At 43.7% G+C, this 288,358-nt stretch overlaps 2 protein-coding genes and 2 long non-coding RNA genes across 7 annotated transcripts; 3 read left to right on the top strand and 1 right to left on the bottom strand.

Moving 5' to 3' along the window:
* Positions 1 to 123,671: 123,671 nt before the first annotated feature.
* On the top strand, positions 123,672 to 238,395 carry GALNT10 (polypeptide N-acetylgalactosaminyltransferase 10). 3 transcript variants are annotated; one of them, XM_053289636.1, is made up of 12 exons: positions 123,673 to 124,093; positions 148,555 to 148,657; positions 151,554 to 151,692; positions 161,553 to 161,719; positions 171,186 to 171,371; positions 178,072 to 178,255; positions 178,990 to 179,107; positions 215,474 to 215,581; positions 222,169 to 222,390; positions 223,165 to 223,281; positions 227,337 to 227,486; positions 230,473 to 238,395. In XM_053289636.1, exons 1-12 carry the CDS (start codon positions 123,839 to 123,841, stop codon positions 230,638 to 230,640), a joined length of 1,917 nt encoding a protein of 638 aa, XP_053145611.1. In that variant the 5' UTR covers positions 123,673 to 123,838; the 3' UTR covers positions 230,641 to 238,395. The 3 variants fall into 3 exon arrangements, with proteins under 3 accessions (XP_053145612.1, XP_053145611.1, XP_053145613.1); XM_053289638.1 differs by lacking the exon at positions 123,673 to 124,093 and adding an exon at positions 125,010 to 125,116; XM_053289637.1 differs by lacking the exon at positions 215,474 to 215,581 and having other exon boundaries at positions 123,672 to 124,093.
* On the bottom strand, positions 189,960 to 200,676 carry LOC128342384 (uncharacterized). Its single transcript, XR_008314948.1, has 3 exons — positions 200,241 to 200,676; positions 195,460 to 195,670; positions 189,960 to 191,126 (listed from the first exon to the last, which is right to left on the bottom strand). It is a non-coding gene; the product is annotated as an uncharacterized LOC128342384 (long non-coding RNA).
* Positions 238,396 to 247,667: 9,272 nt separating the features above from the next.
* SAP30L (SAP30 like) lies at positions 247,668 to 269,981 on the top strand. 2 transcript variants are annotated; one of them, XM_053289641.1, is made up of 4 exons: positions 247,668 to 247,872; positions 256,577 to 256,699; positions 263,005 to 263,103; positions 264,941 to 269,981. In XM_053289641.1, exons 1-4 carry the CDS (start codon positions 247,780 to 247,782, stop codon positions 265,064 to 265,066), a joined length of 441 nt encoding a protein of 146 aa, XP_053145616.1. In that variant the 5' UTR covers positions 247,668 to 247,779; the 3' UTR covers positions 265,067 to 269,981. The 2 variants fall into 2 exon arrangements, with proteins under 2 accessions (XP_053145616.1, XP_053145615.1); XM_053289640.1 differs by lacking the exon at positions 247,668 to 247,872 and adding an exon at positions 248,286 to 248,919.
* A 3,608-nt stretch (positions 269,982 to 273,589) lies between these two features.
* Positions 273,590 to 276,185, top strand: LOC128347306 (uncharacterized). Its single transcript, XR_008317496.1, has 2 exons — positions 273,590 to 273,841; positions 275,518 to 276,185. It is a non-coding gene; the product is annotated as an uncharacterized LOC128347306 (long non-coding RNA).
* Positions 276,186 to 288,358: the final 12,173 nt, after the last annotated feature.

Here is a 288,358-nt window from a genome sequence, read left to right as displayed (position 1 = left end):
CCTGCATCTGTAGGGAGGGGAAGTTGATGGGGGTTTCTGTAGTTGCTGTTTCAACGGTGCTGGTGTCAGGGTCTTCCTTGGGGTCCCTGTTGTGGTACTCTCTGGTTTGGGGCTCTTCTGGGACAAGCCCAGAGCACACTTACTCCTGAGGCTCATTCTGGATCATCGTCTGAAGATTCCCCTGAACCCCGTCAGGGCCTTCCTCCTCCTCCTCTGAAGACTCCCCAAGGGGTGATCAGGGACAAATCCTGACAATCCCCAGCAACGTGGCTGGGGGTAATGGGAGTTGTAGTTCAACAACACCTAGAATGCCTCAGGTTGCCTACCCCTGCCCTGCCCTTTAGGGGAAGACAGATGACTTTGCCATTATCACTAGCCAGTCTTTCTAAGGGGAACATTTATTCCTTTAAAAATGGAGCATGAGCAAATTCCATCTCTTTAGGGCCAAGACTAGACAGGATGTTACATTGGTCACTGCCTAGCTAGGGGCCTATATTCACTTAAAAATAGCAGTCTTGTGGAGATCCAGTCTGAATCAGAACCATGGTATAGACGTAGGGAGTTTTTAACCCTTTACTTCTGTGCTAGTTTCCTGTCAAAAATTTCACTCTTCTGAAATAGACATTTTGCCCCCAAGGTGCCATTTGCTTCAAGGATGCATTTTCATTGGCATCAATGGGTTCCCCCCCTCGGATAACTGCAGCTGAATTGGGATTCCCCCATGGATCAACACCATGCCAGGAGGATAAGGTTAAAGGCCCACTGAGAGATACAGGGCTCAGTTTGTCTGCTATTAACTAAAGAAAAAAATAAGCACATCAGGCCCAATAACATGTTAAACTGCATGTGTACTTCAGCCCTGATGTCATCACCATTTCTTCCAAGTCCTGTGTCTTTGGCTTGTAATTGTTTAATGTGTGGGAATGAGAGTCAGATGTAACAGTCAGAGTCAGACAGAAAGCCAGTGGGAAAGGAATGGTCCCTGTGCAGACCATCACTAAAAGGAGATGTCCCTTTTTTGCATTTCATTGCTGGCCAGGTCCTCCACCTTAAAAAGCGATGCTAGTTCTTCCTCTGTATTTTTGAAGCCCTGTCACTTTGCTGTTCACAATGTCATTCTCTGGCAGCCTTTCCTATAAATCAAGCACACTTTCACACTAAGCCCATTAATTGGAATTCTTCATTTATTTACTTCCCATAATTACTACCCAGCTTTGTGAATTTGGTGCTCACAGGTTTTTCTATTGCATGGGAAGGGAAATAAACACGGAAGAGTGTTCTGGAGAGACTATAGCCTTTGCAGTCCTTTTATGTTGCCTGATTTTTTTCATCTGAAAAGCTGTCGGCTGTAAAATGTCAAATTAGTATGGTTAGTCCACTATGCAGCCCTTATCTTAGTCTCTCAGGATGGAAGCCACTTCAGGATGATTATTGTCCCCCACTGCTCCTGGAATGAAATTGGCCCTCCTGGAGCTCTCAAAGGGAATGGAGAGATTATTTGCTTGAATTTGCACAAGAAGCCTCCCCAATGCAGTGAAAAGAGGTGACAATCTATGTGTCACCTTTCTGCCAGCTAAATTAGGTAAGATATTTTCCCCTCTTTTAATTGTGTATTATAATTAGGCCTCACTGCCTTCCTGTGCATGCCTCTCTCTCTCTCTCTCCCTGTCATTCTACTGTTCCTTTCCTTTCCTTCACTACATGTTAACACCAGTTATTGCTTAGATTTTTGTCTCATTCTAGAAATGATAGCTGTTTTCTTCACATTAATTATAACAATGCCATTTTCTATCTCCCACTTAAGAGCTGGAATGTGGGGCATCTGAATGTTCATTTTCTCAATTATATCTACTTTAAATCACCCCCTCTCTATGTCTTTAACTTATATAATGAATGAAATTGTCTGCATTTTTGCTTGTGAATCAGCATAGTAGTTAGTAGGGATGTGCATGAAACAGATTTTGCATTCTGTTTTGAGCCCAAAATGAAATGCAAAATGGCTGAAACATTCCATTAAAACAATAGTAGAGCTGGCTGTTTCAAAGGAACAACTGAAAACATTTCGAGTGTTTCAGCCATAGGGGACAATGGGGAAAATTGAAACACCCAATTGTTTCCCATGGGCAGCTCCTAGGGACATCAAAGTTGGTTGGGGTAGGGGATGATGGATGCTACCTACCACCCAACCCACAAAAGAAATGGGCAAGTGGGCTATTTTAAACAAGTGTTTAACCTTTCCCCCAAATCCCCAAAGGATCTGAGGATCATTTTGAAGAAAGATTTTTAAAAAATTAAACGCCTGCTTGCCCATTACTTTTGTGGGTTGGGTGGTAGGAAGCACCCATCATGTTCTGCCACCCAACCCACTTTGGTGACCCTAGGAGCTACCCATGGTCAGCACTGTGATTTTAACTTCTAGAGACTGTGTGAGGGAAAGTGTCAGGCCCCAATCGAGGACAGTGGAGAGGAGTGGGGGGCAGGCAACTTACTAGACGGTGGAGAGGCACCTGAGGAGGAGCAGTCTGGGGAGATAACTGAGACAGGCCAGGGCAAGTGTTTGGCACAGGAGGAGCCATCAGGACCGGGGGACCTTTGGGGGAAAAGGTCAGAATCTCAGCCAGCATTTGAACGGCCACTATCTCCTCGAGGATGCAGACAGGAAAAACATCAGCAACAGGTGAGGGAATTACGGAGGAGGGTGGAGTGTTGATTGAGTGCACGAGGCCGAGGACAATAAATCAGGCACCCTGTGCCTTGAACAGCTGCTGGAAACAACATGTCAAATCAGCTCGAGCCTCCATCGGAGAGATTTTGACCTTGAAATTGGACTTCTCACTCCTCACTCCTGTATCCCTGGTGAGACTGCTGAATCTGCCTCTCTAGCAAATAAAACAACTGAAACCTGATATGTCTGACTAGCATCTTTCGTTGAGTGAGCTCATGACAGAAAGGGGGAAAGAGTTGAAACATGTATAATGGCAATGCTAGCAACTCACAATAATACTGGATAGCAACAAGGCATCCTTGAAAAGCAAAAATAAGGACCTGGTTGGGGCAGTGATTAATCAGGGCTAGAGTTTCCATGCCTCCCCCCCCCCCCACACATACAAATTCCAGTTTTCTCCCAGATTTCAAGTATCTCACCCAGATTGTTTAGCCCATCCAGAGTCACCCAGATTTCAGCTTTCATTTATTTATTTTTATTTTTATTTAAAGCTAAGCTCTAGCCCTTGTAGAAACAGAGTTATGGAGCAAAATGTGCAGTCACTATTCTGCTCAACCACTGGACTTGGATTAAGAGAGGAAGAGCACAGGATGCTAGCTAGGAGGGTTCCACTTTCACAAACACAGTAATCCCCTGAGGAATGTTGCCTTGTTTGTTATCAGTAGCAGATCTCTTTTGGGCAGTTGAGAGAATAGCTTGCTTTTGATGTGAATCACTATCTGCATACCAGGCTGTTTATTGAAACCATAAGGACTTTCTGGGCTTTATGTTGCCTACTTAGAAGTAAGCACGGTTGGTTTCAACAGACCTTCACGCAAGTAAATGTGTACAGAATTGCAGCCTTAATTAAAAAGCTGTGCATTTTTGTGTTTGTTTGTTCTATTGCTAAGAACATAAGAACAGCCCTGCTGGAACAGGCCCAAGGCCCATCTAGTCCAGCATCCTGTTTCACACAGTGGCCCACCAGATGCCGCTGGAAGCCACAGGCAGGAGTTGAGGGCGTGCCCTCTCACCTGCCATTACTCCCCTGCAACTGGTACTAAGAGGCATCCTGCCTTTGAGGCTGGAGGTGGCCCACAGCCCTCCGTAGTAGTACTAGTAGCCATTGATAGTACTCCTAGTAGTACTAGTAGCCATTGATAGACCTCTCCTACATGAAGTCATCCAAACCCCTCTTAAAGCCATCCAGGTTGTTGGCTGTCACCACATCCTGTGGCAGAGAGTTCCACAAGTGGATCACGCATTGTGTGAAAAAGTACTTCCGTTTGTTGGTCCTAGACCTCCTGGCAATCAATTTCATGGAGTGACCCCTGGTTCTAGTGTTGTGTGAGAAGGAAAAGAATTTCTCTCTCTCCACTTTCTCCACACCATGCATGATTTTAGAGACCTCTATCATGTCTCCCCACAGTCATCTTTTTTCTAAACTAAAAAGCCCAGGTATTGTAGTCTTGCCTCAAGAGGCGTAAATAGGGAACATAGCGCCTAGGGCAAGCACTGAAATTGCGCCCCCTGTCCAAACATCTGACACACATCTATCAGATATTTTTACCATAATATCAGCTGAAAAATACATGTCTGAAGGTCACATACAAGTCACATATCTGAATATGTGTACAGTGACATATTATATATATATATATATATATATATATATATATATATATATATATATATATAATTACCTGTAGCCCCTTGGGGGGGCTTGATAAAGGCTGGGGGGTCTGCAAAGGTTACCCTTCCCTCCGCTGGCCTCTAGGGCCTAACAGGGACCATTTGAGCATGTGTGTTGGCCATTAAAATTTTTTTTTTTAAAAAAAATGGCTGCTGAAAACAAAATGGCCACTGCACATGCTCAAATGGCCTCTGTGAGGCCGGGGGCCAAGGGCCTCACAGAGGCCATTTGAGCATGCATGGTGGCCATTTTGTTTTTGGCAGACATTTTTTAAAAGTTTTTTTAATTTTAAAAAATGGCTCCCCCCTTCAAGTGGTGCCCAGGGCACGTGCCCTGCCTGCCCCACCCTAGATACGCCCCTGATTGCCTCATAAGAAAGGTGCTCTAGGCCCCTGATCGTCCTGGTTGCCCTCTTCTGTACCTTTTCCAGTTCAACAATGTCCTTTTTAAGATGTAGTGACCAGAATTGTATGCAGTACTCCAAGTGTGGTCGCACCATAGGTTTGTATAAGGGCATTATAATGTTAGCTGTTTTATTTTCAATCCCCGTCCTAATGATCCCTAGCATGGAATTTGCTTTTTTCACAGCTGCCGCACATTGAGTTGACACTTTCAACGAGCTGTCCACCACAACCCCAAGATCCCTCTCCTGGTCCGTAACCGACAGCTCGGATCCCATCAGCATATACTTGAAGCTGGGGTTTTTCGTCCCAATGTGCACCACTTTACACTTGCTAACATTGAATCACATTTGCCACTTTGTCACCCACTCCCCCAGTTTGGAGAGATCCTTTTGGAGCTCCTCACAATCCATTTTGGATTTCACTACCCAGAAGAGTTTGGTATCATCTGCAAATTTGGCCACATCGCTGCTTACCCCTGCTTCTAGATCATTGATGAATAAATTAAAAAGCACTGCTCCCAGTACAGATCCCTAGGGGACCCCACTTGTGAAAACTCACCATATATACCTACCCTCTGTTTCCTGTCTTTCAACCGGTTAGCAATCCACACATGTACTTGTCCCCTTATCCCATGACCGCTAAGTTTCCTCAGGAGTCTTTGATGAGGAACTTTGTCAAAAGCCTTTTGGAAGTCCAGGTAGACTATGTCAACTGGATCACCTTGATCCACACACTCGTTGACACTCTCAAAGAACTCCAAAAGGTTTGTGAGGCAAGATTTACCTTTGCGGAAGCCATCCTGGCTAACTCCCAGCAGGGCCTGTTCTTCTAGGTGCTTTACAATTTTATCCTTGAGGATGCTTTCCATCAATTTGCCTGGAACAGACATTAGGCTAACTGGCCTGTAATTTCCTGGATCGCCCCTGGATCCCTTTTTAAAAATCGGTGTTACATTTGCTACTCTCCAGTCCTCTGGTACAGAGCCCAGTTTCAGGGATACGTTAAATATTTTGGCAAGGAAGTCGGCAATTTCACATTTGAGTTCTTTGAGGACTCTTTGATGGATGCCACCAGGCCCTGGTGATTTGTTAGCTTTCAGTTTTTCCAGACAGTTTAGAACATCATCCCTTGTCACTTCTATCTGACTCAGCTCTCTAGCCTCCATCCCTAAAAAGCCTGGTTTAGGAACAGGTATATGCTCAGTATTCTCTGCCGTGAAGACAGATGCAAAGAACTCATTCAGCTTCTCTGCAACCTCCATATCCTCCTTAATAAGCCCTTTCACTCCCTCATTGTCTAATGGTCCAACTGCCTCCCTGGCAGGTTTCCTGCTTCTGATGTACTTAAAGAATTTTTTGTTATTCCCCTTGATACTTTTGGCTAAATGTTCCTCAAACTCTCTTTTTGCCTCCCTTATTGTCACCTTGCATTTCTTTTGCCAGAGTTTGTGTTCCTTTCTGTTCTCTTCGTTTGGACAGGCCTTCCAATTTTGGAAGAAAGTCTTCTTCCCTTTTATGGCTTCCTTGACGGTACCCGTTAGCCATGCTGGAATCCTCCTGGACTTAGTGGTACCTTTCCTCCTTTTGGGTAAACAATCTAACTGGGCTTCTAGTATTGTGGTTTTGAGTAAACTCCATGCACTCTGGAGCGAAGTGACTCACCTGATTTTCCCCCTCAGCTTTCTTTTCACCATGCTCCTCATTTTGGAGAAGTTTCCTCTTCTGAAATTGGTGATTCTCTCCCCGCATGTATGCTGAATTTGATGGCACTGTGGTCACTGTTCCCTAAAGGGTCAATGACACTGATGTCATGCGCCAGGTCCTGGGTGTCACTCAGAATTAGATCCAAGGTCGCCTTCTCTCTGGTAGGTTCCATGACCAACTATTCTAGGGCACAGTCATTTAGCGTATCTAGAAATTTGACCTCTTTGTCCTGACTTGAATGTGAATTTACCCAGTTTATGTGTGGGTAATTGAAATCACCCATAATTACAGCCCTGCCTCTCCTTGACACCTCCCTGATTTCCTCCTGCAACTCCCAGTCACTGTCAGCATTGTGATCCGGAGGGCAATAGCACGTCCCCAGTAGCATGTTCCCTTTCAGGCCTTGTATAGTCACCCACAGGGTTTCTGTGGAGGACTCCATCTACCTAGGTTTTCTAGCTTGTTAGATTCTGTCCCTTCTTTGCTGTTGTTAATATGTCAAGGAAATGGGTCAGGCAAAGTTATCTTCCCCAGCTATTGTTGGTAGATATCCAGAGCAAATACAAACCAACTGGAAAGTGCAGTTGCTAATTTGCATATGCAAAATTATTTCCAAGCCAATTTACATAATATGCAAATTAGGCACCCAGATTTGGGAAGCCAGAATATGGCAACCCTAATCAGGGCAGATGTCAGAAAATAGGGGCTGTTCCTGGTAAATAGGAACACCTGGGACATATGCAAGTGCCTAGCCTGTTGCACCCTGTAGCAAGCGAATGCTGCTTGATAAGGCAAACTGAGGAGCTCCCAAGGAATGTCTGTGCTACTCTGTGTCTCAGGGCCTGCTCCTGCACAGAGTAGCACAGGGACAATGAGGCACAATGAGGGATCGTTTGCCTCTCTTTCTTCCAGAAAGAAATCTGCTGGTGCAAATACAGCCTTGTTAATAGATGTGTATAGGCACTGTTCACACATAGGGTTGCTATGGGACATTTCATCATCATCAACAACAACAACAAATATTTATATACTGCTTTTCAACAAAAATGTTTCCAAAGCGGTTACATAGAGAAATAATAAATAAATAAATAAGATAGATCCCAGTCTCCAAAGGGCTCACAATCTAAAAAGAAATATAAGATAGACACCAGTAAAAGTCACTGGAGCAGGGGCATAACTATAACTGGGCAAGGGAAGGCAGTTGTCTAGGGGTCCCCGCCAGAGACATGTCATGTGTCTCCCTCACCCAGGACCCGCCACAGCTTCTTCCTGAATCATCATTTTATTTTATTTAAAAAAAAATTCTTTCCTTGTTCGTGCCACTGTATTTCCTTGTCTCAGTTCTCCCTCCCTCCACCCTTTTGCCTCGTGGGCTCCTCCTCCTTCCCCATCCATTGGCTGGCGGTGCCCACATGATCCAGAAAGGCGCATGACTACTGCTGCCTGGAACACACGCTGCCAGCAAGGACAAGGTCACACCGAAGCCTGAGCTTTCCTAACTTATAAGTTAAAGAAGACATGGAGTGGCAGGAGGACTTGCAGGACTCTGAGCCCTCAGGTTAGCTGAGTGGTTGACGCTGATTCTCCGCCCACCCACATGGCTGGGCATTGGGCATTATGGCCCGCTTCTCTCCCCCTCCCCGCCCACCTGCCCTGCGTGACCGCCGGCGTGGCTGGGCATGACCTGTTTGCTTCTCTCCCCTTCCCCGCCCGCCTGCTGCATGGCTGGACATCGCCTGCAGCTTTTTCCCTCTTCCCCGCCTGCCCGCCTGCCTCATGGCTGGGCATGGCCCACTTGCTTCTCTCCCCCTCCCCGCCCACCCGCCGCATGGCTGGGCATGGCCTGCACAGCTTCTCCTCCTCTCCCCATCCACCCACACGGCCTGCTTTCCCTCTCCCCCCCCCACCTGCCTGCGCGACTGCCCGCCACATGTATGCAGGCTCAGCCTGCAAAAGGGGAGAGCCCAGAGCCCGTGGACACCAAGCAAAAGCATACATCTGCTAAAGCCTCTTGTTATGGGGGAGATTCTCCCCCTCCCCCGCCCACCACCAAATCATCACAGCCTCTGAAAGTTTCCTCTCAGGTCCTGCAGCCATCCAGGCTTCTGCTTCCTTGCTCCCCCCCGCACCCCATTCCAGATTTGAATGTGGCCATTCCTCTCTCGTAGCTTTATGGAGTAGTCAGATTTCAGGGTTGGATGTATGTGTGTGCTGGAAAGACTACGGGACGCGAGGTTGGGAAGGTGCTTGGGTGACTTTCCCTTCTCTGGTAAGTGCTGTCAGGTTAGGCTCTTTGAAAACAGGGTCTTAGTGGGCTTGAAAGGGGTGTTGGAACCCTTTGAAAGTCAGGCAGGGAAGAATAGCGGATGCATTCTGGCAAAGCTTCCTCCAGCACTGCTGTTTTGGCATAGATCTCTTTTTTAAAAAAACCAGGTTCCCTATGAGAAATAATTCTAGAACAGTAGCTGTGTTTAGTCTGTGGTAGCAAAACCAACAAGAGTCCATGACAGCTAACAGTTACTGGACAAGCTTTGGACAACCATGAAATAAACTTATTGCCCTTTAGGTATTGATGGTGGTATTTACTATGCTGTTTATCTACTTAGATGCTATTTCAGTGTGGGTCGTGCTGACTTTTATCTTGTACACATCTTGGCTCTACATAGGAATGTGACACATCTACTACTATCCCTTATACTTTATGCCCATCTGGTCCCATGGTCTAAAATGTTTACTTCTCTATACTTATTCAGAAGTAAATCTGAGTTCAGGACAAATTACTCCCAAATTTGACTCCCAAATCCAAGTATAGTTTTTTGTATTTTGTATGTTGTATATTTTAATATCGGATTGTTTTTATATTTTTAGCTAAATACTTTTAATTCATTTTTATTATGTGTTTTAACTTTTGTAAACCGCCTTGGGGTTGTTTTTAGCGAAAGGTGGTATATAAATCTAACAATAAAATAAATAAATAAAATAAAATACATGGTATCTAAAGACTGCACTCCTATTTCACATTGATATCTTTCCCCTCTTTGTTTTTAATTAGAAAGATTCCACCCCTCCCTGATGCTTTAATTATTTTTTCCCTTCATATTGTAAAGTAAGAAAAGTGGGCTGGGGTGGTGGTAATTATGATGATGAACGTGGCTGTTGCTTAAATGAAAAAGTGTCGAGTCGTTTTGGCATCACGGAGGTGTAGGCTGAAATTATTAGTGCTTTCTTTTTTACTTTAAATATGGTTAACAAGGGTTAGAAGAGAACTTTCATGCACCAACATATTCTGGAGGAATAGATGGTCCGAATGGTCTTCGCCCTCCTCCCTCCCTTTGTGCAGAGGACACATCACTTCAAGTTAGCAATCCTCAGATGGGGAACAAATAGTGTGTCTGCAACATGAGAAGACAGAACTTCTTTTTCATCTTGCAAACACACTATTTGTTCCCCATCTGAGGATCGCTGACTTCAAGTGATGTGCCATTTATTCTATTGTATTAGTTGGTTAGAGTGCTGGACTAGGACTGGGGAGACCCGAGTTCAAATCCCCATTCAGCCATGATACTTGCTGGGTGACTCTGGGCCAGTCACTTCTCTCTCAGCCTAGCCTACTTCACAGGGTTGTTGTGAGGAGAAACTTACGTATGTAGTATTAATATGTAGTAACCGCTCTGGGCTCCTTGGAGGAAGAGTGGGATATAAAACATAAAATAAATAAAAATAAATACAAAATAAATTTACACCTTGTAACTAGTTGGGATATGTCACCTTAAGTGGTTCAGCAGAGAAATGCTTGACTAACAAGCAGAAGGTTGCTGGTTTGAATCCCCGCTGCTACTATTTTGGGCAGCAGCGATATAGGAAGATGCTGAAAGGCATCATCTCAGACTGCGCAGGAGGAGGCAATGGTAAACCCCTCCTGTATTCTACCAAAGAAAACAACAGGGCTCTGTGGGTGCCAGGAGTCGAAACTGACTTGATGGCACACTTCACCTTTTAACTAGTTGGGATAGTTAGCAGAGACACTGGGCCAGGAGGATAGGAAGGCAGTGATGGGGGGGGGCATTTTACAATCTCATCTCTGGGCCCCCTACAACCTTGCTACACCCCTGCACTGGAGGTACTGTGCTGGGGGTGGATAGGGCCAGTTACTCTCCCCCTGCACCGTGTTAAAAAAGGTGCCTCTTTGCCCAGTTAGCAAAGGTCAGAACTCTGCTTTTAAAAAAACCCCAAATGCTACAAACATTCAGACTTCCATTAAAAATGCTGAGGATTTAGTCTTTCAATTAGGACTGGGAATGTCTGGCACTCCAGAAATAATACTTGTGGTAAAATTATAACCAAATGTTCTTTTCCTTTCTCCTTATGGGGAACACATATGGAGAACACAGACACTTCTGTTTTTGTGAGGAAAACTGGATAGACCTAAAACAATATTAAGAGCTTCCCCTTTCAATGGCACACATTTTCAGCCAAGATGAAACTCAGAATCTGAAGATTTTCCTCTGGGTTTGGCTCTTTGCACAATTAAAACCTCTCTGACTGCTAGAACTTTCAAGAAAAAACAAGAAACTACCATCCCTTCTTTATTCCATTCTTGGCAGCCTCTGTGACTGTGACTGACATGACTCTTCTCTCACTTCAGTAGGAGAGTCACAGAATTTAACCTTGCCACCCACATTGCATGAGTACTTAGCCAATTAAATCCCTTCATTAAAGTCCCATTCCATTTGTGTCATTGTTTTCTCTGATGGTTTCTGGCTAAAATGACTATGGAGATCCTATTATAATCAGAAGTCTCTCTCAAACCCTTTAAATATATTTCAGTCAATCCCAGAAGATTGGGTTAACATTGATTGCCTGTACCAGCATAGTTAGTTGGTGGCTGTTGTTTTTTAAGTCAAGCTGAAATGACAGAGGATCTGGATACTTTTAGTCACATAGGTGGGCTTGTGGAGGAACAGCCCTCTATTCCTCCTAACCCTTTTACCGCTGTGACCAAGAGGACTTTTGGTATGGCTGGGTCCGCTACAACAGCCCTTTAAAAAAGAAAAGAAAAAACCCTCAGTAGTGTGGAAAGGCTTATAGGCTTGGGTGAAGACAAGCAACAAGCTTACTTTTTTGCAGCAAAAAACATACAAATTCAAAACCATAATTAACAGTGCAGGTCAGGGAAAATAAAAACAGGAGAAATGCATCTACTCCCTGACTCTATACTGGTCTCCACTCAGTGCTTTCTTGTCAGCTTCTGGCTTGCTAGATGGTTCTGATTACTGCACAGTTCTGAGGCTCAATCCAGCCTGGCTCTTTTTTTTCAGGGTTTCTCCCTCCAGCAGACTGACTTCCAGGGCTCTCTGTCTTCTTCAATCTTCAACTCTGACTCTCTCCAGCAGACTTGACTTCTCTGACTTCCAAGACTCTCTTTCTTCTTCTGCAACCTCCAGCTCTGACTTGCTCCAGCAGACTTTCTTGACTTCTCCTTCCTAGCCTCTGTCTCTCAGGACTCTCAGGACTCTGTTGACTTCCTCTCCCCTCTCAAAACACTCCCAATATATACAGTATTTATCAGGGCTTATTTACAAGAAGAGGTTTGGGAATATTAATAATACAGGGGCTTATTTACAGAAACCCAAGAGGTCTAGAAGCCACCTAATGGTGCAGCAGAGAAGCAATCTGCCTAGACTGCAGAGCAGGAGGCTGTTGGTTCGATTCCCTACTGGTGTGTTTCCCAGAATATGGGAAACTCCTATATCGGGCAGCAGCGATAGGAAGGTGCTGAAAGGCATCAATTCATACTGTGTGGGAGATGGCAATGGAAAACCCCTCCTGTACTCTACCAAGAAAACCACATGGCTCTGTGGTCGCCAGGAGTCAACACTGACTCGATGGCATAACCTTTCCAACAGGTCTAGGCCTTGTTCCTTCACAGTGCTACATTCCCATTTCCAAGACCTCCAAAATCCACCAGCAGAAACTGAGATAAGGTTATCTTCTAGCGACAATCTGGGATATTGTATCCCTTGCAGAAGAAAGAAACTGAGAAATAAGAACATAAGAACAGCCCTGCTGGATCAGGCCCAAGGCCTATCTAGTCCAGCATCTTGTTTCACACAGCCTAGCCTGGCCTCATAAGGAAGGTGCTCCAGCTGCCATCATCTTGGTTGCCCTCTTCTGCAGCTTTTCCAGTTCTACAATTTCTTAAGCTAGAGTGACCAGAACTGTACGCAGAACAGGCAAACCTCAACATTTGCTAATCTAGCATCCGCAGTTTCACATATCCATATTCAGGTAATTGAGACCCAACCTGGGTAATACACAGAGGGGAAACAGTTCAAAAAGGGTTAATTTTACATACCTGCAGGTTTTGGGTGGCTGGAAATTACCTCCGAGGTAATTTCTGTCCACCATTTTGAGGAGAGGAGCCATTTTGTGGCTCATTTGTTTTTTTAAAAAAACAAAAACACATTATTTGTTTGTTTGATTGATTGATTGATTTGATTTCTATACCTCCCTTCCAAAAATGGCTCAGGGCAGTTTACATTAAAATGAAACTAAAATCAATTAACTGTTAAAATCAAAAACTGTAAAAGCAACATAAAACCATTATTAAAACATTTAAAACAGTTTTTTAAACACTGGAAAACCAGGCCAGAACTTTACAGTTTAAAAACAGTTTAAAAACCCTGGAAGGCCAGGCCAAACAGATAGTTTTTAAGGGCTCTCCTGAAGGCCAGCAATGAACTCAGATTATGGATTTCTGCCAGGAATGCATTCCACAGCCCAGGAGCAGCTACAGAGAAGGCCCAGCTCTGAGTTGCAACCAGACGTGCTGGTGGTAACTGAAGATGGATCTCCTCAGATGACCTTAACGTGTTGTGGGGATCATGCAGAAAAAGGTACTCTCTAAGGTAAATGCCAGATTTGAGACTTTGGAGGGACATTGCTGGACACCTGGAGACACACGGAGCACAGAAAGACACGTTTTTGTGGTTTTGCCATTTTTCACTGGTTTCAGAGCCTCCAGGAACCTAACCCCACTCCCCACCCTGTCCCATTGACTCAATGACTCGGTATCTGCAGTTCCATTATCTGCTATTGTAGCGGAGAACAGAACCCGTGCAGATAATGGGATTCACCTGTACCCACGCAGATAATGGGATTCACCTGTACTCCAAATGTAGCTACCTCATAGATTTGTATAAGGGAATTATAATAATTTTATTTTCAATCCCCTTCTTAATGATCCATAGCATTGAAGGAGGCAGCAGGAGGGAATAAGCCACTGAGCAGACATCCGCTGAATTCAGAAAATCTCTTAATGTGTGACCTAATTTAGAACCTATGGAACTTCATTTTCTAGACTAAAGGTCCCCTAAATGTCTCTGAGGTGATGGGAGCGATAATAGATGGCTAGTTATGGTCCTTCATCTTTAGTTGTTCATCCCCACACTAGAGTCAGCATTGTGCCACCAAAGGCAATCTCTGAACAAATAAGCTCAATGTTTATTCAAGTTGTGTTGTGTCCATGTTATAACTTGATTCCACTAGACATAAGTCAATTCTTCACATCCTTTGCAACAGAACTGCAGGAAGACATTTCCCTTGCTACCTTGGCTTCATAGGAACATACATAGAAACATAGGAAGCTGCCATATACCTAGTCAGACCATAGGTCCATCTAGCTCAGTATTGTCTACACAGACTGGCAGTGGCTTCTCCAAAGTTGCAGGCAGGAATCTCTCTCAGCCCTATCTTGGAGATGCCAGGGAGGGAACTTGGAACCTTGATGCTCTTCCCAGAGCAGCTCCATCCCCTAAGGGGAATCTCTTACAGTGCTCACACATCAAGTCTCCCATTCATATGCAATAAGGGCAGACCCTGATTAGCTAAGGGGTCAAGTCATGCTTGCTACCACAAGACCAGCTCTCTTCTCTTGCTACCACAAGACCATCATCCCCTGCTGGGAGGAAGATATTATAGACTGCTGCTTCAGCATTTCTTTTCAGGGTGATTCAGCCTATGTCTTTTTCTTGGTTGTTTCCTTCTTTGATCTCTTTTGTGCCTATTTCAGATCTGGAAGGAAGCTGCAACTTCTTCTTGGTGACCAAGTTTCAGATCTGATGTGTGTTGAGTTGAGCATGATCCCAGAGATATGACTGCTCATCGGAGGATCTGAAAACTGACCTGAGAACAGAACCATGCATATTCTAGAAACATAAGAGACTGGTTCTTATGATGGTGAACTGGGTAGGACAAGCATCCTACCCAGTTTTCAGAGCTGGGAGTGCTTTCATTTTTGGTTGTCCATCAGCAAAAACCTAGGTAGGAGGAGGGCAAAGTGATCATGTGGGAGGCAGGTATAGGCTCTGTTAGCACTTCCTCCACCCATGTTAATATGCTGGGTAATAGTGCTGGGTAGGACTGGGGCATTTGAGTCTGTGCTACCTCCTGCACAATCACTTCCTGCTCATCCTATCTAGGTTTTTGCTGACAGACGACCAAAAATCAGGAGTGCGCACATCTCCTGAGGACTTTTGTCCTTCATGGGTTATGGTTGTGAGATCTGCCTTAAAAATAGCTTTGCAGGATCAGACCATAAAAGCCCACCTCATCCAGCAAAGCATTCTGTCCCTCACAGATGCATTTCTGGCAATCTCACAAAGTGAGTGGGATGAAGAACATCAATCCCACAGGCTTGTTCCCAGCACACAGAACTTGAAATTAGGCACAAAAGATAAAAATGACTAGAGAACATAAGTCCTTTTTTAGATGTGCAAAAAGAGCTGTATTTTTATTGTTTGTGCTTAAATGTTATACGAACATCATTATCATCATTACTAGTAGTAGTACCAACAACAACTTCAGGGCTTGTTTGTTGTTGTTTGTTTTTTGTTTTGCAAAGAAAGCATGATTTCAGGCATTTTACAGTTTGTTCCATAGATAGAGAGGCTTGCCTAAGCCCAACAATTTCACTGGGATTGGAAAGGTCAACAGTGTACAGGCAATGAATTTCAAAAGAGTCATAGGCTCAGGAGAAAGTGATACAGGGAACAGAATCCCTATCCTCTGAACACCACAATCCTTCCACTTATCTTCATGCAATTATCTAAACATATTAAACACCTGGTAGATCATTTGAATGAATAGAAATGGACTGTAACATCTGACTTTTCTTTATGCTAGAGGCTGCTTCCCTCCCCCTCCCCACCACTCTTAGTGGCAAAGTGTTGTCTGGTGTGATGTGACTTTTCATCTTCACCAGAGCTCCATGTTAATCAAATGTGACAGCACCGCCAACACCTGCTGGAAGAACACGGCACGTAGTGCAAGTCAGTGGGCTCCCAAATGTCATCATGGATTCTGTTTCAGGTGTGTGTGTGAGAGTGGGGGAGGCGTACAACTCAGTCTTCTATTCCAAATATAACAACTTGCCTCTCTTTAAAGGTCCATCCAAACATGCCTCTACTAATGCTGCATCTTTGAATGCTTTCAGCATCTAATGGACATTTCTGTTTTGAAGTCTGGGTAAAATATATGTCACTGTTTGTCCTTTTTAGTTTTATTTGCACCTCCCAAATCAGCAAAGGATTTTTATTTGCTTCCCAAGGAAGTTTCCATTGAAATGTTTCTATCAAGATTTGAATGAAGTAAAACTAGATTCTTTCAGTGATATACTAATGCTAGCTCTGATATAATATGTTGCAGTACAATATCCTATCCCCATGCAACATATTAGAGCAGAAAGTCACCTATTCACTAGGAAGGAAGGGAACTGGTTTGTTGGTTAGTTTTTTTGTGATACAGGGTTAGATACAAGAAGTACACAGCCTAGAATTAAATTATAAAATGGAGGAAAGATTAAGTGTTTGGTAGGTTCCAGGAATTGCTTCCAGATGAGAGTAGCCTTGCTTGTGTTCTGACTGGAGCTTCCCTCGTGTACAGAGAGCTGGATGGACACACAAGTTCAGTCCATGGAACTGATTACTCTGGGGTATCTGTGAACCTACCAGAACACTTTTCATATGGTTGCAGTTCCTCCCTTGGGTGAGGAAAGTGGTCCTTTTTGGAGTGATGCTGCCAGCGCTCCCACCAGAGTCCCTAAGGCCAAAGACAAGAGGAGTGGGGTAGTTTCCTCTGCTCATGAGCCTCCTGTTGAACATGTCCAGCTGAGCCTCAAAAGAACCTGACTGCCATCTATCTCAGCCCTCTACATTAAGTGCAGTGTGGATTAAAACTGGTAAAACACATTGAGGCACTTGACACGACACATGCGAAGCACCTGGCAGGGTTCTGAGGGGAGAGCGGGCTTAGCCCACTCTCCCCGCAGATGAGCTGCCACTCGTAGCTGGGTGGCCAGATCGGCTGCCCACACGGCTGACAGCTCCATCACGGAGGATTGGGGGGCGTGCAGCCTGAGGAAGGTCCAGGATGTCCCGCGCAAGCGCACGGGGCATCCTGGAGAGACTCCCAAGCCCAGGAGGCTGCTTGCAGCCTCCCAGCCGGGGGTCTACTCATGTGTTGCCACATGCTGAGGTGACAAACAAGCAAAGAAATGAGGTTAATGAAGCACTTGCTCTCTGCCTGATGTGAGACGTGGGGGGCTGGGCTAGGGGGCTGCGGCGGCAGCCGCACAGGGGCCACCACCAACCTCCTTATGCTCCTGGGTTTACTCTCCTGATAGATTTCTTCCCTGTAGGTCTGCTATAAGCCAAGATCCAGCTCCTGGGAGTTACAATAGTTACAATAAAAATAGTTACAATAGAAGGATTTTACTTTCTCCTTTTCACTGTGTAGCATGACAGGCACATTCAGGTTGCAGAGACAAAAACCTATAAAGGTAAAGTGTACCGTCGAGTCGGCTTCGACTCCTGGCGACCACAGAGCCCTGTGGTTGTCTTTGGTAGAATACACACTCAGTGGATTTTTCTCTAGAAATATTTACTGAACACATTGGGGCCATTCACATGACTTACCTGGCGGGCAGGCGGGAGGAAGGCTTCCCAAACCTTGCCTTCCCCCCTAGATAATCATTTTGCTGGTGGGAGCATGTTGCATGTTCCCACACGATCAGCCTTGCTCTGTGCAGCGCGGAGCAGGGCAGATAGAAATGAGGCCAGGACTCGTTGCCCCAGCATCTGTGAATCCCACAATGCACTGTGTGACATGCATGATGGTTTAGGGGATCCCTGCATGAGATGGGCACTCTAGACCCCCATCTCTGTGTGTGACCAGACTGGAAACTGCCTGTGCTCACATATGAGCAAGTAGCCAGGGGTAAGGGAGCACTTGCTCCTTCACCTTGGCTAACAGCCGGGGTAAATAGCAGGACTAGGTGGCGCTACCCTGCCAGGATCGGGTCCAATCCTGGCAGTTCTCATGCTCGGCCAAACCCAAACTGGGAGTCCCAAGCCTGGGTTAGGCTGCGCATGAGAACAGCCTTATAATACGATATTTAAAGTCAAAGGTAAATGAGAAAAATATTGATGTTTTAAACACTCTAAGCAAAGACTGAAGTCATTTTCTTCTTTAGGCTCTTTCCGTGGATTATGGATGACAGTATTGTAAGCAGATATTCTTTCCCACCCAACCCACTTTTGGAAGTTCTGGCTTTCTACAGAAAACCATGCAAACAGAGCATAGACAGGTATTTGATGCCAAAGAAGAAACTGGCCTTTGTTTGGATCAGGCAGCTGTAGTGACACCTCAAGTGCATAGTTTGTGATGATGTAATCCACCCCAATTCAAGATGACAGACGCATGAACGTTTGAGGTACAAGTGGGCTAAGTTGTGAACTTCCTGATTTGGACTAAACTTAATCCAGTTGTAGGGACAGTGAAAGGGAAAGTAGGCAGATTAGTTATTACTAGAACAACATGTTTCTTTCAAAAGAAAGAGGAGCCTCAGTAAGGTCAGAGAAGAGGCTTTATGGGTTCAGTGGTGGATCTAACCAACCTTCCATTGCAGACTGTATTTTTACTTGTGTGTGGACATATCACTTACTCCCAAACATGAGTTCCTTGATGTTGTTGGACTATAATTCCCATCGTCCCCAGCCTACACCTCCCCTATCCCCAGTGGCCTTTGTGGTTGGGGATAATGGGCATTGCAATTCAACAACATCTGGGGAACTCCTGCCTTACACTGATATCTTTCCTACATGGACATAATCTCCATGTTGGAAAAATGTAGCTGCCTGCTTCATGCCCATGCAGCAAAGTAAGCTGTCATGCTACCCTGTATAGGAGACAGTGTACAATTACTTCCTCTTACACAGGGATTATTCTGCACAAGAAAAAACATTAAGTATAATGCAGACTTTGGGGTCATACTTATTGGGATATTATAGATTGTTATATAAAGGAGCGAACAGTCTCTGCAGACCTTGGAAGAGGTTGGAAAGTTTTTTCTTTTACCTAACTTATATTGGCATTATTATTTTCTGAGGGAAGTTCATCTTTATACTCAACTATAAGTAGAGAGGAGGCAGTGTATCATGCTTGTATCATGACCTTCATATGTTTAGATTTGTAGTTGTTTTCCTAAATTTCAAGCAGCTGAGATGGTGAGTATCTCAGCTTTCCATTTCTTATTGAAGAGTTACATCACCATGAGGAAGGAGAAAAGAAAGTGTGATCATGAAAGGCTCAGGGGAGGGAGAGAGGGAGAGACTAAAAACTGAATGAGGCTATTCCCATGGAAAACAGGCTAAGGGAGTTTAGCCCACTTTCCGGGGAATGTGGAAACCACTGGGCTCGTGGGCAAGCCTGGTGCTCCCAAGGCGGCTTAAAGGCAGCGAGAGCCATTCCGGCTGTGCTGCCAATGCAGCACAGGCCAATCTCTCTCCTAAATGGGGTCGTGTGGCCCCATTTGGGAGGAAGATCGATCGGCCCTGCTGCAATAGCAGCGAGACCAGAAGCGCTCTCCCTGCCTTTAAACAGCTCTCCCTGCCTTTAATCCACCACTAGGCAGCAGGGCTAATGACGTCCGAGGTGCTTTCTTGAAGCATTATCTCACCTTGTCTTATGGGAGGACTGCCCCTGGAAGACTCCACCTTAAGGAGGAGGTTAAGTGTGCGGAGGCATGTTATGCAGATCCCAGAAGAGAAGGATGAAAAAGTAGTCATTGCACCATAAGATTACTTTGTGTTTATGAGAGAGAAGCAGCTATAAAACACAAGTCTGCTACCATGAAAGAGACAGGCCAACCTAAAAGCTCACTTACTCCGTCACTACACTACAGCTTATCATCAGTCCTTGTAGTCAGATAATATTCAAGAAAAGATCTTCCTCACCCTCTCTTTCCATTTTTTGTTTTGTTTTTTGTTGGAAGCCACCTCCATCAGCTTATTTGAAATTCTTCTCCACTCTCCTGCTGCTTCTGGGCAGCTGTGGAGCTCAGCATGAGATAGAGCTGTGCTGAGGCAAGGCAGGCAAGCAAGCCACATAACTAGCACTCTTTCTACAAGAGGAGGTAAACACTAGTTTGCTCTCTCCAGTAATCCCTGCTTTGTTCCTTTCTCCCACAGAACCTCAAAGGGGTTTTTCTTCCTGCTCTCAGCAGGAGGAAATTGCCATGGTGCGGAATGAAACCAGCTTTGTAGATATCATCTAGAAAAGTCTGCTTTTCATTGTCTGTTTTTACAATATGAGCATCATGGAGAAATAGGTGGCTTCCAGCATAGTCTCAATTCTGGAGCCTGATTTTTTTTTAAACAGTTTTTTATTCTCATTGTTATAATATGAAAGGTTCATTTTATGGGAAGGTTCATTTTCACTGCAAACGTTCATTTTTAGTCATCATGTGTTACAGTATAACAAAAGAATATTGTTTTTAAAAAACCATAGTTTTGATATTTTGTCCCTTGAATTTCTGGGAATGGAATCATGATTTGTGTTAAGTGATCCATGGCTTTAAAAATGCTTGTATTCCTTCATTCCAAGTGTGTATTTAATTGTCACATGGGGCTTGGGTGTGCTCTTATAATCAGAGTATCATTTCACAATCAAATAGCTCAATTTAATACATAATTTTATAAGGCATGCCTTCCCCCCTTCTTATCCATCTACTTATTCCAGTTTCTGGTCTCCCAGTGTTCTCATTAGCATTGCATAACAGAAGACCAACCCATTATGCTATAGTTGTTGTTACATGAGCCAAACTGGGAATTTTAGTCAATGGCGCAGCGGGGAAGTAACTTGCCTAGGGAGCAAGAGGGGGCTGGTTCAAATCCCCGCAGGTGTAACACCTAATCCGGGCAGCAGCAATGTAGGAAGATGCTGAAAGGCATCATCTCTTACTGTGCAGGAGATGGCAATGGTAAACCCCTCCTGTATCCTACCAAAGACAACCTCAGGGCTCTGTGGTCGCTAAGAGTCAACACCGACTCAACGGCACAACTTTACCTTTTACCTTGTTTTCAGTTGGAATGCTTCTGACAAAACTGGAAGACTGCTGCTTGCAGATGTTGGAACAAAGAGCCAATAGGGAAGGAAGTTGCATCTCAGCTAAAACAGTTTCACAACTTAAGCTTGAATTATGTAGATCTAAGAATCCTTCCAAGGTTATCAAAGAACTGTTGCTTAATAAGCAGTGGCTTTAGATACATGGTAACTAAAATTAAAGCACAGTAAAGTGAAACCGAGCCACCTAAAGGTGCAGCGGAGAAGTAACTTGCCTAGAGAGCAAGAGGCTGCCGGTTCGAATCCCCGCTGGTATGTTTCCCAGACTATGGGGAACACCTATATCGGGCTGCAGTGATACAGGAAGATGCTGAAAGGCATCCTCTCATACTGTGCAGGAGGAGGCAATGGTAAACCCCTCCTGTGTTCTACCAAAGACAACCACAGGGCTCGGTGGTCACCAGGAGTTGACACCGACTCGATGGCACAACTTTACTTCAAGGAGAAACCATATACACAGATGAGATGACAGGTTGAAACCTCTGATGCTTGATCATACTTCATTTTTCTCCATTGTGCCCTTCTGTCATCTACATGCAAACTGAGAGATCCAGAGTGCCCAAAAGATGGGGGGAGGGGTGCAGTGGCAATTCAGTCATAATTCTAAACCATGGTTTCATGTTATGTGCATGAGTCTCAGCAAGCTTCAGGCTCTTTATTCTCTCTCCCTCCTTCACACACAAAGGGAAGAAATTTAAAGCTTCTGTTTGTCGTTGGAAATACACAGCAGTTTCCCATTTCAGTCAAATATGGGAAGCTTTGGTTTGAACTAGGATTCTGCTTATGCACATAACATTACATCATGGTTTAGCTCTCTTTGAACTTGGCCATTGGGGGCCATTTTCATCATCGCCCTGGGCACGTGGAGAGGGTGCAAGGGGAAGGCTGCTTTCAACTTACCTTTCCCCGGAGACAACCAAGCAGGTCATCTTTGGTGCGCCTTCCACATGCCCACATGGGCAGCCCTGTTTGGATCTGCATGGAGCAGGATAATCCCCTGCTAACTTGGCAAAAGAGGCACCTTTTAACATGGTGATTCTCTTTATTTAGCAGGGGGAGAGTAACTGGCCCTATTCACCTCCAGTGACTGTTGCTGGTGTCTATCTTATGTTTCTTTTTAGATTGTGAGTCCTTTGGGGACAGGGAGCCATCTTATTTATTTATTATTTCTCTGTGTAAACCGCCTTGAGCCATTTTTGGGTGGGCGGTATAGAAATCGAATAAATAAACAAACAAACAAATAAATGGATCAGGGCTGGAACTTGTTGTTCTGGCCTCTGGGCATCTCACAATGCAATGTGCATAGCATTGGGGATTCCCCCATCAGGCAGGAGCTCTATGCACCCATCTCTGTGTCTCCTCTGGCTGAATTCAGCCTGAGGAGACACATGATACCTGGTAGCCAAATTAAGGGTGAGAGTGCACCCTTAACATTGGCTAACAGCTGGTTTAGTTAAGAAGGTTAGGTGGGTGGGGAATGGAGGGATCCGTGAGCATCCCACTGCTTCTCATGACCAGCCTAACCCTGCCTGGGCTGCCCCAGGCTGGGTTAGGCTGGTTGTGAGAACAGCCTGATTGTGTTCTTATGTCTCCAAGTGCAGAGACACACAGCAGCTGACATGATACACAATCCTACTGACATCTGCTGCTGCTCCTGTAGACATGGAAAACAGTGGCTCCACTGTGAAGACTGGGTGGTAGCACTAGAAGCATTATGGCACTTCTTCCCATTTGCAACAATGGGGAGAAATATGATAACATTTCTAGCACTACCACCCAATCTCTGCAGCAGAGCCCCTGTTTTCCATGTCTGCAAAAGTGGCGCTGCAAGCCAGACCATTGCTGGTAGGGTTGTGCATCCTGTCAGTCATCATCTCTTCCCTTTCTTGCTCTATAATGGTGATGGTGGCATTATGCCATGGCACCAAACTTACCTCCATAACAGCCAAGACTCAGACTTTGGTGTCCCTAGGAGCTGCCCATGGGAAACAATGGGATATTTCGAGTTTCTTCCCCATTGTTCCCTATGGCTGAAACACTGGAAGTTTTGTTCTGTCAAAACAACTGGGTTGATCGCTGTCTTGAGGAAATGTTTTGGCTGTCTACATTTTGTCTTGAGCTCAAAATAAAATGCAAACAAGTGCACATCCCTAATGGCAGAATGCTTAGCTACAATCTTGCTCCCCAACCCCTGCATAATGATCTACAGTACACTGTGCAACAGTGGACGGAAGTCTACAGGAAGTAATCAGGGCAAAAGACATCAAAGAGTTCAGTTGGAACTAGGACTCCATGGAGGGGGTCTGCTTGTTCTCTTGAAGCTCCCCAAGGTTCTGCAGACTGGCCTGCCCTGACCTGATGGGCCCCATGGGAGGCTGGGACAGGACTTATAACTGCAAATGGAAAAGTGGGGAGCAATAGCCTGTGCTACTCTGCAGCTACCCTCAGAGTTGCAGAGCTAAAGTTGTTTGACTATTTTAGTTTTTAAAGAGCCAGCATGGTGTAGAGATTAACATGTCGGACTAGGAGTAGGGTGAACTAGATTCAAATTCCCACTGATCCTTGAACGTCCCTGGGTAACCCTGCAGTACCTCTCAATCTAACCTACCTTGCAGGGTTGCCATGAGAATTAAAGCAGGGGAGAACCATGTATGCCCCCCTGAGCTCTTTGGAGGGCTAGAAAGAGAACTAACAATCAAGCACAGAACTCTGTTCAAAAGCTATCAATCCACTGCGATGCAATTCTGCCAAACCATGGGTTTTTCTTTTAGAGAAGAAGAAGGTAAAATTTTATTTTGATAAAAACAAGCATACAAAATATGAAAACAGCAGAGTATATGAACTATCAACTAAAGGAGTGAGACTATGCATTTACTACAAAGCAAATGGTATCATTTTCTGACAAGAATATTAGCAGTACAGTCAGACCATGTTGAATAACTCAAGAAAGAGTAGGTGGACTTTAAACTATTTTCAGATGCCACCATATTGTTAGATGCCTCAGTGGGGTAAAAAAAACCTACAGCTGCAGAATGTTAACACATAGAGGATTTCCATGGAGCCTCAGGCTATGTTTCTTTTGACAGAACGCAGCCTTCTGTTTCTTAAAGTAATGGGGCAAAGATTTTGAAAGGGGGACCAGAGAGCAAAGAGCAAGAGGGGATGATCCTGCTGTCCACATGAAAAGCTCTGGGTATTAAAAAAAACCACAATTAAATCTGTTTACGTTTTTTATATTTCCAGCTGTCAAGAGCCATGACAGTTCAGCCCCGCCGTGATCGGTGTAGGCGAAGCGACTGCAGGCACAACGCTCTCCTAACAAGCATTAGCTGCAGCTGTGGAATTATTCCCATGACTGATTGGCCACTTGGACACCTTCCAGCAAAGGCCAGGAGTATCAGTGAATGGAAGAGAAATGGAAGAAGGCTGGCCAGGGAGCACTGTGGTTTTGATGCCCCTTTCCTTTAAAATTTTATGGCACTAAATGTTCTTTTGATCCCTGACCCTGATCATTAATTAACGAACAACAGTCTTTTAAAAAGGAACACCCCTTGCCAGTGGGCAGGGAAATCAATTATTTACATCCAATAAATTAACTAATTAAACCTTTTGAAATAGAAATTAGACCTCTTTCTTCCTTCCAACTGAAGAAAGCTGGTACAGAATAGTCTACAGGCTTAATACATCCCAGTTTGTTCTTACAAAAATGCTGACTTGTAACTCCCATCAGCCTTCTTGTTGTGGTCAATCTGGCAGCCGCTCTCTGCACCATCTGTAGTTTTTTCTCTGGAATTTCAGGACCAACTTCTGTTCTGTTCCAAGGAAATTGTCTTTGGATATGATCCAGGGAAGGATGGGTGTGTAATAATAATAATTGTTGTTGTTGTTATCATCATCATCATCATCATCATCATCATACCACTCTTTGCCTGATGACTCCAGGGCGGACAACAACAAATAAAAACTTCAGTAAAAGCATCCTGATTTAAAAAAAAAAAAAAAAACCAGCTATATTAAAAAGAGAGCCGGGAGGGAGCCAGCCTGTATCAAAAGGGATTCCTTCACATTCCTCCATAAAGCTGGGAGCCATGCGGATCTCAACCGCAAGTGAGTTCCACAGCCTAGGGGCAATCCCCGAGAAGGCCCTGCCCTGTGTGCTTGACAAACAATTTCTCTTTATGTACTTATTTAAATATATATACCCCGCCCCTCCAGTACACTACTGCTTGGGGTGGGTCACAGCATTAATAAAACAGATACAATGTAAAATAAAACTAATAAAGTTAAACTAGTTAAGTGAAAATACCAGGCTAAACCCACGTTTAAAATTACAATGATTAAAAAAAATCTTCTTAAAAAGTTTCAAATTAAAAAGTTATTTTAAAAGCTAAAAACTGAGAACTATAAAAACTAAAGATCAAGCCTCAGCAGGTTTCATCATGCGGAGGAGAGCCCTCCCGGCCAATCTAGACTGGTGGGTAGATTCGACTGGGAGCAGGCAGTCCCTAAGTTAACCAGGGCTCAAGCCATTTAGAGCTTCACCAGCACCAGCACCTTGAACTCTACCCAGAAACAAACTGGCAGCCAGCGCAGTGCCTTCAAGAATAATATGTGCACTACGAGCTGTCCCAGAAATCAATCTGGCAGCCGCTCTCTGCACCATCTGTAGTTTCAACATTTATTTCAACTTTTGAAGAAAGAAGTACACAAAGTGGTTTACATAGCAACAGGAATGAGAACATGGTTCCCTTCCCTGTCCCAAAGGGGTGTATAATCTGAAAAGCAACACAAGGGAGACACCAGTGATTGTCACTGGAGGGACACTGTGCTGGACTGAATAGGGACAGGTGATCTTCCCTTGCTAAACATAAGAGAGTAGTGGTTAGAGTGTTGGACTAGGACTGGGGAGACCCAAGTTTAAATCCTCATCCAACCATAAAACTTACTGGGTGACTTCAGGACCTATCTCTCAACCTAGACTAAATTACCTCACAGAGTAATCTGCCTCTGGGAAGAGATCTGGTCTTGTGGTAGCAAGAATGGCTTGTCCCCTTAGCTAAGCAGAGTCCACCCTCGTTGCATCTGAATGGGAGACTAGAAGTGTGAGCACTGTTAGATATTCCCCTCAGTGGATGGAGCCACTCTGGGAAGAGCATCTAGGTTCAAAGTTCCCTCCCTGGCATCTCCAAGACAGGGTTGAGATAAATTCTGCCTTCAACCTTGGAGAAGTCACTGCCAGCCTGTGTAGATAATACTGAGAGAGAAGGACCTATGGTGACCTATGGTCACTACCTATGGTAGCTTCCTATGTTGGGTTGTTGTAGGGATAAACATAACCATGTACACCACTTTGGGTTCCTTGGAGAAAGAACAGCATAGAAATGTAGTAAATCAATTTTTATTTTATTTTTTTAAAAATCCACTGTTGGCAGGGTTAACCCTACTGAAATGAGTGAGTGTACAGTTGTGCACTTAATATCTATTGATACCCTTTAAGTTATCATAATTAAGTGACCAGGTCTATCAACTGCTGCTGTAAGGTCAACCTGTTGTCTGTTCGGGACTTCCAGTTCTCCTGGTGGCTAGATCCATCTTAGGGTTGGCTGGTAGGCCTGTCCCCCCTCTGCTCTGGACTGCTTCTAGGCATAGCAAAAGAGTTTTTGAGGGCAGGTGTGTGCATTCATTTCACCATAGTCAGAGGCCAAGCCTTCAGGAGGACCTTCGCATAAACTTTATTTTCACACAGCAATCATATTTTTGAGTAGCACTGTCACTCGTCATTATGTACACCCAGGTTTCCTGGTTGCTTTCCATGTGGGAGCCTATTAATGTGTGAAACTGTTCCCTTATTTGTGTGTCTCTGTTTATCCTACTCAGTGAGGTGCTTGCTAATCCTCTGCATCATTCAAATCTAAGGGTTTGCTTGCTTTATTGCACATCCCTCTAATGATGGTTGCACACATTCTCAATCTCTCTCAGAGAGAAATATTATAATGCAGCTCAAATGTTCTCAAATGATCAGTCACTGAAAGGGCCATTGGCATTTTGAAAATGTGTTTTTAATGCCTAGATAAATCTAGCACAGCATGGTTAGGCTGCCCTTCTAAAGTGCGTGAGATGTCTCTGACATGTCATCCATTATCACACGATTGTCATCAAATGTGGATTATCATCATGGGGATCAGGCAGAGATTTAAGGTAGCCAATGAAAATGAGCTTCTGACAGCCCCAGTGCCAAGAGAAGGGCTGGCAGATTGCCCAGACAACCAACCAGAGCAGAGGCATGCACAGGTGAAATTGGTGTTTGTGAAGCAGCTCACAAAACAGACACCATCCATTATGGTGCTGAAAAATAAGGAATAAAGTCACAGCTGGTACAGTAATATTGCCACAGAGCAGAAGCATCAGGGAATATGGGGTCTCTCCGTGTGTATTTGGGAAATATGGCAGAGAACTTCAGAACCCTATAACTGGGATGAATGCACTGCCAACAGTTTAAACTCAATTAGTATGCAGAGTTGGTCAGAAAGGGAAAGAACTAGACTGAAGAAAGGCCTTGGCTCTGTTGCTTGGTGATCTGAGACAGAGAGGTACAGCAGCTGCTGTATTCTCATTAGGCTGCATTGTTCCTTTTACAGCACAGGGATCAACAGTGACATTTTATTGGTGTTCCTTAGGTCAGCCTCATTGAAATTCTGCATCCTTACAGTGTCTCCTGACACTGTATCATTTACAGGACCCACGAGCTGAGCACTCTAACTCATTATTATTAGTTAATGAGCCATCCAAGCACTAAACTTGCAGTCTGCAAGATGGATAAAAACCTCATCCATGCCATGGTATGATTTAGCATTCGGTTTTTGAGAGAAGCGAAGTTGGAAGATGCTGTATTGTCACAATCCCTTATTCCCCTGCACTTACATATGGGTCTGTGTAAACTGTCAGGTGACAGATTCGTATCATGCTAAACTGTAACATGGAAAATTCATTCTGATGATATACTGGTGACTAGCTTAGGGGGAAAGCTAAACTGCACATGCAAATGGTCCACTCACATGAACAATGCCAGACCTTCATTCAGGATGCTGAATTAATCTGAATGTTCTTTTAAAGCCCCTGTTCCATAGGCATCTGCACAACTCTTTCCAGGGGAGAGGCAAAAGCTCCAGGGAGTAAGCCCCATTTAGTTCAATTGGACCGGCTCAATCTGCTTGCCCTTGCTCCCTCTCAAAATGCCCATGCCCTGTTCCTTCTCCTCTCAAGCAGCAGGTGGTGTTGGTCAATGTTGATGTTCCCCCTCAATGTGTGAAGCCCAGGACAATTGCCACAATTGCCCTCCACCGAAAGGCCTGGAACAATGTAACGTAGGAGCCATGAACTGACATGAGATTTCAGCACCACAGTCAGAAAGAAAACTTGTGAGATTAGGACTGGCATATGACCAGATCCAATTCTTGGCCTGTTTCGCCATCTTAATGGAATCAATGTGGAGTCCAGATCCTCTCCTGAAGCTGACACCCACCCAGATTTTTTTCCCCCTGAGCACACAGGACCTGACTTAGGAACTTTCCCCACCTAAAAGTAGTAACTATATCCTTTTCTTTCTTTTCTTTCCTTTTTTGGGCTATCTCAGCTGGTAAAATCCATAATTCTCACATGACCACACATTTTGAATTTTCTCAGCCTCCATTGCAGCTGGCTAGTGATGGCCAGACATTTTATGTTGAAGCTCCATGTTTAGAACTTCAACCACAGGTACGTTCAGTTGAGATCAGGGGCATGGCACCAAGGAGAGGGTTCAACCTCCCCGCCACCTGCTGCATACTGAAGAGACCTCAGTACAAATTGCCTTTCTCCTGAAGTTGACTTTAGCCACAGAGGGGAAATTTTGGCCCATAAGCTTTCTCATCCATAAATAATAGCAGCTTTGAGAATGTCTAATTTAAGTTGGGGACTGGTACAGGGGGGAAAGGTTGGATCTTATTTTTCCCACTTTGTGGCCCTGGCTATCAGTGCAAAAGCTACTGCAGAAGCAGAACTGGAATTGCAGAGAGGAGAGCTGGTCTTGTGGTCACAAGCATGACTTGTCCCCTTAGCTAAGCAGAGTCTGCCCTGGTTGCATATGAATGGGAAACTAGAAGTGTGAGCCCTGTAGGATATTCCCCTCAGGGGATGGAGCCACTCTGGGAAGAGCAGAAAGTTCCAAGTTCCCTTCCTGGCATCTCCAAGAAGATAGGTCTGAGAGAGATTCCTGCCTGGCAACCTTGGAGAAGCCACTGCCAGTCTGTGAAGACAATACTGGGCTAGATAGACCAATGGTCTGACTCAGTATATGGCAGCTTCCTATGTTCCTATCTTGTCCTCTTGTGCCTGAAACCTACACTCTACTGGAAGAACAATGCCAAACCTATTATGCAAAAATGGGTCCAGTACTGCCCCTCTAGAGGGCACACACAGCATCAGCCAGGAATACACATCATGGACCCCCATAGAACATTGCGGGACTCCACCAATATAAGTGCATATTCCGCATAGCACTATTTTAGGACATGCATTTGGCAATCTGCAGAAGAGATGGAATAAGGGAGAAATATGTATGTGTCACACAGTAGTGGCCAGTGAGGGTGCCACCAGGGGGTCAGCAAGAGGCACCTTTAAGGGTAAATTAATAGATGCTTACCTCCACTCTTGCTGTACCTGAACGCTATTCGGTGTGGCAGCACACCACCCAGAACCCCCTACGGCAGCAGGTCATCTCTGCAACTCACCTGGCCTCCACAGAGCCAATCCCTTGCCAGCAGCCAGATGAGTGGCAGAGGCAACTCGCCACTGCAGGGGGTACTAGGTAGCATGCTGCTACTCCAAGTAGCTTTCAGGTGCAGCAAGAACAGAGGTAAGCACCTATTAATTTACCTTTAAAGGTGCCTCTAGCTTCCCCACTGAAAACACTGGTAACGGCCGCTACTGGTATGTGTGGAAATGCAACCTTTCTGTAACTTTTGGCCTTTTTATGCTGTAAATAAAACCACAGCTGTAAAGAGTTGGGTCTTGTTTCAGCTTGTTTACAAACAGGAAGTAACAGAAAGGAATCTACTCCAGAGGGTATACAAGTGTCTTCTTCTTTGTTCTGGGTCACTGCTAAGTTACATCAAGGTCAGCTTAATCAGGGGAATCAAACATGTCTCGTATGTGCTGGCTTGCACAGGGTTCCCATGCAAATCCTATGCCTAGGTTTCCTATGTGCGCACACACATGCACAGACAAACACAGACATTTTCTCAAAAAGCCAGGCACTACCCATTAATCTTGTTACTGAACTTTTTACTGATTTTCTCATTGAAATAATTCAAAAGCACTTAGATTTTGTTTTAATTTGTACATTTAATTTTATCTTGGTAATTGCTTCTTAGCTTATCAGGACGTGCCTGACAAATGGAAGAATACCACTCTCCCTTATTCCAATATGTTCAGGACTGAAACAAGAGGGATAGACCTGGAGTGCAAGACTTAATGACCACCATAATTGGGTTTTTTTTAGAGAAAAGATAAGTGAATGATGTCACTTACTCCTGAAAATTGATTTGATTGCTTTTAATTACGAAAGTAAATGGGATATAGATGTAGGAGAACAAATGGCCCAGGATAAATGCTTATGTGTGTGGAGAAACATCTCTCTCTCTCTCTCTCTCTCTCTCTCTCTCTCTCTCTCTCTCTCTCTCTCACACACACACACACACACACACACAGAGGGATTCTCAACCTTGGGTCCCCATGTTGGAAATTCTCTGTGGTGAGAGAATCCCTTTTTCAATATAGCAGAGTGCACAGAGGCACAAACACAGCGGATTTAGTTATGCATGCATGTGTGCTAAGAGTAAAGTAACTTGGAGCCAATTGCTAGTTTCAAATCAATATAAAAGGTATTTATTAAGGAACTCCATTCTAGATAGGAAAGTGAGGATTTAGGATCTCTAATCTATCTATCTAAATGGATGCAGATGGATTCACCATCTTCTCTGCACATATGGTGCAGGGCAAGAGACTTGCCATGTTGCAAGGTCAACAGCCAGGTAGGAAGAGAGAGAAGGAGGAAGGAAGTTGAATCCCCTAAGATTAGCAATCTACATTTCAAAGGGATAGCATCAGAGCAGCAGGAAGTGATGACCAAATGTCTTTGACCTTCTAGCCCTCTGACTTACTAGTCTGTCCTCCACTGTCTGAGGCAAAGAGACAGCGCAAAGTCCTTTCCTTCCAACACCCCCTCTCGTTGTCTCGTGACTCAGTTCACAATATTCATTTTCTCTCTCAGCTTTTCAAAGCAGGGTCTTGGTAGTGGCTTAGTGAGTAAGTCTGCGAGCATTTCATTTGTCGGGCAGTAGAGCAACTTGATTAGTCCATCTTTCTGCAGACTTCTCACTACATGGTACTTCACATCAATATGTCTGGTACTCCTCTTTACATCTTCTTGTCTGGAGAGTTGAATGCAGCTTTGGTTGTCTTCATACACTGGTATGGGCTGTGGTACATCTGTACCTAGGTCCTTCAGTAGTTGACACAGCCATTGTATCTCGTGACAGCCCTGTGCAGCTGATACATATTCCGCTTCAGTGGTTGATGATGCTACTATGTCTTGTTTTCTGCTTGACCAGCTTATCGCTCCATCTCCATAGAAAATTATGTGACCACTGGTGGATTTCCTGTCTGTTATATCTCCACCCCAGTCTGCATCTACGTATGCTTCTAGTTTTGGTTCACTATTAGCTGGCAGCTTGAGCTTAAAGTGTGCAGTACCCTTTAGGTACCTAACAAGTCTTTTCATTGCATTCCAGTCCTTGACTGTTGGTGATGCAGTCTTTCTACAAAGTAAACCAACTGCTGTACTAATATCTGGCCTAGTGAGTGTACTAATGTATAAAAGCTTACCCAATGCTTCACGATATCTATGGTTGTCAGATAGTGGCTCAGTTTGATCTTCTTGCTTTATGTAGTTCACTTCCATTGGAGTTGGTGTAGGATTTGCATTTTCCAGTCTGAGCAAGTTTATCAAGTCTTTAATTTTCTGTTCTTGGTTGATCAGGAAACTTCCATCTTTCTCTCTTTGTACTTGAATGCCCAAGTAGTGTGCAATGTTGCCAAGTTGCTTGACTTCCACTTCTTTGTTCAGATGATCCATTATTTCCTTGCTGTCATCTGGATTTTCATAGGCAAAAATCAAATCATCAACATACGCCAAAATGTAAGTCCATTTCCCATCTCTGCATCTCGTGTACAGGCAGGGATCAGCTTCACTTCTTTTGAAGTTTGCTTGAAGCAGCATATCATTCAGTTTTATATTCCATGCTCTGGCAGCTTGTTTTAAACCATAAATGCTCTTTTGCAGTTTGCATACATAGTCCTCTTTGCCTTCCTGTAAGAAACCTGGTGGTTGTTGCATGTAAATGTCCTCTTCTAGTTCACCATGCAAGAATGCAGTTTTCACGTCTAGGTGCTCAACATGCATTCCTTTGCTAGCAGCAATACTTAACAGAGTCCTTACTGTGGTATGTTTAACCACTGGTGCAAAGGTTTCATCATAATCTTCTCCATATTTTTGTGAATATCCTTTTGCTACTAATCTGGCTTTGTAGCGCTGAATCTCACCATCAGCATCATGTTTGAGTTTGAAAACCCATTTGCAGCCAATAACTTTTCTTCCTTGTGGTAACTTAGTAAGAGTCCAGGTTTTGTTTTTCTGTAGAGCCTCAAGCTCTTCAATTGCAGCCTGTTTCCACTTCTGGGCTTCTGGTTGTGGTAGCTGGGATATTTCCTCCCATGATGAAGGTTCTGGTTGTTCCGCTGTTCTTGCGAGGTAGGACAGCCTCGGAGCTGGAACACCTCTGTTTGAGCGCGTTGATCGCCTCACCTCACCCTCTGTGGTCCCTTCTATCACCTCAGGTGCGTCTGGTGGATCGCTGGGGGTCTCTGTGTCAAGTGTGGTTGGATCTGGATCTGCTGTCTCCTCCTCCTCCTCAGTTCCTCTGAGATCAGGAAGCATAATCCAGTCATCAGGGTGCTTGGTCTGGTTGCTTGCTTCAGTGTAGGCCCCCTCTGAAGGTGTAGCTCTTTCATCCTCTTCAAAACACACTGCTCTGCTTATGGTTATCCTGTTGGTGTCAGGATCCAGAATTCTGTAGGCTTTGGATTGTGCTGCGTAGCCTACAAAAATCCCTTTTGTGGCCCTAGGCCCTAACTTAGTCCTTTTTTCCTTTGGGATGTATGAGTAAGCCGTGCTTCCAAAGACACGCAGATGCGTCATGGACGGCTTATGACCATGCCAAAGTTCATAAGGTGTTGTTTCAATAGGTTTTGTGTTCATTCTGTTGTGTATGTATGTAGCAGTCATGATGCCTTCTCCCCAGAATTTCTGTGGGAGGTGTGCGTCAGCAAGCATGCATCTTACCATGTCCAGTAGAGTTCTGTTCATTCTTTCTGCGATTCCATTTTGGGGCGGGCAGTAAGGCACCGTAGTTTGATGCACAATTCCATGTTCTCTTAAGAACTGCTGTGTAGCATTGGACATGTATTCTCCTCCATTGTCTGTGCGCAGGATCTTTGGCTTCCAGCCAAATTTGTTGCTTGCCATCGCCACATATTGTTTTAATTTCTCCAGCATCTCTGATTTTTCCTTCAGTAAATAAACACACGTGTATCGTGAGAAATCATCTGTTATAGTTAGAAAATATTTATGATTACCTATGGTTGCTGGTAGTGGTCCAGATATGTCACTGTGGATCAGATCCAAGGGTCCTTTCGTCTTCCTTTCACTCTGCTTTGGGAATGGCTTGTTTACTGCTTTGAACTCGAGACAAGAAACACAGTTAGTTACAGTGTCACATGGTACAAAATCAATGCCATTAGCTAATCCCTGTTCCTTCATGTTTTGAATTGATTCAAAACTTCTGTGTCCTAGTCTTCTGTGCCATAATTGTAAGCAGTTTCCATGCTGACACAACTTGGCTAGGTTCACTACATTAGGCTGGTATGCCTCAGGTCTGGACTGGGCTGGTCTTTCTCTGTCTGTAAATTGCTCTTCCACATGATAAAGACCTTGAAATTCCGAGCCCACAAGGCAAACTTTTCCATTCTGGGTAACAACACATTGTCCATTTTTAATATACAATTCACAGCCTTGTTGCTCTAGCTTGGATATTGAAATCAAGGAGCTTGAGAATTCAGGGATATACAAAACATCTCTCAGAAAAAATGGTTTAACAGATCCATCCAGCAATTTGCAATATAAAATTCCTTCGCCCTTTTTCTTTGCTTTAATTGTAGTATTATTGCCCAAATAAACGGTCTCTTCAGGAATATCAAACAGTTCAGTATAGAAACTTAGATTTTTAGAAATATGGACAGATGACCCAGAATCTAAAATCAGCTTTTCATTATTTTTCATTAAATTAACACTATAGTTCTTGTTGAAATGTCTGTCTGTATACTTGGAATCTCTATTTTCATTCTCCTTTGTTTGACTGATATTCCCAGACCTCCTGGTCTGATTCTTGGGACAATGCGCCACCCGGTGGCCAAATTCGTTACATAGGAAACACCTGAAGGCTTTGTTTCCAGCTGACCTCATTTCAGCACTGGCGGTCATGTGACCTCTCTCTCTGGGCTGAGTTTCTCTGGTGTAATCGGCTCTCTTTGTATGCAAATGTGAGGTGCCCATGCGGTTCCCTCTTGCAGCATTTCCTCCAGCATTCCCTCCCCATCTCGGGTTACGTCTGGAATGATCAATTGTTGCTTTAAGAGCAAAGTTGCTAGCCAGTTCACTTTCATAGCGTGAGTTTAAAAGGTTTCTTCGGTTAGCCTCCGAAGACAATGTTTCTACAGCCTTTTCAAAGTTTAGATTGGTGTGGGTTTCCAATTGCCCAATTATAGTGCTATAGGAAGCAGGCAAGCTCAAGAACAGAGTCTCCAGCTTTTGACTCTCTGTAAATTCCTCTCCTGCTTGTCTAAATTGAAAAAGAAATCTTCCAAAGTCCCAATAAAAGTAGAGAAACAGTCCCCATCTTTATATTGGAGATCTTGCAATTTTCGGCGTAAATTAAACGTGTATGCCCATCCTTTCCTCATATGCATAGAATCTAGCTTGTTTAGCATCTCCTTTGAGGTTCCAAGATCACAAATAGCATAAAGGAAAGTTTTACTCACGGAAGCTGCAATCATCGCTTGTGATTTTCGGTCCTTAATTAGCCAGAGTTCCTTCTCCTTTTTCTCAGCATCCGAGGTTCCATCTGGTGGCGGGTCTCCCTCAGTAACTTGGTGGAGTCCCTCTGCTTTCAGTGCAATCCTCAGTCGAGTCTTCCATTCCAAGTAATTATCCGCTTCCAGGATGGTAAGCCTGAGTTTTCCCTCCAGGTATGCAGCCATGCTCACCGGCTCCAAAAGGCAGTTGCTGTAGATTAGCAATTCAAAGTGTCCACGCTAGATCTCAATGGATCTCCTGGAACAAACCTAACTATCTAGTTGCAGCACACGCAGCTCAAAATACTGCTCCCATAACTGGCTGGGCCCATAACCTGTTGGAAATTCTCTGTGGTGAGAGAATCCCTTTTTCAATATAGCAGAGTGCACAGAGGCACAAACACAGCGGATTTAGTTATGCATGCATGTGTGCTAAGAGTAAAGTAACTTGGAGCCAATTGCTAGTTTCAAATCAATATAAAAGGTATTTATTAAGGAACTCCATTCTAGATAGGAAAGTGAGGATTTAGGATCTCTAATCTATCTATCTAAATGGATGCAGATGGATTCACCATCTTCTCTGCACATATGGTGCAGGGCAAGAGACTTGCCATGTTGCAAGGTCAACAGCCAGGTAGGAAGAGAGAGAAGGAGGAAGGAAGTTGAATCCCCTAAGATTAGCAATCTACATTTCAAAGGGATAGCATCAGAGCAGCAGGAAGTGATGACCAAATGTCTTTGACCTTCTAGCCCTCTGACTTACTAGTCTGTCCTCCACTGTCTGAGGCAAAGAGACAGCGCAAAGTCCTTTCCTTCCAACACCCCAGATGTTGTTGGACTTCAGCTCCCATAATCCCCAGCCCCAGTGGCCTTTGGTTGGGGATTATGGGAGTTGAAGTCCAACAACATCTGGGGACCCAAGGTTGAGAACCTCTGCTCTAGCAGATACGTCCCTCAAGGTAAGGTGCAACCCACAAGGGCACCTCTCAAACCCTGTCCTGACACAGAAGGGAGTCAAAAGAGGGTTGCATCCTGGCCTCCGCTTCTATTCAACTTTTACATCAATGACATGGTGAGACACCTTAGTAGCCCAGACTTTCACCCTCCCAAGCTGGCGGATAGAAGTATTTCCTCCCTTCTCTACACTGACGATGCTGCAATCCTCCCTAGGACCCTTAGAGGTCTCAGAAGAGTGTTGGCAGCTCTAACTCGGGACTGCAAGAACGATCAGCTAGAAATCAACTCTTAAAAAATGAGTTAAGGCTTTTGCCAGAAGACCAAAGACCCATCCCTGGAGTATAAACAGCCACAATCTTGCACCTTTGGAGCGGGTGCAGTCCAAATTTCTAAAAGCAGCCCTCCAAGTGCCTCACTGTGTCTCAAATGCCGCCCTGCGCTTAGAAACAGGTATGATAAAGGCTGAGGCCAGTGTGTGGTCATCCATTCTTAACCTCTAGCTTAAATTATCTCTCAGCCCTCGGGGCCCAACCTCTTTGCAGGACATTTTTCAATCTTCCTGGAAATGGGCCATGTGGACTAAACTGTCACTCCTGGGCTTCTCCCCCTCTCTTCTACTTGCTATGGACCATGACCAGGCAAAAACAGTCATCAAGAAGACACGGAGTGCCATTAGAACAGTCATAAGAGAGGATAATGGACACTGAGTGCCAGGTTGACCTAGGCAGGGTTCCAAAGACACAGATACTCTGCCTCCCCCACCACGTACCTGTCGCAATTGGAAATCCCAAGCCACAGAAGGATTTTTACCCTCTTCCGTTGTCATGCCCTTCCCTCTCTTGTATTGGAAGGCAAATACAGAAAGATCCCAATTGTGGAGGGACTGTCCCTGTGAGACTGGGGAGGTCAAAACCACAGAACATGTACCCCTCTTGTGCCCCTTTTACAGAGACAGTCGGGCCAAGCTTATGTTTCTGCTACTTCACAAGTACCCTGGTTGCTCAAGCCATGTCTATACCTGAATGCTGCTTTCGGATGAAGACCCGGCGTTCACATATAACACTGCCAAGTTCTGCGCATGTAGAATCCGACGGGCCTCGACTGCCATTCCATAGCCTTGCATCAGCTCTACATAGCTTTAAACTGCTGACTATTTTATCTTTACTAGTGTTCCTATTTAGATGTCTTATTTTATATATTCCATTTTAGCCACTGCTTTTTGTATTTTATATATGTATTTTATATAGTTCATATATGCTCATAATTTTTTAAATACAGCTATTTAATAATCTCACAGCTATTCTCTTTTCTACGGTATAGCAGCTCTATAGTATTATAATATAGTGTTATACAAAAATGAACACGACAAGTATTTTTATACCACTTTTCAACCAAAGTTCCCAAAGCGGTTTAAATACAGAAATTAATTAATTAATTAAATGGCTGCTTGTCCCCAAAGGGCTCACAGTCTAAAAAAGAAACATAAGAAAGACACCAACAATAGCCACTGGAGGGATGCTGTGCTGGGGTTGGATATTATAGTATTAGAGTAGTAACTTTAAAGTAGTATAGTCTTATGGTTCCATAATTTGCTTTTTCCACTATGTATCTTGTTCTATTGTTCTGTCTTATGTTGGTCTTGGACCGTAATAAAGATGATTGATTGGATGGAAATGAAGAACTAGTAAAAAAATTTTTAGCAGCAGTGAGACTCCTATAGCATCCCACTGGAAATCTTCAAGAGCTGGGTGGCAGTCTTTTGTGAGTTAATGACTGGTTGATGGGCAAGGAGGCCCAGATGTTTCTTGAGTCCATCTACTAAAGGCTCTGACTCTATTCTGGATATGGGACACCAATAGCAATTTTGTAAGATTCACGTATCCAACCTGCGGTGAAGGGTGGAAAGTGACACCATGTCATTAAATAGGGGTGCTCTAAGCGATCAAAAGCTTTTTACGCATCCAGCACAAGCATCACTAGTAGTCTGTCCTTGATTTTACAACAATGCAATATATTTAGAATATATATATAGACAAATATATGGTTGAAAGATCTGTTTGTCCCCACACCCCAGCCCCAAGGAAGACTCAGACACATGTAACTTGGGTATAAGGGCCACAACTATTAAATCTGATTGAATTAGAAAACTGTTTGGGTTCACACTCCAGCCCCCAACAGTGTGGGCCTAACAAAGACCAGGTTCAGAGATCACTGTCCTCCCCTCTGCCTTAGATGGGTGACACACCCTGATTCAGGTCAGAAGCAGGTTAAACCCACTTCATCCCCTTCATAGTCAACCCCACAGGGGTAAGGACAACTTCTGGGGCTTCACAGCCCCCCCCCCCCCAGCTGCGCAGCCTTTGAGGTTTGAGAAGCCCTGAAGCAGGTTTCATGGCAAATCAAGATCTCTGAGCCGCAAAGCCTCTAGGGACCAATGGACCAATCCACCCATTTTAACTGCCTAAGGGTGCTCACCAATTTTCAGCCCTACTAAACAATCACCCAGCCCGAACTGTTTCTGCCCAGCTGTGACCTAACTAACTAAACTAGGAAAAACAGAACAGAGTAGGCAAAAAGACTCCCAACAGAGCCAATTTGTTGGGCACCAAAAATTCCTACTTGGCCCCCAAAAGGACAAACAGTAAAAGCCCATTCTGCACCTAGGTACGGGGGGGGGGAGGGGAAGACCAATGAAGCTGAACTGAGGAGTTTGGGGTGGGGTGCTACCCTAGCAATGAGCAAACTCTGCCCCACTCCAAAACCTCGGCCAATCAGGGGAGGTCTTGGGGCTGTCTGGTGAGGGGGTGAGACAAAGAACCCTTCCCACAGAATGAGGCCTGAGGAGGGGCATTTTCTCTTCTTCATTAAATGTAAAGGAGTCTCCTTATAATATCATGTTTAGATGGTGCATAACACCAGCAAAACCTATCCATATGGTTCCCAAATATTCAAATAAGTATTGGAGACTTTGTGGTCAAGTGGGATCATATTTTCATATGTAGTGGTCACACTCATAACTTAAATTATTTTGGCAGAGAGTAATTCATTAAGGTCATTCACATGACTGAAAACGGCGGGGCTGGAGAGAAGGCAGAATACAACCTCCTTCCCCCACATGAGTGAGGGCTTACCTGCGCTCTGTCACATGCATGACAACACAATTGGCATAGCAGAGATATACCCAGCAGACATTTGGAGGAGGAAGTCCTCCACTATCCCACTCTGCATCACGCAGGTAGCAGAAAGGCTGCCCATGTCATTGCAGCAGCTCCCAGCTTCCTAGCTGCTCTACATTCAGCACCTTTATCCACACACCTGTTTTGCCAGAGGGAGAAATATTTCTTTCTATCCACTCTCTCCAAACCATACATAATTTTATAGCCCTCTATCATGTCACACCTTGGTTCTTTTTCCCCCCTAAACTAAAAAAGCCCCAGGTGTTGTAGCCTTACCTCATAGGAAAGGTGCTCTAGGCCAGTAAAAGTGATGCAAAACAACAGTATGAGGCAGTAGCTTGAAACCGCAAGTATAGCAATTTTCGATGTGTTTTTCAATGCATAGGGACAGGCTTGTGGCCGTTCATATTGCTCACCATGGCAGTGGGTTTTCCGGGCAGGGGGTGTCCATATTCCATCTGAATCGCATTCACATAAAAATATGCAGCTTTACATATCAACAGATCCTTGATCTGCTGAATGAGTCAGCCAATCCACAGCATACTAGAACAGGGAAACACAAATGTTTCCAAAAAAATAAGTCTGATAAAAAGCAAATGCAATCGAAATCAAAAGCTGAAAGCAGATGAAAATCAGGTTGCACCTTTGCGCAAGAACCCGAGTGGAATTTTTTTAAAAAAAATTCATTTCATGAATGGGACAGAAAGGGGCTGTAAAAATCAACAAATCATTGCACTGCAATTTGAACCATCCACACCACACCACACTGCAATGCATAAACGATGGGGCAAGCCTCCTACAATGGAAAAATACAGCTACTTTCTTGCAATGCATATACAATATTATAGGACTGCAATGCAGCAACAGAAACCAAAACAAGGCATCGGAAATATGAACGGCACCTTGCTGACTCTGCAGCGACTGCGATGGGGAAACATGGTCAATATGGAAGCACACTTAGCAGACAGGTTGTGAAACTGTTGCAGCGTGCAATCCAGAAAATGCCATTCTGCACTTTCTGGTCACCTTCTGGTGACCAGAACTGTGCACAGTATTCCAAATGTGGCGGCACAATAGATTTGTATAAGGGCATTATGATATTAGCAGTTTTGTTTTCAGTCACCTTCCTAATGATCCCAAGCATGGAACTGACCTTTTTCACAGCTCCTTAACTGCATAAAGGAATAACAGGGTTTATTCTAAGAATTTTTCAGTGCAGCACACCCCCTGCCCCTCCCATCCCCAATCTGTGAGCACTTCCCAAACTTTTTCTAATTGAAAGAAACATAACAAACAGAAGGTGAAATGCGAGAACTTAAGAGAAACAAACAGAGAGGGAGGAGGGATAGAAGGGTAGGAAAACAAGAGAAGGAGTTGGGCGGGGGAGGTACATTGCAAATAATGGATGAGATTCTCTTACTTCCCAAACTACAGTTGAGGATTGGGGCATTTTTCTCATCTATTTCTACAGCTCTGTTCCTTATGAAACCTCTATATTCCCAACTGCACAAAAACCTAGTTCCCACTGCACAACATTTTCCTCCGCTGCACAAAATGTGTCCAGCTATGCACATCAGAATAAACCCTCTACTCTCCTGCTTAATAGAAACACTGGTGTCTTTGTGGTATTAGCAACCATTACACCAGCCTCCACTTTCATCTTAGGCAATCTGTATGCACAAGAACTAACATATCTCACACCAATGAAATGGACAAAGACTGCCATTCTTAACAGGCCTGGAATAAATGGCCAAGAAGGAATGAGGACATAAAGAGGTGAGCAACAGTCAGCAAACTCTGTTGAAATGCAACTAAGTGACAGTTAATACATCTAATAATTAAGGTTTGGGAAGACTCATTATGCCAGGGCATCTGTAGGCCACATTTTCATGTACATTCCCATTTTTTGGAAAGCATCTCAGTAATACAGCCATAAGATGAACTGCAGCTGAGCAGGACTGCAGGCAAGAGGAGGAAGGAAGCAGAGGCCCAAGGTAAGTGTACAGAGAGGAGTTTGCCCATTCACCTAGCAGCAGCCCATCTCTCTGGCCACCTCCATATTGGCTTATATACAGCACAACACCCCACTGATCCAAGAGCATGGGACACACACACTCGTTCCATGCTTCTTCGACTGACATCCACACTGTTAATGAGCTCACAATTGTTAGCTCCATCGCTAACAATTGTATCATTGCTGTAGCAACAAACTTCCCATTAAGACTAATGGGAGGAATTGGGAAATAAGGCACAGAGACTGTCTAAGCAACCGGTAAGCTTGCTGCTCCTGGGCCCCTTTAAACCCCCTTTAAAACCCTTTGGTGCAGCTTATGAAGGTGGGGAGGCTCCACCTCCGTAGCTCCTAAGAAGTGTATCCTCGCACTCCAAACGCTCCTCCCACGGAGCCTCTAACCTTCACAAGCCACATGGCAGGGTTTAAAGGGGCTCAGAAGCTGTGAGCTCACCTGTTTCATAGAGAGGCAGCTCACTGCACAATATGTGAGCCAAGATCTTTTAGCAACCTCTCTGTGTTTCACATTAATTAAATTGTATTTCTTTTTTTTTTTTTAGAGAAAACCCCGAACCCTTGGAACTAGGGATGTGCTGGAGGAATTCATGTGGGAGAGGGAGCACAGAGCAATGAGCAACGGATTTCAGCCGTTCAGGAAAAAGTCATTGCCTGGGAGGAAAAACTGGAGGAGGAGCAGGACCAATCACACCTGCGCTAAAGCCTGCACAAAGACCTGTAGGCAAAATGTGTACAATATCACAATCTTCATTTTTAAGATAAGACCCAAATGTGGCAGCACTTGTGATTAGATTTTGAGAGTTGGTAATACTGAATTCACCTTAAGTGGTGCAGTGAGGAAATGCTTCCCCACAATAACTAACAACTAACAAGCAGAAGGTTGCCAGCTTGAATCCTCACTGCTACTATATCGGGCAGCAGCAATATAGGAAGATGCGGAAAGGCATCATCTCGTACTGTACAGGAGATGGCAATGGTCAACCCCTCCTGTATTCTACCCAAGAAAACCACAGGGCTCTGTGGGCACCAGGAGTCGAAATCAACTTGACGGCACACTTTACCTTCACTTTAATACTGAATTAGCCTTCAGGATTGTGCATTCCACAATATGTGAACAATACTTTGTATGCTGTATTGTATTAATTATTTAGACTTTAACATTTATAATATGCTAAAGGAGGTAAATGACCTTAAAACAGCAGTACATATGCTGGTAACCTACAGGTTTGACTACTGTAATGCACTTTACGTGGGGCTGCCTCTGGACTTAGTTCAGAAACTACAAAATACAGCTTATTATCTATAAAGCCCTTAACAGCTTGGGTCCAGGGTATTTAAGAGTGCCTCCTTTGTAAGAGGTATCCTTTCTACCTATTAATATCATCTGGGAAGGTCTGGTTTTAGCTACCACTGGCTCGTTTGGTGGCAAATGGGGACCAGGCCTTCTCTGTGGCTGCCCTGGGGCTCTGGAGGGCATTCCCTGTCAAAACAAGAGTGTCTCCATCTCTGGTTGCTTTATAAAAGGCCCTCAAGATGCATCTGTTTTCTTAGGCTTTCAGTCAAAATCAATTTTAAACTATTTAATTGTTCTTATTCTCTAAAACTGCTTTTAATTGTTTTTATTCTGTTTTTACATCTATTGTATTTTAAATTATGTACACCATCTAGGGATAAACATATCATGCGGTTTATAAATATGATAGATCGATAGATTTTAAATCTGTAGCTTTTGTTTTCTAACAGATATAAGTCTAAAACATCACAATCATTTTAATATTGATTGGCTTAAATAAAATGTAATATTTATTGCCAAATCAATCCAGATTTTGGTGAATTAGCCATGAGAGATCAATATAGGAATAACAGAAAGGGTAGTGTTGCAAGTTAAGAGTGAGGCACAACTGGAAAATCTAGGGAAAGGAACAGCTTCCTTGGCATATCCCTAACCCAATTATATTCTATTCATCTGTCAATTTGGTGAGCACCATAGTCAGAGATATGACACAACTTATTAAAACTGAGAAAAGAAGGTAGGTATTAAAACAGTAAAACAAATGAATAATTAAATATTAATTTCTCCTCCAAAGCTGTCTCAGTAAGACAACTCATTTCAGAGATATGAACACAGGTATCTCACTTCACATCAGTGATTGGCCTTGTTAAACAAAAAACACAAAACACCAGCAGATACCACATCACCAGCTAAGCTGAGATTTCATTACATAGTGGCTTCCTGAGGTCCTAGTTATGGAAGCTGGTGCTTCAGCCTGAAGGTAGTTTTCACAGTGTGTCATTTCCCTAACACGAATGCATACAGATTATGACTCTTGAGCATTCACAGTAAACATGAGGGGAGATGATCTGCCATGTGAAGTCCACATAAAGCAGGGTAGCAAAGAATGTATGCAACAGCATTTGCAAGAAAAGGAACTATTTTTGAGAGATCCCAAGAGATTCAGTACGGCAGAACATCAGCCTGGCACAGATTCTAGGCTACTCTGAGGGATTTCTGCTTCATTTCTAGGAAGTGCCTTCTAGAGTGATATCCACTTGAGTTACAGGAAACTATTTTTGAGAAAACAGTGAGACGGGAAAAGAAAAACTGGCTGGACCTGGCTCTCCTTACTTTAGGGGCAGCCCAAGGTATTTCGGTGCACAAAATCCTCTCTAACCTCAGCGCGCACACACCCAGCTAGGGCGAGGCTTGCCCCCTGGGCCAGAACCCACTTTTCCAAGGGCGTAGCTATAATTCAGTAGATGGGTTCAAAGAACTCGGGCCCACAGCTCCTGAGGGCTCCCCAGCTCCACCCCTCCCTATTTTCTTCATTTTTATCTCCCTCACTCCAAGGGGCTCTTCTCCCCTAGCTATGCCCCTGCATTTTCCTTCCTGCCCATCCACCTGCCTGTCTAGCAGAGAGAAGAAGAGGTGGCAGCAGACTGATGGAGTGGCACCCACTGCAAGGGGCAGGGCAGGGTGCCCACATTCACTGCAACCACCTCAGTCCACCTTATTGAAGGCCTGACATTGTCTTACTTTGAAATTATGAGCTTGATGAACACTTTGAGCTGGGTGCAGCTGGTCCTCACTGACTGGAAAATCTGAGAGAGCTGGTACACACAAAATGGCTGCCACATAGAAGCCACTTTAAATTGTAGCAGCTCTTGTCATAGCACAAGTAATTCATGTGATTGAGGCGATTAGCCATGTAGATTTGGATGATTCTTCCACATCACTGCAAGCCTTTTGTTGTTTGTAAGGCTGCGGTAGCATGGAAAGGATCCCCCGTTAATCACTCCTCACTTCCAAATAAGTGTGCAAGGCTGAGATGACATTTGAAACCAGGTCCAAATTAAACACTGGACTATATGGCTCCTTAAATGGTGCTCATTCCCTGACACTGCCTTGGGTCTGTCACTAATACGATTTCACTTGGAACAATAATAAGCAGATCGTCATAACACTTCGTTGCAGATTGAAATTATAATTGCAACTATGTGTTACTGCAGGGTTTTCTCAGTTAGTACCAAGTTATGGGCTGTCATGGCAACTTGAGCAAAGCCTTTCTGAAGGCTAAAAACCAAGCAATTGTTCAGAAACAGGCAGGCTAAACAGGTATAGAATGGAGGCTCAGCCCAAAGAAGAATTAATGGATGACAGTGGGGGATAAATCATTGACATGATGGTGTCTTTCCTAATTGCCTCAGCTTCATCTTTCCCCTAAGCATTAGTTATAAAGTGCTTGGTAATTCAAGGTATGGCATTGAGCCTGGTCCTTCAGAATAGCTACATCCAGTTCTTATTGGAATATCCTTGTACAATATGACTCTTTCTGCATGGTTCACCTCTGTGTACCAATGAAGACAAAAAGCCTAGAAATCATCCCTTTTAGATTAAACTGTAAACAGAAATGGCTTTGGCCTTTTGCTGAGCAAAATGGAAGCGTCTGATGATTGCACTTCTCATGGAACTCTCTCAGTGCTTTGTAGTCTTGACTACAGAGTGATGAGAGCGTCTGTAGGCTTGACTGCAGTAATATGCTCTATGTTGGGCTGCCTCTGAATGTAGCCTGGGAACTTTAATTAGTACAAAATTCAGTAGCTAGGCTAATCTCAGGAACAACCTGAAGAGATCATCCTACACCACTATCAGTTTTTTAAATGTTGCACTAGCTGCCAGTAAGTTTCCAGGCAAAATGCAAAGTGCTAATAGTTACTTATAAAGCCCTAAACAACTTAGGCCCAGAGTACTTAAGAGAGCACCTCCTTCTGTATAGGTAAAGGTAAAGTGTGCCGTCAAGTCGATGTTGACTCCTCGCAACTACAGAGCCCTATGGTTGTCTTTGGTAAAATACAGGAGGTGTTTACCATTGCCAGGAGGAGGCAAAGGTAAACCCCTTCTGTATTCTACCAAAGACAATCACAATACTCTGTGGGTGCCAGGAGTCAAAATCGACTTGATGGCACACTTTACCTTTACCTTCAAGAAAGCAAACAATGTGGGCTCCATTTTCCATGGGGAATCAATTCTGTGACATGGATTTCACACAGTTTGGTCCAGTGAATCCCCCTTCCCCTAAAAAAGAGGTTTGTTGATGGGTTTATAAATTTGAGAATTACTTCTCACAAACAACTTTCCATGCAGAAATAAAAGGCATCATCAGTCACTGTTTGCCTTCTCAATGATGGCACTGCCATATGGAAGCAGGCCTCATTCACTAGCCTGTGCAATTTCCAACCCCTGCAGGTCATAAAGTTTCCATCATGGGACTTTTGAACTAGGTTTTTAATGCCCACCAACTATTTTCTTGTTGGAGGGGGTATCCAGAGCCCTTGCCATGCTGACAGAATTTGCCTGCCTCCTCCTGCCTGCATTGCACTTTTCTTCCTGGCTGCTGGCTGCTGTCCAGCAGCAGCAGCACAGTCTGACTGGTCCTCCCTGTCATTTGAATGCTGTTGCTGAGCAAAGAAATGACACAAGCTGGAGGTAGAAGTTGTCTGCTGGGCTTCTCTCCCTCAAGGAAAGGAAAGTGGGGGGTGGGGGGGATCATTATCTGTTGTGTGTGTTATTTCCCCCCCCCCTCACTTAAAAGCCTCTCAGGCTGTTCTCAGGAGCAGCCAAGCCCATGAGAACCGACAGGATCCACGTGGCCCGAGAGTGCTGCGGCACCAAACCCAGTGCTGAAGCCCAGCTCTTAGCTGAGGTTAAAGGTATAAAGGCGCCCTTAACCTGGCCCCCAGGAACATGTGTCAGTGCAAGCTGCTTGCAGCTCGTGCTGGCACAGAGATGGGCACCTAGAGTGCCCATCTCCTGGGGAAATCCCCCAGTGCACTGCACTCAGCACACAGTCCACTGGGGGATACCGGAGGCCAGGATAATGAACCCTGCACTCAGCGCAATCCGTGCTGCTCTGCACCATACGGAGCAGCATTGATTGTATCGGAGTGCACTCTACACTCCCACCAGTTTAAGATTGATCATCTGGAGGGAAGGCAAGGTTTACAAAGCTTTCCTTCTGCCCACCCGCCTACCCGGTAGGTTGTGAGAACAGCCTCACTGTGTTTTGTTTAAACCCTGTGTGTGCATGTGTGTGTGTGAGAGAGTGAGTCAGAAAGCCACCATTTGTGTGTATGTATTTCTTCCCCAACCGCTTGTTTGTGCCTGAGTGAGTGAGTTTTAACTTTTAAAAAATGATTTTCCAGGCAGTACAACAAGATGCCAACAGCTATAAGCTAAAAGAGTACAAACTTGTAAGAAAAACTCTTCCTACCCCGCACGGTACACATTCTTGAGAAAATTAGTTACTTCAAAAGTATTTAAAAGTTCCAAAAATAAAAGAGAGAGAAGCAAGCCACTCGCTGCCCATATCAGTGGTGCAGCTGTTTTGCTCCAGCTCCTCCCCTTGGAGCGCAGCACACAGGGACTGGGGAACCGGCCCCCATTGGCCCCGGCCTCTTCCGGGGGTGGGGCCAGAAGCGCCTAAGCCAGCAGCGCGCCTGCACCGGCATTCAGTCCTCCTCTTTCATTGAGGTCGGACGTGTTCTGACTAGGCCACGAAGCACGTGGCTTGGCCCCGAGAGCGGCCCGGCGGGGGGCAGAGTGGAGAGTTTGGGCTCCAGGGCCTGCCTGCTTTTGTCTTGCCTGGCACTCTCAGAGCGCCAGGGCGGCAAGACCCGGCGTGGCAGGACCCGGCCACCATTTTCGGCCACGCAACACACGCAAGAGAAAGGAAGAAATGCTCTAGTAAAATCGATCTGTTTTTGTTTTCTCTTTCTGCTTTTTGGTTTACCATGTGGTGCATTCTGAGCTTGAAGATATTTGGCTGTTTACTAGCTCTAATTTGGAATGTGGTGTGTGTGTTTTTTCCTTCTGCCTTTGCCATTATTATTATTTATTAGAAATATTTATATGATGCTTTTTATCAATAAAGTTCTCAAAATGGCATGCATATCAAAAGATACAAGGAACATGGTTCTTTACCTCCAGGTGGTTTTTCTTATAAGATTTAGTGGCTATTTTGCTCTGGGCTTGTAACAGTAGCTCATATTTTACATATTGGGGCTATTCACATGACTGTGTGAATACCAGGTGGGTAGGCAGGGGAGAAGGCTGGGCCAGCTCACACACACCCCACCCCACCAGATGTGACCCAATGTTGCTGGAAGCATGGACCACACTCCGAGCCTAGATGCACTATGCTATGCAGTGTGGAGCTCCAGAGGCCAGGACCATGTGTTCCAGTCTCCAGATATCCCACAATGCACTGTGCGACATGCATGGTGCACAGTGTGCATGGTGCCACCTGAGCAAACGCATGATCCCGGAATCAGGGCTAAGCACACACCTGAGCCTTTAACTTTGGCTAAAAGCCAGGTTAAAAAGCTGTGCTGGGTGGCACTACCCCATCGGGATCAGGCCTGATCCCCATGGTTCTCATGTGCAGCCAAACCGAGGCTGGGCTTCCCTAGCCTGGGTTAGGCTATGCGTGAGAACAGCCTCATTGTCTTTTTAAAATAAACTTGTAGTGGACCAAAATAACCCCAAATCCTTGCATGTGGCTTCATAAATTGCTAGAATAAGCATTAAGCATTTTCCCCTTCCCCCTTCCCTTTTAGCCTGTTTTTATGCACTTGCTTCAAAATAAGCCTTTCCAAATCAGATCACAGGGAACATGTTTTAAAGGCTCCCTTGCTCATCAAATGCTTGCTTATCTTTAAATCCTAAGCAACTGCGGTAACTCCACATATACCATTCTGCTGTCCTCTTTAAAATCAGAGTGGTGAATATATGGATCTACACTGGCAGCAAATTGGTGACTTTTCCTTCTGTTGGACAAGCACTATAAATGCATATGCTTTTTGCTTAAATGTAGTTCATGGAAGGGGTCAATCTGGGCTGCTTACTACTGTGATAGTTAAAACAACAACAACAACATTGAGTTTACAAGATTAGGATTGGAGTGCATGTAGCTAAAGGTCAACATAAATATACATAGGAAGCTGCCATATATCATTGGTCCATCTAGTTCATTGTTGTCTACACTGACTGGCAGCAGCTCTCCAAGGTTTCAGGCAGGAGTCTCTCTCAAACCTACCTGGAGATGCTGCTAGGGAGTTAATGTTTTGCTGATACTCCAGGCACTGCCATACATTTCAAGCATTAAAATTCAGATGAAGGCAAATGCAATACCTATACAACACAAAGTGAGGAACTTATTCTGCATGAGCAGAAGGGGACATCTGAGGAGGTTATCCACATGTTGAGAACATCTGAGGAGGTCTGTCTCCCGTTACCACCGGTATGTCTGACTGACCGGTGGTGACTCAGAGGCAGGCCTTCTCTGTAGCTGTTCCTGAGCTGTGTAATGCACGCCTGGCAGAAATCCGTAGTTTGAGTTCATTGTTGGCCTTCAGGAGAGCCCATAGAACCTATCTGTTTGGCCTGGCCTTCCAGAGTTTTTAAACTGTTTTAATTGTTAATAGTTTTGAACTGTTTTAAAACTGTTTTGTAATGATTGTTTTTAAATGAATTATTCATAGGTTTTATTTTTGCTTCTGGGCACTGCCCAGAGCCATTTGGATGGGGTGGTATATAACTGTAATTAATTAATTAATTAATTAATTAAATGCCCATAGCATTGTGCCAACCACTTAGAAAGATGACAGCATGCTGACATCATAGAGCCTTCTGATTAATCAGAATGGGTCTCTCCCATTGTTCTTGTATGGTAGTCAAACAGTACACTTCAAACGTTCATTGCTTCAACCACTCATGGAGTGATCACATCTTCTGAAAGGAAAGTGGCTTTCAGTGCAAATCAAGTGCTAAGTGAACTTAAACCTTACATAACTAATGGATGGCCATAAAAAAACAAGGTACCTGAACATCATCAACCATAGTACCATGCATGCACATAGCAACTGAACGTTCTCTTCTCAATGAGCAGGTGTTGAGGACTGCCAACCTCTCACGCGAGCCAACCAGCATTGGGGGGGGGGCTGTTTTCCATGTCTGGGGGTGTGGTAGCCCCCCAACCGACAAAAGAAATGGGCAAGTGGGTGATTTTTAGAGATTTTTTAACCTTTTCCCAAAACACCCAGAGGATCCTATTGGGGTTTATGGGAAAGGTTAATTTAAAAATATATATCCTGCTTGACCATTTCTTTTGTGGGTTAGGTGGTAAGTAGCACCCTTTTTTCCTTCCCCCACATTAACTTCACAATGCCTGGACCAATATGAACCAAATTGGTTACAATTGTAGGAACACATAGAGACATCTCAATGGTGTAGTTTGTGATTATGTTATCCACCCCAATTCAAGGTGGTGGACTCATGAATGTTTGAGACACAAGTGGGCTAACTTGTGGACCACCTAACTGATCTGAACCAAATTTGGTACAGTTGTAGTGAGTAACACACAGGGACACATCAAAGGCATGGTTTGTGATTAATTCATCCACCCCAATCCAAGATGGTGGACACGTGAATATTTGAGGCACAATTGGGCTCACTTGTGAACCACCAAAACAATTTGAACCAAATTTGCTACAGGTGTGAGAACACATAGAGAGGGCTCAAGGGTGTGATTTGATGTCATCCAGCATGATTTAAGATGGGAGACACATCAAAGGTTTGAGGTGAAAGTGGGAACTGATTTGGAATAAATTTGGTACAGCTGTAGGGACACATAGGGGCACCTCAAACACATACTTTGTGATGATGTCATCCATCCAAATCAATATGGCAGATGCATGGACATTTGAGGCACAAGAGGGTTAACTTGTGAACTGCCAAACTGATTTGGACTTAATTTAGTCCAGGGGTAGGTATAGTGAAAGGAAAGTAGGCAGATTAGTCCGGACCTGGAAACCCTTGTAAATCAATAACACTATTCAAATGTTTAGCACCATAATAAGAATGTTCTCAGGTTTTTAGGCAACGGGGAAAACGAGTATATCAACAAAGCCCTGGGTCTTCCTCTCCTTAAAAAGTAGTAGTTTTAGCACCCAAATTCTTCCATCTGAGGAATACCCCTTGCTAATGTGCAGTTTTTTCAAAAGCCCATTAAGATGGACAATAAAAGGTGCTGAGTTCAAGAGAGTGTACTCCAACATCTGAAGCTTTACTCTTATAATCTGGGTTTCATCACCTCCACTGCAATTGCGTATGGACATGCATGAACTCACACCACTTTTGTCATTCCTGTTCCAAGGCACTCTGTGTCTCGATTAGTATGATTCAGCAAGTGAGGGCCAATTCCATTGAAATGTTTGATGATCACTCCTTTTCTTTTTTGAAGACTCCCTTGGTAATTTATATTGCATGGGGACATCCTGTTCTGCAGCAATAACACACACAGTCAACATCTGGTTGGAGGGGGTTCTTGGCAATGTGACCTCTGATGGGCCATGCCTACTTGCCACCCGACACATTGTTTCCCACACGATTCCCCACACAGCATAGCAACGCTAAAAGGGGCACTGTGGGGAAACAATATGGTGGGCAGGAGCCACAGGCTAGGATGCTGCTGGCCTGCTAAGAATGAAAAAAGCCTGCATTCACCACCACAGGTGGAGGGGGGGGGGCTCCCAGCCAGTAGTGCTAATTGCTGACTGGGCTCAGAGTACAGACATCAGTAGTGCCCCCCAAGATAGGATGCTGGGCCCTTGCAGCTGCCTAATGGTTCTTGTGCTGATGCTGGCCCTGAGATATGCATTTTGTATTAATATATTATGCTAATATTAATACAAAACACATTTACACACGGTAAATGCTATATTCCTAGAAGACAGGGAATAGTCTGGAACCCCATGGATTCTTGTTCCTGTTATAAACACAAAGCACATCAGTAGCCTACCTATAAAATAACGGTCCATTCGTTCAATGGAGTAAGCTTGTGCCCTTTGATTTGGAGGCACAGAGGCAGTGAACCAGCAGAGCATATTTCCTTTTCACTGTTCACATCTGACATAGATTTGTTTGGTAATAAAGCAGATGGAGTCAGAGAGCATGTCTTCCCTGCCAATGGGGAAGGTGCAGAAGCTCCTGCCCTATAGTCTCCTAAGTTTTGTATGACATTGAGCTGCAATCACTGAGTCCCTGACAACAAAAAAGAGCATGTGTTGTGAACAAGATACTTCTATACAATGGAAGCCACTTGACAGAAGCAATGAACTAAATAGACAAAGCCAGAGTTCATAGTCTGCATTTTTCCTGTTTCACCAATGGACAATAGTGGAGACTCTCTTCAGTTACTTTCATTATCCTCTGCCTTGAAAGGTCACCCTCTGTACCACTCTGTCCCGAATATAATCAGTTCCAGCTCTCAGGCATTTCCTTTGTAACTCTTGGCCTGTATCCTTTGCTGTCCAATGGTCCTCTCTGACACCCAGTATTAAAGCTGTATAGAGTGACAAAGTAGGGGTGGTGCTCTTTATTCAGGGGAGGGGGGTTTCAGATAGCAAAAACGTGAATAATGAAACCTTACCTCTATGGGAATTGGGGTGTTATATTCTGGGAAGAAGAAAAATGCCTTAAAATGCCTAAAAAGTGGGAAGGGGGGAGAAATAAGAACAGGAATGCATGGTACCTCCTTACCTTGCTCTCTCAGGGCTGCAGGCTCCAGAAATGCCCCCCCCCATTAGCCAATTTTTCAGTGAAAAAATGTTTTGTTTTTGTTTTTTAAAAAAGAAAGAGCCTCAAAATGGCTTTGTGTTCTGAAATGCGAGCCAAAAGTGACACTGGAAGTCACTTTGCAAGTGTGAATAGGCAAATTTTAGCCTATTTTCACAATGCAGAAGACTCCGGTTCGTTAAGACCTGTCCGTGGATATGTGAAACCACGGTTGCCAGAACTGTGGGTGATAAGGGCCACCTGTACCCCCATTCATCCAGGACCTGGTCCTTCAGAAATCTTTATATTTGACAACAGCAAAGGGATAGCCAAGAATGATCAGGGGAATATAAAGTAGGGATGTGCAAAAGCTTTACACTCGAAACAGGCTGTTTTGAGTGTTTCAAGCTCGAAACAAAATGTCCTTTAAATAAAAGGCCTTTCAAGCTGCAAATAAAACAACCCTGTTTTGATTGAAACATTTCGACATTTTGAGCGACATTTTGGAGGCCTGTTTTTCTCTTGCTGATTGGTTTTCTGGCTCACAATCTCCTTGCTTTTTGGTTGCCTTATCATACAAATTAAGAGTTGTCATGGGCAACTGTGTCTCCATTGGCTGGGGAATGGTGGGGTGGGAGGGAACCCAAAAGGAGAAATTTCAAAATGTACTCAAAGGGATTGGGAGGCAGAAAGAGCCCTTATATTGTGCCTCTCTTGAAGAGGATACATCAGGAAAGGAGAGAGAAAGGTTTGAGTTTGTGGTTTTCTTTTCTGAGCACTGAGTGTAATATGCTGTGCTATTGGTGTTATAACTATTGGTTTTGCTGGATCTCAGATTGACAAAGGTTACAGAACTTGGGTGCCTCCCTCCCTCCCTTAAGTTGTGGTTTGTTTTGTTTGTGAGATAGTGTTGTGGTGAGAAGCACCACAGATTGCTGTGATGAGCTCCATGCCTGGCCTTGAGACTAACCTGTGCTTCACTCACTGCTCTGGTCTGCTCTGCAATCTGCAATTCTGAATTGCAAGATGTTCTTAGTCAAACTGTAGCTGATGTTGCTCTTGTTGAGATTAGGGCTATGCTTGCTGCCAAGGGTGCTGCTGTGGTAACTGCTGTAATGCTAAGAATGTAAGGAGTTGTAATTGTGTGTGAGAAAGCAACTTGTGCCAATAATGCTACTACAGTGCAGGCACTGCAGCTAGCAGTGGATTCTGAGTCAGTAATTCTTTTTCTAGCCATTTTTGTACTGTGTTTCAAATGTGTCTTCTGTGTTGGGACGGACAGATTCCTTTTTATTGTGTGCTTCAGCAGTATTTTTCAGGGCAGGGTTGCAGAATGCATTTCAAATTGTAATGCAAAACTTGTGTGTACACTCTGTGAGTACAGCTTGTTCTGGCCATAGAGAACAATGCAGAAACACAGAGCACCCCATTGTTCCCCATGGTTAGGTCCTAGTGACACCAAAGTGGATTGTGTGGTAGGGCATGATGGGTGCTCGCTACCACCCAACGCACAAAAGAAGTGGGCAAGCAGGCAATTTTAAACAAATGTTTAACCTTTCCCCAAACCCCTAGAGGAACCTTTTGGGAATGTAAAAAAATTGTTGAAAATCGCCTGCTTCCCAATTCTTTTTTATGGGTTGGGTGGTAGGCAACACCCATCATGCCCTACCACCCACCCCACTTTGGTATCCCTAGGAGCTAACCATGGGGAACATAAGAACAGCCCTACTAGATCGAGCCCAAGGCCCATCCAGTCCAGCATCCTATTTCACACAGTAGCCCACCAGATGCCTATAAGAAGCCAAGAGGCAAGCAGTGAGGGCATGCCTTCTCTCTTGCTATTGCTCCCCTGCAACTGGTATTCAGAGGCATATTTCCTCTGAGGCTGGAGGTGGCCTATAGTCACCAGACTAGTAGCCATTGATAGATCTGTCCTCCATGAATTTGTCTAAGCCCCTTTTAAAGCCACCCAAGCTAGTGGCCATCCTCACATCCTGTGACAGAGAATTACATAGGTTAATTATGCATTTGTATGAAAAAAAATTTCCTTCTGTTGGTCCTAAATTTCCTGGCCTTTGGTTTCATGGGATACCCTCTGGAACATATGAACATAGGAAGCTGCCTTCTACCGAGTCAGACCATTGGTCCTCAGTATTGTAAACACAAACTGGCAGTGGCTTCTCAAAGGTTGCAGGCAGGAGTCTCTCTCAGCCCTGACTTGGAGAAGCCAGGGAAAGAACTTGGAACCTTCTGTATGCAAGCATGCAGCTGCTCTTCCTAGAGCAGCCCATCCCCTAAGGGGATCATCTTAGAGTTCTCAAACTTGTAGTCTTCCATTCAAAGGCAAACCAGGGTGGACCCTGCTTAGCAAAGGGACAATTCATGCTTGGGAGAGGGAGAAAATATTATCTCTGTCCACTCTCTCTACTCCATGCATAATTTTATAAAATTCTAACATGTCTCTCCATTGTCACCTCTTTTTCAAACTAGAAAGCTCCAGAAGCTGTAGCCTTGCCTCATAAGGAAGGTACTCCAGGCCTCCTGATCATCTTAGGTGCCCTCTTCTGCACCTTTTCCACTTCTGCAATGTCTTTCTTAAGATATGTATGCTGTACTTGAAATGTGGTCACACCATAGATTTGTATAAGGGAATTATAATATTAGCATTCTTTATTTTCCTTCCTAATGATCCCTAGTAGAGGTGTGCACAAAACTGGTTTGCTCAGTTCAGTTCGAGTCCAGACCGGACTTGAACTGAATTGGGCATTTTCGGTTTTGTGCTCCCTGAACATACCCCCGGCTCAACTCAAATTTGAGCTGGTTCTGGGGTTCTAAGTTTGCTGCTGGGTCCGGCTTGGCAGCAGCCATGGGGGCATCTCTGCCAACTCCCCCGCCCCTGCTGGCCTTCTCCGGCTCTAAAAGGGGCTGGTTTGGCCTGTTTTCGGGCTGTTCCAGCCCTTCCTCCAGTGGCAGTGGCCATTTTAGAGGCTGTTGTGCATGCCCAGTGGGCCTCTACATGGCCGGGTCATGACCCAGGCCATGCAGAGGCCCATTGGGCATACACAGCAACCTCCAAAATGGCCCCCACTGGAGGAAGGGCCAGAACAGCCCGAAAATGGGCCAAACCTGCCCTGTTAGAGCAGGTTGAGGCTGGTGGGGGAGTGGGGATGGCAGAGGCCCCCCATGGCTGTGGCCACCAACCCAGACCCAGTGGTGATTCTAATAAATAAATACATTTTAAAACTTATAACGCAAACTGGCTCCAAGCCGGTTCGGGGGTATTGGCTCAAGACCTCGAGCCAGCCCAGTTCAATAGTGAACCAGCTTAACCTTGAGCCGATTCACACATCCCTAATCCCTAGCATAGAATTTGCCTTTTTCACAACTGACATGCACTGAGTTGACACTTTCAACGAGCTATCCACCACAATGACAAGATCGTTCTTTTCTGTTCTCTTCATTTGGGCAGGACTTCCATTTTCTGAAGGAAGTCTTCTTCCCTTTTATAGTTTCCCTGACTCTACTTGTTAGCCATGATGGTGTCCTCCTAAATGTGATGGTACCTTTCTTCCTTCTTGGTATACATTCCAGCTGAGCATCTATTATTGTGGTTTTGAATAAGTTCCATGCTTTCCGGAGTGACTGACTGTCCTGACCTTCCCTTTCAATTTCTTTTTTATCAGTCCCCTCATTTTTGAGAAGTTTCCTCCAACACGACTGTTGGTTAATGGAGCTCTTTTCAGGTATTCAAAGAACACACATAAAGGGACTGCAGCACTTCAGCCTACACATGTTCATTGGAATGTCTGGAGAAAGAATGGGTAGGGTAGAGTACCTCTCAGTGGAAACTGCCAGATTCAAGTGTTTGCCCATTTTTGGACTCCCATTTTTTTAAAAAATGATATGACTCCCATTTGGATATAACTCTCATTTGAGCGGAGGCAGTCTTGCATTACTAGCAGGAATGGGCAATAATTTTGTATAAATTGTCAGTTTCAAAAGCAGATGTGAAAGTATATAGAATAGTGGGCTCTACAAAGAAGAGGTGGGTTCCAGAGATGAAAGTTCCAGGTGGGTTCCAGAGAGGTGGAGTTCCAGAGATGTGGGGAAAGGTTTGGCCCAGCTGGTTGTCTTGACTGATTGATTGATTGATAAATTTATATACCGCCTTTCATTAAAACAATCCCAAGGTGGTTCACAGAAAAATTAAAACAAGACTATAAAAATACACAATTAAAATATTAAGCTAAAATATAAAAACATGAGTGACTAAAAATTTAAAATACACGCATAAAATAACCATACAAAATACAATATACAAAGAAGCAGCAATAGAGACAATCATAGAAAAGCCTGGGTAAAAAGCCAAGATTTAACATGCTTTCTGAAAACTGTGATGGAGACTGAGGAGCAAATAGCCACTTGGAGAGCATTCCAGAGTCTGGGGGCAGCAACAGAAAAAGCCATGTCCCGAGTGCACGACAGCCAAGCCTCCCTCATTGTCGGCACCTGGAGCAGAGCCCCCTCAGATGACCTTGTCAAGTGGGCAGCAACCCTTGGGAGCAGGTGGTCCCTCAGGTATCCTGGACCCAAACCGCTGAGGGCTTTAAAGGTCCTTTGAATTGGACCCAGAAACAAACTAATAGCCAGTGCAGCTCTTTCAAAATGGGTGTGATGTGATCCCAATGGGCAGCTCCAGATAGAATCCTAGCCGCCGCATTTGCAATAACTGCAGTTTCCGAATATTCTTCAGGGGAAGCCCCATGTAGAGCACTATAGAGTAATCCAGCCGTGACATGACTAAGGCATGGGTAGCTGTGGCCAGATCTGCCTTCTCAAGAAAGGGAGGGACGCATCTGACACACTAGCTGAAGCCATGTAAAGGCACCCCCTGGCCACTGCCTCCACCTGAGCTTCCAAGAACAGAGCCAGATCCAGCAATACCCCCGAGCTATGTACTTGCTCCTTCAAGGGGAGTGCAACCCCATCCAGAACTGGTAGAATCTCCTCATCCCGATTGGCTCTCCTACTGACCAACATTACCTCCACTTTTTCCAGATTCAGTCTCAGTTTATTAGCCCACATCCAACCCTTCATGGCCTCCAGCCCCTGATTCAGGACATCCACTGCCTCCCTAGGATCAGGTGCCAAGGAGAGATAGAGCTGAGTGTCGCTGGCATATTGCTGATAACTCAGTCCAAGTCCCTGAATGACCTCTCCCAGCAGTTTCATGTAGATGTTAAACAGCATGGGGGGCAAAACCAAACCCTGCGGGACCCCACAGACCAATGGCCATGGAGCCAAGCAGCAGTCCTCCAGCACCACCTTCTGGACACTCCCCCCAAGAAAGGAACGGAGCCACTCCAACACAGTACCTCCAATTCCCATATTCAAGAGGCAGTCCCAAAGGATACCATGGTACTGAATGCCACTGAGAGGTCCAGCAGAACCAACAGGGATGTACTCCCCCTCTCTAATTCCAGGTGTAGGTCATCCACTAGAGCCACCAAGGCAGTTTCAGTCCCATATCCAGGGCAGAAGCCAGATTGAAAATGGTCCAGATAATCCATATCATCCAAGACCCTCTGCAGCCAGGATGCCACCACATGCTTTATCACTTTGTCTAAAAAGGGAAGGTTAGAGACAGGTCTATAGTTGTCCAGATTGGAGGGATCAAGGGAGAGCTTTTTTAATAACGATCTTACTATTGCCTCCTTGAAGTACAATGGCATCCTGCCCTCTCTTAATGAAGCATTTATTATTACCTCCAACCATCTGCCAGTACCCTCCCTGACAGCTTTTATTAGCCATGAAGGGCAAGGGTCAAGAGCGCACAATGTCACCCACACACTGCCTAGGATCTTGTCCACATCCTCAGACTGCACCAACTGAAAAGAATCCAACACAATAGGAACAGATGGTACCTGAGGCACATCTGCTGGAACTGCCAAAACTCTGGAGTCCAAAGCAGCACTGATGCGAGCGACTTGATCTGCAAAGTGACATGCAAACTGATCACAATGGGCCGTAGATTATTCCTCCCCCATTACCTGGGGGGATGTGTGGAGCAATGTCTTTGCTACATGAAACAGCTCTGCTGGTCTGCACTGAGCAGATGCAATGGAGATGGAGAAAAAACATTTCTTCACCGCCCCCACAGCCACGGAGTAGTCCCTAAAATGGGTTCTAGCCCGTGTTCAGTCAGATTTGTCAGGACTCTTCCTCCAGCATCATTCTAGCCATCGCCCAAGTTGTTTCATCACCTTAAGCTCCAAGGAAAACCATGGAGCAGAATGGGCTCTACCAAGCTGGGGAGGGCATTTAGGAGCAACTGTGTCAACAGCCCGGGCTGTCTCTCCGTTCCAGAGATTCACCACGGCCTTGACAGATTCGCCAGCAATGGACACTGGAAACTCCCCCAGGGCCATCTGGAAACCAACTGGATCCATAAGCCTCCGGGGGTGGACCTTTCTAACTGGTCTACCACCCCTGCAGAGGGCAGACGGAGCAGTCAAATTAAACCCTATCAGATGATGATCTGTCCATGACAAAGGAGTTATCTCAAACTCCCCTACCTCCAGACCATTTATTCCCTGGTCAGCAAAAACCAGATCCAGAGTATGTCCTGCCCTGTGGGTAGGGCCCAATACCAGCTGAGATAGGCCCATGGTTGCCAGATGGAGGCCATGAAATCCTGAGCTGCTCCTACTAGGGGGACCTCAGTGTAGATATTGAAATCTCCCAAGACAATAAGCTTGGGGGAACCAAAAGCCTCCTCCGAGACCATCCCTAACAGCTCAAGTAGAGAGACTGAAGTGCAGCGGGGTGGTCGGTACACCAGCTGAATCCCCAGCCTATCTCGGAGGCCCACCCTCAAGGACAAACACTCAAAATTCTGAGATTGCTTGACCAGGCACCTGGAAATGGGCAAGCTCTCTCGATAGATGACTGCAACACCCCATCCCCGACTCTCCAGGTGGGGCTGCTGTATGATCAGGAAACCTGGAGGACAGAGCTGAGAGAGACGAACACCACTCAGCTCATCCAACCAAGTCTGCGCCACACATACCAGGTCAGCATGCTCATCCACAATCAAATCATGGATGAGAGATGTTTTAGAGTTGACTGACCTGGCATTCAACAGCAGCGCCCTAATCCTCAAGGGAGTGTTCTAAGAGCTCCCTGGAGCCATAGGGTTGGAAGAAGAGTGGAAAAAGGAACAGGCCTAAATTGCCTGGACCGTTTCCCCCTGTAACAGCCTGCCCAACTCCCACCGCCATACCTCCCTCTGCCCGCTACCTGTGATATTGCTGCCCCCAGAACATCCTCACTTTTTTGCTCCCCCAGACACCAACCACAGCTCCTCTGTTTGATGAAAACCAGGTCCAAGAATCATTCCATCATACTCTTACAAGCTTCTGATGGGAAAAGGAAGGTCTTCCGAGACCCCAGACTGCTCACCCCAAGACTGAGAGCCACAAGGACAAGAGCCCTTGTGCTCTCACCCTTCGGCTCACACCCTTGGCCCAGCCTGCTCTTTATAACAGCAGCAGGCCCACTGATGGACACACCTGGAGGAGGTGGGGCAGAGGCAAACAGCAGTCAATGCCCCACCCAAGATCTCTTCCTTCCCCCACATTTACCCACATTTCTGCAAAACGTTCATTCTCCCGCACTGCCTTTTGGGTCCTGGGGTCTCATTCCACCACTGGAACATACAAAATGTATCAGATATGTTTCAGGATAGAATATCCCCTGTACATTCATTGGACTTTAATGGCCACATCAGCTATGGAGGTCCATGTCATTTACAGGTAGTCTGCAATGTCCTTGAACCATTCTAAATGCATGTCAGAAATTTCTATATTCTGGCAAGTTTTCTGGCCCAGCTTGGTACAATTCCATCATGGGCAGAAACATAAATCTTTGGCCAAATCTGATACTGTCTCCCCACTTCTACAATCGAGCTGATAACAGCTGGTATATGCAGCTGGTACAGTCGGAAGTTTGATCACTCCAGGAATATAATTTATGTTGACCAGGAGAGGAGTGATTTCAACCCTGAATTTGGCAGATGATATGTACTGAAACAGAAAAATAGCAATGGCCAGGCATTAGCAACAGGAGGAAAAGGAACAGCAGTAGTTGAAATCTGAAAACAGCCATGGGCAAAGTGCTTACCTGTATAAGTGTTTTGTGTGGCTATTGTTAAGTTTAAATGTTCTTGTCACATGTGCTGGTCCATATGCTTGCTGCATTATTTTATTTTCCCATTTTCTATAATCTCTTCAGCATTGAGACTCTCATGATTGCATTCAAATTAAGCAGATAATGCATAATAAAAGATCAAACAATGAAAACCACAAAAATCACAGAGCTAGCAATCCAATCAGAAGGTCAAATAAAAATCAGCAGAGCAGATAAAATGTAGATTGAAACCAGCTACACCAGATACTATAATGCTTGGAGAAATAAAAAGGTCATCACCTGATGCTGAAAAAATATCAGACTTTGCACCAGGCAAGCTTCTTTGGAACAGCATTCCACACATGGTGCACTACTACAAGACTATTTTCCTGATCACCACCCCCTCCATCTCAGATGATAGCATGCCTTAAAAAAGCATACCAATGATTTCTGATCTAGGCAGATGTGCCATTGGTGTGCTAATGCTGCTAACGTAAGGGATGGCAATTGTCATAAGAGCATTTAAACAAGAAGATGGCAACAGTTACATTTATAGTGAGAATTTTGCCCATTGTTAACATCATATTTCACTCGTGCCTGAAGAACAGCAAGCAGGGGTGGTGGGGAGGACAAAGGGTGGCAGGTGTGGCCCCCAACTGAAAGCCTGCTTTGGAACAGGTTTGGATCTAATATCCAAACAAGTGAGATTCTGGTCTTACTCAGTCCTTGCAAGCCCAGCCCTCGATTCAAATCATTCTCTCTCTTTCTCTGATCATAGTGCCATATTCTCAGGTACAGCTGCCAGTGGTACGATGCCAGTTACACAAAGTTAATGCATGGAAAAAATTTTAAGCCAGGGAACACATGCTTGACAGATTCCAAGTCCAAAGACTTTTTTGTAATGAATATGCAAAGGAAGATGCATTATTTAATAAACCTTTGTAGGGGGGGGAATTCCTATCAGATCCCCATTGGTGGTCAGTTCCTTTGATATACATGAAGCAGAAAGAACAAGCATTCCAAACTTCAGACTCAGAAGGACGTTGTATCAGAACTCTTTGTTCCTCTTATCTTTTTTTAAAATCTGGGTTTGTGAATATTTGAGTAGCTCAAATTCATTAAGAAACAACAGGAGCGGCACTAGAAGGAGGGCCCCCTTATATCCCCAGCTCTTTAGACAGAATCAGCTTCTTTGCTTCTGTCCATCATTAAAGATGAATTCTATTGCCTGCCTGATCTGCCTCTCTGTGGGAGGGAGCAATGGACTTCAAGCCAATTCTGCTAGATCTTTCAGATGAATGGTGGTTGGGGAATTGGGCAGCTGGATCCTCTTCAATGAGCAAGGTGTCTGAGTTACTACATGAGATTTCTTCAAATAGAAGAAATGAATCTCCTGGTCAAACATGTTTGCAGGATATATATGGAATTCCTCATCATTTAATGTAGTGAGTAAAAAGTCAGTTAGCAGAGTGGCACACACACAAGAACTGTTGAGCATATAAGAAAACACTTTGGCTGCTGGGAAATACATTCTCTTCCCATTCCCTCCATAATATATAGCAAAACTAACCCCATAGCATTTTTCACACAGAGTTTTTAGCTCACATCGCCTCAAGGGCATGTATCGCCTCGAGGGCATGTATTCCCATATCAGCCAGATTGACCCCGAAGTCCCTGCGAGCTATCGGGGAGCACTTCACACACGATTCTGCTTTTTAATTGCACATTAACGTGTAGCCCAATTTATATCCAGGGTAAAAAAAAAAAATCAGCCTTTTGTGTCGGCAACTTTGAACTCACAGTAATGCCTCGCAGTAAACTCGCGGTAAAGCCTGCTGTGTGAAAAACACCCATGTCTTGACATCATTATGTTGAGCATTTTCCTGCCAACAACAGCTAATAATGTGTGCAGGGCTGAGAAAGCCCACCATGTAATAATATCAGAAAACAGTGTAAGCTTTGCTACTTGTGGTAATAATATTTGTTATGAAGGAGAAGGAAAGGCATATGGGGATAGCATTTTTGGTAGCACCCTCTATTTCTCATAATGCATAATTCCACCCAAAGAGACAGAAGGGATGTTTTAACCTTTCCTCCACACATTGACTGAACATTTAGTTTTAGTTATGTTCTCTACCCAGCTAGCAGTAAAGAAACATGTTTGTTTGCCTTCAGTAAGAAGTGAAAGGTTGTTTATTCTGAAATAATTATGACTAGCCAACCTAGAGCATCTGTGCGCTCTTTGGGGCCGGCGGTTACCTCTTCCCTCTCACCTTCTGCCCCAGTCTCCACTTCCAGGCCCAGCTGCCTCTCCTCCCCATTGGCACTTCTCTCCCACCCCTTTCATCCCCCCCCCCCCCCCGCCTTCCTGGGCCTTGCCTCCGTGGCTGGGCTGGGCCCGCTGCTGCCTCTGGCCTCTGTGGCCAGGCCTGCCGCTGCCGCTGCCACGGCAACCAATGCTCCTGGGTGTGCCTCAGCCAATCAGGCCTGTCCACCGCCCAGCCAATCAGCTGGGCACTGGGACGCACATTCCAAGGCACACCCAGGAGAATTAATATAATAGGCACAACAGGGTTAAATGGTATAATAAAGAGGTAACATAAAGTGATCTGGAAAAATATCTACCCTAAGTTACCTATTCCTCTATTAAAGTATTCACTATATTCACAATCATAATGGCTAATCCCCCTGCCCCCAGAGCATTTGTCAATGGCAAAGGATGAAAACAGAGTCTTAAAGGAATAAAAACACGGCTGCTCACACTACAGTTAGCTTAGGCTGTACTCAGACAAGGGCTTCAAGCATCCCAGAATTGCACCAGTTGCCCAATTATTACTGACTTCCCCCGAATGTGTGCACCGCATCATGAAACTTTTCAGGGTCTCTGGGGAGAAAATTCTACCCAGCAACCAATAAAAAATCCAATGTATTTATTTATTTATTTTTATTTAACTTATTTTTATATCACCCAAAACTTGCGTCTCTGGGCAGTTTACAAGATAAAAACAACATTAAAACATTAGTTAAAAAGAACAAGAAATTTAAAACAACAATTTAAAATTTTTAAAACAATATTCTAAAACAATTGCTTCCAACAACTATTTATTTATTATTGGAATTCGTTGATATACTGGCAATGCAAGACGCATAATAGATCTACACCAAATTCTTCTCTCCAGAACTTTTTATTGCATAAATTAAAAGAAAGAAAAATTACATTACATTTTTTTAAAAAACCCTGCAAATAAGGAGCAGACATTTTGACATTCAGACATCAGCCTCAGTGTTCCACGTCTCTCAGTGTTCCATGTCTGAGACATGGAACACGGAGGCTGACGTCTGTACATTGAAATATCTGTTCCTTATTTGTAGGTTTTTTAAAAAAAATGTGGTTTTTTTTTAATTTTGTTTTTCTTTCCTTTAATTTACGCAATAAACGGTCTGGAGAGAAGTATTTATTATTTTTTAATCATATATATATATAGAGAGAGAGAGAGAGAGAGAGAGAGAGAGAGAGAGAGAGAGAGAGAGAGAGAGAGAGAGAACATAATCCAGGTTACAATATAAAAATATTATAAACAATTAAAAACAATTCACAGAATAAAACAAAACAATTTCATAGAGTAAAACAATTAAACAGTTTAAAATTAGTTTTACTTAAAAGCCTGAGAAAACAGGTGTGTCTTAAGGGTCTTTTAAAAAGCAATCATGAATGGAAAAGCTCTTATTTTGACAGGGAGTGCATTCCAAAGCCGTGGGATAGTCACAGAGAAGACCTGGCCTAGAGTCACCCCCCAGATGAGCCAGTGGCAACCATAATCGGACCTCCTCAGATGATCTTAATAGGTGGTAGGGTTCATGACAGAGGAAGCACTCTCTTAAGTACCCTGGGCCTAAGCTGTTCAGGACTTTATAGGTAATAACCAACACTTTGTATATTGCTCAGAAACATATCGGCAACCAGTGCATTTCTTTAAAGATTGTTGTTATATGGACCCTTCATGTTGTCCAAGAGACCATCCTGGCTGCCGCATTAAGAACATAAGAACATAAGAACAGCCCTGCTGGATAGCCTCAAGGCCCATTTAGTCCAGCATCCTGTTTTGCACAGTGGCCCACCAGATGCCACTGGAAGCCACAGGCAGGAGTTGAGGGTGTGCCCTCCCTCCTGCTGTTACTCCCCCGCAACTGGTACTCAGAGGCATCCTGCCTTTGAGGCTGGAGGTGGCCTACAGCCCTCCGACTTGTAGCCGTTGATAGACCTCTCCTCCATGAAGTTATCCAAACCCCTCTTAAAGCCATCCATGTTGTTGGCTGTCACCACATCTTGTGGCAGAGGATTCCACAAGTTGATTATGGGTTGTGTGAAAAAGTACTTCCGTTTGCTGGTCCTAGATTTCCTGGCAATCAATTTCAAGGAGTGACGCCTAGTTCTAGTGTTATAGGAGAGGGAGAAGAATTTTTCTCTATCCACTTTCTCCACACCATGCATGATTTTATAGACCTCTATCATGTCTCCCTGCAGTCGTCTTTTTTCTAAACTAAAAAGCACCAGGTGTTGTAGCCTTGCCTCGTAAGAAAGGTGCTCTAGGCCCCTGATCATCTTGGTCACCCTCTTCTGCATCTTTTCCAGTTCTACAGTGTCCTTTTTTAGATGTGGTGACCAGTATTGTATGCAGTACTCCAAGTGTGGTCGCACCTAGGTTTTGTGTAAGGGCATTATAATATTAGCAGTTTTATTTTCAATCCCCTTCCTAATGATTCCTAGCATGGAATTGGCCTTTTTCACAGCTGGCGCAATTGAGTTGACACTTTCAACAAGCTGTCCACCACGACCCCAAGATCCTTCTCCTGGTCAGTCACCGACAGCTCAGATCCCATCAGCGTATACTTGAAGTTGGGGTTTTTCATCCCAATGTGCATCACCTTAAACTTGCCAGCACTGAACTGCATTTGCCATTTTGTTGCCCACTCACCCAGTTTGGAGAGATCCTTTTGGAGCTCCTCACAATCCGTTTTGGATTTCACTACCTGAAAGAGTTTGGTATCACATTTGGCCACCTTGCTGCTTACTCCTGCTTCTATATCATTTATGAATAAATTAAAAAGCACCGGTCCCAGTACAGATCCCTGGGGGACCCCACTTCTTACTTCCCTCCATTGTGAAAACTCTCCATTTCTATCTACCCTCTGTTTCCTGTCTTTCAACCAGTTAGCAATCCACACATGTACTTGTCCGCTTATCCCATGACCACTAAGTTTTCATGGGCACATTCTGTACCCATTGTAGTTTCCAGACTATGTACAAAGGCAGCCCCACATAAGGTGCATTACAGTAGTCAAGCCTGGAGAATACCAGCATATGTACTACTGTTTTAAAGCCATTTACTTCCAGAAATGGGCATAGCTGACATATCAGCCACAGCTGATAAAAAGCGCTCCTGGCCACTGCCTCAACCTTAGAAACCAGAGAGAGTTTTGGATCCAGGAGCACTACCAAGCTATGTACCTGATCTTTAAGGGGGAGTGTAACCCCATCCAGAATAGGCAAATCTAAACCATCTCTTGGGTCTTGACCCTCTGCAATCAGTATCTCCATCTTATATGGATTCAACTTCAGTTTTGTTATCCCTCATCCAGCCCATGGATGAGGAGAGGAGAGCTGGTCTTGTGCTAGCAATCATGACTTGTCCCCTTAGCTAAGCAGGGTCCACTCTGGTTGCATATGAATGGGAGGCTTGATGTGTGAGCACTTTAAGATATTCCCCTTAGTGGATAGAGCCGCTCTGGGAAGAACAGAAGGATCCAAGTTCCCTCCCTGGCTTCTCCAAGATAGGGCTGAGACAGATTCCTGCCTGCAACCTTTGAGAAGCCATTGCCAGACAATACTGAGCTGGATTGGGCCAATGGTCTGACTCAGTATATGGCAGCTTCATATGTTCCATTACTGCCTCCAGGCAGGTATTTAGGGAAGTTATGCCATTTCCTGATGAAGTTGATAGGGTGAAATAGATTTGCGTGTCATCAGCATTTTGATTGCACCAAATCTCCTTATGATCTCTCCCACCAGTTTCATGTAGATGCTAAAGAGCATTGGAGACAGAATGGAGCCTTGTCGAACTCCATACAGTAACTCTCACTTTGCAGAGCAACAGTCCCCAAGTGACACTCTCTGGAATCTATCCAAGAGGTAGGAATGGAACCATTGTAGGACAGTGCCACCTAATCCCACTTCCCTCAGGTGACCCAGAAGGATACCATGGTTGATGGTATTGAAAACTGCGGAGAGATCCAAAAGGATCAGTAGAGTCACAGTCCCTCTGTCAATACCTAACTGGAGATCATCCATCAGGCCAACCAAGGCAGTCTCCACCCCATAGCCTGCCCAAAACCCATTTTGAAATGGGTCTAGATAATCAGTTTCCTCCAGGACTGTCTGGAGCTGAGGCTACCACCCTCTCAATCACCTTGCCCAAACATGGGGGATTAGAAATGGGCCTATACTTCCTTAAGACAATGAGGCATCCTACCTTCCCTCAGAGAAGCATTTATGATGTTTACCAGATCCTCCCGAATATCTAATTGTTAGATAAAATAAGTCAAGTTGGGCAAGTGTCAAGAGAGTAGGTGGTAGGACACACAGTCTAAAATAGCTTGTCTACATCCTCAGGAGGCACAAACAGAAAATGATCCAGTCTGACCACATAAGAAGTTGTTGAATACCTCCATAACAGACTCTACCCTAACTGTAGAATCCAGTTCGGCCCGAATATTTTGTCCATGAAAAAAATCATTACAAGCATCACAGCGGGTAACTGATGGTTCCAAATTTGGATTCAAGGGGGAGGGGGCTCATATTAGCCCTCTCACAGCCCTAGACAACTCTGCTGGATGTGAACTTGTCGATGCAATGCAGATAGAAAAGAATTGCTTCTTTGCCACACATATTGCCAGAGCATAGATCTTCAGATGTGCTCTATGTTGTAATCTGTCATATTCGAGTCAATTCTTTCTCCATTTGCACTCTACTCATTTACCTTGCTGCTTCAGCTCCTGCAATTCTTCCAAATACCATGGGGCTAATTTGGAAGCAGGTTGGAGAGGATGCTTAGGAGCGATTGTGTCTACTGCTCTAGTGAGTTTGTTATTTCGCGTTTGCACCAGAGCATTGAAAGAATCATCAATTAGTTTCCAAATGCTGAGTTAGTCCTCTGCATGGCAACCAATTAAACGTCTTCCCTCATTGTCTGACAGGAAGGAAAGTCTATAAAGAAGCTGGGAACAAGACTAGGAGGAGGAGTTAAGACAGACAGACAGACACACACACACACACACACCCCCCAAGGTCTTTATTTCTTCTCTGACTTACCAGAAATATTAGGAGCTCTAGAATGGGAAAGTTTGTGATTTGGGTGTAATCTGAAACTGAAACACTTGGTTGAGCATAACATCCTTTTTTCTTATTTTTTAAAAAAAGTGATTTAATTCCTGGTGTTTATAATGATATATATTTCTGTTAACTCAACTTTTACATAACCCATTATGGTGCCCAGCGCTGGCCAAATATTATTCTCCTCACGTTGCAGAGGCAGATGTGAGGAGGAAGGGAAAGGCAGCGACCTGCAGCCCACTGCACTCCACTCTGTGGAGGAGTGAGGGGGCAGGTCTTTGCCTTTCCCTTCCTCATCACACCCTCCTCTGCAATGAGAGGAGAATAAAATTTGGTCAGCACTCAGCACCAGCCAAAGAAAAGGAGAAAGTCCCACCTAGGAATGTGGCCACCCCACCTAAGAAAGCTTGCTGGCTACAGGACTGTCATTTGACCACCCAAAACTACTGAAGGGACTACTGACAGCATATATGGCAAGGAGGGGTAGGTTAATGTGCCCATGACGGCCCATTGATAACATTGGACTTCAGTTTGACTTGGCCTATTTACACTTCAGTACAGAGACTTATGCTGTTTATGGAATGAGTCCTTCCTTAGTAATTGCTTCACTATTAAAAAGAATTAAATCTAATTTCCATTCCAAACATTGACAGTCTCTCCCAACTGGCTTGCATTTTCTTTTCCACATCCCTTAGAAATATAACCTTAATAGGGCCTTAGAATTATGTTTCAACTGAAAGTGATTTGCACACTTTATTTAAAAGTAGATTCAAGAAACAGTTTAATCCCCCATAACCTAATGGTGCATTACTCCAAATAGGGAGCCAATTGAATATTGGATCAACACAATAGCCAGTTAAGTATTGAATGTGATCATAAATACAACCCAATACATTTCCCCACTGCATTAAACTCAGGCTCATATCCACTTGTCTGTGGTGGGTTGGATGCTACAGCTAGGTCAATGTTTTCTTCCAGAGTAGTTCTTTATTTGATAGAGCATGAAGTAAGCAGCATTATTTATTCCCATTATGTCCACACTAATTCAATTAATTCTTAGGCAGAGCAGCACAAACAGTGTGTATAAGATAATGGATTTGATCATGAATATATTGCTTCTTTCCTGTTCAGGAGTTTCTGTGCACAGAACATAAATTTTTATTAGTGCTGTGATTAGTAACAGTGTAGCTCTGGAGTGACTGAAGTTGTGATGTACCATCCCTTTGAATGTTTGAAGGCTCTTCATTTATTGAGGGCCAAGTTCTGCTTTCCATAACAGTCCCCTCCAAACAAATGAAGTGGCCCTAGCAGGTGACTGTGTTATCCCCAACACTCCAGTGACAGGGTCTCTTTGTCTTTCTAGACTAGAGCTAGGAGGTGTCTTGAACCAGCAGACAGGTTTCAGCCCCTTCCCACTTGTGCCAGGGCCACTATTTCCTCTGGAAACATGCCAAGCTACATTGTGGTTCAAGGGTTCCATATAGGCTGCAGTAATTTAAACCAGCTGTGACGTCCCTGGGAGCAGAGCCCCTCCCCCAGGCAGGAGACAAGGCAGAAGACTCATGGAACGAGATGGACTGCAAGTTCCTGCGACTCACACACCTATTGTACCCACCGCACTAGAACCCACCACCCCCCTGCACCAGGAGAACCCCAGGAGGGGGCTAGATCTAGGGGCATTTGTGTCTGCCTCTCTACCATAGGAAGAAGACCACTGGCCAGGTAAACAGGAGAACCAGCCTGAGAAACCTGGACATCAGCATGTGTGCTGTTGTTTGTTTATTACATCCCTATCCCACGCTTCCTCCAAGCAGCCCAAAACAGTGTGGACTGGTTATGTTTATCCTCACAACAACACTGTGAGGTAGTTTAGGCCAAGAGATAAGTGACTGACTGAGAGCCTCCCAGAGAACTGCATGGCTGAATACAGATTTGAACTCAGGTAGTCCAACATTCTAATCACTATACCATGCTGACTCAACTTAATGAATCTGACATCTGACAAACACTGACTATGCACAGAGTGAAAAAATCACAACTGATGCTGTTATAATGATATTGTGTAAATATAAGGGAAGCCCTTTCCAGTGATAATGCCCTTTATTGTCTGTCATTTTAATTTCAATGGGACTACTTTAATTAATTTTCCTCATCATGTCCACCAATATCTTTTTAGAATTCAGAAACAGAGAACTGCTTCTCACAACTGAAAGTAAGATGGAGGAGCTGCCAGCTAAGATCCCCCAAAATCAATCATATGGGCATTGAAAATGTTGGGCAGAAGAAGAAATCATGTGTGAAGAGTCAATCATAGCTGATGGGCACAGGCAGCCAACCTCTGGTACAGAGCCTGGTTGTCAGGGCAACATATGAAGCTGCCTTATACCAAGTCAGACCATTGGTCCATCTAGCTCAGTATTGTCAACACCAGGCCTGCCCACCAGCTGTTTTTGCACTACAACTCCCATAATCGCAGACACAATGGCCAGTAGCCAGTGATTATGGGGGCTGTAGGCCAACATCTGCAAGAGAGCTGAAGCCCTGGTCTGCACTGACTGGCAGCAGCTCTCCAAGGTTGCAGGCAGAAGTCTCTCCCAACCCTATCTGGAGATGCCAGGAAGTGAACCTGGGACCTTCTGAATGCAAGCATGCAAGTGCTCTTCCACTGAACAATGGCTCCATCCCCTATACTAAGGGGGCTATCTTACAGTTCTCACATGTAGTCTCCCATCCAAATGCAAATCAAAGTGGACCTTGCTTAGCAAAGGAGACAGTTCATGCTTGCTACAAGACCAGCTCTCCTCCCTATAAATCAACTCTAAGATCACCTATGTTGGCTGCCCATAATATTCTCAATGAGTCAACCTGTTTGAAAGTCCTGATGAACTACATAGGATATGCCATATTTCAATTTATAGTATAATAGAAATGTGCAATGGTATTGAAATACTTTAAGTACAATAGTGCTTATAGTAGCAAGTCCTCATTTATATGATTCAGAATTGCTTGATTCACAGAATCCCTTTCCTATGAAATGAGGTCAATGCTTTTCTTTTTCTTTGTAGCAGTAATTGCAGAACATCAAGAATTGCCCAAGTTCTCATTTTGGTAATCTTCCACAGTACCGACCTCCTCAGTGCAATTGCATCCATAGAGTATACATAAGGAAGAAATGTAATCTTGTGCCACTCAATTCAGAGATTCTTCAAAAGGCATTGCAGTTAAATGAAATTTGAAAGGCATTGTTGACCAGCAATTTCATTGTGCTTAACCTCTGGTGGTTTTGTCTTCCAGCTGATTGTAATAGCTAGATATGTAAACACATACAATCCATTGACATCAGCAGAAAAAAAAGAATTTCATTACATAAGGAAGCTCAAGATTTACAGCACAATTTATTGAGTTATTACAGATCCACCCATGGTAAACTGATTGACGATCGATTGATGTTGTGTTGCAGTGAAAAATCTATGTCCCTAATACTTAACAGGTGGTTTGTACAACTAGACTGTGTACCTGTGACACAGGCCTGTTCATTAACCATTAGTTCCATCCTCCCTTTCTGGGTTCTGCTGAGAGGATGGAAGTTCACTGGATTTTTGTTTGTCATTGCCTCAACAGAACAAGTTCTCAACCCCAACACATGGTCTGGTGCCCCATCCCCATCAGCAATTTGGATTGTAATTCTGTTTGTCAAGTACATACTTATTTGTATAGTGGTTTTAATAGTGGTGGTTTGCCACTGGTGTTATTGATATCTTTCAGTTGTGTTTGCCATGAAGCACCTCCCTGCATCATAGGACTGATGCCAGTCTGTCAAAGTAACAGGGGTCTCATTCGGGATCATTGTTCCCACCCTCAAGTGCAGAAAATAAATCCCTGCCTCCCAAGGATGAGAAAGTCCAGTGCCCCAATGTTGTTACCAGATTATCACCAACATGGGGAGCTAGACCTCGAAACTCACACTGTAACGTTAGGAACAGTGAAGATAGAGGGCTCTGGTCAAGGTGACCTCCGGGAGACAAATATCCCTGACAGCCCAGAAAATCTCCAAAGGGTGTGAATCTGGGGATGAGGCCTAAGGATTTTCCTCATCACTAGAGCCCACAGAGTGTTCAGAAAGAGGCATAGGAACATAGGAAACTACCATATACCGAGTCAGACCATAGGTCCATCTAGCTCAGTGTTGTCTACCCAGACTGGCAGCTGCTTCTTCAATGTGCAGGCAGGAGTCTCTCTCAGCCCTTTCTTGGAGATGCCAGGGAGGGAACTTGGAACCTTCTGCTCTTCCCAGAGCGGCTCCATCCCCTGAGGGGAATATCTTACAATGCTCACACTTCTAGTCTTCCATTCATATGCAACCAGGGTGGACCCTGCTTAGATAAGGGGACAAGTCATACTTGCTACCACAAGACCAGCTCTCCTCCTCTCCTAGGAGAATATCAGGGAAGCCTCTGAATAAAAGCACTAAATCTGAATCTGGCTGGCACAACATCCTTGCTACCCAGGAGGTTATTCCTCAGCACCAGTGGGGTAGCTATAATATAACAAGGGGGGATCAAATGCCTCTGGGCTCCTGAGGGAGGCTTGCTGGCTGTGTGACAGCTCACTCATTGTTTTCCCCTCCCCTACCTCCATGACTCACTTGCATGCTTCTGGCTCTTGACTGGAGAACTCATCTCGGCTACAAGCAAGATTAGCCCTCTCCAGGAGGAGAGAGGGGAGAAGTGTCAAGCAGTGTTTTTCCCTCCACCTCTCCTACTGACTGGCTGGCTAGTGCTTCAGTTCAGCCCACCCTTCCCTCAGTCTGGCTGACAAGGCTCACTTAGTGAGAGAAATGTCACTGAGCACCAGCCAGCTGGTTATGAGCAGAGAAGGACTGAGGGATGCTGCCTGACATTCCTCCCAGCTCCCCTCCTGAAGCTGAGATAAAGGACCCTTTTAAAACCATCATAACATAAGAACAGCCCTGCTGGATCAGGCCCAAGGCCAGTCTAGTCCAGCATCCTGTTTCACATAGTGGCCCACCATAGTACCCACCAGATGGAACATAGGCAGCTGCCATATATCGAGTCAGACCATTGGTCCATCTAGCTCAGTATTGTCTTCACAGACTGGCAGCAGCTTCTCCAAGGATGCAGGCAGGAATCTCTCTCAGCCCTATCTTGGTGATGCCAGGGAGGGAACTTGGAACCTTCTGCATGCAAGTATGCAGATGCTCTTCCCACAGTGCTCACATGTGGGCTACCATTCAAATGCAACCAGGGCAGACCCTGCATCGCAAGGGGGACAATTAGGAACACAGGAACATAGGAAACTGCCATATACTGAGTCAGACCGTTGGTCTATCTAGCTCAGTATTGTCTTCACAGACTGGCAGCAGCTTCTCCAAGGTTGCAGGCAGGAATCTCTCTCAGCCCTACAGGTGAAACTCGGAAAATTAGAATATCGTACAAAAGTCCATTAATTTGAGTAATGCAAATTAAAAGGTTAAACTGATATATGAGACAGACGCATTACATGCAAAGCGAGATAAGTCAAGCCTTAATTTGTTATAATTGTGATGATCATGGCGTACGGCTCATGAAAACCCCAAATCCACAATCTCAGAAAATTAGAATATTACATGGAACCAAGAAGACAAGGATTGTAGAATAGAACAATATCGGACTTCTGAAAAGTATAAGCATGCATATGTATTCAGTACTTGGTTTGGGCCCCTTTTGCAGCAATTACTGCCTCAATGCGGCGTGGCATGGATGCTATCAGCCTGTGGCACTGATGAGGTATTATGGAAGACCAGGATGCTTCATTAGCGGCCTTCAGCAATTCTGCATTGTTTGGTCTCATGTCTCTCATCCTTCTCTTGGCAATGCCCCATAGATTCTCTATGGGGTCAGGTCAGGCGAGTTTGCTGGCCAATCAAGCACAGTACACTGTATACTTTTCAGAGGTCCGATATTGTTCTATTCCTCAATCCTTGTCTTATTGGTTCCATGTAATATTCTAATTGGAGATGGAGTATTCGGGGCATCCCCAAAACTGCCCCCCCCCCCACGATGCCACTGGTGAGCATTTATTTTTTGGTGCTGGGTGTGTTGTTGCTTGTAGTGTACTTTGACTGACAGACTTCTCTTAGAGCACATCTGCATGCTGCTTATTTGAGGGATTGGATATCCTCCTGTGCACATTCAGTCAACACCATTCATTAGGTTTCAGTATGTTCACCTAGCTGACAGGAACAATTTGCAGTCTTCAGATCCAGCTTCTTGTTACTAATTATATTACATTATAATGTCTTAGGATAACATATACTTGGTCCCCGTCCCGCCTGCCCACCCACCCCCCCACCCGCTGGGACATTTTAGGATAGTTCACACCTGTACAACCATCACTTGGTCACTGAACATCAAGTAATGACATACATGTGAACTGCAAATTATCTAGTGTAGATCAATCAAGGACAGAGGGATTGAATAATATGCATGTATGATGCACCCTTTTGTATACATCCAGTAGTGTACTACAGTGCAATTGGACAGAACAGATAGCACAATCTCTGTGTGCAAGATTTGTGCTATGTTCTACTTCTACACCTTACAGTTAAAGAATCTCCTAATAAGGCTTCTTTGTGCCAGAAACTGGGACAAAATAATGGAACAGAAAGTAGGCCTAACTTAAAAGAGCAAACATCATATGTAAAATATTTGAGGAAAATGCATTCAGTGGACAAACAACCATAGCAATGATTATCATCAATTTTAAATAAAGCCCAAATCCAAAAACTCTATGCAGTTGTTCTGAAACTTGGGTCCCCAGATGCTGTTGGACTACAACTCCCATCATTCCCAGTCACTATGGTCAGCCATTATGGCTGAGGATGATGGGAGATGTAATGCAACATCTATGGACCCACGTCTGAAAACCGCTGCTTTCATAAATGACCTGTGTAAGAGACAACTCCAGAGTATTTAGTGCTTTTTGTTTGTTATCCAGCACTGTGCTGCATTCTACCCATGTCGTTTCCCAAGCAGGGATGGAGAAAGAAGTTGCATCACATCACAGAACAGGAAACTCACAAATACTGTCATGTTGCCAGATCTGCACAGAGGCTGTGAAATCGGATTACTACTGGGGACCATACAGTACAAATGTACTACCTGACCTCTGCTTCCACTTCTTAATGCATCATAATAGATCAGCAAGAGGCGCAGTTCCCAGACCTCTATATTTTTTCCAACATGTATATGGAGCTTTCATGGAGGAGTACACTTGATATGTATATATCCTTGTAGGCATGGAGTTCCCCTCTCCACTGAAGTGAATGGGGACTCTTGCTTGCTCCTGCTGTGGGTCCAAGTACACACCACAGCTTCTGAAACCTTAAGAGACCCCTTGGTTTGCAATCATAGGTTTGATTTCCAGGTTTGTGTCTTCCTCCTCCTTGATCGGCTATATATTTCTCATGATTTATTGGTATGCTTTTCTCTGCTTTGTTTTAATAACTCTTTTACTGTGTGTTCTTGTAAAAACATCTTCCACAGCTAGTAAAAAACACACTTACTTTGAACAGATGCCCTGGCATCCTTTCAGAGCTAGTCTGCTGGATATGTAATTCTTTTTCAGTCGTTCAATATTGTTTCAGGACAAAGCAATTTCACGTGTGCTGGTAGCTCACAGATCCTTTCCACTCTTTTGATTTCCATGGAATGTCTAGTTAACTTTCACCCCAAATGCTATAAAAAGAGAAAAATTTATAAAGAGAACACTTAGAAAAATATTTCCAATGCTTTTTTAAAAATTAAAGAAAGAGTATCTCTTTATTTTGCAAAATCTCCAATGAAATATTATTATTGCACCCTATCTGATTTGGTGCTTAGAAATTAACATGCACAACAAATAATGCACTTTTTGTTTGTACAATTGAATCAACATACACTTAGCACACATTCATTAACCCTAATATGCTGATGATTTAGCATATTAGCAGATGCATGATATTTTTATGCAAGTTCCACTGAACATAACTTCAATTATACATTGGAGTAAGAGGTGTTCTTACCCCCTGGACTTTGGGGCTCAAGTCCAGGGCTGCCAAATCCTCCTTAGTCTGTCCTGGGTGGTGATGGCCTGTCATTGTGCTGGGCAGCTGAGCATGATCTCTGCTTTAGAGTGGGGGGAGATAAAAAAGAAATATGTGGCGTGGAAATATGTTAAGTTGTGTGTTGAAATGTATCTGCTAATGCATATTTGCATAAATATATCTGTTTTATATTCTTTCATTCTTGTGAGTTCCGTTGCTGTTTGTACCCTCAAAACTGATTGATTAAGTGATGTCAAGTCACTATCTGTCGACTCTTAATGACCACATAGATAGATTCTCTCCAGGATGACCTGTCCTCAGCTTGGCCTTTAAGGTCTCTCAGTGGTGCATTCATTGCTGTCGTAATAGAGTCCATCCACCTTGCTGCTGGTCGTCCTCTTCTTCTCTTTCCTTCAACCTTTCCCAGCATTATGGACTTCTCAAGGGAGCTGAGTCTTAGCATAATGGGTCCGAAGTATGATAGTTTGAGCCTGGTCATTTGTGCCTCAAGAGAAAATTCTGGATTGATTTAAGAACATAAGAACAGCCCTGCTGGATCAGGTCCAAGGCCCATCTAGTCCAACATCCTGTTTCACACAGTGGCTCACCAGATGCCGCTGGAAGCCTACAGGCAGGAGTTGAGAGCATGCCCTCTCTCCTGCTGTTACTCCCCTGCAACTGGTACTCAAAGGCATCCTGACTTTGAGACTGGAGGTGGCCTATAGCCCTCAGACTAATAGCCATTGATAGACCTCTCCTCCATGAAGTTATCCAAACCCCTCTTAAAGCCATCCAGGTTGTTGGCTGTCACCACATCTTGTGGCAAAGAATTCCACAAGTTGATTATGTGTTGTGTGAAAAAGTACTTCCATTTGTTGGTCTTAAATTTCCCAGCAATCAATTTCATGGGATGACCCCTGGATCTAGTGTTATGTGAGAGGGAAAAGAATTCCTCTCTATCCACTTTCTCAACATCATGCATGATCTTATAGACCTCTATCATGTCTCCCTGCAGTCGTCTTTTTTCTAAACTAAATAGCCCCAGGTGTTGTAGCCTTGCCTCATCAGGAAGGTGCTCTAGGCCCCTGATCATCTTGGTTGCCCTCTTCTGCACATTTTGCAGTTCTACAATGTCCTTTTTTAGATGTGGTGACCAGAATTGTACGCAGTACTCCAGATGTGGCTGCACCATAGTTTTGTATAAGGGCATTATAATATTAGCAGTTTTATTTTCAATTCCTTTCCTAATGCTCCCTAGCATGGAATTCGCTTTTTTCACAGCTGCCGCACATTAAGTCGACACTTTCAACGAGCTGTCCACCACAACCCCAAGATCCCCCTCCTGGCAGGCACCAACAGCTCAGATCCCATCAGCATATACTTGAAGTTGGGGGTTTTCATCCCAATGTGCATCACTTTACACTTGCCAACATTGAACCACATTTGCCATTTTGTCGCGCATTCAGCCAATTTGGAGAGATCCTTTTGGAGATCCTCACAATCTGTTTTGCATTTCACTACCCAAAAGAGTTTGGTATCAAATTTGGCCACCTTGCTGCTTACCCCTGCTTCTAGATCATTGATGAATAAATTAAAAAGCACCGGTCCCAGTACAGATCCCTGGGGGACCCCACTTCTTACTTCCCTCCATTGTGAAAACTCTCCATTTATACCTACCCTCTGTTTCCTGTCTTTCAACCAGTTAGCAATCTACTCATGTACTTGTCCCCTTATCCCATGACTGCTATGTTTTCTCAGGAGACTTTGATGAGGAACTTTGTCAAAAGCTTTTTGGAAGTCCAGGTATACTATATCAACTGGATCACCTTGATCCACACACTTGCTGACACTCTCAAAGAACTCCAAAAGGTTTGTGAGGCATTATTTCCCTTTGCAGAAGCCATGCTGTTTCTCTCCCAGCAGGGCCTGTTCTTCTATGTGCTTTACAATTGTATCCTTGAGGATGCTTTCCATCAATTTGCCTGGAACAGACACTAAGCTAACCAGCCTATAATTTCCCAGATCAGCCCTGGATCCCTTCTTTAAAATCAGTGTTACATTTGCTACTTTCCAGTCCTCTGGTACAGAGCCCGATTGGAGGGACAAGTTATATATTTTAGCAAGGAGATCGGCAATTTCGCATTTGAGTTCTTTGAGGACTTTTGGATGGCCATAGTGATTTGCTAGTTTTCAGTTTTTCCAGACAGTTTAGAACATCATCTCTTGTCACTTCTACCTGACTCAGTTTTTTATGGAGAGGAGAGCTGATCTTGTAGTAGCAAGCGCGACTTGTCCCCATAGCTAAGCAGGATCCACCCTGGTTGCATATGAATGGGAGACTTGATATGTGAGCACTGTATGATATTCCCCTTAGGGGATGTAGCCACTCTGGGAAGAGCAGAATGTTCCAAGTTCCCTCCTTGGCATCTCCAATATAGGGCTGAGAGAGATTCCTGCCTGCAACCTTGGAGAAGTCGCTGCCAGACAATACTGAGCTAGATGGACCTATGGTCTGACTCAGTATATGGCAGCTTCCTATGTTCCTATGTTTTGCCTCCATCCCTAAAAAGCCTGGTTCAGGAACAGGAATATGCTCAGTATCCTCTGCTGTGAAGACAGACACAAAGAACTCATTTAGCTTCTCTGCAACCTCCATATCCTCCTTAATAATCCCATTCACTCCCTCATTGTCTAATGGTCCAACCACCTCCCTGGCAGGTTTCCTGCTTCTGATGTACTTAAAGAAGTTTTTGTTCTTCTCCTTGATGCTTTTAGCTAAATGTTCCTCAAACTCTCTTTTTGCCTCCCTTATTGTCACCTTGCATTTCTATTGCCAGAGTTTGTGTTGCTTTCTGTTCTTTTCATTTGGACAGGCCTTCCAATTTTGGAAGGAAGTCTTCTTCCCTTTTATGGCTTCCTTGACGGTATCCGTTAGCCATGCTGGCATCCTCCTGGACTTAGTGGTACCTTTCCTCCTTTTGGGTATACAATCTAACTGGGCTTCTAGTATTGTGGTTTTGAGTAAACTCCATGCATTCTGGAGCGAAGTGACTCACCTGATTTTCCCTTTAAGCTTTCTTTTCACCATACTCTGTCTGTGTTAGACTTCCTTGGTGATTCTCTCCCCACACGTATGCTGAATTTGATGACACTATGATCACTGTTCCCTAAAGGGTCGATGACACTGACATCATGCACCAGGTACTGGGTGCCATTCAGGATTAAGTCCAAGGTCGCCTTCTCTCAGGTTGGTTCCAAGACCAACTGTTCTAGGGTACAGTCATTCAGCGTATCAAGAAATTTGATCTCTCTGTCATGACCTGACTGTGAACTTACCCAGTCTATGTGTGAGTAATTGAAGTCACCCATTATTACTGTCCTGCCTCTCCTTGATGCTTCCCTGATTTCCTCCTGCGACTCCCTGTCACTGTCAGCATTATGATCCAGAAGGCCCAGTAGCACATTTCCTTTCAGACCTTGTAGTGTCACCCACAGGGTTTCTGTGGAGGACTCCGGTCCACCTAGGTTTTCTAGCTTCTTATATTCTATCCTTTCTTTAACATATAGTGCTACTCTACCTCCAAGGTGCTCCTCCCTGCCCTTCCAATAATAATAATAATAATAATAATAATAGCCCCCAGTGAGGCACTACCTTGACGTGGTTGTGGGGCTTGTGTGCTCTGATGAAGGTGAGAGCTATGCCAGAGGTCCAACCATAATGGACAGGTCTCACCAGAGGAGCCAAACAAAGAGTGCCTCTCCCATCAACAATATGGTGAGACGTAACTTTAATAAATCTATACCGGATCGTTCGTCACCCGGGTCAACAAGGACCGCGCCAGGTGCTATAGTCCCTGGACATCTGGTGGCAAGTGGGCTACAAGACTCAGGATCTTCAGTTGAGCAACCAGGGCTGGAGACTGCAAGGTTACTGGAAGAAACGTCGTTTAACCGAAAAAAATATACAAAAAATGCCAACAAGGAAATAATGATCTGCTATTACAAGTCTAATCCAACTAGAAGAGGTTATTTAAAAAGAATGTACCAGAACTGCAAAGAGCAACACAGGCTCAAGATATGGAAGAAGAATTACCACCAACTGAAGCAGTTGCTTAGGCGCAGATGGAGGAGGTGTTGGAAATAGAGGATACCACCGTTGCTGAACTGTTTCAAAATCAAAACCAGGCAAGCTCCCCTTTGCCTTCACCTCAAAAACCCAAATGCCGTTTAACAGAAAAGCAACAAGATCTAAAGCAAAAAATAACTGAGCACATGAACCAAACAACCACCAGGGTTCGACTTCCCGCTCTAAAAACAGTTGCCAAAAAACAACTTGCTCAGGCATTAAAAGATGTCAGTGCTGCACTTACAGAAATAACAACCAATAATTTGCAAGAAACAAACCAACTACTGTACAGTGCAGCAACAATAACAACACAAGAGCTCAGATATAAGATCAGTGGACCTGTAAAAAAAGAAAGCAGTACATCACCTAAATGGAAGATTCGATTAGAAAATAAAATCTCCAGGCTTAGATCAGATGCTAGTAAATAGAAAGATATGAAAGACAAGAAGCTGAAGAATGAAAACACCAAACAGTATCTGATCCAAAAATACCACCTATATTCAAGGAAAATTAGAGAAGTCCTGGAAATAATAAAGCAGCAAATAACAGCAGTGTCAAAAAGATTAGCAGATATGAAGCCAGAATTACAAAACACCGGCAGAATCTCCAATTCCAGTCAAATCAGAGACGTTTCTACGAAAGCATAGAAGGAGAAACTGCAAGAAACGTAGAAACACCAAATAAAGAAGAAACAGTGCAATTCTGGCGGAAATTATGGGACAATCCAATAGATTATAATAAAAAAGCAGGCTGGATGAAAGAGGTCAAAAAATGTAACCAACAAATGCAAGATCTAAGAACACCAGAATTAATAAGTGAAAGAGCAAAGAAAATTAAAAATTGGACTGCACCAGGCGACGATGAACTGCATGGCTTCAGGCTTAAACACCTAACAAGCCTTCATAAACAACTATCAAAACAGTTCAATCACATTATGAAAGGTGGTGATATTGAACAATGGCTAACAACTGGGAAAACTCATCTCATAATGAAAGACCCAGCAAAAGGTGCAGTTCCAAGTAATTATAGACCAATAACCTTCCTGCCAACCATGTTCAAATTATTAACTGGAATAATAGCAGATGAAGTGATGCAACACTTATTAACTAACAAACAGCTTCCAGTTGAACAGAAAGGAAATTGCCCGAACACCAGAGGCACAAAAGACCAGCTGCTGATTGACAAAATGATTTTAGAAAACTGCAAGAGAAGAAAAACCAATCTAAGTGTTGCATGGATTGACTACAAGAAAGCCTTCGATTCATTGCCTCACACATGGATACTAAAATGCTTAGAAACAACTGGTGTCAGCAAAAACATTCAGATATTTATTAAAAAAGCAATGAGCATGTGGAGTACACAGTTAACAATCAATGGCGAGACACTTGGACAGGTTAGCATTAGAAGAGGCATTTTCCAAGGGGACTCACTATCCCCTCTATTGTTTGTAATCGCCATGACCCCACTTTCACAAATACTAAACAAAACAAGCCTCGGATACCAAACATCTAAAACATCAAGTCAAATCAACCATCTGCTGTACATGGACGATCTGAAGCTGTATGGAAAGTCCCAGTCAGAAATCGAATCACTGCTAAACACTGTCCGTCTATTCAGTAGCGATATAGCAATGGAGTTGGGACTAGACAAGTGTGCTGCATTAATAATGAACAGAGGGAAAATAAGAAAAACAGAAGGAATAGAACTGCCCAATGGAAGCAAGATCAAGAACCTGGAAGAGAAAGAACCTTACAAACACTTGGGCATTCTCCAGGCTGATAACATCGCACACACTGAAGTTAAAAGAAAAATTGGAAGTGAATACATCAGGAGAGTCAGAAAAATCTTCAAGTCCAAACTCAATGGCAGGAACATCATACAAGCCACAAACACCTGGGCTATACCTGTTATTAGATACACTGCAGGAATAATAGACTGGACCCAGGCAGAGCTAGAGACGCTAGATCGTAAGACCAGGAAAATCATGACCATCAATCATGCTCTGCACCCCCGCAGTGATGTAGATAGGCTCTACCTCCCTCACAGCTCAGGTGGAAGAGGAATGCTGCAAGTCCATCAAACAGTAGAGGAGGAGAAAAGAGGCCTTGAAGAATATATAAGGGACAGTGAAGAAGATGCACTTCAAATGGTCAAGAACACGAAACTATTCAACACCAATGAAACAAAACAGGCCTACAAGAAAGAACAAGTCAAGAACCGAGCAGAAAAATGGAGAAATAAGCCCCTGCATGGTCAATATTTACACAATATAAGTGCAAAATCAGACATCACCAAGACCTGGCAATGGCTTAAGAATGGCAACTTGAAGAAAGAAACAGAGGGTTTAATACTGGCTGCACAAGAACAGGCACTAAGAACAAATGAAATAAGAGCCAAAGTCGAAAAATCCACAACAAACAGCAAGTGCCGCCTTTGTAAAGAAGCAGATGAAACAGTGGACCACCTGATCAGCTGTTGTAAGAAGATCGCACACACTGACTACAAACAAAGGCATGACAAGGTAGCAGGGATGATACACTGGAACATCTGCAAAAAATACAAGCTACCTGTAGCCAAGAATTGGTGGGACCATAAAATTGACAAAGTTGAAGAAAATGAAGATGTAAAAATATTATGGGACTTCCGACTACAAACAGACAAACATCTGCCACACAATACACCAGATATAACTGTAGTCGAGAAGAAAGAAAAACAAGTCAAAATAATTGACATAGCAATAGCAGGGGATAGCAGAATAGAAGAAAAAGAAATAGAAAAAATCACCAAATACAAAGATCTACAAATTGAAATGGAAAGGCTGTGGCAGAAGAAGACCAAAATAATCCCAGTGGTTATTGGCGCCCTGGGTGCTGTTCCAAAAGACCTTGAAGAGCACCTCAACACCATAGGGGCCACAGAAATCACCATCAGCCAATTACAAAAAGCAGCTTTACTGGGAACAGCCTATATTCTGCGACGATATCTATAACAATTGACAATAAAATTCTGGCATCCCAGGTCCTTGGGAAGGACTCGATGTCTGGATAAAACAAACCAGTCAATAACACCTGTCTGACTGTGTAAACAAGAAATAATAATAGAGTTTATATCCAGGGATAACAGTGTATACTATATATAGTAATATAATACTATATATTATAACTCTATTTCTGTGTTAGCAACCAAGCACTCTTGGCTCTGAGACTTCTGGCATTGGCATATAAGCACCTATATGCTGAATCTCTTACCTAGTGTATGCTATCTTTCTTTGGACTCTTTGACCAGCTGGCACAGCCTTCTGCCTGCTCTTTATGTGGTTCTGCTCTGTCCCCTTCTGTTTTATCTGAATCCTTTGCACCATTGCACTTTAAAGGAAGGCATTTGCCGAACCAGATACTGTCCAGCTCCTGTCAGCTATTCCCCAGGCATCATTTTAAAAGCTGCTCTGCAACTTCTTTGATTTTAAACGCCAGCAGTCTGGTTCCATCTTTGTTCAAATGCAGCTTGTCCCTTTTGTACAGGCCTTGCTTGCCCCAATATGTATCCCAGTACCTAACAAATCTAAACCCCTCCTCCTAGCACCAACGTCTCATCCACGCATTGAAACCTCTCAGCTCTGCCTGTTTCACTGTACCTGCATGTGGAACAGGTAGCATTTCTGAGAATGCTGCCTTGGGGGTCCTGGACTACAGTACACTACCTATCAGCCTAAATTTGGCTTCCAGGACCTCCCATCTAAATTTCCTCACATTGTTGGTGCCGACGTGCACCACAACAGCTGTCTCCTCCCCAGCACTGCCTAACAGCCTATCTAGATGCTGTGTGACGTCCACAGCCTTCACACCAGGCAGGCAAGTCACTGTGCTGTCAACACGCAGATCACAAACCCATCTCTCTATACCTCTAATGATCGAATCACCAACTACAAGGAGGTCTCCACCCCCCAGAGGAGTCTCCCCCGTGCAAGAGGATATGGGCTCATCATCCACAGAAGGGGTCCCTTCTAAAGGAGCATTTCCCTCTTCCTCAGACTGATGTCCTCCTTGCCCAAGACCTTCATTCTCCCTGACAGCAGAAGAGCTACCAGCCCTGGAGTGGGATGCCTCTATCACATCCCTGACGGTCTCGTCCACATGCCTCTCTGTCTCTCTGAACTTCTCCAGATCTGCCACCTTGGTCTCAAGGGAATGGATTTGTTCCCTGAGGGCCAGGAGCTCTTGCACCGAGCACACACCCATGACTTCTGCCCATGGAGCAAACAGTCATACATGTGGCACTCTGTGCAATACACTGGGAAGTGCTCCCTCCCCTGCTGTCTTTCTATCTTCATAATGGTTTTGTTGGCTGTTTACAGTATTTAGAGATAGTTTATTAGAAGGATAGGTCTCAGCTGTAATGGTCAGCTATTTAACTGTCCAAACAGACTTTCTCAAGAATATGAGGGAGAGATCAGTAATTATATGAGGAAGGGATTTGTACTACCTTCTCTTCTCCATCAGGCTCCTTGTGATCACAGGGGCTTGTTCCAGGCTTCCCTGCACACTTCCCACTAAACTCCCACAAAACTCCAAGGTCCTGTTTGCTATCCTTGTTGGCTATGCTCTGTTGGCTATGCTCTCGGGCCTTCACCTCTTATGCAGAGAGTACAGGTGAAACTCGGAAAATTAGAATATCGTGCAAAAGTACATTAATTTCAGTAATGCAAATTAAAAGGTGAAACTGATATATGAGACAGACGCATTACATGCAAAGCGAGATAAGTCAAGCCTTAATTTGTTATAATTGTGATGATCATGGCGTACGGCTCATGAAAACCCCAAATCCACAATCTCAGAAAATTAGAATATTACATGGAATCAATAAGACAAGGATTGAAGAATAGAACAATATCGGACCTCTGAAAAGTATAAGCATGCATATGTATTCAGTACTTGGTTTGGGCCCCTTCTGCAGCAATTACTGCCTCAATGCGGCGTGGCATGGATGCTATCAGCCTGTGGCACTGATGAGGTATTATGGAAGACCAGGATGCTTCATTAGCGGCCTTCAGCAATTCTGCATTGTTTGGTCTCATGTCTCTCATCCTTCTCTTGGCAATGCCCCATAGATTCTCTATGGGGTCAGGTCAGGCGAGTTTGCTGGCCAATCAAGCACAGTACACTGTATACTTTTCAGAGGTCCGATATTGTTCTATTCTTCAATCCTTGTCTTATTGGTTCCATGTAATATTCTAATTTTCTGAGATTGTGGATTTGGGGTTTTCATGAGCTGTACGCCATGATCATCACAATTATAACAAATTAAGACTTGTCCTATCTCGCTTTGAATGTAATGCGTCTGTCTCATATATCAGTTTCACCTTTTAATTTGCATTACTGAAATTAATGGACTTTTGCACGATATTCTAATTTTCCGAGTTTCACCTATAGGTTTCAAACTGAGACACAGGATGTGGGTCAAAGGAATGTGGGGCCTCCCACAGCCCTAGCTGACTCCACCCCCTCCAGGCAGGGGCAAACAAAAATACTGGCGTTTGCTTGCCCTGGCAAATAACAGAGAGAGAGAGAGACTAGGACTTATCCCTTAAAGAGAAACCAGCCCCTCATAATATCTCCTCCTCCTGTTAGTTAGTTTAAGGTGGGGAAAGGCTAGATGTTGTTCTGTTTAGAAAAGCTTGCTCACCTCCTGAAGCTGCTTCTGCTCATCCCAGAGTAGGCTTCAAACTGAGACACAGGATGTGGGTCTAAGGAATTTTTCTATGATAAATTTGTTTGTTTTCCTGGCTATCCATGGTATCCTCAAAAGTCTTCTCCAGCACCAAAGTTCAAAAGTGTCAATACTTTTTTTATCTTGCTTCTTCAAAGTCCAACTTTCGCATCCATAGAGTGTCATAGGAAAAACCATTGTCCGAACTATTCCAATATTTGTAGGTATAGACACGTCACAACCTCTAAATATCCTTTCCAAAGCCTTCATTGCAACCCTACCAAGTTCTAGTCTGTGGGGTATTTCTTGACTTCTGGATCCTTTACTGTTGACCATCGATCCTAAAAGGCAAAAGCTATCTACCACTTCAATGTCTTAATTGTCAATTCTGTTGCTGTACCCGTTCCGTTGTCATTAGTTTAGTCTTCTTTACATTTAGTCGTAGTCCCATTTTTTCACTGTGCTCCTTGACTTTAATTACTAGAGCCTGCAGATCATCTGCATTCTCAGCTATCAGAGTGGTGTCATCAGTGTAGCGCAGGTTATTGATGTTTCTTCCTCCAACTTTAAAACCATGCTCGTCTATTTCCAATCCAGCTTCTCTTATTTATTCAAATTATATGCTGAACATAAACTAAGGAGGAAGTATACAGCCTTGTCTTACTCCTTTGCCCATCTGGAACCAATCTGTTTCACCATGTTCCATCCGGACTATAGCTTCCTGTCCTGTTTATAGGTTTCTCATGAGAACAATGAGATGTTCTGGGATGCCCATTTTCCTAAGGACATTCCACAACTTGACATGGTTGACACAATTGAAGGTTTTTCTGCAGTCAAAAGAGCACATATTGACTTCTTTTTGGTATTCTTTGGCTTTCCCAGTTATCCAGCATGCATCAGCAATGATGTCCCTTGTTCCTTGGCCTTTTCTGAAATCATCTTGAACATCCGGAATTTCCCTTTCCACGTAGGGCTCCAATCTGCGTTGGATGATCCTGAGCATTATTTTGCTAGCATGTGAAATTAAGGATATTGTGTGATGGTTTGCTTAATCTGTTAGGTCTCCTTTCTTTGGTATGGGTATGTAGACTGACATCTTCCAATCTGTTGGCCACTGTGTCGTTCTCCAAATTTGCTGGCATAGTTTGGTTAGAGCCTTGACTGATTATTCTTCCGTCAGTAGGAAAGGGCAAATGAGTATATATTCTTTGACCTTCAGGGCCCAGGCAGCGAAGCAATATAGCCTTCTGGTTTGCTGGAGTAAAATCAGGGGTCTGTATAGTGAGGAGGTAATTGCAAGAATAGGACCTCCATTGTTTCTAGGGAAGAGCAGGTTCTCCTGGGGTGGGCAAGAGAAAAGGTGGTGGTGGGATCTGAGGCATGATGCAGTGGGCATCCAGTGAACAACAGAGTTCAGCAGGATTGATAAGGAAAAGTACCTTCGGGGTTATGCAGGTCAGAAAGCTGTAGAAACAGTCAGTAGCAGCAATAGTAGAATGTAGTGTTTCAGGAATGTAGACCCAGTAATGCAATGTAAGGAAGATGCAGAAAATTTTGGAAGATTTGCAGGTTCACATGCTTAGCTGGTTCAAAATCTCCTTGCCAAATCTTGTAAACACGAAGAAAGCTTATTCTGGTTTAACTAAGACTTTATTCATAAGCAACTCCCATTTTTCCCTTTTCCTCCTTTTTCTTTCTGACCCCACCCCTACACACACACTCTATCTACAGGAGACACTGGGACAAACATCCAAACAACAAAACATGAAAGATAACTAGGTAGAATACAAGACTCATGCATCACAGACTTCTTATATTTAACATTATATGGGTCCGAATGTCTTCATGAATGTGTATTTCAGTCACAGACACATTGCACCATGGGCTTTTTAGTCTATGTTTGCTGCATATACAAATTTGTTTTCATGTATGCACAGTTAGCCATTACACTTTCGACAAGCTGGCGTGGGGGGGGGGGCGGAATCTGGCTTGCTGAGTGCATAGTGTTCTCAGAACTGGATGCCATGAGGATCCCACTGTGCTTTGATGAATTCTATACTAAATCTGAACTTTTTAAAAAGAAAGAGGAATCAGGGAGGAAGGCAGTCAATTTGAATCACCTAAGGAAAGCCATTTATATTTATTAGAATGTACAGTTACCACATTTTTTCTCTAAAAAAGAACAAAAATACATAGATCAGCCTCAGGAGGCTTTTCTCGTTTTTTTGTTTTTGTTTTTAATTTTTCATTTCGTCTTCCTTTCTAATATCCAGCATTTCTGTGTGCTGTTTTAAATGAGCCTTGCTCTGACTTTTATTTGTTCAGAAAGCTGGCATTTCCAGCCAAGGGCAAGCTCAGTGCTGTAAGGAAGCCAGATTTGGGATGCACACATTATGTGCCTACAGGGAGTAGAATTGCCTCTTTCCATGCTTAAAAAGAAGAAGAAAAGTTCCAGTAGGAGGCTTTGCTGGCCTGGCTGGCTGGTGAATGCAAACCTCTCAGTTAAGGATCATCCTTAATTTCTGCGTTTGGCAGTGAGGCTACAGAATGACTTATTGTCATCCTAATTAGATTATTTGTTTTCTGTCTTCAAGGTATCAGGGAGTGATATATTCAGAGGCAGCGAGGATGCTTGCATAAGCTTTTGACAGCAATCCATTACTCTTACTACCTACACCGTTAGACTGAGTTAGGATACCAAGTCGGTTTGAGTCATCTCTCAGAGTGTTGCAGACAGATGACATTGCCTTGTTCATTCATCCACTCATTGTCACTCCTTCCCTCTTAGCTACAGAAGCAGAGGAGTGCGAAGCACACTTTGCATTAAGCGCTGTTAATTGGAAAGAGAACACAATAATGTAACATGACCATTGAAGAGCTTTCCCAAATGGAAACTGGGAAAGGGGGAGGTGATCAGCTTCACATTTTCTTTCACCAGCTGTAGGAAAAAGAACTTTCTAACTCATAAATACTAGATGGAGGTAGATGGGGGAGGGAATCCACTCTCTGGTTGTAGCCCTGGATTTTGAAACATGCATTGTTGTGCCTCTGAGGAGTACTGGCTGGAGTTCAGCACAAAACTAAAGAATTTGATGAATTGTTCCCAGCACTTCCAGTTTTTGACAGCTCAGTAGCTGTGTAATAAGTCTATCCATACTCCCTGGTTTGTTTATTATATTATATTATATTATATTATATTATATTATATTATATTATATTATATTAGTACACCACCTCTAACTTCCATCTCTGGATGGTTTACAGCAACATAAACAGAAATTAAACCTTTAATACAATTTATAGGCATACCTCACTCCCTTATACTTACAGCCACACACATACAGAAATGTTGGAGATGAACTTCCAGTGCATCGACCTTTTGCACCAACTGTCTTAATGACCACTAGAGTAGAGACAGTGAGTCAGGGTCTCCCTATCTGTCCCTACTTTATGACCCCTGAACTGACTCTGCAGCACTTCCTGTGCTGAGTCACAATCCTTCCTTTCCTCCTAGAGAGCAGATGGAAACATCTCTCTCTCTCTCTCCTTACCTATCCACTATGTAGTCCTTTAGATAAGAGATAGGTCTTTCCTATCTAAGTGTATTTAGCCAATAAATATTTAGTGTTTAGTCATACAAGGATCTCCATGTGTTTTCTCTAAATAGCTGCAATATCCCAACCATCCTCTGCTACCTACTCTGTAACTGGAGTGTGTGCTCATTCCTTAGTGCTCTGCTGTTTTACCTATTGTGGGTAAAAATCAACAACCTCTAACAAGAAAAAGCTGTTCAAAATTGCAAGGTCTGACCCCAGTTTCACATATTTTCCTTATTTCCAACAAGCTATGCGCTGACGGTTCATAGATTTTCAGCTGAGTGTTTCTGGGGAAAGCCTTAAACTGGAGCAAACAAGCCTGTTTCAATCTGCAAAATAATTTTCACAGTTTGAACTCTCTGACAAATATGGGGCTTACAGACAAGTCACTGGAAAACATCACCTTGATTCATTTTGGCTGTTTTCAACCAGGACCTTTTTGGATCCAACACTGGCAAGACCAGAGACTAAATGAGGAAAAACAGAGCAGAAGGTGAGAGAAGGTTTTTGACAACAGTATCCCCCTCCACTACTAAGTCTCCCTATCAAACAGGGCTGAACAAGTCTCTGAGTAAATCAACAGGCTTGGGAAGACCCTGGAAGCACAGTAATCAGATTGGCATGCATAATATTATGGAGCCATCTCAGGAAATTCAAACTATTGGGAACCATCTAAAAGTTCCCTTCCCAAGCAATCATCCTATCTGACCAATAAGACCATTTCCCCCAGTAACTGAGTAAATTACCCTGAGGTCAAGCTTCACACCCATAGTGAGATCTTCACCCTTAAACAATTCAGCTTATCTGAATATTAGGATCAGGTGGCAAAACCCAAGAGAAACAATAGACTGCAAGATTGAACCAGAAAAGATAGAGTAAAATTCTAGAAGAGCAGGAAATACCAAGCTCAACCACCCCCAAAGGGTATAAAAACCCCTTCTTAGAGTTAGTCACTCTCTCTCCAACACATTATCTTCACCTGAACATCTCAACCTATAAGGACAGAAATGTGCAGCTCCATCTTGCTGACCCCAAAGACTAAGATCGCAACCCCACCAGTCTCCCCCGAGTCTTCTGGGCCAGCAGCAGGCCATTTTTGGCCTGTTTCAGCCCTCTGCACTAGTGCAGAGGCCATTTTTTGAAGCTCCACACATGCACACGTGCCATTTGCATGATCATGCATTTTGCAAATGACCCATGCGCATGTGCAGAAGTCCCAAAAATTGTCTCCATGCCTGTGCAGAGGCCTGAAATGGGCCACCACCAGCCGAGTAGACTATTCCCTATTGCCTCTTCTTCTAACTTATCTGTACCCCTGCTCATCTTACCCCTGCTAATAGGGCAATGAGGCACCTTTTTAATGTGGGGATTCTCTTTATTTAGCAGGGGGGGAGTAACTGGCCCTATCCAGCCCCAGCACAGTACCTCCAGTGACTGTTGCTGGTGTCTATCTTATGTTTCTTTTTAGATTGTGAGCCCTTTGGGGACAGGGATCCATCTTATTTATTATTTCTCTATGTAAACAGCTTTGGAAACTTTTGTTGAAAAGCGGTATATAAATTGTTTGTTTGTGTGTTTGTTTGTTTATTACGTTTATATCCCACTCTTACTCCAAAGAGCCCAGAGCAGTATACTACATACTTAAGTTTCTCCTCACAACAACCCTGTGAAGTAGGTTAGGCTGAGAGAGAAGTGACTGGCCCAGGGTCATCCAGCAAGTATCATGGCTCAATGGGGATTTGAACTCGGGTCTCCCCGGTCCTAGTCCAGCACTCTAACCACTACTCCTGATTTGCTAGCCCCCATGTCAATTAACCCCTGCCTTTTTTGACACCATTCCTGTTCCAGGTTGCCACATTAAAGAGGCAAGTTTAACGATCAGGAGAGTTGCTAGGAGTCACAGGGGCTATTCCCATGATCAGCCAAAATTGGGCTAGGGGAGCCTAGCCCAATTTTGGCTGATCTTGGGAACCACCGGGCTCTCAGGCGAGCCCGGTGGCTCCCAGGCGGTTAACCCACCTAAATACCCCTCCCCTAAAACCGGGTTTGTGGAGCGAGCGCTCCACAAACGCTTTTTTAAATTGTGAGTAGCCGCAACGTGGCTACTCATGAGGAGACCCCCGGAGGGGAAGTGAAAAGCCGCCTCCCGGTTCCAGGGGTCTCGCCAGCACGCCCTGCACGCTCACGCAGGGCATGCTGGCACTTCCGGGGGCCGATCAGCCCCGCTCCCCCCAGCCCCCACTGGCTCCATCATGGAGCTGGCAATCGTGTGGTCGGCTGATATGGCCACCCAGGGCTCCCTCCCGGATCATCTGTGGGGAGAGCGGGCTTAGCCCGCTCTCCCCGCAAAACCGGCAACAGCAAGTCTCACTGATCGTGAGACCCGCCTCACAGTCTCAGTAACTCTATGGTTCCCCATTCATCCCTATTAGGGTAACTGAATATATTTATTTTCTGTGTCATATTACATGCAAGTGAGTTTAGTCTATTGAAATTCCTTGTGTAAACAACTGAATTTGCTAGCATTACAATTAGGCACCTACTGCATCGTTTCCCCAAATGATAATGTCTATTTTGATTGTTAGTCAATAAATTGCATTAGAAGTTTGTGGCCTCCCCTTTGTATCATTCCCATGTGCGCGCTTAGACTAGCCCTTACTGTAAAGATCCCACAGCATACATGTGTATGCTTCATGATGTGTCATAACATTTACTCTCAGTACATTGCAGCTATTCCACACCGAATTGTCTCTGAAGTGTAACTTAAGCCTCTGAGAACGGAGCATGGCATCACAAACTGTCCCAACTTGTCTTATTAGAAGATCGAACGGCTTATTGTGATGGGGTATGGAACTTGAATGCTTTCTCCTTTATGTTAGACACACCAAGGCAGCCAAGAAGAGAATTCATGATTTACTGAGAGATCAGAGATAAGACAAAAGATATTGACCACCAGTTCCAGTCACTCGGTGACCATGCTATGAAAACAGCCAGACAGATAACTAAATTCTATGTCGTCATATCTGAAAAAGATCCTTTACATCTCAGCCTGTGGCTTGGGTAGTACACACAGGTATCTTGTACTGCCCATCTCTGTGCTTGTATCCATCCATATATTTAATCCCCGTAGACGTGCCTCTGTGGGGATGCGTCCCAGCAACCCAGCAGATTGGCTGGGCAGTGGAGGTGCCGGATTGGCTGAGTGAGCCAGGAGGCCATGGAGTTGAGCTGCAGCTGTGGGGGGAAGTGGCGGTGGCCACAGCGAGGAGGAGGCTGCGGCAGTGGCAGCAGCCGCCCCAGCTCTGGGGAGGCGGTGGTAGCCACCGCAGGCCGCTGCGAGGAGACAGCTGCTGCCACAGCCCTAGCCCGGCCATCGCAGCTGCGGCCTGGGCTGGGAGGAGGCGGGAGGCAGCGGGACAGACTGGCCCTGGTGGTGCCTGCAGGGGTGAGTGGGGAACGGGCGGTGAGGCACAGCTCCCTCACCTGTTGCAGCCTGGGGCAGGAAGGAATAGGGAGGCGGGGCTTCCCTGCTCACCGTCGGAGAGGAGGAACGGTGGCAGCGGGGCCCTTCTTGGCCACCTGCTGCCCGGTGAGGCTCTGTGTGGGAGGAGGGGGGAGGAACGGAAGGGAGGGAGGGCAAGAGTGTGGGCCTGGAGGGACGGGGGGGTGGAGAGAGGAGAGATCGGGGCAGGAGGGAGAGGGAGTGGAAAACAGCCGTCCCCAGAGCGCACAGATGCTCTGTGCCGGTTGGCTAGTCTATTTTAAAAACAAAGAAAAATGGCCAGATTCACAGACTGTGTCCACAATGGTTACAGATATGCTGTGGAAAAGGACGATGCTGCAGCTCAATTCTATGCATGAATGCTTACTCGGGAGTAAGGCCAGCTGTGCTCACTCCCAAGCATTGTAGCAATAGTAATCTTCTCTGGAGAAGATGAGCGGCTGCAGGGAACGGAATTAGGGAAACACTTTCTCCTATTACTTTGATTACACCAACCTCCAATAACTAAATCAAGCCTGCCCTAGGAGGGCAGGTTTAGTGAATCACTAATTCTGCATGGGAGAAAACTCCACACATTTTAAAAACCAATAGACCCTAATATGTTAAATTTCAATATAGATTGGTGAATAGTTATGGCTACTTCCATGCTTTATAAAATAGCCCCAGCATCATCATGGCCAGCAGAATTTTGTCAAATATGCTCCTTACCTCAGTTTGCCCCCTCTTTGTCCACCTTCCAGAAATATGAAAATTTCACAACTGCTTTGGAAATGTTTTCCCCCCTTCAGGCTCTGCCCCCATCCCAGTCGCCCTCACTTGCTGCATATGCTGCTGATCAGTCTCTGCCAGAAATAAATCACTGGCAGAGAAACAGAAATACCCAGGGATCATTTCTTCCTGCTGCTGCATTTGTTTTTATGCTACGTCGGTTCGAGAGATTCTGTAGTCCAGCCTCTCCACTGAAGCTCTCAGAGAAGGTCAAGACACAAATAAAGTATCCCGGACTTATTGGGCTTAAACACAATTGGCTTCTTTTCTCTTTTATTCACAAATGCAAGCAGCCTGTGCTGTGGACTTTAATTTGTGGCTTCCAAACACCTTGAGCAGATCAGACCACAAGTGAAGCTGCATGATGCCAAACTGTGACTGCTGCTCCCAAGCTACTGAAGCTGATGTATTTGCACTTAACCCATTGCAAGCCCATTGACTGTTATTAAATTAACCTGGTTTATTAAAATGAGATTATTGGTCTGATCCTTTGGCCCAGCAGCACTCTATCTATCTCAAGTGCAGGATGAGATTTAAGCACCTACTTGCCAGCACTCCACCATCACAGGCAGTGTGGTACCATTGACCTTATCCAGTCAATTAAAGCAAAAAACACAAAACCCTTGGGTTTACAGGGATGGTTATAGGTGCGGCAGTTCCAACAGAACAGCAAAAAATAAAGAAATCCAATGGCCCATGATGTTCACGCCATGAGGTCATGAGAGCTGATGTCCAGTCTGAGATATTATACTGGCCTACAAAATCATAAGTGGGGGTTAATATCAAAGCAATGTTTTAAAAAAATGTGTTAACATGTGCCTCTGAGCATATGGTGAGTGTCATTAGCTCAATGGGCAACAACTACAGTCATTACAATTAGTAAGAGGTGACAGCACTCATCATATGCTCAGAGGCACATGTTAACAAATGCCCCAGCTTTTGCTGTTGCCATCAGCCTACACAGGTTAGTGGACTGAAGCATGGAAGACCTAGGCAAATTGTGTTTCCATAGTTATGATTTTGCAGGCCAGTACAATATCTCAAACTGGACATCAAGTCTCATACCCTCATGGCGTGAACATCATGGGCTGTTCAATTTCCTCGTTTTTCTTTTTCTTTTCTTTTCTTTTCTTTTCTTTTTTTTTGTTTTTTGTTTTTTGCAGTTCAGTTGCAACTGCCACACCCATAACTATCCCTGTAAACCAAAGGTTTGCTTTAGTTGAAGTTCCTCACTTCTTACGATGGAGGATCCCATACATGCCACACTTAATGTGTGTTCAGTATAAGTAAACAGGGTGGAAAAGTACTTTAACTATTGTTCTGTGCTTCATGACATAACAAGAGTGACATGTTATGCTTCTATAATGTCCACTTAATGCATTGTATGGTGGCTGCATACTGGTTGTGCTATTTTTTTTTTAAAGAATAAATGTATATAACCATGATAACACTTTAAGGACCATAGGCAAACTGGGTTTCACCCACCACCATGCAACTTCTTGCATGCACTCAGGTTATCACACCCACACCCACACACCCCTATCCCCAGCAACAACCTGTGAGGTAGCTTATCTTGAGAAAGGAAATAAACTGCTTATGTGATTCCCTGCCACATGCTGCTTATCCCCAGGCCCTAACAACTACCCTGAGAGGTAGCTCTTGCTTAAGTAGCTGAGAAACATATATCTCAGTGCATGTACACATACACACACACACACAGAGGGAAAGGAATTAAAATACATATACATGTTTCTGCCTCTTTCCATTTCTGTCAGCTTAGCTGCCAGATTTCCCCTCCCCATTTCTCTCTCCTCACAAACAGTTATACAGAGTACTCTTGGCTGACTGTAATTGATCATGTTATCATAGAGCCCAATGAGAGCAATTTTCTTAATTTGTAGAAATTAACAACGTATTTATTTTGACAAACCTATGAAAGGCCCTCATATGAAAGGCAGACCTTTCCCAGAGCAAAAGAGTCACTATTAGTTAGCTCACATTGACTCAGTTATAAATGTAACAAGGGGAAATATCTGACTGTGGTGTAGCAGTTTTCACATATGCTTTATAACTTCTGCTCCTTATAACATAGCCATTTCCCCACAGATTCATTTAAAAAAAAACCTGACACACTTGTTCAGCAGGCAATTCTGAGCTTTAAAATGCCTGTTATAAAAGGAAAGCTCTGAGAAACCACAGAAGGTCAGGCGAGAGGCTGGGTGAAATAACATGATAGAATATTGTTTTACCCTTCCACCTGTAATACACAGGTACTCCTGTGCATGTGTAATTACTGCTACTCTTTCCCCTGTATGGCCCTACTGCAGTGCATGATATGTTTTTTAAAGGAGTGGACAAACTGGCAAAGGCCATTTCTGCCACACTGCAGGAGGCATTTCTTTCTCCATATGAGCATTAATCGTCCTTGAGATCATCAGAGGCAGCCCTGCATGGTCTTCTTCCAAAGGTGATTGAAAGGGGTGGGGGGACGAGAGAGAAAGACACAGTAGGACTTTGACAATGGTAGCCCCTACACTCCTGAACATGCTGCCCAGAACTGCTGTTGCCTAAATCTTAGTTTTAAGAAATGGGACAAAGCTATACATCCAGGAAGGCTTTGGGGTAATATTTAAGTATTGTGAATACTTAGTAGTTTTGCATCAGGTTGAAAAGTTGTTTTTGTCCCCTAGTATGTTTTCATTTCATCTTACAACGGTCGGTGAGCAGCAGCTACAATTCCCAGTAACCCTTGGAAACAGCAACTGCCAGGCTCTTCCCAATTCTCTGAGCAACCCACGGATTGTGAGAAGCAGGCAGCAGGACCTTGGGAAGATACCCTCTCCAGAATTGAGCTTTTCAGGTTTAGCAGCTGAGGAACTGGGTGAATTTGAGGTGACAAGGGAAGATGTTCTAAACTGTCTTGAAAAGCTAAAAATTAACAAATCGCCAGGGCCAGATGACATCCACCCAAGAGTTCTGAAGGAACTCAGTTGTGAAATTGCTGATCTCCTATCAAAAATATATAACTTGTCCCTACAATCAGGCCCTGTACCAGAGAACTAGAAAGTAGCCAATGTGACTACAATTTTCAAGAAGGGATCTGGGGGCGGGGGATGCAGGAAATTACAGGCTGGTCAGCTTAACTTCGGTGCTGGGCAAATTGATGGAAAGCATACTTAAGGACAAAATTGTTAAGCATATAGAAGAACAGGCCTTGTTGAAGGAGAACCAGCATGGTTTCTGCAAGGGAAAGTCTTGCCTCACTAACATTTTGGAGTTCTTTGAGAGTGTCAACAGGCATGTGGATAAAGGTGATCCGGTTGACATAGTATACTTGGACTTTCAAAAAGCTTTTGATAAAGTTCCCTACCAAAGGCTCTTGAGTAAACTTAGCAGTCATGGAATAAGGGGACAGGTTCATGTGTGGATCGGTAACTGGTTGAAGGACAGGAAACAGAGAGTAGGAATAAATGGATCGTTTTCACAATGGAGGGAAGTAAGAAGTAGGTTCCTCCAGGGATCAGTATGGGTACCAGTACTCTTTAACTTGTTCATAAACAATTTAGAAGTTGAGGTGACCAGCGAAGTGGCCAAATCTGCAGATGACACTAAACTATTTAGGGTAGTGAGATCCACAACGGATTGTGAAGAACTCCAAAAAGATCTCTCCAAACTGGGGGACTGGATGACAAAATGGCAAATGTGGTTCAATATAAATAAGTGTAAAGTGATGCACACTGGGGCAAAAACCACCAACTTCATATATACGCTGATGGGATCTGAGCTGTTGGTGACTGACCAGGAGAGAGATCTTGGGATCGTGGTGGACAACTCATCAAAAATGTTGTCTCAGTGCACGGCAGCTGTGAAAAAAGCTAATTCCATGCTAGGAATCATTAGGAGAGAGGTTGAAAATAATGCTAATATTATAATGCCCTTATACAAATCTATGGTGCGGCAACATCTGGAGTACTGCATACAGCTTTGGTCGCCATATCTAAAGATATTGTAGAACTGGAAAAGGTGCAGAAGAAGGCAACCAAAATGATCAGGGGCCTGGAGCACCTTCCTTATGAGGCTAGGCTACAGCATCTGGGGCTCTTTACCTTGGAAAAGAGGTGACTAAGGGGAGAGATGATCAAAGTGTATAAAATTATGCATGGAGTGGAGAGGGTAGACAGAGAGAAATTTTTCTCTGTCTCTCACAACACTAGAACCAGGGGTCATCCCATGAAACTGAAGGTTGGGAAATTTAGGACTGACAAGCTGAAGTACTTTTTCACACAGTGCATAATTAATCTATGGAATTCCTTGTCAGGGGATGTGGTGATGGCCACCAGCTTGGATGGCTTTAAAAGGGGGTTAGACAAATTCATGATGGACAGGTCTATCAATGACTACTAGTCTGATGGCTGTGGGCCATCTCCAGCCTCAGAGGCATGATGCCTCTCAATACCAGTTTCAGGGGAGCAACAGCAGGAGAGACGGTATGCACATACCTCTTCCCTGTGGGCTCCCCAGAGGCATCTGGTGGGCCACTGTGTGAAACAGGATGCTGGACTAAGGGCCTTGTGCCTAATCCAGCAGGGCTGTTCTTATGTTCTAAGATGAGCAGGAGGCTAGCTGAAACAAGCTTCAAACTAGCTGGTGAAATAATCAGAAGGTGACACCTGGGGAAGGGGGAAGCCAAGACACTGAGCAACAGTAAGGTGAAACATTCATAGTCTTCTCTGGGAGGAAATCTGAATATGATTAAGCTCCTACCTTGGCTGTTGTCCAGGGTGATGGTTGTAAATGGGGGTAAGGGTTAGTGGATGAGGTAGTCCCACCTCTGTTTCAGTTGACATTGTTATGTCAGATGTTACTATGCTACGTATTGTAATGCCTCCAGGGCTGCACAGTTTTGGCTCTCCTGAAGGTACCCAACACCTACACCTCCCATCATCTTTGACTATTGGCCACTGTGGCTGGGAATTGATGGGAGCTGTAATCTAACATCAGTTAGTGGGCCAGAGTTGGGCAGGCCTGGAATAAACCCTTAGAAAAGCGGGTTAAATGTCATTAGCTTAATTTTTTTGTGGCTCTTAGCCTTAGGTCAGGGGTTCTTAACCTTGAGTCCCCAGGTGTTGTTGGACGACAATTCCCACTGTCCCCAGTCACAATGGCCTATGGGTCCATTGGCCTTTGGGAAAACCTGCCTTAGGCTGTAATCCTCAGACTGCTCACTGCAGTGGAGTGGTACCACTACAAACAAACAAAGCACATCTAGTGCGAAGGCTGGTGTATCATAGCACTTCATTCAATCCAAATACACCTTTTCTCTCAAAGGTCAAGTTTGGGGGCAGGGGGAGACTGGTTCTGCAGGTTCTCAGCAGAAGCCATTTCCAGATGGAGCTGATTGGCTGGTCATTTGTGATGTCATCAAGCAACTTTCCTCTGTACCCTCAGGGAAGTTTTGCACTACAAGCATCCTTCTTTTTATTTATAAGTTGATGAATGAATGGATAAGCATGCATGAGGCACTAAAAAAATGTTTGTCAAGGTAGACAGCCTCCAGGAAGTATGTAGAAGAGCAAGACTGATGGCTGTATAATTCCCTGGTGTATATCCTGTCATGCATATTATGAAACTGGGAGGAAGCAAGCTCACATCATGGCTGAGAGATCCACTGTAAATCCTATTTTTATATTACATCTGTTTTCAGCCTGAAGTCAAGTCTTCAATAAAGATCCGTCAGCCAAAACGCAGCCCTCATTGGGCAATCTTTGATAAGAGTATTCAGGCTGAAAATGTGACTGCTTCTTGCTTGGCTGGGGATTCTGTGCACTTACATTCTGCATAGGCTGCAGACTCCTCACTTCCCTCAGCAGTGGCGAGAAGTCCCAGGGGCACTGGAGCTGCTGGGCTTTCTTTGGAGGAGAGAGCATACTGGAAGTTTATGGCACTTTTCTATTATTTGTTTTTATTTACAGATATACAAGTGAGGCATAAGCAGGCTGGGCACTCCTACCAGGCAGCACTCACCGCCTCACGTCAGCTCTGCAGAGAGAGACATCCTTACACCTCAGTGTGCCTTCAGCCAACTCTCAGTTCACTCAGTCATGGCCAAACTACTACTACCACCACCACCACTACTAGCATTTACTACACACAACTGCACACATGATGTCTAACTCTTCTTTAGAAGATGTTCTTAATCCTGAAGTGATCCTTTCATGTTAAAAAACAAGCCAAACAGAGCCTTGATTCAGACCAGAAATGTGGCACAATGTGAGAAGGGGGTTACAACTTCCCCTCTGTGCCATTTTCACTCTGAAAATTCACCTGCAGAACCAGTGGCTTCCCACCACCACCATGGCTTATAGCAAACTGCTGCTGGGGGTGGATTTTCAGGGTGGAAATAGCACAGGAAAAATGTACTACACCACCCTCCACCACACTCCTGACCCAGACCATCTGACTTATTCTTAGGGATCTAAGGACCCCTTCCAGTCCACATCTGGGTTAAGCACATCTTCTAACAATGTATTTAATGCTATTGTGTAGTTTGGCTCTCAGTCTCTCTCAAAACAACATAACTCCTGTTTCTTCAAACATACATACCTTGCCAGAGGTGCACCTAGGTAATTTTGGAGCCTGGACCTAAAGGCCTTTGGAGCCCACCCACCCCCCGCTGAAAGTTAAGCATCATCCCCCTACACACACACACACACAGTGACACAGACAGTATTTTTAACTTGGGTTCTTGAGGGCACAAACAGCAACTGAACTCACAAGAATGTATGAATACAGAACACGTATATTACATATATTATGTAAATATGCATTAGCAGAAACATTTCAACACCCAACTTAACGCATTCCCATCCCACTCCACCCTCTGTCTCTAAAGCAGAGGTCACACTCGGCCGCCTGGCACAACATGGCCTGGTGGTGCGGTGATCACAGCACCCGTGACAGACTAAAGAGGATTTGGGGGCCCCCAGGAGGTGTGGAGGCCCTGAAATTCAGCCCGGAAGTCCAAGAGTAAGAGCACCTCCACACCTTGCAGCAATCCCTCCCCTTAGCTGGGGAGGGCATCTTCTTCAAGCTCTAATGGCTAATGTTCCCAAGAGATCTTTGTATATCTCTCATCCTTTAGCTCCCACTGAAGAACCATTACCCAGGCACCCTAGCCTATTAACCCAGAATGTTCCCAACAAAAGGAATGGCTGGTCAACAGTCAGAACAATACTCTTATACCCTTCAAGCACACATACACACATACCCAACATTTTCGCACATTGGCCCACGTTCTGCAGTGTAACACTGTGGGCTCCTGAGGTCTTGCACAAAGAGCTCAAATATTTATAGTAGCACACCTATGCTTCAGGAGCACTACTTACATTATTTCCAGTGTAGGTAGTGCTCTAAAGTGTAGGTGTGCTACTTTAAGTATTTACACTCCCGCTCTTGTGGAAGATTTCTTGCACTTCCTTAGGAGTCTGCAGCAGTGTAGACTGCTCAGAATTGCCCATGTTATACTGTGGTACATATTAGCAAATATATTTACTGAAATTATTGCAGGGGGAAAACAACAACATTCCACATGGACATGAAAACAAGACAATATGGATAAAAAATGAAAACACACCAAAAGTTAGTAAATTAAATACATTAATAATGAGAGAGTTTCATGGTCCTGCCCCCCACCCTCCCGTCAGCCTTGCTTGCTTTTCAGGTGTTTCCAGATGGGTGTCATGAACCCCAAGTCTGACAATGAGGATTCTCAGGATGAGATGGTCATGAAACCTGACCCTGACATTGATGGCTTGGAACTATGTGGCAGGGTTTGAGGGGCCTCCTTCTTCAACATCAGAAACCCCTTTACCTGCTGGCCCCCTCTTACCCTTCTCCTCTAACTCAGAGGATGAAACAGAACCACCACAATCCCTACCAACATCTACCCAGCTGAGCTCCACAACATTTAGCAGAGGCCCTTTAAGACCTGGGACATTCCAAACTCGGACAGGGGTGCATTTTGGACTCTCTGCTTAAGGCTTCAGTTTGCCTCTGCCTTTTGCTGTAGTGATGCTGTTGTGGTTCTGGTTCCTAGTTTTTTGTTTTTGTGATAAATAACCCGCAGTGGCAGGAAAAAAAGGGCAGAAAGGCATCTTCAGTCATGAGCATGAGCGCCCTCCCCCACAGTGGCATGATCCCCCATGGCAGAGCACATCCTCCCTGCCACTCACCATCAGTGGTGCCTTGTTGCTGCTCCTGCCACCACATCTGCTGCCTGTGCTGCCTCCCACCAGCTGGCCGCTCTTGCTGCCCTGCCAGCCAGCCAGCTGCTCCACTCTCCACTCTGGGCTGGTTGGTAAGCAGCAGTGGCTGAGGGTGGACAGGCAGGAGTGGCAGTGGTGGCCACTAGCTGGCCAGCCAGCCCAGAGCTAACTGGGAATGGAGAGTGGAGAGGCTGGCTGGCTGGCAGGGCAGCAAGAGCGGCTGGCCAGTGGGAGGAGGCAGGAGGGGGCAGGTGAGTGAGGCAGCTCCCAGAGCCCGAGCAGCTCCTTTTCTAAGGATGCTTTGGAACATGGATAGCTCCACTCCTGATTCCCCGGCTCCTGACATCCTGCTTGTGTTTGACTCTGGGTTGGCTCACCCCTGTTCAACTGATTATTTGGTTTTTGACCTAATACTTGTAGTTGACTTTGGACTCATTTTGCCCCCGATGGATGCTTCTTGCCTCCACATTGCCTGCTGGACTGCTTTGTTACGCACTTGCCCCACCCAGACATGGCAATAGGAGAAAAAGGGCTGCTTCTGCAACTTCTTGTTGCAGAAGCAGCTTACAAAATAAAAACATATCACCAGGATTAAAAGTCAAATTCAGTCATCATTTCTGAGGCTCTCAGTTGATTCATTGTCTTTTTTGCCCACAAATGCAAACATATTTGTATACGGCAACTTCATCCCCATTTTCAGGTCAACATGGAGTGAGACTTTTTAAAAACAAATATCAGAAGCAAAGGCAGAGAGGTGGGCCCATTTTGGAGGAGGCCACGAGGGCAATTGCCCCAGGCCTCATGGAGGGAGAGGATCACATCTCTATTGACTAGGGTTGCCATATTCTGGCTTTCCAGAACTGGGTGTCTGATTTGCATGTTATGTAAATTGACTTGAAAATAATTTTTGAGCAGAATAGTGACTGCACAATTTGCTCCATAACTCCACTTCTACAAGGGCTAGAGCTTAGCTTGAAAGGAAGGAAGGAAGGAAGGAAGGAAGGACGGAAGGAAGGACGGAAGTTTATTGTTACAGTCACAGACCAGTACAATATAAACAGTACATTAAGTAAAAGATTAAAGGAGCTTAAAATACATTTATATCTAAAACTGAAAAAGTTAAGACAACAGTAATTCCTTATTAACCAATCGCCGACGAGTACTAATAGCAGCAGCACAGTATCTAGCAACAATATTTGTAACTGTAAGCTCAGAGTCTGACAGTAGCAAAGAACAATAAAAATGGCTCTGACGACCTGGAAATTTACCTAATAATGGTGTAATAAATGCTTCACGGATAAGGAAGAAAGGAAGGAAGGAAGCTGAAATCCAACCGAGTCTGGGTGGACTAAGCAATCTGGGTGAGATGCTTAAAATCTGAGTGAAACACGGGATTTGGGGGGGCATGGCCACTCTACCATCGACAAGCAGTACATTCCAGTTGAGAAGAGGAGGAGTGGGGGCCTCTTTTCTGATCTCAAAAGCTGCAGGGACACCATGAAAAAAACCCTACCTAGGACACAAAGATGACAGAGAATGGTTGAGAAATTTTCGAGCACTTCCACCCACCACATACATTTCCTAAAACCTCTCCTTAGAGTCTTGCTTGGGGAGTCATAAAATCTGAAATGCCAATAAACCAAGTCTTAGCTGGCAAAGAAGGAAACAAAGTGTATGTGTAAGCAAGAAAGTTGACTGTGAAGAGATAGTACTCACCACCTGGATGGGAAAGGTTGGCTTTTATTTGCTTTGGTGACTCAAACAGTATTGCATTGCCTCTCCCTCTCATTTCCCCATGTGTCACCATGAATTAGGGACTTCTGTCAAATCCAGATGTGGTGGCCAGCCTGCCACTGTCACTCACTAATTATGCCAGCCACAAGGGCTCAAAAGTGAAATCAGGAGTCTGTGTGAAATAAGTGGCAGAGCTTTTTCCATGAATTCCTGAGGAGTCCAAATGAGAAAGAAAGAGAGAGCGCATACTCTTGGGTGTCCAACCTTTTCAATTTGTGCTCAGATCTAGTTCTTTTAGAAAATAGCTGTGAGCAGGAAAATGTTTCTAGACATTGACATGCAAACAACCCTGTATAGTTCACTTCAGAATTCTCCTCAGCAGAATTGGCGCAGCTGGTAGCTGCTGAGACGAAACAAGGTTTTGTATTCTCCCCACCACCCCCTCCCACCCAATGGATGCATTCATTTCCTTCCTTATTCTTTTCAGGCCAGAAAGTGTAAAAAGCTTTTCCTGCTTTCAGTTTCTATTTCTTTTATTTATGGTTGAAGCCACAATCAGAACACAAAAATGCTGGCTGGAAAAGCATAACTGAAAATACTATAGAGGTACTAAAAGAGCTAAGCCACATGTTGTTCAGTTAAAGGCTTTTTAGTTCATTTACTTCTGATTAATTGCTTGTAACTGATTAATGACTAAAAGCAAATTAATAGCAACATCTAAGTACAGATTACATTTTCTCTTGACTAAACAACCCAAGTCATTACTTGTTTGGGGAGGGGGGATCTTAAATACATTCTTGAAAATAGCTGCACACTGGATTTTTTTTTAATTATACAAAATTTATACTCACTTTCCCCCACCCCTCCATTTCCCCCCAAGACGATGTGGGCTCTGTGCATGACTCTATAACATTTTGTTTAATTCACAGATACAGTGGAGGGGTTAATACAATCTGGGTTGTCTATGTATCCCCTTTCTTGTATGCAGATGCCGACAACAGTGCCCTTACCTTTTCACTGGGGACTGATCTAATTCCAATCTTAGTAAAGGTGTGCATTTTAAATTTCTAGGTAATAAATTAATTACAACTCAGTGCCACAGAAATTAGTGTTCTCTGGACCTCTTTGGTTTCATCCTGAAGTACACACACTATTCAGGGCGAAACAAGAAGAGTTTAAAATGGGGTGGGGGGGAGAGAATGATCTTTGAAGGGCAGGCAGATAGAAATTGAAGCAAAGGTGATAAGCAAAAGGTCACGTTGTACTAGAATCATGAGCCAGAGTTTTCCAACTATGTTGTAAGCTTATGTAGGGACACACAGTTTGTTTGAATGAGGAAATGGAAAGTCCACATAAATGCAAAGTTTGCACAGATGAGGGAATGGAAGAACTAACAACAGAAAGAGGGGAAAGGGACACAATAAATCTTACTAAAGGCTCCATGGCATGCAAAATTGTCACTGGGGCTCTCAGGAGTCCTACCTTCACTCCTATCTAATAAAGGTTTTAATAAAAGAAAAGTGATCCTTCTTTTCTTTGGGGAATATAGCTCACAAGCATTGATTTAATTCCCTTTCAAAAAAACCCCACCTCCATCAAATGTACTTATTTGTAACTGCAATCACATGTGTCATACACTCCAATAGTCCTCATGGACAATCCCTATTTTCTCATACTTGCCTCTGATAAATCACTTTCCCTACAATGTCTTATAGGAAGATTTGTTAAGATAGTAGCATGTTCAATAGAATGCAGTGCTTGATTTTCCAGTCCCTTCTCTAGAAGTTAAATATCTGAGTGGGGAATAGAGCCATGTTTTCTAGTGTAAAAATATATATAAAGAAATGCCACAGTGGGGAAGTAACTTGCCTAGGGAGCAAGAGGTTGCTGGTTCGAATGCCCGCTGGTATGTTTCCCAGACTATGGGAAACACCTATATTGGGCAGCAGCAATACAGGAAGATGCTGAAAGGCATCTTCTCATACTGCACAGGAGAAGGCAATGGTAAACCCCTCCTGTATTCTACCAAAGACAACCACATGGCTCTGTGGTCACCAGGAGTTGACACCAACTCAATGACACAACTTTACCTTTACACCACTATTTAGTGCACCTGAAGTACAGATGAACAAACGTGATAACTACCACAGTAGTTATGCCTATTTCACATCATTGCGAATCTACTCATCCCACACAAGACAGGAGAAGAAACAAATGCAGTAAAAGAATAACCCCAGAAAGGCTCAACTCCATTATTGACAATGGTGGCACTACCAGCATGCATCAATCACAAGGCAGCATGCCAACAACAACCCCATGTGGATCAGGCATCAAAGGAGCCAATTCACTCATGCTAATGGGGAGACATCCCTGTGATACCACATAAGAACAGCCCTACTGTAACAGGCCCAAGGCCTATCCAGTACAGCATCCTCTTTGTGTCATCCTATTTGACACAGTGGCCCAAGAGATACCTCTGAGAAGCCCACAGGCAAGAGGTGAGGACATGCCCTCCCTCTTGCTGTTGCTCCTCTGCAACTGGTATTTAGAGGCATCTTGCCTCAGAAGCTGGAGATGGCCTATAGCAAACCAGGCCAGTAGCTATTGATAGACCTGTCCTCCATGAATTTGTCTAAGCCCCTTTAAGCCCCTTTTAAAGCCATCCAAGCTAGTAGCCATCACCACTTCCCATGGCAGAGAATTTCATAGAGTAATTATGTCCTGAGTGAAAAAGTACATTCTGTCGATCCTAAATTTACAGGCCTTCAGTTGATCTTTCAGTTAGACATTGGGCTGGGGAGGAATGCATCCAGGCAGACATTTAACTGGTGCAGTTCCCCCAATCATTTCCTAGAGGTGCCCCTGATGCATTTATGCCTGATGCATCTCGATCAAGGCAAAGTGTAGGTGCATGAAGCCTCATTTCTAAAGCTATCATCATATAACTGACTGTACAAAGTCTTTAAAGCTTATATGGCACAGATGTTAAGATGGGCACCTTAACTTGCAACTCCCATTCTTTTTAGGGTACGAGTGAAAATGTAAAGCATCTTAACTCTCATTTAAACCAAAGGTTTTTGTACTACTGAATTATTTATATAGAGAAGGCAGAGAGAATGGTACAAGTTTAAAACTACCACAAAAATTGTTATTCAAGAACCCATAAGGAAAAAATAAAGAACGTTGTTTATGGGAAAGAGCAACTTGTTTCCTTCTGTTTAAGTTCAGTTGCTGAACGTAATAGATCCACACTTTTCCTTGTTTAACCAACCAGTGAACAGCCCTCACCTCTTTCTTCAACAGCTGTTGCTAAGCCTACACAGCTGCAACTTATGTTTGCCACAGAAATCATTTAAACTACATGGCAGGACAAAATTGGGTTAAGGAGCTGCACTCCAGGAACCTCTTCTAACAGATGTGTAGCTTTTACACATGCCAAAACTTTGGAACTATTTTTCACCTGTTATCTGTCTTCCTATTAGATGAGGGAAATTATAACTGCATGAGTCCTTTCTGAAAAGAGAGATATTCCTTGCCCCTTAAACATACTGCTAAATAGATTCAGAAATGTGACTTCACGAAGGGAAAGGGGGCTTTAGCAAACAGAGCATTAATTTTCACCAAGCTAAGCCTGGGTTTGTGAAAAGTAAACCAAGGCAGCTGCTATCGTTGACTTTGGGGATATGTTTTATGACTGTAAACAATCTTAATCTGATAGGATCAGAAATAAAATCCTGCAATAATATGCATCTTGTTTCAGGGCTAGTTTTGTCATGCCCTATTTTTGGAATGTAATATACAAACAGTCAATAGAGACCTGGTCAATTCCACTTTTGTGAATGTTCCCACAAGTAGGTTTCATTATTGGAGGCACAAAAGTCCTGGGATTTGAACATTTGATTGATGTGACAAGTGGAAGATATCAGAATTGTAGTTCAAGACTGATAAGTAGGGGTGTGCAATTCAGATTTTCGGTGTTTCAGCTTGGACCCGAGCCGAAACACCCCCGTTCTGTTCTGTGGCCGAATATGGCCCTCCCGAATCACCCCCCGATTCGGTTCAGACCCGAATCGATTCGGGTCCGAATCCAACTCGATTCGGGGCAAAAAAGCGGGTCCCAGGGGCAAAATAGTGGGGTGGGGTGGTAGTGCCCAATGGGTGGAAGCTACCACCCAAATTTCGGGGATTGGTCAAAGGGCTGATTTTTGGTGAATTTTTGAAGTTTTAGTGTCTTTTTGCCCTTTGCCCAATCCCTCTGCAATTGGGGTGGTAACCTCCACCCATTAGACACTACCACCCCACCCCACTATTTTGCCCCTGGCACCTGAAATTCAAGCAGATGTCACATCCAACCTTTTTGCATTGAAGTCAATGGGATGCAAAAAGGCGGAAAATTCAAATAGACGTCATAGCTCAAAATGGAGGGGGGAAAAGAAGGCCAAAAAAAATGGAGGTCCGAATCACCCGAATTTTCAGGCCCAAAATTCGGGTGATTCGGCTCGTGCCCGAAATTTCTCGGATCTTTTCGTGGGTGATTCGGTTTGGCCCTGAATCACCCGAAATTTGCTGTTTCGGGCACAGATCGTTCTGTGCCCGAAACGTTTTGCACATCCCTACTGATAAGGAGATCCGGATTAGACACATTGTGCCACAATGCTTCCTGGCCATGCCTCTGGTTGCCCCCACAGTTCATGCTTGACTGTAGAATAAAGTGACAAACAGAAGAGATCATTGGGAAGTCAAAATTCTAAATCATGGGGAGAAACTCTCCCTGGCCCAGTATTTGCCTCTGTAAACAAGTGCTAAATTACCAAGCGGTGACCAGGAGGATTGGCTAGCTGGCAGAGTGGGCATGATTAGCTCAGCGCTCTCACACTCCCCTTCTTCCCCATATTATCATAGGGATATAATGACTGACAAGATCCATGATACCTGTCTTTGGGTCACTTTCTTCTAAGTGTTGGCAGGATTTTGAGAGGAATGCTTTTTGCTGAGCAAAATACAATGGTGAATGGAGATGTGCCAAAATAGCCGGTCTTAAGAAACCTCCATGACAATGACATAACAAATAACAAAGGAGCAGTATGAGAATTCTTAAAGAGACATTATAAGTAGACTCTTGAGGAGATCAGACAGATTTAAGTAACCAGTAACTTGTTGAAGGACAGGAAACCGAGGGTAAGTATAAATGGAGAGTTTTCACAATGGAGGGAAGTAAGAAGTGGGGTCCCCCTGAGATCTGTACTCAGACCGGTGCTTTTTCATTTATTCATAAATAATCTAGAAGTTGGGGTAAATAGTGAGGTGGCCCAATTTGCAGATGATACCAAACTATTTAGGGTCGTGAAATCCAGAACAAATTGTGATGAGCTCCAAAAGGATCTCTCCAAACTGGGTAAGTGGGTAACAAAATGGCAAAAGTGCTTCAGTGTTGGGAAGTGTAAAGTGATGCACATTGGGACAAAAAACCCAACTTCACTTATACGCTGATGGGATCTGAGCTGTCAGTAACTGATCAAGAGAGGGATCTTGGGGTCATGGTGGAAAGCTCATTGAAAGTGTTTACTCAATGTGCGGCAGCTGTGAAAAAGACCAATTCCATGCTAGGGATCATTACGAAGGGGATTGGAAATAAAACGGCTAATATTATAATGCCCTTATACAAAAATATGGTGCGACCACACTTGGAGTACTGTGTACCATTCTGGTCACCACATCTAAACAAGGACATTATAGAACTGGGAAAAGTGCAGAAGAGGGCAACCAAGATGATCAGGGGCCTAGAGCACCTTCCTTATGAGGCAAGGCTACTACACCTGGGGCTTTTAAGTTTAGAAAAAAGATGACTGTGGGAAGACATGAATGATAGAGGTCTATAAAATCATGCATGGTGTGGAAAAAGTGGATAGAGAGGAATTTTTCTCCCTCTCACATAACACTAGAACTAGGAGTCATCCCATGAAATTGATTGCCGGGAAATCTAGGACCAACAAACGGAAGTACTTTTTCACACAACGCATAATCAACTTGTGGAATCCTCTGCCACAAGATGTGGTGACAGCCAACAACCTGGATGGCTGTAAGAAGGGTTTGGATAACTTCATGGAGGAGAGGTCTATCAATGGCTACTAGTCGGAGGGCTGTGGGCCACCTCCAGCCTCAAAGGCAGGATGCCTCTGAGTACCAGTTGCAGGGGAGTAACAGCAGGAGAGAGGGCATGCCCTCAATTCCTACCTGTGGTTTCCAGCAGCATCTGGTGCACCACTGTGTGAAACAGGATGCTGGACTAGATGGGCCTTGGGCCTGATCCTGCAGGGCTGCACTTATGTTCTTAAGGGTTGGTGCTCTTGTAGCTGAATCCAAGGTCCTCCAAGGTCTTGGTTTTCACTTATTTAAGAGTGATCACAAAATGATAGTAGATGGCATTGTTGGAAACTGTGTCTGACATCCAAAGTTACTCTGTAGTACTACGGAAGAATTACTCTAAAGGGCAACTTAATTTCAGTGGGACTACTCAGGAGCAATTCAGTCTGGATGTCTGCCTGTATTTTGTATTTCTTTCTGTGTATCCTCCTTTCATCCCTATTCATCTCTTCACCTTCATTAATCAGCTTCTGTTCATCATACATTGGGCTCAACGTGCCATATGATTTAAGAGAAGTTAAACTGAGGTGAAACTAATTATTCTTGGTGTTTTCGTTCCACAGACTGAATCCTAAATATTTCTGACAATCACTCTGCATGATCTGGGGAAACAGAGGCTAAGAGGAACTGCTGTTGCTTAGAAACTTCTGAGTATGACCAGCTGGGGCTTGCTCCTGACAGTTGTAGGGTGCAGAGAGGCTACAGGGTAGTAAGATCTGGAAAATCTGTCTTGAAGCCTGGAGGGAATAGCCATAAACTACACATCACCTAATTACATATTCAGAAGCGAAGCAGTATTTGACTCTGGGCAGCAAGTACTTTGTGTAGTAGTCTGCCTGATGATGTCAAACAAATCCCCAAGGAGCTACACAAGGTGCTTTAATTGGTTTAATAGTCAAATCCTGAAAAGCTGATTTAGCTGATGCATGGCAAACCAGGGCTAAAGTGGCATTTAGTTGGACAAAAGCAAAGCTGCCCTGCCCTGCTCTGCTATTAAAGTCCATACTGCAGCTACTACTACTATTACAATTTTATTTAAATACATGGTTTGTGCTCACAATAATTTTTGGACCCTTCAAAGAGCTCACAGGGACTTAAGCTTCACACTTGGTGCTATATGGAGCCATCATTATCCTGTCTATTCCTTGTTAGATATGTTATCACTTTTGCCTCTTTGATCCTATGCAAAGTCCCTTATACTGGACTCAGGGCCAGCTCAAGCACTGGCTGATGAGACATTGACATGTCACCTGTCAGACTTCCAGGGGACAAAGTGAGCTTCTAGCCCTTCTTGAACTCCAGAATGACTGGAGCAACCCCAAAAAAAGTCAGCCTCAGGAACAGCCAGGGGAGGATGTTAGCTTGTCACCTAAGTCCTCCTCCTGGCTTGGTGTATTCAGCCAGTTCCCTCTCCTGGAGAACCCCTGGCTCCCATACTCAGAAATAGCCCCTCATCATCAGCTGCCTTGTCTTTAAATACCCCAGTGCAGAGCTGACAGGGCTTAAAGCCTACTGCCCCATTCCTGACCTTGCTTCCTATTTCCAGCCACACCCAACCTAGCTGTCTCTCTCTCTAGAACTGTTTCCTGCAGCTCTCCCTGCCTTGCCCACTGGAATCCAACCAACCTGGGCCCTTCTCATCCCCAGTGCCCCCTAAGGGGAATGAAAGCCTCAGAGGAGGAATGCCACGCTGTTCTCCAGCCTCCACAGGGCCACCCAAGCGACCAGGTAACATAGCATCCTGACACCACCCATCAGCATTCCTCAGCCAGCGAGTGCTTTGCTAGCTTCCTTTCTCTTACTCTGAGCAAGAGAAAGGAGCTTTCCAGCGAGTTAGAGAAGCACCCACCAGGTGGGAGATGCCAACAGATAACACATCTGTGCTGGCTTGCAATCTAAAGGTGGCAGTGGGTGGAAAGGTAAGGCACAGGGATGTGCACAAAACAGATTTTGTGTTCTGCTTCAAGCTTGAAACAAAATGCAAAATGGCCAAAACATGTCATTTAAAAAGTGGCCAAGCCGGCTATTTCAGCAAAACAACATAAAACATTTCAAGGGTTTTGGCCATTCAAAACACCCCATTATTCCCCATGGGTAGCTCCTAGGGACCCCAAAGTGCATTGGGTGGTAGGGCATGATGCACCCACTTGCCCAAACGGGCAAGTGGGTGCATCATGCCCTACCACCCAATGCACTTTGGGGTCCCTAGGAGCTACCCATGGAAAACAATGGGGTGTTTTGAGTTCCCCATTGTTCCCTATGGCCAGAAAAATCTGCACTCGCAGAGTACACACAAGTATTGCATTGCAATTTGCAATGCATTTTGCAACCCTGCCTTGAAGAACACTACAAAAGCACACAGTAAAAGGGAATCTGTCCCTCCCAACACATGTGAACCACATAGAGCTGGTCTATGGGAGGAGAGTTGGTTTTGTAGTAGCAAGCATGACTTGTCCTCTTTGCTAAGCAGGGGTTGCATATGAATGGGAGACTACATATGTGAGCACTGTAAGACATTCCCCTTAGGGGATGGAGCCACTCTGGGATGAGCATCTGCATGCAGAAGGTTCCAAGTTCCCTCCCTGGCATCTCCAAGATAAGGCTGAGAGATAAGGCTGCCTGCAATCTTGGAGAAGCCACTGCCAGTCTGTGTAGACTATACTGAACTAGATTGTCCAATGGTCTGACTTGGTATATGGCACCTGCCTACGATCCTGTTTAAAACAGTCCAAAAATGGCCAAAAAGTATCACTGGTCCAGAATCTGCTGCCAGCCACAATGCCTGCTCTGCAGTAAGATCAGTAACTGGCACATGTTGCTCTCTCACACACAATTATGAATCCTCACATTAGTTCCTAGCATTGCAACAGCTGCCCCAGCAGCAAGCATAGCCATAAGTGCAACTACAGCAACTTCAGCCACATTCTTTTTTTACTGAGTACACCTTGCAATGCAGATTGCAGAGCAGACCAGAGCAGTGAGTGAAGCACAAATTAATCTCAAGGCTAGACATGGAGCTCATCACAGCAATCAACAAGCAATTACACAACTAGCTTAACCTGTGCAGAGTATCTGCACGCTAGTACTTCACTTGAGCCGCACTCCTGCTCCTGCTCCTCCATTCAGTTGCTTCCATCCCCCTCACCCCTCTTGGTCACTCCTCCTTTCCTTTAGTCCATCCCCTTCACCCCCCTTAATTGTGGCTGCAGTGTTGTTGGTGCCTATTGGCCAACCTGCAGCCCCTTATCCCCAGAGACCTCCCCATTCTCATCCGAGCCCCATTCCTGCTCCTCCCCACAGTAACAGCAGCAAGCAGCAGTTGACCAGGCCCTTCCTTGCTGCTGCCGCCGCCACCACCACGGCCACTCATTTCCCTCAGGCAGCTCCCAGGCCTGTCCCTTGCCTGCCTGCCTCCCTCCGCCAATGGCCTCGGTAGCCCCAGACAGCAGCAGTGACTGACTGGGCCCTTCCTTTCTGAAAATAGGTGCTGCCATGGCCACTCGTTCCCCTCAGACCTCTGACAGGCTCAGGCCCATCCCTCATCCTTCCTTTTTACTCTCTTCCCCTCCCTTCTTTCTCTCTCTTTCTCTCTCCTCCACTCACTCTTCCCCTCCCTTATTTTTTCGTTCTCTCTCTCCCCCCACTCTCTCCCTTCCGGAGTTAACAGATCTTGTTCATCTTTTTCCTCATCTAATTCACACAGTGGCAGCCTACTTCTCCTTAAGGGGCTCTTTCCTCCCTCACGACCCCTCTCTTTGCAGACCACTGCCCACTATCCTTTTATATGTATAGAAGATTCCTCTCCCTTACAATCAAGAACATCTTCCAACCAGTAACAGTTGCATTCCAACTAACCTTAACCATCACAGGCTCCCCCTCCCTACCTAGATATGGAATCCCCACTGCCCAATCACCACGGTGCCACAGGCACCTCCCCCCAATCTGCATATGAAATCTCCACTGCCCAATCGCACACGGGATTAGCCACGGGTATGCCTTAGAGAATGATATAGATAGATACACAGAGAGGGAGAGAGCTGTGACTATCCATTTCTTGCCACAACACTATATCACAAACAAAACAAAGCACAACTCAAGGAAGGCAGGCACCCAAGTTCTGCCTTTTCCAATCTGAGATCCAGCAAAACCACATAGTTATAGTAGCAATAGCACAGCATATTATACTCAGGACTGAGAAAAGAAAACCACAAAATCAAACTTTCCTTCCTCCTTTCCTGATGTATCATCTTCAAGAGAGGCACAATATAAGGGCGCTCTCTGCCTTCCAATCCCTTTGAATACATATTGAAATTCCCTCTTTTTATGTCCCCCCAGAGGCATATCTAGGGAAAATAGCGCCTAGGGCAAGCACTGAAATGGCACCCCCTATCCAAACATCTGACACCCATCTTTAAGATAACTTTACCATAATATCAGCTCAAAAATACAAGTCAAGCTCCTTAATCTTTTAATATTTCAAAAACTATTTAGCAGCGGACGTAGCCAGACCAAAAAATGCTGGGAAACTACCAATTTCAGTATGCTGGAGATCATGAAATACCCAAATACTATGTGGAGGTGTACTTGGAAAACTAAACAGAAGTTCCTGCCTAATTCTCTACTATGCATTGTAGCATCACTATTACATAAGTTTTAAAAATAAATGGAGAATTTGACTTTTCCCAGATACTCTGAAAATAATTAAAGGATATGCAGAGTAAACTGTGTCACTGCTTGGAATATATTCTAGTATTTCTGAAAGACAGTTAAAATTAGAGAAAGAGAGCAAGAAACTCCCAGTGGGTCTTAATACTAAGGATTTCACACTGATTCAAAGACAAACTCACAATTAATAGTCATATTATTAAGACATCACATTTAACTCACTTATCACAAGAAGCAAAGTAGAGCAAATGAATACAATTCTAGCTCATACGCTTCAGCTCAGTATTCACAAACCCTGATTCTCTGTACATTGTGCCAAACCAGATATGTGTACAGTGACTTATATTATATTAATTTAAATTTTTTTAAATCTGTAGCCCCTTCAGGGGGCTTCCTAAAGGCTGGGGGGTGTTTGCAAAAGTTCCCTCTCCCCCGCTGGCCTCTAGAGCCTCGCAGGGACCATTTGAGCATGTGCAGTGGCCATTTTTAAAAATAATTTTCTTAAGTGGCCGCTGAAAACAAAATGGCCACTGTGCATGCTCAAATGGCCTTTGTGAGGCCTGGCATGGCCTAGGGCCTCATAGAGGCCATTTGAGCATGCACAGTGGCCATTTTGTTCTGGTGGCCATTTTTTGTTTTTGTTTTTTTTAATTTTTAAAAATGGCTCCCCCCTTCAAGTGGTGCCCGGGGCACGTGCCCTGCCTGCCCCACCCCTAGATACACCCCTGTGTCCCCCACCACCACCACCCTGCAACAAATGAAGGCACAATTGCCCATGACAACACTAGATTTCTATAACAAGCCAACCAAGAACAAGAAGATAGCAAGCCAATCAGAAGCCTGTGCCAGAAAACCAATCAACAAGGGAAAAACAGGCCTCCAAAATGGTGCTCATTTCAGTCAAAATGGGGTTGCTGTTCCGAGCTTGAAGCATGCTCTTTTAAAAGAGGATGTTCTGTTTCAAGCTTGAAACGGCTTATTTTGAGCCAAAATGTTTCACAGTCAAAATGTTCTGCCCATTCCTAGTAAGGTGAGGTAACACCTGTGGGCAGTAGAGGGCTGGGCAGGATGCTCACACGCACCACCCCAGGGTGCAGGCACCTCTTCTCATTGCACCCTGGCTTCACTTATTAACTTGGGTAGGGATAGGAACATGGTGTAAGCCCTTGCTCAGGAGTACTGATGGCTGATGCCATGTGGGAAGTGAGATCCCCAAGTCTACTCTATACATTGCCAAGTATGCAGTTGAATCCCAAAGCATAGAATCATGTCTGTGTTTGCACTATGGGATGGTTATTATGCATTCAAAAGGTAATTTAGCACAACGAGATCTTTTATTTGAAGTGAAGTCGTGTTACAGGAACATCTGATTCCAAGTTTTTATCAGTAGAGTGCAAACAGGCTTCGAAAGCAAACTCAAGTACTAAAAATGTGAACAAATCATTTAAAAGCCAATATTGTTTAATGTTCCAGGGCTGCAGTAGAGTATTTTCACCCAATATTTTAAAATTGATTCATCTACTGATTCAAGATGTTCAGGGTATGGGTGGATAAAAATGCGTGGTCTTTGGAAGGAAGGATTGAAACCATGTGGGTTGCAGGGGAAGCAATATACAGAAGACAGATTACTTGGAAAGTTGGAATGAAAAACTGTTAAGTATGTAACTCCTGTGTTACCACATTGACAGATTCAACACTATGTTTTTTACAGTGAAAACTTGTTGCTGTAAAACAATAAGCTATCCTTATTCAAACAAAAGAAAGTTAGTGCCTTGTTATGTTATGAATGGTAGTAATGATGCAATATGGACAAGAATGTAGTACTTGAGGACCTCCCCGTATGACGACGACAACTCCTGGTTTTAGTGATGGCCTTCCTTGGCAGCAATCCTCCACTCACTTGTCTGTAGCAGAATCCAGTTGGACTGGGAAGCTATCTTAGGAAAAATCCAGGTTTTGGTCTCAGAGTAACTGGTTTTCTTTTGTTACTAAAAATGCTGATACAGAAGCGAAGTATAACAGTCTTGCAGGGAGATTTTTCCCAATCCAAGAAATGTATTTGTGCCATACCCATGTTACCTAGGAGCTGTCTGAAGTGCTGAACTAGGCTGAGGGCAACATCTTCCAGTATACATTTTAGTAGCCACAACAGGGACACCTATTGACAAACTAGGAATTGAGCTAAGAATTAGGGATAGAAGAACTAGGGTTGCTAGAAGTTTCTGTGTCTGGACCATCAAAGTGCAACAGCTTGGTGAATCTCCCCAGAAGAGCAGCCACTGTCCCACAACACATCTTATTTCTGTTTTGATTTCATTTTCTAGTTTTCAGAATATCCTAAGACAGGGAAGCCATTTGTATATTTGGTATGTAATTTAATTAAGGGAAATGAAAATTTATTTGGGGGACTCCATCAACAGATTCTAAAATTAAGCCCAAATATAACTGGGTTTGCTCTCCCAATTACTAATTCATTGGAGATGTCTTGCTGAAGATGAAGAACATCTCTTGTCAGTGGGAAAAAAATTGATTGGGTAGCATGCATTCTTAATTTAATGTTTGTTATACTCTGGGGTATTTGGTGATGTTTCTATGAATATAAATGTTGCTTTAGTGCCAGCAAGCCAACCATTTTTGTTTGTATACTATCTAAAGAATCAGGTAGCTAGGAGTAAAAACAGTATTTCTGAAAGAATTTTTATACACAAAGAAGCATGTACTTAATTCTGTCATCTGTGGTGACACATACTTATGAAGGCACCAGTCACATTAGAATAAATTCTTATCTGCATCAAATTGGTACTCTTCATCATTACTCCACTGCCACCCCACTCAATGAAATAGTTAAAAATGTAATTGAGTAAGGATCTTCTAAAGCACGTGTCAATATAGTAAGTACTTCTGTTTTAACAAGCTTTTAGCTGTCATTGTCACATATTTTTATACACAAGAATGTTCTGCCAAGGGCAGAATGTGCTCCTTTTTGTGCAACCTTAAGGCTATATGCTGCACCACATCCTTTACTAAACTGTGCTCCAAATCCAAGGCACATACACAACCTAAGGGTGCCTGTAGAAGTACAGTATTGCATTCTTACATCAAAAATACTTTTGCTGTAGTAATGCTGGAGTCTAGATCCTCTTAAAGCAGACCTGCACAATATGCAACCCACAGGCAGACTATGGCTCCTTCCCTGTGTGTGCCTCCCTGGAGAATTCCAAATATCCACTGCATACAGCTTTTTCCTACATCTTTGTGAAGACATGTAAAGCCCATCAAAAGAGTGAGTGGACAGAGGAGAATGCCTACATCTCATTCATCAGAGGAAGACATTCTAGAATGGGTCATTCCTCCTTCAGCAGTAAGACCATACAGAGTAAGTTTTTCACTGGGAGATTTATAACCCTTATTTTTCATCCTGCCTTTGTCCAAGATACATATAAACAGACACGGAGGAAACAGGCTCTTTTTCAGAATTCATCTGAGTTGGACAGAAAAACATCTCTAGTCTCCCTGTAGTAGAACATCTACAGAAATGTCTAAAGTCCAAATTTGACAGGTTAACCTAGAACAGGAGGTTTTACAGACAGGGCTTTCCCCCTGAATCCAATCCTGATTGGAGTATGCCAGTCCACATATTCACTGGATTTAATCTGACCTCCCTGCAGGCTATCAGGGACCAGGACAGACAGATCCCTGATAGATTCTCCCCAATGGAAGCTGTGAATTCTGGCTTAGTCCGATTATGTCCAGGGTAAAAAAAAACCACCTCTATTTCCAGCAGCTTTGTGTGTGTGTGGGTGAGGAACTCCAGGGCTTCTGCTTTCTCTGAAGGTGTTGATGGAGGTACTGATGGCTATGCGAAGGAGGTGCTGATAACTATGCGAATGGTCCCTTGTATTAGAAGCAGATTCACTCTTCAGATACCTTGAGGCATAGAGCCATGTGTGAAAAACCTCCAGCAGGTTTCTCAAGATTCAGCAAAGATTTGATCATCCACTGGTAGATTTGTTTGCCTCCTAACATAATCATTAAGTGGCAAGTTTTTTCATGAGGCCTCACTGAAAGACAGAAGGCATGGATGTTCTGGACAGCAAGTTGCTAAAATCTCTGCACATTTTCCAGTCTGTTGTAGAGGTCCAGTCCCATGCAGGCCTGGGGCACTCCCAGATGCTGGTCTGGGGGGGCTCCAAATGCTGAGTGCCCAAAATGTGGCATCTCTCTGCAAGTCAGTGGGAAGTACTGTATCTTATTCATAATCTCTTCTAAAAATAGAAATAAAAATAGTTTCCTGCTTTCCTTGAGCATGTTCTGGTGTAAAAAACAGTGCAATACAGCCTATCTGGGAGTGGCAGCAGCGGGTGGGGACAAAAGGCCTTTAGGTTCAGGGTACAAAATTACCTAGGTGCACCTCTGGTTGTAGTTAGCTAGTCATGCTGGACCTGATTCCATCAGTGTGTGAACTACTTGGAAAATGAAAGCCTTGTTTGCTATTGCTACTGAGCTCAGTGAGAAGTAGAAATATGTTTTGGGGGTGGGGACAGAACAAAAATATGAGGCTGAAGGAAGAAAAGTTGAGAAATTAAAGATAAGGATGCAAAGAGAAAAAGAAAGGGTAATAGATGGTATTGTAAAGTGATGGGTGATGGTGCAGAGAAGAGAGTGCACAATGGACTGCAGAAAGACTTAAGGTGGAGGTACAAAGGGACCTGAAAAGCACAGAAACAGCAAAACGGGTAGCAAGTGGGTGAGGAGAGGTGTGCTAATGGTTGCATACAGAAAAAGAGTTGGTGACTGAGAAACAGGACTACACAGAGACCTGTGAGCAGGGAAACAGAAAATGAGGGGTGTGACAGAGATGGGGTACAAAAAAGACAGAAGATAGTGCATGCTATGGGGTACACAAAGAGAGTGTGTGCTTTGGGGCTGAGAATGAGAAGGAAGCATGGTTAACAGAGAGGGTTTTAGAGTCATTTGTAGTACAGAAAAAGAAGAATGCACTCTTTCGGGCACACAGAGAGAAACTGTATTAACAAAGCTGGCCAAAAACCCCTGCTAACTTGGCAAAGAGGCACCTTTTAATGTGGTGATTCTCTTTATTTAGCAGGGAGAGAGTAACTGGCCCTATCCACCCCCAGCACAGTACCTCCAGTGACTGTTGCTGGTGTCTGTCTTATGTTTCTTTTTAGATTGTGAGCCCTTTGGGGACAGGGAGCCATCTTATTTATTTATTATTTCTCTGTGTAAACTGCCCTGAGCCATTTTGGAAGGGCAGTATAGAAATAAATTAATCAATCAAAAAGAAAATGCTCAATTGGAAAAAAGTTTCTTTTTCAATTGATCTATGTAATTGATTGTTGAAGTTTAGTTGGATTTTCTCTATGGTTTTTAAAAAGAAAATTAGTAGAATTCTTTACAAAAAAAGAAAATGCTGAGTTAAAATTGCAACAAGTATGCTTTTCCATGGTTAATATACTGATACAGCTCTCTCAAGTTAGTAGAAATATAAAAGCAACCCTCAGGTGGATTTGAGCTGCACACCACCACCCTGGAGAAAAGCTCTTGTATTATACATCTTTCCTTACTGTTATACCATTTAAGTGACTATACATCATCTGCCAATGGCCAAGATTCTATTCACTGCACCACTAGCAATGGTACAAAAATGACAAAGAGAATACAGTGAACCAAGAGGAAGAAATGAAAAATGAATCTGTGGGGCTTTCTCCTATCATTATGGAAAGGAACAATGAAGACATATGAATTTCAAGACAGACATAACATTGGGACAAACATCAAGCCTACCAAAAGAGAAACCACAAGCCATCTTGATGTAGACCCAAACCTTAAGTGCTGTAACTTGCACTTGAGCATAAATGTTGCTTTGGATAATTTGGCAGGCATATGATGAATTCACAATTTGCTGGAAGGTTGCCACCTAGTGGATTATGTGCTGAGTTTAAATTTATACTTCACAGTAGGAGGGAGAAAGAAGAGATGTGAGGGAGGAGGAGAACAATGCAACTTTTAATTTAAAAATAGAACATATTTTTAAAACAGTAAATAGGCCGCTAGTTGCAAGAGGCCTATGCTATTGCCACACTCTAGCTATTTACAATTGCTGTCTGCTCAGCATGCCACTTCCTAATTATACAGGTGGTTTGTTCTTAATTTAAGGAATTAATCAATACCCTGTTGGGAGGAAACAACCTACCACTGCAGTGTTTTTGAAATGCTATGTCATGACTAAGTATTGGTTTGTTTATGGTACAGTGGAATCCATTTAAATAGTAGGCTGATAAACTAACAATAGTGTCAACTGCTAGAACACTGAGGATGAAAGAATTAATGGCCTGGGTAACTATGGGAAGTCATTTTAAATAACATAGGTGGCATTTCCTGTATGAACGGTGTTAGACATTTGCTCTTCTCTTCACAGCACACACACGTGTTCCCTCTGACTTGTGTCATGGAACAATGTTTATCAGTGCCTAACCATGCACTAAACGTTTCTAATCATGCTACTCATGCCTTTGTAAACCTGGAAAATGCTCTCTGTTCCCCTATAGTCCTATGGAAAAACTATTCTTCATTTTCAGTGTGCTGCATTACTACTTCTAAATATCTATTATTCATTTCAAATGTGCTTAAAATTATATTATATTGCTCATTCTTGCAAAGTTACAGGTACCAAAAATAGCTTTTTATGATGCTTTGTTAGGAAATGAAATTTTGAAACAATATTTTGATTTGAAATTTGCTGTTTCAGTGACTCTGGATCTGAAATGCTGAAGTCCCTTCACCTGCAGTGCTGTGTATATTAATACTGCTGCAAATACTGGCTATTGAACAGTGCATTAGACATCATATTACATGCCGTAACCACTCAGGATTAAAGAGCAAGGAAAGATATCCCCAGTATAAAAGTACAGCCCTCTGTACATGACCTTCAGTCTTTTAGTATCTGTTTGCAGAACAAGATCTAAGACTTCCACTGAGCAGTTCTGATTCTTCACTGTCAAGTGCAGTCATGCATATTAAGCACATTCATTGCAGTATCTTGGTGGTAGAGGATTTTTTGTTTGTTTGTTTGTTTGTTTGTTTTAACATAGCAAGCAGAACTTAGCTCAGCAAGAAGCTCCAGATAGTGTATCACTGTTCTTTATGAAATGCATTGTGGATGTTGGTGCCTGGGCCATAATCTCTAGAATTATGGAGGACATGATCCAGGACATGATCCAGTCAAAGTTAAGCATTTTTGAGTGGTAGGAAATTAAACACATGCATGTGAAATCACTATGACTTTAAAATGTGTAATTGGAATTGGGCCATGCCCATATACATTAGAAAAGTAGACAGATCCTTTTAAAAGGTTTATCACTGCTATAATAAACACATTTACTTGAAAGCAAAGCCTATTGAAATCATATACCAATCAATGGCTGACATCCTGATAAAATGACTAGAGGATAGCCTAATGAAATTTAGTAGTCTTTTTCAGTAACTCCTGAGTAGTGCTACTGAGTAAATTAGTCAGGATGACTAGATTACTTACACTTCACATATACTGAAAATGCCTTTGCTTTGGAGATTCTAACCAACAGCCAGATCTGTAACATTACTATGAAACTATTTTGTCTCTGGTTTAGCAGAAAAGGTTTAAATTTGAAGACACTAGCTTGTTTTGCATTACAATGTTGTGTTAATTAGAGTTATTTACATATCCTAGTGTGATGGTGAAGAGAAGCCTTTTTAATTCCCCTGTTATTACTATAATTACTGACAAGTATATGAAGACGAAATAAAACATTCAGTTATTGAACTCTGGCAAAAACACAATGAATAGGAGAAGAAAAAAGCTGCAGCTGGCAAACAAAAGGAGTATTAAAAAATACGCATAGTTACATGTACAGTAACTGGTAGCTCAGCGGAAAAACTGCAGTTAACTCTTTGTGCTGAGTAGACATTTCACAGCATCTTTACAGGCACCATTTTTGTTCAACTTGCACTGTTTGCAGCGAGGAGCAAAGCTTGAACCCTCTCTTTAATATCGTTAACTCTGGCAATTCCTGTATCATCCCAAATGTCCTCTCTAAGGCCACAAGCCTGTGTACGTTTTCCTGTGTAAGTCCATCGACTTAAGCAGGACTTGCTTCATAGAAGTCAGTTTCGCTTTTAACGGATGCAGAGCGTCACTCTAACCGGAGTGAGTGGAGTAGGTATGTTCATGTCTATGTCCACCGAGGCGTCGGGGGGACGGGGGCAGGTGGAGGAAACACTTGTCCTCCCAGAAGTGAGCTAGTTGCCACTGAGTTCAATGGGGCATACTCCCAAGGAGGGAGCTACTGGATTGCTGGCTTTGTCCCCCTCCCCTCCTGGAAAAAGTCCTTGCACCGAGGCTGCCTTCTTATTATCGATGAACCAAATGCACACTGAGGCATCACCACCACCAAGGCACCAAGTCAAGAATTGCAGTTTGGGGTTGCTTGATGGCACTCTCCTCCGTTTTACCACGTTAATTCTCAGACACCGCTACACACACACACACACACACTGCAAGCCTTACTTTATTCGTGTATGTTTTACGGTTTGTAAGCCATCTTCCCAAACATATATCGCTTAAGACGTTTTCTAGATAAAATGCTTAAGAGCCCTCCTCAATTTCCTCATCTTCTGTACCGTCGTCTTCTGAACTACCACAATTCCCAACACACCCACACTACAGCCTGTAGGCGCCGAGTATTGGCGTCCTCCACTGCAGGCACCGTTCGCTTATGACTAGTTCAGGGTGAAAAGGCGGCAGAAGGTTCCACGCAATTCACTCTCCCTCGACTACCATCCGCTTCTGGCTCTGCAGTTCCACCAACCCAAAGGGAAGGCTGAGGCCAGTACCATTTACAGGCGACGGGGGTAGAAGCCGGAGTTGCCACGCTCTGGCATCCTCTCCACGCCGGGCACTAGCAATGGGCGTGGTCTGGCTGGAGGTGTGGGCGGAACGGTACGTGATCCCCCCCCCTTCGATCGCGGTGGGAGTGGTAGTGCCCACCCCTCCGGAGCGGAAGTGCCTGACGGACCGAGTTGGCGCTCGGCTGGCTCGCTTGCTGGGGCTGCTGTTGCGACCGCTGCCGCCCGCCGCCGCCGCCTCAGTCCGTGAGGAAAGTTGGGCTCTGGCCCCTTCTTCGCGCGGACGGTGCAGGCGGCGGCGTCTCGGATGCGGCGGAAGCAGAAGCGGCTGCTGCAGGCGGTGGGGCTGGCGCTCGCCGCCCTCGTCTTTCTCCCCAACGTGGGGCTCTGGTCCCTCTACCGGGAGCGGCAGCTGGACGACGGCGGCGACAGCAGTGGAAGAGAAGGGGGAGGCGGCGGCGCGGGGGGAGCCCGCGGGGTGGCGGCGGCAGCTGCTGCTGCTGTGGTGGCGCCGCCGCCGCCGGGAAGAGCAGCCGCTGGAGCAGCCCGAGGGGAGGCGCAGGTGAGAAGCGGAGCCGCATCTCCCCCACCCGATTCCACCCCTGTGGCGACCCCACCACGCTGGTTACTCTGGGGAAAGAGCTCCCCCCTTCCACCACCCCCCCAATGTCACGGTGCGGGATTGGGGGAGAGAATGAAGGCGACTCCGTTTATTCCCCCGTTTCTGTGGCTCGGTGACGGAAGAGGAAGCCCTCTCTCTGGGGTGAAGGGCCGCTGGAGGGAGGGGGGGAGGAAGGGTGGCTTGGCAGGGTGGAAGGGAGAGACCCACACGCCCGTCCCGGGTGCAGGAAGCTGAACCTTATGAAAGGGGCCGTTGAGGATCGAGAGGGAAGTGAAGGAATCGGCAGTTCCTTCTCCTCCTTTAGGTTAATTAAGGGCACAAGGAGGGATGTGTAGCCTGCAGAGAGAGGAGGAAGGGGCATTACAAGAAATGCTAAAGATAGATGTTGTAAATACGTTGGGGTGAGGTGAGCCTGCCCTGCTCTGTTAGCCTACATAGCGAATGCTGGTGAACTAGGCGGTGGTCGCAGCAGCAGTTTCCTTAGATATGCACGATTTTTTCTCTTTCACCCACCCCACCCCAAATCTCTGGGTTTGCAGGCTCTGTTCCACATCCATTCCCCGTTCCTGGCCTAGGTTTAAGAGATCAAGGTCACCTGTTTCTCAGGTAGGATTTGTGGCTATAGTGGATCCTTCATTTTGCCTAATCTGCTAATCACAGAGTAATAAAAAGCTTTGGAGCTGGAGAAAGTAAGGCAGAGTATATGCAGTTCTGCTTCTTTGGGAAGATAAAAATAGGCAGTTTCCTTTTCTGTACCAGATGGAATCATAGGGTGACTTTGGAAGTAGACAGGTGGTTTAGCTAGGTTGTTTGAGTCTGAAATCTTTCTTAAGAGACCTCTTTCACATAGGGGTTCCTGGATTTCACCTTTCAGTTAGCACCTTATCATTTTGGCACGCTGTCCTTGAGGAGAACTGGAACCTAAGGAGCGTGAACTGTCACTGTCAATGAAGCGCCTTTGTGGTAAGGCTCTAAATGTTCAGGTCATCTTACACCTGTATCTGTCTATGGTTGCAGTCCTATGCACCTTTAACTTGGGAGCACATTCCAATGATGTAATTGGCTTTTATTTCTGAGTAAATATGCATTGATCAAGCTTTTATTTTTTCCTCCTGTGAGTTTTGGCATGAAGACAGGACTACAGTGATGGGAAAATGTTACTGGACTACACTTTCCCCAAGAATAATTGTTTTCCTGAAAAGATGTTTGTTAGATACCTTGATGCTGTTTTGCTGGATGATAACTACTGTCCTTTGTTTCTTCCTAATGGTAATAAAGGCAGCCAGGCCTTTTTATTCAAGTCAAAATGTCATCACACACACAGACTCCTAAAAACACTGAGCACTGAGTCTCAGCATTATGCTCAACAAGTGCTGAAAGTTCATATTGGAATGCTGCTCATCTGCTCTTTCTTTGTACACCTCAAACTTTGGTCCTTACTCTTGTTGCCTCATGCCTGTTTATCCTTCTGTGTTCGTTCTTCATTCCTCTTACTCCTCCCTCAAAACAAAAAATGCTCTAGGAATAATAATCTTCTGTGTCTACAATAACCAGATGCACTTAGACTTACATCTTAGACTGGGATTGTGGGGAAAGGGCCTTCTGCTATGCTTGCCATTTTCTGGTGGTAGATAGTGCATCTACTGGCTTCACATAGTAAGTTCCTTTTTCAGAATAACCATTAGGCAAAACATTAACAATATAAGCAGCATAGCATAAAGATTTCATGCCAGTGACTTAGTAAATTTTAAATTTATTTTGACTGAGAATAAATCAATAGGGCATATATGAGCCATTAATTTATCATCTTCTCATGGCAGACAAATATATTAAAAATTAAGCTATGATAATGATGTATGTTCTAAAAAGAATCAATGTACATGAATGCATCTGCTTACTTCAGTAAAGAGGATGCAAGCAACAAATAATGTTTTGCATTTACTTGGATTATATCATTTGGGAGGGAATTGTTGTGAGAAATCAGTGACTTAGCAGATGCTATGGTGTGCTTCATAATCACCTGTCCTAAAACCTTTTCAAAATTGATCACAGTCTCCATTTCATTGGTCCATTTCATTGTGCCTGCCACACAACTCATTCTACAATGGTGGAATGTAAACTAAGCTGTGGAGCCTGCAGGTGTGTAATTACCAGAAGGGCTACAAAATGCAGTTCTTCTGTATTGCAACATTAGCTTATTATTGAATAGCCTGGCAAAACTGAGAACAGTTGGATCATAAAGCTTGTAACTAATAATGTATTTTCATCTTTCCCCTCATTAGGAAAACATTTGTTAGATTATTGCTGCAAAGCTCTACTAATTTTCTAAAGTGGTTACAGTAGTCGTTAGCATGGCAGTCCAAGCTGGTCCAACAACATAGATCTGCAGTTTCCAAATGCATAGATTTGTAGATCCCTGCAATACAAGCTTGTCTTGATTATTGCTATGTTGTACCTATGGAGGTACAACATTAGTGTCATTGTGGTCAGAATTATAACATATTATGGTGGAGGCATGCAAACTGAGTTTTCAGAGCCAATTTTTTCATTCCAGTCTTCTTGTTAATACTTCCCACAGCCTCTAGTAAAATTAAGCAGACATATGTGTATATTTTGGCAAGCATGTAAAAATGTAATCTGCCACTCTGCCATGTATATTAGATCTATAATGTGTCTTAAAGATAGTCCCGAGGCAGGGCTTGACAAATCCCAGGTGCCAGGGAGCCATGACACCTAGAAATTTAACCATGGCACTTAGACTAGGATATTCAGAGGAAGAGTTGCTTAATAAAACTTTATTTGTCCCAGGCAACCCTGTTTCTATTCTAAGTATGTTACTTTTAAAGGGGACAAAGAGAACCCTCTCCCGCTCCCAACAATGTCCGTCACTAAGTCTAGTAATGTTATCAAATGTCCATTGTCTGGCTCCTAGATTCAAAGAAAATTTGTCAAGGTCTGACCCTGAGGTATTTAGGACAGTTTAGGATGTTCAAAGTACTGCTGCAACAATACCTGTGTCTGATCTGGATCTTTAAACTGTGAAATCAAAACTGAAAATGTTTTTATTTTCTAATGGTCCATGGTACAGACTCTTGGTAACAGTTATGTTTCTTTTCTGTTATCTGGTGAAGAAAGGCTGTGGTGTAAATGGTGAAGTATAAGGAGACTGTGTCTGAAGAGTTTTCTTCAAAGCAAATACTTCAGAACTAGAATTATTCTTTAAGTGTAGAAACTAATCAAATTAATGGGTTTCTATTTCTCTGTGTACCTGTGTGGATGATGACTGAGATCACCGGCTTGAAGACTAGATGGTCAAAACTTTATAGAACCAAGGGATGTAGTGACCTGAAAGATCAGTGTTTTTTCATGAGTTTAGTAGGTAGTTATTAATAGTCATAATTCCAGAACTGAGCATACTCCAAATCTCAGGTAGTTTAAAAAAAACAAATTGGGATTATATCAGCCAGAAGGATAATGACTGGGTGCTGGTGCCAGGGGTAGGTTCCAATGCTAGTTATAACTTATCAGGCCTTGTTCCTGTGTGTTAAGACAGTGGCAGTGTATATAGTACAGGGATGCATTTATTTTTATTTCTATCCCCCTTTTCATATATGAACATATGAAGATGCCTTCTACTAAGTCAGACCAATGGTGCATTTAGGTCAGTGTTGTGTACACTGAGTGGTGGTGACGTTCCAGAGTTTCATTTGAGGGTCTTTTCCATCTCTTATCTGGAGACGCCAAGGATTGAATCTGGGACCTTCTGCATGCAAAGCATGAGTAATGAGCTACAACCCCATCGATCAGAAAGATTCCCATAAGGTGGTTTACATAAAATAATACAATATAAGTACATTAAGGCAGCTTCTGCCTCTTCCAGTGCAGAATGCCATATTAGTAACTGGTGTCAAAAGGCAAATATTTTCACCATGGTTTGCTTTTATTCAGTGTGTCTGCTAGAGGGTCATGTATGTGTTAGAGGTTATTTGTTTGTAGTAAATGTAGGTTTCTTTTTAAATGGAGTCATTTTTAAAAAGAGAGAGAGAAAAGACAACTGAAAAACTTAAATTATTGATTTCAGTTGTTAGGGCATGATCCATCTCCAAATGGGTACTGCCAAAATATGGCAAGATCTCCATAAGGTTTATTTAACAAAGTTCTGCCTTCATTCCCCCCTCTGGCATACATATAGGCAGCACCACAGAGAGTTTGGGGAACAAGGGAGGTCTGGGTGTGCCTCTCACAACCCCATCCAGCTCTCCTTTCCACTTGGTAAAATTACTTGAACATTCCACATAATAGCTTGTTCACTAGCCTGTGCATGTGCCATAGGGAAAGACTGAGTTCAGTTAAGTTCTATGAGAAATGCTCTACTTATGGTCACTGCACCCCCATGGGGAAGCATTTTGCCCTGGATTTTTTTAATCCACTCAGCTTTTTGGTCTACTTAATCAGGATATCTTCCTTTTGAGGAAAAGTTGATATGACTGAGTAAAACTTATGTAGCTCCATACTGAAAACTCACAAGCCAGTTGGACTAAAGTATAAAATACTTCTTAAAGAAATATTTATTTATTTTTACATTTATATCCCGCTCTTCCTCCAAGGAGCCCAGAGCAGTGTAGTACATACTTGAGTTTCTCCTCACAACAACCCTGTGAAGTTGGTTAGACTGAGAGAGAAGTGACTGGCCCAGAGTCACCCAGCTAGTATCATGGCTGAATGGAGATTTGAACTCGGGTCTCTCCGGTCCTAGTCCAGCACTCTAACCACTACATCATGCTGGCTCTCTTAAAAATATTCTTTTAAAACTCCAGATTTATTTATTTCATTTGTATACCTCCCATCCTAAAGCAACTCAGGGCAGCTTACATTAAATATTCAAACCATTTAAAATATTAACATAAAGCATAAAATAAAAGCAGTAAATATTAACATAAAACTCCTTTTAAAAACCATTTTAAGCCAGGCTGAAAAGATGGATCTTTGTGGCTCTTGTGAAAGCCTCCAAGTAAGATATATCTCTTATACCCATGGGGAGTGTATTTCACAATCTAGGGGTGGGCAGCTGAGAAGGCCCGATCCCAGCAGATGAACTGGTGGCACCTGAAGACGGATCTCTCCTGATGATCTTAATATGGTGGGGATCTTGCAGAGAAAGGTGTTCTCTCAGGTAACCCAGGCCTAAATTGTTCAAGGCTTTAAAGGTAATAACCAATGCTTCATATTTCACCTAGAAACATAACAGTAGGCAGTGCAACTGTCTAAGAACGTGCATAATGTGGACTCTCTGAGTTATCTTGGAGGTCAATCTGGCTGCCACACTTTGGACTAACTGAAGATTCTGAACTATATACAAAGGTAGCCCTACATAGAGTACATTGCAGTAGTCCAGCCTGGAGGTTACCTGCTGTTACACCACTGTTTTGAGGTTATTATTTTCAGGCAATAGACAGAACTGTCATATCAGCCAAAGTGGGTGGAAAGCTCTCTTGGCCATAGATACCAAGCTGAGACCAGAATCCAAGAGCACTCCCAAACTAAATACCTGTTCTTTCTCAAGGAGTGTAAACCCATTGAGAACTGGAGAGTCTGTCCCATCCTCCAGATAATGACACCCCCCCCCCACACACACACACAATGAGCACCTCCATCTTGCTTGGATTCAGCTTCAATTTTTATAATACCTCATCCAGCCCATTACTGCCTGTAGGAAGGCATTTAGGGAGATAATGTCATTTCCTGGTAATGACATGAGATATAGATTCGAGTGTTATCAGCATATTGATAATACCCAGCACCTAATCATCAGATGAAGCCACAAGAAGCCAATTAGTTTCTTGGCATTTTATCCTTTTTTTTAACTGCAGACATTCTTTTGAAAGATAATTGCAATAATCTTACTGATAATTTCAAAAAATGCTAACCAGCTATTGGCATTTGTGTGTCACTGGACAGATTAAGTTATGGCTTTAGTCACCAATTTGCCAGTTGGCTACTTTCTCTCTCTCTGGCTAACAAACAGCCCTTCCAGTTCTTTAATTTGTGCATTTGAGCTTGTGTGTGTGTTTGAGATATTTAGCACAGGGTTCATTAATTGCAATATGATTTCATGTTGCCTTAGGGAGGCTGCAGGCATGCATTTCTTGCCTCTAATGAATTGCCTCTAGCTACTGTTTAGAAGTGTGTAGCTAGCTAGCCTGAGAAAACCAGTTAATCCTTCATTGCTGAAAAAATGTATTCAGAGGTTCTCGGGTTCTATCTTATTTCTCCTTAACTTCTAAACCAGGAAGGCCATTACAGGCACAGAAACCTTCTATAGCAATATTGCTTCTTATTGCAATATCATTTCAAATGGCAGAGGTTTTTCTCAGTTTTTACAAAGAAATACACTTGCTACACAAAATCCACTATTTGCAAGTGTTTATGAGTAGCACAAACCTAGGATCCTGCCATGGGAAGAGAGTGGGGTGGATAAAAGACCATGTAGAGAGAAACCAACTCTGGTGAGATAGCATAGACATTTGCAACAGTCTGAACACACTTGAAGGTGGTAGAGCAATGCTTTTCCATTCAGCAGCTAGAGGGAGATGATACTTCAGATATACTAGGCATTTGTTAGAGAAAGTGCAATATGAATAATGCAGCAGTTGCATACTAGCATTTTCCTCTACTTTCTGGTATTCTTAAAGTTTTCTAGGATAGCTGGATGCCTTCATTTAATTTAAGAATATTCAATTCACTTTGAAATTTGAGTCCATTTAACACAGTGAGCTAGCATCACTGCTGGGCTCAAGAGAGTGTTTGGCTAGTTACTCAGTTTTAGAGCATTAATTTAACACAGTCCTAATAGATATCCATAAAACCTGTTCTACAGCAAGATGAACAGCTATTGCTGTTACAACAGTGGAATGTTCTTGTCCAGGAGGACTAAATATTATGTGAGAAGTGTATTTGGAATGAAGTTTTGTTAGGGGAGTCCTTTAGCCTCTTCACACAAAATTTAGCTAGCTAGAAAAATCATTTAGGAAATCATAGATTAAACTGTTTGAGCTTTAGAACAGCTTTACTTTTTGTCTATGTGTAGTTCTGTGTTTTTTTTAACTTTTTTCCTTGGTCATTTTTTGGGAGAAACCAACTTGAATAAACTGCTTCAGTTTTCAATGGAAATGTGTAGTGATGATCTATACTTATTAAAGTCTTTCAGTAGTAAGGCAGTTGATCTGTTCTTTCTTTATTTTGAGTTGAAAGTCTGTTTCTGGATTTCTGTTGTATGCTGGCATGATGGTCTCTCAAAAGCTTTCTGGATTTCTGTTTGTGTAGATAGTTGGCACATTCTTGTGCATAGATGTGAGTGCATGAACAAGTGTATCTGAATGCATATACAGGTGGCCCTCATTATCTGCGGTCCTGGCATCCATAATTTCGTGATACATGGTTGGGCAATGGAGACATGACCTTGTTATCTGCTGATACAAAAATACTTATCTCCAGACCTTTTTATTGCATAACTTAAAAGAAAAATATAAAAGCTGCAAGCAAAGAACAAACTTTTCTAAGTACAGACGTCAACTTCAGTGTTCCATGTCTCACTGGACATGGTATAGTTACTCAATAGTCATGGTGTAGCTCCTTCCTTTTCCCTTTGTTGGCGAGTGGACCAAGAGAGAAAGTATGAATATCCTCCTTTTCTCTTTCCCCTGCTCCCCCTGATGAACAAAATTCAAATTAAAGTTACATTGGTATAGGCTGAAATTATTTTTCTTCTTTTGTGGGGGGGCTTACTGTGACAAATGTTGGAGCCCTCAGTTTATTGCCTTACAATGCTAGTGTAAAAAATTCTTTGATTGTACAATGTGAAATGCTTGGAACATTTTGAAACTTGTTTTGAATGCTAATAGCAAACTCCCCCAAATCCAGATGCAGTATATTGTAACTGCATGGGTGGGGGGGGGGGTTGTTATTGAATCTGGATTTTTCACGATTTGTCCAAAATATTCTATTTTGCAAGTAATCTTTCCAAACTATTGGAATGTTTGACTCATAAAGCAGGAATCCTGATAATTTTCTTTTGGTTTACAATGGGTGAAACAGGATCCATGCTTGGGAAAGTCTGAGGTCCAATTAATTGAATCAATTTCATGGGACTTCAGTGTGTGTGTTTCAGTGTGACTCATTTTAGAATAAGCCCAGATCAGACACATGGTTTTGATTTTGCTGTTCAAGAATTGGTAGAATATAACAGACAGACAACTTTATTTTCCTCATGTTTTATAATCAGTTGCATATGTTTTAGACATTAGCACTTTTTAATGGGTATTCACAATGTCTTCTAAAAACCCAGCTGTTTGGCAAATTGTGAATGGGCTATAAATACATTCTGAAGATGAGACTGAAATATAACTTTATGAATCAAGCTTCATAGAGTCTAAGCTCTGGAGTTTTACCTTCATGCTTTGCTCTCTTTTGAATTTGTTGCCCAAAAGGGCTTTCATAGCATCTAGAAAAGCCATATTGATTATTTGGGAACAGATTCCAAGTTCTCCGACAGGGAAGACAAACTGCTGTGATTCCTTGCGTAGTTGTGTTTAAAACTTGTGTTGATAGATTACTGGTACTGCCCAAGCTATATGGACATCTAAATGGGCTGGGATTGCTAAGGCGTTGCTTCTCATGTGGTATGGTAGCAAATTACATCTGTCTTGCATGAAAGGAAAGACCATTATTCCACCACTACCACGTTCTCGGAATGAAAGGAATACTACCCTTCTGGTTTTGTTCAAACATTTTCTAGCATGTAAACTAAAACAGTTGTTTTTCTAAAGATGACTTAGAAATATTGGCACTAGATTAAATAAATTGATTGTATGCTACATCTTGACCAGTATAGGGCTAATTATTTGCCAAAATTTTCTGGATTTTCCTCATTTGCATACATTTTCTTTCCCAGAAAATTTTACAATGAAAATATTCCTGATATCCTAAATAGATTGTGATTCTCTCTGACATGTTCTGTTACCTATATATTTAATTTTTCTTTTTTAAAAAACCACCATATTAACTTGCACACAGTATCACACAAAGTTTTTCAAGTAGCCAAACAATTGAACTGAAATATTTGGAAGGAGGGAATAAAGACACTTAACATAGTTTAAATATTATAGTGAAACATATCCAGAATGTTATATGTAAATACATTATTTTTATTGGGAAATGCAATAAATCAACAAAACATATATTTCAGAAGCAGAAAACCCGCCAGGGAGGCAGTTTGACATTTAGATTATAAGGGCATGAAAGGGATTAATAAAGAGGGTAAATTGATTGCAGAGAAGCTAAATGAGTTCTTTGCATCTGTCTTCACCTTGGAGGATACTGACCATATACCTGCAGCGGAACTGAGATTGGAGGCTGAAGAACTGAGCAATTTGAGGTAATGAGAGAGGATGTTATAAACTGTCTAGAAAAACTAAAAATTAACAAATCTCCAGGGCCATATGACATCCACCCAAGAGTTCTGAAGGAACTCAAATGTGAAATTGCTGTCTCCTCGGAAAAATATGTACCTTCTCCCTACAGTGAGGTTCTGTACCAGAGGACTGGAAAGTAGCTAATGTAACTACAGGTTTTCAAACAGGGATCTAGGGGGGATCCTGAAAACTACAGGCTGCTTAGCTTAACTTCTGTGCAGAGTAAATAGATGGAAAGCATACTTAAGGACAAAATAAGGACAGTGTTATACATATAGAAGAACAAGCTTTGCTGAAGGAGAACCAGCGTGGCTTCTGCAAGGGCTAGTCTTGCCTCACTAACCTTCTGGAGTTCTTTGAGAGAGTCAACAGCAGTGGTGGCTGGTCAGTAAGGGCAGGAGGAGCAGTGCCCCCCCCCACATAAACAAACAAGCTGAGGGATCAGACTAACCAGCAGCCAAGGACATCTTCAGTGCAGGGAGCTTCTTCCAGCCCCTCCTCCTCTGCCCATAACATGTTTTGGTCTTACTGGCTGGAACAGCAACTGCTCCACCCAATCTGATTCCTAGCTGGCTCCCTCCTGACACTGCCCCCAGAAAGACCTAGGGTTAAAAATTGGTTAATGGGTTAAAATGCACTTCCTGGTTGCTTCAAGGAGTAATATTTTAAACATATTCTCCCTTGTTCCTGGGAGCAGTGCCAGGAGGAGCCTCCTAGGAATCAGATTGACTGGAGCAGCTTGAGGAGCAGCTGTTCCAGCCAGTAAGACCAAAAGAAATTTCAGGCAGAGGAGGAGGGGCTGGAGGAAGTTCCCTGCACTAGAAGATTTTCTGGCTGCTGGTAAGTCTGATAGACTAGCGCACTCTCTCGCTCGCTCGCTCTCTCTCGGTAGGGGAATGCAATCCCTGCTTTCTGTCTTTTGTCCTTTCTTTCTGCCTCTCTCCCTCCTTACAGTTCTGGTCACTTAAGAAGGACACTGTAGAACTGGAAAAGGTGCAGAAGAGGGCAACCAAGATGGTTGGGGACTTGCAGCACCTTCCCTATGAGGCATGGTTGCAGCATATGGGGCTTTTTAGTTTGGAAAGAGGTGATTATGGGGAGACATGATAGAGGTATATAAAACTATGCGTGGAGTGGACAGACAAATTTTTCTCTCTCACACACACAACACTAGAAACTGAAGGCCAGGAAATTTAGGACCAACAAAAGGAAGTACTTTTTCACACAGCACATAATTAACCTATGGAATTCTCTGCCACAGAATGTGGTGATGGCCACTGGCTTAGATGGCTTTAAAAGGGGCTTAGACAAGTTCATGGAGGACAGGTCATGGTTACCAGTCTGGTGGCTATTGGTGATCTCCATCCTCAGAGGCAAGATGCCTCTAAATACCCATTGCAGGGGAGTAACAGCAAGAGAGAGGGCATGCCCTCAGCTCTTGCCTGTAGGCTTCTCGGCATCTATTGGGCCACTGTGTGAAACAGGATGTTGGACTAGATAAGCTTTGGGCCTGATCCCGCAGGGCTGTTCTTTTGTTCTTACATGTACCCTTTCACACACTTCCTAGAGATAATCAACTGAAAATATTAATTGCTATTTGAAAACCGCCAAATTTGCCTAATATTGCAGTGGCATCCATTAATTGTTGTTAATGATTTTTATGAAACAATGTCCAGCATTCAGAGTAGGGTTGCACATATGCAGCAGTGTGAGTTCAAGGCTACTGTGCGCTTGCTTGAGTGAGGGAAGGGTTGGTTTTCAATTATCTCCCCTTCCCTCTGAAGCTACTGTTCATCACCAAAATATTTTCCTGAAGTTCATGTGATCTCACGGGCATATTTTGTTGATGCAAGTTCAGAGGGAAAAATAGATAAATGAAAATTGGCATTCTCTCCAGTGACAGTAAAGCAGTAGCCTGAAACTGATGCATGTGGACAATGCTAGTCCAGATATCAATCAACAGATATATAAAAATGGAAAATTTCCCACAGAAAAATAAATTATGGGAATTTTTTCTGCTTTGGGAAAACTTTCAACCAGAAATTACAAATAATCTTTGGTTATTTGTAGAACCTCAACATGATTAAAGAATATTATCTTGTGCTGCTTACCTATATATCACAAGTGACATGGGAATATTCCTGGCCCTGTGACTGAACATTAGATTACCAATTTCCTCTCTGGTTTTATATTCGCTCTGGTTTGTTTACAAGTGGCAACTATTGGGAAATGAGTAAATTAGTAAACACTGCAATGAAAATTTCGTTATTTATAGCTCTTTAATTATTTATGGCTAGAATTGTGCAGATAGTCATTTAATCTCCCCCTCAAGCAACAGCCATTCTGAAATGACCTCTGGTTTTAGGAAGCAGGAAATGCTTTCTCTCTGTTTAACAGTGCTGCTCTTAACAGTCAACATGAAACTGCTGCTTAGAGATTTAAAGCTGGCCCCATGCAGGTTTACTCAGAAGTAAATACTGAAAATTATGTTGCTGACAGTCATGCCTCTTCAGGAACATATTTTTCAGGCTGGTGTAGGGCACTTCCAGAGGAAGGAGAAAGTGGTGAAAATGCCCCCCCACACACACACACACTCATTGTTGGGTAATCAGCATGACAAAGCTCAGGAAGCTCACCACAGTGAGGATGCTTTTTCCTTGAGGTGCAAGTGCACCCTTAGAAAGTCAGCCAATATTTTCATGTGTGCAGTAGTATATTGCGGTGTCTATAACATAAATTTCTGTACTTGCCTTTCATGGATGTCATGTCTTTGATTCTGGTAATTAGAAAAACTGAAACAAATATTATGCCAGACTCCTCCAATCTTTCCTTATAAAGGTTGGGAAATTGAATCATTAAGGTTTTAATAACCCGTTTGTCATTTTGCTTGCAGTCTTTCTTAAAGACTAATAAAGGGGATTATTTAAAGCACGTTGCTATAGAAACTTTATTGGACTCCTTTGCTTTCTCCCTATACTACAATACTTGCTGGGCCAATCCCAGTATCAGTGGCAGTGATGGCATGAGTCAGCCATGCTACTCATACTGATGCTGCTTTGCTCAGTACTACACCCCCACAACAGTGTCTCTAGAGAGTCTGTGTCATTCTAGGGCTTCTGGAGGAGTTTCTCATTGGCTAGTAGGGAGGCTTGGAGAAGAGGAGCTGCACTACCACTGAAGTAACCAGCAGTGGCGGAAGCTCCTCTTTCTTCTTCCCATCCTCCATCCCCATCGGCGAATTGAAACCACACACAATGGCAGTTCGCTGCCCTCTTTAAGGGCTGAGGAAGAGGTGCTGTTGTTGCCAAAGATCCCTGTTATTTGCTGATTTACTGCCCACCAGTAACCTTTGTGGGGTGCGAGGCCCAATATGTCATTGCAGTACTTTGTCCCAGCCTCTTCCCTCCTTGGTTGTCTTGTGTCAGCCTCATGTTCCCAATTGCTTGGAAGAATTTCAGCTTGGCAGTATGAATACATTTGTGTTTCTGGGAAAGTGTAGAATGTGTTTCTCTTACCACGAAGTAACCACATTCAGTACTCTTTCTTGTGGGATTAGGGAAGAAGAGAACCAGCTGGATATGTGGAACTTCAAACCATTTATTTTTCAAAGTGAGAGCTAAGACCTAGATGGGATTCTTCAAAGACAGGTGGGAAGTACTGATCTAAAGGAGAAGATTGAAAATGCTGGAGAAGTGGACAGGACAAGAGAGGAGAAGGTGATGATTAAAAATTGAACTGTCTCCTCACAGCTTGTAAGATGTTTAAACATTTGGTGGTGTCTCTTTTGGGGCAAGGCTTGATTCAGGAAGCTATGCCGTGGTTTTGCTGTACGTCTGGAGCAGGTGGAAAATCAAGGTTAATACTAATAATTATTAAATGTGATGTCTGCATGAGGTCATTTCATCTAAGTAGTGTCTGAAAACACGGAATCTTTGTAACATACTTTATGAACTAATTCCAAAAAATGATTGCTGCGCTGTTCTTCACTGCTTGTTCAAGTATCCTAGGTAACCGTTAGAATGTGATTTTTTTTTAAAATGAAGATCTTCATGTCTTTTGTATTACTATATATTGTCTTAGCTATTTAAGCTGCAATTTAATTCATTTTGGGAAAGGGGGAGACAGTGCCAAGTATTTAGATTTTATTTTTGTTGCAGTTGTGTGTGACTGGATCTTTACAATTTGCGAAGTCTATCTTTGGGTAAATAAACACGTCGCTGTTTGTACATATTTACAGCTATATAGGGCATATTTTGTGCTTTGCTTCTTACACAGTGGCTTACTGTTGGTGCGTGTCAATCAAAAGGTTAAGACCACAATAAAACCAAGATGTATAAATAAGCACTGATTAAACACAAATGGCTTAATTAAAATATTGCTATACTTTTTAATACATTTCAGCACAAGAGTTACCTTGTATTAAGACAAGTGGGAATGTACACGAAACAGATTTTGCGTTTTGGTTGAAGCTCGAAATGGAACACAGACTGCCAAAATATTTTGTCGAAACAGTGGTTGACCTGAATGTTGCGATGGAACAAAACTTGAAACAGTTCAGGTGTTTTGGCCCTAGGGAAGAATGGAGAAACTCTAAACACCCCATTGTTCCCCATGGGTAGCTCCTAGGGACACCAAAGTGGGGTGGGTGGTAGGGCATGATGGGTGCTATCTACCACCAACCCACAAAAAAAATAATTGCCACACCCTTAATTCCATAAAATCAGTCATTGGGCTGAATCCAGTCTAAGTTAGTTATGACTAAGCAACATATGTGAGACAACTTAATCGTGACTAACTTCAGTCCCGTCAGTGTCATCTTGATCCTGCTCATAGAACTTGGAAGGGACCAGATTCATTGCCTCAAGATAAACCTTGGCAGAAGATGAAACCAGCTGTGCTGGTTAAGGTTATTCCCTCATATATTATACATGCAATCTTGTTAATGGTGGGCCATTGTCGGAGCATGTATAGTGGAGCAAACTGCTTCCAATTAATTTTAGGTGATTTAAGTAAAAGAGCTATAGCAAAAGCCCAACATAGCAGCTACATTGGCCAATCTGGAGGGAAACACCTTGCTCACACTTTGGCATATACCTAAGGTCATCTGACCAGCAGGCAATTTGGAAAGGAAACTGAAAGGTTAAAAAATGTCCCTATTGTAGTTCAGTATTGATATTTTGTGCAGCTGATACACAAGACTTAGGTTGCTAAGCTAAGTGAAACATGTATGTATGTATGTATGTATGTATGTATGTATGGACAACAATGGCACAGGATGGGCAACATTTAGCCCTTCCAAAAACCTCTTTTCTAAGCTGCTCTGTCTGTGATTGGAGTTTTCCTTTAGGATCTCTGACCAACCAGGCTTTAGGGGGTTAGGACTTAGTCATTTGCAAGTCTAGATCCAGCCAGCAGGCAAGTGGGATTTGAAGTTGCCCATCAGTGTGTGTTATTACAGTGTGTGCAATAATTGCTGAAATGAGCAAAGGATACCTATCCAGAACCGATGGTTCTTAATGATCTCTACACTCAGTTTGTTGATGGGAAATGAAGTTAATTGAGGTTTCCAGAAAATAATAGGCATGGGACATCTCCCTGGGACTCCGCTGCTGTTTCCTGAAATATGATGAAATCAGCAACCTCTTGTCATTTTTAGGGCAGTTTGACAGGTGGCTAGTGTATCAAAAAGTATCCAAAGAAGAGGTTTTCCCTCACACTCCAGCTTTTTGCAACTAAAATTTCAATGTGTGTATACCCATCTGAGCACCCACTCACCCACCCCTTCCTCATCTCGGCTCCTCGGCCATTCCACATCTTTGTCACTCCCCGAGACAAAGGAAGGAGGGGCCACCTGCCATTAGTTCAGCTTTGTATTTTCACAGCACAGTACAAAGAGTGCTGCTCTTCTCCTTTCCCTACAGGCTTTAGTCTAGAAGAATGAATGGCAGCCAAAGTGTAGTCTCCATTAAGGCTGTGCTATGGAGATTTTTTACCAAGTGGTTATGGAGGTCCTCAGGCCTTTTCAGCTCATGACTCTTAAGGCTGGAGGAAAGGTAGATGGCCAACCTGTGCTGCCCCCAGAATGCCAGCCTGTCTTAAACAGGGCTCCTTTGTGAAGGCTGCATGTTATGCTCTGTCTCCCCTATATCTGTTTGATTTTATGATGATCTCCAAAATATATCTTTGTGCCAGGTGGAAAGTCATAGTCTTATGACCAACTATAGATTAGACCCCCCCCCCAAAGGTACTGTACTTTTTTACTTTTTAAAAAAGTCATTCCTACTGGGAACACAACTAACAACCTCACTGTATGAAATGGTAGAAATGTCCCTAGTTCTAAAGAATTAGACCGCCCAAAGACGAAAGTTTGGGCAGTATAGAAGTTAAATAAACAAACAAGGTGTGGACCACATACTTGTATGGAGTTTGCTGAGCCCAGTTTATTTACCTGGTTATATAGGTGTTTCAACCATCTAGATCAAAGGCTTTCTTGCCCACTTCAGATGTAATTTCAAGCTATAGTTTGTTGTCATGGGCACAAGCAGATTTGAGTCTTGGGCTCCCTCTCTTCTTCCCATGCAAGGGGGAGAATTTTAAAGATTCCATTCATGATTTGTAACAAACCGCAGTCTTCCATTTTGTCCAGATATGAGAAAATGTGGTTTGTTTGAACCATAATGAACAAATCATGATTAGATCCTGGATTATAGTTTACTCATTAATGCCTTCAAATGAACCCATATTTATCCCTTTGCTAGCTCTTTTGATGAGAGAGAAATTCTGCAATGTGAGCGGGTTTGCCAGGGAACAAATTCGACTGTATCAAAATGAGATTCAGCATGTCGGTCCTCTCTTTTATTCTGTCATGGTAGTCATATTGGTTTATTCTAATGCTTCCCTCTTAGCCAGCAGTGAATGAAAACACTATGTAGTGTGGACTAGCTGAGGCTGGGAAATTGATGTACAGGTGAAACTCAAAAAATTAGAATATCGTGCAAAAGTTCATTAATTTCAGTAATGCAAATTAAAAGGTGAAACTGATATATGAGATAGACGCATTACATGCAAAGCGAGATAAGTCAAGCCTTAATTTGTTATAATTGTGATGATCATGGCGTACAGCTCATGAGAACCCCAAATCCACAATCCCAGAAAATTAGAATATTACATGAAACCAATAAAACAAGGATTGTAAATAGAACAATATCGGACCTCTGAAAAGTATAAGCATGCATATGTATTCAGTACTTGGTTTGGGCCCCTTTTGCAGCAATTACTGCCTCAATGCGGCGTGGCATGGATGCTATCAGCATGTGGCACTGCTGAGGTGTTATGGAAGACCAGGATGCTTCAATAGCGGCCTTCAGCTCTTCTGCATTGTTTGGTCTCATGTCTCTCATCCTTCTCTTGGCAATGCCCCATAGATTCTCTATGGGGTTCAGGTCAGGCGAGTTTGCTGGCCAATCAAGCACAGTAATCCCATGGTCATGGAACCAGGTTTTGGTACTTTTGGCAGTGTGGGCAGGTGCCAAGTCCTGCTGGAAAATGAAGTCAGCATCCCCATACAGCTCGTCTGTGGAAGGAAGCATGAAGTGCTCCAAAATCTCCTGATAGACAGCTGCGTTGACCCTGGACTTAATGAAGCACAGTGGACCAACACCAGCAGATGACATGGCTCCCCAAATCAACACAGACTGTAGAAACTTCACACTGGACTTCAAGCATCTTGCATTGTGTGCCTCTCCATTCTTCCTCCAGACTCTGGGTCCTTGGTTTCCAAATGAGATGCAAAAGTTGCTCTCATCAGAAAAGAGGACTTTGGACCACTGAGCAACAGACCAGTTCTTTTTTTCTTGAGCCCAGGTAAGACGCTTCTGACGTTGTTTGTTGTTCAGGAGCGGCTTGACAAGAGGAATACGACATTTGAAGCCCATGTCCAGGATCCGTCTGTGTGTGGTGGCTCTTGATGCACTAACTCCAGCCTCAGTCCACTCCTTGTGAAAGTCCCCAACACTTTTGAATGGCCTTTTCCTGACAATCCTCTCCAGGCTGCGGTCATCCCTGTTGCTTGTGCACCTTTTTCTTCCACACTTTCCCCTTCCACATAACTTTCTATTGATGTGCTTTGATACAGCACTTTGGGAACATCCAACTTCTTTTGCAATTACCTTTTGAGGCTTTCCCTCCTTATGGAGGGTGTCAATGATGGTTTTCTGCACAACTGTCAAGTCAGCAGTCTTTCCCATGATTGTGATTCCTAATGAACCAGACTGAGAGATCATTTAAAGGCTCAGGAACCCTTTGCAGGTGTTATGGATTGATTAGTTGATTGGAGTGGGACACCTGGAGCCTAGACTGTTGAACCTTTTCACAATATTCTAATTTTCTAGGATTGTGGATTTGGGGTTTTCATGAGCTGTACGCCATGATCATCACAATTATAACAAATTAAGGCTTGACTTCTCTCACTTTGCATGTAATGCGTCTATCTCATATATCAGTTTCACCTTTTAATTTGCATTACTGAAATTAATGAACTTTTGCACAATATTCTAATTTTTCGAGTTTCACCTGTACATCGCAAAGTCATGAATTCATTGTACTTAGCAGATCCAGGTAAGCTCTAACAGCTGTTCTTCCCACCCCAGCAGGTTACTCCTCAAGTCAAATCCCCTTAAATCAATATAGGGATGCTTGGACTGCATCAATTCAATTGCAGTTGAATAATTTTTCCTTTCTTTGATGAGACCATCTTTCCCACTGTACAGGTCGTGGATTCTGAACTTGAAGGGACACAACAATCTGGCATGCAGTCGTTTAACAAAGCAGAAGTGTAGTTGTTGAACAAGACAGTTGAACACAACCCTATGTTTTACTGAAGAGCTTAGGAGAGGACCTCAGTCCTTGAATTCTTGAGCTTGAGTTCTTTATTCCCCATGCAGACCTTAGATAGTGAACACTGAGGTGGATGGGCAGGATGACTGTATGCTGTGTTTGGAAAAAACATCTCTACACCAAAGTCCTGTTGAGGCATTCTCTCCATGACTGAGAATGCTGGGCATTCAGATGCACCATCTGGATACAGCATCCACAGTTTTATAATGTTAAAGCAGAGGCCATCATATTTAGAACTGGTCTGGTCTACTTGTATCATTGTGGGAGCTCTGGAGCCATAATATTTGGATTTTCTTTCATTCATTTATTCATTCATTCGATTTCTATACCGCCCTTCCAAAAATGGCTCAGGGCGGTTTTCTGTTGGAAAATAAACAGTGACTATTCTATAGAGCCTCTGTTTCTGTTTTTAGCCTACTTCCCAGTAGGCTTATGAGAACACCCGGCTGAGTGAGTGAGTGTGAGAGAGTGTGTGTGTGTGTGTGTGTGTGTGTGTGTGTGTGTGTGTGTGTGTCCGTCCGTGTCCCATCAACTTCGCAACATCTGGACCAATATGAACCAAATCAGAAACAGTTGTAGGGACACATGGGACACTTCCGTGGCGTAGTTTGTGATGATGTCATTCATCCTGATTAAAGATGGCCGGCGTGTGAACTTTTGAGGCACAAGTGTGCTAACTTGAGGACCGTCTAACCAATTTGAACCAAATTTGGTACAATTGTAGTGAGTGACACACACGGACACCTCAGTGGTGTAGTTTGTAATGATGTCATCCACCCCAGTCCAAGATGGCGGACGTGTGAACACTTGAGGCAGAAGAGACCTAACTTGTGGACCTCGATTTGAACCAAATTTAGTCCAGTTGTAGAGATAGTGAAAGTAGGCAGATTTTTTTCTTACTAGAACAACTTGTTTGATATGTCCTTGCTTGGCATTTTGTTTCTCCCTTTTTCAGCCTAGTGGTTTCGAGATTTAGTTTTTACAGGACAGTGTAAAGTGGGATCAATAGCCTAGCCATTAGAACAATCTCAAACATCTCTCACCTCTCAGACATACAAGCATACCAGAACTGACAAACCTATCTTGCTTTCTTCAACTTTCAGGACAAAATTCTAAGGAACCCTCTCTGATAAGGTTTTTGCTAGATAAGCGAGCCTGCTTTAAGGAGAAATACTGTTAAAAACTGTTTTATCCCTCCTTCCTAGCCAAGATAGTTTGCTAGCCATATAGTTCTATATGTGGAATCACTCAAAGAATAGAATCAAATGTATTCCCAATAATTCCAGTTCTTTGAGAGTAGTCAAATTACCACCTTCACAATTTGGAGGCTTCACAACTCTGTGCTTTGCTTGGTGGTTTGAGTCATAATGAGGGAGAAGAACCTTCGCCATCTCTTTATAGCCTCATTTGTCAGACTAATGAGGGTGAGTTAGATCTCTTATAAATATTTTCAGCTGATGACTGGATGTTGAGCACTTAAACCCTCTAATTTTGTAAAGAATGATTATTAGTATTTCTCTTCAGTCATCACTATGGTAGATTTAATTTCAAGATATGATCAGGAATAAAGTTGATAACCCATATTATATAAAAGATCATGTGTATACTTCTTCTATTTTATTGTTGATTCCATGTGGCTTTTGTATAAATATGTTTACTGAAGAGGCTGAGAATGCTATGGTTCTTGGATAACTGGACCTCAATATTCACGGGAGTTCCATTCCACGGCTGTGCCATGGATATCGAAACCGCAAATATAGAAGCGTTGATCCCTGTGGGATCATAGGGTTTAGATTCCCGGTTGGCCATTTTTGACTGAAAACAGCTGAAAATTGGCCAGCTTTCACAAGCGAGAGCTCCTTAGCTCTGCTGCTCCCTCCAAGTTGCACTGTGCTCCCCAATGGCCTAAAATCGGCCAAAAATTGCCTGGTTTTCATGGGGGGCACTGTTCCCTCTAAGGCATGAACATGTGCGCATGCTCACAAGTTTTCTGGTCCGCTCAGTTAATTTTAGATCCTGCTCATGTTGAATTAGGAAGGCCCCACTCTGAATGCAGCTGCTCACACAGTGCCTTGATACTGCCAGCCAGAACAAAACTCATTCCGCACAGAGATGAAAAAAATTAGAGGGACCATTGATGGGGGGGTTACCTTGCTCTGCTGCTCCCCCCCAAGACATGCTGTGTCCCAAAATGGCTGAAAATCACTTTGTGTGTGTGTCTGTTTTTTTATGGGAGCCATTTTGTGGCACCAATTCCTAAATTGGTGGCTGGAAATGACCTCCATGGACATCTCCGGCCACCCTCAACCCACGGATACACAAGGTTGATGGTGTGTGTGTGTTTCCGCCCGCATATGCTGCAGTCGGGTCCTAACCAGCGTGGTGTAGTGGTTAGAGTGCTGGACTAGGCTCAGGGAGACCCGAGTTCAGATCCCCATTCAGCCATAAAACTAGCTGGGTGACTCTGGGCCAGTCACTTTTCTCTCAGCCTAACCTACTTCACAGGGTTGTTGTGAAAGAGAAACTCAAGTATGTAGTACACCGCTCTGGGCTCCTTGGAGGAAGAGCGGGATATAAATGTAAAATAATAATATAATAATAATAATAACTGCAGATATGTGAAACGGTGGATACCAAAATTGCAGATAAGGATGTCCACCTGTGTATTTATTTCCATCATTTTTTGTACAGAAAGCAGTTGGATTTACATCTCCATCCACTCTTCCCTTCTAGCTGGAATCAGGCACACTAAATAGTGATTAAACAAAGGATTAAAATTCCATTTTTGTGTATCTTTAGCTGTTGAATACTACTAGATTCCTTTGGCAGTATGTTAAGTAAAGTCTGCTAGACAACAGAAGGGGCTATTTACAGCACTCCATCTAAATCCATTTTCTATGTAATGCCTTTGTACTCAAACCTCAATTGCAATAAAATGTGGGGGTGGGTGGAAGATTAACTTCAGACTATAATTCAGTATTTTAAATACACTTTACTCTGAGGTATGAACTAAGGAATAACTGGATGAAATCCTGTAGATTGTTAAAGCAAAAAGCAAAGCCAGATTGATTTGTCTTGTTCTGAAACACAGAGCTCTAATTTGATGCTCTTCTGAGTCAGCCACCCACAATTTGTTCTGGCAATCCAAAATGGCCAGGTACCCTAAGACCATATAAACTGTAGTACTGCACTATCGGTATCTATGGAGAGTTAATTCCAGCCCTACTTGATTTCAGTTAAGGACATTGATCTGTACTGGAAACAAATGCCATGTCTGTACTTTTGATGCTGTATTTGTGCTTTGTGTACACATCTGTGTGCCCAGTGTGTGGTGGGTTCATGTGATGTGCCAGCTATATCCCTTTCTGAAGAAAGCACCTCTGGTTTACAATCCCATACCTTGGTCACAACTTGGTAAGATGATTGGAATGTTCTCTGCATGGGGCTATCCTTGAAAAACATTTGGAAACTACAATTGGTGCAAAAAGCTTCAGCTGCAGTGTTGCTGGGGATTTCCAGATCAAAGCATATTACTCTGTTTTTGTCTGAATTATATTAGCTTCTCATCTGCAACTGGGCTGTTTTCATGGTGCTAGTAATTACTTCAATTCCCTATATGTCTTGAGCTGTGGATACCTGAAGGACCACTTATTGCAGGGCTGCACAACTCAAATGCCCTGGAGGGCCGGAACCATTCACAACTTGGTGTACAGGGGCCGAGGTCAATTTTTAGCACAGTATTGCATTAAAATTAAAAATATTATTATTAGTTACTTGTGGATCTATTCCCCCTGTCAATGGACCCCTAGTTTCAACCAAGGATAGTGGCCAGAGAAAAGGTCTTATCACTGCTCAATCAGTGGGGCCCCTAGAGTGCATGCCAGCCCCAAACAAATGCCAAGTCCTCTCCTCTCCCTAAATTTTTGTTGCTTTCAGGCTGCAATGCTAGGCATGCTTACATGGGAGTAAGCCTCACTGGGCACACCAGTGGAGCATATTTCTGAGAAAGCATGCACGGGATGGCACTATAAGGCAGTTTCCAGCTCCTGTATTGCTGCAGGATACCTGGGGGCCAGTAAAATAGTCCCTGCAGGCCAAATCCGGCCCCCGGGCCTTATGTTGTGCAGGCCTGACTTATTGCCAGGTGATTCTCCCTGCCTGTTGAGATATTCTGAATTGTTTCTGCTCTGTGTGCCATCACTGAGTAAGGCTGATTGGCATGCATGCAGGATAGGGCCTTCTCAGTTGCAGTCCCCAGACTTTAGAACTCTCTACCACAGGGATTTTTGATGCCTCCCCCCACACAAGCCTTCAGGAAAGCTTAAAAAACTTAGCTGATTTGCAAAGCCTTTAGTAGATGACTGCAGAGGACCTCAACATATGTTGTTTAAATACAGCACTTGATATTGTATGTATGGCTACATATTATTACGTTAAAGGTAAAGTGTGCTGTCAGATCGATTTCGACTCCTGGTGCCCACAGAACCCTGTGGATTTCTTTGGTAGAGTACAGTAAGAATTTGCCATTGCCTCCTCCCGTGTAGTATGAGTTGATGCCTTTCAGCATCTTCCTGTATTGCTGCTGCCCAATATAGTACCAGCAGGGATTCGAACCAGCAGCCTTCTGCTTCTTAGTCAAGCATTTCCCTGCTGTGCCACTTAGCCATACTGAAAAGCTACAAATTGGACTTTATGGCTCCATCATCAGCATGCTTCAATGCAAAGATTAATTCAGGGCTCCTGATAATCCACTTGTTCAGCCATTCAATATGGGAAGTATAGTTTGTTTATTATTTATTTAGGCCCCAGTTCTGTGAAGCCATTCTGCAGTGTGTGTGTGCGAGCGCACGCACACACACACACAGACACACAGCGCGCGCACACACACACACAGACACGACCTTTGTTTTTTACCTCCTGTATTTTGCTTCCCTTTTCCATGTTCAGTTGAACTCATTGTTCTCCACAGAGTTTTTAAAAACCCAGAATTTGATCTTCTTTCCCCCTCCCCCTCATCTCACAACTTTTAAAAAAATAAATATATGAAAGTTTTAAAAATATATACAATTTTTAAAATTGTAAGCTTTTAATGGAAATCTTCATTTATTATTCTCAAGACTCTGGTCAAAAAGTGGGATATAAATCTATTAGGTTCTAGTTCAGGTATCCAATATTTACTCAGATATAAATTGGATAAATTGATATCAGTTTTGAGCACAATAGGAGTCCCCAGTATCTTGAGTGGGCACATAACATGTGTGGTTTGAAAGGAAGAGAACATTGATCATAGGAAACCCCATTATATCTTCTTCAATTGTTTGTTGGATACATGGCATGTGCCCACCTGTACGAAAGAGAGGGCAGAAGGTTTTTTTAGTTCCTGGACCTCCCCAGATTTAGAAGAGATACATCTGGCTTGAAAATGGGAGGCTTCCTGCATTTTTAAAAAACTCTTCTACACTTTAACACATCATAGGTCTTTGAAGATTATTTGTGGTATTCCAGACCTATTGAATGAGTTGGATGTGAGTCCATGCCCTTACAAAAATGTACAGTTGAGATGAATAGGAGTTCTAAGAAATCGGATTTCTCTCAGCTCTTTATTAATCTGGTTTATGTGACTGTGTAATGTGTAGGAAAGGTGTGAAAGAAGTGGTATTCAGACAGTTCACTATTAAAGCATCATTATATGACCCAGAATTTTAGACTATGGACTGAACAATGGCTGATTTTGTTAATATTTGCTATAGCACTAGGTTTGTTCAAAGTATTTGCTATATATTATCCTACAACAGCCTTATAAGGTGTGTATATATATATATATTCCTTACAACAGCCTTATAAGGTAGGTCAATGGGAGTATCCACATACTGAGATGGGGAGAGTATCTAATGAGTTCATTATCTGAATAATGGACTTCCGGCTCACCACTCAGTCACTTAATTACTTTGGGGGAATGAAATTAGCAAAATATTGTTGAAATTGAAATTCTAGCTTGCTTTGCAAAAGTATAATAGGTATCATTTCTGTTTAAAGGGGTCTCATGCAAGGCAAAATAACAATGCTTATATTGGCAACGAGCAAAGGAAAAAGGACTGGCATGACAGAGAATTTATAAGAAGAGACTTAGAACGTACAGGTATGTATGATAGCTTTAGGCCTGTTCATTTAAACATGTAATACTGTGGTCCCCTAGTCAGCAGCCTGAAGGTAGAATGGTGTCAGTGCAAAGTGTTGGGATGGATGGAACCCAGTATCAATTACTGATGGCACAGTTCACAAGATAAAATCAGCAGGCCTTTGCTAATAGCTGACTCAGGCAGGTGCCAGAGGCACATATTGAGCAGGGGAGCCCCCTACTCTTCTTGCATGCTGTGTTCCTTCACATTGCTTGATGATCAGCTATAGCCAAAAGCCTATATGAAGGATGGGTTGTTCCAGAGGAGAAAACTGGGGAAAGTGTTACAGTGGGAAACACTGATGCTCTTCCTCCCCTCCAGGCCTACGAACAGCGTGCCGTTGTTACCTGGGCAGCCACTCTTGTCTGCTGCTTTCCTCTTCCTAGCCTCTGAACAAGCATGAGGAATTCCATAGACTTTTAGATCTAGTCGTTTGAATGAGACTGCAGTATAAAGTGTTACAGTGTGTCGGGGAGGGAATGAGAAACAGTGTTCCGTCTAAGGCATGTGCATGCGCTCACACAGTTTTTGATGTCCACTCAGTTAATTTTAGATTCTGCTCAGGTTGAATCAGGAAGGCCCCACTCTGAATGCATGTGCGCGCACACTGCCTTGATACTACCACCCAGAACAAAACTCATTCTGCACACAGATGAAAAAAAATTAGAGAGAACACCAATGAGAACTATATGTAGTGCCCCACCCGCTAGGTAAATAACAGCGCGAGTTAGGGAGTGTTCTTTAGCAGGCTGAAGTCCACAGGGTTCTACTGCAAAAGCCATAGAAGCATGAATTAAATACAAAAAGGAGAGAAGTTTGTCACTATGCCTGGCTGCACCCCTGTACCCTTGTATCTCTTCCCCACCATGACATACTTCAGCATGCCCAGGTCTGGCTCCAAGATGTGGGAATGTGACCTGCATTATACATTATTCTTAATGCATTTCTGCAGCCTTAGAAAACAAAAGTCTCAAAATGGGTCGGGGGAAAGCCATTTTGGTGCTGCAGCAGTCTGAGGGAAAGGCTAGTTGTACAAAGGACTGATTATGGGTATTGGTAAATATATGCATATCAGGAAAGACTTGGCTGTCTTCAGCCAGTTAATGGGCGTTTCCACCATGGATCCAGACTCAACTCTGCCCCAAGGGCAGGGAAATGCCATAAAATATCCCCTTTCCCAGCTCCAAAGTGCACTCAGATCCCTTGTGTGAGGTGTGCGTGAACTGTTTATGTGTGCTGTCTTGAACTTCTCCATGTGTCCCAGGATTAGCAGGTTCCAGAAGCTGCATTAATTCAGTCTTGTTCTTGCATCACTGAGTTTCTTCTGAAGTAAACTAGTGTGGGTTTCTCACATATGTCCAAGATCTGCTTAGTCCCTTCCGTAACCCTCCAAAATAGCCTTCTCACCTCCTTCTACCCAGCATCATCCTCATTCTCCAGCTTCACAGACCAGCCTAGAATAGGTATGATTGTGACTCTCTCCCTTTCAGTCTTTCATTCCTCATCTCCTCTGTGCTAGGATCTTCTCAAGTTTTTGTCTGTTGGAATTAATTACTGATCTTAAGGATCAGCATCCTGTTGTCAGGACCTCCATTGTTGGTTCTCTGGGAAATAACCAACTACCACTTGTATCTTGTAAATTTTTGTTCTTTAATAATGTAGTGTCTATTTCTTAAATAAACCAGTCTTAGTTCTGCTGCTGTCTGATCAGCTTTTTGAAACAACATAAAACAACATGACTGTATGCACATTTGCACCTAATTCGTTGCCCCACCGTAAGCCAAAGCATAATTACGAAGTGTGGTAACAATTGCATATCAGAGCAGACATGGTAACAAGCTGTAATTGATGTCAAGCAAAGTAAAGAGTGACTTTTCTCTTTTGAAGCAAGATGAAATACATGGGCATGGTGGGTGTGGGAGCCACTCAGTACTTTATCTGGCCTGGCAGGAAGTCATCGGAGTTCCTGCCTTTGGCCCCAGTCCTAGAAGAGGCCATGGCTGCAGGGAAGGGGAAGGTCATGGGGAAAGGGCAAGTCGCAGCAGAAGCCACAATAGCTATAGCCTGGGCAGAGATTCACCTTCGAAACATTGAAGCTGAAATGTCTGCACATCGCCTGGGGCCCATTGGGGCCTGCATACTGGGGAGGTCCACTAAAGGGATTCAGAGCTGTGAGAAGCCCCAGTGATAATGTGGAAGGTGCACAGCAAGGCATTCTGCAAGTGCTGGAAAATGTAGTCCTTCCCAGCACATTTGCTATAGAGAGAGCGCCTTCCAAGGTGTCACTAGGACTTGCTGCAGCTCCAAACTCTTTAATGGCCCTCCCTGGTGCTGTGCACAGGACTATTCTGTGCAGAAGTAAGCACTGGCAGCAGCCGCCTCCCCATGAGACCAGGAGCAATGTACAATTTGGCTTCAATGCTTCAAAGCTGAATCTTTGCATAGCCCTAACAGCCAACTCCCACTTGAACCCATCTGTCTGACATTCACTACAGCAGCAATCACAATAACAGCTTCACCCTCAATAGCTCCAGCTAGAAGAAATTTTGTGGAGGAAGGGAAGATTGTGTCAGTAGCACCTTCAGCTGTCCCAGAGCAGTAGTAGGCAGAGAGTGATGGGGAATACATTCTTCAACAAGATGAGTGTTTGAATACTTGGGGGCAATTGCCAGACCAGGATTGTTGTGTCAGAGGCCAAATTGCAGGACTAATAGAGAATAAGAAGCTGTGGGGAAATAATTGCCTTTAAAAATTATTCAGATATGATTATAGGTGAACTGTTGTCCAATTTACTGTATTGTAATTATTAATGGCTCTGATCTCCCTATTGTCACTTGTTTTACATCATGTCTGTAGGAAATGGAGAGCAGGGGAAACCGTTTCCAATGACAGACACTGAGCGAGTGGACCAAGCATACAGAGAAAATGGCTTTAATATTTTTGTGAGCGAAAAAATTTCTCTCAATCGCTCCCTACCAGATATAAGACACCCAAAGTGAGTACAACTTTTTATTGTTAGTGAATAGATGGAAGTTCTTAGTTCTAGAATGGATTTTTCTGAATCTTACCTTCAAGTTCTATTGCCGCTAGTATTGATCTGATTTGTCACAAGGTTGTTATCTAATATATTAAACAAGAAACCTGTTGGTTCAGCAACCCTTGTTAAGTTGTATCTCAGCCATTGCAAAAGGCAAGAAATAAAAAGTATTAACTGTAATTTTTCTGGGTGTCTTTTATCTTATGTACTGGTTTTTATTTGTTAATATGTTGATTTGTATTAACTTCTTTGTGCTTGGCTCCTCTTCTTTTTCAGTTTTAAGTGGTGCAGAAGAGAATGCTATTGTGGTTGGCACAGTTTAGGTGTCTTTTGCTCACACGAGCTGATGAAAGGTTCTTATGAGTCTTTTGCTTGTTTTTTTTTTCCCTTTGTGAAGAGTTAGGTTACAACTACTGCTGTTTTTTTGTAGCTAGGTATAGTTCAACTTGTGCAGTATTTTTTAGCTTTGAAATGTCTGAGTTGCAGCTTAGCAAGGGTTGTGAAACCAACCATATTTCTGTGTTTTGTTCTGTGGATTACGCTGCTTAAAATCCAGAACATTGGGTGTATGTTTTGTGGGGAACATATTCACTGTAATCTCACCCTCATCTTTTACTGAAGCTAGATGCCAGGCTGTACCTAAGTCACCTATTTTTGAGCTAAACAAGACAACTGTCCATATCCCCAGAACTGCAAACAGCTTAGGGTGAGGCTGGATGCCCATGCACACACTGCACCCCTGATCAGACTGGGTGTGTACCTTGTGTGTACCTCCAGTGGCCACCTGTGCCCCTTAATACACATTCATCCAAAAACTCTCTCTTCCACAACACATCTAAACAAGAGATTGCAGAAGTTCAAGAATACATACCATGCCAACCTCCTTCGTTCTCCCCTATATCCCAAATGCACAAACGGTGCATTAGCATGAGACACAGTTTGAAACTTTGAACACTAAGTCATAGCGTACTTGGATAATGTAGCAATAAAGTCTGTATTTGTGTGTGTTACTGTTTGACCTAATGAATGTTTTGGCTTAGGTTTTTTTTTTAGCACCATATATAATTTAAGTGCTGTTTTGTGAAAATGAAACCTATCCATTCGAATGGCAAAATGTGCATATGAGACGGAGGAGAGTTGTTATAGGTATATGGGGTGGGGGAAATAGTTTATACAACAACTGTTAATACATCTGAAGATATGTCAACTAATGACTGTCAGCTATAGCTTATGAAGTGAAAGAATAGGTCACTAAAACTATGGTCTGAATCTGTGTTGGGTCATATTAAATAAGCTATGTTTTTGTTCTAATAGGAATCTACTTCACAAATTATGTTCTGTAGTTTGCTCAACATTCAGTCGAATTGCTAACCAAAGCTAGCAATACATATGTAGAATTCTATTAATGTCTTTTAGCCTCAAGATATATTTTTTTCTAAAAGAGGGGACTTGTTTTGTTTGTTTATCATGTTTTTATACCACCGGATATGTACAGCTCTGTACAAAATTTAAAATATTTAAGTCACAAATTAAAATACATGACAATAAAAACAAAAGAATAAAATAATTATTAGAACAAGTTTTAAAATTATTAAAATTCTAATTAAAAGTCTGAGAAAACAGGAGAGTTTTGAGGTTCTTCCTGAAAACAAACAGAGAAGGAGATGCTCTTATTTCAGCAGGGAGCATATTCCAAAGCCCTGGGGCAGCCACAGAGAAAGCCCAGTCCCGGGTTGCCACCAAACGAGCCAGTGGCAACTGTAACCAGACCTCTCCAGAAGATCATAACAGGCAGCAGGGATTATGACAAAGGAGGCGCTCTCTCAAATAGCCTGGACCCAAGCTGTTAAGGGCTTTATAGGTAAGAACCAGCACTTTGTATTTCACCCTGAAACATATTGGCAGCCAGTGCAGTTCTTTTAAAACTGGTGTTATGTGGTGCTTTTGTGTTGTCCCAGAGACAACATGAACTCCCAGATGACCTTGAGAGGCAGTGGGGTTGACGAAGAAGAAGGTGTTCTCTTAAATAGCTCAGATCCAAGCCATTAAGGGCTTTATAGGTAATGAGTAGCACTTTGTATTTCGCCCAAAAACGTATTGGCATCCAGTGTAGTTCTTTTAAAATGGGTGTAATATGATCTCTTTGGGCAGCCCCAGAGACTAACCTGGCTATTGCATTCTGTACTAACTGCACTTTCCAAACTACGTACAAAGGCAGTCCCACATAGAGCACATTTCAGTAGACAAGCCTGGAGGTTACCAGCATATGTACCACTGTTTTACATCATTCCCTTCTAGAAATAGACGTAGCTGACATATCAGCCAAAGCTGATAAAAAGTGCTCCTGGCCACTGCCTCAGCCTGAGAAAACCAGGGAGAGCTTTGGGTCCAGGAGCAATACCAAGCTATGTACCTGATCTTTCAGGGGGAGTGTAACCCCATGCAGAACAGGAAGATCTAAACGATCTCTTGGGTCCCAGCCTGCCCCCCCCACCCCCGCCACGCTCTCAGCACCTATGTCTTATTTGGATTCAACTTCAGTTTGTTATCCCTCATCCAGTCCATTACAGCCTCCAGGCAGGCATTTAGGGAAGATATGCCATTTCCTGATGAGGTTGGCATGGAGAAGTAGATCTGGGTGTCATCAACATATTGATAACACTCAGCACCAAACCTCTTAATGTTCTCTCCCAGCGGTTTCATGTAAATGTTTAAAAGCATTGGAGACGGTATGGAGCCTTGTGGGACTCCACACTTCAGTTCTCGCTTAGCAGAACAATAGACTCCAAGTCCAGAAGAGTCCAATAGACTCCAAGTCCAGAAACTACAGTTGGTACAGAATGCGGCAGCCAGATTGGTCTCTGGGACAATGCCTGCCTCCAGGCAGGCATTTAGGGAAGTTAGACCATTTCCTGTTGAAGCTGACATGGAGAAATAGATTTGGGTTCCATCAGCATACTGAACACCCTGCACTAAATCCCCTGATGATCTCTCCCAGCAGTTTCATGTAGATATTAAAAAGCATTGTAGACAGTATAGAGCCTTGTGGGACTCTGTACTGTAGCTCTTGTTTTGAAGAGCAACAGTCTCCAAGTGACACTATCTGGAACCTACCCGAGAGGTGGGAGTGGAACTATTGCAAAGCCGTGCCTCCTACTTGCAACTCCTTCAGGTGTCCCAGAAGGATAGCATGGTAGATGGTATCGAAAGCCACTGAGAGATCCAAAAGGACCAACAGAGTTACACTCCGCCTGTCAATTCCTAATAGGAGATCATCCAGCAGGTCGACCAAGGCCATCTCAACCTCATAGCCTGCCTGAAAGCCAGTTTGAAATGGGTCCAGATAATCCACTTCCTCCAAGACAGCCTGGAGCTGAGACACCACCACCCTCTCAATCACCTTGCCCAACCATGAGAGGTTGGAGACAGGCCTGTAGTTGCCTAATTCTGAAAGATCCAATGCAGGCCTCTTCAAGAGTGGTCTAATAATCCTGCCCTCCCTCAGAGAAGCATTAATGATCTCAACAAGACTCTTTCCAATAACTTCACTTCTAGATTGTATAAGCCATGTTGGGCAAGGGTCAAGAGGACAGGTTCTCATCCTTGGGAGTCGCAAACTGATATTGATCCAATTTAACCATGCAAGAAGAGCTTCTGGACACCTCCACAGTATTTATTTATCTATTTATTTATTTATTTTTGCATTTATATACCGCCTTTCGTTAAAAAGATAACCCCAAGGCGGTTTACAAAAGTTAAAAACATACAATAAAAAGACAATAAAAACATGTTAAAATGTAAAAACATATAAAAACAGGCATAAAAACAATACAACAAATACAACAAATAAAAACACAGAGAAGCTGCAGTAGAAAACGATCATGTAAAAGCCTGGGTAAAAAGCCAAGTCTTTAAAAGCTTTCTAAAAGCCGTGATGGAGTCCGAGGAACAAATGGCCACTGGGAGAGCATTCCAGAGTCTGGGGGCAGCAACAGAGAAGGCCCTGTCCTGAGTGCACGACCGCCGGGCCTCCCTCATTGTCGGCACCCGGAGCAGGGCCCCCTCAGATGTCCTTGTCAAGCGGGCAGCAACCCTTGGGAGCAGGCGGTCCCTCAAATACCCCGGGCCCAAACCGTTTAGGGCTTTAAAGGTCAAAACCAGCACCTTGAATTGGACCCGGAAACGAACCGGCAGCCAGTGCAGCTCTTTCAAAATGGGGGTGATATGTTCCCAACGGGCAGCTCCGTATAAAACCCTCGCTGCCGCGTTTTGCACTAGCTGCAGTTTCCGGATATTCTTCAAGGGCAGCCCCACGTAGAGCGCATTACAGTAATCCAGCCGCGACGTGACTAAGGCGTGGGTAACCGTGGCCAGATCTGCCTTCTCGAGAAAGGGACGCAGCTGGCGCACCAGCCGAAGCCGTGCAAAGGCACCCCTGGCCACCGCCTCCACCTGAGCTTCCAAAAGCAGAGCCGGGTCCAGAAGTACCCCCAAGCTGCGTACTTGCTCCTTCAAGGGGAGTGCAACCCCATCCAGAACTGGTAAAATCTCCTCATCCCGATTGGATCTCCTACTGACCAACAGTACCTCCGTCTTATCCGGATTCAATTTCAGTTTGTTAGCCCACATCCAACCCATCATGGCCTCCAGCCCCCGATTCAGGACATCCACTGCCTCCCTAGGATCAGATGACAAGGAGAGATAGAGCTGAGTGTCATCCGCATATTGCTGACAACTCAGTCCAAATCTCCGGATGACCTCTCCCAGCGGCTTCATGTAGATGTTAAACAGCATGGGGGACTAGACCGATCCCTGCGGGACCCCACAGGCCAACGGCCACGGGGCCGAGCAGTAGTCCCCCAGCACCACCTTCTGGACCCTCCCCTCAAGAAAGGACCGAAACCACTGCAACGCAGTGCCTCCGATTCCCATACTCGAGAGGCGGCCCAGAAGGATACCATGGTCGATGGTATCGAACGCCGCCGAGAGGTCCAGCAGAACCAACAGGGACGCACTCCCCCTGTCTAGTTCCCGGCGTAGGTCATCCACTAGGGCGACCAAGGCAGTCTCAGTCCCATACCCGGGGCGGAAGCCAGATTGAAAAGGGTCCAGATAATCCGTATCATCCAAGACCCTCTGCAGCTGGGACGCCACCACACGCTCTATCACCTTGCCCAAAAAGGGGAGGTTAGACACAGGTCTATAGTTGTCCAGGTTGGAGGGATCAAGGGAGGGCTTTTTTAATAGAGGTCTTACCACCGCCTCCTTAAGGCACGATGGCATCCTGCCCTCCCTTAATGAAGCATTAACGATCACCTCCAGCCATCTACCTGTCCCCTCCCTGGCAGCTTTTATTAGCCATGAAGGGCAAGGGTCAAGAGCGCACGAAGTCGCCCGCACACTGCCCAGGATCTTGTCCACATCCTCAGGCCGCACCAACCGAAAAGAATCCAACACAACGGGACCAGATGGTACCAAAGGCACGTCTGCCGGAACTGCCAAAATTCTGGAGTCCAGGTCAGCACGGATGCAAGCGACTTTATCTGCAAAGCGACAGGCAAACTGATCACAAAGAGCTGTAGATGGCTCCTCCCCCATTGTCTGGGGGGATGTGTGGAGCAAGGTTTTCACCACACGAAACAGCTCTGTTTGCCTGCACTGAGCAGACGCAATGGAGGCGGAGAAAAAGCATTTCTTCGCCGCCCCCACCGCCACGGCATAGTCCCTAAAATGGGCTCTAGCCCGTGTTCGGTCGGATTCGTGACGACTCTTCCTCCAGCGTCGCTCCAGCCGTCGCCCGAGTTGCTTCATCGCCCTAAGCTCCGAAGAAAACCAAGGAGCCGAACGGGCTCCACCAAGCCGGAGAGGGCGCTTGGGGGCAACCGTGTCAACAGCCCGGGCCATCTCTCCATTCCAGAGATCAACCAAGGCCTCGACAGGGTCACCAGCTCTGGACACTGGAAACTCCCCGAGGGCCGTCTGAAATCCAAGCGGATCCATAAGCCTCCGGGGGCGGACCATCTTAATCGGCCCACCACCCCTGCAGAGGGCAGACGGAGCAGTCAAACTAAACCCCACCAGGTGATGATCTGTCCATGACAAGGGAGTGGTCTCAAATTCCCCCACCTCCAGATCATTTATTTCCCGGTTGGCAAAAACCAGATCCAGATTGTGTCCCGCCACGTGGGTAGGGCCCGATACCAGTTGAGACAGGCCCATGGTTGCCATGGAGGCCATGAAATCCTGAGCCACACCCACCATGGGGGCCTCAGCGTGGACATTGAAATCCCCCAAAACAATAAGCCTGGGGGAACCCAAGGCCACCTCCGAGACCACCCCCGCCAGCTCAGGTAGGGAGACTGAAGTGCAGCGGGGTGGTCGGTACACCAGCAGAATCCCCAGCCTATCTCGGAGGCCCACCCTCAAGGACAAACACTCGAAATTCTGAGATGGCCTGACCGGGCACCTGGAAACGGGGGGAGTCTCTCGAAAGATGACTGCAACGCCGCCTCCCCGACCCTCGAGGCGGGGCTGCTGCACGATCTGGAAACCTGGAGGACAAAGCTGAGAGAGACCAACCCCGCCCAGCGGATCCAACCAGGTCTCCGTCATGCATACCAGGTCAGCACGCTCATCCACAATCAAATCGTGGATGAGAGAGGTTTTTGTGTTAACTGACCTGGCATTCAGCAGCAGCACCCTAATCCTCGAAGGAGTGTTCCCAGAGCTCCCTAGGGTCAGAGGGTTGGGAGAAGGGCCGGAAAAAGGAACAGGCCTCAATTGCCTGGACCGATTTCCCCTGTAACGGCCTGCCGAACTCCCACCGCCATACCTCCCTCTGCCCGCTACCCGTGATATTGCCGCCCCCACTCCAGACCCACTTTTTCGCTCCCCCAGGCACATCTCCCCAGAATAAACCACCACGGCTTCTTGGCTTAATAAAAAACCAAGACCAGACTTGCGTGATCTCCTGCTAGCTTCTTGATTGTGGGAAGACAGATCTTCAGGGCAGAAGGAAAAGATCTTCAGGGCCCCAGGCAGCTCACCCCACGGCTGAGAGTCACAAGGACGAGAGCCCTTGTGCTCTCGCCCTTCGGCTCACGCCAAGAGGCTCACGCCCCTGGCCCAGCCTGAGCTTCAAAGCAGCAGAGTCAGCCCCATAGATTGAACACACCTGAAGAAAGGTAGGGCAGAAGCAAAAACACAGTCACTGCCAGCCCAAGATCTTCCCTCTTCCCTTCTTCAGGCCCTGGCCCAGCCTGAGCTTCAAAGCAGCAGAGTCAGCCCCATAGATGGAACACACCTGAAGAAAGGTAGGGCAGAAGCAAAAACACAGTCACTGCCAGCCCAAGATTTTCCCTCTTCCCTTCTTCAGGCCCTGGCCCAGCCTGAGCTTCAAAGCAGCAGAGTCAGCCCCATAGATTGAACACACCTGAAGAAAGGTAGGGCAGAAGCAAAAACACAGTCACTGCCAGCCCAAGATCTTCCCTCTTCCCTTCTTCAGGCCCTGGCCCAGCCTGAGCTTCAAAGCAGCAGAGTCAGCCCCATAGATGGAACACACCTGAAGAAAGGTAGGGCAGAAGCAAAAACACAGTCACTGCCAGCCCAAGATTTTCCCTCTTCCCTTCTTCAGGCCCTGGCCCAGCCTGAGCTTTAAAGCAGCAGAGTCAGCCCCATAGATTGAACACACCTGAAGAAAGGTAGGGCAGAAGCAAAAACATAGTCACTGCCAGCCCAAGATCTTCCCTCTTCCCAGTAGACTTTGCAGGAACTATAGAGTCTAGTTCAGCTTGAATATGATATATTTTATCTGCAAAAAAACTCCTTTAAAAGGTCACAATGAGTAACTGATGGATCCAAATACTCATTCAGGGGAGGAGGGGCATGTACTAGCCCTCTAACAACCCTAGACAACTCTGCTGGATGTGAGCTTGCAGAAGCACTGTTTTGACAGTGGTTGAAATATTAAATATGGTTTCAAAAGTAATTTTGTTAGAGTTAATAGTTTTTATTGAAGAGCCTCATTCTAGTGAAAAGTATGACTATCCTTTCTTCTGTCCAACTGATTCAATAGATCATTTCCTTTATTTTAATAGGACTAGGAATTGTTCACTCTAAATATGTGGATGCAGTTACTACTTTATCCTTCATTAGTAAACTAATAGAAGGTTTACATGTTCATATATGTTTCCTGATTGAAGTATAGTCCTGTCAGCACATTGCTTTAACTCTGAGTATACCAAATTCTGCTCAAAGAAAATGTATTTGTCGGTTTGCACGATTTTAATGCTAAGTATCCTTTTGCATGTCATAGTTGCAGAGGTGCACCTAGGTAATTTTAGAGCCTGAACCTAAAGGCCTTTGGAGCTGCCACCTCCCTTTGGAAGTTAAGCATTATCTCCCTACACAAGCAGTACTTTTAACACAGTATTTTAAACACATTTTTAATGTGACCACACTATCTGGGACAGACTAAAGAGGATTGCAGGGGTGTGTGGAGGCCCTGGACTTCGGCCCGGATGTCCAGGGGTAAGAGCATCTGCATAGTTGTTGCTGCCCTGAATTCTTCGGACTATAAAACTGAACTTGCACTGCTACTCTGTTTTTATAAGCACATATGAAAACAAACGGGCCCATGGTGTGGGTAGTGAGGCTTTTTTCAGACTGCCTCCTTTCTACTTTAGGTCCTACTTCAAGACATTAGTGGATTGTACAGAACAATGTTGAATTAGCTAAAGGGATTGTGACTGGAAGGAAGAATTGGCTGGGTGTGTGTGTGTGTGTGTGTAGATTAAATGTGTTCCAGGGATGCTGGCCATAGCATTTGGAATATCTAAGCATGCACTGCAAGACAACAGAGAAATGCAGAATGACATAGGACAATATAGACTGTAGAGCAGATTATGAAAAGGGAATAAATACTTGTATCAGCAAGGAAGGGACACTGACCACAATGCAATCTGTTTCTGATTATTTGAAGCACTAATTGGCTGTTTTCTCTGGCTTCAAGTAACACCTGTTTGCAGTTTTCTGTCAGAACTGCTTCTTGAGCAATTCTGCATGTATTCTGCAATTCAATTCTGTATTCTGCATTAAGCGGATAAAATTGTTTTAAATAACTGCTTTTCATTCTCCTGCTTGAGGCAACTTCTTTACTATTGTTCATTATGACCAGTCACGTATAGACCAAGTGATACAATGCAAGCAAGGAAGAGAGGCTAAGCCAACAAATATTTCTGTTGTAGTTACTATTCATTGCTGACATTTCTGTGGCTTAAGCGTGGTGCTATTGGCTGATGAGCTCAAATTACTTTACAGTGCATGTGAACTTCCTTGACTGTACGCTTCTCAGAACAGGAGAGGACAAATGCAAGTTCTGTGCCATATTGTTATGAACAACATTCCTCAGGCTATTAAAAGTCAGTTTGCAAGCAACAGATGGAATTGAGAGCCCAAAATATGCTGTTCCAGCCAAGGGCTGGCCCTCTCTTTTCTGCATCTTTATACTTGCACAGCAGCACACCTTTCTTGGATGTCAAAGAGCACTGGTTATTTTGGGAGGCATTTGGGGGCTTTTTCTTCTCTTAAATGTCATAAGAGCCAGGTTAGTGTGAGTGAAGATCTGAAAGATCCATGCCTGACATGAGCCTTTGAGATCTATCCTTCATTCTTTTAATACATGCCATAATACATGCTATATGTCAGTTGGATGTATAATATTTAGCTATGTCACATGATAAAAGGATACTTACTTTGCTGCAATAGTAAAATTTCATGTATACTGATAAAGCTGATAACTGTGCTTATCCTTCTTCTAGCTGCAATAGCAAGCTGTACCTAGAAAAACTCCCCAACACCAGTGTAATAATCCCATTCCACAATGAAGGATGGTCATCTCTTCTCAGAACAGTGCACAGTGTTCTAAATCGTTCTCCTCCTGAACTGATAGCTGAAATTGTGCTGGTGGATGATTTCAGTGACAGAGGTACTTTCATTTCAATACTTACAAATGATGTGTTTCAGATTATTTTCCACATTAGCATGATGGGTTGTAACGAGAAATTGTTCCGTCTGGAAGAAGGAGCCCATCTTTCCAGAGAATGGGAACTTTTGACTACAACCCACAAAGTTTAGGAACATAGGAAGTTGCCACATACTGAGTCAGACCATTGGTCCATCCAGCTCAGCACTGTCTACACAGACTGGCAGTGGCTTCTCCAAGGTTGCAGGCAGGAATCTCTCTCAGCCCTATCTTGGAGAAGCCAGGGAGGGAACTTGAAACCCTCTTCTGCTCCTCCCAGAGCAGCTCCATCCCCTGAGAGGAATATCTTACAGTGCTCACACTTCCAGTCTCCCTTCATATGCAACCAGGGCGGACCCCGCCTAGCCAAGGGGACGAGTCAAGCTTGCCAAGTTTAAAACAGTTGGATTATTAAATACTTCCTGTTTTAATTAAACTTTTTCAGTTTACTAACATCATGCAGTATGACTCTGTTTTTCTGTGTGAGAAACATATCCAATTATTTAGTATGGGGGAAACCCTTTTTGCTGAATTGCAAACACTTATGTAATATTCTAGTATTAATTTTTGAAACAAAGTTTCAAACAAAATATACTTTCGTTGGAGTTACCCAATATATCCTTTCCTGTCAAATAAATAACAAGTAACTGTGATTTAATTGGATTGTTAACTTACTGAACTATACTGAGGATTTTATCTGTGAACACTTTAATGTAGTAGTACATGGTCTTAGCAACCAGCTACCATTTATAATATGAAATCTTTTTACATTAACCTAGAAAAGGAAATGGTATCGTTATTCATGTTTTAATCTGTACATATTGATTGGGTTGCTGGTGTGCAGCACCAGGATTGCAGGCAATCCCAGTGCTGCCTCCCTCACAAGCCCAGGAATTTACCCCAGGCTGTAACCTGGGTTAAAGTGCACCCTTTTACCTCAGATTAGGGGTCATGAGTATGCTCAGGCTGCATGCCTAAAGCACTCGACTCCCGGGGAAATCCCCCAGTGCACCATGCTCATCACGCGGTGCATTGTGGGATTCCTGAAGCCTGGGAAAACAAGTCCCAGTCACCAGGGATCTGTACTGCATGGAGCAGAATGGATCATGTGGGTGTGCACCAACATGCTAAAGAAGTTGTCACCGATCGTCTGGGGGAAAGGTAGGTCCATTCCTGCCTTCTCCCTGCCTGCACTCCCCACCCCTTTTGTGGTCATGAGAACAACCTCATTAAATGTGCAAGGGGAAAAGATTACCTAATATGACTCAGTGTATTATTTATTTATTTATTTATTTACACAGTCAGACAGGTGTTATTGACTGGTTTGTTTTATCCAGACATCGAGTCCTTCCCAAGGACCTGGGATGGCTGAATTTTATTACCAATGTTGTTGCTGTTATTATAGTTATCGTCGCAGGTTATAGGCCGTTCCCAGTAAAGTTGCTTTTTGTAATTGGTTGATGGTGATTTCTGTGGTCCCTATGGTGTTGAGGTGCTCTTCAAGGTCTTTTGGAACAGCACCCTGGGCGCCAATTACCACTGGGATTATTTTGGTCTTTTTCTGCCACAGCCTTTCAATTGCAATTTGTAGATCTTTGTATTTTCTGATTTTTTTTCTATTTCTTTTTCTTCTATTCTGCTATCCTGGTATTGCTATGTCGATTATGTTCACTTGTTTTTCTTTCTTCTCGACTACAGTTATATCTGGTGTATTGTGTGGCAGATGTTTGTCTGTTTGTAGTCGGAAGTCCCATAATATTTTTACATCTTCATTTTCTTCAACTTTGTCAATTTTATGGGCCCACCAATTTTTGGCTACAGGTAGCTTGTATTTTTAGCAGATGTTCCAGTGTATCATCCTTGCTACCTTGTCATGCCTTTGTTTGTAGTCAGTCTGTGTGATCTTTTTACAACAGCTGATTAGGTGGTCCACGGTTTCATCTGCTTCTTTACAAAGGCAGCACTTGCTGTTCGTTGCTGATTTTTCGACTTTGGCTCTTATTGCATTTGTTCTTAGTGCCTGTTCTTGTGCAGCCAGTATTAAACCCTCTGTTTCCTTCTTCAAGTTGCCATTCTTAAGCCATTGCCAGGTCTTGGTGATGTCTGATTTTCCACTTATATTGTGCAAATATTGACCATGCAGTGGCTTCTTTTTCCATTGTTCTGCTCGGTTCTTGACTTGTTCTTTCTTGTAGGCCTGCTTTTTTCATTGGTGTTGAATAGTTTCGCATTATTGACCATTTGAAGTGCATCTTCTTCACTGTCCTTTATATATTCGTCAAGGCCTCTTTTCTCCTCTTCTACTGTTTGATGGACTTGCAGCATTCCTCTTCCACCCGAGCTGCGAGGGATGTATAGCCTATCTACGGGTGTGAGAGCATGATTGATGGTCATTATTTTCCTGATCTTACGATCTAGCGTCTCTAGCTCTGCCTGGGTCCAGCCTATTATTCCTGCAGTGTATCTGATAACAGGTATAGCCCAGGTGTTTATGGCTTGTATGGTGTTCCCGCCATTGAGTTTGGACTTGAGGATTTTTCTGACTCTCCTGATGTATTCACTTCCAATTTTTCTTTTAACTTCAGTGTGTGCAATGTTATCAGCCTGGAGAATGCCCAAGTATTTGTAAGGTTCTTTCTCTTCCAGGTTCTTGATCTTGCTTCCATTGGGCAGTTCTATTCCTTCTGTTTTTCTTATTTTTCCTCTGTTCATTATTAATGCAGCACACTTGTCTAGTCCCAACCCCATTGCTATATCGCTACTGAATAGACGGACAGTGTTTAGCAGTGATTCGATTTCTGACTGGGACTTTTCATACAACTTCAGATCATCCAAGTGCAGCAGATGGTTGATTTTACTGGATGTTTTAGATGTTTGGTATCTGAGGCCTGTTTTGTTTAGTATTTGTGAAAGTGGGGTCATGGCGATTACAAACAACAAAGGAGATAGTGAGTCCCCTTGGAAAATGCCTCTTCTAATGCTAACCTGTCCAAGTGTCTCGCCATTGATTGTTAACTGTGTACTCCACATGCTCATTGCTTTTTTAAATTAATATCTGAATGTTTTTGCTGACACCAGTTGTTTCTGAACATTTTAGTATCCATGTGTGAGGCAATGAATCGAGAGCCTTCGATTCATTGCCTCACACATGGATACTAAAATGTTCAGAAACAACTGGTGTCAGCAAAAACATTCAGATATTAATTTTAAAAAGCAATGAGCATTTGGAGTACACAGTTAATCAATGGCGAGACACTTGGACAGGTTAGCATTAGAAGAGGCATTTTCCAAGGGGACTCACTATCTCCTTTGTTGTTTGTAATCGCCATGACCCCACTTTCACAAATACTAAACAAAACAGGCCTCAGATACCAAACATCTAAAACATCCAGTAAAATCAACCATCTGCTGCACATGGATGATCTGAAGTTGTATGAAAAGTCCCAGTCAGAAACCGAATCACTGCTAAACACTGTCCATCTATTCAGTAGCGATATAGCAATGGAGTTTGGACTAGACAAGTGTGCTGCATTAATAATGAACAGAGGAATGTTAATAATATTCAGAGGAACAAAGGAATGAATAATAATAATAATTATTATTATTATTACATTTATATCCCGCTCTTCCTCCATGGAGCCCAGAGCGGTATACTACATACTTGATTTTCTCTTTCACAACAACCCTGTGAAGTAGGTTAAGCTGAGAGAGAAGTGACTGGCCCAGAGTCACCCAGCTAGTTTCATGGCTGAATGGGGATTTGAACTCGGGTCTTCCCGGTCCTAGTCTAGCACTCTAACCTATACCACGCTGGTTCTATATATGGCAGTTTCCTGTGTTCTTAATGGTATCCTGGTATGAATGAATCATAGTTTTATATTAGCATTTCTGTGTGGGATGTGTAATAAACTAAAACCTGGTTCAGAGCATCCATGAATCTGTGCATCAGAAGTATACAAGAATTGTAGAGTGCTTTGTTAATGCTGCTTCAAAAGGCAGCATTAATGGAGAATATTTTTGTGAGAAAAGTTGTTTGATCTTGAAACTCATAAATGCATAGGCTCTCTAATCAGCTGGTGTGAAACCCATATTGACTTAGATTATTTCTTAACATACTGCCCTACAGCTATAATGGCAGATCTGAACTGTAACTCTTTATACCTTGCAGGCAGAGCTTGTGCGAGAGAACATTCATTATGCATTGAGTAGAAAATATTTCCATACTGATCTCCAATAAACTCCTTTATTCTTATTAATAAAACTGGAAATCGTTTAGATCAGCTTATTAAATAAGGTTACAGCATGAAAGCAAACTTTACTTGTTTCTGATTAGGTTAATTTTTCCCTTTAGGATAATAGGTTTTTCTCTCATTCCCTCCCATTTCTGCTAGAACTACCTCTCCAGCAACTGGATGGCTTTTGCAACTATGTAAAGTGGATTTCAGACTCTTCCTTGTGGTGCTTAGAACTTCTAACATCCTATAGAGATGTGATTAAAACCGCTTGGATAACATAGGAGTTGCTTCTTGGATACCTTGGCTCTTTCATGTTAGCAGTTGTAGAGAGAATTGTCTTACGTTTGGAGTGAAGTTTAAAGTACTACAACTGAAAACTGAAACTGAAAACTTACTAAATGATTTTCTCTTCCTTGTTGGTTGCATTTGTATTCTCCTCTTCCTTGAGGAGCACATGGAATAGATTTTTTATCCTCTTAAAATTCCTGTGAGTTAGATCAGACTGAGAAAGAGTGACTTGCTCAAACTCAGGTCCTCTGCGAGGGAGCTTCCTGGTTCAGCAAAGATTTGAATCTAAACAAACTCAGTTTAAGTCCAACCAGTGTTTCAGTGATACGCTTCATTACCCCTCCTATACAAAAATTTTAAACTCCAAAACAAACTTTGAGATATTTTTCTATAACTTACCTTTTAACTCTGTTTAAAAAACTGTAGCACTACTTTCACTTAAAGACAAAACCCCTTCTGATAAATTGCTGGTTCTGATTTCTTTATCTTCAGTTTAATAGTGGTGTGTGATATATGTGCACGTTGACTCAGAGCAGATAACTATGCCAAACAGTTGTGCTAACTATCCATATTTAGGAACTTACATCATGGTTTGAACTTAAAACAGTCAAACAATGTACAACAGGCAAGCCATGGTTTAAAGCAATTTCTATGCTTCTCTACATCATTCCCATCTCAATATCACAGCAGCCTTTTGAAGCATGCAAACATCATAACAGTGCTTTGTCAGTAGTTTTTTAATTCATCCATGACGGCAAGCCACACATATGCAAACTAGCTTCAAGCAATGATTTGACATCTTAGTTTGACAGCCCTTCATAAACCATGCTTAGTAAATTGGCAAAGGTGCAAACATAATGGCAAATGACAGTTTTTGTTGTCATGTTTGAATGCAGCTATTGAGACTTCATATTGCTGACACTGAATAAAAATGATACCCTTATTTTCATGATGACCTGCTTAACTGATATAAAAGTTGCCCTGAAACATTTAATGTTACGTTTGTAATGGCAAAATTGCATGGTCATGATATTTGCTTGATTTAACTTGAGTCATATACCTTCCAGGCAGGTGCCACAGATCTAGTTAAATACAAATACAAAATGCTTAATAGAATAGAAGCAGCAATCAAAATACTTTCATTGTAAACTGACTTCAGAATCCCTGATGCTTAATTTGTACGTTTATGGCTTTTTGATTTAATTTCAACCACTATTCATTAATGCTGAACAAAATTAAGCTGCTTCATATCCTGACTTGCAGGATGCTAATTATATCTTCATGAGCTTGTTATTAGGATGGCTCAAATAGCTAGTACTTTCGCAGGTATGCACATTGGTGGAGAAGGTTTACATTTTCATTAGATTTTACAAATGTTAAATAGTGATTGGGTTTGTGTTATGAACCACAGTGGTTCTTGCCCACGCTATAGAACCTTTGCCTATGGATGCGTGAGGAGACTTGAGGAACCAGACCACGGATGTAATTTGTGATTACTAGCTGATCCGGTGCAAAGCATCTGTGCCCCTGCTTCAGCCCGAGTCTGTTTTCCTCCTCCCAGGCCTCTTTCCCTCCAGCAGCACCTTCCCTTGACAGCTGGCATGGCTGGCACTTTCCCTCCCTCCCCACCTGCTGGCAGTGCTTTGTCTTGCCGGTCAGCCAGGGCTTCACTTCCTTTCCCCACCTGCTGGCCTGGCCGTTGCTTTCCCTTCTCTTCCCCACTTGCCAGCCTGTCCGGCACTTTCCCTTCCTCCCCCCGCTAGTGGTTCAAGTGGTTACAGACAAACTGGGTACTGGCAAGCAGGGAATACTACTGCTAGCTTACAGACAAAAAACTCTAAGGGAGGGGATGGACAGAAGAATGGGAAAAGGGAAGGGAGAGAGCAGTTTACCAAGGAGCAGGAAAGCACTGGTGGGTGGCCAGCCCACAGCTTTCCCGATGATATCGAACGCTGAGCAGCATTGGAGAGGGGATGAGATGCAACTCTCTGCATTCAGTATCAGTCCTCTGTCCTGGTCTGGAGCCCGAGTTGTTATACTCTTCTCAGCCTTTGATGGTCTTTGATGTCATCATGGAGTGCAATTATGCCATCTCCAGGGTTGTCTCAGAAGATGTTGTCCAGTTCTTCACTTCTCTCACCCTGATGTCACAGTTGGTCCATCTTTACAGATGTTATCTTCTGTACCCAAGGCCTGGAAAGGGAAGTTCCTTCCCTTCCTGCGCTCCTCACATCTGCTCCAGTCTTTAACCTTGATTGATAAGGATGAGCTGTCAAGCACACAATCGCTCTTTTCCTGGCATTTGGGCTTTAGGTCCCTAATTGGAACCTAAAGGAGGGGAGAAGAGGTTACTTCCCCAGTACAGAAGCCAAGGGCCCGGTACCCATGTTAAATACATGAAATACATAACTTCTCAAATTATGGCCCTAACTTTACCCCTGAGAGGCACCTTTTAACGTGGTGATTCTCTTGATTTAGCAGGGGGAGAGTAACTGGCCCTATCCACCACCAGCACAATACCTCCAGTGACTGTTGCTGGTGTCTATCTTGTGTTTCTTTTTAGATTGTGAGCCCTTTGGGGACAGGGATCCATCTTAGTTATTTATTATTTCTCTGTGTAAACCGCCCTGAGCCATTTTTGGAAGGGCGGTATAGAAATTGAATTATTATTATTATTAATACACAGATTAACTAACTAAGGGCTCGGTGGTTCTAGCTACTATCAAGTGCATAAGCAGCAATCAACAAGGCCTTGTGGACCACACGGCGTAGTTTGGCTCATAACATCAGCAGGCAATACATTGTACCTTACCGATTAAAGCAGGGGTACAGGCCCTCTACAGAACATCAGAGGCAATGTGTGAGAATCAAGACAATGCAAAGGAGACCAAATTTGGGGGGAGGACTGGGATGCTCACCACACTTGGATATTTTCTTAGCTTTAGGGTAAGATCAGGCTTCCTAAGCTCAAGGTTTACAACTGCTTCTGATTCAGAACCTAGTTATATGAAAATGGACAAGAACTGCTCATTGCTGGTAATTTGTGGATAGTAATATTGGGCTGCAGGCAAACAAAGTTTAGTCATGATTAAGAATGATTGAAATCAAAATGACTAACAAGCCCCATTAATTTCATCTAACTCTCTTTAGATGCAACTCATTTGCATGTTGACTTGGCAATTCCCTCTCCTTGCAGCTTTCTCTCTTGTTAATTGGACAGAGAGGCACCTTTTGAAAGTGGTTATTCTCTGCATATTGAGCAGGGGGAGAACTGCCCTGTTCAGCTCCAGCACAATATTGCCCTAATAGCTACTGCTGGTGTCTGCTTTGCATTTCTTTTTGGATTGTGAGCCCTTTGGGCACAGGCCACCATCTTATTTATTGTTTAGTATAAAACACTCTGATAAACATTTTGTTGAAAAACCATATATGAATATTATTTGAAGAGTTAACTTTTGACTCTTTGAAAGAAAGGCACTTGGATCTTGTGTTCGCTTATCTGATGTAGATTGCTAGATGTAGGTCTCAGTGTAGTTCTAAGTGATTCATTCTATCTTTACATGTTGTCCTACACTTGAATTTTAGACCTCTCATGCTAATTTCTGAAGAAGCAGCCTAACTCAAGTGAATCCAAGGGTAAAAAGTTCATGGGGCTTGTGTTGCAGTCAAAAGATTAATTGAAAAGTGGTGAAGAAGGTTGCTTACATTATTAATAGTGCATTTATAGGTGAACTAGTTGCTTGTTACACACATATCTGATTTCGGTAGTTGCACATACAAGTGGCTCCCGTTATTCGCCAGGGTTCCATTGTCACCTATAGGCGCAAATACAGAAGCCATGAATAACGATACCTTGACCCTATGGGAATCTAGGGGTTAGATTCACACATTTAAAAAAGCCTCCCCCCCCCCAAAAAAAAAGTTAACGGAGGCAGAAATAAGAGGAGAAAATCACTGATAAAGAAACTGGGTTTTTAAGACCCAACTGTGGATATGCGAAACCAGGATCTGCGAGTCCATGGATAATGAGGGCCACCTGTAATTACTCATCTGTGTGGTTTTAATTGATTTGTGTTCTTTAATTGTGTGTATAATTGTTTGATGGGTTAGTAAACACTAAATGGACTTTTTTAACCTAAGGTTTGTAGATAAAATGAAGAAATGACAATGGCCCTATTTTTAAGCCAACACAGAATATGCTGGAAGATCTATCTGGCGATTATATCTTTTTGGCCTTGCTGCTGGATGGTGGGCTCTCTGTTGGCGCTTGTAATGTTGCTTTGATGTTGCTGGTGTTCATGTGTTGCTTTGATTTCAGGCACTTGCATTATTTCCCACCTGCTTCATTTTCAATCTTCTCACATTTAGTACTGTTTTGTGTGAAATGGTATACAGTCATCCCTCACCAACTGCGAGGATTCTGTTCTGGGGAAACCTCGCAGTTGGCGAATTTGCTGTAGACAAGCCATTGAGATCAATGGCAAAGAGGAGGTACAGGGAATCGCAGTCACAAAAAGACAGAAAAATACAGTAAAAAATAGGGGGGAAATCCACCCAAATCACTAGGAGTGAGTAAGAGCAGTGAAGGGGACCCCTGAAAATTGCAACCCCCCCCCCCAACAAAATTGCAAAACAAAATTCACCAAACGACAAATACTCAGGTTGCAGTTGGCAAGACCTGCCACAATCTCCCAGTTGCGGAAACTCAAAATTGGGAAACCTGCGGTTGGAGAGGGAGGACTTTACCGTACTTCTAAGTCCAGATGCACCAGTAAACCTATATTTTAAAAATAATAGAGCTATTGGATGTTAACTGAGACATTATTCTAGGTCCTGGAAATATATTTCTAAGGATAAGAAGGTATTGGTGTTACATTTTCTAAAAAACTTTTAACTTTCTTTTTAAGAACACCTGAAAAAGCGCTTGGAGGACTATGTAGCCCAATTTCCCAAAGTGAGAATCCTTCGAACAAAGAAGAGAGAAGGATTGATAAGAACCCGAATGCTGGGGGCTTCGGTAGCAATAGGAGATGTTATAACCTTCTTGGACTCTCACTGTGAGGCCAATGTGAACTGGTTGCCACCCCTGTTGGGTAAGCCTATTTGAATGTTGTCTTTCAGTCAGATAAATACAAGTGTTGATGGTTTTGCTGGTCGAATGACCATACCAATAAAATTTGATTTGACAAGTGTTGATGTACTGAAGGCCTGCTTTACTTAAGCCCTCCTGCAGATGTTGGCCTAGAGCTCCCATAATCCCTGGCTGTTGGCCACAGTGGCAGGGGACTGTGGGATTTGTAGTCCAAAAACAGCTGGGGGGCCAAAGTTGAGCAGGCCTGATATGCTGTCTTGTATCCTTTCTAGACTATATGTTCAGAAACATTAAAGTCTAAAAGCTGGCTCAATAAACTTATAATTTCATTTTAAAAGCCTCTTATTAAAGTATTGTTCTTAGCCTGACCCTGATGTCTTGGGCTGTTGATATTTATTTATTTATTTATTTATTTAAATTACTATTTGGGGAGTGGGAGTGGGTGGTGGGATCTTTTTGCCGCCTGGAAGAGGCAGCTTATATATTCACTGTGGGCCCTCACTTCCATCTGATTATCCTTTGATAGGATGGCTTTTGTTTTGAGATGGTAAGACATTGACCTGATGTTGCGTCAAAAGCTGAGGTGCCATCCTACTCGGTGTCTTCAAATATACTCCAAAAGGGCTTTCAGTGTGTAACATTTTCTAATTGTTGCCTAAAATTTTTGATTTGCTTTTCTGTACCATAAAAACATATTACATAGTACTTCTACAACAGGTTAAATTTCCTTCAACTGCTTTGTTTCATCTAAGACCCTATTAAGATGATACAGATAATAAATAAGGGGAGGGATTCTTAGTCCACTAGAGTCTAAGAAACATTATTTTCCTTTACTTCCCAACTTCAAGAGAAGTAATAAAAGTATTGTGACATGCCATGTTTATATGAACATAGGAAAACAGAGGTCTCAGTTGAATCAAATGTGATATAAATTGGATAAGAACAGGAGAACAGCCCTGCTGTATCAGGCTCAAGGCTGGATCAGACCTGCTGGATCAGACCCAACTGAGGGCCAGTTTGATACTCTGGCCCTCCAGATGCCTCTGGGAAACCCACAGGCAAGAGCTGAGGACATGCCCTCTCTCCTCCTGCTGCTCCGCTGCAACTGGTATTTAGAGGCATCTTGCCTCTGAGGCTGGAGGTGGCCTATAGCTCTCAGATAGCCATTGATAGATTTATTTTTCATGAATTTATCTAAGCCATTCTTAAAGCCATCCAGGCTGGTGGCCCTCACCACACCTTGTGGCGGAGAATTCCATAGGCTAATTATACGTTGTGTGAAAAAGTACTTCCTTTTGTTGGTCCTACATTTCTTGGCAAACAGTTTCATGGGATGACTCCTGGTTCTAGTGTTACGTGAGAGGGAGAAAAATTTCTCTCTATCCACTTTCTCCACACTATGCATAATTCTATAGCCTCTTATCATATTGCCCGTCACTTTTTTCTAAAATAAAAAGGCCCAGGTATGGTAGCCTTACCCCCATAAAGAATATCTCTAGCCAAGGATCATTTTGGTTGCCCTCTTCTGCATCTTCTCCAGTTCTATAATATCCATTTCGAGGTATGGTGACCAGAACTGTACAAAGTACTCCAAATGTGGCCACACCATAGATTTGTATAACGGTATTATAATATAATATAATATAATATAATATAATATAATATAATATAATATAATATAATATAATATAATATAATATAATACACTTTTATTTTCAATGCCCTACTTAATTGGAATTGGCCTTTTCCACAGCTAGCATGGAATTGGCCTTTTCCACAGCTGCTGCACATTATGTCAACACTTTCAACAAGCTATCCACCACGACCCCAAGATATCTCTCCTGGTCAATCACTGACAGCTCAGATCCCATCGGGGTATATGTGAAATTGGGTGGGGTGGGGGCAGGGGGTTGCCCCAATATGCATCACTTCACACTTGCTAACATTGAACTGCATCTGCCATTTTGTTGCCCACTCACCAAGTTCGGAGTGATCCTTTTGGAGCTCCTCACAATTTGTTTTGGATTTCATTACCCTAAATAGTTTGCTCTCATCTGAAGATTTGGCCACCTCTTTGCTTACCCCAATTTCTAGATCATTTATGAATAAATTAAAAAGCACTGGTCTCAGTACAGATTCCTTGGGGACCCCACTTCTTACTTCCCTCCATTTAGAGAACTGTCCATTTATACCTACCCTTGGTTTCCTGTCCTCGAACCAGTTACCAATCCACACATGTACTTTCCCCCTTATTCCATGACTGCTAAGTTTTCTCGGGAGTCTTTGATGAGGAACTTTATCAAAAGCTTTTTGGAAGATCAGGTATACTATATCAAAAGGATCATTTTTATGCACCTGTTGACACTCTCAAAGAACTCCAAAAGGTTGGTGAGGCAAGATTTATCTTTGCAGAGACATTAAGCTAACTGGCCTGTAGTTTTCTGGTTCTCCTGGATTCCTTTTTAAAAAAATCATTGGCTGCTTTCCAGTCCTCTTGTACAGAGCCGGATTGTAGCAATAAGTTATACTAGCTTAACCTGCGCAGAACATCTGCACACTAGTACTTGATTGCTCCCCTCACCCCAGAGATCTATCCACTCTCACCTGAGCCACACTCCTGCTCCTCCTCCTCCATCCCTCTCTGCTTCCATCTCCATCATCCCTCTTGGCCACTCCTCCATCCCCTTACTCCATCCCTCTCACCCCTCTTGGTCATGGCTGCAGCCTATTGGCCAAGCTGCAACCCAGAGACCTCCCCACCCGCACCCAAGCCTCGTTCCTGCTCCTCCATGCAGGAGGAGGAGCGGTAGCAGCTGATCGGGCCCTTCTTCGCTTCCACCACTGCCATGGCCGCTTGTTCCCCTCAGGCCACTGACAGGCCCGGGCCCGTCCCTTGCGTGCCTGCCTCCCTCCCTCCACCAAAGGCCTTGATCGCCCCAAACAGCAGCAGTGGTTGACTGGGTGCTTTCTTGCTGCCAGTAGACTCTGCCATGGCCACTCATTCCCCTCGTTCCCACTCGCTCCCCTCAGGCCACCGACAGGCTCGGGCCTGTCCCTCGCCCTGCCTTCTTCCCCTCTTCCTTTCTTTCTCCTCCCCCCTCCCCCTTCCTGAGTTAACAGACCTTATTTCTCTCCTCCACTCACTCTTCCCCTCCTTTCGTTCTTTCTCTCCCCCCGCTATCTCCCTTCCTGAGTTAACAGATCTTGTTCATCTTTTTCCTCATCTAATTCACATAACAGCAGCCTCCTTCTCCTGAAGGGGCTCTTTCCTCCCTCACGACCCCTATCTTTGCAGACCCCTGCCCACTATCCTTTTATTTATAGATAGATAGATTCCTCTCCCTTACAATCAAGAACATCTTCCAACCAGTAACAGTTGCATTCCAACTTACCTTAACCATCACAGGCTCCTCATCCCTATCTGCATAGGGAATCTCCACTGCCCAATCATCATGATGCTTCTGCTCTCACAGGCTCCTCTTCCCTATCTGCATATGGAATCTCCACTGCTCAAACACCATGGTGCTTCTGTTCTCACAAGCTCCTCCTCCCTATCTGCCCTATCTGCGTATGAAATCTCCACTGCCCAATCACCATGGTGCTTCTTCTCGCAAATTCTTGAGAGCAGCCACACATGGGATTAGCCATGGGTATGCCTTAGAGGATTATATATAGAGATATTTTTGCAAAGAGGTCACCAATTTCACATATGAATTCTTTAAGGACTTTCGGGTGGATGCCACCTGGCCCTAAAGACTTATTGGTGTGGTGTTTTTTTCTTCAGATAGTTTAGAACATCATCTCATCACTTCTATCTGACTCAGTTCTTTAGCCTCTGTCCCTGAGAAGCTCAGTTCAGGCACAGGAATCCTCTGTATTCACACTCCATATCCTCTGTCATGCAAAGAACTCATTTAGCTTCTCTGCAATCTCCATATCCTCCTTAATACTCCCTTTTATGCCTTCATCTAACACATGGATTCTCAATGTTGGGTCAGGTCCCCAGATGTTATTGGACTTGAACTCCCATAATCCCCAACCAACGGCCACTGGGGTTGGGGATTATGGGTGTTGAAATCCAATAACATCTGAGGACCCAACACTGAGAAACCTTAACAGATCAATCTTGCAGGTTTCCTGCTTCTGATGTATTTAAAGAAGTTTTTATTATTCCCCTTGATGCTTTTAGCAAAATGTTCCTCAAATAATCTCCTTGATCCCATATTCAAATAAACATGTTTGAGCACAATTGACTAATTATCTTTCCCTATGGAAGGGGGGCAGATTGGGGCCTGAATAAGGCATAGTTTGAGGAGAGCACCATCTGAACAGAGCCTAAGTTGCTCCCTATATATGTGCTGTGCAGTGATCCTTGCTGCTCTGCTAATCTCCTATATTTTATCGTCTTTTTCCTCTCTACATTTAGAGAAAAATAGTGCAGGAAATAACACTAAACAAGTGTGACAGCTGATAGCAACTGAGGTGATTGCCACAGTTGCTGTGAAGGAATCTGCAGAAGGGTCCTTGTTGGAGCCCACCAGAGCTAGTGTTAGTCCTGTTCTTAGCAGCAGCATTCTTATTTTGGATTTTGAACTACTTGTGCTAGATAACTTACAGACTGTACAAAGGTGCAGTGGGGGATTAAATCCCTTAACTTCGGAGAATATGAGAAGTGCTAGGGTTTATTTGAAATGACATATGCAAATCATCCAATAAGCTAGCCACACAGTTTGAAATCACAATGCAATTTGTAGTCATAAAATTTATTTCAATGGGATTTATATTATTTACATGTTTTAATAAATCTACAGTCTGGGGAGCAGAGGATTTGAATCGGTCTCCTCGCCTCCACCCTTGAAGAGCTGATTGGGGCGCATACATATGCTCTTGTATTTGCTGGTAGTGTGTGGGGTGTTTGCCAGTGCTATGGATGCATGATGAGTATGTCTCTCATCTGCTGGAGAACTGTGGTGTAAGCAGAAGGGGACTTCCAGAATGGCCCCAGTTTGTCCAGTCTGCAAACTTCTGCATTATTTCCATGCCTGACCACAGATTTCCGTGCCTGACCACGGATACGCAGAACCACAGATGTTGGGACCACTTAATAGCGAGGTCTACCTGTACATCTGCAATGTCAAGGTCTGGCTGTCATAGGAACCCTGTGTCCCCTTTTCCACAATACAGCCAGGCCTCACTCTCCTGTCCAGTTCCTTTCTGCCAATAATGCACAGCCACTAAGTGCCCTTGGGTTTGTCCAAAGCGTAATAAATTGTGCGCTTTCCTGCAATTTGCCAGTGCGATCAGACTGGCTGTACACTCTGCTGTACACTGTGTGTGTGTACTCACAGGTTTTCACTCTGCCTGCTTTTATTCCCGGGCCACAAGTAGAACAGGGAGCTTGTGCAATGCTAGCAGCGCCCCCTGCCAGCCAGCTCTTACATTCAGTGATTAACCTGTAATCATCACAGAAGTAGTATGGTTAAAATCAGTATGGCTGGCAGGTGGTGCTGCTAGCATCACACTCCTTGCTTTACTTGTGGCCAGGGAAGAAGAAAGCAAACGGGAGGAGAGTGAAAGCCTAGGGGACTGTGTGTACAGCCAATCAGACCACGTTAGCAACTTGTGAGAGAGCCTACAATTTCTTGCAGTCTGGATACACCCTAAGAAGATCCCTGCTGGATCAGATTAAAGGCCCATCTAGTCCAACATAACTGTTTCCCACAGTGGCCGGCCAGATGCCTCTGGAATGAGAGATGCCTCAGAAGCTGCAGTGCCTACTGTTGTAGTAACTATAAAGGTTACTACAACAACTGGCGAGTAACTCCTGCTCCACAACAACTGCTATTCAGGTATATTTCCTCTAAACATGTAAGTTCCACATTGCCAGTGATAGACTTGCTTTCTTCTCCTGTCTATACATACCTTATTTCTTCTTCAGAGGCTTCTGACTCTTCTGCCATTCATTTAATTCCAGTTCCTCACATTGCTTATTCCACACCCTTCCTTAAATGGCCTTGTTTCTGGACTCGTTGCCCCATAGTTTTCCTGCTTATGGGATCTGTTCCCAAACCAGCATCTATCCCTCAAAGCTACACCTGTGTATGGTTCTAATCTCCTCCCTCTCCACCAAACTGGTGCTATACCCTTCTGTCACAAAAGGTGACCGAAGCTAGTCAGATTGTGAGCTTTGATTCCTGAACAGTTAGAATATTCATGAACGGCACACACCAGCTCAGCAAACTGCTGCCTGAGACTTCACTTTCACAAGCACAATACAGATAGCACTAAACTGTCAAACTGCTTCCCCCACCCCACCAAAGTAGGAGTTTCAGTTTGATTTGTGTTGGTGAAAAATAAATCCATCTGAAATGTATATATTTGGCCTTAGACAATAGTTACCTTCACAGGTGATGCTTATATACAGTTAATAATTGTTGTAGAGGAAATAAAAGATTGCAGGTTAAAGTAGAACTTCTGTACTTGGAATGCAGACAACTTTAGACGTTTGTGATTAGTAGATGGGGCATTTAATGTAAACCTGAACTGTGTGCGTGGTGTGATATCAAGATGAAAAAGGCTGGATGTGGTCATGCTGTAGCAGTACTGAGTACCTTCTTTGTGCTGTACTGTAGATTCATTCTTTGATACAGATGAAAGGGAGCACCAAGTACAACCTTAACACGTTTCTCTGTATTCCTCAGACCGCATTGCTCGAAATCGCAAGACTATTGTTTGTCCAATGATTGATGTAATAGACCATGACCACTTTGGCTATGAAACACAAGCTGGAGATGCAATGCGAGGAGCATTTGACTGGGAGATGTATTACAAGCGGATACCAATTCCTTCTGAATTACAGAAACCTGACCCTAGTGACCCTTTTGAGTAAGTCCTTGAAACAAAGTATCAATAGGTGTCAAACAAGCTAAGCTGTCACATACATGGCAGAGTTGGCACTGGTGTTTTCAGACAGATAACTACTCTTTGCTTCTGTTTTAGGTTATAATTCAAGAGATGTGACCTCTGCCATGTCTCTTATTCTGATTTGTAGTTTGGATATAACTCATTACCATGCTCACTGAAATATAGTTTAGCACTCTTGTGCTGTACCAAGCAAAACATTGTAAAAACAGAGGCTGTTTATGTAGTGTTAAATATGCTTGTTGAATAATTATGATGAATCACAGTGATGCAAAAATAATGTTGCAGTATCCAGCAACTCTTGTTGCTAAGTCAAAATGCTGCATCATTACATTGAAGGCCTGCCTTTGAAGTACTAGTGTTTTCTAGACTATTTGTCTAGAGAAGTTAGGTTTGATTTATGGTCTTTTGCCAACAAATCCAACAAGGGCAGAATATCAATATGCCAGATACCGGATCTTGATTAGAGAAGGTGTGCCTTTTGTCTCTTCACTCATTCTGACAGAAACACTTGATTCCATGGTATTAAAAAAAAAAAAAAGATTATAAAGCAAGGTCTTTGCAGATATCAGCTTTAGGGGAAAAAAATTTAATTTGGAAGAAGTCATAGTGGTGATATATAATGTAATTCATCAAGATCTCTGTATGTATTTGTTTTTAATATGGAGTCTGATTTTTATTTTATTTTTTACTGTAAGGTCTCCTGTGATGGCTGGAGGACTGTTTGCAGTTGATAGAAAGTGGTTTTGGGAGCTGGGAGGATATGATGCAGGCCTGGAGATATGGGGAGGAGAACAATATGAAATATCATTTAAGGTGAGCTATATTTGAAAACTTCCTTTGAAAAGATATAGATAACTAAGTAATGTTTAGGCATGGAGCACCAATTTGCACTTGCTTCCCCCTTGATTTTTCTAACATAAAAAAATAAAATTGTTGAAATTAGAAAGGTTGTGTGGTTCTTCTTGTAATGCACCCTGCAACCCCCAGAAAAGCTGTTGGGATTGGCGATGGTGTGGGATACAGGCAGGGCCATCCTTAGGGTGGGGTGACCAGGGCAATTGCCCCAGGCCCTGTTCTCAGACAGGCCCCACGCTCGGCACACTGGCTGAGCAGCTCGCCCTGCTCTCCCCCCAACCCCCGCCCCGAAATTTCTATTTCTCCCGAGCCCAACTGATCTGTTTATAGCACGAAACTGAGGTGACTGCAGCCAGTCTATGCCCCCCCCTGTCTCCTCTAGTGCAGGGCGGGGGCTGACAGGCTTGGTGACTCCAAGGGCTGCAGCCCTCATCCCAGCAGAGGAGGTGCTCAGCTGTCCTGTCACGGCGGTGGCTGCTGCCTGCTGCAGCATGCCGCCGTGTTTCATCCCACCACCGTCACAGCCACCGAGTGAGTGAGCGCGTGCATCAGGAAGTTCCTTCACTCCAGCCTTGCACACAGCAGAAGCAGCTGAAGCTGCACCTGTGGAGTGCACGCGGTGCCTCCTCTCTGAGAGGAAGAAGTAGTCATTCCCACTGAGCTCGAGTAGTAACTCAGTAATAGTTTTGACTGAGAGTTCGATCACTGAGCCCAAAGGGGCGGCTGACTTGCTAGTAAGTGCCCACAGGAGTGCAGCCGTGTAACCTGATCTTGTGCACGTTGACTCTCTAGTAAGTGTTACTGAGTTGTTCAACGAGCACAGACTCGCCTGCTGTGCATGCACACTTCTCCTTTAAATCTCCTGCTTTCCATCATCCATTTGCCCTTGCGCCCCCCCCCCACCCAATTTGGAGGTAGGCTGCATTGTGGAGTGGATGGATGGCTCTGACCAATCCAGTGCCAGGGATCGCTGGGCCCTTGAGGGAGAACACAGGTAGCTGGCTGTTTGAGAGGTTTCTGCTCTGCATTCTTGGCCTCAGAGTGGTGAGTTACCCAGGAGCTGGGAACTTGTCTTTAAAGGGGTTTGCTTACTCCTAAGTAAGCATTATAGGATTGCCCCCCAAATCAGTGGTCCTTTGCATGTGTCTCTTGTTGTTTGTGCTCAGAATGCAGTGGTGGTGGCTGCTGCAGCAACAGACAGTAGCATGGGTTACTCTTCATCCCAGCTGCTTCTGACACCACCTTTTTCTAGAGAGGAGGTGAAACCTAGGGAGCTGGATTCATTGGGGGGGGAGTGTGGTGGGGGGCAGAAGTGCACAAGGGGGACTTGTTTTCCTTCTTCATGGAGCTGAGCAGGAGATCAGTGCCCCCAACCCGAGGCGCAGGTGGCAGCTTCTCCTCAGTCTCTTCCAACCACCTGCTTCTCTTCAGTTCTGCCAGATCTGGGCCTGAGCTCTGGGCCCTTTCTTGGAGATAGGGGGTTGGAGGGCTTAGCCTTTAGAGGAGGGGTGTGTGTGCATGTGTGCACATGCGCATGCACCCCAGCGGGCACCTGTGTTGGAGGGGGAGAGAGAGAGAGAGCGCGCACATAGCCATATAAATTAGTGATGTCTCTGTGGGGAAGTGAGTGGGGTGGGCAGAGGATAATGCTTACCTTGCGGGAGTGGGGTACAAAAGGGCTTTAGGTCCAGGCTCCAAAATTACCTAGGTGCACCTCTGAGAGTACTTCACACCTAATGAAAGTGGCGCTAACTGTAAACAGCTGAATAAACAAATATGTCTGTAAATGCACTATGATCAAGTTGGTTTGCAGTCCAGAAGATCTGGCTGAGAACTGTGAGGCAAGGGGCATGTGTTGTGCTTTTATTCCTCCCCTCTTACAAATGCACTATATGTCCAAGCTAGTTGGACATGTCCAATAACCTCACTCATGCTATTTACACTGTATGTCATCAGTCAGTATGATTCTGTAATCACATGAAATGTTAAGGAGGCCCTGCACATGCTGATTTGCCCCCAGCCCCACACCCTGCTAGGGACAGACCTGGATGCAGGGAGGGGGAAATTCCCCTGCAGCCCATCACATATCCTTTGTTCTTGCCACAGATCCCTTAGTACTCAGAAAAATCTTTTCTGGGAGCCTGGGGCTGTAGGGAGGAGGAAGGAAAATGGCTTGTGCTGCTGTGGATGTTACCCTATGTAAATTTAGAAGTTGGATATTCACACAACTAAAAAAGCTATACAAAGTAAAATTAATAGAAATCTATGAATGTACAACTAAGTTGGTCAAACTAAGCAATCGTATGACAAATTAATTGGGTACTCGATATAAAGTAGAATTATCCCAGCATTTTAAAAAAAAACACACATGGTAATTTCACTTTGCATCTGTGCAACATAAGTGTGTGGCTAGTTTCTATATACTTCTCTGTACAGTATAGTCTTTATTACAATGTCACCTTAAGTGGTGCAGGGGGAAATGCTTGACTAACAAGCAGAAGGTTGCTGGTTCGAATCCCTACTGGTGCTATATCAGGCAGCAGCAATATAGGAAGATGCTGAAAGGCATCATCTCATACTGCATGGGAGGAGGCAATGGTTCACCTCTCCTGTATTATTCCAAAGACAACCTCAGGGCTCTGTGGGCACCAGGAGTCAAAATCAACTTGGCAGACTTGACCTTTACAATGTCAAAGACCTATTCATGTTTCACATAGTAGCCATCACCTAGGTGTGGAATAATTTCTTGTGACTTTAAATTATTGCCAGAACTCTGGTTGGCATTTTACAGCTAGTGATTAATTTTGAGTACTAAAGCTTCTTATTTCTCTTCTTTTTGGTTTTATAATTTATTATAAGATTGTATTGTGTTTAAAGAAGTTGCTAAGTACCTTGTGGCTCCATTGAGGATCTGAAAGGCAGAACAGAAAGGGTTGAATAAATAAGAGATTGAAGTTCTCTCTTTCCAGAGAAAAATATGACAAGCTACTAAAGTTTCTCTTTGTTATTCAGATCAAAATATTTCAGACAGGAAGCACACAGATACAAGAGTTGGATCGGTAACAAATACTCATCTTCAAGATCTTGTGCAGCATGCAGACTAAATTAGTGATGACTAAGTCCCTGAAATTAAAGGGATTTAATTTAGTCATGACTAACTTGTCTCATTGATTTCAGTGGTGCTTATTTTGCAGATTGCCTCTAATTAGATGACTTTTCACACCTTTAGTATCCAGACTAGCCTTGAGATATATCAGGGAAACGTATACAAAGCTCCAATTTAGAGAATACGCCACTATGTGAGCTGGTGTTCACTACAGTCTTGTGTTGACAATATAAAATAAGCATTCTAGAAAACAAGTTTCTGCTACAACATATATAGAATGTAAAATATAGACAAAGCATAAGACATCAAAATAAAATTGATTACAAAAGACTCTATATAAAAATATTTTTAGAAGCATTACATTGATAATTCAAAACCTTACCATAGCCATACTTGCAAACTGGCCAGAGAGACAAGCGAGGTGCTAAAAAACAACCTTTCTCTCCATTTGGGAGGGGTATGTGTGTATTGTGCGTGTGCGTGTGCGTGTGCGTGTGCGTGTGTGTGTGTGTGTAATACTGGAGAAATAATTCCTTCTATTAATAGAGAACAGGCTCTCATGTAGAGCTTTCCATTGTTCCTCCTCGTGGTATATTACTCCAGCTCAGATATATAATTAATCCCTTACATATAGTTATACATTCCTTTACTAATCTTTTATTTGAGCAATAGAGGGCAACCAGATAGCTGACTACTATAGCTTTAAAACATGCTGAAAAACACAAGCATGAAGTTTCAGATGAAAAGGTTAAAGATAAGGTCATCTTTTTCTAGGCCAGAGCTGAATCAAAATGACTAAAGGAAAGGAGTGATTTTATTCTTAATATCGATGACACCTAGTGATAACTGACTAGTGTGGATGATGCCCCTTATTTCTTCCTTGTTACTGATCACAAGGATTGTCAAAGTAGTAACTATGGAAAGATGTGTCCACACATTTGAGGAGACAACACATTTGGAGGAGGTGTTTAAGTTTTTTGGTGGCATGAACCTGAGTAGATGAGTCAATTCCTATGAATTTATCTTAAATGAAAATGAATAAGCCACTGGTGAGAATTTTTTTCTATTTTTTCTTAAATGAATAAGCCACTGGTGAGAATTTATTTAAAAATTTTTAATGTTTTTTGACATTTTGTATTTTACAATGCCTTTCCCAGTTCCCCACTCCTCACCCTGCCCCTGAGCCCAGCCCTCCCTTCTCCCCACAGCACGGGTTGGGGAGTGAAGAGGGAAGAAAGGAGAGAAAGAAAAAGAGGGGGGAAAGAAGGCAGAAGGGGGAGAAGAGGCAAAGGGATACTCACTATTGCTCTAGTAGGTGTGGGTAGGTCGGAGTTAATGAAAGAAATGAAAAATGTTGCACTCGAGTCACAGTACTGCATTGATCTATGTGATCTCTGTGTTAACCAAAATAAGTGGGAGACTTTTTGGATCCTGCTGCAGTTCTTGTTGTAATTAAAACTACAAGATATTGTAGGATATTGTAAGATATTGAATTTATACAAGCAGTGTTCTGATTTTTTTTTCATCTGTGTGCAGAATTTGTTCTGGGCGGCAGTATCAAGGCACTGTGTGTATATATGCAATCAGAGTGGGGCGTTCTTGATTCAACCTGAGTAGGATCTAAAATTAACTGAGCGGACATCAAATAATGTGTGAGCGCACACGCAGAGGGAACACTGGATACAAAGTCTTGATAAATAGCTTCACTGCCATTTTCAAAACTTCCCCTTTTCACATTGCTTTTGTACTTTCTTTAGACTTAACCAGTTTGCAATTGCCTCTGAGATCATACATGTAATGGTTTGAGTAGGTCCTGTGTCCATTTGAATAAGCCACATGAATCCAACCGAGCTACCAAAGAATGCAATAAATAATTTATCCTTGGTAGTGGCAAAACATCTTCTCCTGATAATTAGATCCATTTGTTTTCTGCTTCCCAATAGTTCCCCGAATCTGGATTCATCAAACTAAAATCATTTGGCAAATAACAAGCAGTAAATGATATTTTCTTCCCATCGTTTATTTACAAAAAACTGAGTAATAAAGACACATTGGAGGTTTCTTGTTTTCCCCTTGAGATTCCTTTACAGTTAGTTCCATTTATCCTTTTTACTATTGTGTATGGAGAAATTATGTAATAATGTAATTCGCTGCAGGAGGGGGTAGTAGCAGTATTCATCTTTTCCAGCTTGGACCTTTTCTAAAACAGCCATTTCCAAGAGTGATGACAGTGATTCTGCAAGCTCTTTGTCTTTGGAATGCTGGAGCAGACACTCGTTGCTTGATCTTCAGAAATAAGACTACTTCATTCATCTGCTCTCTCTCTCTCTCTCTCTCTCTCTCTCTCTCTCTCTCTGAAATACAGTATGTTATTTCAGACCAGAGATGATAATTTATGGTGAACTAAATTCACTCTCATTAATCACAGCAAAATACATCTCTTTCTTGTATTGTGTGACAGAAAATGATGTTTAACTGAAAGAGACAGTGTATTTTCAGAAATTAAGATAAATTGATGCATTCATCTGTGGCTGATAGATTTCATTATTTGCTGAAATTATAAGAATAAAAGCTTTGTTCCTAGCAAAAAAAACAAAACACTAGAATTTATGAAGTTTGACAGTGCACTTTAAAGCTGCATCTGTTTGTAAAAAGAGACTGAGATCTTGTCACTGAAAGAGCACAAAGAATTGACCTAGGGCATCTTCCAAATAAAATTAATGGAAAACATTTTCCATTTTCAAACTTGCAACCCATTCTTAAGGAAGTATTTCCCTTGGTTAATCTGTACCAGATAGCATTCTTGCTAGGGAATCAGTTTGGCAGCAGTGTGTAAGAAAGGGAAACCTTGGTCTTCTAGCAATTCTAGGAGGGAAATTAAGGTACATACAAAAGCAGAGTTTGGGTAACATTAATTACTTTATATAGATCACGGAAACCCTTCAATCTTGGAGGAAACGTTCATGAGAATCTAAATCAGTGAAATTTAGAAATTGAGGGGAGTTCATTATTTATTTATTTATTTTTATTTATTGTTGCATTTCTATACCGCCTTTCGTTAAAAGACAACCCCAAGGCGGTTATCTATTATCTGTTATCAGTTATCTAATTATCTATTACTAGAGCATGTATGCATGATATCATGGAATTGAATTGGGTAGCATCAAGACTAGTTGTTGCATTGGCATTAGGGTACAGTGCACAATCATGTGAAGAAATTTCACCTCTATTCAAGGCTAGTGCTTGAGCTATCTCAGTACCATAAGATACTAAAAGAATTATCTGCTATAAAATGGGCCAAGGTGGGTGGCAGTTTAAGTAAATCATTGACTAATGCTAATGTCTTACCTTCATTCCCAAGAGGAAAGGCCCATCTGCAGGTTCTTGAAGAGGTCCAAGGAAGCAAGTTGACTCAATATCAGTCAGAGATAGACTGAGCCCTTAAGTATCTCTGAGCTCAGGCTGCTATTTCTTGTTTGGAGAGTGCAAGCCTTAAAGAGGCAGACTTCCAGGTTCTAGCCCTAGCCCAAGGCCTATTTAGTCCAGCATCCTGTTTCACAGAGTGGCCCCCATATGCCTCTGGGGAGCCCACAGGCAAGAAGTGAGGGAATATCCTCTCCTGCTGCTGCTCCCCTGGAACTGGTATTGAGAGACATTGTGCCTCTGAGGCTGGAGGTGGCCCACAGCCACCAGACTAGTACCCATTGATAGACCTGTCCTCATAGGAACACAGGAAGCTGGCATATACTGAGTCAGACTATAGGTCCATCTAGCTCAGTATTGTCTACACAGACTGGCAGCAGCTTCTCCAAGGCTGAAGGCAGGACTCTTTCTCAGCCCTATCTTACAGAATATCTTACAGTGCTCACACATGTAGTCTCCCATTCATGTGTAACCAGGACAGACCCTGCTTAGCTAAGGGGACAAGTCGTGCTTGCTACCACAAGACCAGTTCATCTCTCCACCTCAATGAATTTGTCTAAGCCCCTTTTAAAGTTGTCCAAGCTGGTGGCTATCACCACATCACATGGAAAAGAATTCCATCAATTAATTATGCACTGTGTGAAAAAGTACTTCCTCTTGTCAGTCCTAAATTTCCTGATGTTCGGTTTCATGGCATGACCCCTGGTTTTAGTGAGACAGAGAAAAATTTCCCTGTCCACTCCATTCCACACATAATTTTATATACCTCGATCATGTTTCCCCTTAGATGCCTCTCTTCCAAGTAGGCTAGCGTCATAAAGAAGGTGCTCCAGGTCCCTGATAATCTTGGTTGCCCTCTTCTGAACCTCTTATTTTACAATATCCTTAAGATATGGTGACCAAAGCTGTAAGCAGTACTCCAGATGTGGCCGCACCATAGATTTCTATAAGGGCATTATAATATTAGCATTTTTATTTTCAGTCCCCTTCCTAATGATCCCTAGCATGGAATTGGCCTTTTCCACAGTTTCCACACACTGAGTCTGCACTTTCAATGAGCTATCCATCACGACCTCAAGATCTCTCTCCTGGACAACAGCTCAGATCCCATCTGTATATATGTGAAGTTAGGTGTCGTCTTTTTTACATTGAACCGCATTTGCCATTTTGTTGGCTACTCCCCCAGTTTGGAGAGAGCTTTTTGGAGCTCCTCACAATATGTTGTGGATTTCACTACCCTAAATAGTTTAGTATCATCTGCAAATTTGGCCACTTCGGTGCTTACCACAACTTCTAGCTCATTTATGGACAGGTTAAAGAGCACTAGTCCAGTACAGATCCCTGGGGGACCTCACTACATAGTTCCCTCCATTGTGAAAACTGTCCATTTATTCCTACCCTCAGTTTCCTGTCCTTCAACCAGTTACCTATCCACACATGAACATGTCCCCTTATCACATGACCTTTACTCAAGAGCCTTTGGTGGGGAACTTTGTCAAAAGCTTTTTTTGGAAGTCCAAGTATACTATGTCAACTGAATCAGCATTCTCCACATGACACTCTCCAAAAAATTGCAAAAGGTTAGTGAGGCAAGACACCCTTGCAGAAGCCACAGGGGTTCTCCTTCAGCAAGGCTTTTTTTCTTTATGTTTAACAATATTGTCCTTAAGTATTCTTTCCATCAGTTTATTGGACACCGAAGTTAAGCTGACCGACCTGTAATTTCCTGGGTCCCTTTTTGAAAATTGGAATTACACTGACTATTTCCCAGTCCACTGGTATGGAGCCTGATTATAGGGACAAGTTACATATTTTTACTAGGAGACCAGCAATTTCACATTTGAGTTCCTTCAGAACTCTTGGGTGGATGCTATCTGGCCCTGGCGATTTGTTAATTTTTAGTTTTTCAAGATGGTTTAGAACATCTTCCCTTGTCACCTCAAATTCACCCAATTCTTCAGCCTCTAAACCTGAAAACCTCTATTCTGGGGAGGGCACATGGTCAATATCCTCCGCCATGAAGACAGATGCAAAGAACTCATTCAGCTTCTCTGCAATCTCCTTATCCTCCTCAATAATCCATTTCATGCCCTCATCAAATAAGGGTCCAACTGCCTCCCTGGCAGGTTTTCTACTTCTGATATATTTAAATAAGTTTTTGTTCCTTGATGCTTCTAGCTATGTGCTCTTCAAACTTGTCTTTTTGCATCACTTATTGTCTCCTTACATTTCTTTTGCCAGAGTTTGTTCCTTCCTGTTCTCATCATTTGGGCAGGACTCCCATTTTCTGAAGGAAGTCCTCTTCCCTTTTATAGCTTTCTTGACTCTGCTTGTTAGCCATGCTGAAATCCTCCTGAACTTGATGGTACCTTTCCTTCTTTTTGGTATACATTCCAACTGAGCTTCTAGTATTGTGGTTTTAAATAAGTTCCATGCTTTCTGGAGTTATTTGATCCTGGAGTGACCTTTCCCTTTCAGCTTCCTTTTTTACCAGCCCCCTTATTTCTGACAAGTTTCATCTTCTGAAGTCCAACGCATCTGTGTTGGACCTCCTGGACAATTCTACACTTGCATACAGTGAGGGAAATAAGTATTTGATCCCCTGCTGATTTTGTCCGTTTGCCCTCTGACACAGAAATGACCAGACTATAATTGGAATGGTAGGTTTATTGTAGCTGTGAGAGACAGAATAACAACAAACAAACCCTCAAAAGCCCAGTGCCCAAAAGTCAGCGATGGATTTGCATTGTAGCGAGGGAAATAAGTATTCGATCCCTTCACAAAAGATGTCTTAGTACTTGGTGGCAAAACCCTTGTTGGCAATCACAGAGGTCAGACGTTTCTTGTAGTTGGCCACCAGGTTTGCACACAACCCAGGGGGGATGTTGTCCCACTCCTCTTTGCAGATCCTCTCCAAGTCAGAAAGGTTTCGAGGCTGATGTTTGGCAACCCGAACCTTCAGCTCCCTCCACAGATTTTCTATGGGATTAAGGTCTGGAGACTGGCTGGGCCACTCCAGGACCTTCATGTGCTTCTTCTTGAGCCACTCCTTTGTTGCCTTGGCTGTGTGTTTTGGGTCATTGTCATGCTGGCATACCCATCCACGACCCATTCTCAATGCCCTGGCTGAGGGAAGGAGGTGCTCACCCAAGATCTGACGGTACATGGTCCCGTCCATCGTCCCTTCGATGCGGTGAAGGTGTCCTGTCCCCTTAGCAGAAAAACACCCCCAAAGCATAATGTGTCCACCTCCATGTTTGACGGTGGGGATGGTGTTCTTGGGCTCATAGGCAGCATTCCTCCTCCTCCACACACGGCGAGTTGAGTTGATGCCAAAGAGCTCGATTTTGGTCTCATCTGACCACAACACTTTCGCCCAGTTCTCCTCTGGATCATTCAGATGTGCATTGGAAAACTGCAGACGGGCCTGTACATGTGCTGCCTTGAGCAGGGGGACCTTGCGGGCACTGCAAGATTTCAGTCCTTCACGGCGTAGTGTGTTACCAATTGTTTTCTTGGTGACTATGGTTCCAGCTGCCCTGAGATCATTGACAAGTTCCCCCTGTGTAGTTCTGGGCTGCTTTGTCACCATTCTCATGATCATTGCAACTCCACGAGGTGAGATCTTGCATGGAGCCCCAGACCGAGGGAGATTGACAGTTATTTTGTGTTTCTTCCATTTGCGAGTTATCGTGCCAACTGTAGTCACCTTCTCACCAAGCTGCTTGGCGATAGTCTTGTAGCCCAGTCCAGCCTTGTGCAGGTCTACAACCTTGTCCCTGACATCCTTCGACAGCTCTTTGGTCTTGGGCATGGTGGTGAGTTTGGAAGCTGAGTGATTGCTTGCTTCTATGGACAGGTGTCTTTTATACAGGTACTGTAACAAGCTGGGATTAGGAGCACTCCCTTACAGAGGGTGATCCTCATCTCAGCTCGTTACCTGCATATAGTGAAAAGACACCTTGGAGCCTGAAACCTGCTGCTTGATAGGGGATCGAATACTTATTTCCCTCACTACAGTGCAAATCCATCGCTGACTTTTGGGCACTGGGCTTTTGAGGGTTTGTTTGTTGTTGTTCTGTCTCTCACAGCTACAATAAACCTACCATTCCAATTATAGCCTGGTCATTTCTGTGTCAGAGGGCAAACGGACAAAATCAGCAGGGGATCAAATACTTATTTCCCTCACTGTATATGCTGAATTGGCTCACACACTATGGCCACTGCTGCCCAATGGTTCTGCAACTCTGACATCTCACACCAGGATAAACCAAACCAGGATCCACACCAGGCACCACTCAGAGTTAAGTCCAAGGTTGCCATTTCTGTTTGGTTCCATGACTATCTGTTCTAAGGCACAGTCATTTTAGCATGTCTAGAAATTTGGTCTCTCTTTCATTACCTGAATGTGAATTTACCCAGTCTTTTAGGATTGACCAACAACAGTAAAGGATCCAGCAGTCAAGAAATACGCCACAGACTAGCACTTGGTAGGGTTGTAATGAAGGCCTTGGGAAGGATATTTAGATGCTGTGACATGTCTATACCTACAAAGATTAGTATCGTTCAGACAATGGTTTTTCCCGTGACACTGTATGGATGCGAAAGCTGGACTTTGAAGAAGCAAGATAGAAAAAGTATTGATGCTTCTTCAACATGGTCTCTTGTGTTCAACACGATTGGGCTTTGTGCCTGCGCAGAGACCTCATCGAAGATTCTTTAAGCTAGATCCTGCCCTAGAAGTTTTGGTGGTAGCTCCAGCTCCTCAGGTTATATACAGCTGCGCGGGCTTCCTTCCTTGGTCTTTTTTTCATCCACGGACAAATCAACTTCTTGTGAGTACTTTGAGTTGGAGAGTTTTTGAGAATTTCTTATCCCTTTCCCTTCTGTTTATCTTCCATTTATTTTCAGTTCCCTCTTTCCACATTAGCATTTTTATTTCCTTCTGTTCCCTCCCCGCCTCCTCCACTCCCTAGTCCCTCGGGGCTTGGCATTTCACTGGCGTTCCGCAGCTTATGGCCACTAAACTTATTTTCAAACATTGTGCTTGTTTTCGGGCAAAACTCCCAGTTTTGGACGGCCACAGCCGGTGTTTATTTTGTCTGGGAGAGGAGCACTGTGTAGACTTGTGTACGCATTGTAAAAACTTTACCAAGCAGGCACAAAAAAACCGGACTTCCCACCTTCTGTCTTGGTTGTGGGAACAAGCCTTGAAATCTTCAGCCACCTCTGTGCAGCCCGCGAATATACAAACACCTTCCAACATGCATCAGGGCTCGCGCTTCTAGCCGCTATCTTCCCCTTTGGGGCCGGCTCTCATCGATATCGAGGCCACGTTGCCTTCGGAGCCTAGGGCTCAAAAACCCTCTTCGGATCCTTCACTCCATTCTGACCTTGTTGTCTCGATCCCGAAGACTTCGGTACTGAGTACCTCTGCAGCTGTTCAGCCTATAAAACAAAAGAAGAAGAAAAAGAAGGCTCGTGAGGACAATGACCATCCCCCTAAGAGGAAGTCCCAATCCCAGATCGACCCTGCCCCAAAGACATGGAAAGCTGCGTTGGCTACTTAGTCTGCAACTGAGTGTTGCCTCCAAAGTACGGCTCTAGGTACCGTACAGGCCGAAAGCATGATCCAGTCTATGAGTCTGAGCTTCCCTCCAAACCCAACAAACCATTGCAGGACTATGCCAAGGAACATGACGCTGTCTATGAACCTGATGCTTGGTCGGAGGCTGACTTCGAACAGGACTTCAAAGACCTCCACCCGCGCTCTACTTACCTTTACTCCCGGGACTGTTTGAGTACCTGTCCTCCTCCTACTGCGGCTACTTCTTACTGCAACTCCACACAACCTACCTCTCAGTCTCAGCTGCACCAGTGGGACGCCTGCTCCGGAGCTCAGAACTGTTCCCACTCCTTCCACCTTCCTCCGAGACCTCCACCTCCGCTCAACCTCACTGCTTCCCCCACCAGTTCCACTACAGAACCACCCTATGCAACTTCCATCTACCTTGTGACCTCTCCAGCGGGACCGTGTTGATTCACGGGTTCGAGACTTGTCAGTACCAAATGAAGACTACTCTTCTTCGGGCTCGAGCTCAGATTCTGAAGATCCTGAGGTAGCCTCCACCTCTTCAGAGCCTGTGTCGCTAGGCTCCACAAGAATTTCTCACTGAGTGGAGTCCAAATTATCCTTCAGAGGATTATAGGCTGTTAGTAGATTATGTAACGCGCATGGAAAATTCTTTGGGAGTGCAGATGTCCCAGCAGGACACAGAAGAACCTGACCCCTTGTTCCATTTAATCGAAGCAGATACCAGGGCCCCTGTTTCACTCCCACTTAACTCCTCTCTACTGAAGACCACAAGGTCCTTCTGGGACAAGCCTTCCTCTCTACTACAATCCGCGAAGAAACTGGATAATTTTTATAAGGTCCACTCAGCAAGGGACAAGGATTCTGCCTTCCTCAAGCGCCACCCCAACACCCAATTCTGTGGTTGTGGAATCTTCGCTGTCTAAGGCCCGTGGTACTTCTACATCTATACCACCTGATAGAGAGAGCAGGAAATTAGACTCTTATGGCAGGAAACTTTACTCTATTTCCACGTTAAATCTCAGAATAGCCACATACCAGGCCTACAGTGCCAATTACAGTCATTTCCTGTGGGAACGAATAGCTCCTTTGCTGGACCATCTACCCACCGAGCATAAGGAACCAGCTAAAGTGTTCCTGTGGGAAGCTGCACAACTTACCGAACAGCAACTACACAATGCACACCACGTGACTGAATGCGCATCTAGAATCCTTGCTACTTCTGTTGCCATATGCAGACATTCTTGGCTAAGGTCTTGGGAACAAAATCGGAGGCCAGATCTCGTATAGAGGACCTGCTCTTTGAGGGTGATGCCCTTTTTGGTGAAAAAACTGACAACACTGCAAAAGATCCAATGCCTTAAAAATACTGCTAAATCTATGAGCTACCAACCTCCATCGTACCGTTCTTTTCACCAAACTCGTTGGCAGCAAAGTCAGACCCAACAAAAATATGCTCCTACACCGCAACCAGACCTCTCCTTTCGGCAACCCCATTTTCAGCTCTACCATAAACGCAACCCCTTTCCCTCCAATCGAGCCTTGGCACCCCGACCTCAAACTTCTCCCAGCAACAACAAACAACAATGACTCTGTCCCCCGTCTCAGGTGGGGTACAAGACTTTCCCCTTTCCTCAGAGCCTGGGAGAAGATCACAACAGACTCTTGGGTGTTCACCATTATACAGATAGGTTACGCAATTGATTTCTCTGCCCCCCCCTTCAGTCCTCCGGTCTCCACTCACCCCACTCCGGTCCTCCTTGCCGAGGTGGACCTTACCAAACAAGCAATAGAACAAGTTTGGAACCCAGACTCCCAGGGTTTTCACGCCACGTACTTCACTGTACCGAAGCCAGACAGCTCCCTGCGTCCCATCCTAGACCTGTGGGACCTGAACAAGTGCGTCACCTACAAGTGCTTTTGGATGGCTACCATCCCCACTATCCTCTCCCTTCTCCACAAAGGGGATTGGTTCGCCTCCCTGGATCTTAGCGACGCCTATTACCATGTCACATTCCGGCCACAACATCGCCGCTACCTTTGCTTCCAAGTGGCAGGGAAGATGTTTCAGTTTTGTGCACTACCTTTCGGGCTTGCTTCAGCGCCCCATGTATTCACCAAGTGTGTTGCCCCAGTGGTAGCTCACCTCCAGCAACAGGGGATACAAGTATTCCCTTACTCGATGACTGGCTCCTGGTGGCTGGCGACCCTTGGACCCTCCAGGCCTACCTCAACACCACCATAGCCCTCCTCTCCGCTCTGGGCCTCCAAGTCAATTACAAAAAATCCAAACTCACCTCGTCACAGAATATGTTCCTAGGGCTTCTGTTTGACTCCACCACTGCACACCTCTTCCTCCCAGACCGGAGAATTCAGTCTATCCTGAATCTTTCCGCCGCCATGTTGTCTCGTCCCCAACAATCAGCCCGAACCATTCAACAGATGTTAGACTACATGGCGTCTACCACGCATGTCCTGCAGCATGCCCACTTACGGTCCCAAGTGCTTCAACAGTGGTTCATACGCTCCTTCGCTCCACACAAAGAACCGTCCTCACATCTTCTACAGGTTCCCTACCAGGTCCTTCGCTCCATCAGGAACGACCCCGACAATCTCGCGGTGGGTTCTCAGTTTCATCCTCAGAGACCCAGCTTCACCCAGCCTCACTCTCACCACAGGCACATCCAACTCGGGATGGGGTGCCCACCTCCACGACCTCTGCCTCCATGGCCTCTGGATTCCTTTAGAAGCCACCCATCACATAAACTTCTTGGAGTTTGGGCCATATTCAAGGCCCTGAAGGGTATCCTTCCGCTTATACAGGGCTCTACTATTCTCATTCAGACAGATAACACTACCGTGAAAGCTTACCTGAACCGGCAAGGGGGAACTCCTCCTCCTCCCTGCTCTGCCTCTCCAGCAAGATTTGGTTGTGGTGCATCAGACAGAGTTGGTGGCCAGGGGTGCCTTTGCACAGCTTTGGCTAGTGCGCCAGCTGCATCCCTGTCTCGAGAAGGCAGATCTGGCCACAGTTACCCATGCCTTAGTCACGTCAAGGCTGGATTACTGTAACGCGCTCTACATGGGGCTGCCCTTGAAGAACATCCGGAAACTGCAGCTAGTGTAAAATGCGGCAGCTAGGGTTTTATCTGGAGCTGCCCGGTGGGAACACATCACACCCATTTTGAAAGAGCTGCACTGGCTACCAGTTTGTTTCCAGGTCCAATTCAAGATGCTGGTTTTGACCTTTAAAGCCCTAAACGGTTTGAGCCCAGGATACCTGAGGGACCGCCTGCTCCCAAGGTTTGCTCCCCACTTGACAAGGTCATCTGAGGGGGCTCTGCTCTGGGTGCCGACAATGATGGAGGCCCAGTTGTCATGCACGCAGGACAGGGCCTTCTCTGTTGCTGCCCCCAGACTCTGGAATGCGCTCCCGGTGGTTATTCGCTCCTCGGTTTCCATCACAGCTTTTAGAAAAAATGTAAGATCTTGGCTGTTTGCCCAGGCATTTATTTGATTCTCTGCTGCTGCTCTTTATAATCTTTATTGCTTTTATGCTTTTTGTTTTAATTTTTTTAATCAGAATTGTTTAATATTTTTTCCCCACTTAATATTTTAATTGTGTCTTTTTTTACCATCTTGTGTTAATTTTTTTTTGCTGTAAACAGTCTTGGGATTGCTTTAATGAAAGGCGGTATATAAATTTAACAATAAATAAAATAAATCAATAAATAACCCCTTCAGTGGCAAACATACAGGGTGTCCTGAATACTCAGGCGGACACTCAGCAGAACAGTCCAGCACTCCCACGAGTAGCGTCTCAACAGGAACACTCTGCTTTTCCTCTTTCATACATGGTTCACTCCCGAGATCGACCTCTTCGCCTCAGAGTGCAACGCACAGTGCTGCCTCTATTGTTCAAGAGCAGGCATCTGTCTCCACTCTCTCGGGGACGCTCTACCAATTCCCTGGACACATATTTCCGCTTATCTGTTCCGACCCATTCCATTGCTCCCCAGGGTGCTTCAAAAGATCTCGCAAGACCACCTGTAATGCTTCCTGATCACCCCCTGGTGGTTTTCCCACCTGCTTCACCTCCAACGGCCATTACACGCACCTTCCGGACATTCCAACCTGCTCAGCCAGCACAACGGCCAACTTCTCCACCCAGACTTACACCTCCTTCACCTGATGGCTTGGTGGATCCGGCCTCCTTCCCTCTGAATCTACGACGAGTCCTCTTGGCCACGCATAAACCATCCACGATTAAGGCTTATGGGCACAAATGGACCCGCTTCTCCAAGTTCCTGGATTCCAGGATGATTCCCGTCTCACAGGTGTCCTCCCAAGTCATCTGCTCCTACCTTCTACACCTCAGAGAGTCAGGTCTCAAGCTTACCTGCGGGGAGACATGATAGAGCTCTATAAAATCATGCATGGTGTTGAGAAAGTGGATAGAGAGAAATTCTTCTCCCTCTCAAACAACACTAGAACCATGGGTCATCCCATGAAAATGATTGCGAGGAAATCTAGGACCAGCAAACAAAAGTACTTTTTCACACAATGCATAATCAACTTGTGGAAATCTCTGCCACAAGATGTGGTGGCAGCCACCAACCTGAATGGCTTTAAAGAGGGGTTTGGATAACTTTATGGAGGAGAGGTTTATCATCAGCTACTAGTTGGAGGGCTTAAGACCACCTCCAGCCTCAGGGGCAGGATGCCTCTGAGTACCAGTTGCAGGGGAGTGACAGCAGGAGAGAGGGCATGCCCTCAACTCCTACCTGTGGCTTCCAGCGGCATCTGGTGGGCCACTGTGTGAAACAGGATCCTTGACTAGATGGGCCTTGGGCCTGATCCAGCAGGGCTGTTCTTATGTTACCTTCCTCCGGGTGCACCTCATGGCCATAGTTACACACGCTCCTCCAGGCTCCCTGTCCTGGTTCCAGGACCCTGTCACTAAGAAATTCCTTAAGGGTCTATCACACCTCTACCCCGATCCACCTACAATGACTCCTACGTGGGACCTCAGCCTGGTTATAGCATGCCTTATGCGTGCCCCCTTCAAACCTCTGGCGTCCGTCTCTCCCAACTTACTCTCTTGTAAAGTCACATTCCTCATTGCTATTACCTCGGCCAGGCGGGTAAGCAAACTCAGGGTCCCTACGAGTAGACCCGCCCTACCTCTTCTTTCACAGGGACAAGGTCGTCCTTTGCGCCAACATTGCCTTTCTTCCAAAGGTGGTCTCTGCTTTTCGCTGCTCTCAACCTCTGACTCTACCAGTGTTCTTCCCCAACACGTCTGATGACTCCCAGCGTTGCCTCCATGCTCTGGACGTCCGCCGCGCCCTGGCCTTCTATGTGCAACGAACCTCTGCTTGGCGCAGGTCACCCTTCCTGTTCGTGATGCACTCTGGTCCTAACGGGCACCCAGGCTTCAGCACAGACTATAACCCACTGGGTAGTGTGTACCATCACTCTGTGTTATCAAATTGGCCAAGAAGCCACTCCCTCAATCCATCAGAGCTCACGCCACTCGAGCGGTATCTGCCTCTGCAGCCTCTGAAGGCTCCGTTCCTTTGGATGTTATCTGTCAAGTGGCCACGTGGGCTTCTGAACACTCTTTCATGCAACTCTATGCCCTGGATATACGCGCTCACAAGGATGCATCCTTGAGCCGAGCAGTGTTGCAGTCACTCTTGGCCTGACTCTCATCTCCAGGTAAGATTGGCACAGGGTGCAGCTTGCTATGCACCCAATCGTGTTGAGCACAGAAACCCCGTCGAAGAACGACAGGTTACTTACCTGTAAATTGGGTTCTCCTAGTGGTCATCTGTGCTCTTACACGCCCACCCATCCTCCCCTCTGTAGTCTTTTTCAGATCATGGACTCAGAAGACTGGGGAAGGAAGCCCATGCAGCCGTATATAACCTGAGGGGGCTGAGCTCCCGCCAAAACCTCTAGGGAAGGATAAAGAATATCCAAGGTCTCTGCACAGACGCAAAGCCCAATTGTGTAAGAACACAGATGACCACTAGAAGAACCCAATTTACAGGTAAGTAACCTGTCGTTTTGAACTTTGGTGCTGGAGAAGACTTTTGAGGAACATAGGAAGCTGCCATATACTGAGTCAGACCAGTAGTGGCAGTGGCTTCCCCAAGGTTGCAGGCAGGAATATCTCTCAGCCCTATCTTGGAGAAGCCAGAGAGGAAACTTGGAACCTTCTGCTCTTCCCAGAGCGGCTCCATCCCCTGAGGGGAATATCTTAAGTGCTCACACTTCTAGTTTCCCATTCATATGCAACCAGAGTGGACCCTGCTTAGTTAAGGGGACAAGTCATGCTTCCTACCACAAGACCAGCTTTCCTCTCCATAGATTCCACTAAGCTATGCCTCCAGCCCCCAACAGGAGTATCTTATAGTGCTCACACATGTAGTCTACCATTCAAATACAAACCAAGACAGACCTTGCCTAACAAAGGGGACAATTCATGCTTGCTCCCACAAGACCAGCTCTCCTCCCATTTCCTGTCAATTTTTGTTTCCACTCCTCTGACATCGACCAAGTTCTGTATTGGTTTTTGTGTTTTTAAAAAAGCATTAAAGCTTTTAAAACACTGAAAATGTGGCCACTGCAGGCCTGATGGTCAGGACGGTAAAAGTGTGCAAACACTTTGCTAGCTGAAAATATTGCAATGCTATCTAGGAAACGCTATCTAGGAAAATACTGCAATGCTATCACCTCTGGGAATGTAAACCTAGTCAAAAATCACAATGAGCATTGGTCTTCTCCAGGTGGTACTGACCACCCCTGTTGGCTCATGCACTATTAGCAGCCGAGCCAAAATTTGTGGTTGCCAAGATCCCAATTGTGGTCTGATTGCAGTTTGTTTATTCCTACATTATATCTTACTCTTCTGCCAAGAACTTCAGAGCAGCATATATGGTTATGTGCATCAACAAGCCTGTGAGGCAGGTTAAACCAAGAGTCCAGTGACCGACCCAGAGTCACCATGGATCAACCCAGGATACCATGGACAGCCAGGAAAACAAACAAATAGATCATAGAACAAATCAATCCAGAATTTTCACTCGAGGCACAAATGACCAGGCTCATACTATCATACTTTGGACACATTATGCAAAAACCCAGCTCCCTTGAGAAGTCCATCATCCTGGGGAAAGTTGAAGGAAAGGAAAGAAGAGGAAGGCCAGCAGCAAGGTGGATGGACTCGATTACGACAGTAATGAATGCACCACTGAGAGATCTTAAAGGCCAAGTTGAAGACAGATCATCCTGGAGAGAATCTATCTATGTGGTCACTAAGAGTCGACACCAACTTGACATTACTTAATCAATCAGTCAGTCAAAATGTGTGGGTAGTCACCCATTATTACTGCCCTGTCTCACTCTCAGCATTTTGATCTGGAGGGCAATAGCACGTCCCTAGTAACACATTTTCTTTTGGTTCTTGTATTGTCAACCATAATGATTCTGTGGAGGTCTCCAGTCCTCTTAGGTTTTCTAGTTGTTGGAATCTATTCTTTCTTTAATATTCAGTGCAGCTACTCCCCCAATCCTCCCCTCCCTATCCCTTCTGTAGAATTGATATCCAGGAATAACTATGTCTCACTGGTTCTTACCATTCTACCAGGTTTCCCTTGCACCCACTATATCGGTTTTAATTAATTAATAACCAAGCACTCCAGATCACCTTTGTTCGGAAGCTTATAGCATTGCTATATAGACACCTATACACTGAGTTCCTCACCTGGTGTTGGCATGTGCTATCCCCCTTACCATCATTTGACTTTTTTGGCCAGCTGTCAACTCCTAGCTCTACTCTGTCCCCTTCTGGTTTACCTGAAAGATTTGCATCCTCATACCTAAGGGATTTTGCTTGCCAAACCAGATACCACCCAGTTCCTGTCGGCAATCGCCCAGGTGTCATTTTAAAAGGTGCTCTGTGATTTTTTTATTTTAAGAGCCAGCAGTCTGGTTCCATCTTGATTCAAGTGGAGACTGTTCCTTTTGTACAGGCTTCGCTTGCCCCAAAATGTATCCCAGTCCCTAACAAATCTAAACCCCTCCTCCCAGCACCACCGTCGCATCCACACACACAGATCCCTCAGCTCCATCTGTCTCACTGGCCCTGCACATGGAACATGTAGCACTTCAGAGAACGCTACTCTGGGGCTCCTGCACTTCAGTATGCTTCCTAGCAGCCTAAATTTGGCTTCCAGGACCTCCCGACTGCATTTCCCAGCATTGTTGGTGCCACTGTGCACCACAACAACTGACTCCTCCTCAGCACTGCCTAACAGCCTACCTAGATGCAACATGACATCTGCAACCTTCGCATCAGGCAGACAAGTCACCATGCGGTCTACACATGGGTCACACACTCATCTCTCTATGCCCCTGAATCACCCACTACTAAGAGCCCACCCCTGGAGGAGTATCCTCTGTGTGGGAGAATATGGGTGCATCACCCCAAGGAAGGGGTCCCTGCTAAGGGAGTGTTCCCCTCTTCATCAGACTGATGTCCTTCCCTGAAACCCTCATTCTCCATGACAGCAGAAGCACTGTCAGCCTGGTAGTGAGATGCCTCTGTACATCCCTGAGGGTCTCATCCACACACCTCTCTGCTTCTCTGAGCTTCTCCAAGTCAGCCACCTTGGTTTCAAGGGAACGAACATTCCTTGTGAACCAGGAGTTCCTTGTAATGAGCACACATCCAGGAGGACTTCCGCCCCTCAGGCAGATAGTCATACATACAACACTCTGTGCATTACATCGGGAAGCACCCCCTTTATTGCTGGCATTCTACCTTCATAACTGGTTTGATTGGCTATTTAGAATATATATAGGGCTTGTTCACTTGAAGCTTTGTATTGGGTGCAAGTGTCAGCTAATTAAATGTTTTAAGCTTTGTTCTCCAGGAAAATTACGAAAAGTTGGGTGCCCACCTTATCCTTGTGCTGTGTGTCTCCTCTGTGATGAATGGGGATGACTTGTTTTCCTTCCTACAAAGTTCCCTGCCAATCTCCCGTTAAACTCCTGCAAAATTCATTCGATATCTATTTCCAAACCCACGTCCACAAACGCCCTCTGGTCTGAACTTTGTCTTCAAGATCTGCTGGCAATCTGACTCTCCTCAGGAATGTGATCCCTCACAAGCTGAGTCACTCACCTGGAGTTAATCCCCCACTCAGGCTAACTGCTCTTCCTCTGTCAAAACCACACACTTCTAGCCAGAAATCAAACCCTAGAAAGTTACTAGCACTAACAAACTTAGCTTCTCCTTTCCCTTTTTTTCCCTTGCTGGTTAATTAATCAATTTCCTTTCTTGATATCTTCTTTTGGAGAGAAATACAAGCTTGCTGCCTCCTCTGTCTTCAGGATGAAAACAATCTTCATTTCTCCTTCACTCTGTCCTCTGACACTCTCCTCCACTCTGTTCTTGCTAATCCTGTTGCAGGCACTGGTGTGCAAATACCACGGGCTGTGCTCATGTGGGAGAGGCCAGCTCTACAGTGAGCTCAGATTCCATGAGTGCTTTCTCAGGAAGCTCAGGCCTTGAGGAGCTATCTCTGGAGACACCAGCTCTGGGGCACTCCAGAATCTGATGTCAGGATCCAGGGCTCATGCGGTCTCCATCTGTTCAGGTTCTGATCTGGTATCAATATCCAGGGCTTGTGCTGGTCCTGCTTCCTCAGCATCTGACTCGGTTGCTGCTATGAGCAGGGCTGTGTCAGTCTGGGCCACAACAGCTACATAAAGTTCTGGAAAGATGTAATAGGTCTTGCCTATTATTCCAGCTGCACTAAAAAGAAAAAACACATTGGCAAAGAAGAGCCATTCCATTTTGTTGGCTACGGCTGCAGCTGTAGTGCTATCTGCTAAAAACACTGATTTAATGGGCATTCAGCCAGTCTCATTCCTTTCACTCACTTATACTCTGTTTAGTCCATCACATTCATTTATTTCACATACAGCAGCCTTCTGTTCTTGCTTAGGTGGTACTTTCTTTAACTGTAGGAGACTAGCTTCATTTCTGGGTCTGACTTGCTTTATTTATGTTTATGTAAGTAAGTAAAGTGTGCCATCAAGTCAGTTTCGACTCCTGGCACCCACAGAGCCCTGTGGTTTTCTTTGGTAGTACTGCCTGATATATACATCACTAGGCAGTGTACATAATCCATTGCAGTATATATATTTTTATATATTTTTTAAACCTTTCACAGAATAAAAACAATTCAGAGTGAAACAATTAAAATAATTGTATTGCTTACATTGCCCTACCCTTTATCCAAGAAAGTAGCTGGCTGCCATTATGCTTATTTTTATGCCAAAGTAAAAGTGGCTTCTAAAATGACTTCTGCTCATACTCTGAAGGTCTAATTTCAACATTACAATGTGGATCTTTTGCCATTTCATTACAACTTTCCTACACACTTACTCCTCCTTAAAGCAAAAGTGAGAAAATATATTGGAAGCACTGATGTGTTTGGAATCCAGTCTGCATCGGGGGGCGGGAAGGCGGGCAGTACTTTGCATTTAAAGGGAAATGGAACTGTTTCCTAGATTGAGAATGTTTTTTTGGGGGGTGAAGGTTTTCTGTGCCTTCGCTTCTGCCTGCCTAATCATCCTTCATTTTTCCTTTGCTTGAAATAGTGATTTGCCTAAGACCCTTCAAACTTTGGCAGAGACTTGAATTGGAACTTACCAGATCAAAAGGCCACACTTAACTCGTTGCACTTCGTTGGCCCTCTGAACTTAGAGGATGATAAATCCAGTACTGCAAGATTAGAAATCGGAGTCTCAGTTCTGGGACATCGGGGGTGAGAGAAATCCAGATCTCAATTCTGACTTTGCTACTACTCTTTACTCCTTAAGCTAGCAACAGGGTTATTGTGAGGTATAAAATGTGCGCTTGGCAGAAGTGCAAAAAAGTATATTGCCTTCATTCAAAATTTGTATGTTTATATCCTGCCGTACAATATAAAATCTAGGGGTATGGACAAATCAATATCTGCAATTCAATTTTAGCTTGAATCGCAAATCACCTCTGATTCATTGAAAGCAGCTGGTTTGGTCAGCTGCCTTGATGAATTTCCCCCGATTTGACCCAAAGTGAATTGGCACCATTTTGAGGCTTGTTTTGCTGAGAAAACAGGCTTCAAGTTGCTTTTCTGTGTAGACCAGTTCTCCAGGACGGGCTGACACGCTAAGTCCAGAATGAAGGGTTGGTCTACCTACCGATCCCAATTGGTATACCAATTGGTAGACCAATTCCCAAGCTCTCCCCAGAAAGAAGCACCACTTTGAGGCCCACTTTCCCAGGAAAATTGGCCTCAAAATGGTGCCCAATTCTATTTGGGTCAGATCGGGGGATGATTCTATGCTACTCTGAATCTGACCGAATCTGACCCCTTTTTTTAAGGTTAATCGATTTGGGGAAGAATGATAAAATTGCCCGATTTGACCCTAATCACTTGGTGGGTGAATCAGTTTGTACATCCCTAATAAAATCCCAGGCAGCTATTAAATGTTAAAGTGCTATACACAAAATACCTATCAAGTTTAAAAAAAAAGAAAAACAGCATATTGCAGAAAGTAAAGAGAGGAATATATTAAAATGATCACAGCATTAGCCAGTGCAGCAATCAGAGTCCAAAAGCACATGAGAACAGTAATGCCTTTGCCGGCTACCAGAAAGGCAAGCAGGGTTGGAAGAGAGGGGAACAAACAGCCATGAAGAGAGCATCCCATAATTTGGGGGCAATAACAGAATATTTGGAGTCTAAGCAGTTAAGGGCTTTAGAGATAATACCAGCACCTTGAATTGGGCAGCCAGTGCAGCTCTAAGGATGGGAGTAATATGCTTCTACACAGTGGTCCCATTGAAAGTCCTGGAAGCCACATTTTATACTAACTGGATACTCTTCAAGGGCAGCCCCATGAAGAATGCATTGCAGTAGTTCAAATGTGACTTGACCAAGACATGGGTAACTGACCTCTAGACCTCATCTCAGAGCCTCTACTGACTCCTTGGGATCAGATGGCATAGATCTGTGTGTGGCACTTCAAACCAGACAGCCTCTCCCAACAGAGGCTTCAGACAGCCTCTCCCAAAAGTGCCATGTAGGTGTTAAACAACGTGGGAGACAGGTTCCTCAGGGTTTGAGCTCCATAAGCTGAAGAACAAGCCTCCAAGCAGTACTTAACCTTCTGGAAACTCCCCTCAAAGTAGGACTGGAACCAGTCTTCCAGTCTTCATTCCTGAGAGGGGATAACCATGGTCAATGAAATTGAGTGCCACCAAGAAGTCCAGCAGAACAAACAGGGAATCACTCCCTCTGTCCAATTTCCAGCATAGGTCATCCACCAGGGTGATCAAGGCATGTTCAGTTCCAAATCCAGAGTGAAAGCCAGATTTCACTCACCACTTCACCACCACCTTGCCCACAAAGGAGAGTCGAGAAACTGGCTGGTAGTTCTCCACGTTGGAGGGCTCAAGAGAAAGTTTCTCTCAAAAAGATCTCACTTCCACCTCCTTGAGGCACAGTGATATTCCATCTTCCCTCAAGCATTAGAGAAGCATTAACAATCACCTTCAGTCACCTGGCTGCCTCCCAACCTCCAGCTGCTTTATTAGCCATGATGCTCAGTGGTCAAGAGTGTGTAATATTGCCCTCACATCACAGAGGACCCTGTCCATTTCCCAAGACTGAACAAAACAAATCCATAGCAAGATGGTGCCTGGAGGAAGTCACAATAGCCCTGGAGTCTGGGTCAGAATTAATGAGATTGACTTTATCGACAATGTAACATGCTAACTGGTCACTGCGGGCTGTTGAAGGCATACCCCCACCCCTCCCCAGTTTCCCAGGGGCCTGAATGTAGCAGTAAGTAGTGCACTGACTGACAATGAAAAAGATCTTTCTGAGTTCACCCCATCTGTCTGCTGGTTGTTCCTCATTATCCCTAGAGCTGTTGCTTGATGGATGCTTGATTCCACCACCACCACCCCGCACCAGCACTGCAGCTTCTTCGTTCCTTCTGCTTTTTGCTTCCAATACATGAGGCATTCCTCTTCTACTGCCCTCCCCTTTTAGAGATAAGAACTGATAATTTTCTTTGTGCAGGTTGTAATGAATTCTGTCATCACACAAAGAAGCTGCTAATAGAATGAATCAAAGCAGCAATGAACATGAACAGGAAGCCTGCTTTTGAAATTAGATTTATATTGGAGTGCCATATCATCAATTGAAAACCTGAGCCCATTTTTTAAAGGTGCAGAGTTGAACTAGTTGAGTACAAGGGGGGAGTATTTGCAGCGTACGATTTCAGAGGATTACTGTTCTGTTCATTAGCCATGGGCAGACAGGTATTTTGTGTCATCAGAAAAGTAATCATGTTCATGTTTCATATTAATGGAGTGTGTTAATATGCAATCTCCAAAATAAGGGTTGGTCCTTCTGAGAAACCAGGTACGTCATTAGTTACCACTGGCCTCATCTTTCTGAATGTTTACAGCTCCTGCACATTATTTTATCACAATTTAATGCTAGGCTCTAAACAAGTCCTGCTGTGATCAGTAATCCTTGCTACTCTGCAGTGAAGCATTTGTGTAGCTGTGAGACAAATAATAAAATCATATATGCCCACCCTGCAAGGCAGGAATCCCTCTTCTTCCCTCCACATTATTGGTTTGGAGGAGGAGGGAACCCTCTCTTCTTTCTCCAGTCAGACTGCTGGAGGCCCATCACTGGGAGGGAGGGAGGGATCAGCTTCTCCTGGACTCCAAGGCAAGTATTTGAAGGACATATTTAAGGTTTAGACACAGAACATCTCTGTTTGAGCTCAGTTGTGTTGGCTAAGCTGTGCTTGGCCAACACACTTCTCGCTCACACTGTGTCACATACACCCATTCCTGCTCAGGGGTAGCACATGCATATCGTCCTGATAATTCTTAGAGAAGATGCTACCTTGCCAGCCCCAGTTTGGGGCGGTGGGGTATGGGCAGGCGAGTATTTCCGGCCACCATTTTAAGAAACAGCCATTTTGTGGCCCTTCTGTTTTTTGTTTCTAAATTCCTCCGATTTTCATGGTTTGGGAGTGCATTTTGGGATGGGGGGGGCATTCCTGGGCACATGGATGCAGAGCAAGGTGCAGTAGATACTTTCAGATATCTTTGACCTCCCCCCCCCCCAATTCTGTAACCTAACCCATTTTCCATAGGCATAATGCTTCACTCGTGGTTTCATTACTCATGGTAGTAGGCAAACAGAACTCATACAAACCTCATTACTTGTGGCAACAAGTAATGAAGTTTGCCTGTATGGGTCTTTTAAACATTGACACTGTGTAGCTATAATGCCTGGAGAGAAGCAACAGAAAAATGGCTAAAATTCATTAGTGCAATCTTCCTGCTCAGATCCTGGACATTTTGTGTCCAGAACGCTTTTGCTACCTCCTAGACAGGGTAGGATTTTTTTTATTTAAAAAACCTTAGTAGAATGGTAAAGTCTTTAGAGGTAGGGTGAAGAAAAACAGGTGTGTGTGTGTGTGTAAATATATAAAAGAGTACATATGTTTGTTTATATATAATATATAAACAATAAATATTTTGTTTTTACACATTTGTACACACACACACACACCCAAGTCCTATTATGCTGCCTCATCGTGGTGGTGGTGTGTTCCTGGGAGGGATGAGGAAAGTACGCCGGGAGGTATACTCCCAGTAGGGTCACCCAAAGCGCAAAGGTCATCCCAGCTGCCCAGCTAAAGCAAGTAGGCACCTATATTGGGCAGCAGCGATATAGGAAGGTGCTGGAGGTAGACGATCACTTCATTGACAACGACAAAGGCATCACTTCATATTGCGCAGGAGAAGACAATGATAAACCACTCCTGTATTTTACCAAGAAAACCACATGGATTGACAAAATGGAATGATTGTCAATGCAGTGCCTGATGATGTGCCCCTCAGGTCGGATGGTACTCAACAATGCTACTGAGGAAACCGATGGTGTTTATGATGCGGTTAGACTAAAGCCTTTTCGACATCTAGCAGCTGATGTTGCCGTGCAGGAAAAGAAAATCCAAAGCTGCAAAGACAAAATTACAATGGGAACATGGAACATAAGAAGCATGAATATGAGAAAGCTCGACACAGTGAAAGATGAAATGAATCAACTACAGATTGACATCTTGGGCATCAGTGAATTAAAATGGACTGAAATGGGACACTTTCAGTCAGAAAACCATACCATTTACTACTCAGGATGTTGGCGTGCAAGTCCAGTTAGCACACCAAGAAAGTGGAGGTCCAAACCAAAAATCAATTTATTCTGCAGAATAGCAAAGGTGGCACTTTGGGAATAATTTCACAAAGCAAAAGCGCACCCCTCCTTCCTCAGAGGGGTTTTTTATACATTTTTTGAATGATTACAGCATTTTACACATGACAAGCTTTCCCCGCCTCCTTTCTCCCCCTCCCAACCATTACTTAATGCTGCCTAAATATTTGTGTTAATATCAGCAAGTTCAAAAGAGCATGTTAATGCAATCATATCCAACTGGCATGGGGTCGTGTAGCAATGTCTAACTGCCTACTTCCTCTTTTTTCCAGACACTGCATCCACCCACGTGTCCATTATAGCTATTCTTGTAACATCCTCTGGCAATTCTGTTCAAAGCCCTTAGCTGTCAACTTTTAAACTGCAAAAAAACCAAGTGGGCGTGTGTGTGAGAGAGACTTGTTTGCACACAAAATGGAGTCAGACACAAAATGGAGTTAGTCTGGCCTCCTCATATCAAGGACATGAAAACCAAAGAAGAAACAGTGTTGCTTTTATAGTCAGGGAGAATATAGCAATGACAGTACTTGGGTACAATGTGGTCAGTGACCGACTAATATCAATTAGTTCTAGTTGGTGCTGACAGGGACATCTCATGGGTTATCCTTCTTCTCTAGATCCAAGGCAGGACAGATCTGATTAGTTGAAAAATATGTACACGCCCACCTGACTCTGAGGAGGATAACCCTGCCCCATTCCTTTCTGTCCTCGCTCAGCTCCAGGCACCATTTCTCCTCTTCTCCAGTCTTTGAGATCTATAATAGCTTCTTTCTGTCACCTTTTCGCTCCTTGTTCGACTTCAGTGTTTTTCTATTTTAAAAAAGACCAAAAAAGGGGGGAAAAGAACCGCTCTTCTTCATCTATCTCTCCTGTTCCCCCCCCCCCCTTTTCCCTTCCTTGCATGGAGTTGGGTGCGTGGTACAGAATAGTTCTTGTACCACGAGGTTGTTGGCAGAGCCTTTTCGGCCCCAGTCTTACCAGACCTTTCAGCGGGCCTACCGCCACCTCCCCACCAGGCAGAGCCCCTGCTATTTTCCTGGACAAATCCTCCAGGGCAAAGTCGGGAAGCGGAGAGGGAGACGCAGATGGCCCCTGATCGGTCCCGTGCACCTTTCCTGAGCCCAGTCGCAGAGCATTTGGGAGCGGTTGCGGCTGCAATATCGCCGCCCAGGCCGCTCCGGGGCACGGCGACGGTTGCCTCAGAGCCACCCATGCCGCTTGCTTTTGAGAGTGCCACGGAGGATCTGCCGCCAGACCTGGTCTTCGACAGCCCATCGCAGCAGCCAGGTCGTATTTTGCCAGGCCCCTCTAGCCAACTGCCCTCCTTCGGCAGCAGAGATCCGTGCCATTTCTGACTCCTTTATCGGGAACTGAGAAAATGGCAGCTGCCCAAAAAACTGTGCAAAAGACTGGCTCGGGCGCCATTTTGGGCCAAGAGGACTCTGAGGCCCAGCAGCAGGTGGCTCCCTCTGCCCTTCCTTCTTCCTCGGGGGAGGGAGTGGACAATGCCCCAGAGCAACAGAGGGCTGAGGGAAATTCCTCCAATTCAAATAGAGAGGGTGATTCCCCTGCCATAGCAACTTCTAATGCCTTGCCTAGGGCAGTGCCGCCTGAATGGCAGGCTTGGTTCCACAACGCGATTGTGGATACCGTATACCAGGTTCGGGCCCCAAGGAAGAACAAAAAGAAATCTAAGAAGAGAAGGCTAGTTAACTCTTCTCCTGATTCTTCATCTTCTAGTGAGTCAGTCAGGTCCCTTCCCAGAAAGGCAACATCCAAACAAAAGCATTTGAGCAGGCACCAGTCCCTTAGAATCAAGGGTAACGGTTCACCTCATTCCTCTGAATTATCAGGTCAGGACTCGGGGGATCCAAAGCCCACCAATCTGAGACCTATACTGCTCCCCAAAAAACGCTCTGCTGTAGCTCTGACTGGTGAGCGGATTTCTGACGTAGAGGAGGTTCCGGTTAGGTCTGCTAATCAAGACCCAGACCAGAATCCAGTACGAGATAAGGTGGAGGGGGAATTGTCCAGGGGGAGGAGAGTGAACTATCCACTGTCGACCAGCACATTTTTGTGGCAGAGGATTTCAGTCCCCTGATGTCCCGAGTTCTAAAGACGATTGGCCTTCAGCCAAAGGTGGCATCTGAGCCTAATGCCTCAGATAAGGGGTGGGGGTTAGTTTTCCCCAGAGCCAAGCATAGGGTTATGCTTCTGCCTCTTCCTGATTTATTTGCAGAAGTTGTCAGGCAAGAATGGGCACTGCCAGCAGCTAATAGGAAGCAAATGTATACTACTAATAGTTTATATTCTTTTGAGCAGGAGGCTTCTGATTTTTTTAAAACCCCTAACACAGACGCACCGGATCGCACAGCTGATGTCGAGATCCCTTGTCCCTAGGGATGGTGAGATGACACTGAAGGACCCTGCAGATAAGAAAACAGAGCTAGCCTTCAAACGGGCGCACGATAATTCCTCCTTCGCTACGAGGGCGTCTGCTGTGGCATCTATGGTGTCCCATGCTTCTCTTCTTTGGATCGATGACCTTCTGTCAGATCCCTCGCTTGATCCAGTTAGATTATGCCAGCAATTGGTAAAGTTGCAAAAGGCACAGGCGTTCATCGCTGATGCCACACTGGACTCTAATAGGTTTTGTTCCCGAGTCTCAGCGGCTGCAGTACTTAGTCACAGACACTTGTGGCTTAAAAACTGGCAAGTAGATAGCTCCTCAAGAAATAATCTGACAGCAGTACCCTACGATGCCACCAGGCTTTTCGGGGAGACAGCTTTAAAGGACATTCTTGTTGACTCAAAAGACAAGAAAACGACCATGCCGGCCATTACCCGCAAAGCTGACCACTCTGCCCCGAAGAGGGGTTTCAAACAGTTCCAGCCTTTTCAGGGTTACCGTCCCTTTAGGGGACGGGATAGAGATGGCAGGTCGCAGAGAGGCTCCTGGAACAGGCCACATGCCCCCTTCAGGAGTTACAGGGGAAACCAGCAACAGTCAAATCAGCCCGAACAGCAAAAGTCTCAACAATGACTCATTACTAACCAGGCTGGTTTAGCCAGTTTCCTGCCGGCCTGGGAAAGATCCACCTAAGACTCATGGGTCTTAGGGATCATTCAGAACGGTTACAGAATAGAGTTGGACACTCCCTTCCTCCAAAGGTTCCTGCCAACCCTAGACCTTGCTCTATTTTAAAGCATTCTCAAATGCTCCACGCAATTCGCCACCTCGTGGATATCGGGGCAGTGGAGTCAGTTCCCAGGGAACAGGAGGCCGGGGGTGTCTACTCTGTTCTGTTTACTGTGCCCAAGAAGGACGGAACGAGACGGGCAGTGCTCGACCTAAAATTTGTGAACAAATGGGTCCGTCAAGAACAGTTTCTCATGGAAACTCCGCGATCAGTGTCAGAAGCCCTACAGCACTTGGACCTCTTAACATCCGTCGATCTCAAGGAGGCGTATCTACACATATCTATTCATCCGGAAAGTTGAAAATTCCTTCGCTTCAAATATGCAGGCCGCCATTATCAGTATTCCGCTCTGCCCTTCAGCCTGTCATCCGCGCCATGGGTCTTCACAAAGGTGCTTTCCCCCTTGGTAGCCCACCTATGACTACACGGCGTTCAAATTTTTGCTTATTTGGACGACCTGCTTCTGAAATCGCTTTCGGTCCAGGAAGCAGAACGAGATCTACAAACAACTCTGCACATTCTGGCGGTACATGGCTTTCTGATAAATCGCGAAAAGAGCCACTTGTTCCCATCTCACACTCTCTGTCACCTAGGGGTGCTGATCGATACTCAAAGAGATTGTCTCTTCCTTCCTCAGGATTGCTTTGAGACTCTGATCTCAGAGGTGACTCAGATTCTGTCAGGTCAGAGAGCTCCGCTTCCCTCCCTCACAAAGCTCCTGGGCCTAATGGTCGCCGCCATCGAGGTGGTTCCTTGGGCTCATTTCCATCTTTGTGCCCTTCAGTGGTTCCTGCTACCCCATCAAGCAGCCATTGCCAGAAAGAAAAGACTGTACCTGCCACTTCCGAGCCATATCCGCAACTCTCTCCAGTGGTGGTGATCTCTGTTGCATCTACTCAGAGGGAGAGAGTTCCTTGACCCGGAAAGACTGATAGTTACAACGGATGCAAGTGACGGGCTGGGGAGCCCATTGTCTCAGTCTTTCGGTTCAGGGCCTGTGGAGTCCAGCAGAGAGGCATCAGTTGGAGGGAGCTCCCTGCCATAAGGCTGGCACTTCAGGCTTTCCATCGGGTCGTTCAGGGGAAGCACATTCTGATCAAGATCAACAATACCACGGCCAAGGCCCACGTAAATCGTCAGGGAGGCATGCACTCCAGGTCACTTCATCAGGAGGCAATGGAGCTGTTTGCCTGAGCAGAGAAAAACATCAGCTCACTGATGGCTCATTACCTGCAGGGAGAGCTGCATCTGGTTGCAGACTGGCTGAGCAGGGTGGACCTTCACCCAGGGGAGTGGTCCTTGAACCCCTTGGTGTTTGCTCAAATTGTTCAACGGATGGGCAACCCAATCATGGACTTGTTCGCGTCTCCAGCCAACCCGAAGGTCAGAGAGTTCATCTCCCGCTTCCCTTGTTCAAGGGTGGTGGCCATCGATGCCTTGTCCACTCCGTGGCCCTGGGGACTACTTTACGCCTACCCGCCGATGCCTCTACTAGCCAGAGTGCTAAGGAGAATATGTCTTCTACGGGCGTCGGTGATCCTAATAGCTCCACTTTGGCCCAGAAGGCCATGGTTCTCAGAACTGGTCCAACTAGCAGTGGAACCTCCATGGGAGCTCCCAATTCTTCCAGACCTCATCTCGCAAGGTACCGTGCAGCACCCCAATCCAGGTTGGTTGCGGCTAGCCGCCTGGAGACTGAACGGAGACTCCTGAGCAAGCATGGCTATTCAGACGCAGTTCTCCGTACTCTTCTGGCCTCACGCAAACCTTCCACGAACCGTATTTACCAATGTACTTGGAGAGTTTTTTTGCGATGGTCATCTCGCAACTCGGTACCCAGAGGTACCGCCTCTTTACGCCACCTTCTCCAATTTCTCCAGGAGGGTCTGGAACAGGGTTTAAAGCCCAACACTCTTAAGCGGCAGATGTTTTCTCTTGTAGGACTTGTTTCCGGCGACGCAAGGAGTAGGTGGCAGGATTATCCACATCTTAAGAGGTTCATACGTGGGGCGACGCTGTTATCTCCTCTGTCAGTCCATAGATTCCTTACCTGGGACTTGCATGTTGTACTGCAGGCGCTGCAGCTTCCACCTTTTGAACCGATCGCCTCCATACCTATCAAGGTCGTCTTATTCAAATTGGCATTCCTGGTAGCCATAACGTCGGCCAGACGCATGTCGGAGTTATGGGCCCTATCGGTGCATAAGTCTTTCTGCATAATTGAAAAGGAAGTGATCAGGTTGATCCCTGATCCATTTTTTCGGCCTAAAGTTATATCGGTTTTCCACGAGTCACAGGACGTGTTCCTTCCATCTTTTTGCCCCCAGCCAGTCCACCATAAGGAGAAGCTCTGGCACAAGATGGATGTATGACGTTGCTTAAAGACATACTTACGGAGATCGGCATCCTTCCGGACTACAGACTCTATGTTCGTATCTTTCCATCCTCGTTCTATGGGTTCGGTGGTGTCAGCAGCGACGATAGCAAGATTGGTTCCGGGCCTGCATCACCGTGGCTTATGAGGCCCAACGGCTTAAAACCGCCCTCCGGTGTTACTGCTCATTCCATTAGGGCGGCGGCAACTACAGCGGCATTCTTCACCAATGCCTCGGTGCAGGACATATGTAGGGTGGCCATTTGGTCAGTTCCTTCTACATTTACCAAACACTATAAAGTCGATCCCTATTCAGCTGTTCAGGCTGCTTTTGGCAGGAGGGTTCTGCAGCAGATACTTCCACCGGATTAGGCAGGAGCGCTCCCACCCAGGTGTTTTTTCCAGCCAGGCTGTGGTATGTCCCATAAGATGTCTCTGTCAGCACCAACTAGAACGGTGCATTGGTATACTCACCGTGAAGGCTTCTTCTGGTTGGTGCTGACAGGGACATCTCGGCCCTCCCCAGTTGGTGCTCTTGCCTGATCTGGTCTGAACTCTCCTCTCTCCCTCCCTCTCTCTCTCTCTCTCTCTCTCAAACGCTGTAGTTATACTGGCACTTACTAGGGGATTCAAGGGTTTTTTTCCATCTCCCTGGCGCTTCTGTTCTGTTTTTTGCAAGGACTATTCCCTGTTTGGTTTAGTCTGGTTATTGCCACTGTGTTTTTTCTTATATTACTGTTAGTTTGTGTGATTAACTTCTGTGGTCTCAGCCCGAAAGAACTGGGGCAGGGTTATCCTCCTCAGAATCAGGTGGGTGTGTACATATTTTTCAACTAATCAGATCTATCCTGCCTTGGAGCTTGTGAAGAAGGATAACCCATGAGATGTCCCTGTCAACCCCAACCAGAAGAACCCTTCACAGTGAGTATACCAATGCTCCGATTTCATGGATACCTTTAACATGACAGTTCTTCAAGTCTATGCCTGAACTGATTCAGTAGAAGAGGAAGTTGATGAGTTTTATGCTCAAGTCATATTGATGTTGATGAGTTTTATGCTCCAGTCTGAAATTGACAGAACATGCAAGCAGGATGTGATGCTGGTAGTTGGAGACTGGAATGCCAAAGTTGAAAAAGGTAAGGAGGAAAACAGTCGGCCTATATGGCCTAGGAAACAGAAACGAAACAGGAGAACAACTTATTAGTTTCTATTATTGCTGCAAGGAGGTGGAAGAGTTCAGTTATAACAGCAAAGACATGGCCAGAGGCCAATTGTGGATCACAAACTGCTCGTGTGCAAGTTCCAAGTCAAGCTAAAGCGGAAAAACAAAGCTATCCAGCTTCCACAATATGATCTTGAGAATGTACCCACCATTTTCAAGAATAACATCAGGAACCACTTTGAAGTTCTGAACCTCATTGATAGGCAACCAGAGGAACTGTGGAATGAAATCAAAGAAGCTGTTAAGGACGGATGTGAGAATAGACTGCCAAAGACCAAGAGACAGAAGAAAGCAAAATGGATGTCAGAACAGATGGTGGAAATTGCCAAGAATTGGTTTAGCCAATTCAGGTTGTGCTCTTTTTCACAGTTCTGGGGGTTCAGCCCCAGACCATTTCTTCTTGCTGGTGAGTGAGCTCTCCAGAAAGTTTCTATTCTGTTAGTGATTTCTCAACTCTTTCCAGCCCCAGCTCTGATTTTTCTCTCAAGCTGTGCCAGCAGTTCCTTCACTTGGACTCTTCAGTTCTGCACTCATTTTCCAACTTAGACTGCACTCCCTTGGACTTTTCTTCCAACACCAACCTTGTACTCACACTCCTTTACAAGCACTCTTACTCTGCAGAAGGCAGAGTATATACACTTTTTCCCTGTACAATTTTTTAACAAACCAATCAAATCAACTTAAGTTTCCTCCATTTTTCAAAATGTAACCAATAAAATCAAACCTCCACTTCCCTCCAAAATCAAACCAGTACATTTTATCGCCCTCAAAAATGAAACTGCTGTACAGGAGCCATGAACCTCTAACCCTGGCACAGCTTTCTTAACAGAGGGCCAAGGCAATTGTAAACATCAACTCCTGTATACAAAAAGAAGAGGTTTAGGCCATGTTCTTTCACAACTCTGCATTCCGGAACTGATATACATGGAACAGAAGTACTATTGTCTGTCAACACCAGTGGTAGCATATGTTTTCACTAACTGCTTAAATTCATATTTGAGTGGCAAGCAGAGATCTCTTCAATACTGAATTTTCTTGTATAGTATAAAAGCAGGAAAAGTGGAACTACTTGGAGTTCTACTAGCTGCTAGTCTGTAATAGTCTTAATGTAACCTTTGTTGGATCATTAAAATGTTTACCTTCGCAAAAAATGGCCAATCTGTTTATAAATGGGAATGGTACATTTAAAAAGATTAAGTATGTTGGACAAAGCACTTAAATTCATTTTTAAGCCTACTGGAATGCATGTATTCAACAGTAGCTCTACTTCATTTACTCAGACTGGCAAAAATTATATCCATATTTAATCTACGTATGAAAGAGAGTTCTTATAGGCTGTTGGCACAGGTTCAATGTCACTTGCAGGGAAAATAAATTTCTTGGCCTCACTTGGACATTAATTGGGCCATAATTTTGCAAGTTGCATTCAGTTAATTGGTGCTCAGTGTTTGGTTTTTTTAATATGAAATAAAGATTTTAATTTGTTATGGATTGTTGCCAACTGCAAGTCTGCATATGTGTCTCCTCCCAGCATTGGAAGGGCACAATAGTACCAGGTTTGCAACACACACAGCAGAGTATCAATATGAGATCTAAAATGTCTTATGATCCTCGGATAACTCTTTTTGGATTTATTTCATAAGTGGAGGTTAATCTACAGATAAATTAATTTTCTGATAAACTGAGCCTAGCTGTGCATAACAACCAGTCCTCTTAGAAGAACCTAAGGCAGAGCTGTACCCTGCATTTGATGCCTCATGTTCTACAATATTTTCTGGGTGGTTCTTCCTACTTGGGTCTAATGATGCTTTTGATATGATGATGACTTAGACAATTTCAGATATGTACAATTATGAAAGCCAACAGTCAAGTCTTGAAGTACAGATGAGATCTGAATACATTTATGGTCGAGAGGGGAGATATTTAGGGTACAAAGTTACCACCTTCTGTGATGGAAAGCAAAGTTTTGATTTCCATCATACTCAGAAAATTCTAATTTGTGCTTATCTTCCCTGCCCTCCCCCCACCCCACCAGGTATGGATGTGTGGAGGTCGAATGGAAGACATTCCTTGTTCCCGAGTAGGCCATATCTACAGAAAATATGTCCCTTACAAGGTTCCAACAGGAGTCAGCCTGGCAAGGGTAAGAGCCCTTCTTGCTATACTTTCTTTGGATCTTCTCAGGACATAAAGAACAAAGTCTTCTAGAATGTCATTCTTTTCCTTAGCTTGTGCTGTGCTAAAAGAAGTTACCTGTTACCAATGAGAAGCATCCTATATTCATTCCCTCAGTAAAGAGCAAATAAAGTAACTGAAGAAATCTTCATATATCTGGTAGGGAACTTGAAATTAGATTTTCCAGTATGGATCAATTTACAAAGCCTGAAAATCCCAATCAGTGTTATTGATACTAAATTTTCACTTAGACATCTAGAAGGAAGAAGTTTCTAATTTTCAGGATGATTGGGTGTACCTGAAGAATCTAGTTGCTGTGATGGAAAAATCCAGGGTTTGCTCTCCTGCTTAGTACAATTTCAGATAAAAAGAGAATACTTTTATTTTCAAAAATAATCTGCTGCTCCCTCTGGTGGAAAAAGGCAGTAATTAAAGGACAAAAAATGTATCACTCCAAAGTTTTTCCTTCCCTCACAGTTGATTACATAAATTGTGTCCAACTGTACAGTGACTTTCCTTTTCAGTGCATTTGGGGTGCATGGTCTCCCTTCCTTTGTTAGAACTGCTGGCTGTCTGACTTGATCTTCTGTTCTGTATTGGGATGCGTAGACCCAACCAGATGCTACAGAGTGAACTGACTTTTTCTGCAAGTCTGTTCCAGTAATCGGTTCCTTATGCTTGCCTACGTGTAAAGCAGCTAGTCAGTCTCCGAAATGTCATCTGGAGATGTGAAGGGAAGCAAGGAGTTGTTTTCTCTTAAATATTGTTCTCAAAATGTCTATATTGACTGTCTTCCCCTGTTAAATGATCTAATCTTATGGCTAAGATCATAGATAGTTTCTGTTCTAGGCTGCATAGTCAGTTAGGAAAGAGTGAGCAGAAAGGCAATTGCCTTGTCTTCTGTAATATGCGTTTAGGATTGGCCGGTCTTTGGCTTTTGATTATGTCTGTATACTAGATGGAACTGAAGTACACATTTACAGGACAAATTCCAGAGGAGCTAGCCACAGTATGCTAGAAGCAAAAAGTGTGTGACACCATAAAGACTAACACACTTTTTGTGACTTAAGCTTATGCCATGGAGGAAGTGGGGTAATGATGGCCATTACCTCAAAGAAAATGAGGAAATCAAGTGCTGCAACACCTAAGGATCACAACAAAAGAAAAAAAGACCTTACAGATTTCTTATCTGCTCCTCAGTCTCAATCAGAGCCCTCATCAACACAACATAGAAATGATGAAGCTCCAAGCCTGTCAGAATCAACAAACAAATGGCACTTGGCTCCTGCTAAATGTCAAAGCAGACATTCAAAGCAGACAAAGCAGAAAGTCAAAGCAGACATTCTAACACAAATGCAATCATTACTGCAACCTCTGCAGCAAAGAATGGGAGAACTTGAGCAAAAAGATATTGCCCAGACAGCAGAAACAGCTGTGGGAAGTAAGTACAACCTTACAAAGCTGAAATACAAATAATGCAGGAAAATGTAGTAGCTAGACTACCTTTCTCATATTGAAAATCTCAAAAACCAATTTAAAAAGGGACTCAATCCAATTTAGAGGTTTTGAAGAGAGGGTAGAAAGCAGGGATATCACCTCTTTTATCTTTAGGTGGCTAAATAAAGAATTGCAATTGGAACCTGGAATTCTTATAGTAAAAAAAAAAATTATACAATACCCCGATAGCCAAGGTATTGGTTGTATTCAGAAAACTTCAACATTTAGAGGGGAACTAGACAAGACTGCTCATTATCCTCACTTCTATTTGCCCTTTCCATCGAACCTCTGGCAAGTGCAATAAGATCATCAGTAAAAATTAAGGCCAAAGAGCATAATATTAGTCTCTAAGCAGAAGACATCACTCTATACCTAACCAATTCAAACCAAGCATCTTAGAAGTTATCTTAGAAGACTTCAAGAAGGCATCAGGTTTTAGCATCAATAGCAGTAAATTCATAATTGCTAATTATAATACTTCAGTGGAAGAAAATCTACAGCTACAACAGGAGACACAACTCAAATGGGCAAAAGAAAAGTGGAAGTCATTAGGAATTTGGATACCTACTAAAGATACCTCACTTGTGGAGACTAACCATGTACCACTTTTTCAAAAGACTGAACAAGATCTCCATAACTGGAATTCTCTAAAGTTACCATGGCTACAACGAATTCATCCAACTAGCCAACCCCACACAGAGCATCTGTGCGGCGCTTTGGGGCCGTCTGTTTCCCCTTCCCTCTTCCTCCTGCCTCAGTCTCTCCTCTCTCCCCTTCCCTCTGGCCCCGCGCTCTCCAGCCCTCCTCCCCTCCTGTTCCTCCCCCCACACAGAGCCACAGTGGGCGGCCAAGAAGGGCCTCGTTGCCACCGTTTTTCCTCGCCCCCGTCCACCTGCCGCTATGGCTGCTTTTCTCGCCTGCTGCCCCTCACCGCCTTTCTCTCCTGCCGCCGCCTTTCTCTCCCCCTTCCTCTGCCGGCCACCACTTTCTTCCCCCTCTCCTCCTCAGTCCTCACTTCGGAACTCTTGCAGCGTATCACGAGAGTTCTGCCGCCAAATCCTGGGCACACATGTCCCAAGAGAATTAAATATATCTAATAACAAGTTGTTCTAGTAAGAACTAATCAGCCTACTTTCCTTTCTCTGTCTCTACAACTGGACTAAATTTGGTTCAAGTTGAGGTCCACAAGCTAGATCTCTTGCACCTCAAATGTTCACACGTCCACCAGCTTGGATAGAAGTGGATGACATCATTACAAACCACCATTGAGGTGTCCCTATGTGTCACTCACTACAACTGTACCAAATTTGGTCCAAATCAGTTAGACCGTCCTCAAGTTAGTGCATTTGCACCTCAAAAATTCACACGTTCACCATCTTGGATCAGGGTGGTTGACATCATCACAAACTACAGCATTGAGGTTTTCCCATGTGCCCCTACAGCTGTAGCAAATTTGGTTCAAATCAGTTTAGCAGTTCCCAAGTTAGCCCACTTGTGCCTCAAAAGTTTACACGTCCACCATCTTAAATGGGTGTGGTTGACATCACAGACTATGCCATTGAGGTATCCCTGTGTGTCACTCTCTGCAGCTGCACCCAATTTGGTACAAATGGGTTAGGCAGTCCATAAATTAGCCTGCTTGCACCCCAGATGTTCATGCAACCTCCATTTTGAATTGGAGTGGATTACATCATCACACACCATGCCATTGGGGCATCCCTATGTGTCACTAGAGCTGTAGCAAATTTGGTTCAAATCAGGTGGTTCACAAGTTAGCCCACTTGCTCCTCAAAGGTTTATGCATCTGCCATCTTGAATTGGTGTGGGTGAAATCATCACAAACTACGCTGTTGAGGTGTCCCTATGCGTCTTTACAGCTGTACCCGATTTGGTTCATATTGGTCCAGGCGTTGCGAAGTTGATGGAGGGGACACACGTACACACACACAGAATGCCGGGTGATCTCATAAGCCTACTCGAAAGTAGGCTAATAATGGAGGTTTAAAATAGCCAGATTTACTACTATACTATGACTCCATAATACTTTTGTACTTACTTAAACTTATATTGTCTCATGATGACCGAACATGGATGAATCTGGAGAATCAGTTTAGATATCCATACAGTGCTGAAAATTTTTTATGGCAAACCCGGAAAAGCAGACGGTCAACGTGCAAAGAGAATCCATACTTATTAAATACCATTTTAATTTGGGACAAATGGCATTGTATATTTGCTCCATCCCCATCACCTATAATGCCAATTCATGGTCAACCTTTTTTTTTTTTTAAACCTGCAGTGGAAGTTAAATCACTTCAGTATTGGAGAAAACATGGACTTACAAAATTATATAGTTTTGTTAGTAGAAAAAAGATAATCTCAAAATAAGAGTTGATTGCTAAAACAATAATACACATTTTCCATGGCATGAATATATTCAAATAACTCACATAACACCCATACTCAAAAATATTGCTCGTTCTAAAACCTTTTGGGGCGGGGGGGGAATAATGGACAATACTGCATATAACAAAGGACTACTTTCTCAAATACAGTATATGACACTAGCTTAACCCACGCAGAGCAGCGTTGCTGGCGCCTATTGGCCATGCTGCATACCCCTATCCCCAGAGACCTCCTCACCCTCACTTGAGCCCTGCTCCTCCCCACAGGAACAGCAGCAGCAGTGGTTGACCGGTTCTTTCTTGCTGCCGCCATCGCCATGGCTGGCTCGTTCCCCTTAGGCTGCTGAGAGGCCCGGGCCCATCCCTTGCCTGCCTGCCTCCCACCACCAATGGCCTTGGTAGCCCCAAACAGAAGCAGTGGTTGACTGGGCTCTTCCTTGCTGCCAATAGGTGCCGCCATGGCCACTCGTTCCCCTCAGGCCAGACAGGCTCGGGCCTGTCCCTCGCCCTTCCTTCTTTCTCTGTTCCTCTTCCTTCCTTTTCTCTTCTCCACTCACTCTTCCCCTTTGTCTGTCTTTCCTTCCCTTCTTCTTTTTTCTCCTCCCTTCTCTCTCTCTCTCTCTCTCTCTCCCCCTTCCTGAGTTAACAGATCTTGTTCATCTTGTTTCCTCATCTAATTCACACAGCGTCATCCTCCTTCTCCTGTAGGGGCTCTTTCCTCCCTCACGACCCCAATCTTCACAGACCCCTGCCATCTATCTATCTATCTATCTATCTATCTATCTATCTATCTATCTATCTATCTATCTATCTCCTCTACAATCAAGAACATCTGACCAGTAACAGTTGTATTCAACTGAACTTAATCATCACAGGCTCCTCCTCCCTGTCTGCATATGGAATCTCCACTACCCAATCACCATGGTGCTTCTGCTCGCAAACTCTCACAAGAGCTGCCATGCATGGGATTAGCTACGGATACACCTTAGAGAATTATATAGAGAGATATTATTAAATGAGAAATGGAACTGCACCTTGTTATTTAAAAAGAGATATAGACACAAGACTTGGGCCAAGAAATCACTGACAATCAATGGGAAAATATCTGGAAGTGCTACTTAGTGCTTTCGTCCTTAAACATCAAAGAGGAAATTTATAAAATACTAGTAATTTAGCGCCCGTTGTAATAACGGGCGCTAGCCTTAAGGGGAGCTACTGCCACCTCTTGCTGAGGCCGCGGCCGCCATCGGGGCTAGTCGCCCCGCCACCGCCTCACCCGCACTCTTGGTGGCGTCGCAGCCGCCGCCAACGGGGCCAGTCGCCCCACCGCGGCCACAACTACCTTTGGCCGAGGCCGCGGCTCCGCCGCCGCCTCGGCCACACTCTCCTCCTGCCGTTGGCGGCGGCCGCTTCTCCTTGGCCCGCCGCTTCTGCTCCTCCCAGCCCTCTCGCCGTAACGGCGGTGGCCGCCATCGGAGCCAGTCGCTCCGCCGCGGCCACCGCCTGGTCCAACATGGCCGCCCGTCTCTGGGCGGCCGTATCTTTTTCGCCCGATCTGGGCATGCGCTCCGCGCATGCCCAGATCGGGCGAAAAAGACACGGGTGGCACGGACGCACGCCCAAGGCTTTTATGGGTAAGGATTAACCTGATGGCACCTTTCCCCTTCAAACGTAGCTGCATGTCCCACTTGTGTTGGAAAGGCTGCAGGAAAAAATGGGCAATGGTGGTCCTGCTCATTTATATACAAAATTTTGACTACAAGTACATAAACATTTTAAAGCAATATTAAACATAGACCTGGAGTTAAGCCCAGTGAATTATCTATTGGACTTATCGCTACAGTCTCAACTCACCACTTCAAACAACTCTTTAGCCTTCTAACTATATCAGCAAAATTTGTCATCGCTTCTCAGTGGAAGAAAAAAGGGCACAGTTCGATTACAGCATGGTTTAACTTGAATATAGAGCATGGCTCATTGTAGAATATGGTCTCAATGGTTATGGATAAAATTTCTATACTACTGAAAAAGATATCAATCAAACCTAAGTGCATTATACTATGCCAGGTGGAAGCCCTTATGGAAATATATAGAAGAGAGTAAGTATCCAATGCATGACCCTAATACTCCAAACTACGTTTACACTTGGTGAAAGTGAAAGTTCATTACAAAAGCCAGCTGATTCTATTCTTTATGTCCAAACTGGTTATTTAACAATGCAGAGGGAATTGATGTTATGAATATGTGTCATTTTTATTCCATAATTCACCTACCTGTCATTGTATTTTGAAGGGGAAAACTCTAATAAAACTTTAACTTTATTTTTTTTAAAAACCAAAAACTTATGCCACAATAAATGTTATACTTGAAGTTGCCACAGAACTCTTTGTTGGTTTTTATCTATATGGTGCTTTTTCAGCCATAGGAGCTAGACCTTGTGACTAGAAATTTTACTTTAAACTATAAATTTCTTTTCCAATCATTCCCTTGTTCCAAAAGCAGAATTATATTGAGGTTTCACTCGCTGTACCTAAGGTGGCCCACATGAGTGCAAATCTCCTTGAGACCTTCTCTTGTATGCCTAGTGCAAACTCATCTCATGGATATACTTTCTTTTCATTTGTTCCTTTCAAAAATATTGGCATCTATGTAGAACTTGAAGCGTGTAGCTGAGGTGTGGATGGATGAATATGCAGAGTACATTTACCAGAGAAGACCCGAATATCGACATCTCTCTGCAGGAGATGTGACTGCTCAGAAGGAACTTCGCAGTAATCTTAACTGCAAAAGCTTCAAGTGGTTTATGAATGAAGTTGCCTGGGACTTGCCAAAATTCTACCCACCAGTGGAGCCTCCAGCAGCTGCCTGGGGAGAGGTTGGTTTATTCAAGAAACATACCCATTTCTGATGAGATCAAGAAGTCCTATTCAGTACAGGTGCACATGTATGTGTACATAGCTAGAAATGTCAGACTGCAGTATTGCACAGCCTTCCAGTTCAATGTTCCCCATTTTTCTAAACATGCATTTCAAGAGAAAGGGAAAGTAAAGTGCCACATTTGGAATAGAAAACCTGCTGTTCTCTTCTTGTCTAGCTAGTGCTGCATTTCTGATTTGGTGGGGAGAAAGGAAAAGTGTGGGATGAAAGCCATAATGTTTCATAGTTCTTAGCCCAGACTTTGGTTTAAGACTCTTAAATGCAGAAATCTTGCCAGCACTACTCTACAGCTTAGATAAAGAACAAATCAGGGAGGGCACTACTCTCTTCCACAGTTTATATTTATTTATACTTCTCTAAAAAGTGGCTTTGACTAAATCTCATAGTAAAGTTCAGTCTTTTTGTGAAACGATGTGCACTGAACTTCTGGTGCATGCTACTCAATGGGATAGTAAATCTAAGACAATTTGACACTGGCTGTAGACATTGGCTTTATACTTCTCTAGTGAAATTGCTTGTTATTGTATGTGGCTCTCAAGTCCATGTGCTCAGCATGCTGGTTTTAAAAGGAGGAAGCTTGTTCTGAGGTTTTGTTTTGTGTTTTGCTTTTCATTTCTTGTACATTCTTTACCATTTGTAACTATGAGAACTTTTTTAAAAAGTCATTTCACCATGTGTAACTATAGAACTAATTGGTGATTTCTTCTTGCAGATTCGTAATGTTGGGACTGGTCTCTGTGCAGATACCAAACACGGAGCTCTGGGTTCACCACTAAGAGTTGAAACCTGTGTGAAAGGGAGAGGAGAGGCGGCCTGGAACAATGTTCAGGTATTTGCATTCTTTACAAAACACATTCCTCCTTCTTCCTGAAGTTCTACAAGATATATTCTACGCAAACAGAAGCTATGAAAATACTATAATGGCTTCAGTTGTTGCTAGGGAAGTGAAACGTCACCTCCCTTCCTCCCAGCAGTGATGCACTTTCAAGGCACTGGGAATCCCTCCACAAAGCAGTGCAACTGCAGGGATGATCCCTTTTAGCCAGCAGGAAGGGGGCTCCAGCGCCAAGCTCAGGAGGATGGCTGAGGCTTATCGTGCTCACCAGATGGAGGATGCTGTTAATGAACAGCATCAGGTTCTTGGTATGTAACACGCTATAGATGGCATCCACAGTTTCCATTCCTCCAAAGCAGGAATTCCTTGTTTAGCAGGAAGGAAAACTGGATGACACCCTATGAATGGAATTGTCTTTAGAGCTTTAAAGAAAAGTGATAAAAAAATTAGATATGATTTGGAGCCAAGTCTTGAAGTATCAAGAGAGGGTTCCAGTAGTTGCGGGGGGGAGGGGCGGAGAGCATTGATGGAAAGCATCCTCAAGGATAAAATTGTAAAGCACATAGAAGAACAGGCCCTGCTGGGAGTGAACCAGCATGGCTTCCACAAAGGTAAATCTTGCCTCACAAACCTTTTGGAGTTCTTTGAGAGTGTCAACAAGTGTGTGGATCAAGATGATCCAGTTGACATCATATACCTGGACGTCCAAAAAGCTTTTGACAAAGTTCCTCATCAAGGGCTCCTGAGGAAACTTTGCGGTCATGGGATAAGGGGACAAGTACACGTGTGGGACAAGTACATGTGTGGACAGGAAATAGAGGATAGGTATAAATGGACAGTTTTCACAATGGAGGGAAGTAAGAAGTGGGGTCCTCCAGGGATCTGTACTAGGACCAGTGCTTTTTAATTAATTCATAAATGATCTAGAAGTAGGGGTAAGTAGCGAGATGGCCCAATTTGCAGATGATACCAAACTCTTTCGGGTAGTGAAATCCAAAACAGATTGTGAGGAGCTCCAGAAGGATCTCTCCAAATTGGGGGAGTGGGCAACAAAGTGGCAAATGAGGTTCAATGTTAGCAAGTGTTAAAGTGATGCACATTAGGATGAAGAACCCCACCTTCAAGTATATGCTGATGGGATCTGAGCTGTCGGTGACTGATCAGGAGAGGGATCTTGGGGTTGTGGTGGACAGCTCGTTGAAAGTGTCAACTCAATGTGCGGCAGCTGTGAAAAAGGCCAGTTCCATGCTAGGGATCATTAGGAAGGGGATTGAAAATAAAAAGGCTAATATTATAATGCCTTTATACAAAACTATGGTCCGGCCACACCTGGAGTACTGCATACAATTCTGGTCACCACATCTTAAAAAGGACATTGTAGAACTGGAAAAGGTGAAGAAGAGGGCAACCAAGATGATCAGGGGCCTAGAGCACCTTTCTTATGAGGCAAGGCTACACCTGGGGCTATTTAGTTTAGAAAAAAGACAACTGCAGAGAGACATGATAGAGGTCTATAAAATCATGCATGGTGTGGAGAAAGTGGATAGAGAGAAATTCTTCTCCCTCTCACATAACACTAGAACCAGGGGTCACTCCATGAAATTGATTGCCGGGAAATCTAGGACCAACAAACGGAAGTACTCTATCACACAACGCATAATCAACTTGTGGAATTCTCTGCCACGAGATGTGGTGACAGCCAGCAACCTGGATGGCTAAGAGAGGTTTGGATAACTTCATGGAGAAGAGGTTTATCATCGGCTACTAGTCGGAGGGCTACAGGCCACCTCCAGCCTCAAAGGCAGGATGCCTCTGAGTACCAGTTGTGAGGGAGTAACTGCAGAAGAGAGGGCATGCCCTCAACTCCTGTTGTAGGCTTCCAGCAGTATCTGGTGGGCCACTGTGCGAAACAGGATGTTGGACTAGATGTGCCTTGGGCCTGATCCAGCAGGGCTGTTCTTATGTTCTTAAGAGTTAAAATAAGCCAGTGGTTGGGCAATCACTATGCCATAAGAACAATTCATTTGTAAACCTCACATGAAATAAGTGATAAGAAATTATACCAGTGGATCTGCCAGCACATTCTGTAACACATTTTATTAGCTAACACATGATTAACGCCTGTGGATGCTAGGGAGAAATGAAATTAGCCTGGCAATATTTCTACCCCCTTGATGCATGATGTGCCAGAAGTGACAGCTTTATCGCAACGCAGTGGGTGAAAATGTTACTTTAAACATAGCAGTGAAAGCAAGATCAGGTAAATAATGTCATCTGTTGGGACAGTGCTACATAAATCTTTATGGACAAGGAATCAGTTTGATAATATAAAGGGCTGTTGTATATCCATTTGGATGCCTGGCAACTGAAAATTAGACCAGCCTGTGTTGAAACCCGGTTTATTTAAAAAATAAATCTGGGCTTGGTTTGTTTAATGTATGTTCAGTTGTTTAGCTTAAAGTGGATGCTGAAATACCGTTTTTGTTAGTTTCTCCATAAGAAGAGACCAGTTTTCTTTGCTTTTCGTTAGTACTAACAGAGGCAATATGAGGCAGCTATTTCCATCCAAAATGTCATTTTCCCATTACTGAGTGAATGTGGCATTGCTTTAAGAGAAGAATCCTAGAGTGGAAGGGAGTGTTGTAGGCCATCTATTCCTGCTCGTTGCAGGAAGTGCAGAACTAGAGCATCCCCAATAGATGGCTCTCCATCCAGTGCTTGAGACCTCCAGTGAGGGAGAGCCCACCACACCCCCAGGAAAATTGGTTCTGTTGTCAAACTGCTCTTACCATGAATAAGTTTCTCCTGCCATTCAGCCGAAATCTTTTCTCCTCTAACTTAAGTCTATTGGATCTCGTCCCAAAGAACAAGCCTTTGCCCTCTTCTATGCAACAGTCCTTCAGGTAGAAGAGTACTATAATTTCTCCCCTCATTTTTCTCTACTCCAGAACTGGACACAGTGCCCCACATGAGATCTGATTAGTGTGGAATAAACATTTACTTCTCGTGACTTGGAAATGGTCCTATTAATGTAGCCTCAAACTGCATTAGCCTTTTTGCAGCTGTGACATACTGCTGACTCGCCTGCTTATGATCAGTCCAGAGATCCTTTTCAAATGCACAGAAATAGGATGGAGGATAACTGCCAAGCCAGATATTCTTCATCCAGTACCAATGTGTGTGTGTGTGTGTGTGTGTGTGTGTGTGTTTTTATCTAAATGCAAAACTTTGCATTTGTGTCTGTTGAATATCATTTTGTTAGTTGCAGCCTAGTTTTCCTTTCTGTCAAGCTCATTTTAAATTTCATTTCTATCTTCTGAAGTGTTAGCTATCCTTCCCACTTCTGTGCAGATGTAACAAGGATACCCTCTACCCCTTCATGTTGTTGCCAATTCCCATTTTCAAAATCAGTAGGTTTCACTTGAGCATATATTTGTATCGAATTGAAAACTTAGCCCATTCTTCTCCCTTTCCTTTAAGTTTTTTGTCCAAGAAAATGGACACTGCTGTGCCAATGCTGGCATTGTACGTCTGCTTTCTCACTGTTTGGTCACGGGCTAATTATTATTATTATTTATATTATTTATTCAAATTACAGGTGGGAAGTGGGGAGGGGGAGGAGAACTAATTCACCAGCCCAAATGAAATAATTTAGTTCGTTTGCTTGCTTCCATTTCTGGATCAGGCAGCACTTGATGGTGTACTTTTAGTAGCACTCCTCCTACATACCAGAACAATATGCTTCTCCTGTGATACTTGCAAGCAGATCATGACCTTGGGTTCCACAAATCTGTGATCTGCCAGTATTTTGTCACTGATTATAAAAGATAAGAATCTTGACATGCTTACTCCAGTTACTTATATGAGTGTGTAGTAGCAGCTTTTTTGGTTTAGCTACATTTCCTTTTTCCTGTCCCACTCTGAGGTAATAGAATCTATTGTTTACATTGAGCAGCTGTCTGATGGAGAGGTAGGCATAAAGAAGACTGGGGGCTTCTTCTTTTTTGTCCCCACCACTTTTCCTGAGGAATTTATGTCTGTCCTAGCAGGTGTTCACATTCAGTTGGCGAGAGGACATCCGTCCAGGAGATCCCCAACACACAAAGAAATTCTGCTTTGACGCTATTTCCAACAACAGCCCAGTGACCCTCTACGACTGTCATGGAATGAAGGGGAATCAGCTGTGGAAATATAGAAAAGTGAGTGTGTAGCCCTTATTACTGAGAATGTATCAAACCATTATGGTCACCTATGAAACTGAATTATCATGGTTCATACTGTATTCTTTTGGTCCTATAGCTGCAGCAGGAGGGAACTCCATTGTCACTTAAGAAAAGGAGTGCTGTTAGGATATATTACTATTAGCCACACAAAAATAAGGCATAGTAAGCTTTCTACCAAAGATGACAAAAGTAACCTGTGTGCTACAAGAAACAGTCTTCAATGATTCTATGGTAGGAGCTACCTCTCATGCTACTCCCTAGAAAATAACTGTTGCACTTGGTTTACTACTTAAAGTTGGCTTTCTTTTTTTAAGTGTTGGGGACATTTTCCAGATTACAATACTTACACTGCTTAAAGTGTTGCAAAGTGCAACAGTATTCGACAGTAGCTGGAAACCGCGAGTACAGTGTTTCTCAATGCATCATGACAGGGTTGTGGCCATCCAAATTGCCCACCACTGCAGTGGGTTTTCCAGACAGGGGGTGTCCATATTCCACCGGAATCGCATTCACTGCCGGAATTTATTTATTAGAAACATTTAATCTACCGCCCACTCCAAAGACTCTGGGTGGTGTACAAAAACATGCAAAGCAAGACAGCATTAAAATTACATTCTAAATTAAAAACTAGTAACTAACAAAAAAGAAAAAAACAGATAGGTAAACTACAGGGCAAAAGCCTGGCGAAAAAGAAAAGTCTTCAATAGAGATTTAAAAATCAATAAGGAAGAAGCTAAACGAATTTGAAGGGGAAGAGAGTTCCAGAGAAGTGGCGCAGCAACCGAAAAGGCCCTTTCAAGGGTCCTAGTGCCCCGAACCTCTCGGAAATCAGGGACCAACAAAAGGGCCATCTGAGCAGATCTGACCGGACAGGATGTAACTGGGTGGGAGAGGCGGGTCTGTAGGTGGACAGGTGCCAGGCCCCACCAGGCTTTGAAGGTCAAAACCAGGACCTTAAATTGAACTCAGAAGCGAATAGACAATAGGAATCGCATTCATTGTGCACTTGCGCAAGAACCGAAGCAAAAAATAAACAGATATTCATATACAGAGAGGGGCTTTAGATACTAACAAATCCTTGAACTGCGGAATGAGCCCTCTACACCACATGGCATTGAGAACAGTTTGCAGAGCTTCTTTGAAGTAAGCGTGGGGTGGGGGGAGCAGTCCATTGCCTTGCAGTAAGCAAATGTTAAAGATTAAACCACCAGTCAGCCACTCAACTGATAAAGCAAATGGGATTGAACAGAAGTAAATGATTCAGTTCAATGGGCTTCCTCTTAAGTGAGCAGATCCACGCTTGCCCAAAAGCAGAATGCAAAAGGAAGCAACAGTGGAAGAAGAGGCACCACCGCCATGCCGTGCAAAAGCCAGGCTGGGAAGAAAGGCGGGCTGGCTGGCAAGGAAGAGAGAAAGCTGGGAGCAGCCCATATGGGGCCCCTGTCTTGTTCTTCTCCTGGTCAGGCAAGAGGCCTCGCTGGAGGCTGTAGTGAGAGGCTGCTTGAACCCACAGGAGAGTGTGGGGCTTTTCCAGAGGCTGAACATAAACACACACCCCATTCCATGGCCCCCCTCCACTTCCGCTCTTCCGGCTCTGGACAGCTGTGCTCCCTCATTTTTTTTCCTCCAGTCTTGGGGCTGCATCTCCCTTGGGTGGGGGGAGCTCAGGATCTTTCCTCCTCTGCTTGCACCAAAGCCTCCCTGCATCATGGCCCAGCCCTCCCGCCTTCCTCCAAGCTTCTCCCCCTCCCGCCCACCTTCTGTCCCTGCCTGCCCGTTTGCTCCCTTGACAGAGCCTCGCTGCTGCCTCCTCTTTACTTGCCCAAGCTCCGCATCCCGTCCCCCAGCTGCCTCGCCTCCTGCCTGCGCCCCACCCGATACCTCGAGGGGGGCCACCAGCTCCGGCAGCGGGGCGAGAAGGCGAAGAGAGGAGGAGGCAGCAACTCTTGGGATGCCGCGGCAAGGAGGCAGAGGCAAGCATGGGTGGGAGGCAAAAAACATCCACACCACAACACACTGTAACGCATAGACTCGGTTGTAAGCCTCCCTACCATGGAAAAATACAGCTACTTTCCTGTAACATTATTATAACGTTATAGGGACAAAACGCATCAATAAAACCCGAATCAAAGCATCGGAAATATGGATGGCACCCTGGTGACAGCACAGCGACTGCGATGTTGAAACATAGGCAGAGCAGAGGTGGCACTTAGCGGACACGTTGTGAATCTGTTGCAGGGAGTAATCTGTAACACACTCTGAAGGAACAAAAGCATGGGTAGCAAAAACTACCCAAACGCAAGGATATTTAATGCCAACAAAGTATAAAGTGTTGGGGTAGAATTCAAAGGCAGAGGTGGGTAAAACAGTGTTACCAGTTAAGGCAAGACACTCTTATTGATGAATCTCTTCGTCCAGGTCTGATCATCAAGCCCTACTCCAGTAATATGTCCTGTAATAAAAGATAAAAATAAAAGAATGTCCAGTCATAAAAGATAATTCTGACATTCTTAACTCACTTGAAAATGCATCTGTGTTGGGTGGGGTATAGCTCAGACATTTTTAATGTTTGCCTTTGGATGCAAATGTAGGGGGAGCAAATGTAGAAGACAAGAACACAAAATTTAACAATAGAATTCTTTCATGAAACTTGGTTCAGAATGAGGCCTAGTGGAAAATATGTGGGGCTTAGGTGTAGGAAAACTGTCTTCATCCATTCCTGTTTATATTTGTTGTGGATATTTATTTAAAATGATTGTTCAAGGCATCTTACAAAGCACTAAACAATTAATGTGATCAGAATTATAACACACTCTACACATGAGAAGTACTGTTTACTAATAATAGTTGCTGTTCGGTGGTAAGCCGTGGAACGGCAAAGACCTCTTTCCTTGCAGCTATTTGCTGAATGCTCTAGTACATCTTTCAATCTAGAAAATTGATTTCTACTTCTTATCCTCAGGACAAGACCCTTTATCACCCTGTAAGTGGCAGCTGCATGGACTGTAGTGAGAACGACCGAAAAATCTTCATGAACACATGCAATCCTTCAATTCCAACACAGCAGTGGATATTTGAACACACAAACTCAACAGTCTTGGAAAATTTTAACAAGAACCTTGACCTTTAAAGACTGTCTACATATGTATATTCTACAGCTATAGTTTTTACTGGGGAGATGACAATTTTTTAAAAATAATTTTTTTAAAATTAAGGTAAAAGGGAGAATCTCAGGAGAGGGTGTGACTATCAGGCCAGTCTTTACTTTGATGATGCTGCATCTTTATATTTTGGTAGTTGAATCCCATGAGCTGGAAGTCTCGGAATCTGCATTGCCATAATCACACCATGGCTCTCCAAACTTTATTATCTAAGGCAGGATAGAGTCCTTTTCATAATCTTACAGTGCTCAGCTATTGGGTACATTCAGACTAGTATCTCTCCCCGCTTTGGGGTGATATGCAGCTCTGTTCTGCATCACATTGTCTCAAGGCCAAGGCATAAGGATCCATCCTGCATCCAAGGGTGAGTGTGATGGCAATTTCACATTCCTGGTCTAGATGCTTTTAACAGTAATGCTGCACTGGGTTATCCCATACTGCACTGCCCTTTATTTTGATGGTATGAAGTTATTCCTCTCTCATTTTGTGGTATACAGTGGGAAGGAAAGGGGTGTGCAGGCACAGCCTTGGATTTTCTCTCTATTATTGAGCAAGTGGCAGGTCCTCGCACACCTCCTTTCCTCTAACATTCCATCTATCTTCTCTCCCAGCAGCCCCTAAAAATATATAAACATTATTCTAAAACTCTGAAATCTTACCATGTGAATAAAATACAGAAAAGCTAAAATTCGTGGAGACTTCTATAATTTGAATGGGTGTATTCCTCATTCATACCTTGAAGTTCTGGTAAGCTTTACCCAAACCAGTAATGCCTGTACAGAATAGATCAGGATATTTTTTTTTTAAAAGAACCTGTTCAGTAGTTTGAATATGTGATACATAATCTCATGCAGTGACTGGTGTTGCTGATCACCTTATGTACAGAACTAAGCATCTGTACATGAGCATCTCTACCACTTAACCATATCTAGGTACTACCTCCTAATCCATCAAGGAGAATATTAGTTTGCCAATATTACTGAATCTTTAACAAATACAGTTTTCAGATAAGCAAGATGTTAAAGGGAATTGAAGAATAAATGTAAAATACATCTGTGCAATAATTCTGTACACCAAGAACGTTAGCTTAGACCTACTGCATTTTTTTTAAAGGCAATTAAATGGAATTTAGTTGGTGGCCAAACAGCATATATTTATTCTCTCCTCCCCATCGCCCATCGTAAAATATTTTCAGTTGTGGAAAACTGGCTTTTCAGATTAATACACCCCACCATCTGCCTATTATGAACTAGAGTGTGTGTGTGATGTGACAGCCTGCTGCTAGAATAATTGTGCATCATTCAGTAGATCTGCAGTATTGGAATACAGGGCCATTTATAGCATAATATCTCAAGGCATATCTCAGTACAATTATTATTTTAGGGTAAGTAACTGTTGGAGATCAGAATCTGAAATGTACCTTATTAAGATAGGTGTGAGTTCACTAGAGTTGTTGATTGGCACTTGTAAATGCTGGTTGGCTTTGACCCATGGCAACCAGTAGCAGATTGCATAACCACATCTGTGCTATAATTTTTGCAACTAACCCTAGATAGGCAGATCAGGTGTTGTGTAAATTATAAGACTGTCTATCGTATTGTACTGATAATCAGGTCCAAGATTATACAAGCCCTATCTAGCATTTTTCATCGTAAACAATTCTGATTAAAAATGTTTCCAGTGTCATTAGACTATTTGATACAGTATTGGATAGTATCAGGGCAGGGAGTGGGTGGGCTTGCTGTTTAATGAAGATCTGGGTTCTCTGAAAAAAATTGGCTGCCTTCTAGGTAGTGGAAGCATTTCAAATTGCCACTTTTCCTTCCTTGATCTTGTCCTATAATACGCCAGGAAAGGAAGCCATGTCATGGTTTATCCTTTTCCTAGTGTGTTACCTTAGCGTCCCATGGTGAGAGGCTTGCCAGTATTTTACCCAGTACTGTGGGGTTATTTCCATGTGACTGTTGTGTATTTGCCATTGTATTACCTCATTAATCTTGCACTGGGTATCAAAACAGTTTATCACAGTGTGCTCAAAAGCTCAGTGTATGCTCAGATTTACTTTTTACTTTATTCTCTTTGATTAAGGGAAATGCTGCATGCACCTTCAGGGATTTCCCATTGACTACTCAGTCAATGCCTGCACTTAGAAGAAAATGGGAAATCTTCTGGATGTGAAGCCTGCTTCATGCATTTAGGGGCTTCAGTACTCTTGGTCTTTCAAAATTCTATTTTTTATTTTTTTTATTTTTTTTGCAATTTAGTTCATAATCTAACTGGAATTTTTCACTTCCCTGTTTTGTAAACTTGCTGATAACCTGGCTGCATTATCCCTGGTCTTTTTAAAAGATAAATAAGCACTGAAGAACTTAGAAGCCTGTATGTCTTCGGCTATTGCTATTTGCAATGACTGATGGCCAAGTAACAGAAATATGTATTATTCACACTTCATATTCCCCCATTTAGCAATGGAATTGCAAATCCTTCTAGTTACTTAGTAGAATCTCTTATTGTTTCCAAAGACTGGATTCCATTAGCATTTTCTTAAATTTCTTTTTCTTCCTCATGGAAGAAAGTCAATCATAAATATCAATGAAAAAGAATGCCTTGAAATGTGGAATCCACATAGATTTTTCAGGAAATGCCCATAAGCAGAAATCTAATCTTTTACTGAAAGGTGTTCCCTGCAAAAATGGGGGAATTTTGGATTGGAATGGGCAAATTGTTTTAAGTGGCCCTTCTAGTACTTACTGGTGGCAAATCATTTCTGCCTTCATGGTTATATATCCCTCTGCTCTGATTTAAGTGTCCTCTTCAAGAATGTCAGTTAATGAAGCAAAGACAGTCTCCATTGCACTGTTATCTCCCCTCTCATCTTTGTCAATCTAGCCTTGCCATCTGGGCAAGGCTTAGATTAAATCATTCTCTGGTTTTGTAACAACTTACACAAATTGTCCTTCTTCAGGTTTCTGTTTGGGCTTCAAGTTGGCAGGACTATCTCCATTGATGGTGACAGTTGCAATGTGTGTGGTACAGTTCGTCAACCCAGGGTCCAAGCATAAAGCTGGAGGCTACTCTTTTTTCTGTTATACATATGACACCCTTTCTTTTTAAAGTATTGGGCCATAAAACAAACTACGTTAAACATCTTTAGAATCCCCTCTGATCCTACAGCCAAAATATTAAAGAAAGCAATGTTTCAGTTATGTGAAGAAAGAGACAAGCTCTTTTGGCAGCGTTAAGAGATTCTTCTCTGCAGTCTCCTTGGTAGCATAAGAATGTCTACACTTGTTGTGTGGCCTAAAATTTCAAGTAGTTCTCTCTATTTGAAGTCTAAGTTAATAACAAGATTTTTCCAAACTACTTTCAAGATTCAATTGTTCAGCTTCCCCAACAAGTCGTCTTGCTGCAGATTATTCTCACCACCGCCGCCGCCTTTTTTCAATGCTCTGTTAAGTTGCAGAAAGATCAAATAGGACCCAAAATTCAGTGTAATTGTACAGAATCTAGAGTTGCAGTAATTAATCACTTTACACTACTGGGTTGATTGCCGCAAACATGTCAAACTATTTGAGCCAAGAATACTTTTAGTGACATGGCTTTACATGAAATGGATGTTTTATAAACATAATTGTAGTAAATACTTCCCAAAGTACCATTTTGCCTTAAGGTCTAGTGTTTTTTTCACCCCAGGGTACTAATTGATTGATATTCAGAATTTAGATCATGCTTTAGTTTTCATTCTCTACACTTCATAGATAATAGTAATCTTTACAACCCTGAAAGGTAGAGTCAGTGTTAGTTCCATATTGGAATTGAGATGAAAGATAGTGGCTTGCCTAAGGCCACCTAGAAAATTCTTGACCAAGGCAGGATTCTGGCTGGGTAAGTACTTCCCAGCTTACACTCTTAGCCACTACATGGGTGCTTCTCTGTAGGGTGGCAGTTTTGTCAGCCATCTACAGGAACCATAGAGGCCAAAAATTAAAACTTAAAAGCTTCCTTTCTGCAACAATTTAAACAATGGCTTTATCACAAAGATTTTTAATTTCTTTGCAGTCAGACTGAGTAGCATTCCTTGATCTCTTCACGGTAATTATTCATTCAATACCCCTAGAGGACCTGGCTGACTAGTAGAAAATATAGTCACGGTGGGCCACCTGCTGGTTGAGAAATGAAGCTGCCTTTCACCACGTTTATCTGTAATTTGGTCTTTGCTTAATTATTCCACTTTATTTATAAACATAATATCTAAAGCACTGAGTCTGTAAACAAACCATATTTGCATGTACACCAGTGTTTCTGCTGAAAAATGCCATCAGTTAACCTAATTGAAAATAAATGTTTTGCCCCTAGTTTAAGATGTGTAACTAAGAGATGCCTAGCAACACTCCAGTTTCTTAGCCTCTCATTATTGTTGCAAGCAGTTTCCTTGTGCTAAAAAGCTCTTAACCTAGGCTGATACTGGGATTTTGTGCAGACTCCAATATTAATTTGCACATCAGTTGTCGGGTTGTTTTTCCAGCTTTTAATCAGGCCCATTTCACATGTTTGATCTTTGGCACGATTGCTTCCTGAAATGCAACTGTTAAATACAGTTCCACAGGGCAAGCAACTTGCATGAAGTAGCTCTCCACAGAATTGCAATGATTCAACCATGTCATCTCAACTCATTTTTCAAATGTGGTGCCACGGAGTGGTTGAAATGTATGTACTGAAATCTGTCTGTTGCTAGCAATTATATCTGAAATCGTGGTAGTGCAAGGAATTTTTCTGTCTACTTTAGAAAACTCATGCATGCAACCATACCCTCTGTGGTATCGTGGAGGATAATCAGTATCATTAAAACCAAATTAAACAGCATCATTAAAATAAAGAAGTGCCTTTTAAAATGCAAATGTACAGCAAATGCCTAAACTTGAACAATTTCCTAGTGCCTTGCTGGACAAGAGTGGGGAGGGGGGAGAGATGTATGTTCAATGCAGTGTGCAATTAGTGGTGTCTTTTGTGTGGTGGGATTTTTGTGTTTAAATGTCCAATTTCAGGTTCACATTGTAGGATGGGAAAGATACTGATCCTGATTTAGAAGACCAGGAAATTCCTGGGTTCCTGTATCTCACTATATTGCTCAGAACAAAAACTGGAGGAAGGAAATAAAAAGCAATCATCCTTGCATACAAAATGAGGGTTACAGTAATCCTGAGAAGGAACTTCCTGAATGGCTGCTGATCACAGATGGTTGTGCATCAACAAACAAGGATCACCATTCAGTGTTGTGCGCTGGCATAGATACTGACATATCAAAATAAAGTTAATAGAGTACCTCCCATAAAGTTTGAGCCAGACATATTTGCCAGTCGCTAGTCTGTCCTCATAGAGAAACACAAAGTTTCTGCCCTCAAACCTGCTTGAACGTCTTTTCACAGTGGTATCTTTGTTTCATTCAGCTCAGCAAACTGCTGCTAAAAGCTCTGTTTCATTCAGCTCAGCAAACTGCTGCTAAAAGCTCTGGAACCTGAAAGCATCAGTATCATACTGTATGTGTGAAGTGTTAAAAGGTAGCTGTTTGGTAGCAGCAGTGCAATGGAATAGCTTGCTCCTATAGGCCATGGTGTTGTGGCAGATCATTACAACGATCAATAGGCTGCACAAGACATGTTTTCACCAGGAAAGTGATTTCACTGATTTGAATGACACTTTTGTTTTGATATCCTGCATTGTTATGAAGCTGTGACATAGGGATCTCAGAGCTGAAAATAGCAGACTGCATGCAGTAGCTTGCTTTATGGCTGATGGGACCAATCGCCAAGTGCTGACATGGATTATAGCACCTCTGGCTTCAGAAAGTCTCAAGCAGTGTAAAGAGTCGGTGGTTATCCCCTCAGTATTAAATCATTTAATTCAAAGATCACTGTTGAAAAATCCACACATTTGTCTTTGCTTACACATTGCACAACTTGATCTTATGCCTATTTAGTTAGAAATCTCATTGATTTCAGTTGGCCGTATTCCCTAGTAAGGGTGCATAAAATCGCAACCTTAGTTACTCAAAGCCTAGCTATGACTCCCATGCATCTGGTTTACAATTTCTCTGAATAGATCTATAGCACACCAGTACTGATGAGTGCTTCAAATCTCAGCAAGGAGTTTCAGCGAAATCTGGCAAATAGAATAGTAAAACGCCCAAAGTAAATGGTAAAACACCCAATCTACCGAACACTCTCAAATGTTCAGCAAACTTCATAACCAACAAGACTTCACTTTTGATTTTTAAGTTAACAGTGCATCATGCTAACAGGCCAGCTTAACAAAGCACTGTTTCTCATAGGCAATCATTCTAGGTAATGGTACAAGGAGGATAAAATACAATTTCTTTCTATGATGGATCAATTAATTAGCTTTCCATTTTTGCTACTGCCACCTGCTGCTTTGCTCAATGCACTTCTCTGATGCCTCACTTTTACAGTTTTGCCATCTTCATATGTTCCTTTTCTTTGTAAATTGGCTTGCAATTGGCTATGAAGAATTCTGCAAGGTTCCTTAACATGTCTTAAATACTGTGGTATTTTCATACAATTTTATTTCTTTGAGGAAGTTTGGTGTGAGTTAGATGTTTATGTGCAGCCAAGAAGATACCATCAGCATATGGGTGCCTCTTTTTCCTTGTTTCTGAATTTGCACCTATTTTGTGGGTAACTTAATTAGATGAAATGGTAACCAAATGACACAGACCCATCTGTGTAAAAGTGGATCTGTCTCAATCATGGACAAAGGATCTGATCTTCAGAGCAAAAGGAGAATGACTTGTCTCCTTGCAAACCAATCTGTAGATGCTTTCCTCTCAGCTGGAATACATTAGGGAACAGGCTTCAGGGAGATACACCACAGGCAGTGTGAGGGTTCAAGCTCTTCACACTGGCACACCCATTTGCTCTTAAAATCACAAGCACCCTGCTTTGTGACTGGATTAAATCATTTTAAAGAGACTCATCTGCCATTATCATTGTTACAATTTCTAGGTGTCACTCACTAACCATTCTTTTGGTCATATGTCAGCTTCAGGATTACATATGGAACAATATAACTGACAATGTAAAAGTGGTATAAATTGTAATGACAATCTAGATCACTCTTGTCTAATTTGTGACCCATTGATAATGGACTGTTAGAACCACATTCTGTTCTGGCTCCTAGTACTACTGTTATCATTCAGGTCTCCAGGGATTCCAACAGGTGAGGGGTTTTAATCTGAATCAGTTAAAGCTATGCCAGCCCATTACAATGTCGCTACTCGGTAAGAGTTTTTAATCCCAAATTGTAAACAAAATTGTAAACTAGGTCCATGGCATTACATTGTATCTAATCGAGCTAATAGAACTAAAACACTAGTCCTTCCAGCAATAGTATCAAGTGGCCCAATATGTTTGAGGGAAGAAGGAAAAGAGAGGCAGCCTTCAAAGACTTAAGTTGTTTCACATCTTGTAATGCATGCTTAACAATTTCTTTGAAATTGGATGTTGCCGAATAAACCAGTGAATTTATTTTGTGCATCTTGGGACAAGATCCTAGTGTGGTGGTGGGGAGGTAAAGGATGTCTAGCACTTTAATGTAGTAGCTTTGATAAATTGAAAATCATTTGAGTGTAAGATGTAGTGTTTCTAAGAACTGAATGGACTTTCTTTTATAATATATTTAAAATAAATTTTTATTGTGTCTTTTCTGAAGACATGTGGAAGTGTCTAGTCTTGTAACAACCTAGAGTGAGTGTGTGTGGTGGAGAAGACGGGTGAAATTGGTTACACTGAAAGAGCAAATAAAATATTCTGAATTGGGGCAAATGTATACATTCATATTGCCTTCCAGATGATCCTCGCAGTCTCAAAGCTCACTCTGCTTCAGACATTGATCTGTTACTTGTATCACTACTTGTAGGGAAATACTTTTTTCAAATATTCATTATTTCTGTGAAAACTGCAGTTACTCTTGGAAATCCTGGACACAGAATGGTATGATTTGGCTATTGGATGAAATCCATTGCCTCTTATCAGGCAAATCACATGTTAAATAGAAATTGTATTTGGAGCTGATATTATGGTAAAGTTATCTGAAAGATGGGTGTCAGATGTTTGGACAGGGGGCGCAATTTCAGTGCTTGCCCTAGGCGCTATTCCCTCTAGATACGCCTCTGCTAAGGCCTCTACTTCACAAGACAAAGCTTTGTTGAGCATTTCATGAGTAAAGTTCTGTAATGGGGCTATGAAGTGGTTAAATCTGCCCAAGATATTTGTATCCAAACAATACAACTGAATGAGACCATTGTTCACTAAGCTTCTATGAAACAAACACATCAACTTGTGTTGTTTTTTTCTAGATTTTAGTAATTCTACAAGTTCTATTAGACACTGCTTTTTGTTTATCATTTCACTAGATGGTTGTGATATAGGAAGATACTGAAAGGCATCATCTCAGACTGCGAGGGAGGAGGCAAAGATAAACCCCTTCTGTATCCTATCAAAGACAACCACAGGGCTCCGTGGGTTCCAGGCAGGGCCATCCTTAGGGCGGGGCAACCAGGACAGTTGCCCCGAGCCTCACGCTGGCACAGGCCCTGCTCTGGACACACTGCAGTGCAGCCTGACCTCCTCTCCCCAGTCCCAGTCCCTTATCTTTCCCCTCACACTGCCCAGCCAGAGCTGCTCTTTTGTGTGGATGTGCAGCACAGGCTTGAAAGGCTCCCAGGCAAGCTGCTAGAGTTCCTTCTCTCTCTGCCTCTCAGCTATTAGGCGGACAAATTTTTGGTTTTTTTAATATAGATAGATATTTGAATTTTTTTAAAAAAAACACCAAAAAAAGTCCTATAAGTGTCTTGTTTCATTTATTTATTTATTTCTATACCACCCTTCCAAAAATGGCTCAGGGTGGTTTACACAGAGAAATAATAAATAAAATGGCTCCCTGTCCCCAAAGGGCTCACAATCTACAAATAAACATAAGATAGACTCCAGCAACAGTCACTGGAGGTACTGTGCTGGGGGGGGGGGGGGATAGGGCCAGTTACCCTGCTAAATAAAGAGAATCACCATGTTAAAAGGTGCCTCCTTGCCAAGCTAGCAGGGGTTGGCAGTTTTCATGGCAGAAAATTACAAAAACTTCTGGAACAATCAATATATAATATATATTTATTTATAAATGCACAATGCTCAAGTTGATTTGCAACCCAGAAAGTCTAAGTGAGAACTGTGAAGCATGTATTGTGCTTTTTATTTGTATTTTTATTTCTTTATAAATGCACTATATATCCAAGTTGGTTGGCCATGTCCAGAAACCTCACTCACACTATTTGCACTGAATGTCATCAATCAGTATGATTCTGTAATGATATGAAAAGTTAAGGAGGCCCCAAAGATGCTGATTTGCCTCCAGCCCCACACCGCACTAGGGTCGCCCATGGCGCCAGGAGTCAAAATCAACTTGATGGCACACCTTAGATTGTTAAAATAACCATTTTGACACCATCATTGTTTCAATGTGTTTAACATGGGTTTCAACAAAAGGCTGTGCCAGAGAGAACCCATCTGAAAACAAATGCATTTTTTTCATTTAATAAGTTCAATACTTTTCTCGGAACATAACATAACCCGAGGCAAGAACATTGTACAGGAAAAGTTCTCTTCCACAACCAATGCCTGCATAAACTTGTTTAAAAAATATTTGGTATCAAAGAAGGAGACGTTCGTTTTAAATGGAATTTGGCTTGACTTCTACCCTGTCTTTAATGAAAACAATATTAAAACACTTATGGAAAAGAACAAACTGTTCAATTTCCTTATGGCCTTTTTGTAAAGCAAGTCTGGCCCAAATTGAGCCATATGAATTGCTTCTTCCCTGCTGATACTCATCCAGATTAAATCACTAATCTAAAACGTATTTTCATAATGCAGGACAACCTTGGTTTTGGATAAAGCTCTCTTACAATGAAAGCAGCTATGTTCTGGGTACAGTTAGACAGCAACATTTGTTAAAACGGGACATCAAAACTATATTTTGCATCAAAAATTGCATGGACTATATGGTTTTCATTAAAGCTGTCCTCACATATGCACTAAAGATGTTATTGTTGACTTAAGTAGTTTCATTTTGGACCTCAACTAGAGTTAAAATTGGGAGGAATGAAAGCCTAAGGTACATTCTCACAAAACAAAGGGGCACTTCATTATGAGAGTAACAGATGCTATTTAGAAAGCAAGAGTGAACAAATGTATGTACATTGATAGTACACTTGCTCATACACATTAGACACAGCATACATATGTATCTCTGATTTGGTCTGTAATCATGAAAAGAATGATCTAGAAGTAGGAGTAAGCAGTGAGGTGGCCAGATTCGCAGATGATACCAAACTCTTTTGGGGAGTGAAATCCAAAATGGATTGTGAGGAGCTTCGAAAGCATCTCTCCAAATTGGGGGAGTGGATGACAAAATAGCAAATGCACTTCAGTGTTGGCAATTCTAAAGTGATGCACATTGGGATGAAAAACCTCAACTTCAAGTATACGTTGATTAGATCTGAGCCTGTCGGTGACTGACCAGGAGAGGGATCTTGGGGTCGTGGTGGACAGCTCGTTGAAAGTGTCGACTCAATGTGCGGCAGCTGTGAAAAAGGCCAATTCCATGCTAGGGATCATTAGGTAGGGGATTGAAAATAAAACGGCTAATATTATAATGCCCTTATACAAAACTATGGTGCGGCCACACCTGGAGTACTGCATATAATTCTGGTCATCACATCTAAAAAAGGACATTGTAGAACTGGAAAAGGTACAGAAGAGGGCAACCAAGATGATCAAGGGCCTAGAGCACCTTTCTTATGAGGCTAGGCTACAACACCTGGGGCTATTTAATTTAGAAAAAAGACAGCAGGAAGACATGATAGAGGTCTATAAAATCATGCATGGTGTGGAGAAAGTGGATAGAGAGAAATTCTTCTCCCTCTCACATAACACTAGAACCAGGGGTCATCCCATGAAATTGATTGCCAGCATTTAGGACCAGAAAATTTAGGACCAGCAAATGGAAGTATTTTTTCACACAACACATAATCAACTTGTGGGATTCTCTGCCACAGGATGTAGTGACAGCCAGCAACCTGGATGGCTTTAAGAGAGGTTTGGATAACTTCATGGAGGAGAGGTCTATCAACGGCTACTAGTTAGAGGGCTATAGGCCACCTCCAGCCTCAAAGGCAGGATGCCTCTGAATAGCAGTTTCAGGGGAGTAACAGCAGGAGAGAGGGCACGCCCTCAACTCCTGCCTGTGGCTTCCAGTGGCATGTGGTGGGCCACTGTGTGAAACAGGATGCTGGACTAGATGGGCCTTGGGCCTGATCCAGCAGGGCTGTTCTTATGACTGGGATTCTTGCTGGAGATACTGGTGAGTTTCTTCTGTGCTTGTGCCCTCAGCTATGTTTTTCATAGGACAACCTGCACAGAGCTAGATAAGATCCTTATAATGTATATGGTACTTGAAAGCTGCTACTTACCAGTAAGCCCTACTAAACACAGTGGGAGTTACTGCTGAGAAAACACACACAAGAAACAGAATTGAACTGAAACAAGCAAAAGAGATAGGCTGCTTCCTTCATAGTTTACAATGTAGGGACAGCTCCATACTTTATGCAGCAAACACAATTAGTGAGGCTATTCACACAATTGTAGAAAATCGGGCTAGCCTCCACTAACCCGATTTTCTACAATTGTGAGAACCACCGGGCTTGGCTGCGAGCCCGGTGGTTCTTGAGCGGGTAACCCACTTCTTGAGGGTAACCCGCTCAAGTAGCCCACCCCTTAAACTGGGTTTGCGGAGCGAGCACTCCGCAAACCCATTTTTAAAAATCATGAGTAGCCATGGTTACTCATGAGTAGGCCCCCGGCAAGAGGCTGAAAAGCAGCCTCCTGTCTCGGGGGTCTCCCCAGCATGCCCTGCACACTTGCGCAGGGCATACTTGAGCTTCCAAGGGCCGCGCGGCCCCCAAAGTCCCCAGCCCCTGCCGGCTCCGTCACGGAGCCAGCAGTCTTGTGGGTGGCCTATCCAGCCGCCCAGGGCTCCCACCCTGCTCGTGTGCAGGGAGAGCGGGCTTAGCCCACTCTCCCCGCTCACTCTTACACACCGGGTCTCACTGATCATGAGACCCGGCTCAGTGATGATTCAGAAAACATATAAAGTGATATAAATGAACCTTAAACACTTATGGACACACATGAAATAACTCACCTGTCAGGTCTCCCCAGTGCATTTAATCATATATATCTTTCCCATGTTATGAGTTTGCTGTAAAAAAAAAAACTACTACTGCACCAACAGCAATTGTGTTTGCTGCACAAAGTGGACTGCTGTCCTAGATCTTGGCAGTGGAGCATAAGGAGATGCAAAGATAAGGAAGAAATGAAGTTTCATTTGAGCTTCAATCAAATGTGTACTTTTTAGGAAGTAATCCCCATTGAATCTGTAGGACATGCGAGTAAAAATGCATATATGTAATGGATCCTATTTTTAACTGCTCTCAAGGCTTCTCTTTCTGGCAGTTGCTCAGACCCAAGTGTGTGAGGTTCAAAGTAGACTAACTGTTTTAACTGTAGGGTTGTTTGCAGAGTTTATTTGCACAAGAATTAAAACGTTTAAATTAAACATGCTTGTGTTTCCTTTTTCAGACTTTGGGGTCAGTATTACTAGTTGTTAAGGAATTAGGCCTTTACCACTTTTTTGTGCTTTTCAAATTTCTGTAATATATATACGTAATTGCTGACTTCCTATGTTCTGTATTAAGAAGCTGTGTGGGGGTCACAGCTTCTGTTCTACAGTTTGGTTTGGGAGAGAAAATAGATCTGCTGTTTAATTTTTGGAGGGAAGAGAGAGTTTGATTTGATTGGTTATATTTTTTAAAATTTAAGGAACTTTATTTTGGTTTGTTTAGCAAGGGCGGGGGGGCTTGCCTGCAGCAGGAAGTTAGTTAACGCTGGAGGAACAGTTTAACCTTGAGTTAAAGTTGGCATTAGAACTGACTAGGAGTATGAAGACCCTGAGAAACATGACTGGAACCAGGGCCTCCTTTAGCTAGTGCAGGGCCTGTAGCATATGTTATGAAGGGGCCCCAAATTTTAAAAATGCACCTAAATATTGAAACATAAATTATTTACTTGCATAGTAAAGTAATTCAATTTTTTCATTTGCTGTACAGTCAGATAATATGACATATATCTGACACTTCAATAATACTATTACTTACAAGTAGGTTTCAATTTCAAATGTCAAAAGTAAGAAAACTACAATTTAAACGCACCCTGTTCATGCACAGACTGATAGAGAGGTTGTATGGTGTATGGTTGAAAGTATATCATTTTTAGACACTTGCCCATCATTGAATACAATTGTTAGCATTATTTATGCCTTGACATTGCAAGCAAACAAACCCAACAAAACTATGTCGTATCAGCCCTGAGGCCAATGCTTTTTGTGCCATGAAACAATCCTGGCAAACATAAGACAGTGGCAGGGGAACAGCAGGTAAAACAGCGGGTGAGGCATCCTGGTTTGACCCATGGGAAGCAGAGCACTAATCTAATGGGCAGGAAAAAGTTTGCAACAAATAATAACAACCCAAAATTGACTTTTGCTTTGCAAACAACTTTGCAAAACGTCCCCCGCCCCTCTTTTGTGTTCAATAATCCACATGCAGACAGGAGTCACCGCGGCAGGAGCCGGAGGGCTGAGCCCACTTCTCAGCAGTGCACGCTCTTTACATTTCCCCACACATACCTGGCATGCCCAGCAGCAACCCCGGCTCTTCAGACTCATTTTGAGGGGTGGTTAGTGAGTTTGGTTCAGCACACAGGCAGCAGCACACCCTGCGGGAAATGGTGGGGGGTGGCGGCGGGTAGACAGTCAGTGACACGCTCTCTTTGTGACCATACACAGAAGCATGGCGTCACGCACGCGAGAGAGAGAAGGCCCGTGGAGCGGATATGGGTGACAAGCAAGCATGCATTGGTCATCATAGTCATCACTGAATAATATAGGAGGTTGCGTGGGCCCCACAGGCATGAGGAGGGAGGGAGCGCTTGCAGGGCAGGTTGCCTGCACCTATCAGCCTCATAAGAAGGAGCATGCGGGTGACGGGCAGGCAGGAAGCCAACTGTAATCGGGTGGTGGCCAACTCAGGAGAGAATGGGTGGCAGCACCCGGCAGTGAGGAGAGAGGCTGCACGAGTAGTAGAGAGCAGAAAGAAGAGGGGGCAGTTCAAGCCGGGTGTGCGGGGCCCTCAAAAACGCGGGGCCCATAGCAAAGGCTACATTTGCTACTACGTTAATCCGGCATAGGCTGGAGCAGTGGAGAGGTAAGCAGACAGCAGGACAAAACTGATTGGGGCATTAAAAATCAGAGCACTTGAAATAACTGAGCTGGAATTGCTGCAGCATTGGAGAAGACACTGCCAGGGTCTGTAGCTGAGCTAGATGGGCCAGTGGTCTGACTTGATAGAAGGCAGCTTCCTATGAGGCAGAAAATGACTAGGTGGTAGGAGTAAAGGAGCCTGGCCGACTGCAGATGAAAGGAGGACGCTTTAGGAGAAGCTATCCTTTGCACTAAGCCTAGTGTTGCTGTTGCCTAGTTGCTGAGCCTAGTTTGTATAGGCTACTGGTCTTGATTATTCTTTGCTGTTCCTGTTTTGCTCTACCTGAAACTTGTTTTTAAATTTCTATTTAATGTTAATGAACTGTTTCAAATCTAAGATTTTGGGGGGTTTTGAGCTTTCAATAGTGTCTGTCAATTATTTTGTCCTACCCACACCTATTTGCCTAAATTATCACTCTACCTTTTTGTCACACTGACTGAGAGGCTTCAGTGACTGGATGGTAGAACCAATCAAAAGAACTCTACCTGGTCGCAGGGAGTTGTTTTATGTGCAGGGCCCGCTGAGGTGGTACCCACCACACTAGTACTGCCACTTGTACTTATATAGTGCTTTTCATGACGTGCTTGAAGCAGTTTACATAGGGGGAAAGGATAGCTTCCTGTCCCCAAAGGGCTCAATCTAAAAAGAAACAACAGCAACAGCCACTGGAGAGACACTGCAATGGGGCTGGATAGGAAAGCTGCTCTCCCTCTGTAGCCACCACAGGTGCCTTTTTACAGGGTAATAGTATATATAAATATTAATAGGATCCTGTCTATTCCTAAATAGCCACCTAATGGCACAGCAGGGAAATGGCTTGAGGTTGCAGGTAATCCCCACTAGTATGTTTCCCAGACTATGGGAAAGAAAGACCTATATCAAGCAGCAGCAATACAGGAAGATGCTGAAAGGCATCATCTCATATTGAGCCGGGAGATGGCAATGGATAGATAGCACCTCCTGTATTCTACCAAAGACAACCACTGGGCTCTGTGCACTAGGACTCGGGGGCACTTTACCTTTGTTTGCTGTGCTGGTGTCAACTCCTAGAGAGCAGAGCCCCATGGTTGTCTTTGGTAGAATATTCTTTTCCCATATTCTGGGAAACATACCAGTGGGGATTCGAACCAGCAACCTTTTGCTCCCTAGGCAAGTTATTTATCCGCTGCACCATTATAATCACCTGTCCTGAACAAATCTAACAATCTTTTCTACCAAAAAAATTCTACTTCCACCAGCATCTGTCTTATCACTTAACCTCCACCCTCCACCACTCCCCCCATCCCAGCCAGGAATGGCTCACACAGGATTGGGCTGTTAAGCAGTGTCTCTCCAAGAGCTATCCGCGAAGAACGCAGTTCTCTGTGGAGAGACATGGCACTCGGGATCCGACTGTCAACTCCTGCCTCTAGCTTCGCTCCTGAATTCTCAGTCGTGGAGGCTGCAGTCAGCCAAGTGTTTGATCCGCTCTGGCTAATAAATGTGCCCGCTGCACCCCTTTCCGGAAAGGAGGGACCTCGCCGCTGTTGCACATGCCCTAGTCACTTCTCGGCTAGATGCCTCGACAACGCTCTCAACATGCAGCAGTACTGCCCAAGCGCCATGGTTTACCAGTTTTTCCCATTTAATTGTCCCAGTATACCAGTGAGGCTGCACCAGAAAAAAAAGTTGGATGGGGGGTGGAGGGCAGAAGAAACAAACTGTGATGACGGGCGGGCGAACTGTGCTCCACACATGAGACAAGCTGCTTGTTTGAGTGGGCGCTCGCCCTCTCACCCGCCCTCTGGAGGCGCCCTTGCATATAACAGCTGCCGATTCAGTCCAAGGGGGTGGTGGTTTCTCATCCCTGAGGCTGTGCAGCCAGAGAGGTCCCTTCTGCACTCACATCTCCCCGTTCACTGAGGTCTAGTAGCACCACCCGGTTGCAGGAATTCTTCCTCGATAGCCCTGCTGTTGTCCGCAGCAGCAACGGGAAAGCTCGAGGGGCAGCGGCTGCTCCTCCGCTTCACGCTCAACACCTCGGGTTCACTGCGCTTTCAGGCCCCGCCCAACTTCCACCTTGGCGGAGGTCCCCATCTCAGACCCCACCACGAGTCTCTCTCTGCCCCCGCCAATTCCTTTACCACCAGCACCACCTCCTTCTCTCGCACGTCCCTGCCTAAGCAGCGCCGTCTTCCCCTTCGCGACTCCTCTTCTCCCTCGCTCTCCCAGCTTGCTTTTCTCCCCGCCCCCGCAGGCAGGTCTCTCTACCCCGGGGAGCCAAACAGCCGCGTTACTCTGTGGCAGCAAAAGCAATAAGGGTTAAAGACCAACAACAGTAAGGCACACCTGCGCCTATTGCCTCGGAAGTTAGTCCCATCGTATTAAGTTGATCTGACTCCTGGGGAAGTGTGCATAGGATCGGACCCTTAAGCCGCGAGTAGTGGTTAGTTCAGGCTAGGCTGCCAATAAATCTGGCTGTGGTCTTTCAGTGTCCAAACTTTTTCCGCCCGCCTTTTAAGGTCGCTCTCAGGGCTGCCGGACCCCGCTTCCCCTTTTCGGGCAGACTCCACTCACTCTCTCCTTCTCCTATGTGCGGACTTCAAACACCGTCGAGCTACCACCCCTTTGCAGGAAGTAGCCTATAGCCACAGACAGACAGCCCCTGTGGCTAATTGATTGTATGAGCGGCGCCGTAATCCCCACCTTCTGTGCTCCATCAGCCAATGGCGGCTCGGAGGCGGGACTTCCGCTCCGAGTGGAGAAGGAGGTGCGGGTAGGTTTTGTGTGTGTGTGCTGTGTGTGGAAGTGGGAAAGGGGAGAAAAGCGAGCGCGATCGGGGGCGGCGGCGGTCCCGTGTCTCCGTGGTCGAGCGTCTCCTCGGCGGTGGGGTGTAGCAGTGTCCGCCTGACGAGCTCGGCCAAGGGGCCGGCAGCCGGGCACAGAGCTCCGTACCGGGCTGCCGGCTCCAGAGGCTCAGAGCTGGGTAGCCCATGGGGCGCTCTGCTCGGCCGGGGGCCCGTTGTCAGGGCGTCGGGAGGCGAAGGTAGAGGCGCTCCTTGGTGGGGTGTGAAGTGGGGGGAGAGGAAAGTTACCCACCCCGCTCACCACAGCCCGCCACTCAGGGGGGAAGAGCGGGAGGCGAAGAAGGAGTTTGCCAGGGGGTGGGGGTGGGGGGGTGATGGGGGGCCTCTCCTGCAGTCGCAGAGGACTGGGCGATTAGGCAGCGTTTATGATCATCTGAGGCTGGGAAGTGAGTTTCTGAGGGGGAAAGGGGGCGGCCGAGGAACGTGAGGGTGCCACGAAAGGCAGTTTCTGGGGGGGGGCCTAGTGGTCTGGAAGAGTGTTTCTAGGGGCCCCTGGGAAGAGGTCAAGTGGAAGTTGTGAGACATGCCTGAAGAAAATGAAAAGCGCCCCTGTTGACAGGGCTGCTTTGAAGGGTCTCTAGATCTCCCCCTAAGGCACGTGGGTAGTTCAGGAGCAGATAGGCTGGAGGAGGAAGAAGAAGAAGCGGCAGCGGCTTATAGGTACATCTGGACTTGGAAGGGCTTCTTGGAAATCCCAGCAAAGTTGTTTAGAAGCAAGGAGAGGGGCTGCCTCTTTCTTTGTCTCTCCCCGGAGCTGGTGCGAGGCTGCGATGAATGGTTTCAGCACCGAGGAAGACAGCCGGGATGGGCCTCCCACCACCCCTTTTTACGGACAGAGCTGCTGTCTCATCGACGACGGGGATCGGTGCGTCCGCCCAGCGGGCAATGCCTCCTTTAGCAAGAGGGTCCAGAAGAGCATTTCTCAGAAGAAGCTGAAATTAGATATTGACAAAAGCGTAAGTTGCAGCTGTCTTGTGCCTGCCTAGCCGCTTCCTTTACCCTTCTGCTGCATTCTGCTGCTGCCTTAGTGCCTTAGTGGTGCAGGGTTAGCGGGGGCCCTTAGCAGCAGGGAAGTGGGTCAGCTGTGTTACTGCAATCTTTTATTATTATTATTATTATTATTATTTTAAAGCTGTAATATAACTAGCACGGGAGCTTAGCGTCAAATAATGCCAAAATATTTCACTTCTGGCTCCCAGCAGCATATTTCAGATTGATGTATATATATGAAAGTTTGCATATCAATTGGCAGACAGCTTTTACATGCACATAGTGGCAAAGGAAATGGCCCCACAATGTCACCATAGGCATACATCATAGATGCTATAAGTCTCCCACTTTTCAGCCTCTCCAAGTGGACACCAATAATCCCCCAAAGTTTTTTTTTTCCTTTCAAATCGGCCATTTGACTTTTAATGCCACAGATATGTCAAAAAGACACAGAAAGTAGTATCCCCCAAAGGACACACTGTACTGCTTATATTAAAGAAAGGAATATGTATTCCTTTCTTTAACTCACACAAACACACCACTACCACCACTGCAATATGAAATGCAGTAAACCAGGGTTTCTTAACCTTGGGCCCCCAGATGTTTTGGGGCTACAACTCCCATCATCCTCACCCACAAAGGCCATGTCTGGGGATGATGAGAGTTGTAGTCCAACAACATCTGGGGGCCCAAGGTTAAGAAACCCTGCAGTAAACCAAAAACCTTCCATTTAAGATGAGTTGAGATGCTATCATACCTCTGCTGTAAAAAGGATGGAAATTGCAAGTGTAGGTGCCCAACATCCATACCATATGGATGGTATTTATTTATTTATTTCAATTTTTGTACTGCCCTTCCAAAAATGGCTCAGTGTGGTTCACACAGAGAAATAATCAATAAATAAAATGGATCCCTGTCCCAAAGGGCTCACAATCTAAAGAGAAACACAAGATAGACACCAACAACAGTCATTGGAGGTACTATGCTGGGGGTAGATAGGGCCAGTTACTCTCCCCCTGCTAAATAAAGAGAATCACCACGGTAAAAGGTGCCTCTTTACCAAGTTAGCAGGGGTAACAGGACTACACAACTATGAACCTTGTACAGATGTTGGACTACAACTCCCACAATCTCTGACTATTGGCCACTATGGCTTGGGGGTGGTGGGAGTTTTAGTCCAAAAACAGCTGCTCGGCCAAAGTTGTGCAGCCCTCCCATATTATTGTGGGGCCATTTTGGAAAGCACCCTCTACAGGCCACTGTGTGCATATGAGAGCGTGTTTCCTGCTGGATTTATTTTTATTAATTTAATTTATCTATCTATATATTTAATTCTCTAAGCCATACCCATGGCTAATCCCATGTGTGGCAGCTCTCGCGAGAATTTGGAGAGCTGCCGGATAGGTTTGCCATGGGATCGGGGGGGGGGGGGGGGAGTGGGTGAAATGGCTGCAGTGGAAGTGGCTGGCCAGCAGGGGGTGGGGGGAATGGCGCCAAGAAAACAGCGGCAGGCGGAAGGAGGCGGTGCAGATGGATGGGGATGGAGGAAGGAGGAGGGGCAGTGGGCGGGGGAAAGGAGGAGGTGGCGGCAGGCGGGGCATGGCGACAAGTGACAAACTAGAGGCACAGATGCTCTGTGCCTGTCCCAGCTAGTTTAAAATATTTCTAAACCGCCCACAACTGGTGCCTCTGGGTGGTTTACAATTAAAATAATTAACTTCAAATCAATTAACAATTAAAATCATTTAAAACAGTAAAAACATTTAAAACCCAGTATTAAAAAAAATTAAAACTATAAATCAAAAGCTTGGGTGAATCAATATGTCTTCAGTGCCTTTTTAAAAGTTGCCAGAGATGGGGAGGCTCTTATTTCAACAGGGAGCATATTCCAAAGTCCAGGTGCAGCAATGGACAAGGCCCGTTCCCAAGTAGCCACCAAACGAGTTTCCGGCAACCACAGACAAACCTCTCCAGATGATCTTAACAGGCGGTGGGGCTTTGTATACTTCTAGTATTTGTAGTTGTTTATTTGTAGTGTATCTAGCACAAAGGCCTGTGTAAATACAGATGCACACAACAGCTGCCTGAAATATGCTGCTAGGAACCAGAAGTGAAATATTTTTTGCACTATACTTCTGTAATGATACTCCCACTGTTGCTTCACTGGATATAATGGTGGTGCCTTATAGGTAGTGCTAGTAGCTACCATCTTTTTTTATCAGTGCCTCAGTGATCAATCATAGGCCTTTGCCAGTGCCTGAGTTGTTTACCCCTGATGCCACCGCTGTTTCCACTATGTGCTGTTGTGTGCCACTTCCTGGGAATAGTTTGTGTGAGTTGTATGTTGTTGTTTTGAAACTACCATGCAGCGAAAGTATCTAGTGGTTCTAAAGCTTTTCAGAGCCATTTTAATCATTTGTTGCTATTCTAAAACCAGCCCTGTAATTGGAGACTTGTAGCTGTACAACAGTGCTCAACAACACTCTGTTATCTATAACTTCTAGAAATAACCTGAAAATCACTGTCTCTTGGAAATTGTAAATACATGTTGTCACCCCTGCAGTATTTGTAGTGGTTTATGTTTCTAGCACAAAAGCCTGTGAGAATACAGATTTTTCTTTTCTGTTTTCAGGAGTGGGTCTAAACAGTGTACTTGTTTTATTTACAGTTATATCTTGCTCTTCCTCCAAGAATACCAGAGTGTACATACAGTGGCGTATCGGGGGGAAACGGCGCCTAGGGCTGGCCAGCCCTGAAATGGCGCCCCCCGCCTCCCCCTCAGCCCCCACATACCTGGCGGCGGCGCGGCGCCCCCCAGGCGGCAGATCGACGGCGGTGATCAGATCAGCTTGGTGCCGCTCTGCAGTAGTCCTCGGTGGGCGATCCGCCGCGCCGCCGCTCAGCCCGCTACAGGCCATGCCAACGCTGCGCTGCCGCCTGGTCCGCCACCTCCAAATCGCCGCCGTACGCCCGCCGCCACACTCGGCGGGCGATCCAGGGGGTGCGGGGGGGCCCACTTTTTGGCGCCCCCCACGTGACCTGCCGGGGTGGCGCCCGGGACATGTGCCCCCCCTATAGTTACGCCCCTGTGTACATAGTTATGGTTATTCACACTCCACCTTGTTTGAGGTAGATTAGGCTCAGAAATAAGTGACAGACTTAGAGCCACCCAGTGAGTTGCATGACTGAATGGGAATTTGAACTTGGGTCTCCCAGTCCTAGTCTAACACTACACCATGCTGGCTCTCAAATGTAGGATCTCAAATGATACTATATTTTGAATTGTCTTTTATGCCAGCAATAGTGTATATTTTTCTGGGTGGGTTGGTTTGTTAACTGGTTAAAAAACCCCAAACAAATATATAAATAAATGCAATTCTAATAACAGGTGAGGTAACTGGAGATATAGGCAAGATATGTTAGCCAACTGAATTCAAAGTATAAATGCTTTTTAACTGTGTGAGAGGCAAAATCAAAAATTGATTCTCATAACACAAAGTTCATAAGGCTATAATGTCTCCTTACAGGAGGACCTTTCAAGTACAGTTGTCTAATATTTAGTTGCGGGGGGGGGGGATAGCAGTTGTCCCTACTTATCCCAGTATAGTGTGTCTCCCAGTGACTGTTGCTGGTGTTTCCCTTGTGTGTGTTTTCTTTTTTCTTCTTCTTTTCTTTCAGACTGTGCGCTCCTTTGGGACAGGGAACCATCTTATTTGTGTTGCTGTGAAAGCCACTTTGAGACCTTTTGTTGAAAAGCAGTACATAAATATTCTAAATAATACATGGTGGGGAAAGAAAACTACATGAAGGGGATGGAAGAGACAGGTTCCTAGATAGAGTTGTCTTACCTGGTTGAAATGAAGCTATAACTAGTCTAGAACGCTTAAAGATCAGGTTGGAAGGACTTAATGCTATGTAAACACCACTGGCATAATGGAGGACAATTACCATTGGCAATTTAAGGGAGAGGGAAAGCATCCACTTTCTTGTCAAAGGCCAAGGAGTTATATGACAGTTGGCATTACTACAGGGAATTGATGCAAATAATATATCTGTAACTAACTGACAAATGTGACAGTTAAAACAATTGCCTTGCAACAGTTAATTTAAAAGCTGTCAATTCTCCAGCGTTGTTCTGAGGTTTAAAAAAACCTTTTTAAACTGGAGAATTTGCAGGCATGTTTGTGTGGCTAGCACAAAGTGGATTTAACTGCTGCCAGCTGATTAATGTTAATGTTAAGTGACATCTGTCACATCAGACTTCTGAACTGGAGCATCATTATTTGTAATAATAGGGATTGCTTGCATTCAGCATGGTGGTAAATTAGTACTGCTCTGTAAACAGCTCCTTGGTTTAAACCTTGCTTGAGTCAATCTTAAACCCTCAAGGGCAAGCGAGTGGAAAGAAATAGTTTACTGTGTCCTTTTGATTGCATATGAAGCTGCCTTAGAGTCAGACCACTGTTCTCTGTAGCTCAGGATCATCGGACTGGCAGCACCTCAGGATCTAGCTCAAGTTTATCTGATTAGCAGCAGCTCTCCAAGGTTTCAAATGGAAGTCTTTCTCAGCCCTACCTCGAGATGCCAGGGATTGAACTTGGGATCTTTTGAATGCAAACGCATATGCTCTGACCACTGAGCTATAGCACCTTCCTTCTCTTCAAAAAGTTCTAGTTCATTCTTGCAATAACAAGTAGCTTGCCTTATGCACTATCTGGGTGCAGTAGGTGGATAGTCTGGGAAATAGCTTGTTCTTGCCTACCAGGCTGGCTTAGAAATGTTGCCGCCGTAAAGGATGAGATTGTTCTTAAATTATCAAATGTCTTTATCTATCATTCTTTTATCATTCTTAAGTTATCAAGTGTTACCTTAACTTTTAAGAGTTAACTCCCAGTTAATTAACCTCCCAGTTAACTGAGCCCTCCCAGTCCAGCTTGCTATTAGGCTTCATTCTATAAAGCACCCACAGAAATATAAAGGGAAATACTCTAGAACTGTTGCAAGAGATAAGTTTGAAAGTGATTGCAAAGAAGCCATGCCACAATAGGAAAAAAACCCTAACAGTTGTCATGGCAGAACTCAGTTGGAATTCCAACATTGCTGTTGGACCAAGTTAAATACCCCTGCTAACTGGGCAGAGAGGCACCTTTTACCGTGGTGATTCTCTTTATTAAGCAGGGGGAGAGTAACTGGCCCTATCCATGCCCAGCACAGTACTTCCAGTGACTGTTGCTGGTGTCTATCTTATGTTTCTTTTTAGAATGTGAGCCCTTTGGGGACAGGGTTCCATCTTATTTGTTTGTTATTTCTCTGTGTAAACCTCCCTGAGCCATTTTTGGAAGGGCGGTATAGAAATCAAATTATTATTATTTATTTACACAGTCAGACAGGTGTTATTGACTGGTTTGTTTTGTCCAGACATCGAATCCTTCCCAAGGACCTGGGATGCCACAATTTTATTGTCAATGTTGTTGCTGTTATAGATATCGTCGCAGAATATAGGCTGTTCCCAATAAAGTTGCTTTTTGTAATTGGCTGATGGTGATTTCTGTGGCCCCGATGGTGTTGAGGTGCTCTTCAAGGTCTTTTGGAACTGCACCTAGGGTGCCAATTACCACTGGGATTATTTGGGTCTTTTTCTGCCACAGCCTTTCAATTTCAATTTGTAGATCTTTGTATTTGGTGATTTTTTCTATTTCTTTTTCTTCTATTCTGCTATCCCCTGGTATTGCTATGTTGATTATTTTGACTTGTTTTTCTTTCTTCTCGACTACAGTTCTATCTGGTGTATTGTGTGGCAGATGTTTGTCTGTTTGTAGTCGGAAGTCCCATAATATTTTTACATCTTCATTTTCTTCAGCTTTGTCGATTTTATGGTCCCACCAATTTTTGGCTACAGGTAGCTTGTATTTTTTGCAGATGTTCCAGTGTATCATCCCTGCTACCTTGTCATGCCTCTGTTTGTAGTCAGTCTGTGCGATCTTTTTACAACAGCTGATTAGGTGGTCCACGGTTTCATGTGCTTCTTTACAAAGGTGGCACTTGCTTTTTGTTGTTGACTTTTCAACTTTTGCTCTTATTGCATTTGTTCTTAGTGCCTGTTCTTGTGCAGCCAGTATTAAACCCTCTGTTTCTTTCTTCAAGTAGCCATTCTTAAGCCATTGCCAGGTCTTGGTGATGTTTGATTTTCTGGTTATATTGTGCAAATATTGATCATGCAGCGGCTTATTTTTCCATTTTTCTGCTTGGTTCTTGGCTTGTTCATTCTTGTAGGCCTGCTTTGTTTCATTGGTGTTGAATAGTTTCTTCTTCTTCTTCTTCTTCTTCTTGTTAAATGGCCTGTGCAGCGCCTCTCGGCTGAGAGATGCCACTAGAGCACTTAATCTGGTACGGCAAGGATGTCAGGAAATGTCCGGTTTTCGATCTGACCCAGCAATTGTGGTGGAGTGTGGGTGTGTGTGATGTTGGCCCTCCCAACAGTTTTTCTGTTGGATTGGATCTGACATTTCTTAGGCTGCACTGGCATCTAATAAAACACAGCTAAGTGTTTGCTTGCTTGCAGGTGGTTTTCCAACTGACCCAAATACCATTTCATTCGATAGGAAAGGTGTGAGTCCTGAAGATATATTTTCTTTTACATGTTAGTCTGTTGCAGAAAACACAAAATAAAGACTTGAGGGACTTTAAAGATGTATTATGGCAAACATTTTTTATGGATTTGAGCTACTTCATCAGATGCAACTAATTATTACAATAATTGTAATGCTCTGAAGACAAGTGAAATTGGGCTCTAATTTCAAATGTAATGAGCATTTGTCTTTATTTTCTTCCAGTGCTGTATGTGCTCAGAACTGCTATAATATTCTGTGATATGTCAAGCCCCCATACATTTTAAAAAATTGCACTTGTTATAAAATGTATGATGTCTGCATCATAACAAACCCCACTATCCTCTGCAGATGCCCTGTTAAGTAACTTACCAACTTCTGAAACATTTGGTTCATGTCATCATTTTAAAGTTTATTTGCAAACAATTCTGCAATGGCCTAAACTGGTTCCTAATGGTCAGTAAATAGTTCCCAATAATTCTCCAGTTCCCCTTTTGAGCTACAGAATATAAAGTCACATAATATAACCATAGAAGGGAGACAATTTCCTTTGATTTGTGGTGGAGGAATAATTTCAGCTGCTCCATGTGTAATTTGCCTGGCCTCCAGCTTACTTATCTTTGCAGGCTTATATTTGAAGAACTCCTCCTCTTTGGAGCATAAGAAAGGCAAATTGGCAGAACTGGGATGATAAGAAGACTGTCTCTTAGCTTGAGCAGTTGTTAGTTCTGCAAAAGTGAAGTAGCTGCCACATATATTGCAGAAAATTCTCATATATTGCAGAAAGTTTAATGCAACTTTTGCCTCTGAGCATGCAAAGGGGGCAGAGTAGGTCCTGTGATATTTAATAGGGTGTTGGTGCTCAGCAGCCCACAAGTGAACAATCAGGAATTGAAGAAGAAGAAGAAAGTCCTGCATTGGTAAAATTGTGTGAATACTCTTCATATTTTATAAACTCACTATAGCCTTTTCATGTACTGTGCGGTGACCACTGTGCCTTTTCCATAACTCTTAGGTAAGACATCTGTATATATGTGATTTCCACAAGAACTTCATTCAGAGTGTTCGAAACAAAAGAAAGAGGAAGACCAGTGATGATGGGGGAGACTCTCCAGAGCATGAGACAGATGTCCCAGAGGTATCAAACATTCTGAAATAGAGAATTACTGCTATCTCTCTTCATGTCCTGATTGCATTTTCATTGCGACCAAACTTTGCTTTCTTGAGACCTGTGGTGTTCCATTTATGTTGCCCAAAGGTAGCATAGTAAATACACTATCCAAGACCATAAAGTGATTGTGCCTTGTAGATTCTATCTCAGTAATATATCTACATAAGCATTTAATGTTTCTGGTACTGAAATGTTCATTCTGGTTGAGACAGAAAAAAATAACAATGCCTCTTTGAAGGGTTCCTTTGTCTGGGCTTTCCACACCAGAAGAGGCAGATCCAGAGAACTGCTCCCAGAACTGCCACTGGTGTCCAAGGGATGGAGGTAGCTGTGAAGGAAGGCCTATATCTTGCCACTTTTGTTTACTACACATGTTCAACCAATATACGAGACAGAAGCAGAAAGCCCTGCCACAATGTGCTTTAACTTGGCTATATGTGCATGCTCCCCTCTTCTCTTCTCTCCCTCAGCCCTGCCCCTTGGACCACAGTCAGCCCAGTTTAATGGTGAATGAGAATGGTTGTGGGTGTGCCCTGCCAGCCTTGCAGAACAGAGCTTTCCTTCCTTCCTGGCGCATATGTGTCCCATAATGGGGGTGGGTTGGCAGCACACACTCCATAAAAAAAACGGTGGAGGTGACAGACTAATTCCACACTGGGCCAGGAGTGGAGGAGAACTATGCCTGTCAGTTTTGGGGCAGCAGCTGCCACATTAAGAACCTTTCACTGTGGCCCATCTTACATGATGATTGACCAGGAATATTCAGCACAAGATGATTTGACTGTAATTTGGTGGATGCTTTCTTCCAACCTACCCTCCAGTCTTCAGTGCTAGATTTTAGCTGGTTCCTCTGGAGATGGATAGTAATTTTTACCTTCATCCTGTCTATATTGAGCTGCTTATTTAATATTTATTTATTTAACTTATTTTTATACCACCCAAAACCTACGTCTCTGGGCGGTTTACAACAAAATAAAATCAGGAATTAAAACATTAGTTAAAACAAAAAGAAAAAGTTTAAAACATTACAACAATTTAAAATTTTTAAACAATATTTTAAAACAGCATTAAAACGATTTAAACAATATTAATTAAAAAAAACCCTGGGTGAACAGATGCGTCTTTAAAGACTTTTTTAAAGCTGTCAGATATGGGGAGGCTTATTTCACTAGGGAGCACATTCCAAAGCCTTGGGGAAGCAATGGAAAAGCCCCATCCCTGAGTGGCCACCAGACAAGCCGGTGACAAATGCAGATGGACCTCTCCAGATGATCTCAGTGGGAGGTGGGGTTCATGAGGAAGAAGACGGTCTCTTAAATACCCAGGGTCTAAGCTGTTTAGGGCTTTATAGGTTACTAGTATTTTTAAGCCCGTTAAAATAACAGGCGCTAGTACCTGTTGTTGTTGTTTCCTTTATTCTTTTTCCCTCTCTCTTTCGCCCTCCGTTCCATTTTTCTTTTTCTCTCTCTGTCTTTCACTCCTTGTGCTGGTTGCTGTAGCTCCTCGCGGATGACCAAAAAGAACTCTGCACATGCCCCAACGCTTCGTGATCGGGCCCTGGCCCTGCTGCTGGCTCTTCAATGAAAGGCGGATTCTGAACCCTCTGTGGGCTTTGCTCCATTTGACGGGTTGGTGGGAGGGAAAGGCGCAGTTCGGAACCCAGTTGGCTGCTGGTGCAGCAGCGTCCACTGGCTGCGGGGGGGAAAGGAGGAGGGGGCGCCCCCCCTCAATGCACATGGCAAATGCAGAGACAGGGTGGGGTGTGTGGAGAGGGGAGCTGCTGCTGCTGCTGCTGCTGCTGCTGCATTTGAATGGGGCCAGGCGGGAGCCAGCAGCCGGCTGCCGTGTGGCTCGCTCCTCCTGCAGCAAGAGAAGGAGTCGAGGAAGGCGGGCGGCGGCGCGGTGAGGCAGCAAGGCAAGCGGGAGAGGCCTGCGCGCCGGAAGTGAGCGCGCTTGGAGCTGGCTGAGCCCAAGAAAGTTCGGCCGGCGGGACTGCTCGCCGACGTTTGCGGTGGCTGCGGCTGGCTGTGTCGGGCTCAAGAGTGTGAGACGGAAGAGGAGGAAAGGGAAGGAAGTCTCGCCACCGCCAGGAGCCTCCTCTTCTGGCTTTGGGCTGGCACGGCACGGTGGACGGAGGGGGTGGCTGCAGTCTCGGCTAAAGGAAGCTACCACCAGCCCAGCCACCCAAGGCAGCGACCGCTGGCAATAGGCAGGGCATTGAGAGAGCGGCCGCCTCCGCCGCCTGGTCTCCAGCAACAGCCGCCGCCGCCGCCACCCTTAATCGTGGGTGGGTTCATAAAGGAGGACTCGGGGAGGCGGGCGGCCGCGGCCGCTGGGGCAAGTACATGGGCCGATTTGGCCCTTAATCTTAGACTACATGGCCGCCCGTGTCTGGGCGGCCGTATCCTTTTGGGCCGATCTGGGCATGTGCTCCGCGCATGCCCAGAACGGCCCAAAAAGACACGGGCAGCACGGCCACACACCTAACCATTTTATGGTATAGGATAACCAACACCTTGTATTTTGCCCAGAAACATATCGGCAGGCAGTGTAGCTCCTTCAACACAGGAGTTATATGGTCTCTCCGAGATGACCCAGAGACCAACCTGGCTGCCGCATTCTGGAACAACTGTAGCTGCCGGACTACATACAAGGACTACATACATAGAGCACATTTCAGTAATCCAGCCTGGAGGTTACCAGCAGATGTACCACTGTTTTGAGGTTGTTCATCTCAAGAAACGGACGCAGCTGGCTTATCAGCCAAAGCTGATAGAAGGCACTTCTGGCCACCGCCTCAACCTGGAAGACTAGAGAGAGGCTTAGATCCAGAAGCACCCCCAGACTGCGTGCCTGTTCCTTCTGGGGAAGTGTGACCCCATCCAGAACAGGCAGATCAAAATCATCTCTCAAGTTCCGACCCCACAATGAGTACCTCCGTCTTATCTGGATTCAGTCTCAGTTTGTTATCCCTCAGCCAGCCCATCACCGCCTCCAGGCAGGCATTTAGGGAGGTTGTGCCCTCTCCCGATGATGCTGACATGGAGAAATAGATTTTGGTGTCATCAGCATACTAATAGCACCCTGCACCAAATCTCCTGATGATCTCTCCCAGCGGTTTCATGTAGATGTTAAACAACATTGGAGACAATATGGAGCCCTAAGGCAGACTATACAAGAGTTCAGATTTTGAAGAACAGTAGGTCACAGTTGGCAGGAGCAGTTTGAGTAAGGGGGGGTTAAGAAATGGGCTGCGATTTGTGAGTACCCTGAACTGTCAATTGAGAGTGAAAAGGGCTTCCTTAGACCAGTCTCGCAGGGCTTGTAGTTAGGGTGGATGAGGAATAGAATCCTCTTGGTGCATGCATGCCTCTCATACTCAAAAGACCCAGGGGATGGCAATTTGGATATGGCTCCTTCAGCACATTTGGTATATGCAGCCAGGAGCAGTTAAGACAACTGTCCTTGGGTTTGGAGCTAGGGTGGAACTCACCCAGCTGCAGAGATGAGGTGGGCAGAAAATGGGCAGCCAGTCTCACTGCAGGGAGTAAATTGCACAATGGAGGAAACAACATTCTTGTCACCTTGTTTCTGAGTCTGGGTGCAGTGCTCTTTAAAGGCTAGAGGGAAATTGTTCTTGCTTGTTTGCTACCATATCATAATTTTTACAATATGGCTGTATCACCACAGCTTCTCAGTGACCTGCTTACTCTACTACACTGATTTACAGTCTTATATGATTGATGTTTGTGTGTAGCAAGCTTTTTGGTAAGGGTTTTTTTTGGGGGGGGGGATCATGGGAACATAGGAAGCTGCCATATACTGAGTCAGACCATTAGTCCATCTAGCTCAGTATTGTCTACGCAGACTGGCAGCAGCTTCTCCGAAGGTTGCAGGCAGGAGTCTCTCTCAGCCCTGTCTTGGAGATGCCAGGGAGGGAACTTGAAACCTTCTGCATGCAAGCATGCAGATGCTCTTCCCAGAGCAGTCCCATCCCCTAAGGGAAATTTCTTACAGTGTTCACATGTAGTATCCCATTCAAATGCAACCAGGGTGGACCCTGCTTAGCTAAGGGGACATCATGCTTGCTACCACAAGACCAGCTCTCCTCCCATCACTTAAATAAAAGCATAGCTTTCCTTAAGCCATACAAGAGTCTCACAGAATATTGTTATTAGTGGGCAACAAAGATTAATATAGTGTAGTGCACAAGTACTGAGGGAAGAAGTGAGGTTTTCTCCCAATAGCTTTCGAAAGTGAATGAGTACCAGACATCCATAAAAATACTTTCGGAATATTGCCTATTTCCTTTACTTTCAGTGGCCTCTTATTGAGGATTTTGCATCTTTTATGGATGATGCTTAATCATAAGAATATTTTAGAGAAAAATGAGTTATTGGAAGAGACATAGAGGTGACCTGTTTTCCTGAAGCATCTTCTGTTCTGTGTTAAAGGATCCTTAATCCTTCCTAACATTTTAAAGAGTTTTGTTGCTCTGCACAGTTCCTATCTGTCTTTCTGTGTCATATTTTCACTCTGTTCCACAGATGTGATTAATGCTAATTTGTGGTCTGTGAAGACTTGCTAGAATTCAAAATGTTTGCTTTCCTTTCCATGAAAGTTTAGCATTCATGGTTCTGAAGATAATTTTGAGAACATAAGGGCAGTGTGCTTAAAGGATGCTGAAAAGCCTGTATGTTTTCTACACAAGCAAATATCCAAGGACTTGAGAGACCCTCTGTTTACAGTACCATTGCTTATTCTACACAGCAAACTGTCTCCCTGCTTCCCCGAGCCTTGTGCCTCCTTCTGACCCTGAATCTTACTCCCAGTTCCTCATAACCTGGTGCCATAAACTACTGTACAAAATGGAAAGGTTTGAATAAGACATGTTTGTCTGATTTCCTTCTAGTGCTTCAATAAGCCTGTTTGTGACATGAATCATTGCTAGTTAAGCTGATTATAATAATGTTTTTTTTAAAAATGGAAGCACGAAAACATGTAGCGAATGCAGCTCTTTGCAAGCAAAAACCTTTACAATGAAAAGCATATCCCTAAAAGCAATGTTGGGGATTGTATGAATTACATGTAACTTAACTCTAGAGATTGCCTTCCTAAAAGATTATTTCAAGAACTAGCTTAACCTACTCAGAGCATCTGTGCACTAGTACTTGATTGCTCCCCTCACCCCCTGCCACAACTTCTCTTGCCTCAGAGATCTCTCTACCCTCACCTGAGCCGCACTCCTGCTGCTCCTACTCCATCCCGTTGCTTCCATCCCCCTCACCCTCTTGGTCGCAGCTGCAGCGTTGTGGTGCCTATTGGCCAAGCTGCAGCCCCCTATCCCCAGAGACCTCCCCACCCTCACCCCATTCCTGCTCCTCCCTACAGGAGCAGCAGCAGCAGCAGTGGCTGACCAGGCCCTTCCTCACTGCCGCCACCATGGCGGCCACTCATTCCCCTCAGGCTGCTGACAGGCCCTGGCCTGTCCCTTGCCTGCCTGCCTCCCTCCGCCAATGGCCTTGGTAGCCCCAAACAGCAGCAGTGGTTGACTGGGCCCTTCCTTGCTGCCGCCACCGCCATAACTGCTCATTTCCCTCAGGCTGCTGACAGGCTCAGGCCCGTCCCTTGCCCTTCCCCTCCTTTTGTTTTCTCTTTCTCTCTCCGCCACTGACTCTTCCCTGTCTTTCTTCCCCTCCCTTCTTTTTTCTTTCTCTCTCTCCCTTCCTGAGTTAACAGATATTGCTTCCTCATCTAATTCACACAGTGGCATCCTCCTTCCCCTGAAGGGGCCAACTGACCTTAACCATCACAGGCTCCTCCCCCCTATCTGCATATGGAATCCCCACTGCCCAATCACCACAGTGCTTCTGTTTGCAAACTCTTGCGAGAGCTGCCACACAAGAGATTAGCCGTGGGTATGCCTTAGAGAATTATAGATAAGCTTATAGTCCAATGTCAATGTTGTGGCAAAAAAGTGGTTGGAATAGTGAGTTCCCACCATTGTACCTAAGCTGGCCATAATCCAAAGAGCCCATACAAAATGGAGGAATTGTTCTGTTGACAGCAGATGAAAAGAAGGTGCTCCTAACAGAGAGGTATTTAAGCATCCAACTATTCATGTGCCTGTTACTTGTTTTCTAGATCTCAAGTTGAAATGGCATACTTTAAAATAAGACAGTGATGTTTGTTGTGGGAGGCTTCTTAAGAGAAATCTATGTGTGTTAAAGGTGATTGCCTTTGCTCTGATAACCGTGCCATGTCTTTTGCAGGTTGACTTGTTTCAACTTCAGGTGAACACACTGCGCCGCTACAAAAGGCATTACAAATTGCAAACCAGGCCTGGCCTCAATAAAGCTCAGCTGGCTGAAGTGAGTGGGTTAGGAAGTTTCCATACTTGTGTCATAACGTTGAGTGTTTGTATCTCTTTCCCCAGCACTTGTGTGGTTTTTTTCTCCCTACCTGCTCAATTTTGATGTTAATTCTCTTTAATAGTTTCAATTTGTTGTGTTCAAAAATAGCTATACATATATAGCACATTATCACTGCTACTGAAAAGCAATTTGATCATATTAATGAAACTGCTTTTCACTTTTCTTGCCTCCCCTAAATATGCATTTTTTTTAAAAAGACAACCCTGATTGTTTTGAAAGATGGACTACTGCCAGAAAATAAAATTATCTGCCTTTTGTGTATACACTATTAATTCTTAGAAAGCCTACAGCATAGCTTCCGATGGCACCTTAACAAATAATCATGTTCAGACATGAATATTAACATTGCATATATTCTGTGTTCACTGCATAGAGTTGAATATACATTTTAGTGCTTTTTTCTAATTAAAAGTGGTCTCCTCACGTCTTATTTGTCTAAGCTGAGTATCTGTTTTCTCCCACTTTTCAATTGAGAAGAGTTGGATAATTCTGTTGCGCAGGTTACTCTGTAGTAATAGGGATTTGTGTAGCAACGGAGTATTCAAAATCCTTCTGATTCATTTAATCTCAGTAATCCTCAGCAGCCCTGAAAGAGAGATCAATATTACAGTCATTCCTCACCAATGGCGGTTTTCCCAACCGCGGTTTTGAGTATCCACAACTGGGAAATTGTGACCAGTCTCGCCAACCGTGACCCGAGTATCCACAATTTGGTGAGATTATTTAGTGATTGTGGGGGGTGGGGGTTTAGAGGTTCAATCCACTCATTCCTCTTGCTGACCCTGCCAACTTTTTACGATTTAGTGATTTTGGGGGTTTCAAAAGTGCCTTCAAGCAATTTGGGGGGGTTTCAAAATTTTCCAGAGGTTCATTTTGCTCACTCCTCTTGCTTATTCTTGGTGATTTTAAGGGATTCTGGGTGACTTTTGGCAAACCTTTTGTATTTTTTCTTTGATTTTTTGGTCTTTTTATGACCGCAGTTCCCCTAACCCCCTGATTCCCATTGATTTCCATTCTTCGCCAACCATCAGTTTGTCATCAGGTGAGGTTTTGCCAGAATGGAACCCTTGCGGTTGGGGAGGGATGACTGCATTTCCATATTACAATTGGAGGGCTATAACTGAGAGAGATCCTCCATCTTCTTTTGTTATGTATCCTCTGTTTTCTTTTGCTGTGTAAACCACTCTGAGAATGTTTTTGTTGAAAAGCAGTCTGCAAATATTTTAAACAACTTCTTAATAATAATATGACGACTTGCCTAAGGCCATCCAGTACAGAAGCAAGATTTAAACTGGAGAGTATTGATTCACTAGTAATTAAAAAAACAAACTAGTTTTAATTGTTTAGAATATTTATATACCACTTTTCAACAAAAATTCTCAAAGCAGTCTACATAGCAAAAGGAATGAGAAGATGGTTCCCTGTCCCAAAGAGCTCTCAATCTGTTCTTATTGTCAAGAGGGTGCCCAGTAGCAGCCACTGGGAGAGATGCTGTATGGACTGAAAAGTTGCTATCACTTGCTGTCTCCTGGCTAAATATGAGAGCCACAAAAGCACCTCTTTGCCTAGTTCACTGTTAGATGTTGAGTAGGATGACTCTCTGCTTCAATGTATATAGCAAGTATGATGTAGTTAAACATCAACAGCCAATATGTGGTAACATGCATTTGTGCAGGGAGAAAAGGTTTATTCACCTCAATGCCAGCTGTGGGGAAATCATAGACCATGTGCAAGGTCAAAAAACCATGGCTTTCTAACTTGCTTGTCCTTTCAGACTGTCAGCCGCCACTTCAGGAACATCCCAGTAAATGAGAAAGAGACACTTGCTTATTTTATCTACATGGTGAAGAGCAACAAAAGCAGGTTGGACCAGAAGTCAGAAAGCAGCAAACTAGAATGAAAATTAGACAGCTTTTGGATACAAAGGTGTCACATTAAAGAAGCATCAGGTGCATTATAAATATAAAAAGCAAACACTTTTAGTAAATTAAAGTGTTGACTAGACAATAATAAAGACAGCTTTGGTCCAGAATACTAAAATACATGATTCCAGAATGTGTGTGAAGACTTCTGCTATTTCAGAGCTTAACCTTTGACTGAGGGGATAAATATCATCAGAGGAGAAATCAAGAAGTCAAGACAATGACTGTCCAGAGGACTGAAATACATCTTTGATATGATACACATGAGATGAACTGAGCATTACTGGACTAGATCATACCACCCCATATAGTAATATTGGCATAGGTCAGATGTGGCATGGGAATTCTGATTAAAAATCTTGGTCTGTGTCTCATATGATTTAAATATGTTCACCACTTGTTGCCACACAGAATTACTTATTTTAAAATTTCCCACCGTCTCATGGGTAATAGACGTCCCCAAGCCTAGACCTTTTTGTGCGTATGGGCCATGATAGAGGAATGCTAACATTGGCCAGCCTTGCTTACTTGCTGTTCTCAGTTAGAAACTCGTTAATGAGTTAACAAAAGGCAAAATTGTTAAATATTTCAGATTTTTAAACATTTTTCTAAGTTATGCCACTTAACAGAAAATGGTTAGTATTTAGGCATGTTACATGTTTTTAGAGTTAAGCATATACATTTAATTAAGTGTCTTGGTCATGATGCAAAAAAATGGTTTCACTTAAAGTTACTGTGGGTCTTCCATATCAGTATGTGAAACACCAGATTAAGTCTATAAGCTCAGGTCCAAATTGGGTAATTTTTTTGCAGGCTGTTGGAGTTGTAGTCTCAGTCTTGACTTTACAAGGCAGACTTTCATTTTGCAAATGCCTCATATTAATGTCATCTCTGCATGTGAATGTATGAAAATAGCAGCTATGGTAACAGGAAATACTGGTTGGTGCTAGCAATGACCTCTGGGGTAATGGGAATTGGTGCCTGGTTATTTGCTTTTTCTAGATGCACTGCCTAAAATGTGCTGTGACAAACTGGAGCTAGTTGGTTACCATTGTAACTTAAAATTCTGTGCTGCTGCCCATTGAGTTCTGTCCCAAAATGGAACTCTGTATACACTGCAATGCACATGCATACAGCTTCTACCATTTGCTGGGGGGCAGGCACTATTGTGGTCTAAAATAGGCCTATACAACCAGTGGCCAAGCAACCATAGCTTGTCAGGTACTTAACAATCCCATCCACCACATCCTTCTGTCTCAGGCAGGCAGACACACAAACAAATTATTGAACCCCTGGTGGACCACCATCACTCATGGTTGCAAGTTAGACAGACCTGGTCTAAAATAAGACTTGATGTGGAGTTTGAACTCTCTGATTCTAGACATTTCAAATTGACTAACTTGAGGGAAATTACTCAAAGTAGTCCCATTGAAATTAAAAGGACAAGTTAGATAATGACAAACATCCTTTTAATGTCAATGGGACTACTTTGAGTAATTTTCCTCATGTCAGCCAGTAAACTCTGAAACTGTTGGTACCATCTCTGTTACTGCTCTAGCCCTTGGCTTTGTTTTATAAATCACCATGATATGGAAGTAAGTGCTACCTGAATACGTGAGCTGAGTGGTGACATAAGATGCCAAGTGTCTGCTCAAAGGCAATTTCTTGTATTTTAAGATGCTAGCAGGCATTCAAGTATCTTATTCGTCTGCTAACAGTGGGCTTTATTTTTCCAAACTATTTTGCTTTGAATAAGTATAAAAGATGCTTCTTAATTCAGCACAACATGTACTTGTTATGCAAGGATATAGAGATGCAGCAGTGCCCTCTTAAATTGTTTTATGTTTAACAAACCATAAGAAAAACGAGAATTTTTCACTTTGAAATACAAAATTTATTTACAGGGGTTTATATGTGTTTCTGTTGCAAATATATGTTCAAGAAACATGGTTATGTTTCACCATTTCATGTAATATCCCAATTAATTGGATGCCATTTTTATGATATTTTCAGGTAGCCGTCTCATACAAATATGTATGTTTGATGCATATTTTACCACATGTCTATGTATATATGTGGAAACAATGCTGAAGTACTTCAGATTGCTACTTTGTGTGTTAAAGTTTACTGAATGGTACCATTTCCCCTTTTATTGAAAGAATGAATTGAACCAGCCATCTGATCAGTCAAATCATCTTTATAACTGAAGGCTTGAGGGAATGTTGTTTGACCTTTTGTGGCTTCAGCATATTCATGTTTGTGGTCTGATGACCATGACAAAAGAATGAGAAACATTCTTTTCTTTCTAGTAATCTGAGAAACAAACACCACATGCCTCACTTCTAGACCAAAAACATAAGCCTTATAGTGTCAGGGCTTATTTTTGTAAAGCAAATAATGGCAGAACTTCAGCAGCCAGCATCAAAAATACTCTTCAAAAAAAAAAAAAAATCCAGTGGCAGGTGCTATCTCTTCAGAGGTTGCCTTGAAGATCAGATCAAGGATTTATTTATTCCTAAATAAATCAACTGGTGTAAAATTGGACTGCTTGTTTTGTACCAGCAAACTCTCAAGAAGCATGATTTTCATGGGTTTTAAATAGTTGGCAAGGAGACTGGGGAATATCACCATTGGGTCTAAGGAATTGCTGATGCCATAATCCTTGAATCCTATCGTCTTCTTGGGACACCTTTTTATGCCTTATTCTCAGCCACACCAACAAAATATTAAGTAAACGTCTTGGCAGATAAGGTGGGTGGGCCACTTTGTTCTTGTGCTGGGAACTTTAATTCTGTTAACAGCAATATCTGTATTCAGGGAGAAGCTTGTTGTTCTTGAACATCTAGTGTCAAATCGCCAAAAATGCCACAATATGGTTGTTTAATATAATGGCAGATTATGCTGCATGCCATTTAAGGAAATGTTCCAATTCCTTGTGGTTTTAATAAAACCTTGATCAGCATTTTTGAGCTTCAAAGAGTATGAATCCTTAAGCAATGGCTAAAATAAATAGAATATGTGCGAACAGGGTCACATTGACATGTTCATTCATACAAACTGGTGGGTTGTATTTTATTGTGACTTTTGTGTCTAATATGAATTTTGCAAGGGGTATGAGCTATTTAGCAAGTAACCTTGGCCTGAGGTTTCCACATTTAAAGTTTAGTAATGGGAGATCATATCTAGCCAAGTCTATTGAATGAAAGTTACTGCAAACCAAAATACCTGTTGGAAGCCTTCAGAGCAATTTAAGAACCCACTTAATGCTAGAAGAGCCATCTTTTAAAATGGGCTTTGCATCAGAGCCAAACACCTTAATGTGGCACATCTTCTATAATGAGGTTAACTTCATCAGAGATGGTGGTCCTCAGTGCATTATGCATTGTTCTAGTAGCAGTAGTAGTAAGAATTTTTGTTCATCCCTTGAGTTGAGTGAAGGAAAGAGCAAAGGGAAGGGGAATGTGCAATGACAATTACAGTTCCGCAGCGACACTTATGAATACACAGTGCAGTTGACAAAGCAGTCAGGTCCTTACTGGAGAGTGTCTCACTCTGTTGATCCAGCTTCAATATGTGTTTCTGCCGTGTAAATACTGCATCTGACTTATTCAGAAGAGGCAGTCTTGCCATTGTTCTTGCAGAACTTCCTGAGTCCTAGATTCACAAAGCTAAATCAAGCAAGCTTTATTTTCTGCTCCTGAAAGATTTGTCAGTAAGAGAACTTCCTGTGTAGGTGAGCAAAAGTATTAAAGCCAAAGCAGCCCATGGCAAGATTATTTTTCAGACTTGGAAAGCAGAATAGACAGAGCCATGAGCAAGATGTATCCCAGTAATATGGCTCTTGGTGATTTGTTTGAGAGAGAATTTACAAAACAGTGTTGTAAATTTTGCAATGAGTAGACTAGCCAAATGCAAATGTTGGGAGATGGGGAGGGAAATTGGGAGCCTTGCACTTTAACTTGTGTTGATAAATTCTAATGTACCTAAGATGGAAACTCTTGATGTGTGATTGGAAGAAAACATCTTGACAAAGTTGTTTGTCTTAAATGGCAGACTGTTGTATACAGCGTACTAGTGTTGCTTCACCTTGTGAGTTGATATGAGGGACTGACAGATCTTCAGGCCAGTTATACTAAAACATTTCAATGCCCGCAGAACTGATTAAAGGAGTCTACTACGATGAAGCAGAATTTTGCTGCTCCCTCACTTAGGGTAACCCACATGCTCTGGTCTATGTGTGTGTTTGGATTTTTTTTTGTTGTTGTTCTGCAGATGTATAATTAATGGTGCAGGATAATTCTTGCTCTTTGGTAGCATTTATTCATTCATAACTTAAAATGTAAAACCTAACTAAGGAATTTATAACACTTGTGGAGGGGAAGGGTTTTATGCCTTAAATGCGGAATTAATGGAATCATTATGAAATATTTAGCAATAGTTTTCTCTGCAGTTAATTTTTGTTGCATCTTTTAAGCACTTAGGCTTATGAGGTTTGCCTTCTATTGTGTTGCCTTCATCCCTCCTGTCTTGTCCTGCTGCACAGCTGGAAAAACATTAGAAACGTATTGGCTAGTGTGTACTTAATCCCCTTTGAACTAATAGGCTTGCTGGAGGAAAACAACTCCCCTTCCCCTTCATTCATTCTGGTGGGCCTTCATGTGTTGTACTAATCTTTCTGCCAAATGTTTTGGTTGTATTTTTCATTGTGAAATATAACTGAACTCTTAAAGCAATCTTAGTAACTTATAGTGAAACTGTAGAGTACTTTTCTCCAAATTGTATAGTTTCTCCCCACCCACCCCCACTCTGTATGAAACTCAAATTCTGTACTGCTGGATAAAGATATAAATGCCTGGGATTCATTTTTTAAATAAATGATCAATTGAGCAACTAGCCATATTTACTTTATTTGCTTCTCTTGTAGTGCTTTTTGTAACTGTGCAAGACATCCAACATGGATATGGATCATTGAGCCAGAAGTATTTAAACACATACTTGCTGTCAATGTGCACTGTATGAACACAAGATGTTTGGGCAGTGTGTCCTCCTCAGCCCCTGTGGCAGAGTAGGACGTGAAAACAAAATGTAACTTTTGACTTCTCATAACTACATATGTTGCTTTTGCACCTTTCAAACTCCTTAACCATTTTGCGATATTTGACCTGACCTCGGCCACACTCAATTCCTGGCCAGTGTTAGGGACATAGGAAGCTGCTTTATACAGAGTCAGACCATTAGTCTACCTAGCTCAGCATTGTCTGCACTGACTGGCAGCAAGTCTCCAAGGTTACAGACAGGAGTCTCTCCCTGCCCTACCTCGAGATGCTGCTAGGGAGTGAACCTGGAACCTCAGATACTCTTATGCTGAACTGTGACCCGCATCCCCTAAGAGGAATAGCCTTAACCAACTTATATACATATTTCTAATTTCAGTGGACTTAGAAAGTGGGTACAGTTCTATGGCTGAGGCAGTTATTGCCTCCCATTGTTTGGGACAAGTGAACCAGGCCCAAGAACAGCAGCAACTGTCCATCTGCTGCCCACTTTCCTCAAGCCACGGCTGTGTTAAGGGATCACAACTATGGCTATGAATGGACAGTTATGAGATTCAGTACAGAACAAGGTTCTATCTAGTGCTGTCACTAAATCAAGCTGGTCACTTTCTGAAAACAATGTGGGGAAACTTTCACATTAGAAACCCAGAAATTAGTTCTTGAAGCTGCTTGAGTGAAGGCTGAATATACGAATACGATGAATATTTATATACCGCTTTTCAACCAAAGTTCTCAAAGTGGTTTACATAGAAAAATAAATTAATTAATTAAATGGCTCACAATCTAAAAAAGAAACATAAGGAAGACACCAGCAACAGCCACTGGAGGGATGCTGTGCTGGGGTTGGATAGGGCCAGTTGCTCTCCCCCTGCAAAATAAAGAGAATTACCACTTCTAAAAAGTGCCTCTTTGCTCAGTTAGCAGGAGACATATGCTGTTATGAAGCTCACTATTTCTGAATTATTTCGTTGGACTTCTGAATCACTGATCTAGTACATTAGCATCTTGTGGACTGGGACTATTTTCTCTAGTTTCATTCTGTATGCTTTTTGACCATATGAGGGCAGTATCCTCTAAGCAACATGACTGGTTCTGCCTTTAACAGGATAGCACTTGGCTCTTTGGCTGCTCTGTGCTTTGCAGATTGGGCAAGGATACTTTTCCGCAACTGAAGAACGGACCACAGTCATTTTCCTGTCGCACACACGGCTTTTCCAGTAGAAGCTGTTGTATGTGTCAGACACCAGAAGTAGGATTATGCAGTATTAAGGGATGTGGATATCACAAAAAGGGGTTGTTATTTTTAATGGCCTGGTTTGAGAATGAAATGGAACATGTACAGTGGATTGGATCCCTAAAGGAGTATTTTCTCCACTCTCTCCATGATGTTTGATAAAAACCAGGCTTTGATTTTTCTCAGCTTCCTTGTTATAATGGGCAGATTGGAGGTTAGGGGAGATTGTAAATGGGGATTTAATGATTTGGGGGTTTGTCTACATTAAATAAACCACTTTGACTGTTATCAAACAGATTTGAGTTTGAGGAACAGCTGAGGCTGATATTTTATTTTTATTCAGTGTGTATAATAAGGTTTGACTAATGAGCATTTCTAGCCCACTAATACAAGAGCTGGAGTTGATTTCACAACTCTGTGATCATTGGAGACAGGGTTGTTTCTCTTCTAGTTACTATAAAGCCACAAGAGGGGAAAGATTTTTTTTTTAAAAAAAATCTTGGTTTTTAAGCTGTATTCCAGCTTTTATTTTTCTGGTGCATTTTCTTAGAGCCATGGTCATTATAGCAGTAGCACAGTGGAGGGTCTCTGCATGCAATGGCCATAGCTTAAAAAAAAAAATCCATCTCCAAGTTCTTTTCCTGAATAGGTGACCTCAGGATGGCCAAGCCTTCCTACAAGATGCTTCATGTGAAGCTTATCTAACACTTTGGAATTAGCAACTCATCCCCTTGTTGCATCCAGATTGGATTGTTGTGTTGCATTCTATGTGAGACTGTCTTTAAAAGTTCAGAAGCTTCAATTTCTTCAGAATGCACCTGTCAGACAATTGTCTAGTATAAATGTGTTCTAATCACATCAGTGCTGTTTCAGCTGCACTGGCTACTAACATACTTTAATAGCAATAGCAATAGCACTTACATTTATATACTGCTCTATAGCCGGAGCTCTCTAAGCGGTTTACAATGATTTTAGCATATTGCCCCCAACATTCTGGGTACATTTAAGGCTTCATTCAATGTGCAGTCTTAACTCTGAAGGTCCTAAAAGGTGGATTATTATTATTTTATTTTTACATTTATATCCCGCTCTTCATCCAAGGAGCCCAGAGTGGTGTACTACATACTTGAGTTTCTCCTCACAACAACCCTGTGAAGTAGGTTAGGCTGAGAGAGAAGTGACTGGCCCAGAGTCACCCAGCAAGTATCATGGCTGAATGGGGATTTGAACTCGGGTCTCCCTGGTCCTAATCCAGCACTCTAACCACTACACCACGCTTAAGGACTGACTCCTCCTATATGAGCTTGCTGGGCTTGAATTACTTAGGCCAATCACTTAGGCCACTTGCTCAGTTGAATCACTTAGGCCATGTTGATTGTTCTCCAGTCATCTGAAGTTTGAGGGGCAGATATATCAGCGAGCACCTTTTCGACTGCAGCACCTTCATCATAGAATGCTTTCCTCAAGCACTCCCATCGGGTGACCTTGCTGCTCTCCTTTCAAAGAGCAGCTAAAACATAGCTTTTAAGCAAGTTTCTGGTCTGATATATTTGCTGTTGTTGCAAATTTTCTTTTGGCTCTTAACAATTTGATTCTGACCGTTTTTATAGTCCTAATATTTTTGAATGGGTTGTTTTTAAAGCTGCCTTGAAGTCTCTCTGATAGAAGGCAGCCTATACATGCTTTTCAACATCATGAATATGCCTTGCCTGCTGTGGCTAGGGTTTCAGGGATACATTAGCACTTACATTTTATATTGCATTATATTGCATTGCATTAGATATTGTATGAAAAAGTTTGAAAATTCATGGTATTTGAATAGTCAGCACCAAATTTGAATAGTCAGCACCAAAAGACATTGGTTATATAATCAGTATCGTTTTAGTTAAATATGAATCATGTATAAACATACTAATACTGAGTTTTTCTTGTACTCCTTTAACAATAGAAAGCAAATATATAAAGTATGATATTGTTATCACAGGACATGTGGTTTGGAAAGACAGGAACTGGAGTGTCAAAAGGTTTCTGAGTAGTGTAATCTGCTCTTAGTTAGCCGAACACTGTAGGCAAGGGGCTGATATTTCTGTTGCCCTGTGCTGAGGCTCAGAGCCTTGCTTTGCCGGTTATCAGACAAGCTGATGCATTCTCCGCACTGCAAGATGTTCCCAAATGGAATGGTGACAGTCTCTGCCTGGGGAAGGTCAGTTAATTCAAAGTATCCAATAAACAAATGTGCCACTTAAGGACTAAATGGAAGATGTATGATGTTAATCACATTCAAGATGCTTTTAGCTAACTTCCTTGCAAGCTTTCTTCTGGGTCCTTGGATGTGACTAACATAAAGAAATAACCTCTGCTAAGCACCTACTTGCTTCTCTCTGTCTTTCCTCAGACTTTCAAAAGCATAGAATCAGAACTTTGAGGCGAGAAGTCTCATGCATAAAGAACAGAAGCAGGACTGAGTATGCCCTAACCCTACACATAATGTTTCATGGTACCTCTAATGGTTTTCCATCACTGTTGATTTGTCTGCTATGTCAAATATTGATTACCATATGAGGCACAGGACCAGATTATGACCTGCTGGGGCTCTAACCTATGTCAAGCTTAAAAGGCCCCAAAGCATTACAAAACAAAATTATTATTCTAACAAAAAAGGCAATGGAGAGAGAGAAAATAAACCAGTGATCTTGCAATAAACCTATTTACATTAGATTTAGAAATACCTTTAAATACCTTTAGTTAACCCTATCCAACCCCAGCACAGCATCCCTCCAGTGGCTGTTGCTGGTATCTGCCTTATGTTTCTTCTTTTTGATGTATTATTTATTTTTCTATGTAAACCGCTTTGAGAACTTTGGTTGACAAGCAGTATATAAATATTGTAGTAGTAGTACTAAATGAAAATACATTGTGTGAAACTTAAAATTTAGTCATTTTTTAAAAGTTATTCAGAGGCCCCTCATAATGTGAGGCCCTAAGCTATAGCTTGCTTAGTTCATGTCTAAATCTGGCACTGACAAGGCATAACTAAATAATATGGTGATAAGACACTTTGCTCCTGACATGTTGACTGTCAGCCACATGCATTACTGCTGTATGGGGACTGAACCAATTGCCACAACAACTTGGTGCCCTGTATTGTAGGAATGTTTGTGCTAGCACTGAGTAGAGTTGGCTTGTCCATAATGAAACCTCTTATTCTTGGTGAAATGGCCAGCACTGGGACAATCAGGCTAGCCTGAGGGTTCAAAGAAGGGGAATGGCTCTTTCTGCTTCAGCAGTAGAACCAAGTCCCAATGGGCGTCTGTCAGACCATTTTGCAGAGCACTTAAAAGTGACCAGTCTGCTCCGGCCCGAAGTGTGGTTATGGATGGCTTTATCCACCCTGAGGAACCTTGCTTAGGTCAAGAGAACGTTTCCAGTCTGTGTTGACTGTAGGAAGAATTCATTCAGTTGGGTTTTCTTCTGTCAGCACATCAACTCACAGCAATCTGCAGCTGCTGAGGAGAGAGTTCTAAAATTATCTAGGATAATTGTAGGGTCCTAGTGCTGGCCCCACGTATGGAAAAGGCTATGAGAAAGCAATGCAAGGAAGGCATTGTAGCGATTGTATCTGAAAGCCAACCAAGGACCAAAGAGGCTGGAAGGCTAGCCCAGGATCAAAGATCTCCCTGGCTGTAAATCTTTCACCTGCAATTGTTACTCACTGGTGCTTGTGGCCATTACTCTGAGGTCGTGCCCAGGTCAGGATTTCTCTCCTGTCTCTTTCATCCCCACACTCACCTTACTTTTGATGCCATCTTGACATAAAAAACAAATTATGTCCCAATTACACTTCCTGAAGGAGCTATCCAAGGACTGAAAGGCCACCTTAAATGCCAAGCATTGTCGGACTCTTCCTTAAGGAAATGTAGAGGAAAGAGGGAGAAGTGCCAGGGCAGCACACAGCCCATCTTTGCACAATTACCCATCCAGCACACTCCCCTCCGTTCGCTGGCAGGCTGGCTGCCTCATTGCCACAACATCTAATGATGAAGAGCAGCCTCTTCCCCAAAGAACAAAGCCATGCCATTGATCTTCATAGGAGCTCAGGTCAGGAATGGTGTTTCACTGAAGATTTTTTTGCTTTTCACAGAAACAGCTCACAGACTTCACAGACTTTGAAGCCTGCTAATCCTACACAGAACAAGGATGAGTCCAAGCACCCTTCACAACCTGATCCTGCACACTCATATGCTTTACTTAATTCCTCCACACCTGGCTGCAGCTGAATACCTGAACTTACTTTTTTCCATTGACATAGTATGTGGGGTGATGTGAAAATTCTATCTATGGTGTTGGATTGAGGATGGGCCATTCACATACATAAGTCATTACTTAATGATGTGGTCATCATGTTCTCTGAGATTTGAGTCATCAAATGATGAATGTGCATCACTGAAATAGGTCAACACCTTGTTCACATATTAGGTTAGAAGGTATTCACCCCTTTGTTTCTGTGAATGTGTAAAGACTACAAAGTGGTGGGTAGTTATTGTACTCTAGTTTTGTTTTTAAAATGTTGGTAATGTCACTCTTAGATATAAAATGGTACATTACAAATTAAGGCAGTTTCATTACTTCCCATACCAAAATTTACTATTTTCCAAAATCTCACCTGATCTGTGGATCCTACTGCAGCTGCCAGATCTATATAGAGCTGATATTAGAATCCAAAGTTTGTTTGCTTATAACTTTCTGTTAAGACTCTATATTCCTTTTTAGTTTGTTTATATAAACAACTCCAAAGTTCTTTAAAGTCAACTTCAGTTTGAATTTCCTAGCTGCCTAATTTTTCTTTTTTTAGACCAGCAGTCTTTATCAAATCATGGCTGTCCCTGCAAATAGGATTTAGTACTCTCAGTGGGGATCTCTACAGCTATAGTTATAACCCTGACAGCTTCTAGGATCTGTTGGCAGTCAAGGTTTAATCTTAAAACCGGATTCCTTAACTTGGGACAAGATTGTAACAGTTGATCCTGAGTTCCCCAAGTGATTCTCCCAACGGAGTCTTTTCATACCTTCTAATTAGAGCTGACATATCAGAATTGCCTTATTAGTCAAGCAATGAGCTGAGATAGGCATATATACCATAATCAGTTGTAAAGGCTTTGCCTAACATCAAGCTAGGTCTGATGCCTTTATAGCTTGGCAAGCTTTCAAGGCATTGGCTAGTATTCCAATTAATGTTGTGCACACTACATAATCTTTTTCATGAGCAACAGGGGAGGGATGATTTTCAACTATCCTCACCTCCTTCAGCAGTCCTCTGTGTCTCGTGGAAATATGTCCCTGAGGGTCCCACAACCTGCAGGGACATATTTTCAGAGGGCTGCAAAGGGAAGGTGGAATCTGTGAAAACTGCCCCTCCCCCTTTGTGTGTGTGTGTGCGCATGCAGTGTTAACCTGGATGCAAGCCTCTACTTATAGCAGAGGATCATCTCCCGTTTTAAAACATCTGACCTCATAAAGGACTTTTATTAAAACAATGCCATCTACAACACATATATTGTTTGATCTTCTGGTAGGACTGGAAAGCTTGTCATACAGTTCAGTCCCAGTTGTTGTTGCTATACCCCATTATTGCCTAACCTGGCATTAAAGTCAACTGCCAAGATTAACTGCTTTAGGAGAAGACTCTTCTAAAATGGAGATCATAGCAGTAGGAATCCACAAAGTACTTGGAGTTATAAGCTGAACCATATAGGTTTATTTATAATCAGTGCTGATCTATTGTCCACTCAAACTCAAACCATAAGAGCCCACAACCTCCCCTTGAATTTCAAAGTCACTCTTTAACACTCTGTGAAGGAATTTGTGTCTTTGGCATGTAGCCCTAATACAGGGCCCATATTCTGAGTAGTTGCTCAGTGCAGTAAGTTAGCAGAGGCATAGGGTGCACTTCACAAGATTAATCACATGTGGTCTGAAATGGAGCAGGGAGAGTGCCTGCCCCCAGGGGCGTAGCAAGATTGGAGTGGGCCAAGAGACAAGATTTTAAAATGGCCCCTCCCTCACTGAAGAGTGTGTGTGTATATATATATATACACACACACACCTATGTGCCACAATAGAACATCATCCTAAATTATTTTTTAAAAGGTTTTGTAAATTGTGGACGATGCAAGTCATTTAATGGTGCTAGAGAAAGACATGCTGTTCTGGTAGCTCCAGGTCTTAACATCCACATCAGTTTCGGAGGATGAATACAACTGAAGGAAGCCCGGGCGAGTGTGTGGCTGGGGGAGTCAGTCATGTGACTTGCCTTGGGGAGGGCCAAGGCAGTGGGCCCCCAGACAACTGTCTCCCCTTGCCCTATTATAGTTACGCCCCTGCCTGCCGCTCTCCACCCTCCTAAAAGGCATCTCTGATTGGCCTGGGAGCAAGGACCTAACAGCAACTTCCATACAAATGGGGGTTGGGGTTACTTACCATTTTTATATTAGTTCGTCATCGTGTCGTAGTAGTAGTACCACCACCACTCTAAACTAGAGGTAGACAGAAATTGGGTATAAAATTCTAATCTAAAGCAACTTTTCCTGCCTTGAAATTGGTTGCAAATATCCATATGTGTTCTAATGTGTTTCTAATCATCTCCGTTATGAATGTTATTAGGTTTAAGGGGTTTCACAAAGTGGGGGGGAGCAAGTTGATGGTCAGCATTCTTGCATTAAAATTTATTGGTCAAACCAGGACTGGCCTGAGGGGTGGGCAAGCCCAGTGAACTCCCAGAGGGCACCAACCAGATATGGGCGCCCAGCTGAGCCTGGTGGCTTGCTTGCTGTTTGTTGAGAGTACTGTGTGCAGTGAGCTCGGGAGAAGCAAAGCCATGTCTGTAACCTTTTATTCAAACTTCTGCAGGTTGTTTAGGTACTCACTACGAAAATCAGCTTCCATCAATGATCTGTAAAGTATATTCATTTTCCGTTTCACTGCTGGGAAAGTCTGGGAGCATTGCTAAGTTGTACAATTCTATACAAGCCAGCAGAACTTTGCAACACTGATAAGCTAACTGTGGGTGGCGGGGGGGGGGGAGCACCGGAGGTACCCAGGATGCTTTTTCATCCTAGACCAGCCCTGGGTAAAACAAAACAAAAAAAATTTTTTTAAGAACATGAATAAATGCATGAATGATGAATGAACTGACCAGAGGCAGAAAGCATAGAAAAACTGATACTTCTATTATTTCTAATAGAGACTTGTGTTTTGGGCATATACAAGTGTAAGTGTGTGTGTGTGTGTGTGTGTGTACACATGTGTACACACACACACACACACACATCACCCAATAACAACAAATTAACATTTGACAACAAAATTAAAAACCCACCTCATGTATAGTATCTATTCGGATGAAGTACACATCTTCTGTTGGACTTTGCTCTAAAAGAAACCCTCCACATGTGTATCTGTTTTAGACAATGAATATCTGACTTGTTCAGCCATACGTGGAAAATGGCTCAAGGCTCCTTATGACCAAGACTAACATGGCAATCAAATTAAATAATGAAAACACAATAAAAACTATAATGCAGCAGAAAACCACCCGTAAATAAGAAAGCCGGCAAATAAAAACTGATCAGAATAATTAAAGACCTGCTGAAAAAGTATTCCTCAAAGACAAATTTCAAAAACCAAATCTGAAAATGCTTGACCTTCCAAAATGTGAAACCAAATTCTTAATTAATTTATTTATCTATTTATTTAGCGCATTTTTATACCACCCCAACCCAAGGTCTCAGGGTTAATATTGGCCATATTTTGAATGTATGCTTAGCTTCACTAAGCTCTGTTCTAGATTTGTCTTGTAAGATCTTAAATGTCTCTATCTTCCATCAGATTGCAGTCAAGACCACACTTGGCTGCTTAACCTAATCCATCTACATTGGGATCAAACTAGATGTGACATGAAAAATCTGTGGAAAGGGTCTACTACTTAAAAAAAAAAATAACGTAATGGCAGGTACCTGTATGTTTTTCACACAATCAGGAAAACTATATAGGGAACAATGATTAACTGCTCCCCAATGAGTAGTCCTGATCCATTTCAACACCCTTGCCCTGTGGCTCTTGTTAAGAACACATATGGGCTGTTCTGATCATTGATCTAATTTTGTCATTAATGACAGCCCAAACTGGTCAGACATACCTCCACTTAATGTGTATGAGGAGGATATGGAATGGAGGATCTATCCTGCTTGCATTTAATTTCACTTTTTATTCCTAGTATCTTGTATATTATATTCTTAACCTACATCCTTTTCCTGGAATTACAGCTATACTGGCCAGCTATATTTCATTACTATTTTGCTCTGCTCTTGATGCCAAGTTTCAGTATCTGTTCATAGACAAAATCTGGAAAGTAGACATAAATTATCATTTTGAGCCAGGATGGTATAGTGCTAAAAATCTAGGTCTGGGAAGATTTAGGTTCAAATTCCCAATTAGTCATGAAACTCACTGAGTGACCATCACTATTGCTCAGCCTAAACTACCTTACAGAGTAGCTGTGAGGATAACATTGAGAGGGGAGAACACCACGTATGTTGCTCTGAGCTCCTTGGCGGAAGAGAAGAATGAAAAATGTAACCAGTAAGATGAAAATATAAATAAGCATTGCGTGTCCCACAACTGTCATCATAGGGAGGATAGCATCACAGCAACTATTATTAATGATTTGTACAGTCCTCAGACTTACACTTTCCAAACATAAGAATTCACAAGATCATTCTAAAGTTTGGCCTTTTAAAAGGATTTGGTAACCAGTGCAAAGGCAAGAGACACCATGTGTCCTTCCAGATCCTTCCTTATAGGGCAGCCAGTAAATAAAGTTGTTTGTTTGTTCGTTCATTCATTCATTCATTCCAGACTGCAGGTGTGTGCAGTTTTATTGCAAACTGTGTTATGTAAGAAGCTTGTATGCAAGTTCTAAGTGAGACTTTACTCACTCTCTCCACACACCCCTGCAGACTTCTATCCCCAGCAGGATTTCACTCTATGTTCAGACTCCAAGCAGGGACCTTGTGCAGTTTGAACTGGTCAGCATGTGGCACTGAAAAAATTCTGCAAGGTCCCTGCTTGGCACCTGAATATAGTGTAAGATATTGCTGGGAAAGAGGGCAGAAGCCTACAAGAGTGTGTAGCGGGTGAATAAGGTGTTGCTCAGAATTTGCTTGCAAGTTACTCACATTCATTCATTTATTTCATTTGTTGTTCAATTTTATACTGGCATTCATAAAGCATCCCAAGGTGGTTTACAAAAGTTAGAATACAATAAAATCCCATATGAATCATTAAAAACCTTAAAATTAGTAAAAATCATAAAACACCAAAAAAACAACCACCATAAAATAAACAGACGCAGGACAGCTGAAAGGTCTGACAATCCCCAAGGGTTTTACCCTAAGGAGTAAAAAGCCTGAACATATACAAAGGTCTCTAGTTATTTTTTAAAAGCAGTCACAGATGTCAAAGAGCAGACATTCACTGAGAGAGCATTCCTGGCGGCAACAGCAGAGAAGGCCCTGTCCCACGTGCACAACAATTTAGCCTCTCTTAACGTTGGCACACAGAGCAAAGGCTGCCCTGATGACCTTGTTGGGTGGACAGGAACCCTTGGGAGCAGGTGGTCCTTCAGGTATCCAGGCCCAAACTGTTAAGGGCTTTAAAGGTAATAATCAGCACCTTGAATTGGATCTGGAAACAAATTGGCAGCCAGTGTGGCTTTTTCAAAATAGGTGTAATATGCTCCGAGTGAGCAGTTCCAGAAAGAACCCTGCAAAACAGAGCGGGGTGGGGGGAACCCAACTGTGACTAAGACAAAAGTGTATTAAAAATCATGTATATCAAACAAACCATTGGAAATATGTATTAATATACAGTAGGCCAATAGTAGGGTAGTATCTAATTTCTTACACTAATGAGAAAATTAATAATTGAACGAAAGATAACAATTAGAGATGAAACATGAATAATAGCATATACAATAACGATCAAAGACATATAGAGGAGATATTATTGAACAGGGCAAAAATGGGTCTGCTGGATAAAGTAGGGCTCTCAGCTGGCTATCCCTAGCTGGCTAACATAAACATGGCTCAAACCAGTGAAAAAACCAAAAACTCGGGTAACCAAGGAAATGCAAAAATGGCATAACAAGGAACAATAAATGCCAGTATGGAGGGACAAAAGGAAGATGATGTCAGAAACGTGGCTGCCAGAAGATATCGTGAATGGTGTGATCTCAATACCGCCCGTGCAGGAGTAAAAGTCTCAAGTTGCAAAGAGAAGTCCAACTGAGCGTAGCCTCAGTAGAATGTGGGTATCATCAATCACAGACTAAGCCCCCTGATGCCCTTGTAGATGAATGCAGACTTCACATGTCGTACGGCTCTTCCGGATACAAGCCATTTCACGAAGATAGCTTCATCAGTCTCCTTAACATCATTAGTACCAATACCTCACTCCTCAGGCTGAATAGAGCCTCTCAGTATTGTCTGGCATGAACCCTGACAGCTGCATTCTGCACCAACTAAAGTTTCTGAATATTCTTCAAGGGCAGCCCCATGTAAAGAACATTGCAGTAATCCAACCACGATGTAACTAAGACATGGTTAACCATAGCCAGATCTACCTTCTTGAGAAAGGGACTCAGCTGGCGCACTAGACAAAACTGTGCAAAGGCATCCATGGTCACTGCTTCCACCTGAGCATCCAAAAGCAGAGCCAGGTCCAGCAAAAACCCCAATTTGCACACTTGCTCTTTAAAGGGTAGTACAAACCCACCCAGAGCTAGCTGAATCACCCGGTCCCAATTGGCTTTTCTACTGACCCAGGGGTGTATCTAGGGTGGGGCGGGCAGGGCATGTGCCCCAGCCGCCACTTGAAGGGGGGTGCCATTTTTTAAAAATTAAAAATTTAAAAAATGGCTGCCAAAAACAAAATGGCCACCACACATGCTCAAATGGCCTCTGTGAGGCCCTAGGCCATGCCAGGCCTTGCAGGGGCCATTTGACCATGCGTGGCAGCCATTTTTTTCCAGTGGCCATATATATATATATATATATATATATATATAGCCGCTGCACATGCTCAAATGGTCCCTGCGAGGCCCTAGAGGCCAGTGGGAGAGGGGGAACCTTTGCAGACCCTCCACACATGGCCTTTAGGAAGCCCCCCGAAGGGGCTACAGATAATTTTTTTTTAAATTAATATAAGTCACTGTACACATATTTAGTTTGGCACTATGTAATCAGGGCTTGTGAATACTGAGCTGAAGCTTATGAGCTAGGATTGTATTCATTTGCTCTTACTTTGCTTTTTGTGATAAGTGAGTTAAATGTGATGTATTAATAATATGGTTATTAATGGTGAGTTTGTCTTTGAATTAGTGTGAAATCCTTAGTATTAAGGCCCACTGGGAATTTCTTGCTCTCTTTTTCTCATTTTAACTGTCTTTTTGAAATACTAGAATATATTCCAAGCAGTGACACAGTTTACTCTGCATATACTTCAATTATTTTCAGAGTATCTGGGGAAAGTCAAATTCCCCATTTATTTTTAAAACTTAGGTAAAAGTGATGCTACAATGCACAGTAGAGAATTAGACAGGCACTTCTGTTTAGTTTTCCGAGTACAGCTCCACATAGTATTTGGGTATTTCATGAGCCCCAGCATACTGAAATTTGTAGTTTCCCACCATTTTTTGGTCTGGCTATGTCCACTGCTAAATAGTTTTTGAAATATTAAAAGATTAACAAGCTTGACTTGTATTTTTGAGCTGATATTATGGTAAAGTTATCTGAAAGATGGGTGTCAGATGTTTGGACAGGGGGTGCAATTTCAGTGCTTGCCCTAGGTGCTATTTTCCCTAGATACACCTCTGGCAGCAGCTCCACCTTGTCTGGATTTAACCTCAATTTGCTAGACGACATCCAGCCCATAACTGCCCCCAGCCCCCAGTTCAGTACATCCACTGCTTCCCTAGAATCTGATGTCAGGGAAAGGTGGAGCTCTGCATACTGATGACACTTCAGTCCAAACTCCCTGATGAGCTCTCCCAGCAGTTTAATGTAGATGTTAAGCAGCATGGGGAACAATACTGAGCCTTGCAGGACCCCATAGCAAAGGCCAAGGAGCCGAGCAGAAGTCCCCCAGCACCACCCTCTGGAACCTCTCCCCAAGAAAGGACCAGAACCACTCCAAAGCAGTGCCTCCAATCACTATACCTGAGAGGCAGTCCAAAAGGATACCATGGTCAATGGTATCGAACGCTGGTGGGAGGACCAGCACACCCAACAGGGACCTACTCCCCTTGTCAAGCTCCCAGCGTAGATCATCCACTAGGGTGACCAAGGCAGTTTCAGTCCCAAACCCAGGGTGAAAGCCAGACTGAAAAGGGTCTAGATCTATGGTCTCTGTTGTGAGCCACCCAGAGAACAATTTGTTATGGGGTGGCTAACAAATAAAGTTGTTTATTTATTTATTTATTTATTTACACAGTCAGACAGGTGTTATTGACTGGTTTGTTTTATCCAGACATCGAGTCCTTCCCAAGGACCTGGGATGCCAGAATTTTATTGTCAATGTTATTGTAGTTGTTATAGATATCATCTCAGAACATAGGATGTTCCCAGTAAAGTTGCTTTTTGTAATTGGCTGATGGTGATTTCTGTGGCCCCGATGGTGTTGAGGTGCTCTTCAAGGTCTTTTGGAACTGCACCCAGGGCGCCAATTACCACTGGGATTATTTTGGTCTTTTTCTGCCACAGCCTTTCAATTTCAATTTATAGATCTTTGTATTTTCTGGGTTTTTTCTATTTCTTTTTCTTCTATTCTGCTATCCCCTGGTATTGCTATGTCGATTATTTTGACTTGTTTTTCTTTCTTCTCAACTACAGTTATATCTGGTGTATTGTGTGACAGATGTTTGTTTGTAGTCAGAAGTCCCATAATATTTTTACCTCTTGATTTTCTTCAACTTTGTCGATGTTATGGTCCCACCAATTTTTGGCTACAGGTAGCTTGTATTTTTTGCAGATGTTCCAGTGTATCATCCCTGCTACCTTGTCATGCCGTTGTTTGTAGTCAGTCTGTGTGATCTTTTTACAACAGCTGATTAGGTGGTCCACGGTTTCATGTGCTTCTTTACAAAGGTGGCACTTGCTGTTTGTTGTTGACTTTTCAACTTTTGCTCTTATTGCATTTGTTCTTAGTGCCTGTTCTTGTGCAGCCAGTATTAAACCCTATGTTTCTTTCTTCAAGTTGCCATTCTTAAGCCTTTGCCAGATCTTGGTGATGTGTGATTTTCCACTTATATTGTGCAAATATTGACCATGCAGTGGCTTATTTTTCCATTTCTCTGCTCGGCTCTTGACTTGTTCTTTCTTGTAGGCCTGCTTTGTTTCATTGGTGTTGAATAGTTTCTCGTTTTTGACCATTTGAAGTGCATCACTGTCTTTGATATATTCCAAAATATATCTTCACTGTCCTTGATATATTCCAAAAAAAAAAGAAGTCCTCTTTTCTCCTCCTCTACTGTTTGATGGACTTGCAGCATTCCTCTTCCACCTGAGCTGCGAGGGAGGTATAGCCTATCTACATCATTGCGGGGGTGCAGAGCATGATTGATGGTCATGATTTTCCTGGTCCAGGAAAATAATGCCTGGGTCCAGTCTATTATTCCTGCAGTGTATCTGATAACAGGTATAGCCCAGGTGTTTATGGCTTGTATGGTGTTCCCGCCATTGAGTTTGGACTTGAGGATTTCTCTAACTCTCCTGATGCATTCACTTCCCATTTTTCTTTTAACTTCAGTGTGTGCAATGTTATCATCCTGGATAATGCCCAAGTATTTGTAATGTTCTTTCTCTTCCAGGTTCTTAATCTTGCTTCCATTGGGCAGTTCTATTCCTTCTGTTTTTCTTATTTTCCCTCTGTTCATTATTAATGCAGCACACTTGTCTAGTCCCAACTCCATTGCTATATCGCTACTGAATATATATATAGTTTTTAGCAGTGATTCGATTTCTGACTGGGACTTTTCATACAACTTCATCATCCATGTACAGCAGATCATTTATTTTACTTGATGTTTCAGATGTTTGGTATCTGAGGCCTGTTTTGTTTAGTATTTGTGAAGGTGGGGTCATGGCGATTACAAACGAGAGGGGATACTAAGTCCCCTTGGAAAATGCCTCTTCTAATGCTAACCTGTCCAAGTATCGCGCCATTGATTGTTAACTGTGTACTCCACATGCTCATTGCTTTTTAAATAAATATCTGAATGTTTTTGCTGACACCAGTTGTTCCTCAACATTTTAGTAGCCTTGTGTGAGGCAATGAGTCGAAGGCTTTCTTGTAGTCAATCTATGCAACACTTAGATTGGTTTTTCTTCTCTTGCAATTTTCTAAAATCATTTTGTCAATCAGCAGCTGGTCTTTTGTGCCTCTGGTGTTCGGGCAATTTCATTTCTGTTCATCTGGAAGCTGTTTGTTAGTTAATAAGCGTTGCATCACTTCATCTGCTATTATTCCAGTTAATAATTTGAACAAGGTTGTCAGGCAGGTTATCGGTCTATAATTGCTTGGAACTCCACCTTTTGCTGGGTCTTTCATGATGAGATGAGTTTTCCCAGTTGTTAGCCATTGTTCAATATCACCTCCTTGCAAAATGTGATTGAACTGTTTTGATAGTTGTTTATGAAGGCTTGTTAGGTGTTTAAGACAAAAGCCATGCAGTTCATCATCGCCTGGTGCAGTCCAATTTTTAATTTTCTTTGCTCTTTCGCTTATTAATTCTGGTGTTATTATTAGATCTTGCATTTGTTGGTTACATTTTTTACCTCTTTCATCCAGCCTGCTTTTTTATTATAATCTATTGGATTGTCCCATAATTTCCCCCAGAATTGCACTGTTTCTTCTTTATTTGATGTTTCTAGGTTTCTTGCAGTTTCCTTCTATGCTTTGGTAGAAACGTCTCTGATTCGACTGGAATTGGAGATTCTGCCTGTGTTGTGTAATTCTGGCTTTGTATCTGCTGATCTTCTTTGACACTGCTGTTATTTGCTGCTTTATTATTTCCAGGACTTCTCTAATTTTCCTTGAATCTAGGTGGTATTTTTGGATCAGATACTGTTTGGTGTTTTCATTCTTCAGCTTCTTGTCTTTTATATCTTTCAATTTACTAGCATCTGATCTAAGCCTGGAGATTTTATTTTCTAATCGAATTTTCCATTTAGGTGATGTACTACTTTCTTTTTTGACAGGTCCATTGATCTTATATCCGAGCTCTTGTGTTGTTATTGTTGCTGCACTGTACATTAGTTGGTTTGTTTCTTGCAAATTATTGGTTGTTATTTCTGCAAGTGCAGCATTGACATCTTTTAATACCTGGGCAAGTTGTTTTTTGGCAACTGTTTTTAGAGCTGGAAGTCGAACCCTAGTGGTTGTTTGGTTCATGTGCTCAGTTATTTTTTGCTTTAGTTCTTGTTGCTTTTCTGTTAAACGGCATTTGGGTTTTTGAGGTGAAGGCAAAGGGGAGGTTGCCTGGTTTTGATTTTGAAACAGTTCAGCAACAGTGGCATCCTCTATCTCCAACACCGCCTCCACCTGCACCTGAGCAACTGCTTCAGTTGGTGGTAATTCTTCTTCCATATCTTGAGCCTGTGTTGCTCTTTGCAGTTCTTCCAGCTCAACTCCTGTGAATACTTTATTTCTTATTATGAATCTTCTCTGGTCTGCTAGCCTTTGTTCTGTTATTTCTGTATCTGGATGCTTCTCTTTCCAAATTTGGTACATTCTTTTTAAATAACCTCTTCTAGTTGGACTGGATTTGTAATAGCAGATCATTATTTCCTTGTTGGCATTTTTTGTATATATTTTTTTGGTTAAGAGACGTTTCTTCCAGTAGCCTTGCAGTCTCCAGCCCTGGTTGATCAACTGAAGATCCTGAGTCCTGTTGCCAACTTGCCCCCAGATGTCCAGGGACTCCAGCACCTGGCGCGGTCCTTGTTGACCCGGGCAACGACCGATCCGGTATAGATTTATTAAAGTTACGTCTCACCATATTGTTGATGGGAGAGGCACTCTTTGTCTGGCTCCTCTGGTGAGACCTGTCCAGTATGGTTGGACCTCTGGCATAGCTCTCACCTTCCTCAGAGCACGCAAGCCCCACAACCACGCCAAGGTAGTGCCTCACTGGAGGATTATTTTTTTATTTTTTATTTATTTTATTATTAATTTATTATTATTTCTTGTTTACACAGCCAGACAGTTGTTATTGACTGGTTTGTTTTATCCAGACATCAAGCCCTTTCCAAAGACCTGGGATGGCTGAATTCTATTATCAATATTGTTGTTACTACTATAGATATCGTCACAAAATATAGGCTGTTCCCTGTAAAGTTGCTTTTTGTAGTTGGCTGATGGTGATTTCTGTGGCCCCTATGGTGCTGAGGTGCTCTTCAACATGTTTTAGAATTGCACCTAGGGCGCCAATTACTACTGGGGTTATTTTGGTCTTCTTCTGCCACAGCCTTTCAATTTCAATTTGTAGATCTTTGTATTTGGTTATTTTTCTATTTCTTTTTCTTCTATTTTGCTGTCACCTGGTATTGCTATGTCAATTATTTTGACTTGTTCTTCTTTCTTCTCAACTACAGTTATATCTGGTGTATTGTGTGGCAGATGTTTGTCTGTATGTAGCTGAAAGTCCCATATTATTTTTGCATCTTCATTTTCTACAACTTGTTCAATTTATTATTATTATTATTATCATCATCATCATTAATTATTATTATCATTAATTATCATCATCATCATCATCATCATCCAAGACCCTTTGCAGCTGCACAGACACCACATGCTCTATCACCTTGCTTAAAATTTGAAACAGAGATTTGAAAGGGAGATTTGAAACAGGCCAATAAATGCAATTG

The sequence above is a fragment of the Hemicordylus capensis genome, chromosome 2, assembly GCF_027244095.1.
Source record: "Hemicordylus capensis ecotype Gifberg chromosome 2, rHemCap1.1.pri, whole genome shotgun sequence".
NCBI classification, from domain to species: Eukaryota; Metazoa; Chordata; class Lepidosauria; order Squamata; family Cordylidae; genus Hemicordylus; species Hemicordylus capensis.
The sequence above is the reverse complement of the archived record's forward strand: the minus strand, read 5'-3'. Positions and strand labels throughout refer to the sequence as shown.

Bases quoted from the DNA above. Each gene is read 5' to 3' on its own strand.
- GALNT10 (XM_053289636.1), top strand. From the start codon at position 123,839: ATGCGGCGGAAGCAGAAGCGGCTGCTGCAGGCGGTGGGGCTGGCGCTC. The intron at 178,256-178,989 runs GTAAGTCCTTGA...TTTTACTGTAAG, and splicing joins GACCCTAGTGACCCTTTTGA to GTCTCCTGTGATGGCTGGAG. The intron at 179,108-215,473 runs GTGAGCTATATT...CCACCCCACCAG, and splicing joins AATATGAAATATCATTTAAG to GTATGGATGTGTGGAGGTCG.
- SAP30L (XM_053289640.1), top strand. From the start codon at position 248,734: ATGAATGGTTTCAGCACCGAGGAAGACAGCCGGGATGGGCCTCCCACC. The intron at 248,920-256,576 runs GTAAGTTGCAGC...CATAACTCTTAG, and splicing joins AATTAGATATTGACAAAAGC to GTAAGACATCTGTATATATG. The intron at 263,104-264,940 runs GTGAGTGGGTTA...TTGTCCTTTCAG, and splicing joins ATAAAGCTCAGCTGGCTGAA to ACTGTCAGCCGCCACTTCAG.